This window comes from Abramis brama, assembly GCF_963993115.1.
Source record: "Abramis brama genome assembly, chromosome: 24".
Taxonomy (NCBI): Eukaryota; Metazoa; Chordata; class Actinopteri; order Cypriniformes; family Leuciscidae; genus Abramis; species Abramis brama.
In genome coordinates, this window is record NC_139986.1 from 26784417 (window position 1) to 27072774 (window position 288358).

The following is a 288358-nucleotide window of genomic DNA, read 5'->3' on the forward strand; positions in this document are numbered from 1 at the left end:
ATATATTTTAATAGCTATGCTCACCTCTGAAATATTTATATATATTTATTATATTTTTATATTTATAATATAAATATAATAATTTACATTTTATTATATTTCATTGGATCTAAAATATTTAGAGCTGAAAAAATAGCCAAGAAATTCTTATTTGTTCGAGAGTGGTAAAAAAAATAATATATATATAGTTCAAGATAACCTTTGAATTATTTTTTTTAAGTAAACTTGTTAACAATTTTTTTATTTATAAATAACAGTCGTTCAGTAATCATGACTGGAAAAGAAAATATTCTGTGGCGCTTGTAGTCGAATTGAACAGAAATAGTCTGTTTTAGTTCAGCTGTCATACATCTGATCAATCGACTCGGTGTCCTTGTCTTCCTCTCAGAGTAAAGAAGGGGCATTCACACTGTCTGCCATGACCTCTGGGATACGTAGAAACTGGATCCAGGCCATTCTGAAGAACATGCGGCCCACCGTCGCTCCTGATGTCACACGGTGAGCTTCCACATCATGTTTAGTTTGAAAAGTATGGAAAAAGAACATCAAACATTTACAAATTAGACTTCCCTCTGTAACTTAATTAGGAAAATCTATACTATAAAGGTGAAGTGTAATTTCTGCACCTCTAGTGACAACAGTTGTTTTGTCAGTCTGTTCACCTGTGCCTGGCATAACAACACTGGCTCAACCAATGCTGTGAGTTCGGCGGACAGTTCTGTTTGGTGCAACTAGTAATGCAGAAATTACAAACTTAACCTAAAGATACACACCCTTATATAAACAGTACATGCTTTCTGGAAAGCATTTGAGCTTTGGAAAGATGTCAACTTCCATTTTTCCTCTTGAGATTTCCCCAAAAACTGTTTTTTATTTTATTATTATTTTTGTTTTCTTCTGTTCCTAACTTACCTGTATAATTTATTGTGTTTTTCCTGCTCCGTTTATCTGACCACAGGAAAAATGTGTCTCTGAAACTTTCAGTTCTTATGCCCAGGTTGGCATTTCCTGTTCTTATTCAAACCTGTGTGTGTATTTGTGTCCGCTGTTGTGTCAGCTGAGTTTAGCGATGTGTTTTGTGATGTTATGTTAGTAATTCCTGTTCCCTTTTTGCTTCTGTCGTTTGCCTGTTTGCTATGTTTATAATGGGGCTGTTAATTTAACATGTTCATTTAGTACACTTAATTGTATTACAAACAGAATGGAAAGAGATAAATGAAATTGAAGAGCCTTTAATAATGTATGCTTAGTTAATTTGGAGTGTTACATCGCTGCTGTGTGTGTGTGGCCAGATTATTTATCATAGTGGTGTTAGAGTTTTTGTCTGAGCTTTTAATTTTTTTAATTCATTAATTATGTTTAACAGCATTACATTTATTTAAATTCCAGCTGTTTCACACCACGTTAACCAGTCGCAACATGATAAAGTGATACGTGTGAAATCCTGTCTGACCGAAGGACATTTTGTCAGCTTCACATTGGATAGACCTAAATTAAACCTTTTTATTATGCACAGACAACTTAAAATAAAATCATATAAAGACACACATTAGAAAAAAACATGTCTGCTTAGTGGTGGTGTTCTGTGTAATTTCTAAAGGAAATTAGAAATTAGGTAGACATGCAACAGAACTTTCATGGATCTGAAAGCATTGGTAAAGACCTAAACAGCTAATTTAATTATAAATCTAATCCATATGGGACATTTACCAAAGCTGAAGTCATCACAGTACAGAATTTAATTATCAGTTATCAATTATTGGATGATACTTATTCTTATTTTAGGCCTGTTAAAAATATCCAATAATTAAAAAACATATACATCAACAAAAAAAATCTTAAAATAATTCATTTAATGCATTAAAACTAAATGTAATAGATTTTTGAAAGGAAAATATTTTTAATACTTAAATATATTTACAAGCATATATCAGCTCATTCAAAATTTGAAGTTTCATCTATTGACTGTTTTTGTTGAAGATACTGGTAAACAGGGTGGCAGGTACAGCACAATTTATGTTTACACCTCGTCAGTCTCCCTATTTCTTCTTGTGATGTTACATCACCTCATTCTTTGAAGGAGATGAAAAATAGCATTGCATCAGTGTCCACTTTTAGAACACACCCTGCAGCGCGCAGAGACACACATGAGTGTTTACCGACATGTTTGAGAGTGGTTGAATGCCATGCAGTGATCAAATGGTTTTCCTCACCCTACTAACCATTAATCAAACCATCCTGTCTTCAGTGGTTTGGGTGTGTGTGTTTTTTTTAGACAGCTGTAGTCTCTTTGTTAACACTGTGCATGTTTCACAACACATTTTCATCTTGGTATAGAGGGTATGCGTGTGACGTCACCATCGGCTGGAGTGATTACGCCCACTGAGTGGCAAAAAGACTGAGTGGCAGCATTGGTTTTCAGCGTGAATGCCACGAAGAACACACAAAACGTATCTAAATGGGAAAGAGCTTTGAGATTGACTGTACAATCAGATTTGACAAGAAATCTGAGGTGTATTTTTACAGACTGCCGAAAGCTACAGAAAAGAGAAGCAAATGGATCAATGCAATTCATAGAAACAATTGGACTCCAGGCAGCGAAAGGTGGATTTGCAGTTATCATTTTGTGTCAGTATGCTGAATTTTGGGGTAAAATCATACCCTATATATTGTATTGTTATATATTGTATTGATAACTCATCAATTAAATATTTACCATCGTATATTCTGCATAATTGGATGTTTTAACAAAAAAAAACACTGACAAAAATGTTTTAGGGCTGAATGATATGATGATATATATAACATTTATATACTGTAAGTGATCACCGGATTTAGACCTACCTATATTGTATTTATATAAAGCATTCATAGGCAAATTTGCTTTATGTATTTCCCCGGCGTCGATATCAGGCACATATACTGTAAATGTCAGGAACCACGATTCCTGGCTGCATTTCAATATCCATGGATCACTGGATTTTTGGTAAGTTGTAAGGAACACTATATCAAGTCCAACCTTTCATTTAAACTATTAAATCCAGTCACACAGCAGCTCTTTTGCCACTCAGTCCGACTGAGGGGTGCGTGTTCCGGCGGGAAAGTGACGTCAATGCATACCCTCTATAGTTATGTCCACAATTAGGGAATGATTCTGCGTGTTTTCGGTAACCTTTCAGATTGACCCACAATGCCATATGCAACAGTTTTTTGTGAAAAAACGAATATTTATGGAGTGGCAGTGATGCTTACCTTAGCAAGCACCAATAATAATTCAAATACTTATACTGTATAGTGTATTGATTCAGTATCTTCTCTTGTCACAGTTCCCTTCCAGAAGAGCGAACCAGATCAAATGTGGAGCAAAACTTCATCCAACCCCCTCCTAACTCTTCGCAACTCTCGAACAGCTCTGTAGTTGAAGCTAAAAAGTCAAATGAGGTCATCACAGACTCTGCGCCTCCTCCCGAGCAAAAGAGTCGAGTCAACAAGCGAGAGGGGCGCTCTAAAACATTTGACTGGTCCGAGTTCCGCCCAGGACAAGAAAACGAGAGCGGACAACCCTCAATGAAGAGGGCAGACACTTCAGTCACTATCTCATCTTCACCCTCCTCCACCTCCTCTACTGCCTCCTCCCCCATCTCTAGCTCCTCCTCTCATCAGACGTCGTCCTCCATTACTACCACCAGCCATACTGACAAGTTGCCACAGCGAGATGAAGAAGTGGTGCAGGAATATGCGCACCACCATCAGACCACACCGACACCAGGTGCAGTCAATGCGTCAGAGCTCTCGTCAAAGCTCCCCCATAAAGTGCCACAGGAACAAGGAAAAATGGATGTGGACCAACTCAGGGACACGCAGGAGGTTGATGGTCACCGAGCGGCCCGCAGAAACTCTAATGTCCAAGTGGAAATTGAGCAGAGGTGGCAGCAGGTAGAAACAACGCCCCTCAGAGAGGAAAAGCAGGTACCGATCGCTGGCAGCTCCCCTAACACCTCAAATACACCTCTTGGAGAAAGAGTCATTCCACAAGAGATGACCACCATCCTGGAAAAGGAGGTAAGAACCATCAGTATTTATTTCTCGCCTCATTTTCCATCATAAAATGATGAGTATGCGCAGGTGCCGACTACTTGTGTGCTTATGTTATGTACTTAAGTAATTTCCTCATTCAAATCTGATTGTTTTCCACTGATGTACGCTGATGTTCACAGTTGGGTCAGGCACAAAGGGAGCTAGCCAGACTCCAGCAGCAGAACAGTGTCTTACAGGAGCAACTTCAGGATGCGCGTGGGAGAGAGCAGAATGCCCGGGAAGGATATGTACTACAGGTACCCAAACAGAACTGAACCTAGCCAGAAAAGATACAGAAATCAAAATCTTCTGTAGTTTTTTGTGGCTCTTTCTTTTTTGATTTCAATACTAATATAATTTTGGGTGTTAATGAAACTCTCAGCATGAGTGGTGCTAACTGATCTGCAATGTCTTTCTTTCCCTGGGCTCTGACTGGGTTTTGGTTAAAACTCTTGTAACCAAACTACAAGTTTTCTGAAGATAACAAATGTGAACATCTGGCAAGCTTTCAGCTGTGCTTTTCTGTTTTTTGTTTGTTGTTGTCTCATTCAACTCTTGTCATAATTTGCATGGTGTTATCATTCCTCTGTTCTTCATTTTCCTTTAGTTGCTGTTTTATAATCTGGTGTAGTGTTACTCCATCTGTTTCTTCCTTCATCTCTTAAGTTTCCTCTCGTATTTTTTTCTGTACAGTGTCATTTATATTATCCACAGAGACACAGTTGCATTTCATAGTTGCATTCTGTAGTTCCACGGCCTCTTTAGATCATTTATTTCCCTTTTTAATTGTGTTGTTCACATTTTTCCCTCATTGTTGAGCACCATTTTCTCCATCTTTGATGTTATCTTGAAAAAGCACAGTGGAAAGCTTGAGTAAGTATGTAACTTCGGAAATTGAACTCCAAACGTTCCTGGGTTCCCAGCCACAGCCTAGAAGACGTTGAGCATCATGTATGTGGCCATAAAAGAGAAGTCTTCCTGTTACTAATTGTACTTTCCTCTTAATCTCTTAAAGAGTGACACAACCGCTGCAAAGCCTTCGTCTGATGCAGCGTCTACCCCTGTTCACCGAGCACCATGGCAGCGCCTCAGCAAACTGAACCAGGATCTAAAGTCCGAGCTGGATTCCCAGCGTCGGAAGCAAGATAAGTCCAGTCAACAAGTTAGCAGCTTGAGGCGTAGCTACAGCGAAGCAAAAGATATCATAGGACACCATGAGGCAGAGATCGAGGCCTTGGAGGAAAAGCTAACGGCTGCCATGGCGGAGATTGTCGTGAGCGAGCAGGCTGTGGCACGAATGCGTAGCGAGTTGAAAATTGAACGGGTTCGCTGTCAAGAACGTGAGGAAGAATGGGTCCGAAATGAGGTGACGTTGCGGTCACAGCTGCGAGAGAGCGAGGAACGTCTACGTCAAGTTGAAGCCAGTTTGCTAGAGAAGAGCCAGGAGTTGAGGCAGCTCGAACAGCAGCAAGCTTTGCAGAAAGACCAGCACAGAGACGTGCAGAGGTTACAGGAGAGACTCTCTGAGGCCACTGGGCGTCTGATTTCCATTGAGGAAGCTCAGACTATGAGAGAGGAGCGGGAGAGAAAAGAGCAGCGGAGCCTGGAGGAGAAACATGAGCGGGAGCGACAGGGACTGACCTGGAGGTTGTCAGAATCCGAAGAGAGGAGGCGTGAAGTAGAAGAGCAACTGCAAGAGGCACAAGAACAAGTGGAGGCGCTGCTGAGAGGGAGTGGTGGGATACAAACTATGGGACTCAGGGATGAAGTACATCGTCTTCAGCAGGAGTTGGAGGTGCAGACGGATATGGTGGAAATGTTGCGGGAGAGTGTGAGGAGGCTGGAGGAGGAACGTGATCAGCTTACTTGCCGCTGTCAAGAACTCCTCAATCAGATTTCCGAGGCTGACCGAGAGGTTGGAAAGCAACAGGCATGTTTAACGACGGTGGAAACAGACTATCACTCCCTTGAGAGCTCGTATGAGCGTGTCTCGGAAGAATTTGCTAGGATAAGTCAAGTGCTACGAGAGAAGGAAGAGGAGGTGAAGCAGACAAAGGAAATGTATGAGCAGCTAATAAGACAGAAGGAGCAGGACTTGAGCGAGGCCCTAATAAAGATGGCTGCCTTAGGCAGTAGTCTAGAAGAAACAGAAGTTTGCTTGCAGCAAAAAGAGGAACTTCTTTCTAAAATGGAGCATGACTATCCAGGACTGGTAGAGTCCCGAAGAGCAGAACAGGAGCTACAGGCAAAACTGGTGGTTGCCGAGGATCGAATTGCTGAGCTGGAGGAACACCTCAATGCCCTGCGACTTGGATATGCAGATCTCAGAATGCGACGTTGCCGCTCACAGGAAGACATGCTTGAGGGTTTGAAAGATATGCAACATGATGTTTCCTCATACTCAAGTCTCTCCCAACTTCCTATTGCAAGAAGTAGCTCAGAGACGGAAATGTCCTTGGTAAAGCGGCAGAGGATTCGCTTTTCCACCATCCAGTGCCATTCCTATCAGCAGTCCCAGGGAGCAGACCGATTTCAAATGGAAAACACGTCTTTGGATCTGACACAAGATCTGAGCCTAGACCACATGCATGACCTGAGCCTGACCCAAGATATCAGTGTAGCCAGTGACAGTTCATTCCAGCAGTGCAGAGATCCAGAGAAGTTCGTCTCCATTATACATGCTCTGGAAACCAAACTATTGGCCACAGAGGAGAAGCTCAGACACCTCACTGAAAAGATACGGGACCAGCCTGATCTTTCAGCGATGCAGGAACATCTGAGCACCAGAGCAACCATGGAGGACTGCACGACTAAAACCTGTGATGAATTACCAATGGATGAATCCAGTCAGAAATCCCTCAAGACTTTTGGTGAGCAAGACATTGATGAATATGAGAAGGCATTGGCACTGGTTGAGTCTTGCACAGAAAAAGTCAGAGAAATTCTTAGCAATCAGAAAGAGACCAGTTCTACTGAATCTCTCATTTGTACCCTTGCAGAAGTAGAGAAACTGCTGGTTTGTGCCACCACATACCTGAGGAAGGGTAGCACATTTTATGAGTCGTGCCAGACCTTTGATGCACCAGATATGCAATCAAGGAAGGAAAGTATAAAACAGTTTGCCAGAACATTATCCTTTGAGGCTGAAGTTCTGGAGAGGATGGGGTTCTCTCTGCAGGACCTGAACTCTGATATTATGTCGGCCCTAAACTCCATTCACAAGGATGCTGAAAACATCAAGAAGGACTGCGATGGCCGTCTCTCAATTGTTTATGCTGATATACTTACAAGAAAACTTATGCTGGAGGCCATGTTCTTGGCAGAGGTGGACAAGCTTGAGATGGGTAAACTAGCAAATAGTGCTTTTTCACAGGATGCCATCAAGAATGCCTGTATTAGTGCCGAGCTTGCCTATTCACTTCAGAATCTAACAATGAATTTTCAGGAAAAATTTGATGAGCTTCAAAAGGACTTGGTCAAAGCAAATGAAACTTTAAAACAAAGAGACATGGCTCTGAAAGATGCTGTTAGTGCGTCAAAGCATGCTCAAATTGAGAGCATGCCCCAAAGCAATACTGATCATCTTGCTGATGTCACTCCTCCTGAACTTGCTCCCTACATGGAGCAGATTGAGATGGAGGAAGCTCAAAGTTTAGCAGCAGAGATTGTCCGCAGACACTTGGCCATCGGCACGCTATCCCATAGTGCAGAATCAGAATCACATCTGCAAACAGGCTGGGAAAATCTCATTGCTGAGCTCAAGAAGCAAGCAAAAGCCCTCCGTAATCTCTCTCAGGAAATTGAGAGGGTCTGCGAGGAAGGGGAAACAAATTCACTTTCCGGACTTGCGAATGCCATCCAAATGAGCTCATGGCGCAGCGACTCCAGCTCGGTTTGCATGCGAGAGGCCTTGATGCAGGTGCAGGTCACGTATGTTGCTTGCAGGTTGCGAGCAGGTCACACGAGGGAACTCTCTCTTTGCCAGGAGACTAGCCGCAACATGGCAGTGCTCGTCCAAGAACACGCTGAGAGTGTTGCAGCCATCCAAAGGCACTACCAGAGCTGCGTGGAGAAAGAGCATCTGAGCTTCACTGACACTATAAGTTCCTTGCAGGAGGAGAATGACATGCTACGAGGGGAACTATCCTATAAGCTCAGGGAGCTGCAGGAGCAACGGCAGAACCTAACCCAGCTGGAAGAGGAGTTTCTTAGGGAGAAAGAGGAGCTGAAGAGCAGGCATGCAGAAGAGATGGGAAGGGCCGAGCAGGAGCAGACAACCAGAGAGCTCGACTTAATGGAGTGTGCCGCAAACAACCAACACAGAGTGGAGACCCTGCTACTAGAAATGGAAAATGCTGAGTTGAGGCACAAAGAGCACATCCGAAAACTTGAGCAGGATTTTCAGAGTAAGGTCCAGGAACTAGAACACACCAACAGAGAGGAGCTCCACAAGCTACAAGAATGCTACAGCCAGACCATCTGCTCATTGGAGGAGAGGAACGAGAAAGTGGAGAACAAAGCTGAGGTCGATGCATGTCCCATGGAGGAAGGGGATGGATCTGATCAGGTAACGTGCAGGGATTCAGAGTCCCTGCTCCGAGTCCGGGAGCTGGAACTGCAGTTGAGCCGCATGAGAGAGGAGCTGGAACAGAAACCACTGGATGGAGATCTGACCAGCCTAAGGGAGAAGTACCAACGAGACTTGGACAGCCTCAAGGTTTAACCTTTCAAATTTAATGTCACACCCATCCACCGCCATGGCGCCATGTTTTTAGTTTGTTGCTGTTAATTTGGGTTGCAGTGGTTTTAGCTGATAATCATTTTGGGAATATATTGCATTTGTTTATTCAAGTTTTAAGGTGATGATACACAGGGCAACTTTTTGAGCAATGTTGCTGGGCAATCTTGCCTAGCGATTGTTGCTTGGGCACTTTCCCATTGAAAATGGGCAATAAATATATATCTGGATAATTTAGATCGGTCGTGGGCCCTGTGTCTCATCTGGTTACCTGTTGAAGGCAACATTGCCCAAAAAGTTGCCCTGTGTATCATCACCTTTAGAAACAGAAATTTCAAATCAACACAGTTATGTTTATATATATATATATATATATATATATATATATATATATATATATATATATATATATTATTTATGATTTATGGCCTCTTGGATTTTTGAAAATAACTGCAACCCTGTAGCCTCATAACCATGATGCTTTCCTTTGTTTCAATGCTGTAGTGCACATTAGCTGCACTGGGAGTTTTGAGCACATACAATGACCATGATTGACACCTATCACAAATTACTCTTTACTTTTACTGTGCTCGAACATGCTTTTACTGTGTTCAAAACACCTTGTGTTTTAGTGTTCAAAACACCTTGTGTTTTTAGTGTTAGCATTGTTGTCTGTCTACTGTGTTAGTGTGAGAGTTTGATTGCATGAATTCGCTCTAGTCAATCAGTCATGCTGATTTGCTTTCATTCCTCTGTGCTATCTGTCATCTCTCATCACAAGAGCAAATGTTTAAATGATGAACAAGATGAATCCAGCCATCCCTTTTGATAGCACCCAACCCTGTTTGTAACTTATGTTTGCTCCTGTAGAGAGTAGGGCTGTGTAAAGATTGGTTTTCTGATTAAGATCTTCATCTGCATAATTTGAAATCCCAAGACTGATCATTTAATGTATGCCTTGTCAAATGAATGCATTGCAAAATTCTTCAAAGACTCCAAATTGACCATTAAAGTGTCAAATGCATGAAAAATGGGCTTTGCTGAGTAAATTTTATAGACGTTTTATCCACCATCAAGCCACCAAGATGGTGTACCAAAAAAAATATGTAGCAAGACCATAAAGACAATAGATACCCAGCCCTAGTAGAGAGCCTGCTAGGGTAGATAGATTGTGTTTGGTGTTTGTTTGTGTTTGTGATCTGATGTTGTTTGTGGAACTCAGGCAACATGCGAGCGTGGATTTGTAGCAATGGAGGAGACGCACCAGAAGGTGATAGAGGACATCCAGAGACAGCATCAGCGGGAGATCCGGAAACTTCTAGAGGAGAAAGAAAGACTGTTGGAGGAGGAAACAAATGCCACTATTGCTGGTAATAAAAACACCACTGTATATTAAATACACCAATTTTTCATTGACAATGAATTACTTCCAGTTTGAGTTGAAGCATCACAGTAGATTGTTTTGTGTGCAGCGATTGAGGCCATGAAAAACGCTCATCGCGAAGAACTGGAGAAAACCCAACGATCGCAGATGAGCAGTGGGAGCGCAGACATCCAGGAGCTGCGCAGACAGTACGAGTAAGACACCAAACATCACTATATCTGCACAAATCACTCTTGTTTTGGTTTACCATTGTCACTAAGAAGATTTTCATTTATTCATTAATGCTTTCAACCAAGCAAATTTTTGTAAGTTTTGATGTGTTTATTTACATTGTGTCCATGTAGAGAGGAGTTGCAGTCTATCCATCGCGAGCTGGAGGTTTTGTCTGAGCAATATTCTCAGAAGTGTTTGGAAAACGCACATTTGGCTCAAGCGCTGGAAGCAGAGAGACAGGCGCTGGGGCAGTGCCAGCGAGAGAACCAGAAACTGCATATACACAACCAGGTCAACCAGAACTTTCTGAAAACTCTCTGAAAACAGCCTGATAAAGAGACTAAACTGTCTTATAAAAAGTTAATAAAGTTTATTTAAATAATTTTCTTTAAGGTTTGTAAACTATAAATAATATTAATTTATGGCAAGACAACCCACGCGAATAGGATTATAGAACTAATAGAAATCACAGAACTTTTTATAACGACATTTTTTGTTTTTCAAGTTCTAAAATGTTTACTTTAAATATGCAAATGAGGCATTATCTAATTAAATATCCAATAATTTGCATACAGTTCCAGAAAATAAATTTAAACATTGGATGAAGCTGGGTCTCATTTTGTTGACACATTAGAGTCTATAAATGTAAACTTTGGATACGTCTATTTATCACTCCTTAAATCAGAAAATATCAGCCAGGAAAAAAAAAATCACCCTGTTTTTAGGAATAAAATGTTATATAAAATAAGGCAAATGATATATGAACAAACCCTTCGGAATATAGAAGTGGAGATTTCTGACTCATTTTGACTCAAAAATCTTCTGACTAAAACAAATTTTGAGAAAACGGCCTTCAAATATATGTATTGTAATTGAACTCTACAACAAAATAGATAAAATAAAGTGTGATAAAATAAAAACCCTTAAAAGTGTAGTCACTTATCTAAAGCCAAATAACGTTTGCCTGGCCACATTTTTGCCTGTATTCACTTGCGAAGTCAATAAAGTTCCCCACCATGATATAAACATAAACTTGTGTGTGTGTTACAGGAACTAAATCATCGTCTGAATGAGGAGATTACCAGAATGCACTCCTGCATCAGTGGAGACAAATTGACTTCCTCTCTGACACAAGGCAAAGACATCTATGAACTGGAGGTACAGCACAAACCCTGTCATCTGAATTTTCATCAATTAACGGTGTCATGCACATCATCTAAATGTTGTTTTGCTGCAGGTTTTGCTGCGAGTGAAGGAGTCAGAGATCCAGTACCTCAAACAGGAAATAAACTCTCTCAAAGACGAGCTGCACACGGCACTTCGAGTAATATGCACACACACGAGTTGTGTTTCTCAGTGCATGTGTTTCTCTTTAACAGCTCTCCGAACACATGCTAGCGCGTTCTGATGTGTCGTTCATATGTGTTGCAGGATAAGAAGTATGCCTCAGATAAGTACAAGGACATTTACACGGAGCTGAGTATCGTGAAGGCTAAAGCTGACTGTGACATTAACAAGCTGAGGGAGAAACTTTTGGCTGCTACAGAAGCTCTTGGGGAATTAGACGCTGAAGGCGTTACTGCTGGATACGGTGAGACATTTTAAAGTGGTCATCGGATGCAAAATTCACTTTTATATGGTGTTTGCATATAAATGTGCAATGTTGTGTGGACACAACCATCATACAATGAAAAAAATCCATTCACTTTTTTTTTAATCCTCAAAAAGTCTAAACACTCAATAATCTGGCCGTTTGGATTTTCTGAGCACTATGATGTCATATTGCTCAAGCTCCGCCCACGACCACTGACAGACTGTCCTGTATTAGCATATTTCTAACCTCAGCCATTCAAGCAGTTGCTCATTATCATTTAAAGAGACATGCACCGATACAGGTCGCTGTGAACAGAGCTGTTTTTGAGGAGGTAGAAAGGTGTTGTTTTACACAACCATTGAGGAATTTTAACCAAAGTATGTTACAAACTTTACATGAAGACCCTAAAGAATCATACCAACTTGTGTAAAATGGGCATCCGATGACCCCTTTAAGGATTAGTTAACACAAAAATGGCAACTCTGTCAATAATTTACTCAGCTTCATGGCGTTTCAAATCCACGTGATTTGGTTTCTTCCATAGTGTACCAAAGTTAATTTCTAGGATACTTAACATACAATTGGAGCCTAATCCACACATTATTATTTTAGGAATTTCAGACGATATTAAAAGGTTAAACAACTATCAACAATGCCTCCTGTCCTATAGTCTCATCACCGCAAAGAAGCTACTTCTCATGCATTGGAAAAATAAAGAAACACCCACCACAAAGATATGGCTTAGTGATCTTACTAACACTCTCTACTTAGAGAGAATAAAATATATTCTTATGGATAAACTCCCACACTTTGAAAAAGTGTGGTCACCTCTCATTCACTATCTCACACCTGGCAGTGGAAATTAATGTTTCCCTCTAACTATAATAAAGTAGTATTTAGACGGAAGGGTAAGGCTGGGTAGGGTGGGAAAGAGGGATTTATTTAGGTTTGTTTTTGTTTTTTGTTTTTTTTCTGTACTCTGTATGTCTATCTGTTGATTCTGTTCTTCTTTTACCATTGTTGTATATTCTAAAAACAAAAAGAGGACAGTATGTCCTAACTGCACACATTTCTATGTGGATATACATTATACTCTTGTGTATGATGTAGATAATATAACGATGTGAAAATGTGCTCTAATAAAAATATTTGAAACCATAGTGCACCAAAGGAAAATTATTTGAAGGACAAAAAAAGCATCATAGAAGTACTAGTAATTAACCCATATATATTTTTCAGTGACTGATGCTGATATTCATAACTAAAGTTTAATTAATTTAAAATGTTCAGTTTAATTATAGCAATTAAGAAGTGCACATATACACTGAAATTAAACGATATATTATTATTATTTTTTTTAAATATATCAAAAAATGTATTATAATCATTTTATTAAATTTTTACTTAACTTTTTTACTTAACTTACTCAAAATGCACCTAAAATATTTGAAAACAGAAATGTAGATTTAAATCATGTGTTATAGTGCAAAATAGGGTTAATATCAGTTATTGGCTGATGCAGAGGATTTCATATTAGATCGTCTCAGATCATTCCCAAACTCTGGCCAAATTATTACAATAAGAGTGTGAACAAACACTAAACATTTTACTGTGTCTGTGTATATGTATGAGCTGAAGTGTATTTGTGTTCGATACAGACATTATGAAGTCAAAGAGTAACCCAGATTTCCTGAAGAAAGAAAAATCCAGACAGATGCGTGGGGTCAGGTCAAAGGTGAGCGTTCAGAGAGAGAGTGTGAGTGTGTGTGTCTGTCTGTGTCATAAATATTCTTGTCAGCCAGTGACAACTCTGAATGTATTGATATTCCTGTACATTTATGTGGAAATTTGTTGTTTATGTTTATGTGCTGTCACTCGATTAAAAATAAAAATTGATATAGACTATACTGTACAAAAAATCAATATATAGTTTATATTTAGTCATTGATCCACTACAATCCATTTTACATTTGAGTTTGTGAATCTGTCAGTGGCAGTGACAAAATTCTGCAGTGTTTGTTTATTTTTTCAGTTTTTTATAGTAAATGTTACATAATTATGGAAGCTTGTTTTCACTACGGAATAAAAAATGAAAAATGTAACTGCAAATTTTGATCTCACAATTCTGACTTTTTTCTCTTAAAAATAAGCTATACAGAATTTGTTAATTTGTTAATCTTATTTTTAAGTGACAGGCCTAGTATTTATGTGTATGAAGTATGAAACCGTGTACACGTGTGTGTGTGTGTGTGTGTGTCCTCACATGTGCGCGTTGCCCTGTCAGGCAGAGAGTGAGGGGTTTGTCGGGGGTAGCTGACCGCTGTGACCCCATCAGGTGCAACAGGTGAAGCATTCATCGCTCTTGTGAGAGTACGGCTATGTTAGCATGGAATATGGAGCATATTGCACAGAATACTGTATCCCACAAAAATGCAAAGCATCCCACTTCCATATCCAGTGTGAGGAACTAACCGAAAGCATTACTGCCATGATTTTAACCTCTCTTATTTGACATATTTACACAGTATTTAATTAAAGTGCTCCTATTATGCTATTGTAAAGGTACCTAATTTTCTTTTGGATTCTCCTACAATAGGTTTACAAGGTCAAAAAACACTTTTAATTTTCTTATTATATATATTGCAGCATCAGCTCTTTTCTCACAGTGTCTGAAACGGTTCAATTAAGGATTCATTCTCTCTAAACTCCTCCTTTCCGAGAGCTGCTCTGCTCTGATTGGTCAGATGGCCCAGTCTGTTGTGATTTGGTTGACCGCTTACAGCAGGAAACCAAACACCCATTACCATATCTGAATTTCAGCTCTTCCTCAGCAATTGATACACAGTGAAATGAACAGTAACAATGGCGTCCGTTTTACCGTATCAATTCCAGCGCGAGTCTCATCCTTTGGAAGTGCATTAAAGTGGATTTGCTTTTGTAGCGCAGAAAACAGCGTCTTCTCGACGTGTCGACAACACAAACCAAACTCTTCCGCTCTCAACTATAGACCTTCTGTAGCCCCGCCCCTTTTCAGCGCTGCACTCATCGTCTTTTGTCTTCCGGTCTGTATTTTCACAGCGATCTTGAGTATTTATGAATGAACGGCTCGTTTAAAATCTTCCCGGTCTACTGACATTTGTTAAGACATCTGCTTTAAACATTACAATCCTCATGATAACTTTCGTTAACTTAACATGAAGTAAATCCACTTCAAAAGCGAATTATTCCTGGACAGCGATGCCATAGAAATATACAGAGCGACCGCTAAACCGGAAGTTCAAAGACAATATTCTAAAGATGGCGGCGCCCTCGTTTCTCTGGCGCATAAGGTCTATAGCTACAGTGTTTGAGGGCGGGGCAAAGTAGACGTTCACCAGCAGCCAATGAAGACCATAGGCTGGCATTATGCAAATTAGTTACAAACCTACATTGGTTCGAGCAGGAAGCAAGACTAGAATTACTGACGACTCGTTTCAGGCAGTTCAGAAACACTTCTTGCTTTTAAGAGACAATAACTTCATTTGTCTTTGATACTTACATTCACAAACTGCTATATTACACACTACATGAAAGGTAATGTCAGAAGAAGCATCATAGGGGCACTTTAAAATGCAAAATTAGATTCCACTCACATGCAATGTGAAATTAACAATGTAACATACTACAGTTTTAGCATGGAATAATACCTATTGTTTCATATGATATTCTTTTTAAACACTAGGTGGTGTACGTTGTATACTGTGCAGTATTTAGTAAGCTAGTATTCCATTTTGAACACAGCCTTTGAGTCCTGCATGAGCCCTACACCTTCCCGACAGTTTGAAACTCAACCAACTTAACCTGGTTTGGCAGGTCGACACATAACCAGCACAGATCACCTTTTTCTGAATGTTATGTGTTCTTACTGTTTTTATGTGGAGTTTTCTTGCGTTGTGTGTGTGTGTGATTTGCGTTTTTTGGTGTCTAAGCAGACTTTATCCCTATTTGGATGGTAATTGTTTGTAAATGCATATTTGCATGACTCCCTTGACTTAAAGTGGTGGTTGATAATGATTTCACTTTTCTAACTTTAGTTAGTGTGTAATGTTGCTGTTTGAGCATAAACAACATCTGCAAAGTTACGACGCTCAAAGTTCAAAGCAAAGGGAGATATTTGCTTTTAAAGAAATCGCTTTTTAAGGACTTCAACAAACGGCTGGTAGAGACTACACGACATTCCTCCCGGGTTAGTGACATCACAAACCGTAGAATTTACATAAACCCCGCCCCCTGAACACGACTTATAGATTATCATGACAGAATATGCTAATCATTGACTAGAAGATAACTACACATCAGCTACATAAATTCACCAACTAACCATTCAGAAATGTCCTGTTGCTCTATATGTTGTCACTTCTTCTTGAGTCTCTCCATCATTGTCTGACTCCGGTTTGAACATAAAAAGCTAAAAGTTTTTGAAATTTTCAGTGTGAGTGCAAGCTGTTGTAGCTCCGCCCCCTGTGCCGGGAGCAGCAGCTCATTTGCATTTAAAGGAACAGACACAAAACGGTGTGTTTTTGCTCACCCTCAAAAAGTGACAACTTTAACATGCTATATACAAATATCTGTGGGGTATTTTGAGCTAAAACTTCACATACACACTCTAGGACTTATATCACAGACTTATTTTACATCTTGTGAAAAGAGTAACCCCTTTTCACCCCTATACCACCTCTTTAAGTTTAAGTTGTTCATGTTCATTTTCGCTCTTATGTGCTCCTCATGTGCACTACAAAGTCAGCTGTGGCTCTGATGATAATGGTTACTTGTGAACTCAAATGTGTTGATTCACATGAGAATTATATCACACTAATGATAGATGGTTTGAGAAAAACACTGACATTTTTAAGTCTGACGATGGTAATTAAATCATTGACTGTCTCCTACAAAGTACCACATGTGTAAAACAATTACCGTCTTAATAGACTTGTGTGTGTGTCATTGTCGTTTTTCTTGTATGTTTCTCTGTGATAAGCACTGAATATATTATTAAACAACTTAAAGGGACATTTAAGGAAATGTTTTTTTACCTCAAACCCTGTTCTTTCACTTTCTTGGGAAACTATTTTTGTGTACTTTTGGGGTAAATTGTCACCAAATAACATCTCGAATTCCTGCTAGAAAATTCTTCATTACTTAATGACACGAGTAAATGAAGTGTCATGTGTCTCGTTTAGTTCTTGAAGGCAATGAGAGCGATCTAATAGTGTAATAATAAAGAAACCCGACACCCGTGTGTGTGTTCAGATAGCACAGAGTGTTCATGTGAACGTCTTTTGCAGGTGTCGCGTTGCACGATGAAGCAGCCACAGTCTCAGACAGTGAATGACAGATGTGAAAACAAAGAAATACATCTAAAACCATTTAGAGGAAAACAAGTGAATATAGAAACAGGCTTTGGTTTAAAACCCCCTGAATGTCCCTTTAAGCCGAGGAATGTGCATGTTCGTGTCCACGGTGGACTGTTGTGAACCAACACACAAGTCAAGTTTAGAAACGAGTCAAAGTTCAGTCTGAAGTCTTCTAATGAACTGCCATGTCTGAGAAATATGATCAAGAAGTCATAAAAGTTGATAGTTTTTAGTGGTTTAGACAAACAGTGTTTTTAAGATACAATACAAATGAGAAAACATGAGGAAATGCAATGTAACATGTATTTATGAATTCATATATTTATTATTTAACATTATTTATTTATATGTTGGCTTGTTTATTTGCATTTTTAAATGACAGACTCATATACAGCAGAGAATAGGATTTAACTAAATTATATTGGCCATTGAATTTAAAGAACTGTAGAGAAAATTACTTTTTGGTTGATGTAGTTTTGCAATCTAACATAGTCGTTTGTTTATTTATTTATTTGTTTGTTTGTTAATAGCATTTTTTGCCTTTTTAATGAAATGATTGAATTTGAGTTTTAATAATTTATTGCATTTTTTATTTATTTTTTACAGTCTATTAAATACAGCCGACAAAATATTTTAACTGTAATTTATGTTGGCCATTGAAAATATTGAATTTTATTTTTAATAATTAGATTTTAGTTTTTGTTTTTTTACAGTTTTATTCAGGCTATTAAAAAGAGCAGAGAATATAATTTAATTGAACATTTTATTTGTCATTGTTTGGTAAACATGGTTCATTTCAACCAGCCATTTTAAAAATTATTTTTCCATATCTACCAATGATATCAAAGTTGAGTTTTTCCTCATTAAAGTGTAATTTATGTGCGGTTAAAGATCACATGATTGAAATTAAACATGCGTTCTCTTATGTGCGCATACTGAAGTCTTATTAAGGACTGTTTTTATTGACTTATTTATTCCCAAGTATGAAAAATATCAAATTTCTCTCTCTCTCTTCCACAGAGTTTGAAGGAGGGATTGACCGTACAGGAGAGGATGAAGCTCTTCGAAACTAAAGACTCCAGAAAGATATAACACGTTCTTTCTTTCACTCTTTGTTCCTCTTTGTATTCTCGCTCTCTTTTTGTCTTCATTGAGATCTTCTTGTTTGGTAGATGAAGCAGGGGTGAAGAACTGTATTTTTCTGATTGTGTTTTAATATTGTTCGTGTGAATTAAGGGAATTACGTTTCAATATTGACACGTCGTTTTGCCAACCTTCAGCTCTGATGAACCTCATATTTTTTTACCCTTTTTTGGTCTCTATAAGTCCTGAAGCTGTTCTTCATCATCACAGTATATATGAACACACTCAGTATTGAACTAGAACACTAGACGTGTGTGTCTTCCTCATCTGAACATCTTCTGAATGGAGAACTGGCTGCTGTCGTGTCTTTTCGGGGTGCTGGAGACATTTTTATGAATATTCTGAGAGAAGAAGAATTATTGACACAGAGAGAGATGTTATTTTGCCAATGATATTGTAAATAAGTGTTGCGCGTGTACGTGATGTTAACTCTTTTTCAGACTTTCTAGTACTGTAACCTTGAGATAAAATGACGTGGTAACGTGAGTGCGAGTGTTTTGTAGAGTGTTTTTGATCGTCAGAGATTATGTGCTTCAGTCATTTACTTGAGGAGAATCTAATTGCTGTTTAAATTGCTTTTGTGTTGCTTTTGGTTTATATGAACGTGCAAAATATAGAGCAACCAAACGTGATATCTGCTGTGGGTGTTGCGGCGTAAAGCGCTCGTTCGGCTACTGATAGTGAGCTTAATTCATCCTGTAATTCGATCCGAACACGGGACATTTTAATGGTTTCGTTGTGTTGTTTCAGATGTTTAATACTGGCTTTTGCATGAATATGAAGCACTTTGAGTCATTGATTTTTATTTTTTTTGTGTTCTTGGTTTTGAAACATGTAATTCCATATTCCTTCTGCTCTAGAAGTCAGAAAGTATTGAACACACAACAAAGAAAACTCACTGTATAATATTCAATGTTTGCTATGTAAATATTTGGTTTTAGAGAAGATTTCTTTATCCTGTTCTCTGTCTGCATAGAGAAAAAAAAAATCTTTATATCTATCTATACACGGTATGTCTACACCTAATTGCCTATCTGTATGAATATTTTTATTTTGGTGTGTGTGAATGTGATGCATCTGTAATAAAATGTTTTTGAATCAGAAATACACTAAGTTAAAGTCCCCATGAAATCAAAATTGGATTTTTCTTTGTTGCTTTTACCATGAATATGTTAGCCTTACTGTTATCTATAAGCTAGTGCTCCAAAACAATGACAAAATTCGCATTTAGATGATATAAGCATTCAAAACTTGGTCTCTCACTTCTGCCAATATGGATCAGTGATTTTGATGACATCACTCTGCACTTCAGCTACTCATCAGATTTTCTGACCAATCAAATGCTCTCTAGAATCTGAAGCTCCGCCCCCTACATTATAAATAGACGCTGCAGCTAAAATTAGTCACTTATTCACACATTTACTATTTTCTACATGATGAATCGCACATAAAGAAGGGATAGGGAACCATTCAGACAGTTTAAACATGCTTTTCATTGATGCCGAATGAAGGTTTCACGTTAGTGTCACGCAAACCGCCGCAGCTCCGGTCCAGAAACACAACACACAGAGCGGATCATATCGCCACAGGCAAGAAAACGTATCGGATCCATTTGAATTCTGCACAGAATGCTATATTTTAAAGCGATTAGGAGGAGAAACGGTTAGAGATTAGGAGGAAACTGCGGCTTTACTGAGCTCAACGGCTCTGGTCGAGCTGTGATGAAAACGAAATGGTATTGACTATTTTAAAAAATGGGAGGAGCGGTTCAATATGTCTCTACTTGTCTTCCTGTTTCAGTGGAAGTTATGTCAACACATTGAAAAATGCTGTGAGTTTCAAGGCACTTCAGTGGGCCTTTAAAAAAAAACACGTGTCCGCCATCTTGGAACGGTTAACGCGACGCAGTTCATCACTGACACACACTAACAAAATCAATTGTAATCGAAAATGTCACAGCATTGTGCAGCATATGGCTGTAAAAACCACCGGAAACAGACACCAATGAGGCATCAAAGTATATATATCTATGTTGTGACTGCGAACGACATGAAGGTTTGTTCGATGCAGTCAGTGTTTTGTAAATCTCACACAGACACATGCGTGTCGTTTATTTCAACCGTGTTTCGTAGAATGAAGTGCGATGAGTTGAACACATGATCTGGTGAAACCATAGGGTGAAACTGATGAGCGGATGACTACCGTAACACTGAATGAAGAAGCCTAGCAGCTAATCTAGTAATCTGATGCTCCACTGTCATTCAGGAACTATTTTCACTGAGAAATTGCTAGAAAGTTTTGCAAATGAAGCTTTAAATTTCGAAGTAGAGATACTGAAATTGTATTAAGATGTATAACGTACTATACAATAACAATGATCTTTTTATTTACGATTAAAAAAACGTTTTGCAGTGTAGGACCGACACGAGGCGTTTGAGAAGTAATGTTAGTACTGGCCAGCAGGGGGAGTCACGGATGCGCTTTACTTGGTTCTTTATCATGCTTTTATTTTTTTATTTTTCTTCAAGTGCACCAGTGAGCAAGATAAGACACATCCAGTGATCCTGTGTCAGGTGGAATTATGGTAGATACTAGGGCCATTTTTTGACCATCATTTAGTGTTTCTTAATAGACCTATTGCTTAATAGTTTTCTTTGTCTATTTCTATTTTAATTTTAGTTAAAAAATGTAGTGATTTTGTTTCGTTTGTAATTATTATTATTTTAAATGTCTTTTAATTATTATTTTTTTAGTTTGAGTTATTTAGTACTTTAAACAAAAATGAAAAATGTTGCCTTGGCAACTAGCTGAATTTATATATATATATATATATATATATATATATATATATATATATATATATATATATAATTATTATTATTATTATTATTATTATTTTTTATTTTTTTTCAGGCAATATTTTTTAAATGCTTTTAGTTTAAGTTTTAGTTTTAGGCATCAGGCTTTAATTTACCTGAATTGACCTTGTAGATTTTGGTTAGTTTACAAGGGTTTTGAGTTCAAATTTTGACATTTTCTATAATAAACCTAGCAATTGCCTTTGACAGCCAGTGGTAATTATAGTTTTGTTGAATGAATGTAGCATTTTTGACATTTTGATAATGACATCTTTTGTGAACGCAGAGTGCTTGATCTCTGTCACAAAATGCCATAGCATTTCAATAATAATGCATGCATTTTAATGACAGGGTCAATAGAGGATGAACATTTTTATTTTTGGCTGAACTATTCCTTTATGTTTGTGTTTCAGATATAAAAATAAGTTAAAACTTTGAGTTGATTAAAGGTTAAAGATAATTTGTTTCCCACTGTAAAACACGTTTCATTATATCTGTAACACGAAAGGAAACAAACATGCTTCCTTCTATTAACGCTCTTATGATCACAGTTATGTAAGTGCATATGTGGGTTTGGTGTGTGAAATCTCCATCATACATGTCTGTCACTCATCTCAACCACACACCATTCACTTTTTATGAAGTTAAAGAGGTGGTTGATTATGATTTCACTTTTCTAACTTTAGTTAGTGTGTAATGTTGCTGTTTGAGCATAAACAACATCTGCAAAGTTACAACGCTCAAAGTTCAAAGCAAAGGGAGATATTTGCTTTTAAAGAAATCGCTTTTTAAGAACTACAACAAATGGCTGGTAGAGACTACACGACATTCCTCCCGGGTTAATGACATCACTAACCCTAGAATTTACATAAACCCCGCCCCTGGGAACGTCATTTATAGATTATCAAGACAGAATATGCTAATCAATGACTAGAAGATAACTACACATCAGCTACCGTACATAAATTCATCAACTAACCATTCAGAAATGTCCTGTTGCTTCTACATGTTGTTACTTCTTCTTGAGTCTCTCCATCATTGTCTGACTCCGGTTAGAACATAAAAGGCTAAAAGCTTTAGAAATCTTCAGTGCATGTCTGTGTGAGTGCAAGCTGTTGAAGCTCCGCCCCCTGTGCCGGGAGCAGCAGCTCATTTGCATTTAAAGGAACAGTGCAAATGCTCACCCTCAAAAACTGACAACTTTAACATGCTATATACAAATATCTGTGGGGTATTTTGAGCTGAAACTTCACATACACACTCTGGGGACATCAGAGACTTTTATCTTGTGAAAAGGGCATTATACCACTCCTTTAAGCATTTTTTTTTTATTTTCGAAGGCTGACAACAAGAACTCCAACATAAGAATAATAGCATTTACACACTCACACACACACACACACACACATAGACATATATATATAGGCTATATATATATATATATATATGGGTATGTAAGATATTCTTCGAGAACCTCCCTGAGCGTCTCATGAGATGATGGTGTTAATAGTTCGGCTTTAATTCAATGCATCAGAGTTCAGCATGAGTCATTAACATTAAAGGCTGTGTGTGTGTGTGTGTGTGTATGAGAGAGAGAGAGAGAGAGAGAGAGAGAGAGAGAAAGAGAGAGAGAAAAATAAATCTGTCCTCTGGACTTTGGAAGACTTTTTGGGAGAGTCCAAACTTTTGATTGCATGTTAAATGACGAACCCAATACATTAAATTACATTCAAATATAATTTGCATTTTTAAACCTAACTTTTCAGAAAACTTGTAATGCAAAACAATTGTCTTAATGCACTGACATTTCACCCGTATGGTGTCTTGCCTTAACTGCAGATATAATTATTATGATATTTAAAGAACTCTTATATACAAATAAATAATCACAAATTGATACTTTGTTGCAGGGTTGTTGCTAGCTGTAATAATGATCTATTCAGGGAATATTCTTAATGTTGAGCTTCCTTCACCCTATACTTTCCTGTTCTTGAATTATTATTTGCATGAAAGACGATGCAGGACACCTGGAACCACAATGGTCTGTTACGTTTCCATGGAAACAGAAACCACAGAGACGGAGCGAGAAGCATCCTGCTGGACCAGATACGTGTATTAATAAATACATATGAAAATGATTAGTAGAAGCCATTATCTGTTGGCTACATCTGTTTCTCTGTGCAGGTGATCTGGGGCTTCAGACTCACTGGTTGTCTGTGTTAGTGTCGTGTTCGATTAAGTTCTGCAGGGTAATTCAGTTGGGTTATATTATTATCATCACCTATTAAACATCTCTCTGGAATACCGGAGTCTTGGTCAGTGGTCAAAAATATTTGTATTACACTAAACTGACCAAATGCATCTATCTGTAAGGTTTAAAAACATGTTTACTTTTTAAACATTTTTCAAAACTTTCCAACAAGGCTTTATCAAGCCAGCATTTACAGTAGCCTATATGAGTTTTAGCTCACTTTAACTCGCACTGCAACTCTTCATCGTGTTTCCGTAACAAAAGTGAATTTAAAAGACATTCTCAATACAATTCTGAATGGCTGAAGGACGGTAAAAATGCTACAGTAAAAACCTGTTATTTGGTTAGTTCCCTTACTATTTACGGAGAAAAACTATTCTCTAACCTTACAGCTTACAATTTTACAGTAAAATACTGTTAAATGTACCATTTTTGGAAGTTAAAATAAATCATATAATTTACAGTAAAAAGCCATAAACTGACATTCCCAGAATTCCCTGTGTAAAACTCACATTTGATGGTTTTTAGATAAATTCATTATGTTTCTTATTAGTTTTTTTTTTGTATCAGTTATGTACAGTAGGGTTTATGTTAGTTTATTTGTAATATGGTATATTAACATTATTTCAGTTAATAAAATGTTTTTTTTTTTACTACAAACTGCCATTTTTACTGCAAATTTCATAGATTTTTTTTCTAGTGTGGTTGAAAGACTGATGACTTTAGAGAATGTGAAAAAGTTTGTACACCCCATAAATGTTTGCATGTTTTGATCTTCATAAGCGAGATTGGATGTGATCCAATTTGACAAAGAACCAGCCAGACGAGTCTCTGTAAAGATTTTGTTTCCAGTACAACACAAATTAAAATGGCGTTTTGTCTTCTAGCTTCAGTAGCAGGTGTCATTCTCTCTGGCAGAAATCACGGCTCGTAGGCGTTTCTTGTCATTGTCCTTCAGTCTCCTAAATTGGCTGTTTTCAACAGTTTTGCTCATTTCTCCCTATACAGAAATTCAACTCCCCACAGCATTTCTATATGATTCAGATCTCTGCTTTAACTTGGCAGTTTTATAACCCTCATCATTTCTTTAATTAATTTTGATTTGTGGTCTGTTCTAAGATCCATATATATGAATGTGTTCACAGGTGTATCATCTCATATAAAAGGCTTTGGAATAATAATGAAACAGCAGAAGGAGAGAGTGATCTAGTATTCATTTTTTAAATTTTTGTCTTTCTGTTTTTTTTGTTTTGTTTTTTTTTACAAAAAAGTACAGTACAGCTCACAAAAGTTATTATAACTCTCTGTGCTTTCTCAATGAATACATTGCTTCACTTCACTTCAAACTGGTAAAATCGAAATGTTTTTGTCCTGATAAATTGTGGTTGATACATCACATATTGCTTTGATCTTTTCATTATTGCTGCATGAATGTGCCCTTCATACTAACATACAGTGGCATAACACACACACACACTCACACTCACACAGACAGACAGATATGCAGCAGCATTCAATCTGAGCCACAGTTTCTAATGAGTGATTATTTTGTCCCTCTGTTTAAAGCAATATTCCGGGTCAAAAACAGCTAAAGCTCATCTCAAACATCTGTGACATGTTGTCGATCACCTCAGACAATCATTGTGTCCATTTGTAGATGAAAACAAGCAAAAATTGTGTTTGCACTTTTAAAATACGTCTATGGGGCAATAAATGTTTAAAAACAGAAATGCGCAGCACATGATTTTTAAACTTATGTTAAAGCGGCTATATTCATTATTCAGTGCAAAATGTGTTATGTTAGCTCTAAAGTTTCCTAAATCATCGTTTTGAGGTGGAACTAACTAAAGCGGATGAACATCTTCTGCACCGAAACGCCTGTAGGTGGCGTTTTCTCCAGGTAAAAAGTCTCTTTCTGGTGTTTTTGCACAAGAGTTGCTGTTTACTGGCTTCACATGGTCATGCCAGGAATTAAGAGATTGGATTTAACTGTACACATCAAGGTAATTAAGTAGTTTTTTATCAATAATTCCATGTCAACAGGTAGGCTACAAAATCTAGTAGGCCTAAGCATCTTTGCTATAGCATTTTTTATATGAAGCACACGGCTAACTAGCATCACACTGGAGGATTAGGAAATACCAAAAACTTGATTAGTATAAAATATAGGCTACCACAAATATTGGATAATTTATTTATTTTTTAATCAGATTGAATGATTTTTACTTTAGTTTTGGTAAGTGAAATATATTTACATCAACATTTTCCTTATCCGCCATTTTGGGTGGATTTTTTACTGAACTTGTCGCTGCGACATCTGCTGGTCAAAACATAGACACCTTTTACGAACCAATTGTAAATAAGATCTAGTAAATTCAATTAAATAGATCTAAATAATCAAATACCATAAACATGTAGTGTCTAATAGCTATGTGTTTTGTAGGGCTTGTTTTATGGAGGGCTTGACTAATCACGTCAATAAGAGACAATTAACGATTAATTTTCCTTTTTTATTATACAAATGTGTAATTAAAACTGTTCTGAGATTAAATATGCACAATAGCGGAGAATGAATTTCCAAAAAAAAATCGAAATAGTTATAAAGTATGAAAGGTGTGTTCGGCTTGAAGTGGCGCTGCGGTGATCGTGTATTACATCATAGTACCGCGGCGCGAGACAAGAGCGATTCGCAGCCGCATTTACTGAAATCATGGGGATTTAGCATTTTGATACATGCTCCAAATCAATGTTCGAAGCAAAGTATTAGATGTGCTTTAATATTTGGCCAGGTCCATCGAGATGTCTTGAAAGGCTGCCTACGGAGACAGCTAATTAGTTTTTGAAACAGACACTGGCTGTTTTAAAGGAATAGTTTACCCAAAAATGAAAATGATATCCTGACTCTTCCCAGCTTTGTAATGGCATTGAATATTTGCCAGAGTTTTTTAAGCTCCAAAAATCAAATCCATCCATCATAAAAGTAATCCATACGGCTCCGGTGGGTTTATAAATGCCTAATGAAGCGAAGTGATGGTACAAAAAAAAAATTCCATATTTAAAACTTTATAAACTATAATCACTGGCTTCAGGCAACGGACGTACACGCGTTCATGATCGCCGGGTGACCTCTGACCCAACGTTAGAAAGTTTAAAATATGGATATTTTTCTTACAAAAACACCCATTGGAGTCGTATGGATTACTTTTATGATGGATGGATGGATGTTCTTTTTTGGGCTTCAAAAACTCAGGCACTATTCAATTCCATTACAAAGCTTGGAAGAGCCAGGATATTATTTAAAATAAAAAAGAAGAAAGACATATACACCTAGGATGGCTTGAGGGGCGAGTAAAGTGTGGGCGAATAAAGTTTATTTTTATTTTTGGGTGAATTATTCCTTTAATGCCTTGCCCCCATAGACTTCCTTAGTGCATTACTGTAAACATGATTTTTGTTTGCTTTTACATGAAATGCTGGTGAAGTTATGTCATTTCTGTAATAATTGACAGCTTTATTTAACCTGGAACATCCCTTTAAATGAACTGCTAAAATGCATCAAGATGTTGTGAGGTTTTTGTCACAATAATAGAAAAGAGAAGATGATGAAATGCAGATTGTACTCAACACTCGGACCGTGTGCATAGATCAGTGAATACTATCATACTCAATCGTTATATTTCAAGTTAGTTCGGCATGTAGTTTCTTTTTTAAATATTAATAGAAATGCAGTAAATGTTGGCATTCTTGAATCCCATTCTGTTTATGAAAAATTCGGCAGGAAGTTGAAATATATTAAGACAAATGTATTAAAATACGACATTTGAAGGGAAGTTTCTGGATTCACACAGAGTTTTCTATCAGGCGTTTCTGTCAGAGCCTCAGGGACAAAAGATTAAGTATCTAAACAGTTCAAATAAGATGATTATCCCAGTGAGCTCTCTGAAGATCTGCCGCTATATTAGGTTACATGGTGCAAACTGATAATGTCTACATTATATATCTCTCTACCTACATATATATCTCTATTTTGCTGTAAATATATCTAACAAATATGCAGGAGCATGTTGTAGTTTTAGGAGTGTTTGCCATTTAACCTTCTCCTTGTGCGTCTCACATGAGGCATTGTGCTCAGCTGCACAAAACACACACACACACACACACACACACACACACACACACACACACACACACACACACACACACTCACACACTCAGGTGCTCACATTGTTCACATGGTCTGGGTAGTGCAGTTGTAAAGGGGAATTTATCATGTCTCACTGATCAGTGTGTGTGTAGATCTCCAGGGATAGTGTGCCCCGGCATTGCTTGTCATTTGTGCTTGGGTTGAATGCAAAAATAAATTGACTAATATCTTTCTTTCTTTTCTTTGTAAATGTAACATTGTCTTTGTTTTTCTCTTGCTAGAAATTAATATCGCACACAAAACCATGAATCTATGCAGAAATATTTACACATTAAAGGAATAGCACACCAAAAATAATGTTCATTATTTTGTCATTGTTTACTCACTCTCATGTGTGTTTCAAATGTGTATGCTGTTTTTATTTTTTATTTTTTGGAACACAAAAGAAGATGATTTTTTTTATTATTTTTTTTTTTAAAGAAAATGCTTTCCTACATAATGACAGTTTAAAGTAGGGTTGCAAAATTCAAAGTATCTATTGGAATGAACAATAATATATGGGAATTATTAATTAAAATTATTTTAAAATTTTAAAATTGTAGTTTAACTTAAAATACTTAGTTGGAAAAACATCTTACAGCTTAATCTTGGTTAAAACAACAATTTTAATGGGACATATTTTGGGTGGGGAGGGGAGGATGTGCTTTCGTTTCACATTTTGAATGGGATTTTTTGGTGGGGAATCATAGGAAATATGTTTATTTTATTCAACATTCATGTTTATTTGTTGTTTAATGAAAGAATCAATTAAAGTTCTACTCACAAATAAATCAAAAATGTTTTAAAATGTGTATTAGTTTGCATGCATGTCTGCTTATGACCAAACAAAATGTTTATATTTATGTTTGTATATGATACAGTTTGTATAAATTACCCAAAATTTCCAATTCATTCCAAATACATTTTCAACTTGGAATATGTCCAAAATTCCCTAGGTTAACTGCCCATGGAAAGTTTCTGGAAATTTACAGGAAATTTTCTGTCCCTTTGCAACCCTAGTTCATTGTGACCATGGCTTGTAAAAGTCCGTTATTCAGTCCTCTGAAGCCAAATTATAGATTTCTGAAAACAAATGGTGCAGGGTGGATATAAGTGTTTATAAAATATATCGAAACACATAATAAGAAATAAATTACAATTTATAATAAATATATTAAAAAACATATAATTTAAATCTTTTATATAATTTTTAATTTCATATTTAAGAAAAATTAAGAATTTGATATATCATTTAATATAATTATAAAAAATGTTTTTTTACAAGTATATATATATTTTTGTTATTATAACTTTTTGAAATATTTCCTTTTGTATTCCACGGAAGACAGTCATACAGTTTTGGAACTACATGAGAGTGAGTACAGGTGAAACTCGAAAAATTAGAATATCGTGCAAAAGTTCTTGTATTTCAGTAATTCAACTTAAAAGGTGAAACTAATATATTATATAGACTCATTACATGCAAAGTGGTATATTTCAAGCCTTTATTTGTTATAATTTTGATGATTATGGCTTACAGCTTAAGACATTTTTCAAAATTTCTGAGATTTTGAATTTAGAGTTTTCATAAGCTGTAAGCCATAATCATCAAAATTATAACAAATAAAGGCTTGAAATATACCACTTTGCATGTAATGAGTCTATATAATATATTAGTTTCACCTTTTGAGTTGAATTACTGAAATAAATGAACTTTTGCACGATATTCTAATTTTTCGAGTTTCACCTGTAAATCATTTGTCAGAATTTTCATTTTTGGGTGGACTATCCCTTTAAGAATCAAGAGTTTAACAGCTAAACTAGTATCATGAAACAAAACGAGGAAAAGATTCAAGTTTTCCGTGCAGGATAAAAAGATTCCTACTGCCTCTCTCTCTCTCTCTCTCTCTCTCTCTTCGAATCGGCATCTCCCCTCCGCTACACGTCGCTCCAGCTTTCACACATTCACCCGTTTGTTCATTGCTCATTCACTCGCTCAATCTCTCCGTATGGCACTTTGCATTGTTCTGCATTTTAGAAGCTCCAGTGTCTCCAGGAACGAAACACGAAATTTGAGTATCAAAAAGGTCATAGTAAAGGTTCATATCTCTGACTCCCTTCGGTATGACCTTTGCTCCGCACAGCGAGGGTTCTGCAGTCGTTCGAAATCATGTCGAGGCGTTCTCTCCGGGCTGAGGCTCCTCGCTCGCTCTGGCTTTATCCTTTCCGGACTGTCGTCGTCCTCCTCTTCATGGCTCAGGATCGCCAGCTCGTTCTCGTAGCAGAAGGAGTTGGCGCTGGGCACCACCAGGTACTTGTTTTCCATCATGTCCTTGGCACTGCAGCGAGGGGTGGACGGCACCTCGTAGGTCTTGTGGAAGTGTGAGTAATCAACCTTGTATTGGTTCTTTTCCTCAAACAGCACCGGCTCGAATCGATGCCCCCAGAGGATCTCGCTAGCCAAGTAGGAGCTTCTCGCCTGTGCCGTCATGGCCGTCGCCTCCACCATTCCCTCCAAGATGACCACGATCTCAAAATCCGCCGTTTCGAGATCCTGCTTAGCGACGCCGAACAGAGGACTCTCCTGGTCGATTTGATGCAGGATTGTGATTGGCGAGACTAGGAAGATGCGGTCCAGCCCTTTGTCGAAACCGACATTGATGTCCAGCTGGTCGAGTGGGATGTACTCGCCTTCGACCGTAACCCGTGGTTTGATGAGCTGCGCTCGGACGTGCGCCTCGACGATGTGACTCTTTCGCAAGTTCCCCACCCGCCACATCAAGCACAGTTTCCCGTCACGCATGGCGATGATGGCGTTTTGCGAGAACAATAGAGTCTGCGCTCGCTTCTTAGGACGTGCCATTTTGGCCATGATTGCTCCGATCATGAAGCAGTCGATGATGCTGCCCACGATGGACTGGAAGACCACGAGAAACACCGCGACGGGACATTCTTCCGTCACGCAGCGGAACCCGTAACCGATGGTTGTTTGCGTCTCGATTGAGAACAGGAACGCCGCGATGAAACCGTTCACCTGCAGAACGCACGGCGTGAAGTTGTCGTCGCCCGCCGGGTTGTCCAGATCACCGTGGAGAAGCGCGAGAACCCAAAACGCCAAGCCGAATGCCAACCAGGAAATCACGAAGACTAGCGTGAAAACGATCACTAGGTAGCGCCAGCGGATGTCCACGCAAGTGGTGAATATGTCCGCCAGGTAGCGCTGGGACTTCTCGTCCATGTTGGTGAACTGCACATTGCACTGTCCATTCTTCTTCACGAAGCGGTTGCGGCTTTTCCGTCGAGTGTGGATTTTGCCGTTGCCATATCCATTCATCCCTCCGCCATGCATGGTGGTTAAACGCAGAGCATCCTCCTCCGTCGACACGATACTGTAGCGCCCGATCCGACCCACGCTCATTCTCTTTAGCGCTCCACCTTCCTATTTTTCCAATCTGGTGTTCCCTCTCTTTTGGAGCGGATTAGTAGTAGTACAAGTCCAGGGTGGTGGGTGGTTTAGTTGTAGTGATGTTGGGTCAAATCCAATCAACAGTAGAAGCACTTCGGTTTCCTCAGACCCTTGGGAAAAACAAACAGATCATCATCAGTTCATAAAACTGTGAATGAGAGTGGGTGCATTTGAGAGTGACTCTGCATATAAAAACATTCTTATATCAAAGTAATTGTTTTTATGCAAAGCAATTTGCAGTATATTGTTTATAATAATTAAAGAAAATTACGTTTATAGTAAAAACTAAACTGTTTTATTTTGCTTACTTCCTCTGTTTCATGAGTTTGTTGCAGGTCTTTCTGCTTTCTTTCTGAAGAATACATGCAATGCTGCCATAAAATGTGATGGAAAGGAGATCTGTGGCCTTTGATGCCTTAAAATGCGATCTAGGTTGGAAGGTCACTAGATTTTAGAGGCAAAATGTGCCAAAAGGAGTGTTTTCACCTACTTACTTCAGTTTCACCTCGATTCAGACTGTGACATTGTGTTTGATGTTTGGACAAAAAAAACGATCGTAAAGAGGAATTCAGGCTGTTTTGTTTAGGGGTCAATTGTTCTGCTGATATTTATGATATTAGTTTGGCATTGCACAGGCTGGATATTGTATGAAATTAGTGTGTCGAGACATGGACCCTTGCTGGATTCATTTCAGGTTTCTCATGTATGTGTTTTTGTTCTCGGCTTCTACATTATTGATCAGAGCTCTGTTTTAAAGCTGCTTAACACAACAGAGATGTTCTGGCTATCCGATCACACACACACACACAACCACAGATGTCCCTCAAGAGGCTCAAATCTTACCCTCCGAAACGCCAAAGTAAAGATGACGTAAAAGGGGTGTTAACAATTTTGGATTCTGTGCGAGTGCCCCGTGTGTGTTTGAGAGTGTTTGCGCACACATGCTTGAGTTTTAAACACATCATTCAGACACTCAGGAGACCAGTGTCTGTATGAGGCTTTGGCCATGGGTGCCGTCCCACAATCCTCTAGAGACGCTAAGTGGGTTGAAGGGGGGGAGGGCGATGAGTTAGCTGGGCATACACAGAAAATTAACATAAGACTTGGAAAAAATGAAGGTTATGAAGCAAAAAATAGGGGAGAGAGACAGAACTGATGTACGACAAAGACCAAGAAGGGAGGAAACCCTGTGGCCTGATATCTAAATATATACAGTCAGCGCTCAGAGAGGTTTCGTGCTTTATTTGTCTGGCCTGCTTCTGCATATCATAGAGCGACGTCATTACTGTCACACTTACACTTCCCATTTATATTTCAAATGAATTTCTGTTCTTCTGGAGAACATCAGTGTTATCATAACCCATTGCCTTGACTCATTATGATCTTTTTACTTCCACCTGTGTCTCATTATCTTGTTAACGCTTGCCTATGTGAGCCCTGTGTTTTCACTCATTCTTTGCGAAGTCTTGTATGTTGTTACACTGCATTTCTGAGCTTTATCCTGGATTCCTGTGTCTTAGTTATTTGATTCTCTGCCCATATTCTGGATTATCCTTTTGCCTGTGTTTTTTCCCCTGTTGCTTTTTTGGATTGTTTGCCCCTTTGCTCTTTATATGGACTAGGATTGTCCCAATAAAGCTGCATTTGGATCTTTAACCCAACTCTCGGAGCAATCCGTAATATATAACCTCTTTGCATTTTCTTTACATTTTCTGAACAAACTGTAAGTGGTGTTTACTTGTGCAAAAGTTTCCATGATGCTAGGGTGTTGTGGGTGGTTGCCAGGGTGTTGCTATGTGTCACTTTTAAAGTGTAATTTAGCATGTGTCGGGGTTGCTAGTTGGTTGTTAGGGGATATGGGTGGATGTTGCCAACTGGTCTAAAGCCGTGTGCACACTGTATGATCTATTATAGTCCTTTACGACTGTTGCGTGTCAGACTGTACAAACATGATCTCCATTGTAAGCACTGTAGGGTCTCAGTTGTCACTAGAGATTTACATCATCAATCTGTGACACGTTTGCTAACTAAACTGCATTTCATGTGGGATAGAAATGGTGGCTAGCAAACAAAAACAATCTCTAGTGTTAATTTTGATCATGGCTTTTCTTGAAAAGTAAACTGGGAAAAAATGAAGACGTGTGTGTGGAGCAAGTGCTGGTTTGTCGTCGTCACTAATGAGGTTCTGTGTTCCTATAAGTTTTTGATTTGATTGGAGAAGTCACACTGTAGGACTGTGCCTCAAAACGTCTGACGCTGCAAGAATTTCACTTTTAATCGCAATGGTCATTAATTGGCTGTCTGCGGACCTGTCAAACCAGCCGTGTGACCTGGCCCGACCTCAAGTTTATATGATATTCTGTTCTCTAGATTTGGTCCATCTAGCTACTATGGTTAACTATGAAGAGAATACACTTTTTGTGATTTTTCTTTTTTTCCTTTCCTTTTCACAATTTTCATAACAGGGTCTGTTTGTTTGGTGTGATACTGATACTGATGTATGATAACATCATTACATAATTACAGCGGCTGAAGCGTCTCTGTGCTGTCTGCCTTCTACCCGAAAACATGATACCTGATCTGTGCACACTCATGCATTCATACACACACAGAACCACCGTAGTGTTGTCTCGTCTCTGAGCTCTCGGTGTCTTGCATCATTTCAGGGCCATCAACAGCATCAGGCCACAGTTGTCTCGAGTAACAGAGTTTGAAAGAGAAAGCTTGTGAATGCTTTAGATAAAAATCTGCAATCCTGCAACTAAAACGTAAAATTGGTAAGATGTAAATAGATCTAAATAAATAAATTACACAGAATAAAAACATTACTTTTTCATGCAATTAAATGCATTCACTGTAAAAAGGAAATGCAATGTTTTCATGTGATTCAAGTTTTAAATAAAACAAAAATGCACAAAGTTGCACCAGTGAAAGTGATTTTAAGGGTCAGATCAGGTAGAAATAGCACTTTAGCAACTGTTCTGCGTAGATGTAGAAATGTAACAAATTGTGAAGTATTGTGCATGAACAAGAAGCGATCTTTTATCAAAAAGTGAATGAGATTGTAACTAAAGTTGTGACGTATGGTGGTGTGTTGGCTGATTTTTGGGCTATGGTTCACCCTCAGGAGGTAGTTGACTTGTAAGGGAACGGTGAGTTCTAGGTTGTAGCAGCAGATTTGACCGGGGAATGTCATGATGTCTGTCCGTGAACCGAAGCGGAGCAGAATGTAGGTCATGGGAATGACAGAGGCAGGGTTTTTCTCAGAAGTGTATTTGGACTTGAAAATATAGAAAATTTACCCAAACACAAATGAGTTGTTGCATGAAAGTTACAGGATTTAAGTTAACCGTGTTTGCTCAATATACTTACTTGCATATTGAAGTATCACTGTAAAAACAAACGTACTCAATCAAATTTAGGTAACAATTTGCACTCTTATTTGTTTGGGTAATGTTCATCCCAAATGTTGAGTAAATCTAACAATGCAATGCCAACTAATTATTCCTTATATAAGTGAGTAATATGAACTGTTAACTGAACATTAAACAGGTCTTTCCCTTTACTCGAAAACTCATAAAATAACACTTAATTTCAACATATACTCTCCTGATCAAGCCATGCAAAGCACGCTGGGAATCCACTGCCCAGTTTCAGTTAATGCTGCAAAATTTCAACTCAGAAAACGAAAGTAAACTTTGAAGTTTTACATTTTTAAGTAGATTGGACACAATTAGATTAAGTAGAAACAAATCATTCAGCAATTGTTTTGCTTTAATTCATTTTAAAGTAAATTTAACAAGCATTTTTTTGTAATTAAAAGTTGTTACTGTACGTCAAGTCAAAAATATAATCTAATCTGACTAAAAGAACAAGACTACCAGGTCACATCAACAGATGCTGCAATGTTGACAGCATCTCTAGTTGCGATAGATAAACCAACGGTTTGTCACTCTCAAATTCTCTCTGTTGGCTTTTAATCAGGTTACCATGTGGTCGATTAATTATTTAATAATTTGCAGTATTGAATTGCTTTTTATCATCATCTAACTTTGCAGAAACCTTGAGATGGCAGGTGAGATTCTGTCCAGATGAGAGGAATTACTGTCACGCCAGAATTACATTTTCCTACAATGTACTTTGACGTTGCTTATGTTGATTTGGTTGTATTTGACGATGAACTGACCTGAACTTCAAAGCCTACGTTAGTCTCCAAATATCTTTTGAGTATTTGACTTAGTTTAAATGTGACAGACTGACATTTTTCTTTTAACGTCTTTTGACATCCTAACAGAGCCGTTCTTATGATATGGAGAATATCATGATTAATGACTCCATGTTGGCTGCGTGTGGCCTAGTTTTCTGCAGTATTTAATGCTAATCTGACATTACCTGCTGTTTTCTTCATGCAGTTTCTGTGTCAAGCAGTTATTTCACAGCAATATTGGTAACACTTAAAAAAAATGCATTATGCAATGCTTGACAGATCATTAGGTAATGTTAAAATGATAATTATTCAAATTATAATCAGAAATTCAGAATTAATATGCAAGCCTATATTGTCAAAAAGCCTTTTCATGCATATTCATATTTGAACTTGAAACTTTGCTCAGTTACATTTTACTGTACTATTTTAATAATGTATTATTAGAATTTTTGTGTTAAATGGTACAGGTACCGGACAATTACATGCTCAGCTGTGCCTCAAAAAGCAAAAAAACAAAACATAAGTCGCTGCATGAGCAATGCAAGTTCAACAAATAATGTATTATGCAGAGTAAAGCCCTAGTCGGATTGTTAGTGTCCATGTGAAAGTGGTCAGTGATGCATTTCTACACGTCTGGTTGAATTATTCATATGCATGTGGATTTTACATTGTTTTGTTGGTCATCATCCTGATGGTGGTGATTCATTATCATTTTAACCTGTGTAAATACTATAAAATACTCTTAAAAATAAAGGGTTCCAGAATGGGATTTTTGCAGCAATACCACAGAAGAACCATCTTTTCTTATTGTTATTCTTATTGTTCTTCTTATTGTGAAGAACATTTTAAAATCTTTTGTGAAGAACTTTCCACCATAAAGAACCTTCTGTGCAATGCAAAGGTGGATGTCAAAGGTTCTTAATGGAAGCATCGATAAATGTCAATAAAGACCCTTTATTTTTAAACGTGTATCAGATGAATGAGTAGTTTGGAGGCAGCAGGAGTGAGAGGAGCTCTGGCCTCTTTAGCAGGGTAACGGATGACATTAAAATGACCATCACACTCTCACACACACACTTTCATCTGCACACATTGCGTTCTGTGTCACAAGTAGTTCCTGAAAAGAAGCATGTGCGAATCGAGACTCTGGAGACAAAATTGTCCTCAGAAGTGAGCTAAATCTGACCAAACATTTAGGAAAACAATTCATAAGTAAATGCGGAAAGTTTTCTTACAGTGTTTGCTGTGTGGGTTCGTTATTCAAAGCTTGAAGTCTGTTATGATGTACTTCACTATTTGAATCTCAGGGAAATAATATCAGAGATAAAGACAGTTTACAGGCTCATTCTGTCCATTCTTGCACTATTGTAAGTACGGCTTATTTTAACTTTACTCAGATGGCAGCAAAAATATTCCTAAAGCACGCTCGGAAAAACACGCATCATGCATACTTAGTATGCATAACTTTCTGCTCAATATCAGGTCATTATAATCGGGTCAGTTAACGATGTTCTAATGAAGTTCAGTGACTGATTCTTCCCAGCGCACATTAAAACATTTATCCAATTGGGAGTTAAAATAACTGTTAAATAATTAATTAGTGTTAATATTTCTTATTATTAATAGAAATATTGCATATAATGAAATATAATTTTAATATTATTTGCTAGTTATTTCATATTAACTTCTTATTTCATGTTTACTGTATCTAAACAGTTTAGTTCTGTTAGTTTTAGACTATACTTGTGCTTAGACCCGTCGTATTTGATGCGGTAATACACTCATAGACCCCAGCTGCTGTGCAGTCATTGTTTAACCCTTTACAAACTTTCTCAGTTTATTTTTAGAGCATTGTTTTAATTAGCATTGACAGCAATGATGTAATATGTAATAAATTATGCATATAATTGAGATTCTAGCAGCTAAAAGTATATCAAATACCAACACATGGTAAAGTTTTAGACGGATGTTGCTTACCTTGCGTTTTGTAAGGGGTCCTCGCCCTCTGAGTGTGTGTGTGTGTGTGTGTGTGTGTGTGTGAGTGTGTGTGTGTGCACAAAAACAGGACAAGTGTGCTATGGCGTTGTGGTTGCGTTATCCAAACTGGAGCATTTGATGAGAGCTTGTGCAGCTCGTGATGGGGATCCAGAGCTCTGCCATCTCGACCTCACACACACTCATTGTCCATTTCAGATTCATATCCTATGTCCCACTTGTTTTTTCATTCTTCCCATTTTTTAAAAGCACATATATTCCAAACCAGAAACAGAGAAACGGCCCCAAACACTCACTCCAGTTGAGTAAGTGAACGAGCAATGAGTTCTGAGTGAATCAAAGCATCAGTGAGCTCGTGATAGGCAGAAAGTCATGAAGAGATACTTGAGTTTGGAGAAGTGCATGTCCTCCTCCTCCTCTCCTCCACTCCTGATGGATTAAACACTGTCCTCTTTTCTTTCTGCACTCAGTCAGATCTTCTTGTCCCCCAGAACGAGGGAGGAATACGGCAGTTGTCTCTCATGCACCTGCTTGCTTCATCTTCATCTGCCATCAGATCTATCAGTGCTTCACTTTTCTCATCTCTCTGTCCGTCTCTCTCGTTCTCTCTCGATCTCTCTCACCCCACCCGCTCGTTTCTCCCTCCCACGACACAAGCGCTCCAGCGTTTTGTCACTTGATGCTCTGCTGTGGTCATACGGACACACACACACACACGCACACACAGAGAGAGAGAGAACCTCACTAACTTTCTCATCTTCCTCCATGAAAAGGTTTTTTATTTGCTTGTGTGTCTGACGTTTTCCCACAGCACTCGTGACAATTTCATGACATCTGAGCAAATTTTACCACCAAATCACAATGCCATTACTGTAATGTTTTATCATTCTTATTAGATTCTCATGACTGTAATACAGTCATTTATAGTGTATTGAGCGTTATAATACATTAATTTAAAAATAAAATCAGTACAAATGAACAAAATACTATATTAATATTTTATTTTACTTTATTTTAATTGTAATATTTTACAATTTAATTTAATTATATTTACTGTATAATAGTAAAGAGTGTTATAGTACAATAACTTTAATTATAAAATCATCAAATATTAAAGGCAGTACAACAAAGACTATTATAATGTATAAATGTTTTACAATTAAAATTTTTACTGTATAATAGTACAGTATTATAGTACAATAATTGTATTTAATTATAAAATTAGCAAATATTAAAGGCAGTACAACATACCATTATAATGTATAAATATATTACAGTTTAAATATATATATATATATATATATATATATATATATATATATATATATATATATATATATATATATATATATATATATATATATATATATAATTTTTTTTTTTTTATTATTATTATTATTATTATTATTATTAAATATATATATATATATATTTTTTTTTTTACTGTATTGTAGTAAAGAGTATTATAGTACAATAATTAACACTTTAAATTAAGGTTTCATTTGTTAACATTATTAACTATATTAGAAAACTTTTAAAATCTACATTTTTAAAATCAAAAGTTGTATTTGTTAACATTAATGCTCTTAGAAGTAACTAACAGTGAAACAATTACATTTTCACACTGACTGATGTCAACAAAGATTAATAAATGCTTTAAAATATGTATTGCTCATTGTTATTTCATGTTTGCTAATGCATTTACTAATGTGAGACATTATTGTAAAGTTTTACCTTTTTTTAATTATAAAATCAAAATGTATAAAAGGCTTTCATAATGTATGATTTTTTTTTTTCATTACAGTAATGCAATTGGATTTGACTTGCTTTTGATAAACAATGCAAAAAATATGGATGACCCACGCATTGAACTTGAGTTTTTTTGTTAGTATCACAAAATATTACTAACTGTAACTAATAGTGATGCTTTTCTTCTAGTTTTACCACTTCTGGCATTCTGTGTTTCAAAGTATTTGCCACAATTTTAGCTCAGAATTTTTGATACCAAACATCAGCGGTTCTGTTTTTACCCACAAAACTGTGAAGATGTCAGTTTTCATTAAAACTGTTGTGAAACTCTGTGTGTGTGTGTGTGTGTGTGTCCAGCAGGCAGGTTCTGAACACTTGAAGTCTCCATGGTGATTGGCACACTCTCAGCGCTTTGCGGCGTTTGAGGTGTTTCCTGGAGAGAGTCAGGGTCTCCATGGTGATCTTGAGCTCGGCAGCATCACAGTTTCCAAAAATGAAACGGATAGATAGATGGAAATGTGAAGTACTGGAGGCTAAAACCAGAGCATGACACACAAACCTGTTGGAGAGTGCTCACACTGATGCTTTCATTAATGTCATGTGCAGCAGTCAGTGCGGCTTTTCTGCAGCGCTAAAAAAAGAAACACATTACATCATTTTTATACGTTTTAAAGAAAAATGTGAATGGTGTTTTCCGTTACAAAACTTTCCACAGTTAGGATGTGCCAAGTGTTGTTCTTAGGATGTGCCAAGTGTTGTTCTAAGTATTTTTAACATGCAGATATAGTTGCTATAGAGCATTTTGGGATTGTGAAGATGTTGCTTTGTGGTTACTAGGGTGTTCAGGGAAGATTTTCTGATTGTTTTTAACATGTTGCAATTCAGTTTGGGTTGTTTTCATGTTGCTATGACATTTCTAGGGGTTGTTAGGGCCTTACTATAGGGTTGCTTAAAGTGTTTAGAGTGTTTTTAGCACAGTTGCACAACAAGCCGCATGATTTCAGGAATGATTCAACAGCTCAGATAGGATAAGTTGGGGTTATTAGTTTGTTCAAATCACTAACCCCAAGTAGGATCACTAAAAATAGTGATACTTGACTAAAAACCCCGCTAGCTAAGCAGCTCCTGGTTTACTCGCATCCCTCTCTTCAGACTCCTGTGTTCTGTTCGCTTCTGGAAATGTAAAATAGAAGATTCTTGTCCTCCCACATGCAGACTATTGTTCTGAGAACTTGCGCTCTCTCTCTCTCTCTCTCTCTCTCTCTCTCTCTCTCTCTCTCTCTCTCTCTCTCTCTCTCTCTCTCTCTCTCTCTCTCTCTCTCTCTCTCAGATTTAGGGCCCTATTTTAACAATCTGAAACGCAAGTATCAAACACGAAACGCAAGTAACTTTGTGGGGGATCTAATCTAAAACGCAAATCTAAAATGTGTTGGTCTGAAGTAGCTTCATTATTCATAGGTGTGGTTTGGGCGTAACGTGAAATAAACCAATCAGAGCGTCATCTCACATTCCCTTTAAGAGCAGGCGCGCTTGTTTCATGGCGGATTGCTATTATAACGGCGGATTTGCCAGACGCACGCCAGGAGCGGTTCACAGCCGAGGAGACCGTTCTCGTCAGGGCCGTAAAACACAGAGAAGTAACATTGTATGGGGATGGAGAAACACAACCAAATTAGTGTATAATAATTTTGTTAAATGTGTAAGCTAGATTTATGCCTATTTTTTTACATCTTCATGGACACCACAATGATTTCCTTCGTGTGGTAATATTTTTCCTTGTAATAATGTATGGTTTGCAAAAATGAGAACTGCTGCGTCTGTGTGTAGATAGAGAAGCAAAGTGTATGCGCGTTGTGCACACGCTACATTATGGCCAAGCATGCGCCCTTAAAATAGCATCTGAATAATGCGCCACTGAAAACGCGCCACTGACTTTAGACTAGGTTTTTCCAGGTCTGTGGCGGAATTGTTTTCTGAAACTGCAAAATAGCACCAGGGAACGTTTGCGCGGGAACACGCCTCCTCTTTTCGCTGAACCGCCCCCGGGAGCACAAGTTCATTCCCTAATTTACCGGCGTGCGTCTGTGGAGGGAAAAGTCCGCTGTGCGTCGGGTGCAAAATAGGAATGATACATGCGTCGGTGTACAAAGTCAATTGTGCTGGGTGCAAGATAGGGCCCTTAGTCTTAGAGCCAGTTCCCATCGTTTCTCTTCTCTTTCATAATATGTGCTTTCTGTTTCTTATCCATTCTTTATTTTCACACCTTCATATTTTGGTTGTTCTTTTTTTTGCGCTGTGTGTTTGCAGTGCTGATTTTGTTCTGGGATACATTCAGTGACTAAGTGTGACTCTGTGTGTGTGACTCTGTTTGCCCAGCAGAATATTTTATTACTCGGATGTTGCTCTTTTCGTAGGGCTGTTAAAATTGATGTAATGTGTGTTTTTGAGGTACAGTGTGTTTGAAACAAGTTTCAATTGTTAAAAAAAAATCATTTTATTGTCAGGTAGTTCAACCAAATATTTGTAAATATATATATTCCTAATTTTATTGTGAAATCTTATCAAAGTAACGCTTAGAGTGTCTACAGTGCCTAATACATTATTATTTTGTGGTTGTGTGTTTTATTCATATTCATTTATAATTATTGCATTCTAGTGGCCTGGTATTTAGTATCTTTAGCATCTGCTGATTTTACTTTTGTTTCTGAGATTATTTATGGAGGCTCTTAAAGCAACACCAAATAACTTTTCCTCTTCGGTCCCCCTACAGGTTGGAAGCGGAATTGTCCATTACCGCTGTCGTAAATATACTGTCGCACGCACACTATTTGTTTATCCAGCACCGGCTTTGGAATGAACGATGTCTACAGACAAGGTAGAGTATGTTGCATGATTTTATGAAAGTATGATGTATTGCGACATCAGAAACAAAGAAAAACAAAATAATGACTATTGTAATGCTTGCCGTAAAGCAAGTCAAATTTGTAGTTTCTTATGTCTCATTCGAACTACAGAAACGCTACCCCATCCATCCATCCATCCATCCATCCATCCATCCATCCATCCATCCATCCATCCATCCATCCATCCATCCATCCATCCATCCATCCATCCATCCATCCATCCATCCATCCATCCATCCATCCATCCATCCATCCATCCATCCATCCATCCAAAAAATCGTACCCAAAAATTCTGCCATCATTTACTCAACCTCAAGTTGTTCCGTGAGTTTCTTTCTTCTGAACACAGAAGAAGATATTTTGAATAAAGCCGGTAACGTAACAGTTGATGGACCTCATTGACTTCCATATTATTTATTTTTTCCTTTTTTACTATGGGAGTCAATGGGGTCCATCAACTGTTTGGTCACCAACTTTCTTCAGAATATCTTCCTCTGTGTTCAGAAGAAGAAAGAAACTCATACAGGTTTGGAACAACTTGAGTAAATTATGACCCAATTTTTTGGTGAACTATCCCTTTAAATGTTATAAAATCCAGTTTGATTTTCATGGAGTATATCCAAAAGTTTTCTTTTAGTGGTAGAATTTGGGTTGTGTTACTCTGTAGTCATTATAATTAAACTTAATTAAAAAATGTCCAGTTTGAAGTCCATGGGGTGTTCTTATTTAGATATCTACTTAAATGTGTGTGTGTACAGGTTTATATTACATTGTGGGGAGTTTTTTTGAAAATCTAAAAATGCAGAAAGTTGTGTGTGATGGGTAGGTTTAGGGGTCGGGTTAGTGTGTGTGTGTGTGTGTACTTGTACAACTATCTTTGTGAGGACCAGTTTGAGTTTTCGACCATTGGAGTGAGGACAAAGAGAGTAAAGTGAGGACATTTTGGCCGGTCCTTTAAAGGCCTGTTTGAGGGTCAAGACTTGGTTTTAGGGATAAGGTTATAACGAGGTTAAGGGTCGGTTTAGGGTCAGGGGTCGGGTTAGGCACTTAGTTGTGATGGGTAAGGTTAGGGTAAGCGGCTAGAGATTGCATTGTGTCAATGAATGTCCTCATAAAGATGTACAAGAAAGTGTGTGTGTGTGTGTGTACAGGCTTATATTACATTGTGGGGAGTTTTTTTGAAAATGTAAAAATGCAGAAAGTTGTGTGTGTGATGGGTAGGTTTAGGGGTCGGGTTAGTGTGTGTGTGTGTGTGTGGAGATGAGAGAGAACGACTCAGCAAGGTTAAAGAGAGAGACAGGTTGGGTTAAAGTTGAGGTGGAGGGGAGGCTGAAGAGAGGTGGAGGGATGGAGAGAGACAGAAGCGAGGACAGAGGTGACAGCAGTGCGGATCTAATGGCCGATAGTTTTTCGCACCCGCGGACTCGTAATGACAGACTGAGATCAGCGCTAAACACCCTGTGACTGAGAGAGACCCACACACACGTCTCACAGTTCACAGTCTCACAGAAACACGTCCAGGTCACATTTCACAGCCATAAAGCATTTTTGTATTTTGGCACAATAATAATGAAATAATATAATTTCCTATATTAAAATATTATAATTTTGAAATATTATATAACACTTAATATGGGTTAATATAGGTTAAACTTGCAGTATGTTATGATAAATAACTAGGCCTATAGGTTCCTTTTGCAGTTGCAATATGTAATATTTAAATATTTTAGAAAATTAGGTATATAATTTCTGGTGACCACAATAAACTCGATATTTATATTTATTATAAATCCATTCCTCCATCTCTGCACACACACACACACAGGCGGGTCAGTGTCGAGTGTGCGAGTGTCGTGCCACTTTCTCTGGTCGTGAGATGTGATGTGCTTCGACGGCTCCTGGGGGCGGATCTTCCCTCTGATTGGCCGATTCTCAGCGGGGCTCTCCACGAGTGTGCCAGGTCTGTGCCAGCCCCAGAGCATCATGGGAAAAATTGGACAAGAGAATGTCCTCTTTTGCTCTCTTTTGCTCTCTTTTTACCACCTGTTTGTCCTGTAAGGTTTTCTTGGCTGTAAACTTCATCAGCTCTTTAGTGCTAATTTTAGCCTCCTTAACATTAAGGACCTCTCATGATGGAGAGAGACGTGTGTGTGTGTCGAAGAGATAAATCGTGAGAGTGATGTGTGTCTGCCTGAGCATTGACAAGTGTTTGTGTGTGTGTTTGTGTGTGTATGTATGTGTGACTGGTGCTATTTGTAGCCGGTTAGCCTCTCAGGGAGTTAAATCCATCTGCCAGCAGAACCCAGTTTAGTCCAGAACACACTCTCTCACACACACACACACACACACACACACACACACACACACACACACACACACACACACACATTGCAGCCAAGAGATCTGTTCCTGTCTGCATTATTTTAGGTCTTTATTAGTTCTTCCAGAAAATTGCTGATGCGAAGGTTATAGAACATTCAAGATGACTTAATGACTTCTCTGTGGACTGGTTGAAAAAGACTAAACACATATTGTTCATTAGATTAGTTAATATGCTTTACATTCATGAAATATTTGAAGTTTAACTTATTTTTGTTGTTGCTTTACAAAAAAGACAATAAATCAACATTTGTTTTGACATGTTAAAGCATTTCTTATCTCTAAATCAGTCAGAGAATATAGTTGTGTATGCTCGCACCAAGATAATAATTGTGTGTGTGTGTGTATGTTTATGTATAATACTACCATCTGGCATAAAAAGTAAATACAGTGTTTACCTAAAATATATATATATTTTTTTAAAGTAGCATATTATATGGCAACCCAAACCTGATCTATAATACTGAGTTTATGAGCTTTATGAACATCCTGCATCCACTGCAAACACACAGTGACAAAAGACATACAAATTCTGGCTATTTGTAATGACCCTCGTGTCGTTCCAAACCTGTATGTTGTTGTTTTGTGGATTTTTTTTAAATAATTGTTACGCAGCATTTTTGCATAAATTGACACTTCATATGTCCATGTTTGTAACGCACCAAAAAAAGCGCAAAAATGGTTCTGTGTGCTAATTGTGTTTTGTAATTGAACAATGCCAATTTTGAATTTTGGGCATGAATGCAGATAAGGCATGAGAAGGGGAAAATTACTAGTGAATAAAATCTGTAAACATGATTTCAGAAGACGTTTATGTGTTTTCTTTTTCATGCTTTTTTGTCCTATTTCGTTAGCCTCATAGCATAATTGCCTAAGAAATAATTAATTAAAAAATGACTTAGGCAATTATGCTATGAGGCTAAGGATTTGTAGCTTAGCTTCTTCAGTTATTGTACGGCATAAGCTGCTTAATCATTCATCAAAAATGTCTACTTTGTGGTCAACTAGCATACAGGCTTGGAGTGATATGAGGGTGACGAAAGGTCAACTATTGATTTGGAGTGGTGTGTGAATGGACATACAGCATGAGATAGACATTTAACGCAGCAGGTCTCTGGCAGAGTGTGTGTGTTTGCTTGTGTTTGGTAAATGGGTTGGTCAGGCATATGCCGACTGGCTGAGGCATATGGTGGAGTGACAAGAAGGTCTAACTTCAGGCAGTTCACAGAGAGAGAGAGAGAGAGAGAGAGAGAGAGAGTGATGTAACTGTGTCTGTTCATTCAATTCATTTTGAATAATGAAATGTTTTGACATACTAAAAACTACATATTCAGATCATAAATTAAACGTTTATTTTATGAGGAAATAAACAAAGTTCTCATTACTGTAATGCAGAAATATTATGACCATTCAAAACTTTGGGGTCAGTGAGATATATATATATATATATATATATATATATATATATATATATATATATATATATATGTATGTATATTTAAAGAAATTGATACTTTTATTAAGCTAGGATGCATTACATTAATCAAAAGTGACAGTAAAGACATTTATAATAGTACAAAAATTTCCATTTTAAATAAATGCCGTTCTTTTGAACTTTCTATTTATTAAAGAATCCTGATAAAATAAACATTACGGTTTCCACAAAAATATTAATGTTTTCAACATTGATAATAATCAGAAATGTTTTTTGAGCATTAAATCATCATATTAGAACGATTTCTGAAGGATCATGTGACACTGAAGACTGGAGTAATGATGCTGAAAATTCAGCTTTGATTACAAATTACATTTTACAATATATTAGAATACAAAACTTATTCTAAATAGAAATAATATTTTATTTTATTATGTTTTATTCGTGTGTTTTTGATCAAATAAATGCATCTTTGGTGAGCAGTCTTTAAAAAAAACATTAAAAAATGTTACAGACCCAAAACATTTGAACGTAAGCCAGGGTATATCATTTTTAACTAAATATATTAATGATTTAATATATGGTAGTATTTGTTGTGCCTTTATGATGATTTAAATAAAAAAATAATGTGTTATATAAGAAGAATGGAGAATAAAAGCCTAATCTTTATATTATAGATAAAATTATTGCAAATAATTTCTTTTTTTTCTTCTTTTTCTGAGGTGATCCGGACTGCTGCTGTTGAATTTATAAACAAACAATGATTATACATAAAAAGTTCAGTTGCTATTATTTAGAGAGTTACATTATATCACACTAGCAATAGTATTTGTTAAAATGCCAAGTAAATAACTTGGTTAATCAGTTTGTTACAATATTGTATAATTGTGAATATATGAATATTGTAACTCAGTAGTGACCTAACATGGTCTGATACCATCGTAAACGTGTGGTGAGCAACACTGTGTTGTTAAATGCGTGTGTGTGTGTGTGTGTGTGTTCTGGTCATATCTGGGCTGTTGCATCAGCTTCATTCTCCCAGGCTTTGCTGTAATGCAGTGTTTCCGCTCCGTGTCCGGACCCCTCATTCCCTCTTTGTTCCCATCAGTGCACATGGATTTAGCCGGACTAATTCAGTGCTTATCCATCACAGCACGGCTTGCACTTTTCCACAGGCACTGAACCTCTGCGTGGGTCACTGTAGGGCGAGAAGGCCTTCGGAAATCTCATTTGAGTCACTAACATCACGCCAATCTGAGAAGTTGTGATTGTGAAAATTATTGTCTGAGTAAGATTATTGTTATGAAGAATTTTGTTTTGGTTTTCTTGAACAAATTGTCAGATCAACAGTGCAAAGTTCTGGTGAATGTGTTGAAATGTGCGACAGAAGCCGTTATCATGTGATGACCAGCAGTTCCTCCTCGGTGTCTCTCTTTGTCTCGCGGACACACTTAAACGCATCACACCAACACACTGCTGGGCTTTAGTGAGCCTCGGTTCGGTTGTCATGGATACTGCCACATACAGTGCCAGAAATTAAAATATATATATATATTTATTTAAAAGCTTCAATATGAGAATCCAACTGTACACCACACTTACTTATCCTCTGTAGTCATAATTTAATGTCATAACATATATATAAAAATTGAAGTCAACTATTTCTACTAGTTATCAAAGGTCACATGAGGTTCATCAAACGTGTGGTCATGAATCTCTCAGAAGCTGGACTGTGTGGGGTTTGATCACGGGTGTCAGTGTTCGGACGATGCCTCGCGGGGGTGACGCTCACATCAGCGGCCCTGCGGAGGTCCCGTGTGTGTGTGTGTGTGTGTATCAATAACATACAATACCTTGAAGATATCAAATTAGTAACGGATATCCAAAAAGGATTAGTGAATTAACACACACTCATCTTTAACGGAATTTCAATTAGTTGTGTAGGGTAATGTAATTAGAAAAGTCTGTATAAGGTTACAAGGACATTTGTGTGTGTGTGTATGAGTGCAAATGATTTTGTAAGATCATCTTACGAAAATGAATTTTTCTACACCAGCATAGAGAGATCTGTCTTCAATTACTTCTAATTAGTAGTCAAGATCAAATTTACTACAAAAAAAAAGAGCAATAAATAATATTTACAATAAAGGAAAAGTCTTTTCAAATTCTTTTTTGAATTATTGCATTGTGACAATATTTCATGACATTTTTATCGTAATGCTGGGCTGCATTTTCTGTATGCAAATGTCTTACTAAAAAAAGAAAATTAAGTTTTAAGGAGCTTATGATTTCTTGCATTTTCATGACTTTAAAGTAATTTTTATTGTGCAATAAACATGCTTAATGTCATGAAAATAATGTTTAAAAAAATGTAATAAACACACAGTAGGCTTAATTTTCTGTATGCAATTTTATTTTATTATTTTATTTTATTATTACCCCAAAAACAAAAGAAAAAAGGAAATATCCTAATATTTGGCACACAGAAATTTGAAATAATTCATTAAATAGTTTCATGATATTCATTTAAATAATTCGTTAAACGTCATGAATCCATTTTTTATTGTAATATCAAAACAGTTGTTTAATTAGCATGAAAATAATGTAAAAAATAAATGCAATGGTCAAAAATAGACTTAATTTTCTGTATGCAAATTTAATTTACTTTCTTTAGATTTAGCCTATATTCTTATGAAAACTGATCAGAAAACAGGACAAACTGGAGCCTGACTGCTCTGCAAAAACAGTTTCTTTTACCAGCTCAGCACATTCACTTCACACTGTAAAAAATATGTTAAATGCCTGTATATTTTACTAATAACTTATAACCCTATATTTCATCAAGTGATATAGAGTTAATATACTGGACCTACTTTTAGGTCTTTTAACCTTAAAATCGGCCAATAACACCACAATAAGACAGGTGGCACAGTGGAAAGCCATAAGATGAATCATAGTTCATCAGAAGTGGCAGGTTCGTGAAACACGGTCCATACTCGTGTGTATATGGTGCATAGTGTCACTTACAGAACCATCAGGGTAACACACATCACACACTTCTGCAGGGCCGTCACAGTTTTAGAAAGCCCCGAAATACTACCTGGACACATCACACACACGCACCTGCCTCACTCGGTACATGTCCCCTGTTGATGCCCAGGTGACACACACACACACACACAGAAATGCACATGCAGAACGCTTCTGTTTGCTCATCCTTGTGTTTTTCCCCTGCTAGTTTGAGTTATTTTAATCTGAGCGTCTTTGGGCAGAAAAGTAGGCCTTTCCCATGGTGCCCTTCTCTCTCTTTCTTATCCGCAAGCTTCATGAGAAGCTGATGTGGTGTTTGCTAAGACAAGAATCCCTATCCTCTCTCTCAGATTCAGTGATATGATCAAACTGCTAACAGTAGTATTAACTCTGGTGTGTAATTCTTCTTCCTGCAGTGTTTTCACTATGAATATGAATGATGCTTCACACACACACACACACACACACACACACTGAAGGAGGGACCCGAAGATCACAAAGACTGGAGGCTGCAGGACTCACTTCACTTTACAAAGGAAGAAATCACATAGAAACCTGTTAAAAATACATAGCAACACCCTGGCAACCATCCACAACACCCTAGTGTCGCGGAGGTGAGTTTTCCACAGACAAACAACACAAGAAAATTGTGAAATATATATTTTTACATGTGTTATATTTAAGTGGATTAAAACCATTAGTATATGATTTTCTTGATCATCCTTTACTGGTAGTATGTTAAAGTGAATAAAGTCTTAAAATATAAAGATTAATGTTTGTGGGTATAGATTTGCTTTTTTAAATTTCATTTCATTTTTGTCTTTTGATTTAAGGAGTGAAATATGACCGAAACATTTCTTTTGTTAGTTTTTCCTTGTTACTTTTTGTGTGTGTGTGTGTGTGTGTGTGTGTGTGTGTGTGTGTGAGGCCCACATCTGTTCTTTATTCTACTGTATGTATCTTTGAAACACTATAATACACACACACACACACACACACACACACACACACACACACACACACACACACACAGAGCACCGGACACTGTCATCTCATAAAGCAACACAAATAAACAAAACAAGCTTTGACAGGACTAACACACAAACTCTGACCAGCTCTTCGTCCTCTACCTTGTCATAAAGCATAAATCTGAAAGTTTGGAGGAGATGAGCATCCTTCAGATAGAGCACCTTTACTGTCAGACAACCTCAATCTCTCTCGACAGACAGAGATTCACCTCTGATAAGAGTTCATAAATAAATCAACAAGACCCTAAAGTCATCTGCTGATATTACATATATCTATTCTTATATATCTGCTGAGTCATAAAGTTATATAACATGGAAACACGCATGAAAACTTCATTTCCAAGTGCTGAAATGTTTTCAGTTACTTACTGTATTTAAAATGCTTTTAATTTAAATACACAGCGTTTTTAATTTCTTAAAAGATAAGACGTTGGTAGATTTAATTTCCTCTTTGTGCTACATTTCTTTTGTCTTGTTTTTGCTTTGTCTATGTGTTTGCATGTTTCAGTTTTTCACAGCATATGGCCTGAGATTAAAAAATAATGTGGTTCAGCTGGCAAAATATGGGGATTAACATTATAAGACCAGCCTTACAAATTTGTGAAAATATGATAGAGACATATTTCAAAGGACTTATTTCCGGTAACTGTAACATAAAACATTTGCACTGATGAGTTTGATTGGATATACAGGCTTTAATGTCAGCTCCTTCTATTTAAAAGTTTATAAGTCCATTTGTTTCACAAATAAATGCTTTATTTAAGAGTGTAAAAGTGTACATTTACGCATGCGATTCCCTGACATGTTTGTGTCTGGCTGCGTAACTTGACCTGGCGTGACCCATCAGTGTGTGTGAAGTTATGACTTAATAAGTGATGTGAAGCCTGTGAATGGCTGCAGACTGGATGACGATCATCATGATCACACGTCTGAAGCGCTTTCACCAGGGGAATGAGTGACAGCTGCTCCAGATCATAGTTCACACAGCTGATGCTCAGACACACACACAGCTCTTTACACACTATGACACAAATACAGGTGTCACACTGATGACAACATCAGAGAACTGTTTAAAAATCATTTTAAAATCAACACTCAAAAAATGTTTGCCTCTCGTTAAATTTAATGAATTCAAATAAGGTTAAGTAACACGATTGTGTAATATTTTGTCACAACTTAATTTAATTATGTTCAATCAACCTAATATATTTAAAACTGAAGTTTACTTAATTTGTGTGAAAACTACATGAATCATTTTTGTTGACAACTAACTGGGCAGTGGATCTGTAGTTCCCAGCATGCTTTGCAAGGGACCGCATTAGGAGGGTACATTTAGGGATTAAAGTGTTATTTTATGTGTTTTTCTGTAAATGGAAAGATGTTGTTAGTTAATGTTAGTGTTTAATATTCAGTTATGTTAGAAACTTAGAGGACTTTCTGTAATGTTTTTGAATTTTGTGGTTACCATTATGCAGAAGAGTGGCGACTGTGTTTAGCTTAGGACTGTGGGCACTCAGTATACACTATACATGCATTAAACCTGCATAAATAATATTCAATTTTACTCTGTAAAAAGTGGTTTTAATTTTATTGAACACTAGTTGCTTCTATCATTGGAAATAACTGTAGAGTCAAATTAGCTTAAATTATGTCGTTGGCGATTTTAGGCAGGGCAAAAATTAAATGTAGTCAGCCTGACAAAACTTTATCTAGCAGGAATGACTAAATTAATTTAAGTTCATACAACAAGATTACAATAAATCATTTCAAACAAATTAGATTTTGTTGGAAAAATGTCATTCATTTTCGATGAAAAGTTTTCCTTAATTTAATCAAGTTCGTTCAACAGCTTATTTTTTTGAGTGAATGTTTTATCGATTACCGCAGACATTTACATTGACTCGTGCACTTACAATGGTAGGCTGTGCAGCAATTTAGGGTTTAAAACACATTTTCAGTAGAAATGTGTGTTGTTTGTTGTAAATCTGTAAAGTTTAATTCTTCCTAATTTTCTAGGTGCAGGAACTTCTGGGGTTTTGCTCCATATAAAATATAAAAGCGCTTTAGAGAGTACATCACACATATCCCTCACACAAATGGAAGACGAAAAACTGGTTGCAGATGGATGAATTGGTAAGCTATTTATTTATTTATTTGTTGTTTTATTACATCAGTCTCATACTAACAAATGGTTTTCTTTCCTGTTTTTCTAATGAAGCATGACGTTGGGGCTGAAGATATCCAAAGGTTTGTCTCTTTTCAGAGTACTGTGTTTTTAAAATGCAGTGTCAATCTAAAAATAGTTCTGAAAACGATGGACCAATCCGGTGAATCTGGGGTAAGCATATTTACATATGGATGTGTGTTAAAGGGATAGTTCACCCAAAAATGAATATTCTGTCATCACTTACACACCCTCAAGTTGTTCCAACCCTGTATGACTTTCTTTCTTCTGCTGAATGTGGGAATATTGGGGAAAAAGTACTATGGAAGTCAATGAGGCCCATCAACTGTTTGGTTACTGACATTCTTCAAAATATCATCTTCTGTGTTCAGCAGAAGAAAGAAACTTTAAATTAGCAACTTTATATGGGAGTTAACTGGTCAACAAACACGCAAACTTTACATATGTTCTATTAGTAATTTGACTAAATGTTTGTTTTATTAACTTTTAGTTGGACACTGCATAGATGATCTAATCGCTAACTTTAGCCTTAGCGTTTCCAGAAACGAGTAACCTTTCTATTGAGCTGTATTAAGATTGTATGAAAATTTCTTTTTCTTTCTGTCTTTTACTCAAGTCACTATAACTCAGCATCAGACGGCTCCTCTTTCATTCTGTGCGTCTGTCGTTCCTTTACAGAAAGAGTGCAGTCATTCTGCATTAGGACTGTCGTTCCCGAGAGGAAACCAGGAGCGCTGCGAGCTTTTAAAGACCTTTAACTCTCTCTCTCGATTTCTCTCTCGCACTCTTTTATTATCAGTGTAGAGTTTTACAGGGTTGACAGCTCTTAAAGTGTGTGTGTGTGTGTGTGTCAAGGTCAAGGGCTGAGTGATTCTTGTATTTCAGGCAGCATGAGGACAGGACGGGCCGCCGTCAGAGGTCACGCTCTGCGTAAGGAGACCTTTCCCTTTTCTTTTAGCATTAATGACTCTTGTGACCTCCTGACCTTTGCCTGAATGAGTGGAATGAGTGTCTGTTTCAGGAGGGAAACTAATGAGCAGAAATGCCGGGGCTTGTGGGATTTCTTCTGGGAGAGAAACTTTAATTAACAAATCCAATTTGGACATAATTAATGTTATTTGGAAAAAGAACACGAGACAAAAGTGTACTGGTATCAGATGGTAATGCCATGGTTCATATCATAGTACTGATTAACATATATATATATAAAATGCTATTTACATATTTCATCTGTCTATCTGCCTGTCTGTCTGTCTAGCGCATTAAATTGATCAAAAGTGACTGTAAAGACATTTATAAAAAATGTTTTTTTTTTTACTTTCAATTCATCAAAGAATCCTTAAAAACAGTATAACAGTTTCCACAAAATATTGATGAGCACAACAGTTTACTCCCATCACAGTGAGTAATGATGCTGAAAATTCAGCTTTGATCACAGGAATAAATTACATTTCACTATATATTCACATAGAAAACAGCTATTTTGAATAGCAATAATATTTCACTGTTTTTACTGTAAACATTAAATACAAAAACATTAAATATCTAACCCCAAGCTTCTGAACGGTAGTTTATATTGATTATCAAATATAGATTTCTATATATGATACAGAACAGTCAGTCAGTCTGCTAGTGAATCTATGGTTAATTTTGCAATTATAACTAGATGTGTGTGTATATATATATATATATATATATATATATATATATATATATATATATATATATATATATATATTTATATATATATATATATATATATATATATATATATATATATATATATATATATATATTTTTTTTTTTTTTTTACAGCTACTTACAAAATAAATGTACAGGGACTGCACATTAAATATTGACCTGAAATGATTTTATTGCTTCATAGGCTACATATTAGACATGAAAATCTATGCTTTGTAAGTATAAAATGATTTTGTATAGAACAAACACTCGCACATTTGTTTCACTACCGTATATTGGTGAGGATATTGCATAGACTTCCATTGATTTGATATCAGGTTAATGATATTTTCTATGGCCTAACCCAAATCACAGAAACATGTGCAGAACACTAGATTTAATTATGTTTTGGCTGATTTATAAGCCTTTTTAACTAGTGAGGACCAGTAAAATGTCCTCACAAGGATAGCCAAACACACACACACACACACACACGTGCATTTATCTGGCCACAGATGCGTTTTTCCATTTCTCTCTTAATGAAACCGCTGCACCTCTGATCATCTCCTCTGTTTCACCCCTCTCTCACTTTCACTGGGCGACCACGGCGACGGCATCCCTTTCTCACCCTCCTCATCACCACAGCGACCCACTCGGCCCGTAAACCAAACCGCCAGAACCCACATCAAATATTAACAGCCCCATTAATGAGTTTTCCATCGCTCGTACACACACACGCAGCCGTAATTAACGGAAAGCACTTACCATGTATCACTACTTAAATTTACTCTGCGACCACAAGTGAGCTCAGAGAGAGAGAGAGAGAGAGAGATAGAAACAACAGTTTTCAACTTGAAGAAAACCATCATGTCTCAGTAGGGAAGATCATGTGTCATACACGACATGCATGTTTACAATCAATCTGCAAGAAAAGGATGCTGCATTAATATTCAATGTGTGTGTGTGTGTGTGTGTGTTTGTGTTGGGGGGACGGGACGGGACGGGGTATGTGGGCGTGTTAATATTTCATGTCATTATCAAGTTACTGGTGAATGTGCCGGTTCTGAACTAAAGTCTGTGTGAAACTGCAGACTACAGAGTGCTTGCTTCACTCTTTGCGGGCCCTGCTCCGCTGAGCTCAAGTGGAACGTAATTGTGGGCTTGTCTGGGATTTGAACTCGAGACCTCTGCATCTGAAGCAAGACTCGGGTGGTCACGTTCATTTCTCTTTAGATATACATTCTCCAAATTACTTATTAATGTAGGTTTGAAAGTTTGGGGTCAGAAGTCTCAGAGGCCGTGTTTATTTAATCAGATATACAATAAAAACAGTGATGTTGACAAATATTGTTATAATTTTGCACACAAAAAAATGACAAAGCTAAATTTTCAGCATCATTACTCCAGTCTTCGGTGTCACATGATCCTTCAGAAATCATTCTAATATGATGATTTGATGCTCAAGAAAACATTTCTGATTATTATCAGTGTTGAATACAGTTCTGCTGCTTCATATTTTTGTGGAAACTGTAAAATATTTTTTTCAGGATTCTTTGAGTATTAGAAATCTCATAAGAACAGCATTTATTTGAAATATAAATATTTTGTAACATTATAAATGTCTTTATTGTCACTTTTGATCAATTTAACGCATCCTTGCTAAAACTAAAATTAAATTATAAATAAATGTTGTTACTTGAAATAAAATAAATGTTAAAAAAATCTATAAAAAATCAATTTATTTTATTTCAGCTAGTTGCCAAACGTTTCTCTTTTTCATTTAGTTTAACTTGATGTACTAAAATAACTAAAACTGAAATAAATATTAATGAAAATAAAAATGACGAAAACACAACAAAATTACTAAAACTTGAACAAAAAAAATAAAATGAAAACTGAACATAAAAATAAACATTAAAAACTATAATAGTATCTCAATGATACTAAAATAACACTGATTTAAATGTTTTGCAAGAAAACATTGTGGTATTATATACTTCATTCAATGACAATATTTTGATTCATCATTGCATTATTCATAATGACAAGTAATATTTCATCTTGATGATCTCATCGCTATGGAAGAAAAAATGCTTGGGAAAAATACAAAAGCCTCTGGTAAAGTGGGAAATCACTTATATATTACATTGAGTTTTTCCCTTAAAAAACATTGTTTCCGAACTGTACGTTACATGACCAAACCAGTTATTATTGACTGTTTCGCCGTCTTAGAAAACAAGTTTAACTGCACTATTCTTTTGTCATTCACCTCTATGACTTTCTGTCTTCTGTGAAACTACTTTTTATGGAAGTTTTTTTTACCGTACTTTTAGGAGCAGCATAAAAATTCCTTAAAATGTCTTGTTTTATGTTCCACAGATGAAAACAAAAGTCATGCGGGTTTGAAACAACATGACGGTGAGTAAAAAAAGACTGCAAACTTTCAGTTTTGGGATGAAAGTGTACCTCTACAATAAAGCGATTAAAGTCTAAATATCTCTCAAATACACACGGATGCATATAGTCTGAACCAGTGTAATGGCTCTGGAGGGATCTGTCCTGAGAGAGCAGTTAAGAAATCACTTAAAGCTATTAGTGTATCGCGGTTACAATGAGTGTCTGATTCGCTGACTTCATGAAAAGAGATGAGAGAGAGCGAGCGAGGGAATGTGTCTTTTTGTATTTGCATGCTAGAACAGCAGAGTGTTCTAAATGTCTTTATAGATGAAAGACAATTAAGTCTTTAGTCATCTAATTACATGCTGTCTCTCTCTCTCTCTCTCTCTCTAGCTCAGTCTCTCCCACTCGTAACCATTTCTATTTCCAGAACTGATGCGTTATCAAGTTCCATGCACGAAATATTACGTTTTAACAGGTTATATACAGAAATCTGGGTTTAGCTGTGATGTGATATAAGCTCTAGATGAGCTGTGAGAATGTGAAATGACAGCTTGATGGGTCTTTCTTGCATGTTACTGGTCTTATTGTGCACAATTATGTGTTGCACATTTTTCTAAAGCACAAAATGTTAATCTTTATACTTGCTCTGCCTCTGAAACAACTTTTTTTTCAAATCCCTCCTATTTTTCAACCCCTATGTATTCCCAACATATTAAATCATCCTACATTTTTTGTCTTGCATATTCGTATTATTCGTATGCATATTGTCTTTCACTCATATTAACATCTCTTGATGACATTCAAATGGTTTCAATTGGACTTTAAGGATGTGCTGAATGTTATTTTGTGTAGGAAAAGTTCCATAGTTCATGCATCCGATGCTTTGTTGTGAGTTTTCATATACCATGCATTATAATGACCACAGTTTTGCCAATTATTTAGACTTTATTGCACGTACACTATCACTTAGATGTTTGGGGTCGGTAAGATTTTTAAATGTTTTTGAAAGAGAGTTTCTTGTGTTCACCAATGCTGCATCAAATACATACTGTAAAAACTGTAATATTGTGAAATATTTTTATGATTTGAAATGACTGTTTTCTATTGTAATATATTTTAAAGTGTAATTTATTCCTGTGATCAAAGCTGAATTTTCAGCATCATTACTCCAGTCTTCAGTGTCACATGATCCTTCAGAAATCATTCTAATATGATGATTTGCTGTTCAAGAAACATTAATTCTGAAGGATCATGTGACACTGAAGACTAGAGTAATGATGCTGAAAATTCAGCTTGGCATCACAGTAATAAATTACATTTTAAAATATACTCACATAAAAAACAGTTATTTAAAATGTTCATAATTTTTCACAGTATTGCTATTTTTACTGTACCTTTTATCAAATAAATGCAGCCTTGGTGAACATAAGAGACTTATTTCAAAAACATTAAAAAATCGTTAATTATTCCAAACTTTTTGAGCGGTAGTGTAATTCTGACGGACTTGTTTGTTCCAGAATGTCAGGCTCATTGTGGTCTTGATCGGCATGTGTGATCCAGTGTAATCTCTGGTGTAATCTAGTCCAGTGTCAGTCTGTAATCTAGTTGTAGAGCTAGACTGTGTCCTTGTTTAGACATCTGAAAGCAGTAAACACAGAAGTCATGTTTATTTGATGCTGACAGCGCTGGAGTTAGTTGATCTGCGTGTGCTGGATCACTCACTAGTGTCTGATCACTTCTACTGATGACCTTGTGCGTTAGTGAAAGTATGTAAAGAAAGATGTCTTTGTGCACAAGTGTTCTTCAGCTGAATGCAGGGGAATAAAGAATTACTGCTAAGAGGACAGAAACTGGAATATCGGACGGGACAGTTGGATTTACCTGGCCTTCTCTCTCTTAAGTAAGGCAGACTTTACTATAGGTGATTGCTCTGCCTCTGTATAGAGGTCTGGTGATGAATGGTTCTTGTCCGCTCTCAGGTCCTTTGCCAGTTCTGTGCTTATTTATTCTGAGAGTTTAACAGCGTGACCTCAAAACACACACACACATACACATATAAAGAGAGTGTGAGAGAGTGCATTATATATATATATATATAATACAACGTGCTAAAAAAGTGCATTGTTTCTGCTGGTTAAAGATGTCTATAATTAGATCTAAATCAGGACAAGGAGAGAGGTCCCTTATAGTTACTTTATTTTATAAAGGGGCTCAAACTCCCCACAGGCGTCCTCTCCAAATACTTTTATATTCATCTTTCTTCCAATGAAATAAAGTTAGTATTATTTTATTTCTGTGTAGTGAACAAAATGACATTACAAATGACCAATGTTTTACTGCTCAGTGACGATCGGTGAAACAGCGACACAGTGTGTTCACAGTGTGGCATTACAACTACAATGAAGCACTGTGTAATATTATTATTTGAAAACTATTGACAGTTGTTTTAATGGCTGTAACTTATGATTTTATAAATATTCCCTTTTTTGTTTACTAGTAATGTATTATTTTACGCAAACCTATGGTTTACTGATGATAGTGTAACTATAGCGGGCTGTCACCATGTACAGCGCGTGAACAAACATTTATATTGACAACCGGTGACAGACAGAAAGCGCTCAATTCATTAGCGAGCCGCTCGTGCGCGATTAACGGCCGTGAGGCGCTTTGATCTGGTCAAATAAATGTATATTTCTCTGGATGCGATTATGTCGGATTATATGAGGAATGTCTAAAGGTAAGACCATTGTAACCGTTTAAAAAGACGTGAATGTGGAGAAAAACATTTTGTTGATGAAACGAAACCGTATTGAAATTGTCCGTTAAATAAGAGTGAGCATTACTGAAGTTTGTCAGTCACTATTTAAAGTTTTCAGACTTGTTGATAACTTACAAAGTGGGGTTTTAACGTACTTGTCTTGTATCGGCAGTCAAGACATTTAAACTTGTCGGTGTCTCAAAAGCTAGTAACGTTAAGTTAGTTGCCTAGACAGCATTTCTGGCCATCATAGTAAGTTAAGTTACGCTGCCTATCTAGACAGCATTTTGTCAGTGTTTGTGTCTAAGTGTTTGTGTAGTGTGTAAAACACATTGTACTGTGTTTTATACTGCATACTCTGAAACACATTGACACCATGCCTCAGAATGAAGCCGGTGTTTGATCAAAATGTGTGCTTTAAAGTGTTTTAGTGTACTTGTTTTCCTCTTAGATGAATGCTAACTCGAGTCATGATGTTGGATGCACTGGGAGGCTGCAGCCCCATCCCGCCGCATCCCAGAATCCCTCTGACCTATATCAGGTGTGTGTGTCTCAGTGTCTACATGACAATCTCAATTTGATTTGATCTTTTCTGGATGTTTTTCCACTCATCCTGATTTGCCCTCTGTTCTCTTACAGATTTATCTCCTTAACAGCCAATACCCGCCCATCCTGCAGAATCACTCTCGGACGCTTGCGGTTCCCTACAAGGAGCTGCGGCACCACAGAACTCCCTGCGAGTCCATTGGGAACAACTACAGCCTGAGAGGACAAAACCTGAAAATCCAACATCTGCACCGCAGACGTCACTCGCTTCAGTGTCCTCCAGCTGCATGTATCCTTAACAAACATCTTTCATAGACTTACACACACTCAATTATGATTAAATATGCATAAACACTACATGTCAAAAGTTTGGAATAATTGCTATTTTTTTATGTTTTTGAAATATGTCTCTAATGCTCAGCAAGGCTGCATTTATTTATTCAAAAAAACTATTTTTACACAGTTATATTGTGAATTATTATTGGAATTTTTCAAAGAATTGTTTTCTATTGTAATGTATAGTAAAATGTAATTTATTCCTGTGATCAAATAATTTTCAGTATCATCACTCCAGTCTTCAGTGTCACATGAACCTTTAGAAATCATGATTTGATGCTCAAGAAACATTTATTATTATTATCAGTTATTATATCCTTGTCACAATTCGATACATATCACAATACTATACTGATACGATTTTATTGCGATACTCCAAGACATATGGTAAATGGTTAACAACAAATTTACTGTTGATTAAAATGCTAAATTTGATTTAACATTGTGTGTGTAAATGAAAAGGCTTGGACTTGGTGCTGATAACCCAATGCACAGGACAATAGAGACACCAGAATAAAAATATTCATGATTCTGAAGCTGAAAATACAGAATTATTTTAGACGAATAATATTTAAAATAATGTAGGCCACTTTTTACTGGTAACATTTGGCATTATCAGGGCCCACAAATATTCCCCCATTGCATTATTATACATTATATTCAACATTATAAACAGTTTAATGTAGTACCGACTAAAACTCTGAAAACTTGAATTTTTTCCTGAACTATACACAATAATATTGTCACTATCCACGATACATATTGCTGCATTTTTGTATCGCCCTAAAAAATAATAATACTTTGATTCAGCAAGGATGGATTAAATTGAACAAAAGTGATATATTAAATTTGAAAATATATTTTTCATGTTACAAAAGATTTCTCTTTCAAATAAATGCTGTTCATTGAAATTTCTATTCATCAAAGAACCCTGAAAAAAAGGTTTCCACAAAAATATTAAGCAGCAAAACAAAAATTCAACTACTACTGATAATATTAAGAACCATTATTCATAATCGAGTAATACTAGTAATTGAGCAGCATTTCTGAAGGATCATGTGACACTGAAGACTGGAGTAATGATGCTGAAAATTCAGCTTTGATCACAGGAATAAATTACATTTTGAAATACAGTATTAAAATACAATACAGTTATTTTAAATTGTAATAATATTTTTCACAATATTACTGTATTTATGATCAAATAAATACAGCCTTCTTTCAAAAATATTAAATAATTATTTCAAATTGTACACACACACTTTAAGTGAGTCCCATCTTAACTTCACATTCAAGTCTGCAGTGACGCTCCGGTTGTGAGGAGGCGACAACGTCCGACCCGAGCACAGAGGTAAACGTTCTCTCTCTCTCTCACACAGCCGACACTTTAAAGCAGAGATTTAGAGCATATGTGTGTATTTACTGTAATATTTACACCAGGAACCATCTTTTTAACATTAATGAACAAAATGCCATCATTCTTAGAAGTCGCCCTTTGACACCGAACCAGCAGCTTGAAATCATTCGGCATGAAGAGAAACAAAGTCAAAGGGACCAGATTGAACCCACAGAGAGAGACTTAGAGGTCAGTATTAGCAACATCCACCCAAGCTATATTGATGTTTTTAAAACACACTTTTATTCTTCTGAACGATTCCAGTTCCTTAAAGCTACACATTGTAACTCTTTGGTTGTCTAGCTGTTGAAGCATAAAACTATATATGTGACCCTGGACCACAAAACCAGCCACATGGGTACATTTTTTGAAATTGAGATTTATACATCACCCGAAAGCTGAATAAATAAGCTTCCCATTGATGTATGGTTTGTTTATAAATAACAATATTTGGCTGAGATACAACTATTGAAAATCTGGAATCTGAGGATGCAAAAAAATCTAAACATTGAGAAAATCTCCTTTAAAGTTGTTCATTTATGTTCGTGATTGTGCTGCATTCACTCACAAAAATAAATGTTTTATATATTTATGATAGGAAATTTACAAAATATCTTCATGGAATATGATCTTTACTTAATATCCTAATGATTTTTGGCATAAAAGAAAAATCGATAATTTTGACCCATACAATGTATTTTTGGCTATTGCCACAAATATACCCGTGCGACTCGTGACTGGTGACGTGATCCAGGGTCACATAGTGCTTGTGAAGGAACATTTTTTTAGTAATTAATTGAGTTGTGCTTTTTTACCACTAATGACATAAAAACTTCAATAACGGGTTTATTGAGCAATCAGCTTGGGCAAATTAAAGGTACATCTTTGTGTCTGTGACGACCAGTGTGTACAAGCTTGAGGACTGCTGAAAATAAAAGCTGAACATTAGTTCACAAATAATATATATATAGTTTAAATTGTTACTGCCTTAAGTTATTATTTTGGAATAAATGTAAAAATGCCTAAAAACACTAACTTTAATAAATAGAACATTATATAGTTATTGCAAAAAAATTCAAAAGAGAATTGTATTTGGTCTCTCTTTTTTATGTAATGTTTATTTAACCAGGAAAATTGCTGTAAGTGTAACGAACATAAATTTACATTTGATATACGATACAGTAGATAAAAAAATGCCTCCTCATTTTAATACACCACTATAGATAAATAATATCTAAATTATTTTTTTTAAATGGTTTTAAATAAGAACTGGTTCTCTTGCATCCATCTATCAGTTTATATTCTTTCTCCTCTCTTTCTCTCTCAGAGGTATTTGTACTATATCACTGAGGGTATTTACGGCCACATGTTGGCCCCCCACCCGCCAGAGCAGATCAGCGCTATCCTGAAGCTGGTACCCAGCCGTTTCCAAGAGGATGAGCAGAAGATGCAGAGGATGCAGGAGGATCTCCTGGAGGAGGTCCAGAGAGACTATGAGTTCAGCCTCCGCAAGAGCATCGGTATGACACACGACACCATCTAGAGTAGATGATGTACAGTTCAGCAGGTATATTAATGACAGTAAACAAGTACTATAAAAAAAAATTAAACAAATATATATATATATATATGTGTGACCCTGGATCACAAAACCAGTCATATGTCGCACAGGTATATCTGTGGAAATAGCCAACAATACATTGTATGGGTCAAAATTATTGATTTTTCTTTTTTGCCAAAAATCATAAGGATATTAAGTTTACATTTACATTTATGCATTTGGCAGACGCTTTTATCTAAAGCGACTTACATTGCATTTCAAGGTACACATTTACATTCTTATCAGTTCTTGCTTTCCCTGGGAATTGAACCCATGACATTGGCGTTGCAAGCGCCAACGCTCTACTGTTTGAGCTAAGTAGATCATGTTCCTTGAAAATATTTTGTAAATTTTCTATCGTAAATATATAAAACATTTCTTTTTGTGAGCGAATGCAGCACAATCACGAACATAAATGGACAACTTTAAAGGCGATTTTGTTTCTCAATGTTTCGATTTTTTTTGCACCCTCAGATTCCAGATTTTCAAATAGTTGCATCTCTGCCAAATATTGTTATTTATAAACAAACCATACATCAATGGAAAGCTTATTTATTCAGCTTTCGGGTGATGTATAAATCTCAAATTCAAAAAATGTACCCAATTTCTTTAAAAAGAAATTATGTAGCGCACCATAAATAAAATAATGGTGCGCTACATAATTTCTTTTTGTTACACTGGGCGATAAGACTAGATATGACTTTCTAAATATTAATTTCCTTCCCAATTTGTTGACATTTATTGAATTTTTTTGCCATCTAATTTATGTTACTGTCTTTTTAGTGCGAGTCATTTCCACATTTGTGTGGCCCTTTGAGTAAATTATAATTGTAATCTCGTTCTTTTTTTGCAGTCGATTATATCCTGCTAGATCCAGCAGAGAGGGAGCGTCTATCAATTTCTGCTGTTCCCCGGCCTTTCACGTCCCGTGTAATTCGTGCACCAGTGCCCTGGGCTGTGAGCTTGCAGGAAGCTTACAGCTGGCAGACGGAGAACCTCTACACTGTGAACCCTATGCTGCTCCACATACAGGATCTCTGGATGAGCAGGTCGGCATCTCTGATCCCTCCATCATGGTCCTAATCATTATGATCCCATTTATGATTTATAAAATTATTATGTTTCATTTGTAGTTTCTCGTCTCTGCGGTTTGTGCGTTTGGAGGACCTGCTCTCAGCCGATCTTCCGCTCTTACCAGCGGAGTTTGAGGAGCTGGTGCGGCGACAGTGTCAGAACACAAGAGATGAACTGCTTAACACGTAAGAGACTTTGTGTGTATGTAAATATTTGTTCTGAACAAGTGAAGTCTGTTTTTTTGTGAGGTCTGGTTTAAGTAACTTCCTGCCGTGGACAGTAATGGAACCTGTACAGATTGAGAAGTCTTACAGAGACATATGATATATCTGTAGGTTTCATTCTCATGTTCTCTGTAAACCTGTCACTGTAGTCACCTGAATCCAGCTCTATAATTACATCTCTGAGCACGCAAAGGAAGAGCTGGACGTCCAGGAAGCTGTAATTATAGAACTTTATAGACCTTATGCACCAGAGAAACGAGGGTGCAGCCATCTTTAGAATATTGTCTTTCAACTTCCGTTTTTGCAGTCGCTCTGTATATTTCTATGGCATCGCTGTCCAGGAGTAATTCGCTTTTGAAGTGGATTTACTTAATGTAAAGTTAACGAAAGTTATCATGAGGATTGTAATGTTTAAAGGGGTCATGAACTGGCTTTTACATTTTTTTTATATTGTTGTCTGAGGTCAACTTATGACGTTTGCTTGGTTTTTACATTCAAAAACATCTAAATGAATAAGTAATAGGCTATTTTCTACCCTGGTTTTGAGCCTTGCTCCTGAAACTCAGTTTTATGGGCGTGCCGCATTGAAGACTTGGAAGTAAACGCCCACTGCTATGATTGGATAACAGTTTTGCATATTATAATGAGTTTCATGTAATGCACGAATCGGTGGGCGGGGCTAAACCGGCAGTGTTGAAGTAGGCGTTGATCTTCTTCTGCGGAGGCGGGGTTTGATACCCTTTGACCTCATAGATCCCCACTTTGAAAAACCTGTCGTTCTCTGTGCCTGGTGTCAATAACAGCTTTTATTGGACTAACAAGGAAGTTTTCAGTTCTGAAACTTACAGGATATTCTTATAGTATGATGACCTCTTATATGTCAAAAGCTCAAGGTAAATTTGATTTCTCAGTTCATCACCCCTTTAAAGCAGATGTCTTTACAAATGTCAGTAGACCGGGAAGATTTTAAAACGAGCCGTTCATTCATAAATATGCAAGATCACTGTGAAAATACAGACCGGAAGACAAAAGACAACGAGCGCAGCGCTGAAAAGGGGCGGGGCTACAGAAGGTCTACACAGTAGTTAGTTCCGCTCCTTGAATCTGATTGGTCGAGCAGTGTTCTAAAAGGGCACTGGGACTTTTCATAGTCAGCATCACTCCTCTTGTCTGTGTTTGTTCCAGACAGACTGTTAGTCTGGTTGTTAGTGGTTGAGATTTTTAAGTGTTTCTTTTTGCAGGTTTCATTGAAACTGTAGTAGGTAGCGACTAATTACGAGCCATTTGAATCATTGATTCAGCCCCGTTCAATGAGTTCGGGAACAAACAAACAAATGACTTACCTTTACGAGTGAGTCATTTGAATCATTCGTTCAACCGATTTGTTCATCAACACTGATTCATTCCCGGTTTATTATCATTCACTAAAACTAAAACTATTTCTAAAACATTTCTCATTTTTTAGTTTAACTTGAAGTACTAAAATGAAATAAAAATGAATAGAAAAATATTTTAAACATTTTTAAAATAACAAAAACAAAAAACAAAATGACTAAAATTGAAATGAAAACAGAAAATATAAAAATAAAATCCAATTTCATTCAAATTGTACAAACTAATAAAAATTATTATAGCATATTAATGATACTAAAATAACAAACAAGTGACTTGTCATTATGAGTGAGTCATTCATCATTGACTCAACTGTTTTGTTCAAAAACACTGATTCATTTAGTGGTGAAACAACTCTTCTTTTGAGTCATTCATTCAAACACTCTGAATCATTCAGAAACAACTCAGTTCTACTCTTTGTTACTTGGAGTTAAACAAAACAAATTTGCATTTACAGATAAGAGAATGTAACATGAACTATTAAACTATTGATGTTTGTCTGTTTTATCAATTAGTCATAGCAATGTCCTGATGCTCTCGTGGGATATACTGAACATTTACCGGACTATGGTAAATGTACATTTGAATAAGGTCAGCGAGTGTGTTGTTGTTTAAATAGTTCTCTTCGTCTTGGCTACCTTTGTTCTCAACTCTGTATCCATGGTCTCCTCAAACTACCCAGAGAATCGTACACAATACAAGCTTTTAAAGTTTTGAATGAGGGTTTGAACAATGGGGAAATAAAGAGCAATCTGGACCTGCTTTAACACGCAGGGTGTCCGTGGCTCTACAGCAACAGTCAGTGTGAAGTGTTAAGAAGATATACTGCAGGAAGTGGGAATTTCAGTCAATACTGAATCAGTCAATAACAAGTAAAGTTGGTGATTGACTGCTGTACTATATTTGACACTGTCGATCATAACATACTTCTTGACAGGCTGGAAAACTGGGTGGGGCTTTCTGGGACAGTTCTAAAATGGTTCAGGTCATACTTAGATGGGAGAGGTTATTATGTGAGTATAGGAGATCATAAGTCTGAGTGGACATCCATGACATGCGGAGTCCCTCAAGGCTCAATTCTTGCGCCACTCCTGTTCAACCTGTATATGCTCCCAATGAGCCAAATAATGAGAAAGAACCAAATTGCTTACCACAGCTATGCAGACGACACACAGATCTACTTAGCCCTATCGCCTAACGATTACAGTCCCATTGACTCCCTGTGCCAATGCATTGATGAAGTCAACAGTTGGATGTGTCAAAACTTTCTTCAGTTAAACAAAGACAAAACTGAAGTCATTGCATTTGGAAACAAAGATGAAGTTCTCAAGGTGAACGCATACCTTCACTCTAGGGGTCAAACAACTAAACATCAAGTCAGGAATCTTGGTGTGACACTAGAGTCAGACCTTAGTTTCAGTAGTCATGTCAAAGCAATAACTAAATCAGCATACTATCATCTGAAAAATATTGCAAGAATTAGATGCTTTGTTTCCAGACAAGACTTAGAGAAACTTGTTCATGCTTTCATCACCAGCAGGGTGGATTATTGTAATGGACTCCTCACTGGCCTTCCCAAAAAGACCATAAGACAGTTGCAGCTCATACAGAACGCTGCCGCCAGGATTCTGAGCAAAACCAGAAAATATGAACACATCACACCAGTCCTCAGGTCTTTACACTGGCTCCCAGTTAAATTTAGGATTGATTTTAAAGTATTATTACTGGTATATAAATCATTTAATGGCCTAGGACCTCAATACATTGCAGACATGCTCACAGAATATAAACCCAACAGATCACTCAGATCATTAGGATCATATCAGCTAGAATTACCAAGGGTTCACTCTAAGCATGGCGAGTCCGCTTTTAGCTATTATGCCAGCCGCAGCTGGAACCAGCTTCCAGAGGAGATCAGACGTGCTCCTACAGTAGTCACATTCAAATCCAGACTCAAAACACTTCTGTTTAGCTATGCATTTAATGAATGAGCACTGTGCCACTGTTCGTCCGAATGTTTGTACTGCACTGTATCTTATTTTTTTTAACTGTTTTAATTATTCTTATTTCTTTTTATTATTTTAATTATTCTTCTTTCTTTTTATTATTTTAATTTCTTCTATGTAAAGCACTTTGAATTGCCACTGTGTATGAAATGTGCTATATAAATAAACTTGCCTTGCCTTGCCTTGCCTATATAAGTTTCTAGTTTCTAAAGCCTTAATTATAGGTTTGTGTGAGACTTTTTTTTCTGCCCATCATATTTTACCACTCAAAAACATTTTTTTATATTACAGAATTTTAAATGTAAATTTTATGCAATAAGATGATGACTTTAACTTTTGAAGATTAAGACAGTTGAGAATATCTTGCACTTAAGCACAGAAAATAAATCAAATTGGTTAACTGGTATAATGAACATACCAACTCGAGAAGTGAATTTTGATTCACAGCCAAGCAGAAAAATGAAGGTAAAGCAAAATAATAAAAGTTGCATATAACATATCACCTGTTTCCTCTGGTGTGTGTGTGTGTGTGTGTGTGTGTGTGTGTGTGTGTGTGTGTGTGTTGTGTAGCTGGCTGCCCAGCTGTGCTTCTCTTTTCGTGACCTTTAAAGACTCGTGGTTGCCACTGGTGCCGAAGAAAGCAAGCATCGCCCCGGTAAAGGCCCAGAAGCTCTTCTTCTGTGTGGCTGCACTGATGTCACTGCAGCTGCGCAGTCTGGTGGTCGCATCACTGCAGGATCTGCTGCAGTTTTTCCAGCTACATCAGGTACTGAAACCAGTGACACTACTTTACATTGACACCTTTTGTTTCAAAATAAAATCACTCCGATTGATGAATTCGTACATGGTGTTTACATGAATGCTAAATAATGTCATGATGCTTATATTTAACAAGCAATAAATACAGCCCTTCCCGCACCTAAAACTTGAGTCCGAAGCAAGGCCTGTTGGGACAGCGATTTGCCCAATTTACATTTTTATTCCGACTATGCTACTAGTCTGATTACGGTCAGATTATTAGGGTCCACAGCCACTGATATGTTTTGTCCTGCTGATGTTGTCTTCACATTATACAGCTAGTTAGTATACTAGTTACTGAGCATGTGCTTGCATTTATGAGTGTATATGTACACGTCTGTTTGTTTCCAGATGCATGCTTTTTGAGAGTTATTGTGTATATTTATTATATTTGGTATATTGTGTATTTTACAGTTATTTTACCACTGTAAATATCACTCTATTATGGCTTTTAAAAAACAGTCACAATTTTTTAATAAATAATTACGTTCATTAATAAACAGTTCTTAATAGTATAAATCCAACATTTCTTCTACCAAGTACAGTTCATTTGCCTAATTGTTGCTGTATTTACACTACCTTTCGAGGTAAAAGGTAAAAACCTCATTTCGAAGTATGAGGTTGGTTAGATTTTTTAATGTTTTTTTTTTTTGCAGGATGGTAATGATTTTGGGGAGTGTTTTAATGAGCTGCAGTACACACAGCGTCCAGTGTTACTGGTGAAGTTGAGACTCGAGGACCCCAGTATTGCATTCGAACCTTCACTGCAGAGCTGCTGGGAGCTCATACAACAAGCGTTCACACAGATCATCAACAGCGCCCACAACATACCACGGGTAAACACACATACACTTTTATTTAACAAAAAAGAGGACTCCCCTGATGATTTCTATTGTTAAAGTAGTTATACTATAGTGTAAATTTTTTAAGGATATTTTCTTTAGTAGAGAGGATTGGTATGACTTTCATTTGCATTACTCATATTATGTCTGCAAAGTGGCTCCCAATCTTTACTTGCATTGGTAAGAGTTATTTTTGGTTCTGGAATATGCACACAAACACAATCACTTTGTCATAATGTTACACAAACAATGAAAATTGAACTTGAATGCTGTATGCCTTTCTTTCTTTTTTGGACCATAAAAGGAGAATTAAAAAAAAAATGCTCATGCTCATGCTTGTCCATATAAAGGCAGTGAATAGCAAACAGCATCAACCTTTAAAAAATTATGCATCAATATCATAGAATGATCCCATGCAACACGTGCCGTATATTCTAAGTGTTCTGGGGGTATATGATAGTGTTTTGGTGGAAAACACACATTCTTGAGACTCTATTAGCACACAAGTTTTGAGAAATCAAGATTAATAATAACGCCACATCACATGAAATACAATCCATGTGCTTTTTTCTCTGAGGTGAATATATCCGTCATGTTTATCGTGTTCACATCTGTCAGCTGTCATTCTAACTCTCATCTGACAAGTGGAGTTCCAACTGGATTTCTAGGAGTTGTATTTTATGTTGTATTTTTATTAATCTTGATGACTTAATTTTCATTTTTGGTTTAACTGTCCCTTTTAATTAAGCTTCTGAGTTTAGGCACAGTGTAAGGCAGAAAACAATTAAGCCTAGTACATACTTAAACCATCATTTTTAAACCAGAAATACAGTTGAGTGATTTTTTTCTTACAGGTGGAAGGTAAACTTTTCCCAGAGATCGGAGAAACATTAATGCTGCACTCAGTGAGTCCCAACGAGTCGCTGGTGACAGACATCATGAACCGAGCGAGAGAGATCTTTCAGAGGAACACCGTTGGGCCCCAGAGGTCCGCTATCATTCGGAGAGCATGTTTTCTAGTAGAAAAGCTTCAAATTATGATTGAATCACACTGTAGTTTGTCTGTGCTTGTGTAGGTATCTGGATGTGTATAAGAGGTACACTGATTCACTGGACCGTCAAGACATACTGAACTTCCTTAAATCCAAGCACTCACTGCAGGGCTTTACTAAGGTAGCTTTTCTAGTGTGTGCATTGCAGCCTTATAGACAACACAAGGGTGAAATGCTTCCTTGTAAAGCAAGATGTTTCTACTTCGTGACCTGTAGAAAATCACAGGTGTGCAGAACGTGTGGAAGGAGATCGCATCACTGCATGTGACAGTCCCTCTGTCCCTGTTCTGTCTGGATGCGGTGAACCTGAACCAAGATCTGTGCGACAAGGCAGAGCATCTCATAGATCTTCTTACCACGTTTGTGATGGAGGAGAACCGAGAACTCAACAAGAGGTGGGTGGAAACAGTCTGAAATGTTCTTCACAATTCTTGTTTCGTTTCGGTTTTACAGAGGGGATTGTGGATAATTATTTTTATCACTCAGAGAATACTGTCAACAGCCAGAAATACATTATCACCATGTTTTAAGAAATAAAGTGTAATATAAATTAGGGCTGTGAAACGATTAATCGCGATTAATCGCATCCAAAATAAAAGTTTGTGTTTACATAATATATGTGTGTGTACTGTGCATAATTATTTTGTATATATAAATACACACACATGCACAAATATGTATATATTTAAGAAAAATGTGTTATTTATATATAAAATATTTATATATAACACATTATATATATATATATATACATATGTGTATATATATGTATATGTATATATATATATATATACAGTGCAATGCATAAGTGAATACACCCATGCTAAAGTTGACTAAAAAGAGGAATAAAAAATCATATTTTGGAAATTGAACTTAATGCCTTAATTTAAAAAATTAGGAAAAATCCAACCTTTAAGGACACCAATTTTCTTTGTGAATGAATAATGTATCGTAAATAAATAAATGTTCTTCCTTAAAATACATGGTGCATAAGTGAGTACACCCCTATGTTAAATTCCCATAGAGGCAGGCAGATTTTTATTTTTAAGTATTTTTTTTAATTTTTTTTTAGGATACTATGCATCCTGATGAAGTTCCCTTGGCCTTTGGAATTAAAATAGCCCCACATCATCACATAGCCTTCACCATACCTAGAGATTGGCATGATTTTATTTCAGTTAGCCTAAAAGCAAAGTTTGATTTGCATTGAGAGATGATCTTATGGAAAGTACCCCATGCCAATCTCTAGGTATGGTGAAGGCTATGTGATGATGTGGGGCTATTTTAATTCCAAAGGCCAAGGGAACTTTATCAGGATGCATAGTATCCTAAAAAAAATTTTTTTAAAATAAAAATCTGCCTGCCTCTATGGGAATTTAACATAGGGGTGTACTCACTTATGCACCATGTATTTTAAGGAAGAACATTTATTTATTTACGATACATTATTCATTCACAAAGAAAATTGGTGTCCTTAAAGGTTGGATTTTTCCTAATTTTTTAAATTAAGGCATTAAGTTCAATTTCCAAAATATGATTTTTTATTCCTCTTTTTAGTCAACTTTAGCATGGGTGTATTCACTTATGCATTGCACTGTATATATACATATACATATGTGTGTGTATATATATATATATATATATATATATATATATATACAGTATATTTAAGCAAATATTTCTTAAATATATACATGCATGTGTGTGTATTTATATATATTCAATAATTATGCACAGTACACACACAGTTCTTTTGGATGCGATTAATCGCGATTAATCGTTTCACAGCCCTAAAAATGAGTCAAATGATATATGAACGAACCCCTCTGTAAAACCCTTCAGAATATAGATAGAAGTTGAACCGTAAAGTTTGGTGAATGAAAGTGCTTCTAAAGTGAGATTTCTGACTGAGAATAAACTAATTTTAAGAAAATGGCCTTTAAAGCTATAATTTATAATTAAAAATCTAAAGACGCAAATAGATGAAGTGTAATAAAATAAACACTTAAATGTGTATTTTGGATGTTTTCTTTCCAGTAGTCTGAATAAGACAAGTTATGGAAGGAGAATATCTCAAAATATCAAAATTGACCAATGCCTGAAAAAACAATAGTTTTACCTGTAGTGACTTGCCTCAATTTTCATTATTTTTCTTATTAAACTTCCTGTTGCCTTCAAAAACATGTCGCATTATTTAAACGGAATGAGATTGTTAGATAGCAGTTTCATTAGCTATTTTCACATATTGTTTGTATGAGGTATTTTATTATACCATATACCATTTATAGCATATAGTATTTATTATTCTACAATAGTATCTGCCGTCGTTACGATGAGATTACGGACAGAATCACGGGCAAGCTGAGTAACACAGAGGAGCTGGTGGAGTTAAACCAGTACCTGAAACACACAAGTGAAGTCACCGTACACAGACTCCGCCTTGAGATTGAGGAAGCTGTCAAGAGACTTGACTTCCTACTCGACTATGCCACCCTACCAGGTGAACTTCCTCTGCGTAATCTGTGCATGCAAATACTTACTACTCAATTACAGTTTTACTAATATTTCAACCTGCTTTTCACTCACAATCTCTCAGTGTGTGTTTGCCTTCTGCATTTGGGGCAGTCTGGGTCTTTATTTATTTATTTTTTTAACTCCTTAAGTCTTTCTTTCTTCACAGTGGAGGATATTAAGTTGTTCAGCACTGTGATCCACTGGCCTGAGCAGATTCTGTCATCGATTAAATTCAGTAAGGATATACTCAACAATCAGAAAGATCAGGCTGAGATCAATCTGATGAAAAGGTGCTTAAACACGGACACAGACACGCTCACACACACACACACACACACACACACACACACAAACACACACACACACACACATCCTACACAGCTTAAACAAACCATGCCGTTATCATACGTTTCATCCTCAGAATAGGGAAGTTAGAGGAGACGCTGAAGGGTCTGGACAAAGAGGTGGACATCTTTAAGATGAAAGAAAAGATGACTTTGGATGAGAATAAGAACAATGTGGAGAAACTCAATAAGATCAGCATCAGGATGGAAGCCACTGTCAAAGAGATAGAGGTTTGTGTTTGATATTGTCACTCTTTTCCAAGAGCTACCTGGGTCACATGCAATGCAGAAAAAACATTAATAAATAACTATAAAAATGGGAGATGAGTCAAGACAAGAGAAAGACTGATTATGAATAAATCCCCCGAAAAAAATCTTTTTTTGATTAAATGAAATGTAAAAATGTGTGTTTATTTCAGGGGATTAATAAAGAAGAGAGTTTGCTGGACAAAGAACAGAGTCAGTTTCCCATCTTACAAACAATAATGGCCAAGAAACAGCCGTACGACCAGCTGTGGATCACGGGGCTTAATTTTCTGACCAAATCTGAAGTGTGGATGAATGGTAAAACACATTCTGTCATATTTCCTGTTGGAATTATTGTACATCTGATTGGACAAACATTTGTATAATAAAGAAAGACATCCATTTGTCCTGTCGATGATGTTGTTTTTCACTCTCAACTGTTGTTTTTCCTATCGTGTCTCAACTGTTCCTGGACCTCAAAGATATATATTAAGCATCTAAATCAGTTTGGCATGTGACTGTATATGTTTAATGTTGTGTGTGTTTTCATAAGTCTTCTGTGTTTGCTCTCGAGGTCCATTCCGAAACATGAACGCAGAAACGGTGTCAGAGGAGTTAGCAAACATGTGGCGCACCATGTATAAACTTGCAAAGACGTTCTCAGCGCGGACGGCTCCCGCACGTGTCACGGAGAACTTCAAGAAAAAGATTGACAAATTCAAACAACACCTGCCTATTTTGACAACTATCTGCAATCCAGGCCTGAAGGACAGACACTGGGAGATGGTACGACAGTAGTATACGTAACGCTTTATTTATTAGTGAAACTCACTTTCTCTATTAGTGACTGACGCACTCAGTCATTTTTGACATTGAATCATTTGATTCCTTTGAACAGTTCATGTATTTTTTTCTTCGAAAGTGCTGTATTTAGCTAAATTCTGCTTTATGACAATAAATAGCTTTAGTAGCCAAACTACTGTTTATTTACCATTATTGTTGCATTTCCTCACTGTTTGATGGATGTGAATTTTTATTTTTTTGGCTGATATCAGATAAGTAATATAGTGGGATTTGATGTTAAACCAGACGAGGACACCCCACTAATCAAGATGGTGGAGCTCGGATTGTCGAAATATTCTGACCAGTAAGGCTTACCTTTGACATTTAAAAATTATCTTTAGTGTGAAACCATGTTGCTTGATGCAATCAGAATTAGTCAGGATCACTCTTTTATGAGTCGTGTCTCTGTGTGTCTGCAGGCTGGAGGAAATTGGCGCTTCCGCCAGTAAAGAATACTCTCTGGAAAAGTCTCTGGAGAAAATGAAACGGGAGTGGACCGAGCTCTGCTTTGGGTTTTTACCGTATAAGGACACGGTAAAACATACTTTATATGATACACTTTAATGTGGCATGATGAATGTAGCATTTTGTTAAATAAATTATCTATATTACATATTCATTATATTTTACTTAACCTATTCTCATTCATATTTAATGTATGTTTGAATAAATCTGCCATGAGCCACCGTTTAAATGACGAATTGGAGTAGAAACATAGTTATATTATTAAAAAGCTGATATAAAACTGCCTTATGTGCATTTTAAAAGTTTATAAACTGTTTTTATATCAGTGTTGATTACTGAATAAATTTGATGAATTATATTTTTATAAAATATTCTTTATTGTTTCGGTTTTTGGCTAAATGAAAACTTTCAGTTTCAGTGGCTGAATCACTACTGATAAACTAAAATGATTATTATTAAAAAAAAATTTGGCTTTTATTTTTGAACTACTGTTTATTTTAACAACATTATTGTTATTTGTTTGTGAAGGGTACAAGTGTTTTAGCAGCGGTCGATGATATTCAGCTGCTGTTGGATGATCACATCATCAAGACTCAGACTATGAGAGGGTCTCCATTCATCAAACCCATCGAGGCCGACGCAAAGGTTCACAACTCGTTCACCTGCATAGAATTAGCATAAGCATTTCTTGCCACAAAACAAGTTTCCATGACCATTTCTTGTACCTGTAAGAAGTCTACATGTAAATAACCTGACTTCTGTGGAATGAGAAACGACAGTGCCAATGACAACTTGTGCAGTTTAGTTTCAATGAAAATAATTCTAGGTGGACTGGGGAGGAAGTTTTTGAGTTGTGCATGTTACAGTATGACTCTGTAAATAATATGACCTTGTAAAATAATAATAAGACCCTCGACTTTTTTGATAAATAGTTCTTTCTCTCTCATTAGACATGGGAGGAGAAGTTGCAGTGCATGCAGGATATATTGGATGCGATGTTGCAGTGTCAAAGCATGTGGATGTATCTAGAGCCCATCTTCAGCTCAGAGGACATCATCGCCCAGATGCCAGAGAATGGACGCAAGTTTGCCATCGTAGACAGTTACTGGAAAAACATTGTCGCTGAAGCGGTGTGTGTGATTGCATTTGTTATTACCGTAACTGTATACGACTATACAGTACATAAAGCTAATGACCAGCACCAGTATCTGACAACCATTAGGTTTAATAATAGCAAGTAAAGAGCACATGAAGATGTCCATATCCAAATCCATAGTTTTAATATGTAGTAAATACTGTCATTCCAACAGCTCTCAAAGGTTAATGAGATAATAATTGAGCAGCAAATCATCATATTAGAATGATTTCTGAAGGATCATGTGACACTGAAGACTGGAGTAATGATGCTGAAAATTCAGCTTTGATCACAGGAATAAATTATATTTTAAATATATTCAAATAGAAAACAGTCCTTTTAAATGGTAATAATATTTCACAATATTGCTGTTTTTACTGTATTTTTGATTAAATAAATGGAGAATAAATAAATGGAAAACATAATTATTCCAAACTTTTGACCGATAGTGTACATTATTGAGCATGCCATGTGTTTTTTTAATATTTTTTAACAGTTAAAGGACACACATGTATTGGTGGCCACAGAGCAGCCTAACATGCTGGGTCGCCTTCAGGAGTCCAACACCTTTCTGGAGGAAATACAGCAGGGTCTGAACTCATACCTGGAAACAAAGAGACTCTTCTTCCCTCGGTGAGATTAAACTTGCAGATCTACCTCTTAAAGATGTTAAAACACCATCAGGTATCTCAGTTTGATGTTCAGAGTCACTAAATAAGTCACCTCTCTCGTACTCTTTATTTCTCACTGTATAGGTTTTTCTTCTTATCTAATGATGAGATGTTGGAGATCTTGTCTGAGACGAAGGATCCACTGCGTGTTCAGCCTCATCTTAAGAAGTGTTTTGAGGGCATCGCTAAACTAGAATTCACCCCTGACCTGGAGATCACGGGAATGATCAGCTCAGAGAAAGAGATCGTCCCCTTTATAGAAACCATCTACCCTGCTAAAGCCAAGGTACAGACAGAGAGACAAATAAAAGGGGAGAATCTCAAGAAACCAAAAAACATTTTCTTTTGTTTATGCAAAATAAAATTCTTATTTCTTTATTTTGATTTTGGAGTAAATATGAGCTTTTCATGTAAAGTTTCATGAGATTTTGTGCAAATGTGTAATATGTTTCCTGTGAATTTTAGGGAATGGTTGAGAAGTGGCTTCTGCAGGTTGAAAACACAATGCTGATGAGCATCAGAGACGTCATAAAGCAAGGAATGGAGCAGTACTCGGAGGTATAGACACACACGAAGACTTATAAACATGTATAATATGATCAGCGCATCATGTGTGTTTGATTCTGCATGTTTCAGATGCCAAGGAAGAAGTGGGTGCTGCTGTGGCCCGGTCAGGTCGTGATCTGTGCGTCCTGCATATTCTGGACCAGTGAAGTATCTGATGCTATACAGAACAACACACTTCCTGTGAGCACATGCACACAAACGCATTCAGAGCAGATTTGATTAAAGGGATATTTCACCGCTGGAAAGATGAATGTGTATTTAAATTGGGTCATTTATGTAGTAGAAATGTGAATTCTTTTTAGAAGTGGGTGCCTTCTAGACTGAGAAAAGCCAGAAAATGTATTTTTGTCTCATGTGGATGAAAGACAGCAACTCCCAGAATGCACTTGCTTTGATGCCCTACGAGGCCACTCCCAAGCCACGCCTACCAGTTCCAGAGGGCAGAAATGATACGACTAGGCTGCTAGTCGACTCAAAACTGAAAAGACGGTGTTTTATCGTGAGATCCCCCTATGGGCGGGTTGAAGACATGCGGGACGAGCTCTTCCTACTGGCTGGAGTCTCTCGCCTCTGGCCAAAAAAAGCCTCTGATGAGCTAAATGACGATTTTTGTGTCATCTGAGTTTTTTTTCCTGATACACAATACAGAAATCTCTCGTCTCAGGGGGACATGAGGGAGGGAAGCACGGTCATCCGAAAATACGACCGGGTTTCTACTGATACAAAGCTTAATGCTAATCAGTGAAGTATCCCTTTAAGTGCTGCTGGTCTTTTCTTTGGTGAAATTTCTGTTATGCATGTGTTTCAGGCTTACGTTGAGCAGAGTAATGCTCAGATCGCTGATATAGTTGAGCTGGTACGAGGGAAGTTGCCAGGTGGGGCCAGGATGACTCTGGGTGCTCTTATCGTCATTGATGTTCATGGTAAATGCCATTTTTATCATGGCCAGTTCAATGAACAGCACTTATTTGAAATAGGAAAGACATTTATAATGTTACAAAAGATTTCTGTCACTTTTGATCAACTTAATGCGTCCTTGCTGAATAAAAGAATATTATTGTTATTTTAAATCTTACTTGCTCCAAAGTTTTGAATGGTAGTGTGTCATGGTTTCCACAAAAATATAACGTTTTTCCAACATTGATAATAATCAGAAATGTTTCTTGAGCATCAAATCATCATATCAGAATGATTTCTGAAGGATCATGTGACACTGAAGACTGGAGTAATGATGCTGAAAATTCAGCTTTGATCACAGGAATAAATTACATTTTAAAATATATTCATATAGAAAACCATTCTTTTAAATTGTAATACTACTTCACAATATTACTGTGTTTTTTTTCTGCAGCCTTGGTGAGCATAAGAGACTTCTTTCAAAAACATAAAATTGTTTAATTATTCCAAACTTTTGAGTGGTAATGTATTTGTTTGCAGAATGCATCAAATGGTCCCATCTATATTCCGTAGGTGTGGTCTCTGATGTCTAATATAGTTCATGACTTTTGCCCCTTTGTTCCACGCAGCACGTGATGTTGTGTGCAAGCTGGCTCAGGATGGCGTTTCATCTCTGAATGATTTCCAGTGGATTTCCCAGTTGCGGTATTTCTGGGAAGACGGGGAGGTCATGTTGAGGATGATCACCACTGTGATCAGATATGGATACGAATATCTCGGCAATTCACCGCGCCTAGTCATAACACCACTAACTGATCGCTGCTACAGGTGCACTCACATAAACACACACTAAAACATTTTGATAATATTTCAATTTATTCCTAGTGTTGAGCTCTTTAATGATCCGGGCTTAGCTGTGGAGTTTTGAGTTATGTTACGTCTGCTATGCTGAATGCTGATTGGTCCTCAGGACTCTGATGGGCGCTTTGAAGCTGAATCTGGGCGGAGCTCCAGAGGGTCCTGCGGGAACTGGAAAAACAGAGACGACTAAAGATCTGGCCAAAGCGCTTGCCAAACAGGTGCTCAAAAGGATTTTACGGTGTAGATAAAGCTACCATTTCAGTTTAATCTCTGATTACTATTGTTAATGTTATTGTATGTAAGTGACAAACGTGTAAATGTGTGTTTAGTGTGTGGTGTTCAACTGTTCTGATGGTCTGGACTACAAAGCGATGAGTAAGTTTTTCAAGGGTCTGGCACAGTCTGGAGCGTGGGCATGTTTCGACGAGTTCAACCGTATAGAGGTCAGTACTGCAGAATAAAACGCCATAGCTTCACCACAGATTATCAAAAAGAGTGGTAATGTGACCGCTGAATTAACAAATTAAAGGGGTGGTTGATTATGATTTCACTTTTCTAACTTTAGTTAGTGTGTAATGTTGCTGTTTGAGCATAAACAACATCTGCAAAGTTACAACGCTTAAAGTTCAAAGCAAAGGGAGATATTTGCTTTTAAAGAAATCGCTTTTTAAGGACTACAACAAACGGCTGGTAGAGACTACACGACATTCCTCCCGGGTTGGTGACATCACCAACCCTATAATTTACATAAACCCCGCCCCCGGAACACGATTTATAGATTATCATGACAGAATATGCTAATCAATGACTAGAAGAGAACTACACATCAGCTACATAAATTCATCAACTAACCATTCAGAAATGTTGTCTACATGTTGTCACTTCTTCTTGAGTCTCTCCATCTTTCTGACTCCGGTTTGAACATAAAAGGCTAAAAGTTTTTGAAATTTTCAGTGCATGTGTGTGTGAGGTAAAAGGACACAAGCTGTTATAGCTCCGCCCACTGTGCCGGGAGCAGCAGCTCATTTGCATTTAAAGGAACAGACACAAAAACTGTGTTTTTGCTCACCCTCAAAATGTGACAACTTTAACATGCTATATACAAATATCTGTGGGGTATTTTGAGCTAAAACTTCACATACACACTCTGGGGACATCAAAGACTTATTTTACATCTTGTTAAAAGGTCATTATACCACCCCTTTAAACAAATAGCATGTTAACTCTTATCTGTTTACCTATCAGCTTGTTTGTCGCTCTCTTTCAGGTGGAGGTGTTGTCTGTGGTCGCTCAGCAGATTTTGAGTATTCAGCAAGCCATAATGCGAGACATGAAGACATTTATGTTTGAAGGAACTGAGCTCTCTCTCAACCCAACCTGCTGTGTGTTTATCACCATGAACCCAGGATACGCAGGCAGAGCAGAACTACCCGATAACCTGAAAGTAACCAAAAACAAACACGCTCATACTTATTTACAGAGAAATACTTAATTAACACACCAAATACTTAATTATCACTTGTAAGATGTTCATTTTCAGGTTTCCATCTTGTAATTTTCTTGTTGTTTGGCTCCATTTGTAGCACTTTGAGATAAACAAGAGCTTTACGGGGTTAAATTAATTTAAATTAAAAAATGTGCCAAGTCACAATGTTTTGTCTATATTTGTATGTTTTAGGCTTTGTTCCGCACAGTTGCAATGATGGTTCCAGATTATGGACTGATTGGAGAGATATCACTTTATTCAATGGGATTCACAGCTTCCCGAAGGTAAAATCAGGTCCAACCAGACAATAAAACTAAACTGTTTTTTAGTTTGGTGGGTACTATTATTTAAAATTCCAGTTGTTTTACTTCCTGGTTTTGTGTTTTCCAGCCTGGCTCAGAAGATTGTGGCGACGTATCGCTTGTGCTCGGAGCAGCTCTCGTCTCAAGCGCACTACGATTACGGGATGCGTGCAGTGAAATCAGTCCTGACTGCAGCGGGAAACCTGAAACTCAAATACCCAGAGGAAGACGAGAGCGTTTTGCTGCTTAGAGCTCTCATGGATGTCAACATGGCCAAGTTCCTCGCGCAGGATTTACCACTGTTTCAGGTGTGTGAATGTAAATTGCATATTCATTTTGAATGAGTTTGCGTGTGGTTAATGATGGTGTGGTTGTGTGTGTTTTAGGGAATCATCACTGATTTGTTTCCTGGAGTGGTTCTGCCCAAACCAGATTATGATTTACTGTTAAAAGCTTTGGACGACAACATCACCAGGATGAAACTGCAGCCTGTACCGTGGTTCATCAGCAAAATTATACAAGTACGAAATCTGACCAGTCAATGAACATTTGTCTTTATACTCATTCACCCCCCCCCCTACAAATTCTGCCTTAAGATTCAAACATTTAGAAAGTAGTTTATATATGAACACTGATCCAGAATTTTTTTTATTTTAAATTAAAAACCATTATAAAATTTAATTTTAACTCTAAAATTTGATTGGGTGATCCTGTTTGAAGTTGTTGCAAAAAGAATAAGCTAATTCTATGTTATTGGGACAAGTCAGACTTTGTTTTTATAACTAAAACTGTCTGTTCAATAAAAAAAGCAAACGATTGAACAGTTTTATTGTGTGTGCAGGTGTATGAGATGATGCTGGTCAGGCACGGCTTCATGATTGTTGGCGAGCCAATGGGTGGAAAAACTTCAGCTTATAAAGTTCTGGCTGGAGCTTTGGGAGACCTTTATAAGGGTAATCAGGCCATAATAAGTTTTTTTTTAATTTTTTATCTTTAATTAATCTCTTGTGCATGTATACTACCTTTCAGACATTTGGAATAATGTTTTATTTTTTTATCTTTTTACAATAAGTCTCTTCTGCACACCAAGGCTGCATTTATTTGTTAAAAAATACAGTAAAAACAGTAATATTGTGAAATATTATTAAAATTTAAAATAACTGTTTTCTATTTGAGTATATTTTAAAAATATAATTTATTCCTGTGATGCAAAGCTGAATTTTCAGCATCTTTACGGCAGACTTCAGTCACATGATCCTTCAGAAATCATTTTAATGTGCTGATTTGCTGCTCAATTATTATCAATTATTATTAGTGCAAAATTATTAATAATGGATATTTTTATTATCATTATTGAAACAGTTTTTGTTGCTTAATATTTTAGTGGAAACCGTGATAAAACAAAATCAGGATTCTTTGATGAATAGAAAGTTAAAAAGAACAGCATTTATTTGTAATAAAAATCTTTTGTAGCATCATAAATGTTTTTAAATATGTGATTTTGATCAATTCATTTCGTCCTTTTTTTTTTTTACTGTATATTTGATCAAATAAATGCAGCCTTGCTTAGCATAAGAGACTTCTTTCAAAAACAGAAATATCTTAATTATTCCAAACTTGGGAGTGTTAGTGTATATACATTTACATTTACATCTGCATATAAAAATAAATCAATAACTATTTGTTGACATGAAGTGGAGTCATAACCAAGCATGTAATCATGTTGTGTGTTTGTTATTTGTCTATATAGAAGGGCTGATGGAAGAGTTTGCGGTGGATTTCCGCATCATTAATCCGAAGGCGATCACTATGGGGCAGCTATATGGCTGTTTTGATCCAGTGAGTCACGAGTGGTCAGACGGCGTTTTGGCCACCTCATTCAGACAACAGGCCCAGTGCACCACGGACGACCGTCAGTGGATCGTTTTCGACGGGCCTATTGATGCAGTCTGGATTGAGAACATGAACACCGTTTTAGATGATAACAAGAAGGTACATTTACATTTTTATTGTTGCAGAAAACATATCTGAAGGGCTTCAGGTTCAGTGCTGGTGTCTGATGTGTTTTGCTGTTGAACAGCTGTGTCTGATGAGTGGTGAGATCATTCAGATGAGTTCTAAAATGAGTCTGATCTTTGAGCCTGCGGATCTGGAGCAGGCGTCACCGGCCACTGTGAGCAGGTAAACAACAAACACTCCTGCTCCACACTGTTACACTAATTCATCATACAATGCTTATGTGGAAGTATAAAAGTATATGAACATCAATAGAAGTACATCAATAGAAGCAGCACAATTGTTTTCAACATTTTGAGCAGCAAATCAGCATATTAGAATGATTTCTGAAGGATCATGTGACACTGAAGATTTGAGTAATGATGCTGAAAATTCAGCTTTCAATCACAGGAATAAATTACATTATATTCAAACAGATTGTAAACAGTATGTCACAATATTACAGTTTTTATTGTATTGTAGATCAATTAAATGCAGCAGAAGAGACTTTTTCAAAAACATTTAAAAATCATGCTAACCCCAAACATTTTAATGGTGATGTATGTCTGAATATTTCGCGATAAATCTCATAAACTGTACACTTAAAATTTTGTGTAATTTTAGAATGTAATTGCATAATTTTATATAATAACATTGATTATAATCTCATATAGAGTGGTTAATTTTCTCATTAAAAAGAGGTTAAGTACATAGATTTTGTTTCAGTATTTTTAATTATTTATTCTAAATATTAATACGTTTATAATTCAGATTCTCATGATTACCATATTGTGTGAATATGTAAGCTTACACCAGACTTTATTATCATATGGGTGCATAAAATGTACTTTTCCACCCAAGTTGTTTTGCTTCGACATGTTTGATGGCTTTTAAAGAGAGTATGCGTTGTGTTTAGGTGCGGAATGATCTATATGGAGCCGCATCAGTTGGGCTGGACTCCTCTGAGAGACTCCTACATGAACACATTACCTGAGAGCCTGGAAGATGAACACAGAACACTGGTGAGAAAGACACTCATGCACATGTTATAATGAATGCTTTTAAACATTTCTGAATGCCATTTTGTGTGTTTTGTTGAAGATTTCTGAACTCTTTGACTGGCTGGTTCAGCCTTGTTTGGACTTTATATATCACGAGTGTGGATTCTTAGTCCAGACGTCACCCATTCACCTGGCCTATAGCCTGATGCGCCTGTATACTTGCCTACTGGGTACGTACACACATAAATATGCACATTATACATATGTTTTAAGCTTTTTCAATCTGTTTGTTCATGTCACATCTGATTTGAGGAGTATGTTTATTTGTGCAGATGAGATTTTCCAGTCAGGAAAGGAAGGAGCAGAATCTATGACGAGTCAGCAGGTGACGCTGTGGCTGCAGGCTCTGTTCCTCTTCGCTGTGGTGTGGAGTCTGGGAGGAACCATCAACGGCAACAGCAGGATAAAGTTTGACACCTTCTACCGAAACCTTGTCATGGGCACAATCACCGGTCACCCACGACCCCAGAGTGTGAAACTCACCAAAAGCAATGTTTTCCCAGAGAGAGGTCCACATGATGTTTTTGGTTGACTATTTAATTACACGGTTCCTGCAGTCATGGAAACCCCAGAAATATAACAGTATAGTTGTGATTGAATATAAATATTTTCTCATTGTCCCTGCAGATTCTTAACTCGAAAAGAAGATATTTTAATGTTTAAAGGCATATTTTCCGGTATAAAAAACAAAAGTTAAAAAGAGAGCTGAGATTGATGCGAATAACGTTATTAATTGGTTGACACCAATCAAGAGTCATATACAAATACATGAATCGTCATCGTTTGTTCTGTTCTCCACACAGGCACCGTCTATGATTATTATTTCCATAAGGAGGGCCCTGGTCAGTGGAACAACTGGACAGAATCCATCTCTAAAGAGGACAGAGTCATACCAGCCAGCGCAAAAGTTAGTACATGCAAATCAGGGTTATTATAATTGACTTGTAAAACTACAAGACCCCATCTAAAACCATAAAAAATGTGTTACTTGAAATAAAGTAAACATTAACTAAAATGAAAAATATATTTCTATATTTTATTTCAGCTAGTTGCCCAAGCAACATGACTTATTTTCATTAAGTTTTCAACTTGACTCAAACAAGTCATTCAACTTGATGTACTAACATAACTAAAACTGAAATAAAAATAAAAGCTATATCTGCATATTTATCTCATAAAAATGACAAAAACACAAAAAAGCCATAAACAATTAACTAAAATACAAATGGAAAATGTACAAATAAAAACTAATTCAAACAATTAATAAAAACTAAAATAGTATCTTAGTGATATTAAAATAACATTAATACAAATATACACAATTATAATTGCTTTTGTAAATTTGTTGCAAAAAAAATTCCTTAGTCAAAAAACAGTTTTACCAGATTTAAACTGAGTTTTCAAATGTCATTTTTAAACACTTATATTTTTTTTTTAAAAAGCAATAAAATATAAAGGTAACACTTTGAAATAAGGTCTAATTTATTAACATTAGTTACTGCATTAACTAACATGAGCTAACAACGAGCAATATATTTTTTTACAGCATTTATAAACCATTGTTAATGTTAGTTAATAAAAATGTTCATATTCATGTCAGTTCAGTGTGTGAACAGATGTTAACGGATACAACTTTTTATCTTAAAGTATTAGTAAATGTTGAGATTGACATTGTCTAGGATTAATAAATGCTGTAGAAGTGTTAACAAATGAAACCTTATTGGAAAGTCTGAAAACTAATTCTAAATAGTAAGCCTGTAGAGGACGTTAGTGATGGCCCAGATCACTGTCTACCAGGGGTGAATGAACCGAAGGGAAAAATTCACATCACACACATTCACAGTGTAAAGTTACTCTCTTTACATGTCCTGTGATGTCTCTGTGTCTCTCTCAGGTGTCTGATCTTATCATACCCACGGCAGAAACGTCACGGCAGCTCTTCTTCCTCAGGACGTACCTGTCACATGAAGTGCCCGTGCTGATTGTGGGACCCACAGGAACCGGCAAGTCTGTGATCAACAACAACTTCCTGATGTCGCTCCCGAAGGAGCGCTACACTCCCATCTGCATCAACTTCTCCGCCCGCACCTCTGCCAACCAAACCCAGGACATCATCATGTCCAAGCTGGACCGCCGCCGCAAGGGCGTGTTTGGCCCGCCGATGGGGAAGAAATGCATTATCTATGTTGGTAAGAACTAGATCTGGTACAAACACTGATTGTGTAAGCTAAGGCATTGCTGTCACTAATCCTGTAAATATAATAGTTTCACAAGTTCTGAATAAGTTTCCCTGCAAAATAGTGGTTTAAGTTTGTGCTTATGTACATCTGCTTCATTAACTGATCTCTAGAGAATTAAATTAATGCACTGATAAAGAAATAAATACATAAACAAAGATACCAAAAGGTATGGATGCAATTACATGAGAAAAGTAGTCACAATATATGATTGTATTGGCACAGCTCTTTGTATTAGTGTAAACATTTCTGTTCTTTTTACTATTTTTTTTTTTTTTTTGTATAAGAGTTGTAAAACAATTCTAATTAAATTACAGCGTGCCACATATTATGTTCTTTGACAATGGCCCGATTTCACAGACAAGGCTTAGATTATGCCAGGATTAGGCCTAATTTCAATTAGGACATTTAAGTAGCTTTTATAAACATGCCTTAGAAAAAAAAAAAAAAAAAACATTACTGGTGTGGATTTTGAGTCAAAACAATATTGACATATCACTGACATATTTTAAGATGGTTGCTTTTAGTAAAAACAGCTCAAACATGCATTTTAGTCTGGGTCTAGACCTAAGCCTTGTCTGTGAAACCAGAGGAATAAGTTATAAATAAACTTTATAAATATTCTACTACTTTCCTTTAATTTTGTGACCTAGCAGAGATTAAAACTGTCTTTGCTATTGTAAAACTTCCTGTAGATGATCTGAACATGCCTGCAAAAGAGATATACGGTGCTCAGCCGCCCATTGAATTGCTGCGGCAGTGGATCGATCATCATCATTGGTATGATAAAAAAGACACATCCAGATTGGACATTGAGGATGTGCTGTTTATGTCTGCTATGGGGCCCCCTGGTGGAGGGAGAAATGACATTACAGGTAAATGTCTGATCCTAAATGCTTATAACAATATTAGCCTTAGTCAGTTTCTTCTTTGTCACTGTTTTGTGTCTTTCTTCCCTCACAGGGCGATTGACACGTCACCTAAACATTATATCAATCGACACATTTGATGATGAGACTCTAGGGAACATCTTCACATCCATCACCGACTGGCACTTCAGCAATGGTTTTGATGCCTCGTTCTACAGGTGTGTGTTGAATCTGTTGATGTAAAGTGGCCCCAAAAAAAGTATTTAGACACTTAAAGGGATGGTTTGGAGTAAAATCAACCTAGGGTCCTTTGCACCATGAACTCGAGCTAGCGGTAGCATGAGCCATACAAACTTTCCAATGCCTCGTTTTATGAGTACAGAACCTATTTGTACTACTGTAGAAGTTTGGTGCCATTCTGGGCATTATTAGTGGGGAAATTTATTAGATACATCCTTAGATCCATTAGCGCCTGCACTAAGCCATCCGGCTGATGTCTCTAAATAAGCTCTAACTTTAATAATGTTCAACCAAGGGAAAAAGGCTCGAAGTCTGTTTGGCTCGAAGTCATGGTGCAAAGGACCCTAGGTTGATTTTACTCTGAACCATCCCTTTAAGTCCAACTTAAAAATGTCTCAATGTGATTGCATTATATATATAAAAAGATCAAACCAATATTTTAGTGCCATATATTTAGAATACAAATAGCACAAGCACATTTACAAGCCAAACATTTGAAGATTTGTTTTTGTAACCACTGTTTGGTAAAAGAAAAGAGATTAAATATGTCTGTGTATGTGTATTTGTTGTAGGTTGGGTAAAATCATGGTTCAAGCGACTATGGCTGTGTACAAGGATGCAATCGAGAGTTTCCTCCCAACACCGTCTAAATCTCATTATATTTTTAACCTGCGTGATTTTGCGAGGGTGATTAGGGGCGTAATGCTCTGTCCATCGACGCACATGCAGGTAAATGCACACACGTATGTTACTATGTAAAGGCTAAGTAAATACACTAAATAGTTTACAGAATCTTGAGTTTTGTGCTTCTTTTTTTCATCAGGAAGGAGATAAGCTGATCCGGTTGTGGATCCATGAGATCTATCGTGTGTTTTACGACCGACTGGTTGATAATGACGATAGAGAGAAATTTTTTAATATTGTTAAAGAGAGGACATTTGCGTATTTCAAACAAACCATTCACAAGGTAATAGACACACAGTCATATTTTGCCTCCCACAACATCAGATGATTTTAAATAAATAAATGATAATTTTATCTAATTATACACATTTTTTTTTAAAGACAATTAAATTTAAACCACAGTATTTTTTAAAATAATTTATCTATAATAATAAAAAAAAATATTTATGCAAACATACCTTTTAAATTTGAGGTAAAATATGACCTGTGCAATTTTCGCTGATCAATTATTTTAAATAAAATAGATCTGGTTATTTAGTATTTTTTATAGTACACTTTGCTTTAGATGATTTTCTAAAGATGTATTCACTTGTTTCTTTTCACCTGTCCAGCTTCTCTGTCATCTCACTCTGTCTGGTAATGTCGAAGATGACAGCATTCGCAGCCTGTTTTTTGGTGACTACGCCAAACCAGACTCGGCCAATAAACCGTATGACGAGATCACAGATCTAAGCACATTAACCGACGTGATGGATTTCTACCTCAGGGAGTTCAATAACATCAGCAAAGCACCCATGAACCTTGTCATGTTTCAGTTCGCCATCGAACACGTCTCACGAATCTGCCGTGTGCTGAAACAAGACAACGGTCACCTGCTGCTGGTGGGTATCGGCGGATCAGGGCGACAGAGCACCACCAAACTTGCCACCTTTATCAATGACTACGAGCTGTTTCAGATCGAACTGACCAAGAACTACAGCATGTCGGACTGGCGTGACAATCTAAAGCACTTGATGCTTAAAGCAGGGATAGAGGGGAAGAAAACAACATTTCTCTTTAGCGACAACCAGATCAAGGATGAAGCCTTCGTCGAGGACATCAACATGCTGCTGAACACAGGAGACGTGCCAAACATCTTCCCAGCGGACGAGCGTGCCGACATCATCGAAAAAATGCAGGGAATTGCCCAAATGGAAGGGAAGAAGATTGACGTCACACCACTCTCCATGTACAACTTCTTTATCGACAAAGTTAAAGCCAATCTTCATATAGTTCTCGGTACTGTTTATATTATATCATTTTTATTTATTTTTTTATTTTATTTTATTTTATTTAACCAGGACAGAAACCTCTCTGAGAGGTCGCTTTTACTGGCCAAGATAGCAAATGAACGTATACACAAAAGAAGAACAGCATACACAATTAATCAAATTATATAAAAATAAAGTATATGTTATTTTATTGTTTGTTTATTTATTTAGTAAATATATTTATATATCATATAATTTATATATTGTTATAGTATATAATAATAGTATACTAATTATATATTTATACTGTATATAAAATAATGTATATTTATCTATATATTATAATGTTATTTATGTATTATTACTATATATGTCAATTATCACAATTATAAGTTATTTATACTGTATTTATATACTGTGTATAGTTATTTTTATTTGTAATCTGTATGCATGTTTGTCCCAATAGCAATGAGCCCAATAGGTGAAGGCTTCCGCAATCGTCTCAGGATGTTCCCGTCTCTGATCAACTGCTGCACCATAGACTGGTTTCAGGCCTGGCCCAAAGATGCTCTGGAAATGGTTGCCAACAAGTTCCTTGAGGATCTGGACCTGGAAGACAACACCAGGATAGAGTGCGGTCATAAGCCAGATTTTTATTACCTATAACAAATGATAGTATTCAAATATAAAGGCTCACATTGTCTGCTTTGCATTATTCTCAGGGTGGTGGAAATGTGTAAAACGTTCCAGGAGAGTGTGCGAGAGATGTCTGAGCGCTATTACTCCCAGCTGCGCAGACATAATTACGTCACTCCTACTTCTTACCTGGAGCTCATCCTGACCTATAAAGCATTGCTCAGTTCCAAACGCAACGAGGTGCACGAGCTCAAGAATCGCTATATCGTCGGCTTGCAGAAACTTGACTTTGCTGCTTCTCAGGTGAGACAGAAAATGTGAATGCTTTACCTGTCACTTCATAACACTCTCTGTACATTTCATTATGTTCATCTGCTCTTCTATATAATGTTATTTAAATGTTAAATATTTGATTTTCAATATCAATTAAAAATGTAAAATAGAACCGTTTTCACAGGTGGTCTCAGATAAATAATGTAGATTTCAGTAAATCGAGATATACATATTTTTTTTATTTAATCATTGTGATTATTTTAATCAATGAGAGCCCATTTTTTGATAATGTACATAGTTATTAGTCATGAATATATTGATGTTGACAGTGTTGTATGTGTATGTGTGATGTGCAGGTAGCAGTCATGCAGCAGGAGCTCACAGCTCTACAGCCGGAACTAATCGAGACCGCAAAGCAGACTGATCAGATGATGGTGAAGATAGAAAAAGAGACCGTTGAGGTGGATGCTAAGAAAAAGCTTGTCAGTGCTGATGAGAAAGTCGCCAATGATGCGGCAGCTGCTGCTAAAGCGATTAAGGTATAACGGATGGTAAAATAAGGTAACTCACTAAAATAATCCATGCAGAGATCTGAATGCAAACCCATTTTCAAATCGATTTCATGTATTAGAAATGTAGAAATAAAAAATATATTAGAATGCAATTTATAACACAATGCAAGTATAATACAGTCTTATTCCAGGAACCTTTGTCATTGAGGAAAAAACAGTTTCAAATAAGTTAATTGAACTGTCATCATGTTTGTGATGAAAGTGACACTGTTTTTCATGTGTAATACTGTAAAGCTGCTTGCTTTAAAACAATCTATAGTAAAAAACAAACAAAAAAAGTTATATATAATTAAACTTGATGTGACTTGACTGGAGTGCCGAATTGCAAAGCTTGTACTTTGCATACTTTTTTAGAGTGTGTTCCGGCCTCAAAGCTTTAGATGCGCAGGTGAAAAAAACAATACAGATTTTTCCTTCAGTCTTTTTTATCCACTTGATAAGTTTAATTAGAAAGTGCATAAAAAATAAAAAATATAAAAAACTAAAAAAAGGCTGGAATGGTCTTGGTGGACTAGATGCACTGCTTCAATTGAGGGGACTGGGAAAGTGGTTAGCAATTTGAGCATAGGATGCGGTGACACTTTTCTAAAGCTAAGTTTAAATCAATTAATATTGTCTGATAGGATGAGTGTGAGGGGGATCTTGCAGAGGCGATGCCAGCGCTGGAAGCGGCTCTTTCTGCTCTGGACACACTGAAGCCGGCTGATATTACTGTCCTGAAGACGATGCAGAATCCGCCTGGTCCTGTCAAACTCGTCATGGAATCCATCTGTGTCATGAAGGGAATTAAACCAGAGAGGAAACAAGACCCTGGTGGATCAGGTATGAGAATGATTTTTTTGTCTGTCCTGAACACTGCATTGGTTGAAGGTCACATTAAACCAGCTAAGATCACCATTTGCCAGCATCTTAAGCTATTCTGTTCTCATTTTTATTTGCTTTATTTACACAGGTAAGATGGTTGAAGACTTCTGGGGGCCATCTAAGAAGCTTCTAAGTGATATGAAGTTCCTTGAGAGCCTCAAAACATTCAACAAGGACAACATACCTGCCGCTAACATCAAGAAAATCAGAGAAAAGTTTGTAGACCACCCAGACTTTCAGCCCTCAATAATCAAAAGCGTGTCTTCTGCCTGCGAGGGCCTTTGCAAATGGGTGCGTGCCATGGAAGTGTATGAGCGTGTGGCCAAGGTTGTCGCCCCCAAGAAAGAGAAATTAAAAGAAGCAGAAGACGAGCTAGCTGTGCAGATGCAGATGTTAACCATAAAACGTGCCGAGCTGAAGGAGGTGGAGGATCGTCTGCAGGCATTAAATGACACGTTCGAAGGGATGATACAGAAGAAAAGAGACCTAGAAGCAAACATCGAGCTCTGTTCCCAGAAGCTAATACGAGCTGAAAAACTAATCGGTGGCCTGGGAGGAGAAAAAGACAGATGGACAGAGGCTGCGCGGCTCCTCGGCATCAAATACACCAACTTGACTGGCGACGTGCTTTTGTCCTCGGCTACCGTGTCGTATCTTGGAGCATTCACCGTCGATTATCGCGTGGAGTGTCAGCGGAAATGGCACGAGCTGTGCAGTGAGAAGATGGTGCCATGTTCAAAGGACTTCACGCTTAGCAACACTCTCGGAAACCAGGTGTTGATCCGTTCGTGGCAGATCTCTGGATTACCCGTGGACTCGTTTTCCACCGACAACGGAATCATCGTCTCAAACTCTCGCCGTTGGCCACTCATGATCGACCCTCAGGGCCAAGCCAACAAGTGGATCAAAAACATGAACAAGGCCAACAAACTCTCTGTCATCAAGCTCTCAGATGGCAACTACATCCGTACCCTCGAGAACGCCATTCAGTTTGGCACACCGGTCCTCCTGGAGAATGTCGGCGAAGAGCTGGACGCAGTTTTAGAGCCGGTTCTCCTGAAACAGACCTTTAAGCAGCAGGGCGTGGAATATATGAAACTGGGCGAGAACACCGTGGAATATTCAGTCGACTTCCGGTTCTACATAACAACAGGGTTGAGGAATCCGCATTACTTGCCGGAGGTGGCGGTCAAAGTGTGTCTGTTGAACTTCATGATCACGCCGTTGGGTCTGGAAGATCAGCTGCTGGGGCTCGTCGCCGCCAAAGAGAAACCAGAACTCGAGGAGAAGAAAAATCAGCTGATTCTCGAAAGTGCAGCCAGTAATAAACAGCTGAAGGAGATCGAGAACCAAATCCTGGAGGTTCTTTCTTCCTCTGAAGGGAACATCCTAGAGGACGAGGCTGCCATTAAGGTTCTCTCATCATCTAAGGTGCTGTCAGAAGAGATATCCGAGAAGCAGAAGATCGCAATCGTGACTGAAAATGAGATTGACGAAACGCGAATGGGTTATCGGCCGGTTGCAGAACACTCGTCCATTCTGTTCTTCTGCATCTCAGATTTGGCGAACATCGATCCCATGTACCAATACTCTCTCACGTGGTTCATCAACCTGTACCTGCACTCCATTGCTCACAGCACACCTAGCGACGACCTACAGACCCGCATAGCCAACATCCTAGATCACTTCACCATGCGCGTTTACTATAACGTGTGCCGCTCTCTGTTCGAGAAGGACAAGCTGCTGTTCTCCTTGCTTTTGACCGTTGGCATCATGCAGGGAAAAGGTCAGGTCGACGATATCGTCTGGCGCTTCCTTCTCACAGGAGGCGTTGCTCTGGAAAACCCGTTCCCCAACCCAGCCCCGGAGTGGCTTTCAGACAAATCATGGTCCGAAATAGTCCGGGCTTCCCAACTTCCCCGTCTCAAAGGATTGTTTGAGCATGTGCAGGAGAACATTGTGCCATGGAAGCAGATTTACGACTCTGGTCATCCACAGGACGAGGAGTTACCCGGGAAGTGGTGCGAGGTTGTGGGCATGGAGCGCATGGTGGTGCTGCGCTGCTTCAGGCCGGATAAACTTGTGCTGGCGGCACAGCAGTTCATTGTGGACAATATGGGCCGGGCGTTCATCGAGCCACCGACCTTCGACCTGGCGGAAAGCTACAGTGATTCCAACTGCTGTTCGCCGCTCATCTTCGTCCTCTCTCCAGGAACAGACCCTACCGCAGGTGAAATAGAAAGATGCTTCTTTTCTGTGCTTTTTTATAATATATTCTTGTTCCTTCTGATATATATATACAACATTAGTCATTTTGTTTTGAAAATTTAATATACTATTACAGGTTTCGTTAATATTTTGAATCAGTTTTTATTTTTATATTGTTTTTTATTTAATTTTAGTTAAAGTTTTAGTTTTTTTTTGTTTGTCATTTTTTTTTTTTTTTAAATGTCTATATAGATTTAATTCATTTAATTCAGTTTTATTTCAGTTTTAGTACTTCAAATTAAAGTTTTTTTTATTATATTTTATTAATGTTAATGTTTATTTTATTTCAAGACACTCTGCAAAAGCACTGCAAAAAATGAAAGTGTGAAAAAGTTTGGAAGTTTAAATTGATTGTAAATCAAATGTATGTTTTATTTGACATGAAATATATACTTTACCATATCATTTTTACTTTTAATAACTTTAAATAATTTTGTATGATACTCCAATGATGGTCATAAAGACCAATGTAAAATCTGGGCAATCTGTAATATTATAAGAAATAAAATCACAGTATATGATTGTTTCAACACAGACCTAAACTTTTACAATTAAATTATGTTATTTCCCTCTTTGTCTTACTCAGGACTGCTGAAGTTTGCAGATGACTTGGGCATGGGCGGCAGTAAGACTCAGACGATCTCTCTCGGTCAAGGTCAAGGTCCAGTAGCTGAGCAGCTCATCAAGGTCGCGCTGACCAACGGCGACTGGGTCGTTCTGCAGAACTGTCATCTCGCAACCAGCTGGATGCCAGCCTTGGAGAAGATTTGCGAGGAGGTCATCACACCTGAAAACACACACACCAGCTTCAGGTAAAAATTGTGCCGTTTCAAAATAAAGCAAATCACACACAATTTAAACATGTTAAATGCAAAGGACATATTTAATGTCATAAGATTTTTGCATTGTGATGTTATTTTTTTATGACAATTAAGCACGTTTCCCCCTAAATTCTCATTACAGTAATACAATTATGCAAATCATCCTACAAAATTATTTTAAAATCAGCTTAAAATAGATGCAGTAAAATAAACACTAGCATTATGTATACCTACTAATTAAATAATAGTTAATTATTATAAATAACATGTATCATTATATGAATGTTTGCATTTCAGTAATTACTGTACAATGAGATTAAAATAGAGAGAAAAAGAAGTAAATACTTTTCTGTGGTAATCAACATTTATGCAAATATTATTTATTATTTTTCTGAGACAAGAAAATGTCCCAATTACTTACCCAATATCCTAACAGAGGTGGAAAGAGTACTGAAAATTTGTACTCAAGTACAAGTACCGTTACATTGCTGAAATAATACTCAATTACAAGTAAAAGTACTGGTGTCAAAAAAGTAATTAAGTAAAAGTACAAATTACTCTTCTCAAAAACTACTCAGAGTACTAGTTACTAATTACTTTTTAGCTGGCGATAGTTAATGCATTACCAATAAAAATATTCAACAAAATCATAGATTTATGTAGAAAATAGCTACTTTTAACACGTTTTTACCTTATTGTCAAAGGACATTAATTAGTGGATACTGGAATTTCTAACTTCAATATGACACCTTGAAATATGTCAATATTCAGTAGGCCTAGCCTATAATTTTTAATACCATCGGGAAAACTACTACATACTAAATATTTTAATATCTACATTTTTGTCCATCCATTTTGTCAAGGCAATCATTATTTTCAAGCATTGAAAAGCACAACACTCATTGTAACAGTAATCTAGTTGAATGGAAAAGTTGAATTCAAGTCTTCTGAAGAGACACGTCCACTTTATAATGTGAGATTTTAATTTAGGCTTTTGTTTACATATTTAAACATTGATCAATAACCATTACAATAATCTAATATTTACTCACTCAGTGTATTTGTCTTTACAATAGGGTAACGTGAACTGTTGCAATAGCTCACACACAGCACAAGGAAGCTTGATTTCAATTCAAACTGAATTTAATTTGCAAAAAGACGAGATTTTTCATAACTTTTGACAGCGTTTAATTCAAGAGCATGGAGAGATTGGAGCTGGACGTCATTTGAGTCTGCAGTGAGAACCACTTGGAGAGATTCGCGATTGCACATGACACACAGTCCGAGAGCGCGCCGCACACTCAATATCCGAGTCCAGTTCGTTCGTATATTTGAGAGCTCGCGTCCAGTTTTCTGCGATTACATGAATGTGCCCTCGCGTTATAATATTGTTCGTGACATTTGCCATTAAAATATGCCATAGAAACTTGCAGGTATTAATAAAAGTATGCATAATAGGCCTACCTGCAATCCCGCGCTGAGAGGAGGCGGGTGTGTCAAACTCGCTGTCGTTGAGATGAGAGAATGAGAACGCGCAACTGGTAAAATATAGATATTTTGACAATACTACTATGTAGTTTGTTGTCCCAAACTTTCAGTCCAGCCATTAATCACTCTGAGCTCCTCGCCTCCTTCATGATCAGCTCTTCAAAACCTGCTGCGACTGCGGCGGCTTTCATTCAGTCCAAATATCAGGGGTTTTATTGGTCCGTTTACGATCGAATATTTTTATTGGCTACCGAAATGCCATTCAAAGATTTGAATATCAATTCAAATTGTACTCAGTAACGAAATGTGATTTTACAAGTAGCGAAGTAGATTACTTAGCTTAATATGTACTTGAGTACAAGTAAAATTACAGATTTAAAAATATACTCAAAAAAGTACAAGTACCCAAAAAAACTACTTAATTACAGTAACGTGAGTAGTTGTAATTCGTTACTTCCACCTCTGTATCCTAACCCCAAACTCTTTGTGTTTTAGGTTGTGGTTGACCAGTCAACCATCTGATAAGTTTCCAGTGAGTGTTTTGCAGAACGGGGTGAAGATGACGAATGAGCCTCCCAAAGGACTGAGGGCAAATTTACTGCGTTCTTACCTCAGCAATCCCATCTCAGACCCCGCCTTCTTCAACAGCTCCGCTAAGCAGGACATCTGGCAGAAGCTGCTGTTCGGCCTGTGTTTCTTCCACGCTCTGGTACAGGAGAGGAGAACGTTCGGCCCACTCGGTCAGATATGCATCTTTAATGCAGTTTGCTTTCCTGTCTGTAATCCTTAATTTAATTTAGCCTCCATCTTTAGAGAACAAGCTGCTGTGATGCTATCATCAATCTACCGGATCTAATCTTTTCTAAACATGCATTACACTGTACATCCACAATCAAATGGCAGTTTTATGGGCAGAGGCAGCTATAAGTTCATAGATTGATTCCCCTAAAAAAACTATCAACACTAATAAAAGCAAGCTCGTCTAATATAACTCCCTTCTATTTATCTATATGATCTGGATATTATTAGGAAGAGTGATAATCAATATCTGACAATCAAATAAAGCATGCACATCCAAAAAAAAAACCTCGTTGGTAAACTGTTGCTGTTTAAAACATATAATAAGCTCACCAAAACAAATGTGATGTTTAAAGCTACAGACTCTTTTGGTGAGCTCATTAAATGTGTTTGGGAGCCACAGTGTTGTATTTTGTAAGATTAATTTCCTGATGTCATTCATAACTTCTATAGGGGGTTTAATTGTGGCATTAAATGTGTGTTCAATCTTCTCTCTTCATCTTTCTCTGCAGGTTGGAATATTCCATACGAGTTTAATGAGTCTGACTTGAGAATCAGCATTCGTCAGATCCAGATGTTCCTGGACGAGTATGAAGAGGTTCCGCTGGAGGCTCTCGCGTATCTGACAGGTGATTAAGCAAGCAACCGCCCTGATAATCATAGTAAACACATAGCAGTGTGCTAACAGCCACTCAGAACCCCTTAGTAATCACATAGCAACACCCTAGCATTATGGTGGTGAGTTTTGTATAGGTGATCACCACTCTTTTCTTCAGAAAATGCAGAAATACTGGCTAGTAATTTTTTTGCAATACAAACACATCTTGACATCTACAGTATTTGATGAAACGCAGTTGCATTGTTACAACACTTGAGCTGATGTTTGCTCGTGTCTTCTGCAGGAGAGTGTAATTATGGTGGGAGGGTGACTGATGATAAAGACCGGAGACTGCTGATGTCCCTCCTCTCCATCTTCTACAGCTGGGAGCTCATTAAACAGGACAAGTATCGTGTGTGTGAGGGAGATGTGTACTATGTACCGTCACACGCTCCATACCAGGTACACACACACTGTGCACCTTCATTAAATCAAGTCACCTGTATTTATATTAAGTGTTATACAATACTGGTTGTTTCAAAGCTGCTTTACAGTGATAAACAAATAATATGGACTTTTGTACCCGAAGAGCCTTTTCATAGTTCCTAGAACTATTGGCGAAAGTACCCGGATTTTGGCGTGTTCGCACCGCAGGAACTAGTAACGATTTTAGTTTTAGGAACTCCTTTTGGAGGAACTAATTTAGCTCCTACTTCAGAGTCAGTCTAAACCAGCGCTATAGGAACTATCCGTGATGTTAGTGTACGCTGATCGGCCGAACTTAGCGAAACACCAGCACCCGACATTTTTAAAAAAGCTGTGTAAACACACAGATTATAGCCTATATATTAACTCCAGAACATGGAAAACTGATAGATGGGCCTCTTAACCTTTACTCTAAGGAGAAAATCCAACGCAACTTTGAGGGGACCAAGAGAAACATGATTATGTATTTCTGCTCAGCTAGCACAACAACAAGCGAGGCTTATGTCACTTCAGAGTTCCTGCTGGCGGTGCGAATGCAACCAGGAAAATGTTCCTAAGGGAACCACCCTGGTGGCTAGTTCCTAGTTCCTAGAACTACCCGGTGCGAAAGCCCCTAATGATCAATGATGCAAATATAATTAAATTCTGCTGTAAAGCAGCTTTAAAAAGACAGTGTCATTGTTCAGCTGAAGTCAGTTCATTATGCAAAAGAAACAAACTATTCTGATGCTTAATGGAATAGTTCACCCAGAAATTAAGTCATGTGATGCATTGTGTACAAGTCAAAACATTAAAACGTTCTGAATTATGATCATTTATGAGACATGCCAGGACCATGATGCATATTTAGGTGTCATGTTTGTGGCAGTTAATTATTATAGTTAATCAAAACTAAGCATCGTTATAAAAGAATTAAAATAAATGAAATATATATATATATTTTTTAACTTATTTTATTTCAGATATTATTCAGTTACTTGGCATTTCTCATTTTTGTTAAGTTTAAGTTAAAAAAAATATTTTTTTTATCAAGATGTAATCAATTTAATAATAAACTTTATTAATGTAGACATATTACTAAAACTACAACAAAGAAAAAACTAATTAAAATGGCAAAAACAACAAATTACTAAAACTGTAAATAAAAACAGAAAATCGAATACATTTAATGCTAAACTTTATTAATAAAATTGTATTAACAAAACTATATAGACTACAACTAAACTAAAACTGTAAGTAAAATTTGAAATGAAAAAGGAACATTTAAAAATGAATTAAAAATATTAAGTATAATTGTATATTAAGGATACTAAAATAGCAGTGGCTTGTGGGGATTTGAGAGCTACAGAAGATGAATCTCTTTTATATGTAGAGTTATGTGGACTACATCCGCAACCTGCCCATCAGTGCTGAACCCGAGGTCTTCGGCCTCCACAGCAATGCTAATATCACCAAGGATAACCAGGAGACCAATCAGCTGTTGGACGGGGTGCTGCTGACGCTACCGAGACAAACTAGCAGCGGAGCCAAATCTCCACAGGTGGGAGGAGGCAGATCGTTAATGAAAAATGATTGACAGTTTTGTGTACCTGCTCTTCCTGTCAGTGCGTTTGTCTGTGTCCACACAGGAAGTGGTAGACGAGCTGGCTGAGGGAATGCTGGCCAAGCTTCCCTGTGATTTTGACATTGAGATGGTGACCAATAAATACCCACTCCTGTATGAGGAGTCGATGAACACGGTCTTACGCCAGGAACTCATTCGCTTCAACAGGTACCAGACATATTACATACATCATAACATTCCTGCGGGTTTGATTCCCAGGAAATGCATGAACTTATCAAATGTATACCATGAATGCAATATAAGTTGCTTTGGATGTAAGCATCTGCCAAATGCACTGATGTAAATGTATAGGCTGTCAAAGGTGGTGCGTAGCAGCCTGCTGAACACCCAGAAGGCACTTCGGGGGCAGGTTGTGATGTCAGCCGAGCTGGAGAACGTCTTCAACAGTCTTCTCGTTGGGAAAGTGCCGGCCACGTGGGCCGCCAAGTCCTACCCTTCCCTTAAACCCCTGGGAAGCTACATGTCCGACTTCCTCGCCAGGCTGCAGTTTCTACAGGTGAGCAAGTCCAACGGCTAAAGACAAACGCACACAACAGGACACAAGCTCATGTTACTTTAATGATGTGAATTGTTTCCAACTGGTGAACCTGCACTGAAAATATGTGGTGTACAAACAATCTTCACTCAGAAATTGCTAGTAAGTTCACAAATAACTCTAGAACAACTGAAATAGTATTTTCTTGTAAAACATACTCCAATAATCCTTGTTTTATGTACAGTTTTGATTTTTTTTAAATAGTGTAGTCATCAGTGCTTTTTCAGTAACAATGAGATACATTTTTATTATAGTTGTAATTAATATTTTGAGTTGGTTTTATTGTTATATTTTTCTGTTTTCATTTTGATTTAAACAAATTTTAGTTGTTTTGTTTCGAAACAACTAGCTGAAATAAAAAAAAAATATTGATATTTTACTTCTTATGCACATTGTAGTCTTAGGAAAAAACATGATTTTCTCTGCTTTTTGCTCAGAAATGTTGCTTTTTTTATGAAACTTTAAAGTGTTGATAAAAAAAGAATGCATGAAGCTATAATAAAACGTTTTGTTTTTTTTCAAGCAGAGGCTCTTGTAGTGTTCTTGTAGTGTGCACTAGGTGTAATAAGGGCACTAGGTCAGCCAATGTGTGCTCTGAGATTATTGAAACCAGTTGTGCACTACTCACCCATCAGTTTCTAATTGTTCAGCCATCTTTGTGTGTGTTTTAGGACTGGATTGATAACGGCCCTCCGTCTGTGTTCTGGGTATCTGCGTTCTATTTCACTCAGTCGTTCCTCACTGGCGTGTCTCAGAATTTCGCTCGCAAGTACACCATCCCCATCGACTACATCGGCTTCGAGTATGAGGTTTGTGTGCCAATGAGAGAGTGAACTGAGAGCGTATGAGAAAGAGGGTGATCTGTGCTTAATAAATTAATGTTTCTTAAACACTGACATTCTAAACTCAAAGAAAAAGTTTTTGTACATGTACATGTTTTTGGTTTATTCAGCTGCATACAATGTTATTACAATTTAAAATGACTCATTTCTATGTGAATATATAGTAAAGTGTAATTTATTCCTGTGATCAAAGCTGAATTTGTGTCACATGATCCTTCAGAAATCATTCTAATATGATGATTTGATGCTCAAGAAACATTTCTGATTATTATCAATGTTGAAAACTGTGCTGCTTCATTTTTTTTAAAAACTAGGATACATTTATACTTTGAAAGAACAGCATTTATTTGAAATAGGAATCTTTTGCATCACTGTAAGTGTCTTTACTGTCAATTTTGATCAATTTAATGAGTCCTTGCTAATTGAAAGTATACATTTATATTGAAAAAATTAAATAAAATGACCCCTAACTTATGAACAGTTGTGTATATCATAATGTGCATCTCTTTTAGGTCTGTAAGCAGGAGACTCACATGGAGGGGAAGCCGGAGGATGGGGCGTACGTCCGTGGGCTTTTCCTCGAGGGAGCGCGCTGGGATCGGGAGCACATGGTTATCGGTGAGTCTGTTCCTAAAGTTCTCTTCGACCCGCTGCCCATAATCTGGCTGAAGCCTGGAGAGAGCGCAACTTTCCTGCACGAGAGCGTTTACATCTGTCCCGTGTACAAGACCAGCGCCAGGCGCGGGACTCTTTCCACCACTGGTCACTCCACCAACTACGTCCTGTCCATCGAGCTGCCCTCGGACAAGCCCCAGAAACACTGGATCAACCGCGGCGTCGCCTGCCTGTGCCAACTCGACAACTGAGCGCATCCACCACAGATTTTCAGTGTTTACATTTCAACATGCCAAACATATGAAAAACCAAAAAATATTAAATACAGCACTAATTAGCATATTGTGGTTCCTTTTAATATAATTGTATGGAATAATAAAACAAAATGGCTTAAAGCAGCATTGTGTAATTCTTTAGACGTTAGTCGGCATGTAATCAAAATGGACAATTCTTGTTTTTTGCTAGCCTGGCAAGCCATACCTACATCAAGATGTTAGGTCTGGCAACTCACCATTGACAGAGCTCAGTCTGAGGGGCGGGATAAACGGCGTCTTCAAATTCCCTCTGCACGCAATAGGACAGCGCTTCAACCAACCAGAGCGTTTTCCCAACAGCGGAGCTAGTTGATAGATTCAACTTTTGCCATATCTGGCCGGCAAAACAACGAACACGTCTTACTTTTTTAAAGAATGACTTGAGTGCCGTTCTTTGCTCTTTTCTCAAAGAAAAACTTAACTCCAAGTCCTCCAGAGTCGCGGCCAAAGCCGATTCGAAAGACTGTTCTCCAGCCGCCGTCATTCTTTGTTTTCAAGTGGCAGGTAACCGTCGCAACTCTGTCGTCATTATGTTAAGCCCACCCCGCCTACTCTATACACGACGTGATTGGCCTGACCCAATTTAGGTTTTTGCAGCTCGAAAGTCAATGGAGAGTTGCTAGACTGCCCTGGAAGCAAAATACATTTTGCTGCCGCTAGGGTGCGTCTAGATTTCTAGGCTAGTTTTTTGCAGTATTTATTATAAATTATTTATCTGTGCGCATTGTATCTGTGCCTTGTAATCCATAGGCTGGCTACACACTGGCTGTGTGGCGTTTTCTATGTCTTTGCACACCAGAAGCGTGTCTGACACGGCGCTGCTGCTGCTAGGTGACATAATGATAAGCCTCATTAGTGATATTCGACATATGGGGAGAGAGTTGTGGAAGGCCTATACTTCATGTTAAACATAAATATATAGCCTACTGATACAGCAAAGACAACGTCGGCAGTATTGACGGCAAAATGGGCTACAGAATATTTCGTTCTGTATTAACAGGTGTAATATTTGAAAATCAATAATTATTATTTTTTATTTTTTTATTACATTTTCACTGCATTTATGTAAAAACCTAGAGACTTTCAAACATCAAAATGTCATTTATTAATATGTATTCGTGTCAAAATGACATGTAAACATCTTTCCTATTCTATTTTGCCTGGAAATGCTTGCGTGTTGCGTGAAAAATAGGCGTCGGTTCTATTTCTAGCATGCTCGCATTTTTTGGCGCGGCTCGTGCGAGCTCTAACCTGTTAACATGGAACGGACACGCCACGCAGCCAGTGTGTAGCCGGCCTAAGTCAAAATAACTTCCCCTCCCTCTTACAACAACATCTCTTCTCTGATGACGTGTTTATTGGCACGAGGGCGGGGTAACCTGTCACTCACACGAGATCCACCAATAGCAAACCACAACCATCCAATCAATTTCCCACGGACAAAATCAAGCCCCTCCCTACATTTTCTCTTGTTCAAGAAGCCATTTCACTCAGATATACGTCACAATAGGGCAACTTCCGTTTCATGGTGACTTCTGTACTGATTAGATGTGCAGAAACCATTTCTAGTTTAAACTCAAGTTTAATGAATGATGATAAATAAACTAATTGAAACTTAGAATGCAACATTAACTGAGACCTTTATACAATGACAAAATAAATACACCTTTTAACATGAATCTAAACAGCTCACATTCGCATTCATCAAGCTTTACACTGGCAGTGAGAGGAATTGCCCTGATCTGTTTCATAATGCAGCCTTTTTAAGATATGAACTACATGATCTGTCAAACTTTATAATGTTCCCTGGTGTTTCTCAACACAATGTCCTACACACTTTAAGACATCTGTTAGTGTGTCAGGTCTCATCTTGAGACTGTAGGTACACGGGTTTGGCTTGTTTCCGCAGTCTCTGCTGACCTCGCAGCTTTCTGCCCTTCTGAGTGGCCAGACCCATCGGAGGAAGATATGTCTGAGAAGAAAACATTTATGACATAGTGTGTAAATCTCACAAAAACTGCCAGGAAACATTTCCAAGTCATATTTCAGAATGTAAAGAAATATGAAGTAATGGCAATATTATTATAATATTGAAATAACAATAAGTAACGTTTAATAAAGAAATTTATGTCACTAACTTTTTTTAAAATCATAAATAGTGGTCATAAATACGGACCTAAATCTTTGTAAAATGCCAAGAACATGACCAAGTCATATTTCACCCCAAATTATTATTATTATTATTATTTTTGCATTATATTAATGAAAATGTTGAGATATATATAAAGACATTTCTTCATGAGATTCACAAATATAGCAGTTTTATTATTAGTGCTTATGATTAGTGCTGGAAAAAGATTAATCGCGATTAATCGCATCCAAAATAAAAGTTTGTGTTTGCATAATATATGTGTGTGTACTGTGTATAATTATTTTGTATATATAAATACACACATATGCATGTATATATTTAAGATTTTTATTTATTTATATATAAATTATTTATATTTATATATAATATAAATTATGTATAAATGTATATACAGTATATACATGCAAATATTTCTTAAATAAATACATGCTTATGTGTGTATTTATATATACAAAATAATTATACACAGTACACACACATATATTATGCAAACACAAACTTTTATTTTGGATGCGATTAATCGCGATAAATTTTTTCCCAGCACTACTTATGATCTTATGTGGAGGTACTTACTGGTCTGGGATAGGGGTTCCTATAATGCAGTCCTGCCATGAAAAACAAAATAAAAATAATATTAGCAGATCACCTGTTATTTGATAACGTCTTAAAAATTACATGAATTATTTCTCAGCTCATAAATGAAGCATTTGATATAATATACAGACCGATCTCTATCCGAGCTTCACACTCTTCAATGCATCTCTGGATTGATTCTGGATCTGTTATCTGTGACAGGGAGAAGACATGAGAACGTGTTATGGATATGAGCTCTCTCACAGGTCCTCGGGTGATGTGAGGTCGGTCCACACCTGCTGGTTCTGTCGGAAGAGGGTTCGAGCCTCCTGAGCGATGTATTTCCGCTCGGTGTCGGTGTCCTGAGGAAGAGCAGACTGAGCTTTCCAACTGCGTGCCACGCGCAGGACCCTCCTGTAGAGAGACAGCACATGTGGACGAGACATCCGGACCGCCTGTCAACATGAACTGACACAACAATACTGTACATGTTAGAACTTGGCAAGGGCATTATTTCACCTTAGAAATACATAGAAGTATTACTTGTGGTATAAGTCACAAATATTATATATATATATATATATATATATATATATATATATATATATATATAAAACAATAATGTGCATATATATATATATATATATACATATACATACACAAATAAATTATTAATCTGTGTATATATACAGTATATTAGTGCTGTAAAATCGATTAAGCGCATCTAACAAGTTTGTTTATATAATGTGTGTATTAGTATATACAGTGTATATATATATATATATATATATATATATGCATACACATATGAGTATGTAAACACATATACATATATCTACACATTATGTAAAAAAGCTTGTTAGATGCGAATCGTGCGATTAATCGATTTGATAGCATTAATATATACACACGTGTGTGTGTGTGTATATATATATATATATACATACCATTTCTACAATTATGCAGCAGTTATATTCATATATAATCAGCAGCATATTAATTAGCATGACAAAGCATAATATATGAATATATATGATTTTTATTAATTATGCTGCATATTTATGTTGAAATAATCCTTATTATTCAGTATTAAATATAATGCGTACAAAAACAGAAATCAGTGCGTGACCTCTGTGTTACTGTTAGGTAAACTGGATGGCTGTCAATAAGAGATTTGCAATATCCTTGACAAACATTACAGTTGTTACAGTCTTTCGTTGAATGCATTAATAATCTAGCTGCTCATTATCTCTAGTGATGTGACATTTGAACCGAGGCGTCGGAGCGTGTGTCGAGAAAAAGTGGGCGTGCCAGATGAAGCCGCGATTCGAGGCTTGTGTTGTTAATGTGAAAATCACGTGACTAATGACAAACGAGGCCTCGGTTTGTGTAAATACGTCATCGGTTCGGTCTGAGTGTCGCTTCCGGATAAAAGGCGGTTCGAAACTCGCGCCACCTTGTGGGTGTTGTCAGGAGTAGTAGAAGCAGTTGTAGTGTCAGAGAGTTAGAAAACTATCATTGTCATTGTCGTTATTGTGTCATATATGTGTGAGGGCTGTATATTATTACAGTATCAGGTTAGAATAGTTATAGTATATTATTATTATAGTAGGCCTATATTATAGTCTTGTTATATTAATTAGATAAGATTGGATTGCTCTGGATTTTTGCATCTGGACTGGACTGCTTTGATTTGGATTGCCCTTTTGGATTTGTTTGCTTTTTGTGACTCTTCCTTTTCCAGGTAATGGAGCCAGCAAGAAAGAGGGAATCCTCCCCTGTCTGGGCTCAACAGAAGCATCAGTGTCCTCATTTATACCACTGCCATTTTTACATTCTCCTGCATCCTCTGTTCCTTATGAAAGGATCTTTTCCAAGGCTAGAGAGATTTTGTCCAAGAAGAGGAATCGTCTAAACCCCAACACACTTGAAATAATTCTGTTTCTCAATAAAAAATCTATTTTTATTTTCCTTCCTTCCGGACTATTCTGTTGCAGTTTACTTTAATCTGTTATCTATAATCTGTTAAATTAATAAATGTACTTTATTACACTCCCTCTAACATAAGCACTGCACTCGTGTTACTGTTGTTGTTCATACTGTCCCTATCCAAACAATTTATGAATAATTAATTAACTGTGTGTGAGACTCTGGACAAGTAAATTCAGACAGAGAAAGATACATATTTTATATTATACACAGTAATGGACAAATGTCTGATCATGTCTTTTTATTATTGCAAATGAAAGGTTACAGACATCAACAGTGAGTACAAAATAAATAAATAAATATTTTTTATTTATAAAAATATTTTTATAAAATATACATTTAAATATAAATATACAAATAAATATAAATATTTATTTGTATTTTACATTACAAATCAATATTTTTATTTATAAAAGTATTTTTATAAAATATATATTTTTTTTTATATATAAAAAATATTTTTTATAAAATTAGGGAGGGAGGGAGGGAGGGAGGGAACGACACTGGTTCAGAATGAATTAATTTGTCTGCTATTTCTTTGCACAGTAGCTAGGTGTCACTAGTGAGCAATGCTGAATGAAGCTTCGAGTAATGAACCTTTAGCTGAAGCAATGGCCTGCGAGGTCTCAGTGGTTCAGGAAGCCTCATTTTGCCATCACTAATTATCTCTACTTCCTGATGAAATGAACATTACCTATGGGTGATTAGATCAATACAGCTTATGTGAACATCTCCGCACTTCCGCACTCCAGCGTCCACGTGCTTGCGAGTGATGACGTCTCGAACTGCGGGGAGTTTTGTTTCGAACTAGTCCGGGAAGCTCCCGTGTTGCGCATTCGCATGTCTGAGAGATGTTTGCGCCAGTTGCGCCTGCGTCGCTTTTACGCATACTCCCTCGAACCCAAACAAAAAGAGAAACTGCGATCAATCAGCGGCCGATCCGCGTTTCTCTGGTTCCGTGCGGCCGTATCGAGTCCCTCAGGATCATCTCCGTCCCCCCAGAAACGGTCCAAAGGAGTTGGAGCCGGTAAAGGAGGTGGTTTTACCGGAGCCGGTCCGGATCAGCGCAGGTTCGGTTCGGGTTCAGGGACAGGCTCGAGTCTGTAGGAAGTGATGCGGGGGGAAATGTCAACTATGATCATCTAATGACCCAAAGAGCATCCGAAGCACACAAAGAGAAGCCCTTTCTCCTGCTTTTACACAGAGATTCAGAACCGATCCGGTTCGACTGGAGGGTGGGATTAGCTTTAGCTTTAGCATGACAGCAGGGATGCGCTGATTCTGAGCTATTTCATCATCTTTCCACAGGTAAATCAACACAAAACACCTTCAGTTCAGATATCCGCTGTGTTTACGTGCAGAATTTACACATTTTATAGTTTACATGAAGTTTATTGTGTATAAATGATCCACACTTATCTGAAGCTAACCAGCTAAGCTGCTAACATGAGATCAGCTCTTTAAAAGACTTTAACTGTCATGTCGAGTGTTTCATTATTCACAAACAGTCGTATATTAATATATCAGAACTATTAGTATAATCGTAGAGATTGTTTAGGGAGGATATAGAGTGTATTTGCTGTATATATGGACAGTTAATCATAATTTTAAAGGGAAAGTTTCTCATTTATACTGATAGACTCTTGGCTGTGGCTCAAATCTAGTGAGCGACTTTGCTAAACAGCATTATTGGGATCAAATTTCGCTTATGATGCCTTAAATATATTAAATAGATGACCCACAAATATGCTCAAAATGCTGCCTATGTAGACAGCATCTGTGTAAGCATCTGTCTATATAATATATAACAGAGATTTTGTTAGAAGAAGGGACATTTAACATCATAAAATTGACATTAAACCCGAATTATCTTCACCTAACAAAGAAGTACCATGGTGCTACTATGTTTTACAGTAGTTTAACCATGATATTCTTTGAAGTACACGTTACCAGATTTTTTTTTTTAAATAACTAAAACGAGATTTAAAAGAATAACAATATATTAAAATGTGTAAATAACAGTACAGTACTATAATGAGTAGAGAAAACAACATAATATAGCTTAATAGAATCTAGACATTTTCCAAATAATATTTTAGACATAGTTATAATATTAATTATTTACAGTCTAAATTGGGTCTTTCCTCAAGAAACTATATAGATTGCTTTTAAACTCCTGCCTTAGTATACCTGTGCTATTAGTGTGGTTCCATGGTATTCCTTTGAGTAATTTGGAGCGCCATGTAAATACTTTGGTAAATTAATATGCTAATCATACAGTCGCATGATATGTCTTAAAGCACGTCAGTCAATATCCAATTACCATGTTATTTACATTCACCATCCAATAAATTCACTGAACATCCTGTTATACTAGTAAATGCATCACATAATGGAAGTAAATTGGGTTGCGAATGCTGTTTCTTGCTGATTATTAACCTGCAAATTAGTTCATGACCTTTGACCTTTTTCCCCAAGGGCTGCCCACATCCCCATCAGGTGTATGTTGCTATGACGATGACCCCTTTCAGGTTATATGTCATTTAATCGTGGCACTGGTCACGTCAGCAATCCAACACCTCTAATGTAACCCAGCTCCGATTTAGCCTGTTTTATTTAGGTTAGCTCATGGGTATTGTGTTGTAGGTTAGTTAGTTAGTTAGAGCATGAGGATCAGGTGTGTGAAAGTGTCTCTGAGGATTGAGGTGTGTTGTGTAGTTGGTTTAGATGGTGTGTTTCTGATCACTCTGTCACTTTTGCTTTGCTCTTTGGCTCAGGCTAGCGGATGTTCCGGCCGTCTCCATGGAGTTTCCTCAGATGACACGTCGGTTCACTGCTCGGGGATTTGGGTGAGTGTGTCCCGTACCACTGCACAACACGCGTGCTCCTGATCCATGGTGATGTAGTCGCTCTGAGCCTGCTCTGATAGCCACAAGCACAAGCAGCCTCATCCCAGAGTCCTCAGCGTTCAATATAAAGCAGGTCGTGTTGCTCCTGGATGCTGATTGGTCGATACAGCGTTCCAGTGTTTATCATCGCACAGCATCCATAGAGGCCAGCTGCTAACGTACATGTCACTGCAGACCTACAAGCGGAAGGATGAAACTAGATTTAAATATTTAAAAAATATATTTATTATATAATCACTCAAGGCCGCTGCATGTCAAGTATATCAATGTCCTTTATCTGTGAAATAGATCTTTTATAAAATAAAAAAATAAATATAACTATAATAACAAGTAAAATAAATACAAATATTCTACTTTATAATTTTGCAAATATTGTCTCATTCATTTTATATATATATATATATATATATATATATATATATATATAGTGAGGAAAATAAGTATTTGAACACCCTGCTATTTTGCAAGTTCTCCCACTTGGAAATCATGGAGGGGTCTGAAATTGTCATCGTAGGTGCATGTCCACTGTGAGAGACATAATCAAAAAACAAAAACAAACAGAAATCACAATATATGATTTTTTAACTATTTATTTGTATGATACAGCTGCAAATAAGTATTTGAACACCTGTCTATCAGCTAGAATTCTGCCCCTCAAAGACCTGTTAGTCTGCCTTTAAAATGTCCACCTCCACTCCATTTATTATCCTAAATAAGAATCCAGTAAGAATCCAACTACTAACATGGCCAAGACCAAAGAGCTGTCCAAAGACACTAGAGACAAAATTGTACACCTCCACAAGGCTGGAAAGGGCTATGGGGAAATTGCCAAGCAGCTTGGTGAAAAAAGGTCCACTGTTGGAGCAATCATTAGAAAATGGAAGAAGCTAAACATGACTGTCAATCTCCCTCGGACTGGGGCTCCATGCAAGATCTCACCTCGTGGGGTCTCAATGATCCTAAGAAAGGTGAGAAATTAGCCCAGAACTACACGGGAGGAGCTGGTCAATGACCTGAAAAGAGCTGGGACCACCGTTTCCAAGGTTACTGTTGGTAATACACTAAGACGTCATGGTTTGAAATCATGCATGGCACGGAAGGTTCCCCTGCTTAAACCAGCACATGTCAAGGCCCGTCTTAAGTTTGCCAATGACCATTTGGATGATCCAGAGGAGTCATGGGAGAAAGTCATGTGGTCAGATGAGACCAAAATATAACTTTTTGGTCATAATTCCACTAAACGTGTTTGGAGGAAGAAGAATGATGAGTACCATCCCAAGAACACCATCCCTACTGTGAAGCATGGGGGTGGTAGCATCATGCTTTGGGGGTGTTTTTCTGCACATGGGACAGGGCGACTGCACTGTATTAAGGAGAGGATGACCGGGGCCATGTATTGCGAGATTTTGGGGAACAACCTCCTTCCCTCAGTTAGAGCATTGAAGATGGGTCGAGGCTGGGTCTTCCAACATGACAATGACCCGAAGCACACAGCCAGGATAACCAAGGAGTGGCTCTGTAAGAAGCATATCAAGGTTCTGGCGTGGCCTAGCCAGTCTCCAGACCTAAACCCAATAGAGAATCTTTGGAGGGAGCTCAAACTCCGTGTTTCTCAGCGACAGCCCAGAAACCTGACTGATCTAGAGAAGATCTGTGTGGAGGAGTGGGCCAAAATCCCTCCTGCAGTGTGTGCAAACCTGGTGAAAAACTACAGGACACGTTTGATCTCTATAATTGCAAACAAAGGCTACTGTACCAAATATTAACATTGATTTTCTCAGGTGTTCAAATACTTATTTGCAGCTGTATCATACAAATAAATAGTTAAAAAATCATACATTGTGATTTCTGGATTTTTTTTTTAGATTATGTCTCTCACAGTGGACATGCACCTACGATGACAATTTCAGACCCCTCCATGATTTCTAAGTGGGAGAACTTGCAAAATAGCAGGGTGTTCAAATACTTATTTTCCTCACTGTATATATATATATATGCACACAATATATTGTTAGAGCTGAAGGACGTTGTTTGGCGAAGGTTATAAATCGACAAAATAAAATGAGGCCCTTAAAATTGTTTTCCTCTCATGGCTAATTATGGTACTTATTCATATTTGACACATTTTATAGTTTATTGTTCATTTTAAATTAGTTTGAATTTCAAAAGCATAACAGAATTGTCCCCATAAGCAAACTGTCTCACTGCATGAGAAAAATAAATCAGAAGAGAGACATCCTGCATTTTATGTAATATTGAACACATAAACAAAGCCCAGAAACAAAGAAGCCCACATTTGAATCATGATTTTCTTTTTTTTTATGAACACACATTGTTCTCATTCCTCAAAGTCATTGTAGAGCTCTTGCAAACAGCACAGACGGTTATTCTAAGAACTTCAGATCGGATCCCTCGACGTTCAGCCTTCGCTCGTCCCGGCCTAGTAACACAGTTTTTAGGTACGTTTGTTAATGTCATAGTGGAAGCGTTTAGGATCCGTCTCTGCGGCCAATCAGAATGCAGGAGGAGCGCCAGATTCGCTGAATTAAAGCTCTCTGTGCTCTGTCACACACTGATTACTACTAGTGCATGGATCTCACCACACTGGTTCATGTCCTGCCCAAACTCTGATTCACTGCCAGGGCGCAATTTAACACACACAGTTTAACTGGCTTCCTTTGTTCAGAGGAAGTGAGAAAGCTGCGCACATGATGATTCAATATATTGTTCTTCGGGTTTGCCTTTAATTCTAAAGAAAATTCACAAGTTAAGAAATCAGTCTAGGGAGTGTTGACCACAGTGAGATGAGTGGAAGGAAGTGAAGCTCGGGTTCATCTAGGGAACTTTGTATTTGTGCACTTGGAAAGAGGAACAGTGTACGTGCGATACAGATTCGTCTGATAGCCATTGTTCTTTGGAAGTGGGACGAAAAGGCTTGTGAGAATCTTTGACATTTACCCTCAGAAAGACCAGCTGGATTTTAATATTACAGTAATGTGAGCATGAAATCATAACTGACTCTATACTTAATATTTCAGTGATGCTTTATGTTTATGTTTTTATTTGTTAAGGAACAATGCACATTAACTGACATGAGCGCTTGTGTGTATCCATCATGTTAATGTAACATCTGCAGGCCCTGCCAGGGTGATGATGGTAAGAAGAATAAGAGAAGAACAAAAAAAGAATGATATGAATACACATACCTACAATTATTAAAACAATGGTATGACCATATGGAACATAAAACACGAAAGTAAAGGACATTTTAGTAAACATAAACAGAAGAATATCATAGGCACAAAAATGCAAACAAAATTACTTCGAAGCACAAGCAGACGAAAAACACTTCAGTTTAGTGTCCGGTTCTCACGGTTAACTAGCTGCTTATTAGCATGCATATTACCAGAATATTTGCTGTTTATTAGCACATATTAATGCCTTTATTCTGCATGACCTTATTCTACATCCCTTAATCACCCAATACCTAAACTTAACAACTCCCTTACTAACTATTAAAGGATTAGTTCACCCCAAAATGAAAATTTCCTAATAATTTACTCACCCCAATGCCATCCAAGATATCCATGTCTTTCTTTCCTCAGTGGGAGAGAAATTATGTTTTTTGAGGAAAAAATTTCTGGATTTTTCTTCCAACAACGGACTTCATTGGTTACCATCGTTTTTAAGTCCAAATCAATGCAGTTTCAAAAGTCTTTGAAGTGTTTAAACGGGCTGTACGCGATCACAGCTGAAGAAGAGGTTGTTGTCTAGCGAAACGATAGGCCATTTAAAAAATGTTTTTATATTTTATAGACTTTTTACCTTCAATAGTTCGGATTGAGCTGATCAACAAACGGACAGGGAACTACGCCATCACGTTGAAAGGTCACGCCTGCGCCGGCAGAAGTACCGCCCCACTGTTTACAATGCAACCGTACGTAGGAGGATAGTTCAAATAGTATTGTTTGCTATTATATATATATAGTAATAGTATTCAGTGAATATGAATATGAATAGTATATGAAAAACATTCTGATGAATATGAATAGTAGTTCAAATAGTATTGCCGGCGCCGGCGTGACCTTTCAACGTGATGGCGTATTTCCCTGTCCGTTTGTTGATCAGCTCAATCCAAACTATTGAAGGTAAAAAGTCTATAAATTATAAAAAAGAAATTAAAATGATCTAACGTTTCGCTAGATAACAACCTCTTCTTCAGCTGTGATCGCGTACAGCCCGTTTAAACACCTCAAAGACTTTTGAAACTGCATTGATTTGGACTTAAAAACGATGGTAACCAATGAAGTCCATTGTTAGAAGAAAAATCCAGAAATGTTTTCCTCAAAAAACATAATTTCTCTCCCACTGAGGAAAGAAAGACATGGATATCTTGGATGGCATTGGGGCGAGTAAATTATTAGGAAATTTTCATTTTGGGGTGAACTAATCCTTTAAGTGAGAATTGGACCCTAATCTAAAGTGTGACCCTTAATGTTTTGACTGGTCTGATTCCCCGTGATGAATGTTGGATCTGAATCTTCAGGGCATGGTGACTGCTGTCCGTCAGCCAGAGGGCGTCTAGCAGGGGTCGCCTGGACCTGAAGGAAGACCTCCGAAACAGGACGAGGGAGACCAACACGAGAACGAGAGCGACATGGGTCAGTGTGTGACTAAATGCAAAAACCCCACGTCCTCTCTGGGCAGTAAAAGCGATGCTGGGAAATCTCACGGGAAGAAGGGCGGCACTGGCGGCGCGCACAAGGAGGAAGTGGCCAAGTCTTCCGTCGACGTTATTTTCAACGGCACCAAAGTGTCCGAGGTCACCGTGGAGGGCGGCGTGGCTCCGACCCTCTCGGCGCTGGACGTGCGGCGGGATCAGTCCGCGCAGGACGGGGACGGAGTGTCGCTCGCTCGGATACACGACATGTTCTCGTGTTATAAAGACGAGCACGAGGATGCCATCCTGGAGGAGGGGATGGAGCGCTTCTGCAACGACCTGTGCGTTGATCCGGCCGAATTCAAAGTTCTGGTGCTGGCGTGGAAGTTCCAGGCTGCTACCATGTGCAAGTTTACAAGGTGAGTTAGACGTGTGGAGGAGTTCAACAACACACAGACGAGGTTCAGAGACACTACCGGGAAGTTTGGGGTCAGGAAGATCTTTTTAATGTTTAGAAAGAAGCCTCTTCTGCTCACCAAGGCTGCATTTATCTCATCAAAAATACAGTAAAAACAGTAATATTGTGGAATATTATTATAATTTAAAAGAAGCGTTTTCTTTTGTAATGTTTTCTAAACTGTAATTTATTCCTGTGATCAAAGCTGAATGTTCAGCATCATTACTCCAGTCTTCAGTGTCACATGATCCTTCAGAAATCATTCTAATATGCTGATTTGATGGTTATCAATATTGAAAACAGTTGTTCTGCTTCATATTTTTGTGGAAACTGTAACAACTTGTAACATTATAAATGTCTCCCAAACTTTGAGAAGACAATCCCAGAATGCACTGCTTCACAAGAAAATCCATTCAAAATGGCAGGTGAAGCACATTTGTGTTTGTGTGTGCGTTATGCTAATGTGGGAATCATTCAGTCTTCATGCTGTGTAATTGATTACTGTATACCAAAATGCAATGCACACAGACTGACCTTCTATTTAATGTGCAACAAAAGACATAAATCATCATTTGTAACCGACCGTTCTTTCATTGTTTAACAGTCTAAATGTAATTATCGTAATTATTTAAGTCATGATGACTGGATGCTACTTGTCGAATTACACATTTGTGAGATATGGTCGAAGCAGAATGATAGGATTGCATTCTGAACAGCCACAGAGTTCTACAGCACAGCATTGTGGGTATTATAAGGGTCAGAGGCAAAAATGTGAATTTCAGTTGAAGAAAACAAAGCAATAAAAAGAGATGTTTTCACAGTTTTATTGTAGAATAGCAGTGGTGTCTGCGGGTACAGACGTTACACTGGGGTGAGAGATCATTAGTCACTGCAGTTCCTCCACACACACACACACTTGCAAAGATTGCTTCATCTCGTCAAAGTGTTGCAATGACAGAGTCAGAGTCTTTTGCCCATATTTCAGTTGGCATGAATGAAATTTCACCGTCTGTTTTGTAAATGCATGTTATAGATCTTATTGTGAACAATTCATCCATGCATGTTTAATTTTCTTAACATTTTGACCTCATAATCTTCAATCTGCTTACACATGCCGAACTTCTCCAGTCATTTTGTCCGTTTAAACACCGCCTTGTTCTTACAACAGACTGCATGCTTTCATTCAGATCTAACTCGAGCACAGAATCAAGTCTGTGAGGCGTCCTCCTACATGTTTTCTTTTTTTATAATCTATTTCACTCGCATATGCGTCACAATATAGAAGAAAACATCTCTCGCTATTTCCTTTTGTGGGTCAAAAGTCAACTAATGCTTCTTCCACTGTGGTTTATAAAATAAATGTCTTAAATCATAGTATAATTAATTCTTAAAAGGAGTTATATATATCATTCAAACGTTTGAGGCCCCTAAGAAAAAAGTGACAGTAAAGACATTTAGATTTCTATTTCAAATAAATGCTGTTCTTTCTATTCCTCAAAGAATCCTGAAATAAATGTCACGATTTCCACAAAAATATGAACTGTTTTCAACATTGATAATCATCATAAATGTTTCTTGAGCATCAAATCATCATATTAGAATGATTTCTGAAGGATCATGTGACACTGAAGACTGGAGTAATGATGCTGAAAATTCAGCTTTGATCACAGGAATAATATAATATTTCACAATATTACTGTATTTTTGATCAAATAAATGCAGCCTTGGTGTTCCCAAACTTTTAAACAGTTTAAACAATGATTATTAATAATCATCTGATGTTTCTGGACATGCAATTCATACTGAAAAATTGTAATGTATAATTAAAAACGACACCTATAGTAGTTCTATGAGTCAGGGTTGTTCTAGTTTACTAAAACTATTAAAAATATATTTCAGCTAGTTGCCAAGGCATCATTTCTCATTTTTATTTAGTTTAACTTGATGTACTAAAATAATAACAACAATAACTGATAAAAAAACAAAAAACAAGACAAAAACACACAAAACTAAAATAAAATGGAAAATACAAAAAAAATTATTCACAAAATGATCTATTATATATGATACGAACATAAATCTTACTCCTCTTACCTAACTTCAAATAAAATTTTTTGCATCCTTGCTTCAAGAATCATTCTCAGTTGCAATGTCAAATCCCAGTGTGTTTTGTGTGTGTGTGTCTCAGGAGGGAGTTTGTGGACGGCTGTAAGGCGATCCAGGCCGACAGTATCCCGGGAATCTGCTCTCGGTTCCCCGTGCTGCTAGAGGAGTCTCGAGGAGAGGAGAGTTTCAAAGATCTCTACCGGTTCACCTTCCAGTTCGGGCTGGACGCGGAGCAGGGCCAGCGCTCCCTCCAGCGCTCCATCGCCATCGCCCTGTGGCGGCTCGTCTTCACGCTGGACTCGCCCCCGGTGCTGGAGCGCTGGCTCGACTTCCTCTCGGACAACCCGTGCGCCGTGCGCGGCATATCCCGCGACACCTGGAACATGTTTCTGAACTTCACGCAGAGCATCGGGCAGGACCTCAGCAACTACAGCGAGGACGAGGCCTGGCCCAGCCTCTTCGACTCGTTCGTGGAGTGGGAGACGGAGCGGCGGCGGAGGGAACGAGCGCACGAGGGCTCTGAGACCGATCCTCCTGTGGACTGCGAGGCCTCGTCCATGTGGCCGGGACCTTGAGGAACCGTGTGTTTTGGGATGGTGGTGAATTCTGGACGATGACGTGTGTGTGTGTGCGTGTGTGTGGAGGTGTTTCTGAGCCCGTCACTCTCCATCCGGATTCTAGATATTGTTATGGAATTTTTGGTCTTATTGCATTGGGCATCCCAGTGCGCTCTCTTGACTTTTGTTTTAATGAAAGGGCTCCAAACGAATTGTTTTTTTAAGCACTTTTATTTAAGTTATTGCTGATGTTCATTTAATTTGTTTTAAAATTCACATTTCCTCCAGAGCGGTTTCTTCTTGCTAATATTTTGGGATTCACCTGCACGCCAAAGAAAAGGGAATTCTGTCAGCTGCCTACCGAGTTTGAATATATATACACACACACACACACACACACGCACACACGCACACATTCACACTCAAACGCACACAGACAAACACACACACAGGCACACACATATTTATGCACTAAAGAAACCCACACATGCATATGGCAGCATAACTGCTGTTTTGAACGGTTATATTTGGGCTTCTGTCGGCTGAGGAGTGTGTGTGGTGTTCTGTCGGCTGAGAAGTGTGTGTGGTGTTCTGTCGGCTGAGGAGTGTGTGTGGTGTTCTGTCGGCTGAGGAGTGTGTGTGGTGTTCTGTCGGCTGAGGAGTGTGTGTGGTGTTCTGTCGGCTGAGGAGTGTGTGTGTGGTGTTCTGTCGGCTGAGGAGTGTGTGTGGTGCTCTGTCGGCTGAGGAGTGTGTGTGTGGTGTTCTGTCAGCTGAGGAGTGTGTGTGGTGTTCTGTCGGCTGAGGAGTGTGTGTGGTGTTCTGTCGGCTGAGGAGTGTGTGTGGTGTTCTGTCGGCTGAGGAGTGTGTGTGGTGTTCTGTCGGCTGAGGAGTGTGTGTGATGTTCTGTTGGCTGAGGAGTGTGTGTGGTGCTCTGTTGGCTGAGGAGTGTGTGTGGTGCTCTGTCGGCTGAGGAGTGTGTGTGGTGTTCTGTCGGCTGAGGAGTGTGTGTGGTGTTCTGTCGGCTGAGGAGTGTGTGTGGTGTTCTGTCGGCTGAGGGGAGTGTGTGGAGTGTGTGTGGTGTTCTGTCGGCTGAGGAGTGTGTGTGGTGTTCTGTCGGCTGAGGAGTGTGTGTGGAGTGTGTGTGGTGTTCTGTTGGCTGAGGAGTGTGTGTGGAGTGTGTGGAGTGTGTGTGGTGTTCTGTCGGCTGAGGAGTGTGTGTGGTGTTCTGTCGGCTGAGGAGTGTGTGTGGAGTGTGTGTGGTGTTCTGTCGGCTGAGGAGTGTGTGTGTGTGTGTGTTAACATCAGACTGCAGTGATTGATGTTCTGAAGTCCTCAACCTCATTCCTCATGTTGCTTCCCTGCTCTTCTTTTCTTCTTATCATTCGATCCCTTCTGATGCATTCATTCATTCACTCATGTATACTCAACAACGGTCAGGTGTGTGTGTGTGTGTGTGTGTGTGTACGCGTGTGTGGGGAAATACAGATTAATTTGCAGTTGGATGTCTGCTGTGAGCTTTTTCTTTTATTTTACAGTTTACATTCTTTTATTTTTTTTAATTCAAATTTATTTTATTTCATCTTTTGTGTCTGGTTTTATATAAATGATACAGTTTATAATGAATAAAAATGTGTTGAACATTGGATTTTAGTGTCTTTTTATGGGGTTTTTTTCTAATAATGATTTACTTTTTGATCTCTGACATTTTTTTCTTAAAATCAGACTTTATTATTAGTATAATAAATGCTATGCAGTGCATTATCATGCATGTCTTAATATATTGGGTAAAATGATAAGCTAAATTGTTTTGACGTTGGAAATACTATTATTTTTCTTTTATCTCAGTATATCAGTTAAAAATGTAAAATTTGGATGGATTTTACAGACCTTCACTCCTTTTAGTTTGAATGGATGTCAACATTTAACAGAAATCTGGCAATTTATTTAGAAATATTACAGGTGTTTCTTCATTTTACTTTCCACTAATCAAACATGTTGTTTCAGGAATATTATTTTATTTGGTAATCAATTAATAGATTTTTTTTTCCTTGATATTTCCATCCTGTTAGTCTTTTGTAAAATCAAAAAACAAAAGGAAGTGACATCACTTTGGAGGAAAACGACAAATACAGTTATCAATGGAATTGATGGATTCTGTGGTATTATCAACATTTCAAAGACGGTTAAATGTTATTAAATTCAAGTTGACGTCATCATTCTTCCCTGAACAAAGGCAAACTTTAGCTCTTTATTTGCATTCTATGAGGCTCCATCCTTTCAATTTTCTTGCAATCGACTTGTTTGGTTGATTAGTCTGTGAGGCTGATCAGAGAATATTTCTGAACGTCTTTTATACTATTTTAAAGAAAACACAAGCGTATGCTTATAAAAGTTGCAGTGTTCATAAAGTGATGCATGACAGAAATGGTCCATTTCTATTTTAAGTACAAATATGCAACAACAGACAAATACTTAAAACTGGTATGATAACAATTAATAGAGATATTATAAATAAATAAATGGAGCGTTTATTATAAACATAATGTGTGTTTTTTTTAGATTTTATGACAGTCCGTTTTTGCATAATTAAAAAGGTTTCCAGTATTCAAATCTGCAAAATATTTGTGATTTTGTGAATTTAGTTATTAATAGAATAGTATTTCAATATTTGGAATAATATTGTTTTATGAAACTTTGGCGTAACATCCAATGTAAAGTCTATCCAAGAAAGACTACCAAATTAATGTTCATTTATCAAAGCTGATAGTTGCGTACAAGCATTTTATGTTGGGCTCAGCCGTGTGGGCGGGTCTTCTAATGAGATTGCGTGTTGTGATTGGACAGCGTCTCTCCTTGTTGATGGCGCTCCACCGCTGTGTAGGCGGTCCTGTTTTTCACGGCGTGCTGTGATTGGTCAGTCACATGCCCGCTGCAAGCGTGTGGGGGCGGGGTTTGCGTTCAGAGGACGCGCTGTGATTGGTCAGCATCTCCTGGTTACCAGCCCTCACTGAACTCAACAACACCGACGCTCAGTGACAGTCTAGCAAACAGAAAGGCGTTTTCAGCTGAGAAATGTCATGGACTGTGAGTTGATAGCTTTTATTATCCAACTTGTTTATTTCAGAGTGTTTATAAATGAATACCAGAGTGAATATGATGGTTTTTGACGTACAGTTTAATGGCGGAGAGGGTTTGTGTGTGCTGTTAGCAGAGAGGCTAGTTTTCAGCATGTAAACATCTGTACAACATCTGTGTGATCAATCTGTAACGTTACAGCTCATGTCAGCGTTTGCAAATACTGTATTTGATTCAGGTTCCATAAAAGCTTTGGAATCTGGTCAAAACAAAAGCTTTACATTGATAATGCATTATTACACATTATAGGTATATAAAAACTCATACAGTAACGTTATACACAATCGATAGAGGTACTGTATTTAAAGTCATATAGTGTTAATTAGCTACTCTTCCATCTGTTTAAGTTATATAGTTTTAACTAACTAATGCCTCTTTTCTCTAGTATGATTGAGATCTGTGCTGTTTGATTTCTTTTAGCAGTTTCTGCCTTTCTTATTGTTTACATTTTATTTCCATACAGGAACACTGAAAATAAACAATGTTCAGACCAGCCATATTATAATTAACTAAAACTAAAACCATTAAATAAATAAATGAAAGAATGTTAACTTTTATTTATATATATATATATATATATATATATATTTAATACATTTAAACATATATTATTCCATAAACTTTTTTTTCCAGCTAATTGCAAAGGCAGCATCGTTTTAATCTAGTTTAACCTGATTTATTAAAATAGCTAAAACTAAATCAAATTAATAAAACTATATAGACATATTTAAAACTAATAAAAGTGACAAAACCCACAACAAAATTGCTATATATATATATATATATATATATATATATATAAACTCAGTGATATATAGTATCTCAGTGATGCTAAAATAACACTGTTATTTCAGACTTACCTGTAATAAACAATTTTTTAGTTTTCTGACAGCTCGATAGTTGTTATTTTATATATTAGATTATAGTGTCGGGCTGAGATCTTTTAATATGAGCCTGTTTTGACATGATGCACAGATGTGTTTCAGTAAATAATAATATTAATATGAATTTAATTTCCTTTGAAAAGGACAGCTATAAAACAAGGTATTTGAAATGAATTCTTATTGCAGCTTTCCTGCTCAAAATATATTATTTATGCTAAAAGCTCATGGTGATTCAGCACAAGTAGGTTTGGTCATGTAGATCTGTTACCGCACCGGTACACTGCTTTTACACTGATTTACATCGCTGAATTGTGATGTGTCATGTGCAATGCACACCTGACAGAAACACACAAGCTGCATATTGAAATGTTCTTTTCAATCAAGAGGCAAATAAATAAAAAAAATCTCCTTGGTTTGTTGATTTAAATCTAATTTACACTTCGTTTCCTTCTCTTCCCTGTCTTTTCCCTCCTTCTTTCTTCTTTCTCTCTCCTCTCAAGTGTCCAGATGCTGTGATTGAAACAGTGCAGATTCTGTAAGAGTCATCCTGACTATCACATCTGTCTTTCTTCTTTCATGTCTGTCTCTCATGTCTTTCCTCGCCGGCTGCATGACCAGTGTAATTCAAATGACTCTTATGAACTGATTCATTTCAGTGAGTCGTTCACAAATCAGTCTCTGAGGCTGATTCATAATTCATAAATTCATAATTGCAGCATGTAGTCATGGATATTGTAATATATTAATGTTTTATTTAGCATATGGTTTGCTTCCTCAAACACTACAAAAATTATTTTCTTAGTATTTTTGTCTTGTTTCCATTACAAATATTGAACATTTCTTGCATCAAGATACAACTACAGTACCAGTCAAAAGTTTGGAAACATTACTATTTTTAATGTTTTTGAAAGAAGTCTCTTATGCTCATCAAGCCTGCAGTTAAAAAACAAACAAAAACAAAAAAAAACAGTAATATTATGAAATATTATTACAATTTAAAATAATGGTTCTCTTTTTTAACATATTTTAAAATGTAATTTATTTTTGTGATGCAAAGCTGAATTTTCATCAGCAAGTACTCCAGTCTTTGGTGTCTTATGATCCTTCAGAAATCATTCTAATATGATGAATTGATACTCAGTTATGATCAATGATGGAAACAGTTGTGCTGTTTAATATATTTTTTTGGAATACTTTTTTCAGGATTCATTGATGAGTAAAACGTTAACAGCATTTATTCATAAAAACAGCATTTATTCAAAATAAAAACATTTCTAACAATATAAATCGTTACCATCACCTTTTATCAATTTAACGCATTCTTGTTGAATTAAAGTACTAATTTCTTTTAAAAAAAATAGTTATTGTTCCCAAACTTTTGAACGGTAGTGTATATTGTTACAAAAGATTTCTATTCTAAATAAATACAGTTCTTTTTAACTTTTTATTCATCAAATAATCCTGAAAAAAGTATCTCAGGTTATAAAAAAAAATATTAAGCAGCACAACTCTTTCCAACATTGATCATAAATCAGCATATTAGAATGATTTCTGAAGGATCATAAGACACCAAAGACTGGAGTACTTGCTGATGAAAATTCAGCTTTGCATCACAAAAATAAATTACATTTTAAAGTATATTAAAAAAGAGAACCATTATTTTAAATTGTAATAATATTTCATAATATTACTGTTTTTGTTTTTGTTTTGTTTTTGTTTTAACTGCAGGCTTGATGAGCATAAGAGACTTCTTTCAAAAACATTAAAAATAGTAATGTTTCCAAACTTTTGACTGGTACTGTATTTCAAGAAGAAAAAACTTAAGATATCAAGTCTTGTTTTCTGAAAAATGTATCAAAAGTGAGTGAATTTATGCTTAAAACAAGAAAAAAACCCATCTGCCAATAGGGTCCGGAAAATAATAGTTTTCCCTTTGAGTTAAGTAGATTTTAGCAGATTTTTCTTTTCTTATTTTAGGTAAAAACTCAACATGTTAAGTCATTTGGCATCTCAAGTAAATGTATCTTCATTTAAGAATGTTGAGATATTTGTAATAGAAAACAGGACATAAATACTGTAGAAGAAAATCTTTTTTTTTGCAGTGAAATTAAAATAATGGTTAAATGAAACCAGGATGATTCCCATCCGAACTCTCTTCTCTCCGTCACATCTGTCTCTCTCTGTCTCTCTCTGTCTGTGCACCAGCGTTTTGATCATCTAGTGTGTCATATATTGTTCGTGATCATATCTGACTGAGAGTTTGTCGTGTGCAGGAGCTCAAGAGGAGCCGGGCAGGAAAACTGTCCTCCGCCGAGGAGAAGCTGGATGAATATTTAATCGACCTTCAGCACAAAAACAGGTTTGATGACACACCCGGACACAAATGTACAAACACAGGTCAGATAACACAAAAACAGGTTAACTGTGTGAGCGATATGGCTTCAGTTACGAGTCACACGCAGACGCCGCTCAGCCATGTGACGTTCTACATGATTGGACGCGCTAATGAGCTGCTCTGATTGGCTGAAAACCTGCTAGAGTGAAATTCTAACTGGCCGTGGACATTTGTAACGTTAAATGACGTGTAGTCTTTCATCTCGGCTGTTAGTACATATCAAACTGCCAATGAAACAATATCTCTCCTTTCTTCAGAACACATGATTCAGAGAGACAGTGATTCACATTCACATCTCAGCTTGTTTAATCTGCACGCTAAAAATGTCAATTTCATTTAAGTCTAATACTATTAGATTCATTACTATTATTGTTCTCTAATATTAAACCTACTAAAAACATAAGGCAGGGTTCAACAATAAGGTTTTATTATAAGGTCTAGTTTGTCCAGTTATTCAGATTTCTACTTTATCTGCTGACATTTTCACTTGATCCAACACCAAAAATTATAAATGTTTAATTTTATCTCTAAGTTTACATTTAAATGTATGATTTTAGATGCATTATTTAATGTTTATTTTAAAATGATTTAATTATTATTCTCTCAGATTTTTCTCTCTCAAATGTTAATGGTTTTTTACCTTGAAAATTTGCAATAGCTGTGATTTATACGGTTGTTTAATTATACAGGAAACGCCAAAATGGCAATAAAGTCTTTTGCTGGAAAAACTGGTCAGTAAGATTTTTTTTTTAGAAAATTGATGGTTTTATTCAACAAGGATGTAAAAAAACTGATCAAAAGTGGCAATAAAGACATTTATAATTTTACAATGCTGTTCTTTTGAACTTTCTATTCACCAAAGAATCCTGAAAAAATAAATGTATCACAGTTTCCACAAAAATATGAAGCAGCACAATTGTTTTCAACATTAATAATAATACAAAGAAATATTCTTGAGCATCAAATCATCATATTAGAATGATTTCTGAAGGATCATGTGACACTGAAGACTGGAGTAATGATGCTGAACATTCAGCTTTAATCACAGGAATAAATTACAGTTCACTATATACTCACATAGAAAACAGTTCATTAAAATTGTAGTAATATTTCACAACTTTACTGTTAATTGTACTGTATTTTAATCAAATAAATGCAGCCTTCAAGAACATAAAATACTTATTTCAAAAACATTTAAGAAAATCGTATCAAGCCCAAATTTTTGACAATTTAAAAAACTTACAGAACTCACAATCATATGTCACAGAAAAACACATGTTTAAGTTTGTGAGACATGTAAGAAATGTAAGATTTATTGCTGATCCAATAGGGACAGTGAGAGTAGGTGGTCAGCGGGTTAAATTAAGTGTGAATTACCTGAATAAACTTAAAGGCACAATATGTAACTTTTTTGCTTTAAAAATAGCAAAAATCACTACATCTATGTTATATATTTTTTTATAGTTGTGTACTTACATTATCCCGACTGTTTCCAACAACTTTCAAACCAGGAGAAATTTGTAATTTAATTCGAGAAACGTCCCGTTTCTTTATTTCCGTTTTGTCGCCGCCAATGGCGTCATATCCGCGTTGTCCCTGGTTTCCGCTCGTGCTGCCATGGCAACCAGAGCTATGAACCAGAGCCGTCTGATAGTAACCAAAGCGACTGACGCGGACAACTTTGTAGTTTGCAATGTCTATTTGCACGCTGTTGTTGTTTCGTTCAAACATTATGGACCATGGCAAGCTGACTTTGGATAAAAAAAGGAGAACTAAAACGAGAATCAATATCAGCGCGGTGTTTTCGAGATGCCGAGAGCTCCCATAGACAGTATATAAACGAGAGCTCCACGTCCGAGACTCGACCGCTCCTACATGTACTTTATTAAACAGGTGAGCACATTTACATAAAACTAATCAATGTTATATAGTTCAACAATGATAAAATGTCAGAATATGATCTGTATGTTATTCTAATGTTGATCTAGCTTACTGCTAGTCTCATACAGACAAACTAACACATACATTTCAACACATTCAAATGCAGTTTAGTGTGCTAGTGTAATGTTAGACCAAGTGAAACAGCGCTGCGTTACCTCACAAGTTTAATTTGTCTAATAAACTGACCTGTGAGTAGTAATTCTGCACTCGCGTGTAGTTCGGTAGAATGAAATGTCCATATTCCTTTTATATCCGCGGGACTCGCGTCGCGTGTGGAGCTGATAGCTGTCTCTTAGCAATCCCGAACTGCTTCATATCACAGTCATGATAAAAACATTGATGTATTCAGTCACCCATAAACATTATTAGATCGGTCGGCTTGACGTTGACGACAAGATCCATAACTCTTAGCAAATGTTGCGTCATCAAACTACGCCTTTGTTATTGTAAATAGGTTAGTGACCCCTAGTGGAGAAAAATGCCATACTGTGCCTTTAAATGAAAAGTGAAGAGTTCAAATAGAATATTTTGTCAGACCCATCAGACCTGAATAGTTAGAAACAATGTCTACAATGTTTAAAGGTCCCGTTCTTCGTGATCCCATGTTTCAAACTTTAGCTAGTGTGTAATGTTGCTGTTAGAGCATAAATAATATCTGTAAAATTATAAAGCTCAAAGTTCAATGCCAAGCGAGATATTTTATTTAACAGAAGTCGCCTACAGCGAATGGCCCGTTTGGACTACATCCCTCTACTTCCTTCTTTAATGATGTCACTAGAACCGTTTTTTGACTAACCTCCGCCCACAGTTGCTCCCTCAACTCTACTGAAATTCGTTTATGTACTTGCGCACTTCTTATAACTTACTGTGTTTACTCAGCTCTTACGGTGATTTTCTGAAGTAAAACTGACCTGACCTGGCCTGGTCCGAAACAGCAGACTTGTAGGCTACTAATAAATAATGGATACATACAAGCAGATGACAAATACGTTATAATAACCGTAATTAAACTACTAAACTATACCTGTTCCATCTCTATACAGCACTCTGACTCTGTAGGCATTATTGTCCGACTCGAAATGAACGCCGTTACTGAGAGTTTCTGATATTATCATCATTCCGTGAGATGAAATTGTCCTGAGAGACTGAGCGTGAGCTCATGAAGCTCCGCCCCCTGGGTCGTCCAGCAGCAGCTCATTTGCATTTAAAGGGCACACACTAAAACAGCGCGTTTTTCTGAGCCCCAAAAAATGACAATTTAAACATGCTGTAAAAAATGATCTGTTGGGTATTTTGAGCTGAAACTTCACATACACACTCTGGGGACATTAGAGACTTATTTTACATCTTGTGAAAAGGGGCATAATACGGGACCTTTAAGACCCCCTATTTCCCTGCCTTTCTACCCGCATCTTTCTTCCACTCAGTAGACGTGTGCCGATCGGCTGGTGTCATGTTTAATGTTCTCCCTCAGGGCGCTGAGAAGACTTCAGAGGAAAGATCCCCGTCAGGAGGAGCTGGAGATTCTAGAGCAGGGCTTCAATCTGTACATCAACGGCGCTCACATCAACACTGCTAATGCGGCTCACAGCAGATCCAGCAGGAGAAGCACACAGCCTTCAGAAGCACAGAGAAACACACGCACTGCAGGTACACACACCACACACTGACGGATGAGCGGAGGCTTCCTGTGACCTGCCGCATGAGAGAACGTGTCTGTGTTCACACAGATTCCTCCAGAGCGAGCGCAGAGGAGCGTGAACTAGACCGACAGACACAGAGGAGCCACACGGCACCGGAGAAAACACAGAGACGCCAATGGGTGCAGGTGATGCCCTGACTAACTCAAACACTGTCCAAACACTCATCCCACACTAGATTTGCTTTTTCCGTCTCCTTCCTGGCACTGCACTTTAACTGTATGCATCATTACTATAGGAATCTGTCTACATCTGCACTGAGAAAGGAAGGAAAAAGAAGATTTCACCGGAGCACAGATACTCCGATGACTTTGAGCCGGACGAGAGCGTGGATATGGAGGTGAGAATGTGTGTGTGTGTGTGTGTGTCTGTGAATATTCCATTTTTCATGTTGCATCCATAATTACATAATTACAACTTCTAAACTCCACCTGACCGTTGCGAGTCTTAAAACAACTAAAATAGGATTTTCTTCAATATTTTGAGGTGAATTAATGTAGTCAACTATTTTGCTGTCATTATTGATGTGAATAATTATTTATTAATTCAAAAACAGGAATAACTCATAGTGTCCAGCCTTGTAAAATGATGAAAATGACATCTTTACCCTTAGGCCTAATTAAAATATTATTACAAATTTGTTAAACGTAAATGTAAATACATATATATATATATATATATATATATATAATAAATGTGTGTGTGTATATTTATATATATATTTATATATTTATGGTTTCATCGAACTTGTAGGGTAATTAAAAACAAATATCCCTTTTTTCATCACTTTTGGCTGCTACTGTATGTAGTAATTGTGGTAATTCTGTCACACAGCTGCATACATATGGTAATTTTGCATTTGTAATCAACAAATAATGAGCATTTAAGCAAACACTGTCACTAGCGCATTGCATTGATACAATGTGCCCTGGTACATTTGGGCAAAAGTAGTGTGTTATCCAGGTATTCTACGCATAAAGAAAATTAGCGTACATTGTCTATTATACACACAGCACAGGTCTATCAAAAATATCAGGTCCTATGCCATTCTGAACATTTTTCCATTTGTAAAAGCATTTTAAAGTTGTTGTTGTTGTTGTATTGACTTTGTGTTTCTCTCTCAGTCTGCTCATGAAAGCAGGAAAGTGTCTCATTCACTCGGTCAGAGGTCACGCAGTGAGCCGGAGCCTGTCGACAGAGTTCTTCTGAATCCTGACCAGGTCAAGGTCAGGAGCGGATGTCACACACTCAGCCTTTGAATGTTCTGTCATCACTGATATAGTTTGTCTGTGCTGTTGTTTGTCTGCATACACAATGCTTGACCAGTGTTAGTGTGTTTCAGGCCCTGCGTCACAGTCTGGAGGTGAGCGTCAGGCGCAGCGCTCGAGACTCGGCCGGAGAGGAGTCGGAGGAGGAATGGATAGAAGAACAGATCGAGAGAGAGGAGAGCAGCGAAAGCCTCCCTGACCTCACACTTCCTGTCCAACACACAAGCCAGCCAATCAACAAGCAGCTCGGACATGGTGACCTCATCATGCTGGAATTTGGCCCCTCCTCACAAGGTGATGAACTCTGACAAAGTGTTATTTTTCTTAAACTATGTTTTTTTGTTTGTTTGTATTTTACAGTGAAATAGCGTTATTACAACAGTAATATTTCTTGTTTTGTTTGACAATTAAATTTAATAATCATAATCATAAAACAATTATTAATATTATTTAATTATATTGATATATAAACACAACATTTTGGCCAAATGCAAAGCCATACAAAAAAGCACAGCAAACATGGAGCTATTAATTTTTTTAAATTGCAACACTGCAACGAAAAATGCAATTTGTTTTTTCCCCCCAAATGATTTTGTTCTTGATTCCTGATAGACCGAACAAGTGTCTAACCTCTCTTCAAGTGAACAAACCATTAAAATGAAGTTGCAAATCCAGTGCAAATAGTCCATATTTTCACTGAGTTTTTGTGTGCAGGAGGACAAAAGATGGAACGCTCTCTCTCAGCTAAAAGAAAGGACAACGTGGAGCCGTACATCCCTACCAACCCAGTGACCGTGAGGAGACAGAGCGAGAGAGTGTGTGAAAGTAGACAGGCGATGTCACGTAAGCGCCACTCACACTTACTCATCAGTGTATGCTTGCAAACATTAACAAATTAAAGTGAAATATGGATATACGGCGTGGGCCGCTTTGCAGCAAACAGACTGTAGATGAAGTCAGAGAGATTTAGATTAAATACAATTCATTCAGTGACACAAATTATTAATAAAAATAGTTAAATATAATTTAAATGTACTATTTTATCAAATATGTATGTGTGTTTAGGGTTTATTAAAGAAGGGACGTTAAGACAGCAATACATTTTAGTATTGTAATTTTACAAAAGTATTATTATTTTATTTGTCATAAATATTGAAATATTTTTCTTTAGAGTTAAATATTTCAAAAGTAATATTTCTTATTTTGTTGAATATTTTTTATTTAGCAATTATATTATATTATATTATATTATATTATATTATATTATATTATATTATATTATATTATATTATATTATATTATATTATATTATATTATATTATATTATAGTAATATTGATCTATATCATCACCAAATTGGAAACTTGGAGCTTTTTTTTTTTCTAATATTTTTTTTCCCCCATATTGGTCCCCCTTTATTAAAGTATTGCAAGATTAGTTTAATAGCATGTTGATGCTTAACTACTGTAATCAACACACAGAATATGATTTGTTGTCCTGTAGGGTCGTGCAGTCGTGTCGAGCGCCCCCTGTCTGCGGCTCGTAAGGTGCAGGAGCAGAGAGATTCAGACGAGACGGCTTTCGGTGTGTTTCAGGCCCTGCAGAGAGAAAACACACCGCTGCAAACACACCGGCAGAGAGGACCGGACAGGAGGACGGCCCAACACACACCGGTGCAGCTTCACTCACAGCACAACTCTACAATGCCTTGTCATATTCATATGTTAATGATAGATCATATAGCCTAATTAAGATAGTGTAAAATGCCTGTCTGCATATTTTTAAGGAGGAGGAGGAAGATGATGATGATGATCAGTATCGGGTTAACAGAGCTATGCGGAGAATCGCTCTCATGGAACCCAGGTATACATGATTCCTCAAGCATGCATAACAGACATCGGTATTGTGAAACTAGATTTTAGTTAGCTAAGTTACTTGAAGTAATAAAAAGCTGCTATATTACTAATTTAAAACTATTTATGGGGGCAATATCTGTTGGCGTAATTAAAAAAAGCCAGAGCTTTATTTTTCTGGCATCTCAATATGTGTGACTGACAGCATTAAATATAAATATAAATATAAATATACTACCATTCAAAAGTTTGAGTTGGTAAGATTTTTAATGTTTTGAAAGAAGCCTCTTCTGTTCACCAAAGCTGCATTTATTTGTTCAAAAATGCAGTAAAAACAGTAATAAAGTGAAATATTATTACGATATAAAATAGCTGTTTTCTATGTGAATATATAGTGAAGTGTAATTTATTCCTGTGATCAAAGCTGCATTTTCAGCATCATTACTCCAGTCTTCAGTGTCACATGATCCTTCAGAAATCATTCTGATATGATGATTTGATGCTCAAGAAACAAGTACAGCTTTTATTTGAAATGGAAATCTTTTGTAACATAATAAATGTCTTTACTGACACTTTTGATCAATTTTATATAAAAAAAAAAACAAATCTTACTGACCCCAAACATTTGAACAGTTGTGTAAATGAACAATAAATACAACAAAAAAACTGTAATACACCATTATTTATTTAAGAACAGCAGAATGCAACTAAATGGTTCTATATTTTTTTACTTTGCACCCTCTATCTGTCTCTCAGGCAGCAGAAGTGTTTGTTAAAGGCTCTAGAGAGGATCGATGCTGATGATCAGGCTGATCTCACTGACAGCAGCTTCACTCTTCCTGTGAGTATATCTCATATCTCATTTAATATCTCATTTAATCTGATTTGGACCATGGTAACTGTTCTACCTGCTCTAACCAGCTTGACCAAGGTGGACCAACTGGTAGGGCTGGGCGATATAGCTAAAGATGTTCATATATATATATATATATATATATATATATATATATATATATATATATATATATATATATATATATATATTAGTATATATAGTATATATAGTATATACAGTGAGGAAAATAAGTATTTGAACACCCTGCTATTTTGCAAGTTCTCCCACTTAGAAATCATGGAGGGGTCTGAAATTGTCATCGTAGGTGCATGTCCACTGTGAGAGACATAATCAAAAAAAAAAAAAATCCAGAAATCACAATATATGATTTTTTTAACTATTTATTTGTATGATACAGCTGCAAATAAGTATTTGAACACCTGAGAAAATCAATGTTAATATTTGGTACAGTAGCCTTTGTTTGCAATTACAGAGGTCAAACGTTTCCTGTAGTTTTTCACCAGGTTTGCACACACTGCAGGAGGGATTTTGGCCCACTCCTCCACACAGATCTTCTCTAGATCAGTCAGGTTTCTGGGCTGTCGCTGAGAAACACGGAGTTTGAGCTCCCTCCAAAGATTCTCTATTGGGTTTAGGTCTGGAGACTGGCTAGGCCACGCCAGAACCTTGATATGCTTCTTACAGAGCCACTCCTTGGTTGTCCTGGCTGTGTGCTTCGGGTCATTGTCATGTTGGAAGACCCAGCCTCGACCCATCTTCAATGCTCTAACTGAGGGAAGGAGGTTGTTCCCCAAAATCTCGCAATACATGGCCCCGGTCATCCTCTCCTTAATACAGTGCAGTCGCCCTGTCCCATGTGCAGAAAAACACCCCCAAAGCATGATGCTACCACCCCCATGCTTCACAGTAGGGATGGTGTTCTTGGGATGGTACTCATCATTCTTCTTCCTCCAAACACGTTTAGTGGAATTATGACCAAAAAGTTCTATTTTGGTCTCATCTGACCACATGACTTTCTCCCATGACTCCTCTGGATCATCCAAATGGTCATTGGCAAACTTAAGACGGGCCTTGACATGTGCTGGTTTAAGCAGGGGAACCTTCCGTGCCATGCATGATTTCAAACCATGACGTCTTAGTGTATTACCAACAGTAACCTTGGAAACGGTGGTCCCAGCTCTTTTCAGGTCATTGACCAGCTCCTCCCGTGTAGTTCTGGGCTGATTTCTCACCTTTCTTAGGATCATTGAGACCCCACGAGGTGAGATCTTGCATGGAGCCCCAGTCCGAGGGAGATTGACAGTCATGTTTAGCTTCTTCCATTTTCTAATGATTGCTCCAACAGTGGACCTTTTTTCACCAAGCTGCTTGGCAATTTCCCCGTAGCCCTTTCCAGCCTTGTGGAGGTGTACAATTTTGTCTCTAGTGTCTTTGGACAGCTCTTTGGTCTTGGCCATGTTAGAAGTTGGATTCTTACTGATTGTATGGGGTGGACAGGTGTCTTTATGCAGCTAACGACCTCAAACAGGTGCATCTAATTTAGGATAATAAATGGAGTGGAGGTGGACATTTTAAAGGCAGACTAACAGGTCTTTGAGGGTCAGAATTCTAGCTGATAGACAGGTGTTCAAATACTTATTTGCAGCTGTATCATACAAATAAATAGTTAAAAAATCATATATTGTGATTTCTGGATTTTTTTTTTTAGATTATGTCTCTCACAGTGGACATGCACCTACGATGACAATTTCAGACCCCTCCATGATTTCCAAGTGGGAGAACTTGCAAAATAGCAGGGTGTTCAAATACTTATTTTCCTCACTGTATATATATATATTAACGCATGCGATTAATTCAAAATCCTTAACGCATTAAAATTATTTAACGCAAATAAATTACTGAAGCTCGTGAAATTGAGGTCATTAATGTAATTTGCGTCACGCAGTTACATGATCTTAAAAGTCCAGGCTTATTACATCAGAGATGGCAGAGTTGCGGCCAGTTTTCAGTGAGTTATTCATTCCAGTGTGTGTTTCGCTTTAAAACACGAGCTCTGTCATATTCTGTGATTGTTTCTGAAGAGCACGAGCCCTCACGCATCACGCTGTGTGAAATAGAGACTGAGCCAAACGTCAAAACACATGATACGCAAACTCCGATTATTGGCTGGATAAAGCAAACCAGCGTCGCGATAGTAAAATTTTGATGGATGCGGATTGTAATCAAGGCTAAGACGATTGCGCTGATGTACAGGAGTCGTACAGTAGCAAGCGTGAGTCTGTGTATGTGAACTGAGTGTTTCATGTAAACCAGCTCTTTGTTGTTGCACTGTACACTGAATTCTGAAAAGTTTTGTTCTGTAATGTTATTTTTTTTCATTGGTGCTTTGGTGTGCATACATTTATGAATTATGGACTCCTTATATTATTTGGTTATTTGGTGTCCTTTTGGAGTCTCCAAGTGTCCTTTTTTTTAGAATAATCCTTAAATCTGATGGTTTACTTCGCTGGATATAGCAAATGATGACAAAATAAACGTAATAAACCAGATATATGTTTAATTTCACAATAAGTATGCGATTAATTGCACAATAGGTTGTGATTAATCACGATTAAAAAATTGTATCTGTTGACATCCCTAATATACAGTGTATAGATAGATAGATAGATAGATAGATAGATAGATGGATATCGACCAGCCCTAATTATATAATTAATTTTAGATAAATATAAATATATATATTTTTATTTAATTTGCTCTCAAAAAATTTAAAAAGTTATTGATCTGGATAAAGAAATTACATGCAAATTGTTTACTGCAAAATCAACAATTGTTCAAAAAAAACTGCTTACTGCTTTTTACTGAACGAACACACAATTAGCTTAAAGATACCAATATAAAAACATGAAACACAAAAAATATGAAAATTATACAAAAAGTGCAATCTTCCTGTTATAGTGAAAGCATTCACAAGCGTGTATGAAACTCCAGCTTTTTAAGTGGTATTGAGTTTTACGTTGCGTTTCATCATGCCCTCTTTGTTTCCATGACAGCAGAAGGACGTATCTCTGCAGGTGACGCCCACTCTTTATGTAACCATGGAGATCTTGTCAAACTGGGGTCACCCGGGCCAGGTCGGGCTCACAGAAGTTCAGTTCTTCTGTCCTCAAAGCCAAAAACTCTACGTGTCTCCACATGACCTGGACATTCGAAACACGGACCAGCCCGGGAATCTTGCTGCCCTCGTCAACGGGAAAACTAAAGTAAGTATTTGTGTACTTTACTACTGTAGCCCACTAATTCATAATAATTGATGCATTCAAATTAGCATGTGGTCTGTTTCTGTTTAGACCACAAAAGTGCGTCACATGTGGACGTGTGCGTTCCACCCGCCGGTCCAGCTGTACTTTATCATCAGGAATGTGGAAAGATCCCCAGGCTTCAACATCTCTCGGATCAAAATTTGGAATTATAACCACAGCATTAATGTGAGTACAGCCGAAAGCACAAACACCCAGAACAGGACGATACAACACTGTGTTTATTAAAAGCAAGAGCAACTCCTTCAAGCCAAACGATCAATTCAGTCTTTGCCATCAAGAACGTTTGCTGACATTCTGCATTAGAAAACACACTCTCTGTTCATTTGAATACCATCTGAAGTCTGAACCCAGGTGCGCTACAAACAAGCAGAGTAAAAAGATGGGTCTTGGTTTGCTTCCAAACGGACTAAAGACATGTAAACGAACGAAAAACGGGACATGATGTCACAAGATGCAACCCTTAAAAGGACACAATGCTCAAGCAAACCTGTTTGTTCTTGTAACAGCCGCGATGTTTCCCATCAGAGTTCGGCGTCAGAACCGCGTCTCCTCACAGCAGATCTGTGTTTGTGTGTGTGACGGAGGGATTCCTGACGCTGTTTTGACTCCTTTACACATTTCATAAGCTCTTCATGAGTTCTCCGCTGGTCAAAACACCATCATAGGCAGCGCACACACACACACAGCGAGTGCTTAGTGTGAAAGAATGTCCTCACAAAGATAGGTGTACAAGAATGTGTGTGTGTCTGTATCTGTGTGTGTGTGTGTGTGTGTGTGTGTGTGTGTGTGTGTGTGTGTGTGTGCATGTGCGCGTGTCTGTGTGTGTGTGTGTGTATGTAGAACAGTTGGAGATTAGCTGTAGGGATTAGCTGAGTTTATCTCCCCCACCCCAGCGCTCCGTCAGTCTGAGCACTGCACTCGTCTACGGCATAGAAGCTTCAGCGTCTCTTTACAAGTTCACTGATGAACATATCCAGAGAGATTCAACGGTAGGGTGTGAATGATGTCAGTGTGTGAGAGAATGTATAAGTGTGATAGTCTTATTCCTGATCCTGGATCTGTTTTATGTCATTCCTAGTCTACAGTATTTAGTGTTCGCTAAGTCAAGCATCACTAAGTCATTACGAACACTTATAGTTACCCATCTATCTACCTATCTATCTACCTATCTATCTATCTATCTATCTATCTATCTATCTATCTATCTATCTATCTATCTATCTATCTATCTATCTATCTATCTATCTATCTATCGTAAAAGTTTGCTGTAACGAAGAAATTAAGACAGAAATATATAAATATTGTACAGTAAAATGTACAACTCAAAGTAATAATAAAGGAATAATAATAATAATAAAGGAGTGTAATTCAACCAATATATTTTATTTTAAACAGTATACAATTTCTGTTGTACCTGTGCAGCACCTTACTTTTTTTATTTTTATGTTTTGTGGTAAATTGTTATATTTTCACTTAATTACATCTTCCAAGATTGATTAAACTGTTCACGTTTTATGACTTAACGCAGATTTCCTGTGGCCCTGAATTAAAAGCTAGCTTTTCTGTGGAAAAGCCTTTCTAGCTTTTTTACATTTACATTAATTACTGAGGTCTAACAAACATGTGGGATGCATTTTCTTCCCCAGTAATGGTGTGAATATCATGATAATTATAGATAAATTAAATGCACATTGGTAACACTCACATTTAGTGATCCATTTGAATATGCATGTGTTTGTTCTGACAGGATCTGGACGTGGGCGCTCGGCACGTTCGCTTGTATGTGAACAGCACTCTGGTCTTCGAGGGTGAGTTGGAGAAGGGTTGTGGAAACCAGGTCTTCGACTACAACAACTCCATTGAACTCCAGGAACCACATCTCCCAGAGTGCACCTCTCCAAGCCCGGTCTCTTCAGGACACAGTCTGCAAGACTGCAGCCCACATGACCATGAGCCTCAGGAGTCGAATGCGGATTTCTCAATAGTAGAAACAAACCAGGACGAATCAGAGAGTGACAGTAACCTGGTTAACCCTGGCAGGAGTGTGGCGGCAATGCAAAGAGACTCTCTAGAAAGAGACTCGCCCCCTTTGGATCTCTCTTTACCCTCGGAACGCAAGGAAGGGTTTCCACATGTGGAGGCGATGGAGACGGTGACCACGCAACCGTCCTCCAGTCGGATCCCACTTTGGCTCCGGCCTGTGAATCGGAGCGCACCGGATGAAGCCGAAGGGTCTCGGGAGCGAGAGCGACCTCAGTGGCTCCAACAGCAGAATACATCCCAACACAAATCCAAACACTCAGTGCTCCCTGAGATCTCATGCAACCCCGTACGTGCCTGCAAAGAGGCCTCGAGCTACAAGGGGGCGCAGAGGAAAGCGTCCCGTGAACTCAGTTCTGATTCCTTGGATTTGGACCCCGATTTGGGGTTGAATTATAGGCTAGAGGCCAAACATGAGAGAGACCCGAGCATGCAGACAGAACAAGAATCGCACTTAGAGCAACAGTTGAGTGATCGGTTGGACCAGGATTTGGACCTGTGGGATGAGCGCTTTGAGAGGACGGAGCGACCCGTCAGTGGCAGGAGAGGTTCAGCACGGTCTCTACACAAAACACAACCCAACCTCAGCAGCGACTTCACCGCAACAGGTGCATTTCTCAAAGTACACCAAAGCTACATCTGTATGTGCATACTAGCTGTCTAGAGTAGTATGCATGATTAAGGTCAGTGCTGCGCAAATCATGTGTTTGCAAAACGATTTAATGGGGCATAAATTAAAAGATAACTATTCTGTGGCGTTTATGTAACGTTTACATTAATTATTGAGCTCTAACAAGCATGTAATGGTATGAAAAAAACATTGTGAGAACTATCTATCGACTAATGATTTGGGAAAAACATTTATATCATATTTTTTGCCATATTGCCCTAGTTAGTTCTCTTTTGATTCTTTTGCTGTCGAATAATGTCGAGGAATGTGAGTTCGAAGCTTCTACAATTGTATGAACCTACATTTTTAATCTGTAAATGAAAATTTGACTATTTACTTGCATAATCTCCTGTTTTTATAGTGCACTTTATTCCAAGTCTTTGTAATGTGTTTGTAAATCCCACCTTTTATATATTTTTTGTTGTTGAAAATCACGATTCACTCGGAAGTATGTCAAAAATTATAGTAAAATGAGTTTTCATCAGTGCTTACTAGAAATGTGCAAATTGGGATGCAGCCAATCATATCTTCCCCATGGATTTATGCACCTTTTTAAGGCTAATGATTAGTCTTTCTGTAAATGTATGGCTATTTTATTCATCTGTTTGTTCTTGTTGCCGTAGAGGAAAGCAGCCCATCATCCGGCCACAACAGAAGACTCAAGCCTCATTGGTGTGAACCGGATGACCCGTTAATGGAATCATGGGACTCGTTAACAAAATTTAACCAGTGTCAGCGAGGGCGAATCTCCAACATGGGACTGGAGGGCGATATTTTTGACGAGTTTGTTCAGCGTCAGTCCCGCTCAACACCCGTCTCCACCCGACGCCCCTCCGCTTCAGCGCTGCCTGGTTTTGACGACCCTGAAGATGACCCTCGCGACCCTGATGAGGACTTCGAGATCCCGGTTCTCCCGCAAGGTCGCCACCTCGTCGTTAACATCATGTCCACGTGGGGCGACCGTCACTATGTCGGACTCAATGGTATTGAGATCTTCTCCTCCACCGGTGAGCCGGTCAAACCAGTCCACATCACTGCCGACCCGCCTGATATCAATATCTTGCCGGCCTACGGGAAAGACCCACGGGTCGTTACCAACCTGATAGACGGCGTACACCTGACACAGGACGACATGCACCTCTGGCTGGCTCCGTTCACCCCGGGCCGCAGGCACGTGATCTCCGTGGATCTGGGTGTTAGATGTTGCCTGGCAATGATCCGTGTTTGGAATTACAACAAGTCCAGGATACACTCGTTCAGAGGAGCAAGAGAAATGGAAATGAGTCTTGATGGACGTTGCATCTTCCGAGGGGAGATCGCCAAAGCTTCTGGAACGCTCTCAGGAGGTATGGACAAAAAGATAATCGAAAGCAAAATGCTTGCTAATTAATTGCATTTCTGTAGCTCAAACAGTAGATTTGGCACTGGGAACACCAAGGCCATGGGTTTGAATCCCAGGGAATGCATGAACTGATAAAATGAATACCTTGAATGCAGTGTAAATTGCTTTAGATAAAAGCATCTGCCAAATGCATTGATGTTAGGTGTGTAATAATATATCATTTCACAATATATCACAATACAAAAATGCGACTGTGTATAGTTCAACCAATGTTTAGATTTATCATCAAATATGGTAAACCCAGGAGGTCAGACATTTGATCTTCCATGTTTACTAAAGTCCCCCTGTGGTGAAAATCAAGTTTTATATATCTATGTGGTGTTTTTAATATGCTTTAGGACAAACTCTCAAACATTTAATTTTGATGATCAAAGATGAGTTTTAAGGGATACAACTATTGACTGCAGAGGGGCTTTAATATTATTTATAAATTAAAAATAAAATACATATTTAATAAAATGCTACCCAGAAGGATATATATATATATATATATATAAATAACTCTATTTTGGCTGTGTTTAAATCATTGTGAGAGTATCGACATGAGTTTATTGTTGCACCCCTAATAAACGTAAACATGAACTTCATCATGGTTTTGTTTTCTTCAGCACTGGATCAGTTCGGTGATACTATCTTGTTCACCACGGATGATGACATCCTGGAGGCCATGGCCCAGTTTGATGACACGTTTGGGGGTGAGCTGGAGATGGATGGGCTGAGCGTGGAGGAAGAGGAACTGCAGCGCCCGCGTACGGCTGACGGGGAAGGAGAGGAGAGACCCTTCACACAGGCCGGCTTCAGGAGCGAGGAGACGCCGGTGGGTGTCGGGGGGACGCTGCTTTCGAAGCGCTCGTTTCTTAGATACTTTTGGCTCCGTGTAAATGTACTATGTAACATTTACACCACAGTTCAAAAGTTTGGAGTTTTTTTTTTAAAGAGATTAATGCTTTTAGCAAGGATGCATTACATTGATCAAAAGTGACAGTAAAGGCATTTATAATGTTACAAAAGCTTTCTATTTCAAATAAATGCTGTTTTTTTATTAAACATTATATTCATCAAAGAATCTTGAAAAAAAACTATCCGTTTCCACAAAAATATGAAGCAAAAGAACTGTTTTCAACATTGATAATCAGAAATGTTTCTTGAGCATCAAATCATCAGATTAGAATGATTTCTGAAGGATCATGTGACACTGAAGACTGGAGTAATGATACTGAAAATGCAGCTTTAATCACAGGAATAAATTACATTTCAAAATATATTCACATAGAAAACACTTATTTGAAATAGTAATAATGTTTACTGTATTTTTGATCAAATAAATGCAGCCATTGTGAGCAGAAGAGACTTTAAAGAGAACATTAAAAATCTTACCAACCCCAAACATTTTCACAATGGAGTATGTAGAAACATTTATTGAGACCAAACTGTAAAAATGGCTCGTTTATAAAATGATATGACAATTTAATCACAACCCAAATTTACATATCTACACTTGCTCGGAAAATCTTTACACTATAATACTAACTCTTTACACTATAATTTTTTTTATTTGATTTTAATCAGTAATAATTTTACATCCTAAGACGTTAGCGTGCAGTGTCAAAAAGATCAAATCAAATCAAATCAAGTATATTTGTATAGCGCTTTTCACAATACAGATTGTATCAAAGCAGCTTCACAGTATTAAATTAAAATAAAATAATACAACAAGGTTTGTTTCTAGTGGAATTTATTGATTGATAGAATAAAATTAAATATCCCCAAAATAAAAAGATCTTTTATAAGTGTGCCTTCAAGCTGCAATAATTTTTCCAGAACATCTGTGAAAAATCCATCAAAATCACAATGAAGCAAAATTGAGGTTATTTACAAATAGAAGTTTGAAAGAAACAGGAGCAAAAACTACCTTATCCTAAGTGCCAGAGAAAGGAATGGCTTTGGACATGAAGATGCAATTGTTTGAGTTGCATGAAACCAAATACATGGCATTATGAATGGAGGAAATAAAAAGTAGTATGCAAATAAAATAAATACTATTATAAATGCTGGATAAATATATAAATAGCACCTTTTAAATTTAAATAGTGTTTTTCTTCAGATGGATCTGGACTGCATCCCCGCAGCTGAACCGTGTGCTGACGCTGCAGAGGAGACTACTGGACTTTACACTGGCAGCAGTGAGTATCAGTCACAGTACAAAAGCACAAATCCCACACACAACACCTGAGAGAAAAGCTTTATTCAGATAAAAGTGCTTAGTGCAAAGACAAAACATTTTGAATATCAAATCATCATCAGTGTCTACATGTAGATCACGCACCTGATCCTTTACCGCACTATTAAAAAACACGTTTACCATTATTCTTCTAATGCATGTATATTGAAGTCAATCAAAAAAACATATATATATACACAAAATATATTGAATGTATTGGAAAAACCATTAAATATAAATCATAATCCTCAAAATTATTAAATGTATTCATACACTAATTTAAAGAAAAAATGCTATATCCATATATATATATACTTGAAAGTACATATAGAAACATTAAAAGTCCCCTCACACTTATAAAAGTACAACTAATCTGTAATTATCATAAACATTATTACAAGTAACATGATTAGAAGAATTAACATTCAAAAGCTCTCAAGACTATACTTAAGAAATCATAAAAAGTTTTATGTTATTGAGTTAACTCTGATGTGTTTGTAGTTCTGCAGGTGAACCTGATGTCGTCGTGGGGTGATCCTCACTATGTGGGATTGACAGGGTTAGAGGTCGTTGGTAAGGGCGGTGAGAGTATCTCTCTTGATGTCTCTATGGTAACAGCGTCGCCCTGTGACCTCAATGACCTCCCAGAGTACAGCAATGACCTTCGAACTCTGGACAAGTCAGTGAATCCGGCCTTTCTCTCGCAGATACGTTCTGTATATCACAATTAAAATGTAAAGTATTTGTGGCTGATTAAATCCTGTCTTCTTTCTCTCTCAGGTTGTTTGATGGGATGAATATCACGTCAGATGATAAACACATGTGGCTGATTCCCTTCACACCCGGCTCTGATCACACACTCACCGTGAGGTTCGATCAGCCGCAGACGATCACCGGATTCAGGATATGGAACTACAACAAATCGCCTGAAGACTCTTATAGAGGGGTGAGAATTAAATCTGGGCTTTGTTATTCAACCAAGTTTGGTACAAAAATTTTGGTTTGCAATTCAAGATTTTTTTGTCAGCTGTGTGATCAAGTGTTTGTAAAGTATCCCTATTATGCTATTTTAAAGGTTCCTGATTTTGTTTTGGAGTCTCCTACAATAGGTTTACATGGTTCAAAGGTCAAAAAACACTAATTTTCTCATAATATCTATTGCAGCATCAGCTCTTTTCTTACAGTGTCTGAAACGGTTCAATAAACGATTAATTCTCTCTAAACCCCTCCTTTCCGAGAGCTGCTCTGCTCTGATTGGTCAGATGACCCAGTCTGTTGTGATTGGTCGACTGCTTAAAGAGTGTGTCAGAAATGAAACATCCATTATCATATCTGAAGTTCAGCTCTTCCTCAGCACTTGATACACATTAATACGAACCGTAACGATGGTGTCGGTTTTACTGCATCAATTTGAGTCCTAAATCTTTGGAAGTGCATCAAAGTGGATTTGCTTTTGTACCCAGAAAACAGCGTCTTCTTAACATTTGTTACAAATGTATTGTTGGTTTGAGCAGGAAGTAAGACTGGAATCACTGACGACTCCTTTCATGAAGTTCAGAATTGGTTCATTTTTTTTTGAGAGACAATAATCCATTTATTCTGCACTGTGATCTTTGAAACTTTGCAGACCTTCACAAACAGCTATATTACACTACATAAGCACACACTACTTTAAGCACTCACATCATGTGCTTTTGTGTGTCCTCCAGGTGAAGGTTGTGCACGTGTTCCTGGACGGAGTGTGTATTTCTCCTCTCGAGGGGTTTCTCATTCGCAAAGGTCCGGGGAATTGCCACTTCGACTTCGCACAGGAGGTTCTGTTCATAGACTACCTTCAGTCCAACATGGGCACTGCCGCCCTCACTGCCACCAGCAAAAACACAGATGACACGCATGCTCACTGGTACAGCAAGCTTCGGATATTATTACACACATTTTTGCTTCAAAAATGTTAGATAATAAGACAAGACAATGTGTGCTTTCAGGGGTGGGACCCGGAGAGATGAGTTGGCCAGTATGGATTATGAAGCTCCATTGAGGCCGTGTGGATGTATCCTCCTCACTTTTGCTCACTTTATGGTTTATTAAAAATATCAGTTCCTCACATTACATCTGTCCTGATGGCACAGCCTTTAAAAAGAAGTGTTACAAGCAAAGTTAACACTATTAGTCATAAATGTATTATTTGTCATTACAAAAGTTTTTTTTCCATTTTTCCATTGATCCATGCATTTGGATCGTTTCTGTATGTGTATGTGATGAGTTTTTCCTTGACCGAATGTGTGTTAGTTATCTTCCAGTTGCAGTTGTTGACAACGTGGGGCGACCCGTACTATATCGGCCTTAATGGACTGGAGTTCTATGACCAGAATAATCAGAAGATACCGCTCAGTGACAACAGTATCCTTATGAGCATGTACACATGCATACAGTGGCCACACACACACACACACACACACACACACACATGTTGGTCTACCTATCATTACGAGGACATTCTAAAGGCGTAATGGTTTTTATACTGTACAAACTGTATATTCTATCCCCCTACACTAAATCTACCAATCACAGAAAACTTTCTGCATTTTTAAATTTTTAATAAAACGTTGTTTAGTATGTTTTTTAAGCCATTTTAATTATGAGGACTCAGGAAATGTCCTCGTAAACCACATTTACGTTGTAATATCAGTCTAAGATCCATGTCATTATACAAATTTGTGTCCTCATAAATCATATAAATTGCACACACATACACACTTCTCTTTTGTAGAGCTGCTTTATTATAGAATGAGTTAGTTTCATAACTGATGAACATTGAACTGAATTGAATCCACACTTAATATGAGCTGTTATGACACTGTTATCTTCTGTAGAGCTGCTTTACTGCTGACATTGAATTTATTTCATATTTCATATCACATTGTTTCATTGATGAATTTTGCAACATTGACAGTTATTGTCTGTTTTAGCTGCTTTGAAACATTCTGTATTGTATAAAGTGTTATATAAATGTAACTTGACACTACTCAGGATTTAGACACTTAACAGCTTAAATAAAGTAATTTTCTTGAACAGTTTGTTACGCAGACATCTCTGCGTTCCCTGACAGCGTGAATGTGTTAGAGAACGTGTGTGGTGACGTCCGCACACCTGATAAACTGATAGATGGGATCAATAACACACATGATGGGCGACACATGTGGCTCGCGCCAGTGCTGCCTGGACTGGTGAGGACAAACTGTGTGTGAATATGAGATCATACACTAAATCTATATACAACTCAAGGGTTCTTGACTCAATATAAAGAACACTTAATGCCAAAAGGTTCTATATGAGCAAAAATGTCTTACATGATTGCATAATACTTTAATGTTTAACAGGATATTACATTTTTTTCCAGTGATAAAGTATGTTTACAAGTTGTTCAATTCATGAAATTTAATCAAAATAAATAAATGCATAAAACAAAATTAAATAATTCAAATTGAATCCATAAAATGATCCCATAATTTTAACCCCGAAAAGCTTGTGAAGGCTATGTAGAACCTTTTCTTCTAAGAGTGTATCCTTACAAAACATCCCATAGGAATCATCTGAAGGTTTCTGTGATTTATAGTAAAATATGCTCATGAACTGGTCAAAAATTGTGCCTTATTGTTACATTCCACTCTCTCATTTATGCGTCTCTTCAGGTGAACCGTGTCTATGTCATCTTTGACCAGCCAATGACTATTTCTATGATTAAATTATGGAACTATTCCAAAACACCTCAACGAGGAGTCAAGGAATTTGGGGTAAAACACACACACACACACACAACTCTAAAATGTTATGCATGTGGCACCTCAAGAAACATTTCTGATTATTATTAATGTCGAAAACAGTATTTTCATATTTTTGTGGAAACAGTGATTTTTTTTTTTTCAGGATTCTTTAGGAAGTTCTTAAGGAAGAAGAGCATTTATTTGAAATATAATTTTTTTGTAACATTATAAATGTCTTATATCTGTTGTATAATTGTCTTACCGTATATCGGTCACTTTCAATCAATTTAATTGGTCCTTGCTGAACCAAAATCTAAATGATCAGTGTGAGAACAGACCTTTACACAGAAATATGTTTGTATGCTTGTTCATTCTGCATCTGAAATGCTTGGTCTGTTTTGACCTGAGCTCAGTGTTGTGTGTGTTTGTTGTTTTAGCTCCTAGTCGATGACCTGTTGGTCTATAATGGGATTTTAGAGTGTGTGAAAAACGTTTCTCGGGGAATTCTGCCGACCCTGGATCCCGTCGTTCCTTACCACACCATACTGTTCTCAGACAACACGCGGATCACACACCGAGAGAAGAGCACAGTTACCAGGTACAAACACAACACTTATGATGCTTTTGTTTATAACGATCTGAGGTAGGTTTGCCAACTTCAGAAAAGGAAAAAACGGGACAATCGTGGTTCTTCATAGGAAAATAAGGGACACTCAAAATATTATATGTGTATCACATACATCTCAGTGTCTGCAGTTAAGTATGTGTGTATAAAAGGTTCTCAGACATACACACTTGTTAACCTATTTATGTATAATTTAATTCTAAAAAGAATCATACAAGAAATGTCACATTACACACAAACCATTGTTCAAAATAAAAGCATTTATGCGAAATAGAAAGCTTTTTTAACATCAGACACTACAGTTCAAACGTTTGAGGTCAGTAAGAATTTTTTTTTGTGTAAAGAAAGTAATGGCCTACTTTTATTCAGCAAGGATGCATTAAATCAGGGGTGCCCAATCCTGCTCCTGCCGATCGACTGTCCTGCACAGTTCATCTCCAACCCTAATCAAACACACCTGCCTTTAATTTTCAAGTGATCCTGAAGACGGTTAATTGGTTGCAGGTGTGTTTGATTAGGGTTGGAGATGAACTGTGCAGGACAGTCGATCGCCAGGAGCAGGATTGAGCACCCCTGCATTAAATGAATCAAAGTGACAGTAAAGACATTTTTACTGTAAGAAAAGCTTTCTATTTCAGATAAATCTCTTTTGAACTTTCTATTCATCAAAGAACCCTTAAAAAAAAAATGGATGTTGGACTCATGAACAATAATCACATTGTTTGCATTCGCCAAAACTGATTTGCCGAAATCAAAACGTGGACAGAGAAAGTGACGGCTGAGGATTCTGTTCACAAATCAAACTCAATTTGTTATTGGTATGGTCTGATGCGCGTGATTGGATGATGACTGGTGTCGTGATCATTCTCAAGTGTCGTGTTGCTGTTGTATCGGTCAGTGGTTAGATCAGTGTCAGTAAACGGGACAAATCAATTAGGCCCAATATACGGGACGTCCCGGCTAATACGGGACAGTTGGCAACCCTGATCTGAGGTCATGTAAATAATGACAAACTGTTTTTAGTTCAATTGTAATGTTTGATTCATCAATGTGTAGATGCTTTTTCTACAGAAATGTGGATCTTAAAGATGTTTTTGATTGCATCAGGCTTTTGTAACCTCTATATTGAAGATTGCATGAGTTAAACACACTTATAAATGCATTAAACACACACACACACACACACACACACCTTAAGGAGAGCACTCAATGCCAAACTCAGACAAAACACACACACACACACACAACTGCTGTTGTTGACTGACTCATTGTTTGACCTGATCGCTCTCTCTCATGCCCTGGGCATGATGCTAAACAGACCAGATGATGACAAGAGAAACTGTGTGTGTGTGTGTGTGTATAAACTGTATGAGACTCTGTGATCTCTCTTATCTTCATTCATCTGGTCAACGGTTCACTTTCAGGCTGTGTTTTTGTCCCATGATTTTGTGTCCATTGTAAACAAGTGGCTCGCTGCATACAAAATCATATTCTGTAATAATACCCGGTACATACGGCCGTTGTCACGGTCTTGCGACCAAAGATAGCCTGAGATAATATACTAACAGTGTCATAAATTCAGCATGATCATCTCACAGTGTGTTTGCTGCTATAACCTACATCTAACTAGACTATAAAAATGCGACATGAAATGGCGCTTAACCTTAAAGGAACTGCATGTAAGAAATGTATTTCAATTAATCATAAAATGGCCCTGATATGTCACTAGACATTAAAAAATCATGTTCATTTCAAATACTTATATCACTGACAACAGTAGTCCGGCCAGGATATTGTCATTTAAAAGTGAAGTTGCAGCCCTCAACTGATGTTGATGTTGTCATGTTGTGTTTTGGCCTGATGCTCCACCCTCCACCTATCTACCAATCACGAAGTCAGTAGTGTTTCGGCATCCGGGTTGCCAGCTCTGCTCTAGTTTAAAGCACCTTGTAGCAGCCTACGTTCCTGCTGGATCCTGCAGCCTATCTGGCAACCTCGAGTCAGGGGGGAGGGGGAGGGGGAGGGGGAGGGGATACACCGCTCTACAGTAAATTGAAAGTGATTGCAGTACCAGTTTTGGCCACAATCTTACATACGATTCCTTTAAAACTACTTACACCTCAAGCTCCATTTACAAAATTGGCATCCCAAGTTAGCCTCTCTTCCCTAGCAACGACCGCGTCCATATTCTCCTCTTTCCTTCAGCGCACATAAAAACCACAATTGCTAAAGTGTGATTCATCTTGCTGTATTAGTTTACCACTAGCACTTGCTGATATGTCGTACCCAAGTTTATTAGATCCATGTGTGATTTATAATGATCTTATATCTGTAGAAGGCATAAGGGGTGTCCAAACTTGAGTTGAGCTCCAACTTGCCTCAGCACACACACCTGCCTATGTCTAGTCAGACCTTGATTCGCTGGGGTGTGTTTAATTGAGATTGAAGCTGAACACTGCAGTAGGCGTGTTTCCATTACAGATTTGCAAAATATTTCTTTCTCAAATTGCCTGAAAAACCTCCTCATGCGAGCGTAAAAACTTTTTTGCGATAAATGGGAGTTTTTGCGAAACTAGCCTCGTTTCCATTACCCTTCAAATTGCGCAAATTGAAATTGCGAATTGAAAATACGGCCAATGGAAACACTTCAATATCGCAAAAAAGTTTTTACGCTTGCATGAGGACGTTTTTCAGGCAATTCGAAAAATAAATATTTCGCAAAACTGCAATGGAAACAGTTTTTGTGCATTTACAGGTCACCTGACGTAGATGACGCGGTGTGTTTAGACAGAATACGAGACAGAGCTCTTTATTAAATTCATAAAAGACAAAAGAATTACAGGAATACTGGATTCTAAACCTCAAATAAATGCCACAATCAAGACCTCGAAGCAGAAATGAGTGAGAAACACCCAGAAACACCTCCTTACCATTAATGCTTGGAAACACACACATACATTTCCCCTTCGATTAATAATAATGGCTAGTGCAGTGGCTGGGATATAGTACATAATCCTACCAACATCCGTTGCCATGATTTTTGGAATGACTTTACTTATTGTGAGAGTAAATGATAACGTTTTAGTCGCATTACATCGGTTAATGGAAACGCCGTCATTTCGTAATAGTGTTTTGTCGATATTTAGAAAAAATCGGTTTTGCACAATTCTGTATTGGAAACGCGCCTACCCTCCCGTGGCCTCATGGGATAGTAAAGTGTCCATCATACGCACACTTCAGAATCTCGACAGAAGTAGAAGGTCGTCCGGGTTCTTTCTGAACACTCAGCTCTCATACTGTTTTTCACCTACTATATAGTTCGGAAGTAACGTTAGGTATATTCGGACACAGCGCTGGTGTCACTCAAACTCATGGTAACACTTTACAATAAGGTTCATTAGTTAACTACATTAGTTAACATTAACTAATAATGAACTGCACTTATACAGCATTTGTTCATCTTTGTTAATGTTAATTTCAACATTTACTAATACTTTATTAAAATCTTGTTAACATTAGGTAATGCACTGTGAACTAACATGAACAGACAATGAACAGCTTTATTTTCATTAACTAACATTAACAAAGATTAACAAAAACAGTAGTAAATGTATTGCTCATTGTTAGTTCATGTTAGTTAATACATTTACTAATGTTTAATAAAGGAACCTTATTGTAAAGTGTTACCAAACTCATTGATGGAATGTCATTTATTATAGCAATCATGTGGAGGACCAGGATGTGAAATTGACCAACGAGAATCAGATCATTCACCAGCACAAGAAGAAGCAGACAGCGGACCCAGGTGCACAAAATCATCATCACACGCATGTTTAATTAGCTTGACGAGGACATGCATGCACTTCCGTTGTTTTAGATTAACCCTTGTGTTATGTTGGAATTCTGTGCACTCCCCTTATGGTCCGGGTCAAATTGACCCGCATTGGAATCAATACAATTCCTCAAAAATCACACTATGAAAAACAACAAAGATTCAGGTACAAACTGTAAACTTTTAATATCAACATTTGTCAAATATTCCAAAAAATATATATCTGAAGATATGATTTAATGAAAATGTTTTTTAACCATTTTTTAAAACTGTTTTGCTTTGACAAAATTTGAATATACATTATATTTATATATATTTGAATATACATTTTTTTTTTACTTTTTTTTTTTTTTTGCTTAGAACATCATAACTGAACAATTAATCAATTAATCTGAGCTAATTTTTCCTGTAGTCTATGTCGAAGTCTCAAGATATTTCAGATATCTTGAATATATAAATGAGAGCTTATTTTACTATCTGCGTCTGTCAAAGATTTTCATTTGTAATTTGCAATTAACTCTGAACACCATGATTTAGCTTTTTCAAGTGTGTTTGGTTTGGGTTAGAGCACTTTTAGATACACTTACACTTTAGAACTGGAGTTGATGCCCAGTTGATACATAAAATAAATGTTTTTATGTTGTGTTTGTACAGTTGCTTTTGAATAGCCTATGGGGGTCAAATTGACCTGCGAACATCACAAACGTAATAGTAATTTTGTTTGTATATGTCAAAAAAAAAAACACCAGCATGTTGAAACTTTGCATGCATGTTCATGAAGATAAATGCAAAAAGTCACAAAATATCAAAAAAAAAAAAAAAGATTTAATATTATTTCAGGTCGCTTGAAAAAATAAATGATAGGTAATTTTTACCATCTGTGGCTGACAAAATATTTTTCTGTATTAAAATAAGTGTGGAAAACCTAATTTTTTAGCTTCATAAGGTAGTAAAAAAATAACAAAGTATAACCAAGAAATGTTATTATTTTGGGTCCGTACAGTTGCCTTAGAGCGTTAAAATATGCGGGTCAAATTGACCCGCGAACATCACAAAAGGAACAGTAATTTTGTTTGTATATGTCAAAAAACACTAGCATGTTGAAACTTTGCATGCATGTTCATGATGATAAATGAGAAAAAGTCACAAAATATCAAGAAAAAAAACAAAGGTTAACCAGTATTTCCAGCAACTATAAAATCTAAACGGGTCAAATTGACCCGCAACATAACACAAGGGTTAAGCAAATATGATGATTAACTCTTAAGCCTACCATAAAAGAAAACTTTCACTAAAAATGAGACTGAATGTGTTTAATTTCAGCTCTGCGGCCCAAAACCTGCATGACGGACACACGGAAACACGGAAAGCAGCGATACTGAGAGCAAGACGACAGGGCTTATGAAAGCAGGTTTCCTTTCTCTTCTTCCCTCTGGGAATATTTGGAAAACTCAGTGACCTCAACACAGAAACACACACTCCAACTGTATGATAAAGCTTTATGTTTGTTTTTGCTATGATGTTGTTGTATTATACTTGAGTCTTCTTAAAGTAAGTGTACTTTCAACCATGTCTTGTGATTTTGGATCGAAGGTAATGCGTAGTGTTCACCAGTACATTTCTTTTCATGTTGTTACACTTGGGATAAAATTAATTAATAGATTGTATATCCTACAGCCATATTTGAAATATTTCAACAGTCTAATTGTGTAGAAATTTCGTAATATATCAGCAACATGACAATACTTACAATATTTCAGATTTACACAATTTCTAAGCCTTTCACATTTCATTCAAAACACTTACAACTATTATGCAAATGCTGCCAGTTTACCTCAAATTAAAGCCCCTGTAAATATGATTAAATATCACCTATAACTTTATTGTTCGTCCTATTTTTGTTTTTGCTGTGCAAATGTAAATCAAGACTTGAACTTGAGAGAAAAGTTAATTATTTTTGTAATTCAGCTTGATGCAGAAATCATTTACAGCAGCATAAACTGAGATTGAGGTCTGTAATACTTTCAAAACTACATATTGTAAAATGGATTAATCCTAATCCTTGAGCAAACTGGACCTTCAATGGTGATTTTTCCATTAGAAATCCAGTTTTCATCAGAATGAATGAACGGGAAAATTCATGTTAAGTCTAGAGCAGTTGTTGAGAGATTTGATGATTCTAATAGGAGTGACATTGCTTTGTCAGTCGCTCAAAAACTTGCGTTTGGACAAAACAAATGGTTTATTGAATGTTACCTAGATGCTTATGACTTGCCAAGAACTGCCAACTTAAACAGGGAGAGACCGTCTGAACATCTACTTTATTTAAGTCCCTTAAAAAAACTCAAATCTTTAAAGATTTGATGCTTCTAACCTGGTGAGCTTTGGCAAATCCAGCTATTTAGTTCTTCCTCATAAGTGCTCAGTGTATAATCCCGATAATCTGTACGATCTTTTCCAGGTTGACTAACGCACTGTGTTTGCTGTACATTCCAGCCATTAGGACTGGAACTGCTGATGCCCATTGGTTTTTTTGTGCAACATGCATTGGATGCCTAGCAAAAATTGTTGTTGAGTACGGAAGCATACGAGTAGCAATATTCAATTTGAAATATAATATGCAAAATGACAATGCAATATGTAAAATGGCAATGCATTTCTGTATTTGAGTTTACATTTGATTGACAAGAGCGGGACGGGGACGTGATAGGCTCAGAATGCATTTTCAATTTGCACATTAATTTTGCTACATTCGTTGCGGGACATTTAATGAAAATGCAATCGCAAGTGTCTTGACTGTGAGTGTAAATGCAATTAAGAAAAATAACATTTAAATGATCAATTTGCTACAGTTTTTGCTTGAACATGTTAAACAGATTCAATCATTTCTTTAATACATTTTCATTTTCATTTTGCAACTTATAAAACATTAAAATATGTATTCAATTTACATATTAAAACTAGTGTATGAAATGGCAAATGAAAATTATATAATTGAACCTTTGCACCAAACGTTGCACAAATGTAATGGAAAATTTTAATTTAAATACAGAAATGCATCGTCATTTTACATATTGCATTATCATTTTGCATATTACATTTCAAATTGAATATTGCTACCCATATGCTTGACAGGGACTCCATGAAGCACGCAACAACAGAATCACATTTCAATGCCTGAGAATTTAATGCAGAATATGCAACACATTTTTATATAAGGAATGACATTAACAATCTATCTCATCCTCCAGCCGGACAGCTGCAGTTTTGAACTATCTTTGATAAGGCCCTGTTCGGCTGGGGTGAGACGAGACCACAGACAGAAGCGCTTCGGTTCCCCCGATGCAGTGTTTTGGAGATCTTCAGATCTTTCCTGGGAACGTGCCGTCGTCCCTCTGAGAGTCCCATTTCTCGATCTGAACGACAGCAAATATTGAGAGTAATGGTCTTTATGCACAACTCTGCTGCTTATGCTTTGGACAGAAGTTGGGAATGAGGGGATATTTACCCAGGAGAGAGGGCAGATAGACTTGTAGACCCTCTTGTACCAGTCACATGGGGCTGTGTCCACACCTTTGGCATCCAGAGATTTTTGGCATCGATGAAAATCTATATAATAAAAAATAATAATAATTAGATTTTTTTTTGGAGGGATATGGTACTATGGTAATTTCATGGTATTCCTTGAAGGTGAATCTCAAAAAAGCATACAGGTTCCATTTCAAATGTGCTTGAAAATAATAGAAAAATGCAACAAATTTCAACGGTTCCAGGCCTCATTATCTTTATGCAAAATTGTATTTTCCTTTTTTCCCCACCTTTTGATTTTGGGTTGGAAATTTACATACACTACTGTTAAAATGTTTGGGGTCGATAAGATTTTTAAAATGTTTTTGAAAGTCTCTTCTGCACACCAAGTTTGTATTAATTTGAGAAAAAAATAGTTAAAACCAAAGTGATCAAAGCTGAATTTTCAGCATCATTACTCCAGTCTTCAGTGTCACATGATCCTTCAGAAATCATTCTAATATGATGATTTGATGCTTAAGAAACATTTCTGATTATTATTAATGTTGAAAACAGTTGTACTGCTTCATTATTTTGTGGAAACCGCGTGTGTGTGTGTGTGTGTGTGTGTGTGTGTGTTGGCCTATATAAGTTTAGGTGTGTATGTATATAATGTGTGTGTGTGTGTGCAGGGCCGTTTCTAGCCTTTTTGGCACCCTAGGCGAGATTTCTACATGGTCTCTTTTGATCGGTCTTGCTGAATAATTTTAATTATTTTTTTCTCAAAAATCATGAACTTAAAGTTGACCCCAAATTTTTGTCTGGTAGTGTATGTTTCGAACAGAATTTTATTAATTAATCATAAAAGTTTTTAGAGCGCCAGTGAACTAAAATCGCGTTTGTCTAAAAGAAGGTATTAAAGTCGCTCGAGCGCTTTCCATTGGGATCCGAATCGACCAAAAGTAAGTTGAATTTTTTTTAATACCATATAACAACAAATTCTGTTTAAAAAGTATTTTCAATGTAGACCAAAGTCCCTTAAATATTCTATAGTATTTGATGTGTAGACCTGAAAGTCATTCATTAGGCTACACTGTGCCGCACGGTACACAAGTTTTGGCATATTAGAGACTGTAATTAATGTGTCCTGTATATGACTGACCCAGGTAATTCTGCCAGCAGTTTTTCGTCTGGTTCTGGTTCGGGAAACGGGCATCGAAAGGTGCCGTGCGGTACTTCTCCAGTTTCTGCTGGATGTCCTCAGCCATGATGACTCGCGCGGTCCCTTTAAGACATGCAGATACAGATACAGATAGGCTATGATCCAACTTTAACTATCTCGACAGACACTAAACTATCTTAAATAAATTATTCTATCACATTCCAAAACAGATGGACATGCTATGGCAAGCCGTTTTGACTTTTAATCAGGATATACATTTCAACAATTCAATTTCCTCTAGTAAAAATATGAATTCTTGACATCACCAGTGACGTCATCACTCAGACGGATTGCTATATATAAACTTCAACTGGTAAAAACTATAATTCTTGATATCTGTAATTGTATTTTCTCTAGTTAAATGTAACCATAGGCTTCCATTCAAATTTAATTGTTAATATCAAGAAAGAGTTCATATCCTGAGAATGAATGAAAATCAAATCGGCTTGCCAAAATGAATGAGATATTTCAGAAAATGTTCTTGTGTGACCAAGCTGCCCGCACTGTGCTTCAATTCAGCATGAAAAAACATCAGTCACGAGACTTATGTATTTATATTATATCTATAGGCCTATATAGAGGACAGGAAATGCGTTTAGTCAGCGTGCATTTAACGAATATACATTAATATATTTAATTAAGAATACAATAGCGCATCTAAGGTATTATGTTTCATTTATTATTCAATTTAAATGGATATTCGTTTTGTATTTTAAATAGACCCGATATAGGCGATATCCTCTTACACTTTCGCTTTTACAATGAGAATCAATATCTGATCTCACATTGAAAAATGTATTTCAATAGAAGGCGTTAAATTATCGCATGCAATGAAAGGATATTGTATTGTTTTACCTGTCTGAGGCGGCTTGCTGTTGAAAGTGACTTTTGTTCAGTGTCACACAATCCTCATCCACTAAGTGCGTGTGTGTGAGTGTGTGTGATGATAGTGAGTGCAGTTGAGCGCTCGTGCAGTCCTGTACACACGGTATGGCGGACTCAGGTCACATTGAAACTGATATGATGATACTGATAGATGTACTGTAATTCTCCAGGCAAACACAATGCGCCCTCATATGCTTAAATGTATGTGCATTGTATAGATAAATATTCAAATAAATAGCTTAATCGTGTATTTATTATAGCCTATGTGAATTCATGCAACTTTCAGAATAACATGTCATGATGTCAGCATATCCGGAAAGTGCATGTGCACGGCGCGCTAGAGGTTAATATTTAATAGGTGGATAATCACCTGGAGATATGTTTATGTTTGCATGGTTAATACCTTCCCATTTTGTTAAGCTACTGCGGGTTTTATTTTAGCATCGTGTTTGCCTAAACATATGGTTGAAAAAATATTAATTTTGTACACTGAGACTCATATCTGGGACTAGATGCTATGTTCATATGTTCATTAAAAATGACATTAAAGAAGTTTCTTGAATCCGTTAATAGATGCTCTGGGCCTCTTACCTTTTAAAAATAAAAATGGAAAGATTTTTTGTGGGCACACTGAACCCGTGGACCTCTTCAGTCATTCCCCTTTTTAACCTCATAGATAAAGATACTCTTACAAATGGAAAGTATTTTGAATGTGAAGTATTTGGGCATGCAGCTCAGTTCACATGACTCAATGATTGCCATGTATAATTGGTGAGCAACTGCAAGTTCCTGAAAAGTACATTGAATGCGTTGGAACATCTCAGCATGTCAGAACAATGATAACATGCCATTGTTTTGTGTTTACAGGTGCGTCACTGTTTTTCCGTTCTCTCGCATTCACCAGGAGACGCATTAGTCTTAAAACTAAATAAACATCTCGATAAACCCATCAATGGCTCATAAACGAGTACCAGGGAAAGCTTGAATAAATCAGTAATTAACTTCCTTACTTAACTTGCATTACTGGTCCCGTAAACTGACATGAACCTCGTGCACGTGACAGTTATCAGAATGGTACTGATGCGCGGCGCCGCGGCGCGTGCACAGACAATAGAAATATGCACACTTCCCATGCGCGGTAAAATGAAGTCATGTGACACGTTTTAAACACGCATGCTATGTAGACTTCAACTTTACTAATATTTTTTATTTATTATAAATAACAAAACATTTATACGTTTGAACATAGTAATGTTGTTTTATTGACATTTATTAAATAGCATTATATAATTATGAATTGTATTCATTAATTTTTAATGGTATATAAAATGCATTGTTGATCGTATTAGATACTATATCGTATTGAATAATATAATATAAAAAAAAAGGAAAAGAAGAAAATATTACTATTACGAAAGCTTGGCTTATGAATACTAAGCTGGCATGACCTAATAAATATCTATGAGCTAAGATTGACCATTTTGAAATGAAGGGAATGAAATGAGTCTTAAATATCCATGAAATAAGAAATAATCTTGCATTAAGGATTCAAAAACAGAAGCACTGGATGCATTATATTTATTACACAGTGTAACAATACAATCAAGTATAATATTCTCAAATAAAGACAGAAAATAGCAGATGCAAAATTCTTGACCTGATCTACAGGTTTACAAAATCAGTGAACCTAAACTAATTACTAATAAATCTCACTCTAATAAATACAAAGCATCAACTTCACTGATTTATTTTAAACATGTTCATCTACTAGAACTATATACAATCCACAGTGTTATTTATTTTGGCTTCTTTCGATTGAAAGGCAACTGGATTTGGTGCAGCTGATCGTCCGGTTCCTCTGTGAATGTAGATGATGCACAGAAAACTGAAGACGATTTAAAGCTCTGGTCATTGGTTAAAAGAAATGTCTACATCCCTACTTTAAACTAAACCCACATTTTGTAGATCCAAAACAGCAGACAGACAGATTCTCATAACGGCACCTGTAGTGATCAGATCCCTGTTTAAGGCACTAAATGTACAGCATTATGTGAAACATATCACAGTATTGCAAAGGTGCATCTTTAACAATAGCAGCAGCATGAAACAGCAGAACACTTACAAACAAACTCTCCCAAACCCATGAAACCATTAATAAATCATTTAAACGAGTCATAAAGTCTCCATCCTAACAAACTGCACTGCAAACTAAGACACACACATCTAAGTTAGGCCTTGGTTTAGTGCTGCTTTGTGTGTGTGTGTGAATCAATGCAGACTTGTGTAAACTCCTCCACTATAGCGTTAAGCAAAACGTCACTCAAAATACAATGAAAAAAGCACAATGAATCTCATGTCCAGGTCATATTTCATACCTGAATCAAAAGGAGGGAATGAGAAAATTTGTTTACTTTTTTTTTTTCAAGTGTGGCATTATTTTTATGACATTTAAGCAATTTTCCAAACATGACCTGGACCGTTCTGTACGAGATTCACCTTTATATGAAATCCCAGACACTTCCGAATATTAACGTACCTCTTGACAGTCATCTGCCTCATGCAGAAATCTGAAATGCTTTACAGTAGTTTATGATTGTCATGCAGCTTGTGTCCCTTCTAAATGAATACATTCACTTGTATCGTATCAGGGGAATAGCCCTGATGATTTGTTTTAGTGTCTTGGGTTTTATTCTTAGTCCAAGACTAAATCAGATTTACAGATATTCTAAATAAAACGGAAACATGAAACATACATACTCAATTCTACATGCAGAAACTGGCTTTTAGACTGTATGACCTTTGAGTTGAAGATTAGCGTTTAAATACATCATTGTGTTTCAGTAGAGGGCATCACTGAAGCGCAGCATGTGGAAGGCCTCCTTCACGGACTTCTCCATGTCTTTAGAGATCGGTTCATCAGCCGTCACTCCCAGAACGCCGCTCTCCCACACGTCATCCTTTATCTTCCGCTTGGTCAGAATCACAGGCTCCGTCTCGCCTAATTCTGCATGCTGTCGTCCATCCGGTCCTGTCAGAACGAGGTAACAGGCGTGGCGACCTTGCTCCAACAGCGTTGCTAAACAAACGCAGAGAGATGCTTATTATCTTAACAAACCTGACTTACAACATATTGCAATTTAAAGGTGCTCTTTCAGCCGTTTTGCAGACTTTAACCCAGCACATTTTCACACATCAAAGAAACGTCAGCAAATCCAAATGCATTAAACTTTACATTAAAAGTACAGTAGCAAAGACCATAAACAAATATAGCTGTAAGCTGTGATTAAGGGGCCGAGCACCACAGAGGCAAAATGAGGAGCTGAAAATTGAGACCAACTGCAAATACTTTTAAATTTGGAGATTTTAAGCAAAATGGTTGAAAGCCCATAAATACAATCATTTGTAATGTGACAATACGCTGATTTCATGCAGCCGCCATTTTGAAATCGAAAGTGAGGCTCCGGTGGGAAAAACCCCGGAAGTAAAGATAAACAACAATGCCTTTGGACTACCAACCTGAAGCTGCTGCCTCGATTTACATTATTGGATGTTAATATCCAATATAGGATATGTATATAGTTCATTCCTGCTTCTTTTTTTACTTTCTGAATTATATAAAAAAAATATTTTATTTATAAATGAATTTCACTGTATATAGTCTAAAGTATGAAAGAAATGTATGTACAGTTTTAGAATTGACACAACATCATTAAACACAACAATACGCCATCGCATTCACGACTCTCCTGTGATTAAAGGCGACACTTCCGGTTTTCTTCCCACCGGAGCCTCACTTTCGATTTCAAAATGGCGGCTGCGTGAAATCAGCGTATTGTTTATTACTTTTGACTAACATGTGGAGCTGACACCAAGTTGATCTGGTGTGGTCAGTGTTGGGTGACAATTACACACATAAAAGTTTGGTGTCAAAAATTATATACAATTCGTCTCTCGACACGAAATCCACTTTTTGCCAACATGGTCTGAAGATGATCTGACTCGAATTTGGCGGAAATCAGACAAACAGTGTTGGAGATAGAAAAAGTAGATCAAATGGCAGACAGGAAATGCGTTCATTTTGGCAAGTTCTTCATCGAATTCGTTCATGTGTTATTTTTCATTTATGAAGATGATCTGGTTAATGTTTTCATTAGAATGGAAGCAACAGTCTAAGAGGAGTTCAAAAAAAGTAGTTTTTTCCGAGAAATTGAAAATGGCGGGAAATTTTTCATGATGGAAAATTATGAGGTAATAAAAATCGAATCATTTTGAGTCTAAGAATTAGAGGAGAAAAAGAATTTTGTCAAAAAGTTATTAACCCAAATGTAAGTGAAATTGTGGACAGTTGGTGGCGCTAGAGGGAATGAGGTAGAGACTCCAAAATTGCTGTGGTTAATGTTCAGACTATCCTCTATCTGTGTGCCAAATTTCATAACTGTTTACCATACTGTTCTATGGGCTACCATAGACTTCAATAGCAGAAGAAGAAGAACACTAATGGGTACAGTAAGAGCCTGATGTTTGGCCTCTAATAAAGAGATGCAAGAAACCTTGACTAACGTTATAAATGATCAAAAAGACATTAGATAAGCCTTGGTGATGTTGTGAATAAGAAATACCCTTAAAAGAGACGATGTTCTGTGCAGAATTTCTTCTTTCAAGCAGCAGTTGTGAGTGTCGAGGATGCAGCAGGAATGATGACTGCATCTGAATATCAAACACAAACACATCAGTGTCTTATTCCTGCAGTTATGTGTGTGTGTGTGTGTGTGTGTGTGTGTGTGTGTGTGTGTGTGTTATGCTCGTACTGTCTGGTTGCTGTGACCCTGTCCCCAAAGCATGAACACTGAGAATGCGTTTAGCGTGAGGACAGACGCCGGACGAGGACTCGGAGCCCAGAACGACAGATTGAGCTTCCACAGGACGTCTCCAGAGTGTCCGCTGAGAACCAGAACCTAAAACAAATATATATATAAATATAAACAAGTCTCTGTAACACTTTAGTTTAGGGTCCAATTCTCACTGTTAACTAGCTGCTTATTAGCATGCATATTACTAGGATATTGGCTGTTTATTAGCATATTCAGGGCTATTCAATTGGCGGCCCGCCAATCATCTCCATGCGGCCCGACGGCACAACCTCCCTCCTCCTCTTTTCCTGGCGGTGCAGCTAATTCAGTTTGATACTCGCTCCGATTGACCCGAGAAACGTTTTACGTGCGAATATTTCAGCAGTTACTTTATTGTGTCCCGAATTTATGTCGACTGAACCAGCGATACCAATCATTCGTGAATGAATCATTATTTTGGTTCGATTCTAAACGCGCTTGCATAACGGTCTAAAACTATTCGGATTCATTCGGACCGCTCCGTCACTGAATCATCTGAAGCGGTTTCTCGGTCAGTACAGTATAACAACAAATAGCGATGCTTTCAGTTGTTTCACTAGTTGTTTTAACACGGCCCAGCACGGAGCTGCGTTTACTCCCGGTCCCGGACACTATATTAAACAGCGTTGCGACAACCAGTGGGAAGTGTTTCAGTTCGACAGAAACCTCTCTGTTACAAACCACAAATCACTCGATGGTTTAACTAGTATTAAATCGGATGAAACAGCCTCAACATTCCCAACAAGACTGATGAGGAAAGCAGGAGAAACATTGTGGCATGAACGAAATTAGAAGACTTTAAATCCCCTAATCACCCTTACAAACATTTACCATGAATTTACTGTAGTAATTTACCATGGTTGGGCAGAAATGTGCAATATTTATATTGAATACTATGTAGTAATACATAAATATAGTAAATATATATACACTATAATATTATATAGTATAATAGTAAATATAGTGATTTATATTGCATTCGTTTTATTAGGTGGGTAGAGGAATATATAATTAATGCTTGTTATGAAATTATGTCAGTTTCTTTGTAAAGCTGCATATAGTTTTTAACTATAAAAATGTTTAGGCATTTTTTATACATTGGGAGTGAGTAGTCTGTGGTTAACAAGTCTCACTGTCAGAATATTTTCATTTAAGCATAACAATTATAAATAAAATAATTATTATTTCTCACCAACAGCTATAAGTTTGTATAAATAATTTATTTGTTCCAAGGAAAATAGTTGTACACAGCTGTAAATTATCAAGTTTTTTATTTATTATGGTTTTATATATTTGCATAGGCTACTGTTGGGTACCACATTTCCAAGTAAATACCATACTTTTTTAGGGTTACTTTCACTTATTTATTGAAACTGTTGTGTTTCAATAAATAAGATAAACCCCCAAACCGACCCACTGGCCCACCTCAACTTTTCGATTTGATAATGCGGCCCTCGAATTAAACTAATTGAATAGCCCTGGCATATATTAATGCCTTTATTCTGCATGACCTTATTCTACATCCCTTAATCACCCAATACCTAAACTTAACAGCTCCCTTACTAACTATTAATAAGCAGTAATTAGGAGTTTATTGAGGCAAAAGTTGTAGTTAATAGTGAGAATTGGACCCTAATCGAAAGTGTGACCAAAGTCACTTATGTTCACCAATGCTGCATCAAATATACAGCAAAAACAGAAATATTGTGAAATATTTTTACAATTTAAAAGAACTGTTTATATATAGTAAAATGTAATTTATTCCTGTGATTAAAGCTGAATTCTCAGCATCATTACTCCAGTCTTCAGTGTCACATGATCCTTCAGAAATCATTCTGATATGATGATTTGCTGCTCAAGAAACATTTATGATTTCTTTATCAATATTGAAAACAGTTGTTCTGCTACATATTTTTGTAGAAACCATGATACGTTGTATTCGGAATTATTTGAGCAATAGAACAGGAAAAAACTGTTTATTTGAAATGGAAATCTTTTGTAACATTATAAATGCTACTGTCGCTTTTGATTAATTTAATGCATCTTTGCTGAAAAAAAGTATGATTTCTTTAAAAAAAAAATTACTGACCCCAAACTTTTGAATGGTAGTGTCCAAGTTTTTTGTGATATATGATTAAAACAAGGGAAATCAGGGTAAAAGGCATATTCTATTACTATTACTCTACATTCATACACCTCAAATTATTATTACTAGTGCAAAGTGCCCGTGCAAAATCAGTTTTTGTGTGTGTTTTTAGTAATTGTTGGTTCTGTGTGTTTGAGTGCTCGTTGTTACGATTACACAGCAAAAGTTCAGTGACATTTTTATTTGTGCATGGTAGAAAGCAATAACGTTAAGCGCACCAGAATAAAATATAATATTCAGAAATAAACAGTGTAGCTGACTTACAGATTCAGTTAACATCCACAAATGAATAAGCACAGTGAACTCAGAAAAAACGCTACGCTTGAGCAAACAGTCTATGAACAGGTTACTACAAATGATGGCCGTGAATAAAATATAATATTCAGCAGTAAACAGTGTAGCTGACTTAATGTTTAGCTGACAGAGTGTTTATGTCACAATGTTTATTTTTAAGCCACAACCTTCTAAGTGCTTCTTTTACTGATATATTTAACGATATCTTTTGCATTTCTAATCCAAACAACGTCAAACTTGGCACTGCACTTGCTCGTGCCTGTAGCGAGACACCTGTCAAGTTTGAAATCCATAGGACTAACGGTTCGAGAGATATGCGAATAACAAACACACACACACACACACACACACACACACACAGACAGACACACAGACGTTTCTGTAATTTATAGATAGATTAATACCAATTTGGTCACTCACTCTTTTGGTGTCATTGCCAATGTCTTCTTCTATCATTATGTCTGGAATTCCATCTTTGTTGAATTGGCCAAATGTGGGCGCACTAGAAAAACACACACAGGAATGCATTAGTGTAGTGTAATGCAGCTTCCAGTGTTTTGTGTAGTTTGGACTGGTTACCGCACCTGAGCAGAGCGCTGGTGTTGGTGGTCCATGCGATCTTCAGTTTGTCTGTGAGCAGCAGTGACACGCTGGAGTCCGTTTGGACCAGCAGTGATGGAGAACCACTGCCGTGAACAACCGACACACGCCTCAGGGAATCAGACCTGCAGACAGGCGATCAGAAGAAACCCATGAAACAATGACGAGTGGAGAAAACAAAGAAAGAGAGTGAAGAAGTTTGAGCTTATTACTGATAGAGTGAGATTAATCCAGTTTGACCGTCTGATATTTCCTCCCAGCTTGTCTCTTTCTTCAGCGCAGACTTCAGACCAGCCCGAGCTGCCAGATGTTGCACACACACCGCATAGAGCCCTGAGTCTGTGGACAGAGGAAGAAACTGTTGAGTTCAGGGGAATATAAAGGAGAAACAGTAAAGAAGAGATGCTAAAAGCAGCGACACACTTGTAAGTAACAGCAGGTATGGAGCGCCACTGGCTGTTTTGAACGGTAGATGACCAAAAACCCCATTCACATCGACATCCACCCGTGAGCCGATCTGATCACCTGACTTCCCTGAGAAAAACACCAGCTCGGTCTAGAGGAGGAAGAGCAGATATTCAGAACAGGTGAGCATTAGAATGTTACTGTGTGTGTGTGTGTGTGTGTTAGTGATGGGTCGATCATGATTCATTTTGAACTAATCTTTAACATGACTCGGGAACTACGAGTTGCCTTAGAGAGTGCTTTGTTTGTTTTGTTGAACACGTTCTGTACAGGAAACAGAACTCATTAGTTCACCTCCTGAGTCTTCAGATACGAGTCGTTCGCTCTTTCGTCACTTGACATGAAGGCCGTATTGGAGACAGAAATTAATGAATAATTCCCAACTTTCCATACAAACAAGTGTATAGTTAGTTTCTTTCTTACTCTTACAGTTGTGATGCATTTCTAGACTCAAATTTCTTACGATTTATAAACTTTTTTCTGTCATGATGGTTCTTTTCCATAACTCGTGATGAACGAACGACTCGGGAGGTGAACTAAATCATTTCCGGTGGACTTAATAGCTTCAGCCAATGGGGATGCAACGAGATGACAAAACGACTCGGATCGGGAGGAGAGTTGAACTAAGCCCCAGCTAAGCAATGAATTAATTATATCTGTTTCTCGTAGTTTGGCATTGGCTGCATTATGGTTTTTTTCTTATTATAAATGTGATCATGGTTTGCGTAAGTTGATGTGTTGGGGAATTTGGCCATTAACATTTCAATTATATTCTGCTGAAAATGAACGACTTGGGGAAAAAAGATATGTTAATTTTGCTGAGTCAGTAAAATGATCCGAACTTCCCATCACTAGTGTGTGTGTGTGTGTCGTACCGGTATGGGTGTGATTGATTGTGCTTCAGGATTATATGAAAGCACTGCAAAGTCCTCTGCTCCGTCAGCATTCAGATCCATAACGCTGATCAGCGGGAGATTTCCATCCATCACAGAAGAGCGCGACTGCTGCCACATGATCTCACCTGATGGAAACAAAACATTGAAATGTTTACAAATGCACTTTTGGACAAGAAGTATTGTGTTACTATGGCACTGAAAGATTACCATATTCATACACTACACTACTGTTCAAACGTTTGGGCTCAGAAAGATTTTTTTTTAAAGAAATTAATACTTTTATTCAGCAAGGAGGACGCATATAAGGACAGTAAAGCCATTTATTATGTTACAAAAGATTTCTATGACAAATAATAATTCTAATCATCAAAAAATCCAGGAAAAAATGTGTTGCAGCACAACTTTTTTCAACATTGATAATAATCATAAATGTTTCTTGAGCAGCAAATCATCATATTAAAATGATTTCTGAAGGTTCATGTGACACTGAAGACTGGAGTAATGATGCTGAAAATTCAGCTTTGATCACAGGAATAAATTACATTTTACAATATATTACAATAGAAAACAGCTATTTTAAATTGTAATAATATTTCACAATATTACGTTTTTTACTGTATTTTTGATCAAATAAATGCAACCTTGGTGAGCAGAAGAGTCTTCTTTCAAAACATTAAAAAATCTTACCAAGCCCAAACGTTTGCACAGTAGTGTGTGCCATAATATTGGTCCTGGTTCAAATACATATGTCCATATCTCTGTGTAATGAAATCCTGTACCAGACTTTTTGTTGATCGCCGTGAGATTGTCTGCGTGAGCAACCAGACATCCTGATCCTTTACTTCCGAGCCCCTTCACGCCACACTCCACCCAATCAAACTCAGCAGCTAAAGGTCTTTTCCAAAGTGTCTTCCCATCAGTACCATCAAGAGCCGTTAAAACCATACAGGGGTTTGATAAATCTGAAAAAACAAACCATTACTTATGATTAGCATAATACACAATAAAGCAGCAACCCTGAGTCTCTTGTTAAGATTTTCAGTGAATAATGACTTAAATGTGGGTCTGTTCCTCACATAAAACTACAAAAGCTACTACTGAACTGCTTTTAACATTTATTTTTGGTAACACTTTATTTTACAGTGTCCTTTTTACATATGTTACATGTATTTACCATAGTAATAACAGTAAATGATGCATAATTACATGCAACTAACCCTCAACCAAACTCTAATCCTACAGTAAGTACATGTAGTTGCTTAATATTACTCAGTACTTAAATATATAATTACACTGTAACAATGACACCTTAAAATAAAGTGTAACCTTATTTTTCTTATATAATAGATTTGTCTGCATTTCATTGTCAGGTATGTGCATGTGCGTTTCAGCTTACTTTGACTCAAACATGTGTTGCGCCTCTCATCAGCATCCTTGTACATGAAGAACACATCCAAGACTCTGTCTCCATTGGCTTCCTCAACAGCCAGGAAATTATATGTGGCTGTAGGAGAGAAACACACTCAGGATCCAATCAGAAATACAGAAACACTCCTGTGGTCAAATTGAGGTTTTTTCCATTTACGACATCTTGCGAAAATAAAGTCTTTTCTCTCTGCAAAACATTTTGAACAGATCATTCATTCATTTATTTGTTTGATCTCGTCTAGACTACTGTAACTCTTTATACAATTATACCAATGCGTTCACAGAACTAATGCTTCTGCAAGGCTGCTGACAGGCAGGCGAAGGTTCGATCACATCACGTCCGTTCTCCTCTCGCTAAACTGGCTACCTGTTAAAGGGGTGGTATAATGCCCTTTTCACAAGATGTAAAATAAGTCTGTGATGTCCCAGAGTGTGTGTGTGAAGTTTTAGCTCAAAATACCCCACAGATATTTGTATATAGCATGTTAAAGTTGTCACTTTTTGAGGGTGAGCAAAAATGCCTCGTTTTGTGTCTGTCACTTTAAATGCAAATGAGCTGCTGCTCCCGGTACAGGGGGCGGAGCTACAACAGCTTGTGTCCTTTTACCTCACACAGACATGCACTGACAATTTCAAAAACTTTTAGCCTTTTATGTTCAAACCGGAGTCAGACAATGATGGAGAGACTCAAGAAGAAGTGACAACATGTAGAAGCAACAGGACATTTCTGAATGGTTAGTTGATGAATTTATGTAGCTGATGTGTAGTTATCTTCTAGTCATTGATTAGCATATTCTGTCATGATAATCTACAAGTTGTGTTCCGGGGTTTATGTAAATTCTAGGGTTGGTGATGTCACTAACCCGGGAGGAATGTTGTGTAGTCTCTACCAGCCGTTTGTTGTAGTTCTTAAAAAGCGATTTCTTTAAAAGCAAATATCTCCCTTTGCTTTGAACTTTGAGTGTCGTAACTTTGCAGATGTTGTTTATGCTCAAACAGCAACATTACACACTAACTAAAGTTAGAAAAGTGAAATCATAATCAACCACCACTTTAAATTTAGAATTCAAATTTTTGTTTTTAAATCTCTACATAATCAATCACCGTCTTATCTTTCAGATGCAATTTCCATCCGTAAACCAAACAGGTCCTTGAGATCCTGTACTCTTGGTCCGCTTTCTATTCCTAGAACAAGGCTCCACTGCAGAGGCGATCGAGCCTTTGAAATAACTCACCAACTTCGCTTAAAAATGCTTCATCTCTACCAAGTATTTGCTTAAAAACACCTTTTATTAATAGCTTTCAACCAGGTATAATGTCTGTATTCGGTTGTGTTGTGTTCTTTTGTATTTGTAATGTATTGTATCAGAGTTTAGTTGTATTGTACAGCACTTTGTGTCAACCTTGAGCTGCGTTGAAAGTGCTTTATAAATAAAGAAAAGAAAAGAAAGCTACTACTGTAATTTTGAGGGTGTTCACCTGCGGCGGGGAACGTGTGGTTCCAGCTGGGCCGGTATTGCGGTCGCACGGGGCAGGGAAGGATGAATGAAAAGGCGAAGACCACCACCAGGCACACGAAGAGCGAGAGGAGGAACGCTGCTGTGCGCCAGCCTGTCATGCGGGAAAATCCCAGCTTTCCCGCGCAGCCTTTCTCCTTAGACACGCTCCCTTCTGTCTCGCCACCCTTCAGAGGCTCCGCTTCAAAACCTCGAGCTGCTGCATCTGCCATTTCACACCAGCAGAACGCCTCACCACTGCAAGACAGAAGCAGGACGGTAGGACATAATCATCTGGTGATTACCCCAAAAAATGATCAAATATTTCATAGTCTGAGAACAATACGAGAGAGCGTGGAGTGATACAGCAGAGTTACACCTGGGTCAACAATTATATAATTTATAGTTATGCAAAAATATTTGACCCGATCTTGTATAGCAGAATCTTGTTTTCCAGAATTTTTGTGTGATACATTTACATAAACCCATTTAATCCATCAAATGTGTATTTTTGGCTTTCATTCTAATTAGTGCTGTCAAATTGATTAATCGCATAACCATTTTGTGCTTATATAATATAATATGTGTATATTTATATATATATTATTATATATGTGTCTGTGTGTGTATGTATGAAAATATATATATATATATATATATATATATATATATACAGTGAGGAAAATAAGTATTTGAACACCCTGCTATTTTGCAAGTTCTCCCACTTGGAAATCATGGAGGGGTCTGAAATTGTCATCGTAGGTGCATGTCCACTGTGAGAGACATAATCTAAAAAAAAAAATCCAGAAATCACAATATATGATTTTTTAACTATTTATTTGTATGATACAGCTGCAAATAAGTATTTGAACACCTGTCTATCAGCTAGAATTCTGACCCTCAAAGACCTGTTAGTCTGCCTTTAAAATGTCCACCTCCACTCCATTTATTATCCTAAATTAGATGCACCTGTTTGAGGTCGTTAGCTGCATAAAGACACCTGTCCACCCCATACAATCAGTAAGAATCCAACTACTAACATGGCCAAGAGCAAAGAGCTGTCCAAAGACACTAGAGACAAAATTGTACACCTCCACAAGGCTGGAAAGGGCTACGGGGAAATTGCCAAGCAGCTTGGTGAAAAAAGGTCCACTGTTGGAGCAATCATTAGAAAATGGAAGAAGCTAAACATGACTGTCAATCTCCCTCGGACTGGGGCTCCATGCAAGATCTCACCTCGTGGGGTCTCAATGATTCTAAGAAAGGTGAGAAATCAGCCCAGAACTACACGGGAGGAGCTGGTCAATGACCTGAAAAGAGCTGGGACCACCGTTTCCAAGGTTACTGTTGGTAATACACTAAGACGTCATGGTTTGAACTCATGCATGGCACGGAAGGTTCCCCTGCTTAAACCAGCACATGTCAAAGCCCGTCTTAAGTTTGCCAATGACCATTTGGATGATCCAGAGGAGTCATGGGAGAAAGTCATGTGGTCAGATGAGACCAAAATAGAACTTTTTGGTCTTATTTCTACTAAACGTGTTTGGAGGAAGAAGAATGATGAGTACCATCCCAAGAACACCATCCCTACTGTGAAGCATGGGGGTGGTAGCATCATGCTTTGGGGGTGTTTTTCTGCACATGGGACAGGGCGACTGCACTGTATTAAGGAGAGGATGACCGGGGCCATGTATTGCGAGATTTTGGGGAACAACCTCCTTCCCTCAGTTAGAGCATTGAAGATGGGTCGAGGCTGGGTCTTCCAACATGACAATGACCCGAAGCACACAGCCAGGATAACCAAGGAGTGGCTCTGTAAGAAGCATATCAAGGTTCTGGCGTGGCCTAGCCAGTCTCCAGACCTAAACCCAATAGAGAATCTTTGGAGGGAGCTCAAACACCGTGTTTCTCAGCGACAGCCCAGAAACCTGACTGATCTAGAGAAGATCTGTGTGGAGGAGTGGGCCAAAATCCCTCCTGCAGTGTGTGCAAACCTGGTGAAAAACTACAGGAAACGTTTGACCTCTGTAATTGCAAACAAAGGCTACTGTACCAAATATTAACATTGATTTTCTCAGGTGTTCAAATACTTATTTGCAGCTGTATCATACAAATAAATAGTTAAAAAATCATACATTGTGATTTCTGGATTTTTTTTTTTAGATTATGTCTCTCACAGTGGACATGCACCTACGATGACAATTTCAGACCCCTCCATGATTTCTAAGTGGGAGAACTTGCAAAATAGCAGGGTGTTCAAATACTTATTTTCCTCACTGTATATATATATATATATATATATATATATATATATATACACACACACACACATATACATATATGTACTCAATCATATTTTATAAACAAACGTTAATGTTAGAAGCAATTCATCGATTTGACAGCACTAGTTCTAATCTTGAAATCAAGTTTAATGCTGCAGATAAATGTTATTTTAAATGATTTGTAAATCTTAAAGTTTAATTTGATTGTAAAACTACATCATAATCACATAATTTAGACTGAAAAAATATGCATTTAAAAGAAAATTAATTTATAATTTAATACAAAATAAACTTTTATGTGACTGCTACAGTCATATTAATTTCATACGGCACATTCAGTCTTTCAATTCTTTACCTATATCTAAAACACAAATGTTTTTAATTCACTGAAATTACACTTCATTACATAGGTCTAGAAGAAGAAAAAAAAGGTTTGCATTGGTTTCAAATCAGATTCAGGTCATTAGTTTGAGTCAAAATATGTTAAAGAACACAAATCATCAAAGTGATTCACAGTATTTTAAAACATCAAGGAAACAAAGGAAGGCTAACTACTTCTTCTAGTTCACAGATCCCTCCTACCTGAATTCAACCCTGTAAGTTCAGTGATCGGTCAGAACATCACAATCTACTGCATCCAAGGCCAATGTCAACTCTTTTCAAACACAACACATCCTGCTTCTCTTCCTATCCAGAGTGTTCTGTGTCAGACAGAAGCTGTTGTTAAACACAAACCCCTCTGTCATGCTGCCGGTGCAACTAGAAGAGCACAACAAACTAACACCCCTTTCTGGAACACACTGGACCACACACACACACACACACACACACTATAATCACTTACTGTAATAAACAAACACAACATCATCTTGTGTAATTCACAGATATAAAGGCTTTTATATGTAAATGATTTATTTAAAAACACATAAAATAGACAACTAACTCGCTTCACCTTCATGAACTAAAACACAAGGTGTCTAGCAGAAACTGACGTCTACTCGAGGTTAGAAGATTTGATACGTTTGTCTTAAATGTAACTCTTTAGCCTTTAATTAGCCCGCTTTACTTGTTGACCGAATAGAAACCAAGTATGAATTTAGAAATACACACTTTTGTCTGATCAAAACAAACCTGGTGAATGACAGATATCGCTTCTCTTCTAGGTGAGCTTTGGTTTGACAACGGCATTTCCGCGTACGGCAACTCGGCTGGGACAAAAAAAAAAAGCGATTTTATTCCCATGTTTTTTTCTTGTCTCTCATATTTGCTTGAAAGACAAAGAAACAAATGTCATATGAAATTACCTACTCTTTATAAAAAAATAGAGTATTATTAGTATAACAGTATTATTAATTGTACACATTACTCAGAAATGTAACAACTTCTATTGTGTTACGCGTTTTTTTAAATGTATTAATAAAATAATTAATTTAAACGTTTAGTTGAAATGGGTCTTTGTAATTGCTGATTCAATATTGATGATATTACTGTGTTACATGTGTTGTTGTGTATTTAAGTTGATTTAATTATTATTATTATTGTGTAAAAACATTCATAATACATAATAGTAATATTAGTAATAATAATCTATAGTATAATATACATACACTTCCGCTTTAAGATTGCGTCGCGCGCTCTGATTGGCCGCTCACCCGTTTGAGTTCATTTGCTCGCTCGCTAGTGAAGAGAGCGGCGGAGGCGATAGACGCAGGAGCGAAGCGTCTCGCAGATGATTTAAACTTTATTTTTTAGGGTAAAATCACCACAACCCTTGTGAGGCGAGCGATTAATCGTGTCAGGATGTCGGCCCAGGCTCAGATGAGAGCTTTGCTGGATCAGCTGATGGGAACGTCGAGGGATGGTGAGTGTTAGCTGAGTGCTAACGGCTCTGAGAGGATTTCTGAAGGCCGCGCGCTCAGATTAGCCCAAACCAGAATATAATAACCCAGTCAAATATTAAAATTAACTTCTTAAGATAAACATCACAGCATTGAGTTAGCGAAATGCAGCAGTATTTCCTCTTGAAACGCTTCAGTTTAATGTTTGTGTCCATAAAGCGGGTGTAATGACGTCAGTGGGACGATTCGGTATGCTAGGCTAATAGAACAGCAGCCCATCTAATGACAAATTGCGCTATAATTCATGAATACGGGGTTTTAGCGAAAAAGATAAATCAGTTATAGTCAACTACATTGATTAACAAGTTGAGAGTGTTATTATTATTATTTTTATTTATTTTTTTTAGAAAGAATGGTCTTTATTGATATCTGTATATCTAACCCCTATACAATTAGTAATATTATTATTGACATTTGTGACAGACCAATATGTCTTCAGGGTCAATTAATTAGCTGATATTTGGCCATTTTGACAGCCTTGTAAATATTTAGTGAATTGATTAATATTCTGTGAAAGTTAAATCAAACACGCACATACACACACATATATATATATATACATACACATATATGCATACATGTATGAGCTACATACATTAAATTACATATTTAAAAGAACTGTAATTTCCCAAAAAATGAATGCAAGCAATAAATCTGAATAAGCATTTGCCAAGAGGAAATATGGCTTTTTTTTAGACTGTGTGATATGATTTTGATCAGCTCAAGAGGATTTTAAGATGAGTAAACAACAGAAAGGACTTGAGCAGCTAGAATTGATTGAATTGAGTTGTACTGGCTGTAAGAAATCTCACCCTCCGTGTGAATGACGCGACTGTCTTTGTGAATGCTGAGATGAATTCATATGCTTCCCGTACATTTGTTTCATACAGACTGAACAATTGTGGCCCCTTTATTCTATTCATTAAGGTTCAGTGTATGTTTGCCAGCCTACATCTGCAAGGGAGTTGCAGAAAAGCCTCATGTTCATCGAGCCGTGAGTCACCAATGCTTTTTAAAGCTGTTATGAATATGAAAAAACAATACTGTTTGCTTTCCAGCAGTAACTGTTTTACACATCATCACGCTAGTTGGTAACGTAAGAGTGAGCAGAGGGGATACGAAGCTTCTGCCCAGGCGGGTTGTAGTACACTGATGCTGTGCCTGAGCGTCTTTAAAAAAGTAAATAAATAAAGGAAAGGACTCAGATTCCTCCGCCGACGTCTTCACTTTTACTCTTCTGTATCATTCCCAACTTCCTCATTACAGGTTTGGGCAAGAAAAGCTTTTCCCCTTTAAACTTTTAGAGGCTGGGACCGCAGGAGGGGTTCTGAATGGGAGAGACCTCGCAGTGTGTATCAATTAACCTTTCACTTTAGTTTTCAATGTTTTATTTCAACTTGGTCAACTTGTTCAACATCTTGTATTGGTTGCTTTTAAAATGCACATTAGATTATTCAGCATTTCTGTATGTACACATGAGGAATAATGCACTTAAAGTACAAGATGACTCTCTGAAACATGACATCCCTCTCCGATCTGCTATCCCATACACCTTTGCACTCAATTGGCAGTTATAAAAGCGTAGATGCTTCATGCCAATTAGGGATGAGTGATATATTGAATATTCACAATATATTTAATGTTTAGTTTTTCTGGCTCCATTACATTTATCAACATCTTGAGTGGTAATGCAATGATTTTAATGCTTTTATTTTAACCATTAAACTTCCAAATGTTAGTGTCTTTGATTTAAGCTTCATTTGCAAAAGCATAATTGAATTATGCAAGTTTGATTACTTTCCAAATTATGTATTCATTCATTTCTCAGACTTTGTGTGACATTTTTCATGTATTAAAATGCAATGCATTTCGTTTTATAAATAAATCTTTCTTGTATTTTTATTGAATCACTTTTAACTAGATTACTGTAAACTTAGAAGGCAAAAAGTATCAAGATATAATTTTTAAGCTGTCACCCAGCCCTAACACACTGAACATCAGTCAGAACGAATAACTGATAATGACAGAGACTGCTAGCGTCTTGGGTGTGTCCATGATCAGAGCCAGTTAAAGAGACAGGCCTTGGGTCAGTGAAGGTTAAACCTCTCTATTCTACATGAACGAAGAGCCTTAACTTTGTCATGTAACAAAGATTATATCTGACACTGTCAAACACATGCTCTCCGCACTCAGATCTCATGATTTCACTGCAGGGACAGACAGACCCTTGGCCGAAAAGTTAGCAGTGTGTAGTGCCGCAGTGAGTGTGTGTGAAAGAAAGAGAGACTAGAGTGTGTGTGTGGTCTCATTCAATGTCAATTATGTGCTGTGTCCTTACAGGAGATGAGTCGAGACAGCGGGTTAAATTCACAGACGAGCGCGTCTGCAAATCGCACCTGCTCAACTGCTGCCCGCATGACATTCTCTCTGGAACGGTGAGGGGAAAAACACATTCACACTAAACACTATTTCTTTATGCAGCATATTAATACTATTGTTGTCTTCTTCCTGTGTTTATAGCGCATGGACCTTGGCGAATGCTCTAAGATCCATGATCTGGCGCTGAGAGCAGACTATGAGATTGCGTCTAAAGAGAGAGACCTGTTCTTTGAACTGGATGTAAGTGACTCGTTAAGTAGAGATCATCTGCTAGCGGTGTCAGTGAATTAGCAGCGACAGCTTTAGTAAATTCTGTTGTTGGATTGGTGTGTGTTGTGTAGGCGGTGGATCACCTGGAGTCGTTTATTGCCGACTGTGACCGCAGGACTGAGCTGGCCAAGAAGCGTCTCGCTGAGACACAGGAAGAGATCAGCGCTGAAGTGGCTGCAAAGGTAGGAAGTGTTTATATACCATGCATTGTTAAAATGTCTGTTGGTAATCTAATTATATCCGGGTTTTTAGGTCATTTATACATAAGAGTGACGAGTCGGGTTCAACCTTCTTTTAAATATTCATGCTTAACAGTGGAATTCCTGGTTAAACACTACATTACCCATGATGCTATATGTGAACCTGGACCACAAAACCAGTCACATGGGTCTTTATTTTATTTTATTGAGATGTATACATCATCTGAAAGCTGAATAAATAAGCTTTCCATTGATGTATAGGACAATATTTGTCAGAGATACAACTATTGAATTCTGGAATCTGAGGGAGCAAAAAAAATCAAAACATTGAGAAAATCTCCTTTAAATTTGTCCATTTATGTTGGTGATTGTGCTGCATTCACTCACAAAATATATGTTTTATATATTTACGGTAGGAAATTTACAAAATATCTTCATGGGACATGATCTTTACTCAATATCCTAATGATTTTTGGCATAAAATAAAAATAATAATTTTGACCCATACAATGTATTGTTGGCTATTGCCAAAAATATACCTGTGTGACATGTGACTGGTGACGTGATCCAGGGTCACACATAATGCATGTTTTGCAATAAACTTAAAATATGTTTGTAGATATAGTCAACGTGTATAAATGAGTAATTTTATATTTCTCCCTCGTTTTTAATTTGATTATGCTGTTTGCAATGCTTCATGGGATTGTAGTTCTTTCCCTCACTGAAGCCACTGAGTTCACAGTCTTGTATTTGGTTGGCAGGCAGAAAAGGTTCACGAGTTGAACGAGGAGATCGGGAAGCTCCTGGCGAAGGCTGAGCAGCTCGGGGCTGAGGGAAATGTAGACGAAGCCCAGAAAGTTCTACAGGAGGTTGAGAAAGTCCGGACTAAGAAGAAGGATGCAGAGGTTAGTCAATGTTTTTATTATTTAGATTTTGTTAACTTGTTTCTCAGCACAAGCTGTCACATTTCATTTATTCAGAATGTTACATTGAGTTTGTAATGCTTTCTGGATGTGATGTTTTGTTTTTTTCCAGGAAGAGTACAGGAACTCTATGCCCGCCTCCAGTTTCCAGCAGCAGAAGTTGCGTGTCTGTGAGGTTTGCTCCGCCTACCTGGGTCTCCATGACAACGACCGGCGTCTCGCTGACCACTTTGGCGGCAAACTGCACCTGGGCTTCATCCAGATCCGAGAGAAGCTGGAGCAGCTGAAGGTAACCGCTCGGCCTAAAGCAGGAGCCGCCGGGGGCCGTTGGTTTAGGATGGTCAGTGACATTGCATCATTTCTTCTCTGCAGAAAACCGTGCAGGAAAAACAGGAGAGGCGGAACCAAGAGCGACTGAAGAGGAGGGAAGAGCGCGAGAAAGAGGAGAGGATGAAAAAGCAGTGAGAATATTTTTATGCACCTTTTCATGTGCTTTAAGATGCATTGCTTTTGTGAAATGCACTGTAGAATCTAAAGGAATTCTAGTCTGGTTTTCTCATTTATTTTTATATGATTTTTTTGTTTGATTTAATTGTTTGTGGGGTGTATTTATAAATTATTTTATTAGCTTTTTCTTTTCTTTTTTTCAGTTGAAATTTATTTAAAAACAAAAAATAATAATTTTTTTTTATTATTCAACAAATGCATGATGTTTCCAAAGTCAATAAACAGTTTAAATAATTGTGATCTGAATATTGATCAAAATAATCCCTATTCTTGTCTTGTTTTCTCTGTAGGACCAAGTCGCGCAGCCGAGAACGCAAGAAGTCAGTTGCTCATTCACTTTACATTTGTTTTCTTGACAGCTAATATTTTTTTATAATTAGTACAAAAAGAAGTCCTGGGAATGACTCAAATTAAGGTCTCGTTTGTAGGTCTCGTTCCCGTGACCGCGATCGAGAGCGCAGGCGCCGGCGTTCCCGCTCCGCATCACGAGAGAAGCGGCGTTCCCGTTCTCGCTCCAAAGAGCGCGACAGACGCCGGCGACACCGTTCCCGATCCCGATCCCGCTCGCGGCACAGCCGAGAACACTCACACAAGTAACTATACTCAGTGTTTTTTCTCGCACGCTCATGAAGTCAGATTTCTTTTTTATTACAGTTTTTGTACAAATTTTGTTTTAACAACTTAAGTTTTTTTTTTTGGCATGGTGTCAAAAAACAAGCAAACAAACCTTCCGTTGTCTTGTAGTAACAGTTTGTGTGTGTGTGTGTTAGGTCTTCACGGGACCGTGACCGCGAGAGGGACAGCAAGCACAGCTCATCTGAGCGGAGATCAGACGGGCTGAACGGCAGGACAGAATCTCGCCGTCATGATGACAGAGAGGCTGGAGAGATCTGAATCATCTCACGCTACCATAACAAACACAAACCGCTCATATACATATACCCACTTTTTTATTTATCATGTTTGCTTCGTCTGTAGTAAACTGCCCATGCCCAGTTTCATTTGTAGTCTTTAATATCTCAGTCCAGTAAGAATTGAACCTGTCTGATCCACTGTCCAATGTTGAAATGACATTTGTTTGTGTGGATTTAGTTTTTTATTTTTGTTTCTTCTCAAAGTATGTACTGGCGCTTTTTTTTTTTTTTTTTTTTGCCCCTCCATAATGTTATTTTTTGGGATTGAGTTTTCATTTTGTACTGTTATTCCGAATGAATGTGTGCATGTTTTGCACGGAGCTCATTCTACTATGAAAGCTGTTCTGAGGTCAGTTTAAACGCCCTTTCTTTAAACCTAGCTGCAGTATTTCCCCATAGAGAGAGACTGAGCTCATTCACTCTTTGTTTCAGTAGCAGAGGTGTAGGAGTTTAATCAATCTAAACAAGTGAATCCTTCATGGCATATTGTTTCAGAATTACTATGTACATGATCTTTTATAATGCTGTTTTGATTTCATGTTGTCCTGATCAAAGTGCATTAAATGGTTTTATGAATTTAAATGTTGTTTGTCATTAATGAGGGCTCTTATCCAACTAATAAACTGTCTCTCACTGTTAAGTCCATTTCTAACTCATAATTAAGTTGAATGCTTGTGTGTTTGGCTATTCTATATATCTTGTGAATTCATTATGCAATAAATAGATAAATATTTTACAAGATATCTTCAGCACAGTAATAGCTTGGCACTTTGATTCAAAATAAGGCCTGAAACTCTTAATAAACCCTTGTTTTTGTGTGAGCATGAAATTAGATGTTTTAGGGGGAAAAAATTGCTACAATTATTTAATTCAAAATCTTATTAAATAAAATTATTTTCAAAATTTAATAAGATGATGATACTGTTATATGATCCGAGCTGCCTGAAAACCGAAATTCCAAATTTTAGAGAGGAGAGACATTTTTTAATGTTTCGTTAATTTTATGTTAGATTATAGTTCATCAAGCATATCTAATATGTCTAAAAAAAACGGGTTTTCTTATTTTCAGTTTATGTGAGTGATTCATATGAGTACGCTAGTATTCTGATATAATCAAATTAAAATCATAAAAAATATTATATTTTATATTAACAATCCCTAATGTTGTTTTTAATGAATTTTCTTCACGTAACCGAAAGATGGCGTGATTACGCAGTCAACAAGCTGTAGCTCGTCACTTCCGGCAACGTCACCGTGACGCCACAGTCAAAACAACCGAAACATGATGCTAGCGTCTCACACCCGCGAGTAAAATGTCGTGTTTTTAGCGATCGCCGATGAAAGCGTTGGAGATTTGTCATCTTAATGTCATGATCTTGTCGAACTATGAGTTTGGCAGCGTTTTTTTCGATACAAGGGACCAAAAAGTCATCATAAAAGCACCAGTGTAGCCACCGGTTTGCTAACGACAGGCGTCAGACCAGCAGTCAAACCCGGTACGCCTGAAATAATTCATATATTACATTTTTAAACTATCAAATTTCAAGTCAACTTGTGTTTATTCTCGCCAATTGGCTCCGTCAAACGGATTACAAGCTTGTGACGCGTCTGTACACGTACAGATGTGTGTGTCAGCCACATGTCATTCTGCTTCTAATCACTATTAATGTACACCTAATAATTAGTTTGACTAAATTTGTGATGATTCATTCTCGGTGTTGGTCAAATAACATGAGTTCACAGTTCTCCTGGAAGAGTCAGGAATCATCTGACAGCTGTCAGAGTCCAGATGTGTGTGTTCTGTAGTCTATCAGCCTGTAGTTTGTGTTATTGGACAATATTGTCATTGCAGTCTATGTGTATGTTATGTGTGTTATTGTGTGTATTACTGTGTGTAACATGTATGTTGATGTGTCCCTGCAGTGTGAGAGGTTTGCAGGTATCTGGATCCCCGGGACAGGCCGGTGCTCACCGAAGAGACGGGGAACAGGATCGGTAAGCAGGGAGGAGCGGCCAGCGCTGAGCCCGTGGAGAAGATGGCCAGCAGCCCGGAGAAAAGCTCCTCCGCACAGGAGCTCAAGGAGCAGGGCAATCGCCTGTTCCTCAGCCGAAAGTACCAGGAGGCCGTGACCTGCTACAGCAAAGCCATTGTGAGTGGGGCGGGACAGGTCTCAGTTTACACAGAATTTACATGCTCATTTGATAAATATGCATAAACATGTAAAACAATTGGGATCAGTACGATTTCTGGTCAAAAGTTTGGAATAATTGCAACGTCTTTTCTGCTCACCAAGCAAGTTTGATAAAAAAATACAGTGTATATTGCGAAACACACTAAAAAAGGGCCAAAAAAAAAAGATTTAAGATTTAAATAAGCAAAAGCTTAAGAGTCTATGATTGGATCATTATTGCAGTGATTATTATGTTTCTAGCATGTTATATGTTTGGCAACAGTTCTTCTAACTCTAACTGATGGAGTGTGTAGCTTTTCATTTCTGAAACAACCATGTATGAAGAAGATCATGATCATATTCCAGGATGACAGTGTCCAGATTCATCAGGCTCAGATTGTGAAAGAATGGTTGTGAAAAGCTTGAAGAATCATTTTCTCACATGAATCCAGAGCTTAAATTCATTGAAAGTGTTTGGGATGTGCTGGAGGAGACTTTACAGAGTGCTGGACTCTTGCACTGACAACACAAGATCTTGATGGAAATAACATCACAACATTTATTTCCATCAATAAAATTGGTTTATTTCCTGATGAATCCTGACATTGTCATCCTGGAATATGATCATGATGTTCTTCATACATGATTGTTTCAGAAATGAAAAGCTACACACTGCATCAGTTAGAGTTAGAAGAACTGTTGCCAAACATATAACATGCTTGTATCTAAATGTAATTTATTCCTGTGATGCAAAGTTGAGTTTTCAGCATCATTACTCCAGTCTTCGGGCAGTGGCTCACTGGGTTGCACAGTTGCCTCACAGTTCCCGGTTTGAGTGTGTGTGTGTGTGTGTGTGTGTGTGTGTGTGTGTGTGAGTGTGTCTCAGCACTCTCTGTTTCTCAGTGCTGGGTTGTGTCCAGTGTAAAACCTGTGCCAAATCCAATGTGTGCGTGCGGATAATTTGATGAAGTGGGACTAATGCTAGGAAGATATATTTCTCCAGTCTTCAGTGTCACATGATCCTTCTAAAGCATTCTAGAAATGGGTCTAGAAACATATCTGGATATTATCAATGTTGAAAATGGTTGTGCTGCTTCAGATTTTTGTGGAAATCATGATACACTACCTTTAAAAAGTAAGTTTAAAAAAAAAAGAAATGTATACTTTTATTCAGCAAGGACATTTATTTCAAGTGAATTCTATTCATCCAGGAATCCTTTTAAAAGGTGCATTGACGTTTCCACAAAAAATGTTCAGCAGGAAAAGCGTTTTACCTTTATCGTAATAACAACCGTTATTAATAACTGAGAACAATAATAATTGAGCAGCAAATCGGCATATTCACACAGAAAACGGTTTTAAAAATATTTCACAATATTACTGTTTTTACTGCATTTTTTATCAAATAAATGCAGCCTTGGTGAGCAGAAGAGACTTCTTTTTATTCATCAAAGAATCCTGAGGAATTTTTGATGAATTTTAAATGCACGTTTTATATTCAGTAATGTATTTAACTCATCAACTGTGGCTATTCGCAGAAAACACACATGATCTCCGTAGGACTGATAAAGTTGTAGAGTTGTACTGATCATGTTTTTGCTGTGTGTGTGTGTGTGTAGAACCGTAACCCCTCAGTGGCCGTGTACTACACTAACAGAGCGTTATGCTACGTGAAGCTACAGCAACACGACAAGGCATTGGCCGACTGTAAACACGCCCTCGAGCTCGACAGCCAATCAGTGAAGGCGCACTTTTTCCTGGGCCAGTGTCAGCTGGAACTGGAGAACTATGAAGAGGCCATAGGCAATCTTCAGAGAGGTACACACACACTCACAGCTTGAATTTTTGATTTAAAGGGGTCACATGATGCTTTTCTGTGTAAAGTATCTGTTTGCGCATGTATACGATCAGTCTCCCACAAAGCGATTTATTCTACCCAACACTCTGATCCAGACCAGCCTAAAAAATTAGGAATCAGATTTATTTATAAAGCTGTTTCTGAGCAGTATAACCTAAAAGTTTGCAGCTTCCTGAACCTGGAGAGCATAACGGCGGCTAGACACAAAGATGACTTACCACTGTGAAACGTTCTGCTCAAGTTGGTTCTGATCGAATGACTCGATCATCCGCATTTTCAGAAAGCGACTCGGGCTTGAACTGATACAGAAGAACCAATGAAAAAAGGTCTTTCCATTTAGTTTTTATAAAAGGATGCTGGCCACTGGGACCCATGTGACCCTGGACCACAAAACCAGTACATTTTTTGAAATTGAGATTTATACATCATCTGAAAACTGAATAAATAAGCTTTCCATTGATGTATGGTTTGTTAGGATAGGACAATATTTGAAGATCTGGAATCTGAGGGTGCAAAAAAATCAAAACATTGAGAAAATCTCCTTTAAAGTTGTTCATTTATGTTGGCGATTGTGCTGCATTCACTCACAAAAATACATGTTTTATATATTTACGGTAGGAAATTTACAAAATATCTTCATGGAACATGATCTTTACTTAATATCCTAATGATTTTTGGCATATAAGAAAAATCGATAATTTTGACCCATACAATGTATTGTTGGCTATTGCCACAGAGACACCCGTGCGACTCGAGACTGGTGACGTGATCCAGGGTCACATATAAGGTTTCATAGTCAAGTGGATGAGAGATAAGAAATTTGTTTTAAAATTAAAAACTTTTTTGTATGTGATGTTCAGTGTCATTTGAGGCATTTTTTAAGGTCTTGTTTTATAATTTTGGTTTTGTCTCTAATAATGTAGCTCTATATCTAATATCAGCCCATGTATTTGTTATTGACCTAATAATCTAAATAATTATCCATTATCAGTATCAGTGAATACAAAAACCATCATAGAAATAATCCAGCATCTAAACAGACATCAGTGTTCAGATGCAGTGTGATGATGTTGCTGGTTTTCAGCCTATAACCTGGCGAAGGAACAGCGGCTGAACTTTGGAGACGATATCCCAAGTGCTCTTCGCATCGCCAAGAAGAAACGCTGGAACAGCATAGAAGAGAAGCGGATCAGCCAGGAAAACGAGCTGCATGCTTACCTCACCAAACTCATCCTGGCAGAGAAAGAGAGGTGAGAGTCGCGCTGGCACACACTGATGACGAGTCCACGTGACTCCGTGTCGTAACATCTGTCCGTCAAACATCTAACGTTTGTGTTCAGAGAGCTCGACGACAGCAGAGTGAAGCAAACCGAGGACATTCAGAACGGAGGCGAGATCAGCAAATCCAAATCCAAACACGTGAGACACGCGCTTATAAATATACAAAGACCTCCGCGTCGTGTCGGACTGATGAAGTGATGTCATTTCCTGTGCTTCTCTCTGCAGGATAAATATCTGATGGACATGGATGAACTTTTCTCTCAAGTGGATGAGAAGAGGAAGGTATGAAGAAATTATCTCAAACATCTCAAAATGAAACCACCACCTCAAGACATTTTGACTATCACTCCTCACACACTGAAATATCATTGGTCCAAAATCCTGCTCCACATAATTGTATGTTAAACATGATTGTCTGTTCATTCTTATGTTGTGTTATATTACGTGTGCAGAAGCGAGAGATCCCAGATTACCTGTGTGGGAAGATCAGCTTTGAGCTCATGAGAGAACCCTGCATTACTCCCAGCGGCATCACCTACGATCGCAAGGACATCGAGGAGCATCTACAGGTCTGCTCACTAAAACACCTTTTGTTTTTTTAGCCATGTGACTCGCAGAATGATGACGTCATGATAGACTGATCACAGATTGGCGGATCAGATAACAGCATGTTATTTTAGTATTATTAATGTACAAGTATAGTATTTATTAGCATTTTAAAATGAGTTTTTATATTTCAGTTTTAATTCTAGTTTGAATCTTATTAATTTTGTGGAGTTTTTTACTCTTCTACAAAATAATATAATTAAAATAAAAAACAGTGTAATCTTCGACAATTTTCTCTGTTATTTTAGTATTATTCATATACTATTATATTATTTATTAGTATTTTGAATTAATATTTATCTATATATTTTCACTTTTTATATTAATTCTAGTTTAAGTTTTTGTAATTTTGTTGTGTTTGGGGTTGTTTTTACTATTTTTTTGTTTCTTTGAAATATTTCTGTTTCGTGTTTTTCACATTTGGTCATTTTAGTACTTCAAATTAAACTTATTTTTTATCTAGTAATTGTATTGTATTTTATTTGTGATTTTTTATTTATTTTTTTTTAATTGGTTTTAGTTTTTGTTAAAGGGGTCATATAATGCCATTTTTGGACAAGCTAATATAATTCTTTAGGGTCTAAATTAAAAGTTTGTAATATACTTTGATTAAAAATTCTCATTAGTATTGTAAGAAAACACTCATTTTACCTGGTCAAAAACAGCTCTGTTTTCAGCACGCCATTTAAGTGCATGTGTCTTTAAATGATAATGAGCTTTGCTCACCCCGCCCCTCTGTTCTGTGCGTACACCGTTTTTAATAATAACACAATAACCATAACCCATTGTTCATTATAAATGTGGGATTATGAATTATATTGAGAACGTCATACATAGAAAACATGCTGTAATGTACCCTGAGTGTAAACCTTAGCCGCATTCATCGTGAAGCATGCAGCAAGCGGTTTGCAAAGATTAATATAAATATTAATATAAAGGTTAATAAAACGTTACACTCACTTGAGTTCTTCTGGAGGTGCAGCAGGAACACGAATAGTTGGTACCGATCCTTTTTTCAGGAGCAGCTTCTTAGCAAAACCAGCTTTATACTGACCCTCGTTTGTAAAGCAGTGTGTGTGTGAAATGATTTGCGCAAACATGAAAGCATTGACGTTGATCGTGTATTCCCTTCGAAAACAAACTCAGCCACTGCGTCTTCAGCGGTTCGGATTTAGGAACATCAAAATGATGCTGTGTTCGTTATTACACCCAAGAACAGAACACCACAATCGCTTAGACGCCATTCTGCTCATAGACAGTGCTCCAGCGTATCAACAATGACCGCGCCGGTCCGCACGGACTATGATTGACGGCTCGCTCACGAGCGAGGGCGGGTCTGTGTTGAAACGCTGCTGTCAATCAACAATCGTGGGAGGGGCGTCGATTTTGTGACGTCACAAAATCGAACGGCTTTGATTTGAGACATATAAGAAGATTTTTAAAAAACTACTGGATGGATTTTTATCATTTTATGATGGTTGTGTACAGGCACTGCCAACACACATTTCAGTACAATCAACTTGTAAAAGTGCATGTACCATTATATGACCCCTTTAATGATAACAACATGGAGTAAGATGCTTTTTGCAGCCAGACAACATCTACATATGTTACAACATCTATTGAAATGGGTTGGGACAAATCACTCTTTTTAAAATAGCAAATAGCCTTTAGTTATGAAAAACAACAAAATTGCAGTTTTGATTTTATGTTCTCTCTCTCTCTCTCTCTCTCTCTCTCTCTATCTCTCTGTAGCGTGTCGGCCATTTTGACCCAGTCACCCGCAGCCCGCTGACCCAAGATCAGCTGATCCCCAATCTGGCCATGAAGGAGGTGATTGACGCTTTCATCCAGGAGAACGGCTGGGTGGAGGACTACTGAACACACACACACACACACTCGAGCGGACTGCAGCAGAGTTTCCTCACGCTGAATCGAATCCTCTCCTGTATGTTCATGCACTTTAATCAGTGGAGCTTTGCTGTGGAGCGTGTCCCCCGCAGGAGTCACATGACCCTCTCTCTGTCCTCCAAACTCTTTCTGCTGTCCTTCCTTATCATTCAGAATAATCCTGCAGGTTTTGTTCACACACTTCCTTTCAATCTGAAACATTGGCTGATGTTTGCTGCTCATGATGATGCTGTAATCTCATCATTGAATGTTAAAAAGCAACATTATTGATGACACTTCACTAATAATCACTCATGAAAGAGGAAACTCTGTGCATGCGAGTGTTGCGCAGATTGGCGTGTGTGTGTTTTTTGTTTTTTAGAAGCTGTCCCTATGATTCATATGCGGAATGAATGCGATATATGCGAGTGTATAAAGTTCTAACATATGTAGAATGTTTCTGAGACGCTTCTGGAGCTTTGGGTTCTAGCAGGATGCCGGTTATAACGTTTTTGTAACGAGCGTTTAATCCACAACATATATTTAGACATTCATTCATCTGCCAATCAACGAAAACGGAGGATCTGTGGCGTGCAGGTGACATCATCATCGTTATGGTGTATTATTATACGTTTAATCTCACTATGTGTGTCTGTGCGTTAGAGCGAGAGGTAAGTGATTATTTCACACTATTGATTTTGTCTTTCCCTTTGGACCTTTGGGGAGTTTTCTGTTTCCTGGCACGAACACACACTTCCTGTTTAGCATCAGTATTTTCGCGGTTTGAGAGCCCTTGTTAGTCGCTTGACGTCACAGTCCGGCTCGGCTCAAATATTCCCGAACTGTAATGAGTTTAGGTTGGATGCATCATGCATGTTCAATAAATGTTATTTTGTTTCTTTTTGTAGCAAATGTGTTGAATCGAGTCTTAATCTTTCCAATAAAGTTAAAGGTATGACCCTAAATTAAAAGATCTTAGCAGAGCCCGTCTAGAAAATATTAGACATTCTCTGACCTTAGTCAGGTTAGACGCCATTTTGAATTTAACGCAGATGAAAACGAGGCTGTTATAAACGAGGGATAGACTTGGTCTGTGTCTGAAATCTCTTGAGTAGGTGCTTATTTTGAACAAGTAATTACTTAACGACTGCTAAAAAAGTACATTCTATATAGTATGAATGTGTGAATATAATCCAGACATACATTTGCCATGTTGTCATTATCAAGTGACGAAGTAGTAGGTCATCCGGGTACTTTTTGCCTACTCTCTTATGAGTACTTCTTTTGTCACATGCTGTTTTTTGCTGACTATTTAGTAGATAGGAAAGTATGTGATTTTGGATGGCACGCATTGTATAAAGTTCATATGAAGGAGTTTTTTATCTACTGCCTTTTTTCGAAAAGAAGTTTCCTCATCTGAACAATCGGTATGTTAAACAACAGTGCGATCCATTAAACTCACTGTACTTATATCCCTCACAGCCTCGTTTTCATTTCTGTCTAAAAATAAATGTCTTCTGGTTTGTATTTCCACAGCATGAAGGGAAGATCTTACCGATTTATGAAGGAACCACTCGACATGTTATTATATTTGCTTCAAACATTACTGTGCTCATGATAACTTTAGTTAACTCTACAATAAGTAAATCCACTTCAGCTAAATACTCTTAGACAGCGATGCCATAGAAATGTACAGAGCTAACGCAAAAACGGACATTCAAAGACAAAACTCTAAAGATGGCGGTGGACTTGTTTCTCTAAGGTCTATAACTAGAGGAGGCTCTGGAGAGTCTTAAAGGATATTTCACATAATAATGAAAACCTTTCATAATTTACTCACTCTCATATGCATGTTCCAGACATGTATGATTTTCATTTCTTCTGCATAAAGTTGATAAATGTCTATTCACATGCATCGTGGATACGTGGTGCACATGAGACCAGTGACCAACAGGGGGCAGCAAGAGACAATCCATCAGGAGCAGAAGGTAAAAGTTCATAAATGTAAATCAAAGACATAAGCTCTGCTCGAAATATTTTGTTGGTTAGAATTTGCTTTATATGAGTAAAATATAGGCTATTTTTTTTAAATGATGACTGGAAAACTCATGGAAATTCATTGATCATACGATGTAGAGGACTGACTGAAGTATAAACCAGAAAGTATAGGCTATGCGAACGGTAGTAACGCTGTTGTTTTCACACAACCTAATTTGTAATCTTATTAAAATAAGCCATTAAAGACATCATGGATTTAATTACTTCCAGATCATTTGATTAGATTGTTGACTTGAGCTTTCTCAATCTCTGTTTGTCTGATCTGTGGTATATACTGTGAAAGTAATGAGAAGATTTTAAAAAGAAAAACAAATCTTTGATCAAACGCCAAATATGGAAATCATAATGTGGCCAAAGGTAAATTATTAGAAACAGAAATGAGTCCATCAGGTCCATTTGGTCCAAAAGGTTTCTCTCTTTCACTGCTCATTTTGCTCTGAATCAGTTCATCTGTGTCTCTTGTACATGATGATCTAAACAGCGGCTTTATGGAAGATGATTAATAATCTATTCAAGCAACAACATGTTTATGATTCACTTTACAGTATGAGTGTATGATTAAGAAGGACAAATAATCATGCTTTATAAAAATACATGAACAACCATATGAGAATAGATAAACCAACAATTATCTGAAAAAATATGATCAAAATAATTTCTTATTATCTTCAGTAATATTAATGAAGTGCTGAAAAATTGATAAGTTCATTTTTGTGTTTCTTCACTGGTGTGTGTGTGTGTGTGTGTGTGTGTGTGTGTGTGTACCTGTTTTTCTATCCCGGTGGGGACTTCAACCTGAATGCACACAGACTCATGGGGACTCGTGTCACAGTGGGGACCTAAATAGAGGTCCCCACGGGTAAACAAGCTTATAAATCATACAGAATGAGATTTTTTGGAAATGTAAAAATGCAGAAAGTGTTCTGTGATGGGTAGGTTTATGGGAAGGGAGATAGAATATACAGTTTGTACATTATAAAGGTGTGTGTGTGTGTGTTTGAGCAGCTGCAGTTTCAGTTCAGTCACTGTGACTCTGACTGACGGAGGTTTTTGTACGACTCTTTATCACTGTGTGAACACATTTACACTGTTGATCCAGTGATAACTCTGACAGTAATAATGTCCAGCATCTTCAGTCTGGACTCCACTGATGGTCAGAGTGAAATCACTGTTAGATCCACTGCCGCTGAATCTAGATGGAGTTCCTGACTGGAGGGTTTTTACATAATAAATCAGGAGTTTAGGAGCTTCTCCAGGTTTCTGTAAGTACCAGAATATATGATCTCCATCACCATCCCTGTACACATCTCTGCTGGTTTTACATTTGATATTCACAGTTCCTCCTGGTTGTTCTGCTGTTATTGAGGGACTCTGAGTGACGGTGATCTGTCCTCTACACTCTGAAACACAACAAGAAGAAAATACACTCAAAACTTTGACAATATACTTGAAGAAATGAATTAATATCAAACTTGTGCTCCACAAACCTTGAGCAAACGCTGTGAGAGTCCAGATGAAGATGATGATGAAGGTCATGTTGATGAAGATTGTTGTGTGTGTCAGTGATGAAGTGTTAAACTCACAGCACTATAAACACTCTCACACACTGAAGATCTGATCAATATGCAAACACACTCCACATCATTTACCTGAAGACAGTCACTCATTAACAGACACAAAACACAATCACTGAAGTGAGAACAGAGTAGAAATTAATATTTTTCATAATATTTGATCTTCTACAATAGTCAAAATGTTAAAAATGCTATCATTAAATTCAGTTCTGAGTACATAGACCCAGGGCCGTTTCAAGATATTTGGGGGCCCTAGGCAAAAGAGTGAAGTGAGGTCCCAAGTCCTCCCTCAGGAAATTTTTTAAAATTCAGATGGGATTTCTTGTATTCTGGTGCATTTTAAGAGTCATGAATTATCAATTGGCACAGACAGAAATTTAAGCAAAGCACCTAATAAAGCAAAAAAAACATTTGGTGAATAGCCATACGTTTATTGTTATTCTCATAGCATATCATGAAAGTGAAGTGTGGAGGATTCGATATTTACTTTACAGGAAAAGAACTTCAATAGAAGGACAAACGCGAAGGAAAAAGGGCATTTTTCTCCAGATGGAATAGAAACACCACCAACGGAAATTGATAGCCTGCGTAACTTACATCTAAAATGTAACCGGACTTAATGGATTATTTTGTTTGGACCTAACTGCATGGGAGTGTTAGGACCAGCTCTATTTGTTTGGAATTGACAAAGTTTTTACCGTGACCGCACCGCGGGCAGACACAGCCGTCAAGAGAACACTTCTCTAGCTTTTGCCTTTATAAATTACATGGCAAAAAATCTCATGCGATCGTAATCTGGGCTCGTGCATCAAGAGGATTTAGCTCAAAGGAAGTTTTCGAACGCTGTAACGTTAGCTACAACAGTGAAGTGTCCAGAAGTTGCCTAGTGTGTATTTTATGGTTAAATTCTGCAAACAGAACAAAGTTGTGTATGACTATTAGTTGAACTTTTTCACCCTCTAACAACGCTCACATCTACCGTTGTGTTTGGTCACTGATGTCAAGGTTTATGTTCGCAGAGATGTGAAAACACGTCAGACAGTTGTATTTGGAGATAATAATGGTTTACTTGCCGCTGTGTCTTTGGCGTTTTTCCTCTTCTTCTTTCTTTCTCTGTGTTTTGGAAAATCGTGAAGGGTATGAACGCTTCATGATGACATTTTTAAATTTAAATGCCCGCGTAGCGCTGAGTGTTTCTCTTCCACTGACAGCTAGTGGGGGACCTGATGGGGGGTGCGCGACGGTGGATGTCACTTCAACATTACAGTGATTAGGGCACTCATAGTGTTTGTCGTTGCATAGGGGGAATCCCTCTAGTTTGGGGGGCCCCTCTCACGGAGCAGTACTGGAAAGTGATAGCGCTGTCTCACTGTGGTTGTTTGTTTACAATGGTTGATACTGTTTGACGAGGGCAGATACACAACCTAAACGACCGTGCGGCCATCGGGGGCCCCCTTCAGCTGGGGGCCCTAGGCAGCTGCCTACCTTGCCTACCCCATTGCGACGGCTCTGCATAGACCAACTTCAGTATTAATCTGAATATCTGCTGTGAGCAGATCCGGATCCAGACTCAAATCACTGAAGGTTTTCTATAGTAAAGTGCAGATTTAAACTTGAGCAACAGTGAGACATTTAAGATTATTTACACTTTTACCAATAATTGGAATATATATATTTTAAATATACTTTGCTACGAGTATTTTTCTAATAATCTGTTAGTCTGCCTTTACATTGCTTTAATGTGTTATAATTGTAAAATGTCACATCCATGCGGAGTGAATCCAGCATTTAATATAGCCTCGGGCGATGACGTGATCGGCGCGCACCCGCGACGCGAGGCTATAAATAGATGAGCCACAGGTGCATCGTCAGGATATTTTGTTTTCAGAGGCCATTCTGTGTATGTGTGCGTCAGAAGCATCTCTTCCTCTCTATCTGCTACAGATCTTGCTAGGAGTTATAGTTTTCAGCTGGCAGTGTGCAGAATTTTCTCTTTTTCTCTCTTAGTAAGTGCTGTGTCCCTCCATGTTCTCGTCCTATGTTAGAACTGGATACACACACTTACTGCTTTGTTTGTTTGGGGATAGAGCATGCTGCCCTTGTGTTTGAGCATGGTGATTGCGAGCACAGTGAATGTTATACACAAAAGAAATATATTTGAAATATATTTTGAAAATATATTTTTGGAATATATGCAAATATTTGAAATTGGCCCAATAAATATATTTTAGTTAAATATATGTAAATATATTTTCATATATGTTTAACTTTTGCAAATTGTTTCATTTGAAATATATTTTGAAATTTAAAAAGTTAACATTTTCACAAACAAACATCATATTTTCTAGATAGACCACTTCAGCCATGGATGTGGGCATGGGAGAGCAGTGTTTTACCACTTTCCCCACTGGTCAGGGACCGAACCGGCAACCCTTCGGTTACAAGCCCAAAGCCCAAACCAATAGGCCAAGGCTGCCCCTTTACTGACTTTATTGGCCTAAAATGACAATTTTATGTAGGAAATAACACACAGAATGCAGAGTTTTTTTTCCCTATTTTTACAGAATTGAATACAGTTATTTAATAGTGTGTGTATGCAGCGTTAGACACTGAGTTCTATCTATTGTTTAAGTGCACTTCACTGTTGGAGTGTCACTTATACTTGCATCATAAATATTGTGCATATTTTCAATATTTAAATGACTTCAGGAAAGATGTCAATAAAACAACAATAAATCTAATAATTGCACTTAGTGTTAGGTACGTGCCACCTAATATGGCCTAATAGTCCTAGGAAAGCAACTATCTGTCATTTTACATTGCAGTCATTTAAATGTAAGTACAGCATTTATTACAGCTGTGTGTCATAATACAGTAGTGAAATATGGTAGCCTACGGTTGTGTATAGGGGAAAAGGTAGAGGAATTACTATGATCAAAATACATTTTCGACCCTTCTTTAGCAAGCTTAACATTTTATGACCATATATTTACATTACAATTATTACATTATAAATGTAAATATTTCACACTTAACATCATATATTTTTGTTATATTTCAGAATATATTTCAAAATGATAAATATAAGTGAACAACAATGCAAATATATTTCAATGTATTTGGAATATATGCCACACATATTTTTGACACTTTAAAATATATTTCAATATATTTTTTTTCTGTATGGGTTCACAGTTAATGCTTCGCGTTCGCTTTGCTTATTTCAAAGGGGTAGCAGCACCCGCAGTCGCTCTCAGCAGCCTCATTTTATACCAGAGACCAAAATTCTGAGTTTTTTTGTCCCAGGTCTGTGGGGGTGTGCCCCTTCGGGATGGGGAATGTAAAATACATCAATCAGCATCCTACCGGACACACTCACAAAACCACTGTAACATCCTTGCCACCTCTGGTGATTCAGGGGGCAGCGGTTTCCTGCGAAATGTTGAATGTTCTTTTGTTTCCTGTTATCACCAAGGACACAGAACATTTAACATTCCCCTAACAGGAAGTATTAAAGAGACTTTGGCAGCGTGAAAGCTACTGCCAGGTATCTCTTTTTGTGTCCTAAAGACAGGAAAAAGGAATACGTTGCCCTCTTCGTTTTAACGGTGTGGTTCCCACTACCGTGAAACAGGAGTAGGCACAACTGCTGTCTTAAGAAATAAAGAAATGTGGGACTGTGTCCGTTTTTAGATCTTTGAGGCTTGAACTGTTCCGTCAGAACGCTCAAGTTCAAGATGCTAATTATCAAGAAGATCGTGTTACAAATTCAACATCGCGATTGATTCATCACGGTCAATCTTAAAGATACATATTTTCACATAGAAATATTGCCACAGGAAGTTCCCAAAGATTGCTTTTGTGGGCGAAGCTTACCAATTTCGGGTCTTTCCATTCGACCTAGCCATGTTACATAGACGACTGGCCCAGTCTCAAGAGCTTGTGCTTCGACATCGAGATCGATCCCCGCTCATCTCTCTCTATGGGGCTGAGTTGCAATGCCAAGAAGAGCGTACACTCACTTCCCCAGAGGGTAATGTGCTTGGGGCTTGAATGGGACTTTGTCACCATCGGGGGCACAACTGTCCCCCACTTGTGTCAAGACCATTTTAAACACCCTAAAGCAACATCTGGCTAGGTCAGGACATTACATAGGTCTCATGGCAGCTGCGTCCACAGTGATCCATATGGGTCTTTTGCACGAGACCACTTCGGTTGTGGCTCAAAATCGCTATAAAATCCCCAAGGGCAAATAAAGGCAAGAGCACGTGCTGAGTGCTTCGTGTCCTTTCTAAAAAGCCATGTTTAAGGTAAGTCACGCGCTGAATGCTTCATGTACTTTCTAAAATCCATGTTTATTGTAAGGGTTACGCGCTGTGGCTTCGTTCCCTTTCTATGTGGTTTAGACCCCGGTTCCTCACCTTGGGTCTCACTCTAGGTGCTTCTTGCCGTCGCAGAATGATGATGACAGACGTCTCCCTGTCGGGCTGGGTAGCGGCCTTAAGTGGTCGTCCAGCCCAAGCAAGGGATCTGGGGAGGCATCATCTCGATTGTCTCGTCTCTGGTTCTCGGAGATAATATCTCTCCTCGATGGCTCGCCATGGGCGATTCCGGAGAGGAGGGACCTTCTGTCTCAGGCAGAGGGCACAATATTCCATCCCAGGCCCGACCTGTGGCTAGAAATAAGTATGCCAGTAAATGGGTCTTTAAAAGGTGGTGCACGGCACACAGAGTATGTGAGCGGAGTGGAGTGGAAAGAATTTGCGCTCCACGCTCAAAGCATTTCATAATTACTCCGCTCAAGCTCCGCTCTAGGTGTACAATTTTACGCTCCTCGCTCCGCTTCCACTCCGTCCTTAATATGTCTCGCTCCGTATTCGCTCCATGGTAAATTTTTATCCTTTTTTTTTTTTTTTTTTAAATAACACCAACCTCTGATCAGAAAATGCATGTACTGTAAAATGAATACGCAGTACTAAGAGAAAAACATACACATACTTTATTGGAATTTTGAACAGCCCCAAACCAATAAATTAGGCTGTCCTTTAGCTCACTTTAAAACAAAGCAAAATAGAAATTACAAGGAATCTTTAGACGTTGTAATCACCTCTCCGCACTCGCGTTCTCCTTTGTCATCACTACTTTTTACAATACATTTGTATTTTTTCCCCTTCTTCACGGTAATATTTCGGAAACGATCTGAAGAGAAAACGCAAAAGTACTTTTTATTCTGCATTTAGACGACCGTTATGGGAGGGAAATCTGCGTGCATATGGTGACGCAAAAGTGTGAAATTCAATGTAGTATGCACTCAGCGACAAGGTGGCAATGTGAAGCACTGATTGGTGCCTTCACTGTCTAGCAGACTTTTGCTTTTACCTTTTAGACGGAAACACGACGGTGGAGCATTTTTAAGATTTCCACTCTGGAGGGTGGTTTCACTTTTTTGTTTTTAAGCCCCCAAAACGCCGTCGCCGTCTAAACGAAAGGCACATCTGATAAAATATTTTTACGTTTTCACCCGCGAGCGTTCTCGTGTAAACTGGGCCTTATAAAATCGTCCATCATATAATGGAGTTGCACAGGCGGAAATCGCGAGGGGGTCGGTAAAAATATCATTAAAAGCATGTGTAAAATTGATTACATGATATATAGGCCTACTTTATATAAATGTTTGTGAAAGTACTAGTAAAACAATATAAGTGCAAAATATGATTAGAAACATTTTGAGTCCCCCTCCGTTGCCTCACAGTGGTTTGGTCCTGAGCGATAGTGGAGCGTTTTCAGAGCGAGAGAAAATCACAACGCTCCGACATTAAAAATATCCGCTCCTCGCTCTTGGCAAAATCACGCAACTCCGCTCCTCGCTCCGCTCCCACTCCGCACCGCTGACATACTCTGACGGCACATAATGCAGATCTGGTCAACTGCCACATTGCTTCAGTTCTGGACTTCCAGCAGGAAAAGGGGGGGTCGCCTCTTCAAGTGCTCAGGCAAGAGGTGCCCCTTGCAATTTGTTTGTGATGCGGCAGGCTGGTCCTCTCTGCACACATTCATAAGATTTTATAGTTTGGATGCTCATGCCACTCCGGGCTCTCATGTTCTTGAGTCGACATCACAAGCTAATGTCTGAGGCCTTCTTGCGTTCTTGTGAGCACACCTGCACAACCGTAGGGGTCCAGGCACCTTCAAGCACGGCGGCGTGGGCATTCTCGTTCCCAATGCACTAAGCAGCGCAGCATCGATTGTAGCTTTCGAAAGGGAACGTTCCGGGTTACTTGACTGTAACCCTGTTCCCTGACAAAGCGGAACGAGATGCTGCGCTGCTTTGCTGTGCTGAAGATGTCCCAGGACTGCTCTTCAGACAAAATATCCTGATGATGCACCTGTGGCTCATCTATTTATAGCCTTGCGTCGCGGGTGCGCACCGACGATGTCATCGACCGAGGCTATATTACCTCCGGGTCAATTCTATTGACGTGTTACACACAATATTCACAGCTGGTCACAATTAAAGACGGTCCCAATGCGCTAAGCAGCGCAGCATCTCGTTCCGCTTTTTCAGGGAACAGGGTTACAGTCAAGTAACCGGAACGATATTCATACATGTGAATAAGGTTGTTCTGAAGGGAATGAGCCAGTAGAGGTCAGTGATTATCTTCATCATCTGTCAGTGATCCTCTTCTGTGAGCAGATGAACTGCTGGATCATCAGGATGAGAGTCGAGGTCTAAGAGCAGCGCTGGCCTTCACTGGTGTGTGTTCATAATGGACTGTATGTGTTTATCAGTCTAAGTTGATACTGTACTGACTGAGTGATAAGGAGCAGAACCTGCCTGAAATTTAAAACAAATACCACCGAGACTCTGGCACCCTTATGAAAAGAAAATATGTTTCCCATATATGAATGATCAAAATATTAAATGGTTTAACAGTATATTTGAAAATATACAGAATAAAATATTGTGTTAATTAAATAATACATAAGGAATTGCTGCTTTTCCTATATTGAAAAATATGTAATATACCATAATGTATGTAATTTTATATTCAGTAATAATGAACTAGAAATCTGTTGTAACTCATTCCGTGAATGTGTGTGTGTGTGTGTGTGTGTATATATATATATATATATATATATATATATATATATATATATATATATATATATATATATATTTATGAGTGTGTGTGAACATACATTCACATTTATATGGTAACATGTATATGCAATATATGTACACAATTAATAATATTTTATATGTATTAATATATAGCCATGGTCAGTGCATATATTGCCGTATTGAAAAATATAAGCACTAGTTTCCCATATATGGAAATGTATTATGTAATATATCGCATTATATTTTACAGTATATTCCCATATATTTTTGTTCTGTAAGGGCAGGGACACTGGTGGACTTTGTCTAGTTGTTTCTCTCAACATATGCTTTTATTTCTGACCTCTATAATCTAATAAAGAGTTTAATTTAGATGGTTTTATTTCAGATGAAAGTGTGACGATGTTATTTCAGATCCTCCTTTGAGCAGCTGCAGTTTCAGTTCAGTCACTGTGACTCTGACTGACGGAGGTTTTTGTACGACTCTTTATCACTGTGTGAACACACGATCACCATCACAACCACCATAAGAATTTGTTCTGCAATGGAAACTCTGACAGTAATAATGTCCAGCATCTTCAGTCTGGACTCCACTGATGGTCAGAGTGAAATCACTGTTAGATCCACTGCCACTGAATCTAGATGGAGTTCCTGACTGGAGGGTGTTTACATGATAAATCAGGAGTTTAGGAGCTTCTCCAGGTTTCTGTAAGTACCAGTGTAGAGGCTGATAACTCCAACCCTGATAGACTTCAGGACTGGTTTTACAGGATATAGTAAATGTGTCTCTTAGTTGAACAGATTTCACTGCAGGCGTCTGAGTGACTGTCGGTTCACCGACTGATTCTACATCAAGAAGAATAAATAAACATTCAGAATTACATATTTGGGTAATATTTCAAGCACTGTTAATCAGTTAAAATAGTGCAGATTAACTTCATATTTCCTCACCTGTGAAACAGCTGGAGAACATCCAGATGAAGATGAAGATGATGAAGCTCATGGTTGCTGATGGTTTAGATTCTCAGTGTTCAAACTCAGAGTTATAAATCCTCCTGAAGCACACACACACACACACACACACACACACACACACACACACACACACACACAATGTGCTGCGATGCAAATCATCTCTATGTAAATCTGTGTAAGGATTCCAACACATGATGCTCATAAATCATAACAGTGTTTAGGAGATTCTTCCATGTTCTGAGTCATAAACATTTATTCATGTGTCTGAAGCTTCAGGCTTTCTGATGATTCAAATGACAGAGTTGCTACACTAGTATGTCACTGTGAACTTCATTAGAGGTCAAAGGTCATTCCAGAGGTCACAGGTCATCAGAATGTATTAAAATTGCTTTAATCATTAACAATGCATTGAGATAGAGTGATAGAGTCAGTAGTTTTGATAGAACAGTTATGAGTGATATCTTTATTATTATCTTGATAAACTTCGAGGGAAATATAAAGCTACTTGAAAAAGCTCAAAATCATATGGTGGCAGTTTTCAGTCATAAGTCAGTTTTGAGTGTGTGTGTGTGTGTGTGTGTGTGAAGGGGGCGTATTGGAATCCACTGCTGCTTCAATGTATATGTAATGAGTGATTATAATCAAGGTATTAATCAATATTTTTCCTTTTAAATATCAAATGAGTTGAATGACTTCTCTGGAGATTTTACTTTGTTATAGAAGTTACCAGTGTGATCACGGAAATGTTTTTTTCCATTTTCTCTAATGTCTGTATTTGATATCTGAATGCAGTAACAGTGCTTGCCTATTTAGCCCGGCTTCCAGAAATGAAATAGAGACATGTGTTGTGTTTGAGAAAGGTCTTCAACGTGTTAAAACATATAGCGGTCACTGAAGCCAATAGTTTAAGGGACTATTTCTTTGTTAAAGCCTTACTTTCCAGTTAGACTAAAGTGTAGCTCTCCTTGAGAGAAAGAACGCATTATCTTCATGTTTTGAGAGGACTCTCCTGTTTATAATAAATCCAACCTTGGGAAAGCTGTGTGTCAGTGTGTGTGTGTGTGTTAGTCTTCTTGGTTACAGGATAAGGAACCACTGGCATTATTGGAGATTGACTGAGTTGTTGTTCTGGACATGCTGGCGCCCAGCGACCCAAATCTGTGACCTGGAAGGTCACGACGTGCCTAACTTCAGGGTCCGAGTGTCAGCTGCATAATCGATGGAGAAATGCTTCAGTCTATCTGTATATGTGAGGAAAATGACTATAGGTGTGTTCGACATCGGCTGCGGCTGGATGTAACCGATCGGCGAGAGTAGCCGCGTGCAGGAGCTGCAAACGGAGACGTGAAGTCGGACACTTTCTGGTTCCCGTAGAGACCACTCACGTGGTGTTTGCATACTTTACCACAGCTGAAGTGAAATAAATGCAATATTTGCCAAATAATACACAGATGTTTCAGAGACATTTTCATTCAATACTTTATGTACTGCTTAATACAGCATCTGTTTGAACAAGAATAAAGTTAACCATAAGCTACTATCAATGAAGTGGAGTCTACGTTTTTTAATCAGTTTTAATTTGATAAACATGACACAATATAACATCGCAACTACATGAAAAGAGTGTTTACTTTTATAAAAAAAACTGATTTGTGAGCTTTAGAGGAATTAAAGGTGTTTGAATAAACACGAAACACATGTGATCGTTGTCATGCGGTGAATCTGGCCAATCGTGGAACAGCTGTGTCGTCATCAGCCCTCGTGCAGCCGCTCTTGAGAAGCTGCGTTGGCTGAGTTCTCCGCCTACTCTCGAATCGCTCTCGCGGTACTTTGATAGCACACGTCACTGTCACATGGCGTCAGTGCTGTATCAAGTCGGACAAAATTTCTAATCATGCACTGCTTCAAGTCAGCCGCCGATTGGTCTGCGCAGAGCTGCATGAAGTCGAACAAGTCTAATGTCACAGCCAGCGCCGCCCACGCTCCTCGGCCCAGGCTCGCCATTGTCAGGTCCTGTTCCCATTCCCCTGCACGGGCCTGGCCCTCCACCCCCCGAAGTTCAGTCACTAGCTATGTTGCCATCCACTTATTTTATGTGAATTTTGGGATTTACGATCACATAAACAAACGTCGGATGGAAATGCCGAGATGAACATCAATTCTAAAAATGTGCAGAAAAATCATATGTGCTCAATTGAGGTGATAATGTTTTTATCCGATAAGAAGACATACACAAACTATAATGGAAACATATTCATAAATCCCTCAATGCGCAACAAAAAAACTCATGATTTTGTCTTAACAGGGAATGTGATTGATAACTGGAATCTTCTTCAGGGTTTGTGTGGCGAGGTGGTGGAAGGGCAAATGCTACACTTATGAGAAAGTATAGCAGAATAAAGAGCAGACTACGCCACCCCGTTTCACTAAACGGGGAAATTTCACAAGAACACACAGGTTCGCTACCACAGAGGACAAGAGACGTGGATCTGAATACAAAAATACTTTATTTTCACAACAATAATTTAAAATGTATAAAATTGACTCAGAGGGCAAGAGTTTACACCACTATGGTGTGTACCAAACGAAATAAAGAAAACAAAATGACCTTCAAGCTGAGGCTTACCGGTAGGGCGGCTAGCTAGGCAGTTGAGTATCCTAAAACCACACCACTCACCAAACTCTACTCCACACAAACACGCTCACACTCGCTAAGTGATGGAAACGCAGATGCCAACGGCAAAAACACTCAGTGAAGGAGACACCACCACCAAAAGGACAAAGGCAGCTAGCCTCCCTACACCGGAGGCCTTCAGCTTCAGAAAGGGAGAAGAAAACACAATATATAATCACAATTGACCAACAGACACGCACACATTCTAACAAAACATAGTAAAGTAAGTTCAACCTACGAGGATCAACAATTGGCAAAATACTGGCCAAATGATGAAGCAGTTCTTTTTATAACAGACAGAACAAAATAAATCAAATAATACAAATGAACACCCAATTATTCAGGCTTCCACCAAATTAAAACACAAAACACATCCAAAAGTAATTAGTAAACAAAAATAGAAAAATCAAAACATTAAACAAAACAATTGGTTTTCTCAGGTGCAGGATATTACTCACTTTTCCTAGTCGCCAGGAAAAACCTGGACCCAAAGAAACACACAAACTGCTGGTGGCGATATAACAACAGGTGGGGCTAATCATATCCATTAACTGGCTCGCGGTTAAGTGACAACGCCGAGACCATGGTTAGCCACTCTACACCTCTACCACCAGCATTAGCATAAGCTATAACAATACAGAAGACAACCAAATCACAAGGACATATCAGAAAAATATTTAAAAGAACGGTCACACCGTAGAATAAATGGCAGCAGAACAAACAGTGCAGCCTAACAGCGTTGTCTGGGAAGCATTTGCCCCACAGTCCACCGAGACGAACTGCTCACGAGCGGATTGATGCACTAAAGATAGAAAGTTTATGAATGAATTAAAAACACCCAATCTCATAATGCTCAAGTGGTTAGATATACATACCCAGAAGTCGATCGCTAGACCCACAGATAACTCAGTTACTCACAGCTTCGTTCATGATAGAAAACTCACAAATGTACAGCTGCTCCATCCGATCATACACATGAGCTGTGGTGAAAGACAGCCTGCACCAAAAAGCAAGGTCACACCAGTCCCAGCCATAACCTGGCTAAAACGGATACATAACCACTTTACTGGTGCATGTGCGCTAGCAGCAACATTAACCAAACAGCTAGGTACATACCTCCCACAGAGCTGCGCGCGCACCCAAACAGAGGCGATCGTAACAATGACGCATACCCAGGTGGCCTGAACTCCACCTTAAATAGGCCAGGGAAGGCCGCCAATAGGCGCTCACGGCCATCACTTAGATCAGTGATTCTCAACCGGTGGGCCGCGGCCCTCTGGTGGGCCTCGGAGCGCCATCTGGTGGGCCGTGTAGGCAGTGGTAGACTACCCCCAAATTAATTTTTATTTATTTTTTAATTTACAAATCTTGTTATTTTCTAATTATCTAATTGTTCTTATGAATTTATATGATCAAAAACACTCAAGTCAAGTCAAGATGCATTATCTAAAAGCTAATTTAGGTTTAAATATCGCAACACCAATCACGTCAGATTGAATGTTTGTTCGATCAGATGCAGTAACATTACGTTACTGTAATATGGATAGTGTTCTGAAAAGAAAAGCAGATGTGGGAGACAGACCTGTGCAAGGAAAAGCTTTGAAGTGTGTGGTGAGAAAATACGACGTTGAATACATTAAATTTGGTTTTATAAGGGCAGGTACTGAGGGGGTTGCATACGGACGAGAAGCGCAGCGCCGCTTCTACAACTTGAGGTATCGAACACTGGACGCGCACTTTCTCAGTTTATGGCCAGCAATATTGTTATGTTTAAGGACATTACGAAATTAAGATAATGTCTGTACTGTGTTATGATTGCAATTCAATTTACAATTACAATTAAATACAATCGTTGCTGAGTCTGCAGTCTGAACACTTTACCTCAGGATGTACATTAACTGAATTAATTGAGAATCTCACATGAAAATCCGATCATTTTCATCCACGCAGCTGATTTCTGTAAATGAATATGAAACTAAATGTATCTTGCAGCACAGGGTGAAGTCTGTATGAAGTCTGGGTGAAGTCTGTATATAGGCTACATTAACAACACTTTGAGTGACACTTTGAGTGAGACAAATATAATGTAGTAAATTTAATATAAAACTATGTAAATGGTGCTCTGTTGGCGCGACAGGATTCTGAACAGCGTCTTGAGCTATAGCTGGTGCTGCGGACAGACGCCGCCGGTGTAGAAAATATAGAAAATATATAGAAAATAATGTGTTCGAATTTTAAAGACGTGCCGCTGCACTTCTCGTCTGGTGTGCGACGCCCTTAAGTCGAAGTCGCATGTGGAGAAATGTTGAATGTGGAGAAATGTTGTCAACTAAGGTGCTAAAACCATCAAAGCTGCAGAGACATTTGAACAAAACTGGGCTTTGTTGGGAAGCCAACATAATATTGGTTTAAACAGTCATGTTCATATCGCTAACCGTATTTGATAAATTACACTTACAGTAGGCTATGTAAATTGGGGTGAATGAACTTTGTTGAACATTTCGTATCTATACCATGAATGTTATTTCTTTATACCAGGGACGTGCGGTCAGGGTAGGCAGGGTAGGCAGTGCCTCACCAAAGGAAATGTTGACATTACATTTATTAATTCCAAGAACTTTATTAATTCACCACATTATTAATTGCATTTATTTTATTCCAAATATTAATTTTTGTAACAAAAATTTTCAGGAATACACATATAATATACTCATTTTGCCATTGTTTGCTCCTAAAACCATTGTTTCATGCAGGAAATTCAAGGCCATGGCCATTGAGGCAGAGGTTAGCAGTGCTTCTTTGGTCCATAGAACGTAGTTTACGTAGGTTTGCGCATGCGCAGTCAGTTCTCATGTTGTCTTGAATTATCAACATTGAGGCAGAGACCGAGCTTGCTTCATGTCACGTGATCCACTCGCTCTCACTCAATCCGCACTTCCCGATCTAGCGGCGCCTAGCGTTGGCTGTCAACAGGCCCGGGGTGGGTAATCGGGAGAATTCCCGGTGGGCCGCTTCACTTTTGGGCCGGTCGAGGATTTTTGTTTTTTCACATTTGTCACGTTAGTTACATTAGGCTACACACGTTCCGCATTCTGACACCGCAGCGCGCAGCCTCTGCATAGGTTGTACCATGTGAGGGAGTTCTCCCCTCCCCTCCTATAGAGTTGGTTGGGTCCATAGCCCGTCTTTTCCAAAACGTTTTCTCAGGTAGGCTACCGCGGCACCGCCGGCGCCTACCGATAGCTGGGCCGGTCCGGTAGCTATGCGTCAGGGAGGATGGATGGGAGGAAGAGGCCAGGAGGTATGGAAGCTTGTTTCCGCCACAGAATAAAACATTTTAAAAGATAATTGCGAGTTTACATCTCGCAATTCTGTCATTATTTCTCAGAATTGCGTGAAATAAAGTCGCAGTTGCGTGTTATAAAGTCAGAATTGCGAGATATAAAGTCAGAATTGCGTGAAATAAAGTCGCAATTGCATGTTATAAAGTCAGAATTTCAAGATATAAAGTCAGAATTGTGTGAAATAAAGTCGCAATTGCTTCTTATAAAGTCTAAGTGAATTATTATTTAACCTTTACATTATTTTTTGAACCATGGCATTAATACAAACTACACAATAGTGACTAGGCTGCTTGTCGGTTCGCTGACACCGCGTCGCCTCCCTCTCTTACTGTGTCCCGCACAAAACATTTGTTTGTTGTATAATATATCTATCATTAGATGTGTCCATTAATTTGATTATTAGATTTGATTGTGCATTAGCCTCACATATGACTTTGCTGTATGCAGGCAGCGATGTGATGATGCCTGATATGAACTTGGGTTGCTTCATTAACTGAATGAATATGAACATATGCCACATTGATAGGTCACAGCCTACCCATGACAAGATTTCACCGCACGTTACTGCTTTATACGCCAAAAATAGTTTTAGCGTGCATATGATACGCACTGTATGGCGTGTAATACGCACGCACTCCCCACCCCTAATCCTAACCAAGGGTTTTCAGTCCATAGCATATAAACGCAAAAAACATTTTTGGCGTTTAAATGGCACGAGAAATAACATTCGTGGTATTGAGATCGTGTTGCAGTGAATAGAGAAAATCCCCTCTTGTGAGTCTGACCTGTTGTTACAGGTAGCCTATGTTAGCCTGTTATTGTTACAGAAATGGCTACTGAGTAAACCTGCAAAGTCTTTTTGATACAAGGACAGTTTTCATCTATATAGCGGACCTGACCTACTCTGCTACAGTGGCATAACAGATTAACAGCAGAGTATATTATTGTACTTTTAGAATTTTCTGTTATTCTGTGTTCATAATATCATATGTGGAAAGGTGGTCCTCGGAATGTTTTTAAACACTCATTGGTGGGCCATGAGTTGCAAAAGGTTGAGAACCCCTGACTTAGATGACAACAATTACTAGGGTGGGATCTAACCCCGCCCTGCCACATTTGGTTGTAATATTTTTAATGAACTGTTAAAACTATCCTCACCGCAAACAGCCGTAACATAGCTAACTGTTTTAGCATGTGGGTTTGAAGTTAGCAACAACTAACTTAAACTAACGACTAACATAAACACTGATCTCAGTAAAACTGCAGTATTTTATCTTGTAAAAATAACAGTGAAGTTTCCACACAATGAAGCGCTTTATTTCAGTGTTGAGCAATAACATCTTTATGAATGTTTTAAGTGTGTTTGACTCGAGACTGAAGTGTTGTTGTGAGAGATCTGTCTTCTGCTCATGTGAGACTCAGACGCATCGCTGGATTCATAATTAATGCGTCCAGAAAACAGTGAATGGTCACAGACAGACTGATTGTGGGACGGTGGAGCGTCTGATCATGTTAAATACGGTTTCTCTCTTTCACTGCTCTTTTTGCTCTGAATCAGTTCATCTGTGACTCTTGTACATGATGATCTAAACATCTTATGGAAGATGGTTAATAATCTATTCAAGCAACAACATCTTTATGATTCACTTTACAGTATGAGTGTATGATTAGGAAGAAAAAATAATCATGCTTCATAAAAATACATGAACAACCATATGAGAATAGATAAACCAACAATTATCTGAAAAAATATGATCAAAATCATTTCTTATTATCTTCAGTAATATTAATGAAGTGCTGAAAAATTTATATTAAGTTGATATTTGTGTTTCTGTTGTGTGTGTGTGTGTGTGTGAGTGTGTGAGCAGCTGCAGTTTCAGTTCAGTCACTGTGACTCTGACTGACGGAGGTTTTTGTACGACTCTTTATCACTGTGTGAATGTATGATCACCCTCACAATAACCATAATAAGAATGTTCTCTGCAATAGAAACTCTGACAGTAATAATGTCCAGCATCTTCAGTCTGGACTCCACTGATGGTCAGAGTGAAATCTCTTTTAGATCCACTGCCACTGAATCTAGATGGAGTTCCTGACTCGAGTTTTTTTGTTGCATAAATCAGGAGTTCAGGAGCTTCTCCAGGTTTCTGTAAGTACCAGCTCATTAAGTACTCTTCACTCCCAGCACTGAATGTCGTCACATCTCTGCTGGTTCTACATTTGATATTCACAGTTCCTCCTGGTTGTTCTGCTGTTATTGAGGGACTCTGAGTGACGGTGATCTGTCCTCTACACTCTGAAACACAACAAGAAGAAAATACACTCAAAACTTTGACAATATACTTGAAGAAATGAATTAATATCAAACTTGTGCTCCACAAACCTTGAGCAAACGCTGTGAGAGTCCAGATGAAGATGATGATGAAGGTCATGTTGATGAAGATTGTTGTGTGTGTCAGTGATGAAGTGTTAAACTCACAGCACTATAAACACTCTCACACACTGAAGATCTGATCAATATGCAAACACACTCCACATCATTTCCCTGAAGACAGAAGAAACACTGTTTTGTCTTTTAGTGTCTTTGCTAATAAACTTCTGTGGATCATTTTCAGAAACAGAAACTCATGATTTACTTCATGTTATTTTGGGTCGATCTTCTCACTCTAAACACTGTTTTAATGATCAGTTTCATTCAGACTTTGATGCTGAGAGAATTTAATACCTGAGCTGCAGATTTATATCATCCATGATACTGTATAACAGGTCAAAGGTCATCCAATAGAGAATGACCATCTAAATCTGGCTGAAGATTTCATTATAAAGCAGGTCAATAGAATTAGCAGTTTATATCACATGTGTTTGTAAATGTGATGAATGTATTTCGGGACTGATTATGAAACAAAGGATTTCAGCCTTCATTCAATATCAAGTATTTATTTTTAAGATTAATTCTTTGGACTATTTTTTAGATGAAGATTTTGTGGCTCTTTTTTGATCAATCATGTTTGATGTTGAGAAGATCTGCAGTTGAGTCTCACATCAGTGTGTGTGTGTGTGTGTTCATTTGAGTGTGACGGAGGTTTTTGTACGACTCTTTCACTAGAATGAAACACTGTGGTGGACTTTCGGCGGAGGAACTAAACTGACGATCAGTAAGTCTCTTCAATTCTCTAAAACATTTTTTTATTTATTTATTTGTTTTGTTTTAAGGTTATTTTAGCAAGCATTTGGCAACAAGATAAAAAAAAAAGTAAAAAAAAAAAAAAAATGAATTGCAGTATTTCATGGCGAATTTGATTGTTTCACAATTTCTTTAAATTTGTCTGTTATTTTACAAAAAAAAAAACTGATATTCCCTGAGATTTCATCACGTTTATCTTTTTTTTTTTTGCAAAGCATATTTCATATTGTTTTAAAATTGTCTTTTTACACGAGTAATTTCATATATTATAATTGCTAACATTCTTTGTTTTTTAATATGTTGATTGCAATATTATATTGAATGTAGTTTGTTATATTGTTATATTTTCTGTCATATTCAGTTTTTTTTAAAGTACATAATTGTGTCCATAATTCTTGATAAATGTAACTGCTAATACTTTTTGCAAAAGTTTGATTATACGGATAAAATAATTATATTTTTTTATTTGAAAAATTCATCATTTGAAATGAAATTTGCTGATAATTATGATTGTGAGAGTCTTAAGAATTTAAGAGAGTCTTTAATAATTATTTTTTTTAGGTGTCGTCATCAGACAAATAGAACGATTTGAAAAATTCATTAGTTGAACTGAAATTTGCTGATAATTATGATTTTTCAAAATACAATTAATGATTAGAAATGATTATTCAGAAAATATTTTTACTTTTTATATTATTATTATTATATTAATTTTATATTTCAAATTACTGTGAGATTCGCTGTATATCATGTCTGCTTTACAGATCTGATTTATATTTAGAATTACATGATACATTTTTTAGTACTAGTGAATATTGATTTAACTGAGAATATTTTTTAACTGAATTCAGGATATTTGTGGTTTATGAATGAAAGCAGTTTTTTGGAATTTCTGTAAAGATAAAATGATTGTGATTTCTACTATATGACCATGTCTGACATCTAACCGTGTGTGTGTGTGTGTGTGTTCAGCGGGTCCCTCCGTGTCTCCCTCCGTGTCTCTGCTGTCTCCCTCTTCTCTGCTGATCTCTGGAGACCCCCCCGCTCTGCTCTGCCTGCTCAGCTCTTACTCTCCACAGGGGGCGACGGTGAGCTGGACGCTGGACGGGTCAGAGGTCACCGAGGGGGTTCAGACCAGCGCAGAGAGCGAGCGGGACGGTCTCTACAGTCGCAGCAGCGTCCTGAGCCTCAGCAAAGCACGCTGGGAAGCCGCAGAGCGCTTCGTCTGCAGAGGAACACATGCCGGAGCTGCTCACGAGGCCTCGTTCCTCAAGAGCTCCGAGTGCTGATGTTTCTCCAGTGAAGACCAGCGTATCTGAGCGTCACGTGATTTACAGCTCAATACTGAAGCAGTCTGTCAATGTGCTGCCATTGCTGTTCATTCAATAAAGCTTCATCTGAACGCAAGCGCACATTTGTGTTGGACTGCATCATTGATCAGTGTGTCGTTCCTTCAAAGTCCTGCACTAAAGTTTCAGCGGCTTTTGATTGATTGTAATTAGGGGTGGAACAATAATTACAGTGGATAGTGACAATATGTATCGTTCACCCAAAATGAAAATTACTGTTAAAAAAGTTTACAGGGTTTTCGTGTCACTACTACATTAAACTACTGTATATAATGTTGAATATAATGTATAATAATGCAATGGGGGAATATTTGTGGGTCCTGATAATGCCAAATGTCTGATGTTACCAGTAAAAAGTGTCCTACATTATTTTAGATATATCTAGTCAGAGACATCAAGCATATTCGTCTGAAATAATTCAGTATTTTCATCTTCAGAATCATGAATATTGTTATTCTGGTGTCTCTATTGTCCTGCATTGGGTTATCAGCACCAAGTCCAAGCCTATTCATTTACACACACAATGTTAAACCAAATTCACCATTTTGATGGAGTATGGCAATAATATGGTATTGTGAGTTCAGGATCGTGACATAAGGGTCTCGTTACACCCCTAATTGTAATAGTTGAGAACAGCTGCATTCAGCAGTAAATGTGAAATGAAGCTCTTGGGGTTTGAACATGGTCACTGGAGACGAGCTGCTCTATTCTGAGACCATCACAATCACTAAACCTGACAATGCAAATGAGATTTACAACTGAAACGCTCTGAACTGGAACAGTTTCTCCTGTGCTTATGGATTCATTAGTCAGTTTGTTCATAAGATTTCATCTTTATGAGTTACATGTTGGCTCATCACAACTCACACTATATTCACACACAAACAAACTTTAATCTTTAATATAAAAAATGAACTATAAATAAATTTCCACTATACATGGATGTGTTAAATTGCACTCAAAAAACATCAAATGTTGATATTGATCCAGTGTTTGAAAAAGCTGTTATATATAGCACTGTTAAATTACACAATACATATAAAATAAATCGGAAATTATTATTATTTGATAGTGGACTGCACCTGTTTGCTAATCTGGTCTTTAATTTTAAAATTCTATGTAAAGATATTAATTAAAATTATATAAATGTTCATCTGCTCTGATATTGAGAGTTGTGTTTTGTGATGCTGTTAATATATGAAGGATGAACATAAAATAATCGATAGACTTATTAAACTGATCAAGCAGAACATCTTTATGATGTGATTCAGTTTAGAAAGAAGAATGAGGATAAATCATAAATGCAGAAAAACAAAAATATGGTGAAAGACTGAAAAATATCCACTAAGTGAAGATCAAACGCGACTGAATTTCCTCACAAATGACTGAAAATAACAGGAGAAAAATGACTTATGAAAAATCATGATCAAAGCTGTCATCAGGGACGGACTGACAATCTGTGCGTTCTGGAAAAGTCCAGAACGGCCGTCCAACCGAGGGCCGTCGGCACAAAAAAAAAAAAAAAAAAAAGTCTAATAAAGCAATATGAACAGCCAACAGCAGGGGCACTAATACGATCACTTATATGATACGTGTAAAAAACAACAACTGAGGAAGAAGAGTCGGCCTATAGCCACTGACAGAAAGTTAGTTTTATAAGGCTGCACTTTTAAATGTGCTTATATTATATTTGAATAGCAGTGGTCTCCAACGTGGTGCCTGTGAGCTGCCCGCTAAACACATTCTATAAATAGCCCCAACTTGCCGTCGCGGTTCCAGACTTTGAATAAATGGTATAATTTTTGCGACCTTTTCAACTAAACATTTCAATTTGAACTTTTGCCTCTACAAAATTACCCAACTCTCTTTGATTATACGCTGTCATTTGCGTTGCGTATGAGAAACATCAAATGGCAAACGCTCAAAAAGCGGAACAAAACTTGTTTGATCTGAGCAGCGCATTATCAGCTCGGCCCAATAAACAGCGATCGCGGCCAAAGCACGTTACGCTGATCTCGATCACGCGAACATTATTACACAGAGCTGCGCGCGATCCACTGAGAAGCAGTTCAATTCAGCGCAGAATTCTCTATCTCTATATAAACCCACAAATGACTATGTGATTTAAGCTTGTAAAAAGCCAGATGAAACAGCGCTGATATTCTCAACATATTGACGCAAAAAAAATAAATGGGACATTCTACCAGAAACGTACATTATCTGTCCTTGAATTGTTACAGTGAATAAAAAAGTATTTCATCCAAAAATTTCTAAAACTGGCTCATAGTTGATTTCTGTGAGTTGTTCTGTAAAGGAATATGACATTCATTAGGTTCTCAGATATTTTTTTCTTTATTAAAAACACTTTTGAAAATTACAAATCCTGTCAATGTCCTTGTCCCCAGCCAAATTGGAGCTACAGCTTTCATAGTTTTGTTATGCTACAAACTGTTATTTATAAAAAAAACCTCATCAATAACAAGTTTAAGCTGTTATCATTCACATCAACTGATCAAAAACATGAAATTATATATACATTCTACAAATAAATTCTATTTTACAACTGTCCCCATGTTTTGGTCAGTCCTGTCACGTTTACATAAAACTCAACATAAAATGTGTGAAATACGCCTTTAAGGGTATCACTCAGAGGAAGTGACATCATTTGACCCAGGTGAAGCTTACATTGATTAAGGCTGAATTCTGTCATTGAATTGTATGATTTTAAGCTTGTTTTTGTATATTTTTTTTAGGAAGACGAGCTAAAGGGTCAGGCCCTGTCACAGTAAAACATTCCAGAAAATAATGAAAATGTTTTAAATCCAAAACATGTCTAATAAGGTTATTGAAATTCCTTGCTTGCATGTTAACAGTTTTTATGCTAGCATGCTAGCAGGCTGAGTAATGGCAGTTTAAAATGGCCAACCGTCAGGCCCTGTCACATCAGGCCCTGTCACATTCCCGTGTGACACGGCCTTACAAATTAATGTTATTGTTCTTTTTTATTACATTTATTGCATATTTTATGTATTTAACGCATGCAATAGTAAAATGAAGTCCAAGGTGCTTGATTTTTATACAACTGTGGCCATGGAAGTGATTTAAACACCTGAATTCAATTATTTGGAGGGCTGTCCCAATACTTTTGGCAATATTATGTATGTCCTTGGCTGAATTTAACCATAGTCTAATATTACATTAACATTAAAATTATAATAATAATTTAAAAAAGAAATGCCAATCAAAACTTAAATAAAGAACACAAAACATAACTTTTTCTGCATCATCAAAATCCATAAAGTCAGTCCTGTCACAGTAGCCTACCGTCAGTCCTGTCACGCCATGGTCAGTCCTGTCACACAGGAAATATGACAAAAGTGTACTATTTGAGGAAATATTAATTAATTAATCTCTTTAACTGTGTAGATGAAGGTGGGGGTATATATCCACTACTATGTTTTTATAAAAATCTCCTATGTAAAGTTAGTTATTTTACAACTATATGAGTGCCTGGTGGGTATTCTGTGATTTTGTGTACTACAGTTGACCGAAAAGTTACTTATATTTCTTAAATGAATTATAAAACCATGTTAGATACAATCAGGGACATGTGATAAATAAGAAAATGCTATTTGTATCAAAGAAATTCATTAGGAAACCATTCTGACATACACAAATTTGTCTGTGACAGGGCCTGACATTTTAGGGGTGAAATGCGTATAAAAATGTATTTTATTTAATCATAAAAACATGCTGAGATGGCATGATATGTGTTTCTCATAGTTTAACATGTCCTCCATATGTCTCAACGTTCAGATTTAAGAAAAATATATTTTTTCCCCCAAGATTTTTTTTTCTGGAAATGTACGTTTCTGGTAGAATGTCCCAAATAATAAAACAGGCGAAACATTGTTCCAAGAACAAACCAGCTATAAGACATTTCACACCAAAACTTATGAATTAACTTTAGTAAAACAAATTTTTTGGGCAGAAATGTGCCTGTATTCATATTAAAAATGTAAAATGTAGCCTAATGCAGTAATGTTTTGTTTAGTTATGGCAGTTTATTTATTTATATATATATTTTTTTTCATTTATAGTTATACTAAATGTTTGGGCTACTGTTTTTGATAACACATAGAATAGGTTTATAGAAAATCAACAAAAAAAATCAATAAATATTTTCATAATTTTTCAGGAATTGTTTTTTTTATAAACGCTTGTAAGTCTGAACCAGAATATCAAGATATTTTATTATTTCCCATATGATGGTGAAAAGTAAAAAAGCTTCACCATGTTATGTATAATAAATATTGGAGTATAAGAAATAAAAATAACTTCTAGATTATTTTATCCCTTGAGGTAGCCCTTGCACACAAAAAGGTTGGACCCTAGTATATAGTAGCCTAACTATATGTTTTATAATTACAAGTTTGTGTAATTTGGGGTTACTGTAGCCAGTGACATTTCATTATTTGTATTTTATGGAATTGTAAATTTTTTTGTTTTTATTTGAAGGCTGAGGCTTCATTAATAAACTCAACCCCAATTATCATCGTTTGTTTTGAGATGTTACTTGCTGTGAATACCTTGTCTGTATTGTGGCATATAGTATCAGGACATCCTGGCTAGTGTCTGTCGCTAGGGGCGAATGGCCGGATGATGGGCCTATTTGGGAGAAAGTCCAGGGCTGTTTTTTAGCCCCAGTCCGTCCCTGGCTGTCATAGACTGACCAAGCTCAAACTTTAATATTATTATAATATATTAATATAATAATATTATTGCTTATTATAAGATCATATTGCTTTTCTTAGTGTGTGTGAAAGTGTTTGAGCAGCTGCAGTTTCAGTTCAGTCACTGTGACTCTGACTGACGGAGGTTTTTGTACGACTCTTTATCACTGTGTGAACACATCTTTACTGTTGATCCAGTGATAACTCTGACAGTAATAATGTCCAGCATCTTCAGTCTGGACTCCACTGATGGTCAGAGTGAAATCACTGTTAGATCCACTGCCACTGAATCTAGATGGAGTTCCTGACTGGAGGCGGTTTGCATAAACCAGGAGTTTAGGAGCTTCTCCAGGTTTCTGTAAGTACCAGGATAGAGGCTGATTACCCCAACTCTGATAGACTTCAGGACTGGTTTTACAGGATATAGTAAATGTGTCTCTTAGTTGAACAGATTTCACTGCAGGCGTCTGAGTGACTGTCGGTTCACCGACTGATTCTACATCAAGAAGAATTAATAAACATTCAGAATTACATATTTGGATAATATTTCAAGCACTGTTAATCAGTTAAAATAGTGCAGATTAACTTCATATTTCCTCACCTGTGAAACAGCTGGAGAACATCCAGATGAAGATGAAGATGATGAAGCTCATGGTTGCTGATGGTTTAGATTCTCAGTGTTCAAACTCAGAGTTATAAATCCTCCTGAAGCACACACACACACTCACACTCACACACACACACACACACACACACACACACGCGCAATGTGCTGTGATGCAAATCATCTCTATGTAAATCTGTGTGAGGGTTCCAACACATGATGCTCATAAATCATAACAGTGTTTAGGAGATTCTTCCATGTTCTGAGTCATAAACATTTATTCATGTGTCTAAAGCTTCAGGCTTTCTGATGATTCAAATGACAGAGTTGCTACACTAGTATGTCACTGTGACCTTCATCAGAGGTCAAAGGTCATTCCAGAGGTCATAGGTCATCAGAATCTATTAAAATTGCTTTAATCATTAACAATGCATTGAGATGAGTGATAGAGTCAGTAGTTGTGATAGAACAGTTATGATGAGTAATATCTTCATTATTATCTTGATAAACTTCGAGGGAAAGATAAAGTTACTTGAAAAAGCTCAGAAACATATATATGGTGGCAGTTTTCAGTCACAAGTCAGTTTTGTGTGTGTGTGTGTGTGTGTGTGTGTGTGTGAAGGGGGTGTATTGGAATCCACTGCTGCTTCAATGTATATGTAATGAGTGATTATAATCAAGGTATTACAGTTTTTCTCGATTGCTTAAACACATTTCATGAAACTATGCCTTGTATTCTCAAAAATGTAAACATAAATCCATAACGTCTCACCCAATTCCTCAAACATCCTATTTTCAGGTCAAAATGAAGCTCTACACTCAAAACCATTCACTCTTGCTGAAAAACCAAACTTTGCCCTCAGACAGGACACACAAGCCCTCAAAATCACACACACTACAATATAGTCTAACACACTGGTGCAATACATTCAAAACAACATTTCCAAAACTGGTAAGTTATGTTGCTTGTGCCCCATTGACTAAGACATGGGCAACTAGAGTGGCTTGAATTTCATCTGAGACTGCTTGTCTTCTTGCCCTTGCCCTTCCTCCTCCTCCTCCTCCTCCTCCTTATCCCTCCTCGATCTCTTCCTTCATGTCTTTCTGGATCCATTGTTCCAAAACTCAATCAACTGATTTGGGCCCTTTTATATATTTACTGATGGATCTGATTGATGTGTGTTAAATTTTGACTCCTAGTGTTTCCACCTGAGTAATTGTGTGCTAACTGAGCTGAAGCTGTGCTGACTTGAGTGAACAATATTGAATGCTAGTGCTTTATACATGACAACATGGTCTAGGCAATGAGAAATGAAGGGATTTGTGTGTAGAGTTTTGCAGTGACAGTTCAACAAATTTGACTCATGTGTCAAAACAGGGAATAGTGTTTATAGTTTAGTGAAATGGGTGTGCTTTTTGATAAATGGCATTATGGTTTTGAAATTTTAGTTCAAAAGCCTGGTTATAGTGTTTAAGCAATCGAGAAAAACTGTAATAAAAGGCGGCAACTAGGGCAAACTGAAATCACTCAGATCTCAAATGTGTCACTGATCTATAAGAGCACAAAATCTCTTTCTGAACTCTATAATTATTAAGAGTGTCAGATTAATTTCAGATGCAAGTGTGACGATGTTATTTCAGATCCTCCTTTGAGCAGCTGCAGTTTCAGTTCAGTCACTGTGACTCTGACTGACGGAGGTTTTTGTATGACTCTTTATCACTGTGTGAATGTAACATCACTCACACAATGATTATTATTATCAGAATTTCCTCTGCAATGTAAACTCTGACAGTAATAATGTCCAGCATCTTCAGTCTGGACTCCACTGATGGTCAGAGTGAAATCACTGTTAGATCCACTGCCACTGAATCTAGATGGAGTTCCTGACTCGAGACGATTGGCCCAATAAATCAGGAGTTTAGGAGCTTCTCCAGGTTTCTGTAAGTACCAGGATAAACCTTCATCCCCATCACTCCATCTATGCACATCTCTGCTGGTTTTACATTTGATATTCACAGTTCCTCCTGGTTGTTCTGCTGTTATTGAGGGACTCTGAGTGACGGTGATCTGTCCTCTACACTCTGAAACACAACAAGAAGAAAATACACTCAAAACTTTGACAATATACTTGAAGAAATGAATTAATATCAAACTTGTGCTCCACAAACCTTGAGCAAACGCTGTGAGAGTCCAGATGAAGATGATGATGAAGGTCATGTTGATGAAGATTGTTGTGTGTGTCAGTGATGAAGTGTTAAACTCACAGCACTATAAACACTCTCACACACTGAAGATCTGATCAATATGCAAACACACTCCACATCATTTCCCTGAAGACAGAAGAAACACTGTTTTGTCTTTTAGTGTCTTTGCTAATAAACTTCTGTGTATCATTTTCAGAAACAGAAACTCATGATTTACTTCATGTTATTTTGGGTCGATCTTCTCGCTCTAAACACTGTTTTAATGATCAGTTTCATTCAGACTTTGATGCTGAGAGAATTTAATACCTGAGCTGCAGATTTATATCATCCATGATACTGTATAACAGGTCAAAGGTCATCCAATAGAGAATGACCATCTAAATCTGGCTGAAGATTTCATTATAAAGCAGGTCAATAGAATTAGCAGAGTTTAAATCACATGTGTTTGTAAATGTGATGAATGTATTTCGGGACTGATTATGAAACAGGATTTCAGCCTTCATTCAATATCAAGTATTTATTTTTAAGATTAATTCTTTGGACTATTTTTTAGATGAAGATTTTGTGGCTCTTTTTTGATCAATCATGTTTGATGTTGAGAAGATCTGAGTCTCACATCAGTGTGTGTGTGTGTGTGTGTGTGTGTGTGTGTGTCTCTTTCTCTGCTGGAGTGTGTGTTCATTTGAGTGTGATGGAGGTTTTTGTACGACTCTTTCACTAGAATGAAACACTGTGGTGCACTTTCGGTGGAGGAACTAAACTGACGATCAGTAAGTCTCTTCAATTCCTAATAATGATTTATTTTATTGTATTTGTTTTGTTTTTAGGTTATTTTAGCAAGCATTTGGCAGCAAGAGTTTAAATAAAATAAAAAAATAACTGCAATATTTCATTGCGAATTTGATTGTTTCACAATTTCTTTAAATTTGTCTGTTATTTTTACAAAAAACACTTACAGTGAGGAAAATAAGTATTTGAACACCCTGCTATTTTGCAAGTTCTCCCACTTGGAAATCATGGAGGGGTCTGAAATTGTCATCGTAGGTGCATGTCCACTGTGAGAGACAGTATTTCAAATACTTATTTTCCTTACTGTATATTCCCTGAGATTTCATCACGTTTATCTTTTTATTTTAAAGAATATTTCATATTGTTTTAAAATTGCCTTAAAATTACACGAGTAATTTCATATATTATAATTGCTAACATTCTTTGTTTTTTAATATGTTGATTGCAATTTTATTGTAATATTATATTGAATGTAGTTTGTAATATTGTTATTTTTTCTGTCATATTAAGTTTTTTTTAGAGTACATAATTGTGTCCATAATTCTTGATAAATGTAACTGTTAATACTTTTTGCAAAAGTTTGATTGCACGGATAAAATAATTATATTTTTTAATTTGAAAAATTCATCATTTGAAATGAAAATTCTTCAATTCTCTAAAAATTATTTATTTTGTTTTGTTTTAGGTCATTTTAGCAAGCATTTGACAACAAGATTAAAAATATAAAAAAAGAGTTAAAAAAATTAACTGCAATATTTCATGGCGAATTTGATTGTTTCACAATTTCTTTAAATTTGTCTGTTATTTTACAAAAAAAACCCCACTTATACTCCATGAGATTTCAACACTTTTATCTTTTTTTTTATTTCAAAGCATATTTCATATTATATGAAAAGTTTCCCTTTCAAAAGTTCGAGTATACGGATAAAATTATTAAATTTTTTAATTTGAAAAATTCATCATTTGAAATGAAATTTGCCGATAGTTATGATTGTGAGAGTCTTACAATTAATAATAAATAATTATTTTTTTTAGGCGTCGTCATCAGACAAATAGAACGATTTGAAAAATTCATTAGTTGAACTGAAATTTGCTGATAATTATGATTTTTCAAAATACAATTAATGATTAGAAATGATTATTCTGAAAAATGATTATTCTGAAAATATCAAATTACTGTGAGATTCGCTGTATATCATGTCTGCTTTACAGATCTGATTTATATTTAGAATTGCATGATACATTTTTTTGTAATAATGAATATTGATTTAACTGAGAATATTTTTAAACTGAATTCAGGATATTTGTGGTTTATGAATGAAAGCAGTTTTGTGGAATTTCTGTAAAGATAAGATGATTGTGATTTCTACAACATGACCATGTCTGACATCTAACTGTGTGTGTGTGTGCGTGTGTGTTCAGCGGGTCCCTCCGTGTCTCCCTCCGTGTCTCTGCTGTCTCCCTCTTCTCTGCTGATCTCTGGAGACTCCTCCGCTCTGCTCTGCCTGCTCAGCTCTTACTCTCCACAGGGGGCGACGGTGAGCTGGACGCTGGACGGGTCAGAGGTCACCGAGGGGGTTCAGACCAGCGCAGAGAGCGAGCGGGACGGTCTCTACAGTCGCAGCAGCATCCTGAGCCTCAGCAAAGCACGCTGGGAAGACGCAGAGCGCTTCGTCTGCAGAGGAACACATGCCGGAGCTGCTCACGAGGCCTCGTTCCTCAAGAGCTCCGAGTGCTGATGTTTCTCCAGTGAAGACCAGCGTATCTGAGCGTCACGTGATTTACAGCTCAATACTGAAGCAGTCTGTCAATGTGCTGCCATTGCTGTTCATTCAATAAAGCTTCATCTGAACGCAAGCGCACATTTGTGTTGGACTGCATCATTGATCAGTGTGTCGTTCCTTCAAAGTCCTGCACTAAAGTTTCAGCGGCTTTTGATTGATTGTAATTAGGGGTGGAACAATAATTACAGTGGATAGTGACAATATGTATCGTATTATTCACCCAAAATGAAAATTACTGTGTTAAAAATCTTTACAGGGTTTTCGTGTCACTACTACATTAAACTACTGTATATAATGTTGAATATAATGTATAATAATGCAATGGGGGAATATTTGTGGGTCCTGATAATGCCAAATGTCTGATGTTACCAGTAAAAAGTGGCCTACATTATTTTAGATATATCTAGTCAGAGACATCAAGCATATTCGTCTGAAATAATTCTGTATTTTCAGCTTCAGAATCATGAATATTGTTATTCTGGCGTCTCTATTGTCCTGTATTGGGTTATCAGCACCAAGTCCAAGCCTATTCATTTACACACACAATGTTAAACCAAATTTACCATTTTGATGGAGTATGGCAATAATATGGTATTGTGAGTTCAGGATCATGACATAAGGGTCTCGTTACACCCCTAATTGTAATAGTTGAGAACAGCTGCATTCAGCAGTAAATGTGAAATGAAGCTCTTGGGGTTTGAACATGGTCACTGGAGACGAGCTGCTCTATTCTGAGACCATCACAATCACTAAACCTGACAATGCAAATGAGATCTTCAACTGAAACGCTCTGAACTGGAACAGTTTCTCCTGTGCTTATGGATTCATTAGTCAGTTTGTTAATAAGATTTCATCTTTATGAGTTACATGTTGCCTCATCACAACTCACACTATATTCACACATGCGTATTAACAAACTTTAATCTTTAATATAAAAAATTAACTATAAATAAATTTCCACTGTACATGGACGTGTTAACTTGAACACAAAAAACATCAGTATGAAATGTTGATATTGATCTAATGTTTGAAAAAGCTGTTATATATAGCACTGTTAAATTACACAATAAATATAAAATAAATGGGAAATTATTATTATTTGATAGTGGACTGCACCTGTTTGCTAATCTGGCCTTTAATTTTAAAATTCTATGTAAAGATATTAATTAAAATTATATAAATTTTCATCTGCTATGAAATTGAGATTTGTGTTTTGTGATGCTGTTAACTTAATAAAATCGATAGACTTATTAAACTGATCAAGCAGAACATCTTTATGATGTGATTCAGTCTAGAAAGAAGAATGAGGAAAAATCATAAATGCAGAAAAACAAAAATATGGTGAAAGATTGAAAAATATCCACTAAGTGAAGATCAAACGTGACTGAATTTCCTCACAAATGACTGAAAATAACAGGAGAAAAATGACTTATGAAAAATCATGATCAAAGCTGTCATAGACTGACCAAGCTCAAACTTTTATATTATTATAATATATTAATATACTTATATTATTGCTTATTATAAGATAATATTGCTTTTCTTAGTGTGTGAAAGTGTTTGAGCAGCTGCAGTTTCAGTTCAGTCACTGTGACTCTGACTGACGGAGGTTTTTGTACGACTCTTTATCACTGTGTGAACACATTTTTACTGTTGATGTAGTGTAAACTCTGACAGTAATAATGTCCAGCATCTTCAGTCTGGACTCCACTGATGGTCAGAGTGAAATCTCTGTTAGATCCACTGCCACTGAATCTAGATGGAGTTCCTGACTGACGGTCGCTTGCTGAATGAATCAGGAGTTTAGGAGCTTCTCCAGGTTTCTGTAAGTACCAGCTCAGACACCGTTTGCTGCTGCTACACCAGTCGACTGGATTTGTGCTAGTTTTACAGGTTACAGCGACTGATTGTCCAGTTTGAGAGAGCCGCTCTGAGGGAGTTTGAGTCACTGTCTCCTGCCCAACAGATTCTGACAAGAGAGAAAGATTAGAAATCACACACACTTTTACAACCTTATATCTTCACAACACACATAAAGATAACGAGTGAATAACGTTTGTAATCTTGACTGACACAAACCTCGACATAACACTGCCAGCGTCCAGATCAATATGGTGATGAAAGTCATTTTTGTAGGTTGAAGGTTCAGTTCTAGTGAAAAACAGTTGTTGATCATGTTTGATGTTTGACAGAGTTATAAACACATGCAGAGCACTGAAGCGTGTGTCGCTCATGTAAAACACACTCTATGCAAACGCTTCAGGAGTCACAGATTTAAGTTTAATGTGCTTTTATTGAGACTTCACAAAACATTTCACGAGTTCACATGTTAATATGATCCTTTATTGATATAAAGCAATATTTTCTGAATATCAGACCAACATGTGAGTGTGCTATTGCTTTGATACAAAAGTTTAATGAACAAGGATCTATTATTGAGTACTTTACATTTTAGTCATTTATATTGCCAGTAGTTATTTACTAACTGAAAGTTACGGCTAACTGAAATATTTCCAAACGAAACCACAGTAAAACAAACCAGTGCGACTCTGAGAAACACAATCGTGGCCTAATAGTTAGAGAGAGTCAGATAGGTTTAATGCAGAGGACAAACTCTGAGTATGGGTTTCCACACTTGGCCTTCATATGTCACTTTCACAATAGTTCCTGAATGAATCAGTGTTTTTACTCGGATGATAAAGTTAATGGCTGCATCCGAAATCACATCTTCCCTTCTATATCATAGATATCATATATAAAGGCTAGATGTCTCGTGCGCGCTGCTGGCCAATGGAGGTCGACGTCCGCACGTGGCGGCCATCTTGCGGCAGTGCGCTCGCTCACTCGTTTAATGGTGCAAATACTTTTAAATAACCATAACTTGCCCAATTTTCTACCGATTTTCAAACGGTTTGGTTTGTTATAAACGTCAGAGATGTAGTTATGACACCACATACATACACTGCATACATATGAAAAATTATAACATACATGTTCAAGCATTCGGAATTATAGCCACGTTAATAACGTTTGTAAGAAACCAAACCGTTTGTAAATCCGTCAATATTTCAGCGAGATATGAGGATTTGTGTGCATGCTGATCACTCACCTTAATGCACAGAGCACTGACATAAGATGGCCGAACGGTGATGCCGGAAGTGACTGCGCCATAAGACATCTAGCGTTTATATATGATATCTATGTTCTATATCGTAGGTGTGGCAAGGCGGGCTAGATTCCGCCCTGTGATTTGTGTTGAGTGATGGGGGTGACAGCCTATCGGCAGCCACCCCTGGCTTACTTAAGGCGGAGTTCAGGTCACCTGAGTATACGTCATCGTCACGGACGTTGTTGTGGGTGCGTGCGCAGTTCCGTGGGAGGTATGTACCTAGTAGAGCTGTAATCGGGCCTTAAAAGTTCGGCCCGAAAAGGCCCGAGCCCGACAGAGTTTGGCCCGAGCCCGACAAGTACATTTTGATTGACAGCTTTTTAAAAGCCCGAACCCGTTTACAGCCCGACTGTCCAAAAGGCCGTCTATCAGCAGTGATAAGAGTGTCGGAGAATAGCGCGGACACGCGCTTCACACCGCGAGCCGGCACACGCACCACTCGGCGGAAAAGGGAGAGAAAGAAAAAAAAGAGACGCACGCACACAGCACCTTTGTCTTTCGTAAAAAAAAGGATTTATACATTTTTTAACATCATTTATTCATGACTAACGGAGGCTAGAGGCCACTTGGAAGTTGGAACAAAGAAATAAAACAAGTCCTCCAGAGACCAGCCTCCATTTCACCTCCTCAAGATCCATTTTCACGCTAATCTAAACACATCACCTGACCGCTCATTTACCACGCAACCCGAAGCGCGAGCCCGAGCCCGGCCCGAGCCCGTGTAAAATAATAGAAATTAAGACCGAACCCGACCAAACCCGTCGGGTCCCGTCGGGTTCGGGCAAAGATCTTCAGCTCTAGTACCTAGCTGTTTGGCTAATGTTGTTGCTAATGCATTCCCACGTTAATAGTGAATGTGTACATGTTTTAGCCAGGTTACTGTTCGAATCAATGCGACGTTGCTTTTGGGTGCAGGCTGTCCCTATCCGAGGTATGTTTATTCTGACAGACTAACGTTGTTTTGATGTGATCTCCGGTACACCCATGTTTCCATCATAGCGCGGCTAATGTGTTTGAGCAGATGCAACATCTCTGTACACTTGCGGGTTGCCTATTGTGAACGAGACTGCGTGTGAGTAACTGAATCTTCTGTGGGTCTAGCGATCGACCATTGGGTAGGTAAATCTAACCACTTGAATAACCTGAGGTGGGTGTTTCTTTAATTTCATTTATTAATTGTTTTTTTTTTTTTTTAGTGCATTTAAACCACTTGTGAGCGGTTCATCACTGTGGACTGGGGGCAAAATGCTCCATTGACAATGTCGCTAAGACGGCACTGTTTTGTTCTGCTGCCATTTAATATCACTGTGACCAGCGTGATTCATTATTTGTTTCCGTTAGTTTATATTGTATCTGCATATGGTTGTAAACGCTGGTGGTACTAGTGTGAGGCTAGTTTCCGAGCTGTCCGTCCATGCATGACGTAGCTATATGTGATGGCATAATCTAGCCCCACTTAATGTATATCACCACCAGCCGTTTGGTTATCCTTGAGCTCTTCGCCCTGTGCGTTCCTCAAAGACTGTGAAGGGAGCAACACTTTTTTTTGTTTTTGTAATCCTGGATTCGATTTTTGTGATTTAATGTTTAATTGTATTTTTTTTGTGGTTCATTTCACTCTTGTTCATAGCCTTTGGCGGCTGTAACGTGGCCATATTGTGAACCTTCTAGGTCACCACCAGCCAGGTTAACTACTGTGCCCAGTAATTTGCAGAGTGTCGATTTCTTTGTTGAATTTGTTTTATTATAATTTCATACGTTTGCAGCCAACTGTGAAAGTATATTATATTGTTTTTTTTTTGCTTCTTTTAGGAGCTGAAGGCCCGCCCCGTGCAGGGAAGCTAGCTGTCTGTCCTCTTTTGGTGGTGGTTCCTTCACAGAGTGTTTTGCCGTTGGCACCTGTGTGTCTTTCACCTAGTGAGTGTTGTGTGGAGTGGAATTTGATGAGTGGTGTGATCTTAGGACACTCACTGTCCAGCTAGCTCCCTGCTGGCAAGCCTCAGCCCAAAAGTGTTTTTGTGTTCTTTATTTTTGTTTTTTTCTTTATTTCTGGCCTGGTGCACACTTAACAGTGCAAAACTTTTGTCCACCTCAAAGTTTTTATATATTAAATTATTGTTGATAAAATAAAAAAAGTGTTTTTTTGTATTCTGATCCACGTCTCTTGTCGTCTGTGGTCACGAACCAGCGTGTCTTGTATAAATTTCTCCGTTTAGTGAAACGGGGTGGCGTAGTCTGCTCTCCATTTAGTTATACTTTTCCTCATAAGTGTAACCGTAATTTACCCGATCCATCACCTCGCCACATAGGCAAAAAACAGTATGTGACAAAAGAAGGATGTCCGAATTGACAATACTCATAAAAGCAAAAAGTACTCGGATGTCCGACTACTTTTGGAGAGATTCTGAAGTGTGATACGATGGACACTTTACTATCCCATGAGGCCACAGGAGAGGATCTGTGAATGACAGTGAAGAGATGCAACTGACGCTGGTAGATCACATGATAATGACAACATGGCGAATGTAGTACGTCTGGATTACACACTCACTCACACACACACACACACACACACACACACACACACACACACACACACTATATAGAATTGACTTTTTTAGCAGCCGTGAAGTAATTACTAAAATCAAAATAAGTATCTACTCGAGAGTGTGTGATTTCAGCGCTTTTTCTCCCGATTCAAAGACTTCATCCTTCGAGGGGCCGATTGCATCACAGCGGCTCGATGAAGTCTGTCTCAATTCAAAGGCTCCTTCAAATGCATCTTCATTTCCCGTGAAACAACACTCACATTTCCCATTTCACACTCAGTCCGACCTTCACGGCCTTTGAAGGATCCAGACTCTGAATTGACCGTTCACAAAGACCCGCCCCCTTTAGTTACTGTTGCTATGTCCGATAAGCGACGCCGTTCTCACGCCACACATGTTCTCACACAGTGAAACACACATCGCGGAGCAGAGAAACTGACAACACACTGACAGACAGGACAGACCAGGGTATTTTTAATATGAAACACCTTTCAAATTTAGTCATTTTGTAAAGAAATGTTAACAATAAATACCGTTTTGTGGCTCTTTAATGTTAATCTGACAGATCGCTGTAGAGTCTCAGTCAGAGCCTGTCTATGGAGAGCCTTGGCACTTCCTATTAGCCCCATTGTATCGATCTTGGTTGCAGAATTCCACTGGAGGTGATCGCGAGCGAGCGCAGACTGAATGGGAGTCTATGGAGCTAGACGGCTAAATGTATCTCTTTCTCCTGCGTGTCGTTGAATCAACATAGATTTTATTGTTGATTCCGCAAGTTCAATATAGATTATAGACCAAAAGTCGAATGAATGAGCACTTATGTCCTTTCGATTTCTTACAGGTTGGGCCATTGTTGGCCGGAACATGCTAGCATTCTGCTAATGAATGCTGATTGGTCAGTGACGGACTTGCAACTGATTACGACCAGAGACCCCGTTTGATGGCAAATATTTGTGCATTTTCCTTTTTACATTAGCTAACTAGAACTCTTTGTAACTCGTGTATTAACCGAAAGAGCCTTACCTCAAATAGCAGCTGGTGTTATTGTTGCCGATGCCACGAGAAAGGAAGCCATGAAGCGGAAGTGCCGGAAGTGCCGAAGTGACTCAGAAATTTCCGTAAAGCAGCACCTCTGGCAGTATGAAAATATGTGACGTCATCACATTTTTTGAACGGATGTTTTGAACAGATAAGTGAACTTAAAAATGCAATTTTCAGCTGAGTGTATTATCTCAGCCCCCCCTTTTGAATGCAACTTTCAAATTACTTGACAAAAAATTACATCCTGAGAAAAGTGGATTCTAGGGGTGAAACCCAATTGACTCCAATTCATGCTGCACTCGCCTGCGAGCGCCCCCGCATGGACAGAGACGTGTCAGTAACAGCCAGTTTCAGCCAGTCCAGAAACCGGAAGTAACCAGAGAGTGCCAATTCTCTTCCTATTAGACATTCTCTGGTCTCAGTTAAAGCTGCTCGTGAACCGATCATCTCTTCCTTCTAGTTCATTTATAGCATCAAATAAAGATGAATGAACATAAGAAGGAATGTTTTTTTAATGGTGGAAAGACGTCAGTACACTTCGTTTCTCAAGTTTAAATCCTCCAACATTAATCTACTAATTCTCCTGACCATAGATATCATATAATAAAGGCTAGATGTCTCGTCCGCGCTGCTGGCCAATGGAGGTCGACGTCCGCACACGGCGGCCATCTTGCCACAAGGAGCTCGCTCACTTGTAACATTGTGTTTTAATGGTGCATGTACTTTTAAATAACCATAACTTGCTCAATTTTCTACCGATTTTCAAACGGTTTGGTTTGTTATAAACGTCAGAGATGTAGTTATGACACTGCATACTTATCAATAAATATAATATTATATATTTAAACATGTTCAAGCATCCAGAATTATAGCCACGTTAATAACGTTTGTAAGAAATCAAACCGTTTGTAAATCCGTCAAGATTTCAGCGAGATAAGAGGATTTGTGTTCGTGCTGATCACTCACTTTACTTCAGATACCACAGAGCTCGCCAGAAAGCTTCCCTGTGACAAGATGGCTGCCGGGTGATGCCGTTCGAGACTCTAGCCTTATATCGATATCTAGGCTCCTGACTGCTTTGTCAGACAAAATGGCGGATGGCGGATTATGATTGGTCAGATCGCCTGTCAATCAAACTCCCTGCGAAGGGTCAATTGGGACGCAGCCATTGACATAGTAGTTGTTCATCAGTCGACTAATCGCACATGTATATTAATAAGCCATTTAAATCATAATAATAAGCCTTTAATTTCCTATATATAATACATCGGCTAATCAGCGCTCAAGCGCACACATAAAGCTTGTCACAGCGCACCGGCAAACTACAGAGAACCGCCGGTAACAATCTGTCCCTCACAGACTGAGTGACTTCGCCACAAGTTTTTTTTTCTGCGACTAACCGACAAATAAACTTTTTAGTTGACTAAGCCTCTTCTAGTCGACTAAAGAGTAGTTGAATAGTAGCGAACTCTAGTAGATTACAATAAGTCCATAACACCACAATTCTACACTCAGGTTAGTAACGGACTGGCGTTCAGCCGAGGAGGAGCAGAGGAGCACGCCGACTGAAGTTTCAGAGATCCGACTAACACATCGGCAAAGTCAATGTATAGACTAATCTAAACAGGGTGAGCATTATTCTAACTAAGTGTACGTGTGAAACCACGGCATAATTATACAAAGTTACCATTAGAAGTAGTTAAGTTAGTCAGCTTAGTTCTATGGTAATGACTGTGGCCTCTGGTTAGATATAATCTTACGTTAATTAAGTGTGTTCAGATCTATGGGGACTAAATAACTGATTAAACTGATCAAGCACAGATTTAAAGGACAATTCCAGTGAAAAATGAACCTAGGGGTAATTAACACATGGTTACCGAGTCGATCGTTCCCTGGGATGCGTTTTCATGATAATCGAAAATAAAGAGTTTTATCTCTAAAAACAGATTAGCTCATAACACTAGTATATGGGGCATATTTTAAGTAAAAGTAAATCACTAGTTAATACCACTAACAAGGCTCAAAATAGCCTCACACTAACACGGTAGCATAATGAGGGTCCCTACATGCAAACCGAAGCATTGAGAACTTTGTAAGTGTACAGACAGTTTAATAAGAAGATACTTTATAAAGATAGTACATTACGTGTATACAGGCAGGCGTCATCTTGGAAAACAGAGCCACGGACTAATCGAGCCACGAACGGCGTGCTACGTTAGATATCACAAACGTAATTCCTATCGACCAGCTCACGTTCGTGGCTCGACTAATCCTCCATTTCCGCATGAGCTCCGTTACTCCATCCAAACTTGTCCACTGCCACAGCAGTGTCATCTACTCCGCTCCCACAGGAGCTCCGTTACTCCGTCCAAACTTGTCCACTGCCGCAGCAGTGTCATCTACTCCGCTCCCACAGGAGCTCCGTTACTCCGTCCAAACTTGTCCACTGCCGCAGCAGTGTCATCTACTCCGCTCCCACAGGAGCTCCGTTACTCCGTCCAAACTTGTCCACTGCCGCAGCAGTGTCATCTACTCCGCTCCCACAGGAGCTCCGTTACTCCGTCCAAACTTGTCCACTGCCGCAGCAGTGTCATCTACTCCGCTCCCACAGGAGCTCCGTTACTCCGTCCAAACTTGTCCACTGCCGCAGCAGTGTCATCTACTCCGCTCCCACAGGAGCTCAGTTACTCCATCCAAACTTGTCCACTGCCGCAGCAGTGTCATCTACTCCGCTCCCACAGGAGCTCCGTTACTCCGTCCAAACTTGTCCACTGCCGCAGCAGTGTCATCTACTCCGCTCCCACAGGAGCTCCGTTACTCCGTCCAAACTTGTCCACTGCCGCAGCAGTGTCATCTACTCCGCTCCCACAGGAGCTCCGTTACTCCGTCCAAACTTGTCCACTGCCGCAGCAGTGTCATCTACTCCGCTCCCACAGGAGCTCCGTTACTCCGTCCAAACTTGTCCACTGCCGCAGCAGTGTCATCTACTCCGCTCCCACAGGAGCTCAGTTACTCCGTCCAAACTTGTCCACTGCCGCAGCAGTGTCATCTACTCCGCTCCCACAGGAGCTCAGTTACTCCGTCCAAACTTGTCCACTGCCGCAGCAGTGTCATCTACTCCGCTCCCACAGGAGCTCCGTTACTCCGTCCAAACTTGTCCACTGCCGCAGCAGTGTCATCTACTCCGTTCCCACAGGAGCTCAGTTACTCCGTCCAAACTTGTCCACTGCCGCAGCAGTGTCATCTACTCCGTTCCCACAGGAGCTCAGTTACTCCGTCCAAACTTGTCCACTGCCGCAGCAGTGTCATCTACTCCGCTCCCACAGGAGCTCCGTTACTCCGTCCAAACTTGTCCACTGCCGCAGCAGTGTCATCTACTCTGCTCCCACAGGAGCTCCGTTACTCATCTCTAGAGCTAGTTCTCCATCAAACTTGCTTCCACTGCAGCGGTTATACCATTCTCCTCCGCTTCCGCAGAAGTACATCACATATGACCATACCCAGCCTACCACCTTAGAGGCACACCCATCTGACGTCATGAAAATCAACTCCCATCCGATATCACAAGAAGCCTTCCAGCAACTTACCCCTTTCCACTTTTGATACCTTAAGCTTTGCACTCTGCAAGTTTTTGGGGGGGTCATCAACATCATCATGGCGGCTGTCCTGCATTTATTTGCAGCTTTTGGGGGGAGTACTCTGGGTTCGGGCCGAATACCGACCCCGGAGCCCTCTCCTCGGACAGCACGCCTAATACACATTTATTATATCTGACTTATTTGTAAGTGTGAACTCGTGAAATTATGTTTTATAAACAAAGGAGCACGTTAAAATAATCAATCAATCAACTCGTCATCAAACAATTACCATGTCTACCCTATCAGAATGAGAGGAAGCAAATATATTCATTCTGTCAACTCATCTAACATTCCTTGACAGTTTTCAGCATCCCTCCACCACCCCGACTCCTCACTGTTGGCTTGTTCTTTCACAGCCAGGAATATGGGGAGAGTACTCTGGGTTTGGGCCGAATACCGAGCCCGGAGCCCTCTCCTCGGACAGCACGCCAAATACGCATTTATTCTATCTGACTTATTTGTAAGTGTGTGTGTGTGTGTGTGTGTGAGAGAGAGTGTGAGCAGCTGCAGTTTCAGTTCAGTCACTGTGACTCTGACTGACGGAGGTTTTTGTACGACTCTTTATCACTGTGTGAACACTGGACCACTGTGTACACTCTTACAGTAATAATGTCCAGCATCTTCAGTCTGGACTCCACTGATGGTCAGAGTGAAATCACTGTTAGATCCACTGCCACTGAATCTAGACGGAGTTCCTGACTGACGGACATTTGCTGCATAAATCAGGAGTTTAGGAGCTTCTCCAGGTTTCTGTAAGTACCAGAACATACAGGGTGCCGAGTTGCAGGTTCCTACATTACTACTGAGTTTACAGCTCATCTCTACAGTTTCTCCTGGTTTGGCAGGTTTCACAGGAGTCTGAGTCACTGTGATCTGAGATCTACAGCCTGAAAAACAAATAATTTCTCAGTTTAAAGTATATATTATTTGACATATTGTTAAGCTGTGTAAAAATGATATTTAAATGATTTATTTAGAATATAAACTGTTCACCTTGTAGTATAAAGCAGTATAACAGTGTCCAGATGAAGATGATGATGAAGGTCATGTTGATGAAGATTGTTGTGTGTGTCAGTGATGAAGTGTTAAACTCACAGCACTATAAACACTCTCACACACTGAAGATCTGATCAATATGCAAACACACTCCACATCATTTACCTGAAGACAGTCACTCATTAACAGACACAAAACACAATCACTGAAGTGAGAACAGGGTAAAATGAATGTTTTTCATAATATTTGATCTTCTACAATAGCCAAAATGTTAAAAATGATATAATTCAATTCAGTTCTGAATACATCTACAAGACCAACTTCAGTATATCAATCTGAATATCTGCTGTGAGAATATTTTTCCTATTCCTAATATCTTCCCAAATTTTACACCAAATCCATGTGTGTTCCTGCAGTTTATGAACAGACATGAGGATCGTCACACACACGAGTCTCTGTCAGTCACTGAATAACTGAGTTTGATTGAGAGTCACACATGATATAAACATGTTCACTTTAATAAATTCAGTAATTCAGTGATGATGAGCTTCATAAAGCAGGGGAAGTCAGTGAGTTTCTGTTGTAATGATTTGACGGTGGAAACACAGCATTCAGAGAGTGAGGATCCAAATGCAGTTTATTTACAAGTATAATCCAGTCATAGTCCATATATCAGACAGAGTCAAAGCACATGTTATCATGTGTTATCATGGAACCAGAAATCCAAGACTCAGACAGAGAGAATCACCAAAAACAAAGAGAATGATCGAGAATTCATTTTGGTTCAACCAAAACACAATACATTTTGGTTTATTCAATTTAATTTAAAGGTGAACTATGCAGTTTTTTTTTTTACCTTAACTGAACAGCTTTGGAGTCATTGGAATGGTTATATGACTTTTTTCAGGTCTTCTCGCACCCCCCGAGCGCATGTGAGTGGAAAAACCACACTTGCAACTTTGGGCCGGCGGGCATCAGGAAGTATCGCGTGATATCAGGTCTCGCGATGTAACGAATTGCTTTACGGCACACATACACTATCTAAACATTTATAGCCTTCTGTGTATCATACACACCTCAGTGGACATGGCTCTGTGTGTTCGCCGGCTTCTTTGAAAACAAATGCACATGACCAGCGGGAGAAGATGGGAGGGGGAGAGTCCCCAATGAGTTTTGACGACAGTGTTGTCAAATATCTATTCCGAAGCTGTAGGGGGAGCTCTATAGAGAAACTCGTGAGAAACCCGCGAGAAAACAGCGAAGAAATTGTCAAAACTGCATAGCGCTGCTTTAATTTATTTTAGAAGACGCTTCTCGAGCTTTGGGTTCTAGCAGGATGCCAGTTATAACGTTTTTGTAATGAGTGTTTAATCCACAACATATATTTAGACATTCATTCATCTGCCAATCAACGAAAACGGAGAATCTGTGGCGTGCAGGTGACATCATCATCGTTATGGTGTATTATTATACGTTTAATCTCACTATGTGTGTCTGTGCGTTAGAGCGAGAGGTAAGTGATTATTTCACACTATTGATTTTGTCTTTCCCTTTGGACCTTTGGGGAGTTTTCTGTTTCCTGGCACGAACACACACTTCCTGTTTAGCATCAGTATTTCCGCTGTTGTAAAGTTTTCTTTGTTCGAAGCAGAGACCAGTGAGACAGTCGGGATCGCGTTCAACGGAAGTTATTCTTTATTGAGAACTCCGCCGTACGCGGCTGTAGAAACGTCCAACATGATCTAACTCTAATACAGTATGCATTGTAGTTATATACATTCCAAGGGGGAGGGATTACATAGAGGTGGAGACTCTGAACAAAGCATGTAAATGAGTATACAGGTTAAGGAACCCCCCCCAGACCGGCAGTCTCAATCCAATCAGCATAACCACTCAAATGATCCAATCAGCCTGACGGTATCACCCATATCTTCACATGATCACAGAGACAAAAGCACAGCTGTACATTGAGCTTACTGGGCAGGAAATGCATAAGGACAAAGGGTGAGGGTGAGAGTGAGAGTGAGAGTATCAGTGAGAGTGAGAGTATCAGGAATTGACTCATTTAGAGAACAAAGGAAAACCAGGTCGGGCAGGAATATCTTGCTGTAAACTCAGTAATCACTTTCTCAGTTTATATACTAACTAAATTAAACATTTAATAAAAATGTAATCCAACACTTCCCCCTTTGAGAGTTCTAATAACTCTCACAAAAATACAAATTTATACACTTAAAAGTTAATTCTTGTAACTTGTGTAAGTTACAGGCACGTATAACTTATTCTGTGTTGTGTCCTTGATTTACATGAGTGTCATAGTTCTTCTCAAAACCATAACTGTTGACACCTGCGACGCAGGGTGTAAAATGTCATATAAACTACATGATTACACAGAAAACCATGTAGCATAAGAGTGGAAGTCTTGAAAGTCCATGGCGCCTGAATAGCTGTGAAGTCTGTTTCCTGTAGAGTCCATTTGTCACGTAGAGTCGCTCTGATGACTCGTCCCTCATGAGGCTTGTTCATGGAAATCTGAGGTGATGTTTTATACCAGGATGCTGCTTGTGAAGACATCATGGCATACACACATACCTGTAACACAATAAAACAAAGAAACGGCAGACCAGCAGTATTCATGCATGGACTTCATTCTTCCATAAGTCGCACATGTTCTGTGTTGATTTTCTGTAATTGCATGGTGAATTTTCTGCGTTGTGTATTTTTCATTTTCTCTTGTGATAGTTCGTTCAGCAGTGGGTCTGGTTGTGTTCTTGAGGTTGGGGCTTCATACGCAGATGAGACGGTCGTTGCATATGGATCTCGAAAAAGACATCAAGTTTTATCTGCACACTGTAAGACAGAAAACAGAAAAACAGAGAGCAGTATTTGTCCAAACACTAGGGTTGTAGCAGTATTTGTTTAAACACTAGGGTTGTAGCGTTTTCAGAGTCTGCTGTTGTTATTTCATTCTTTCCCTATTTCTTAATTTATTTGACACCTATGGACCAGTGAGGTAAGGATGGACTAAATGGGGAAAGGCCTATGAGGTTGTCTTCACCCTGGATTGGCCCCCGACGCCTGTTGCGTCAGTTCTTTCCAGGGCCCTCACTGAACCGTGTCCTATTCTGTCCCTGTGTTGTGTACACACTGTACAGTGTGTGAGAAAATTGGCACATTTTCATTCTCCAGTGAAACATCAGTCTTAATAGACATCATATAGAGCATGGAGGTCTGACTGGAATATTTCTGTGGTATAATATTTTAAGGCTGTGAGTTTTCTGAATGTCCCCCAAACAAAGGCTGTGACAGTCAATAAATCGGTCATCTTTGTTGTAAGTTACTGGGGAGATTAAGCAATCACAGCCTAAATGGTTAACATCTTATCAAGTTGCCCCACGAGTTTAACGAGGAGGGGAGAGGCTGCTTCAGAGTATCAAGCAGGCTAAGCAGAAGCTGAGTAACTTTATTTACATCTTTAAAGTTCTTTTTGCTTTTCCTACACTCATTTCCAAAATGTCCATGCTTGCCACAGTAAGAACAACTGGCTTCTCTAGGACTTTTGCGTTTCTTTGGCTTCTCTGAGTTGACCTTAATGGATGCTGCTGCAATTCTTACTCTCTCTTTGACATCAGAATTTCTTTCCCAAATAGCTAAACTTTCTAGGTTACTTCTGAGAGTTCTTTTAGCCCACGTAATATCTAGGAATGGCAAGGCTGTTCTGTACTCAGCTACAAGACCATCTGCCCAAATTCGGATTAGAGCTCCTTTGTCAGCTAACACACTTTCGGAATCATCCACTATTCCACTGTACGTTACCGCTACCTGACAGAACCTCTCAGTATATTCACTCACAGTTTCTTCTTTCTCTTGTACACAGCTAGTAATCTTTGACCAGTCCACGTTCGGTCCAACAATGTTCGTTAACACTCTCAAAACTCCATCTCTCAATTCATCTTTTCTGGCATTTTGAAACTCGGAATTGTTTACAGCACTTTCAAAATCATTGAATTCTGACTCAGTCAAGATCTGTGATATTAGCTGAGTGACTTCAGCTAGAGACATATCGTAGAGCCGCATCTTTTTGGACAACTCTCTCCTAAACTCAGAAAAATTTCTTTGCACTGATGGCAAACTTTCAGCAATTCTCTCAATATCTTTAGGACATAAAGATGTTTTGACTGCTTGTGGCTGCAATATGGGGGTTGCAAATGAAACTGTATCAACACCTTTTCCCTGAGGCTTTTGTCTAGCTACGCACACTTCAACTGCATTTACATCTGCATTGACATTGTCCTCTATACTATCAAAAGACTGTAAATCAGGATAGCTTTCATCTGACTGTTGGTTTTCTGAGTCACCTTTGGTTGAGGCCTTGAGGCCCACCGTTTTCGTGAAACAGGACACTTGAGTAAGCAATTTTTTGTTCTGTTCTTTCAAATTATCTATACAACGAGCTTGTTCTTGTACAATGGATAAGCTAAATTCTCTGTGACAGAAGATAATGCCTTTGACACTGTTCTTGCGAATACTTTCTCCTAGTACCTTCTTACAATCTTCGATTGACCAAACGTTGCCTGGATTAATGCAAAATTTCTTTGTTAAATTCAATCTGACTTCCTCAGTCACGATTGAGTCCATGTGCTCTGATAACAAAGACTTGAATTCACTATCTGTCCAAAAAGGTGTAATCTGTCTAGTACTTTTCCTAAACATTTTTGTGAATTTCTTTGTTACCACACAATCAAAAACATTAAAACTTCTCTCTACTGTCTACAATAGAGGGTACACTTGTTAACACAGCTTAACTATTGTTAACTTTCCAAATTACCACACTTAACTTCCCTGCCGACAAGAACAGAGAATCAACAGAAATAACTAGCACGTAAAGCTAATTCTTCTCTGCCTAAAGCAAAGGATACCAACTATTAGCACTTGATGCTAACTTTCTCTAGCTTACAGATAGGTCTTCTCTAGCAAGAGCATACACATAATATTAACATGTAACTGTTAATCTTCCCTGTCAACAACAGAGGATCAATTTCATCTCTAAAAGAAAACTTTTTAGAGGCTTATCTTTAGTTAACCAAACTCTACAGCTGTTTGTTAACTACTTCTCTGAACGGCGCAGAGGAAAACATTTGTACTGGTCTGCATTGGTTCTTTGAATGGAGTGTAAACTCACCGAATCGTTGGTTGTACAGAAAAATTTCGTCTGGAACTCAGTCAGCTTTGTTGAGATCTTTGAGCTTGAAGTTTCAAGATTCAGTCTGGAACTCAGTCAGCTTTGTTGAGATCTTTGAGCTTGAAGTTTTCAATCTGGAGGAAGCTGGAAAGATTCAGTCTGGCAATCTTTGTCAAATCTTTTGTTGAGCTTGAAGTTTCAAGATTCAGTTCATTGAGCTTAAAATTCTTTGAGTTTCCTTCTCCATCCGGGTCCCGGCAGCATCTGTTGTAAAGTTTTCTTTGTTCGAAGCAGAGACCAGTGAGACAGTCGGGATCGCGTTCAACGGAAGTTATTCTTTATTGAGAACTCCGCCGTACGCGGCTGTAGAAACGTCCAACATGATCTAACTCTAATACAGTATGCATTGTAGTTATATACATTCCAAGGGGGAGGGATTACATAGAGGTGGAGACTCTGAACAAAGCATGTAAATGAGTATACAGGTTAAGGAACCCCCCCCCAGACCGGCAGTCTCAATCCAATCAGCATAACCACTCAAATGATCCAATCAGCCTGACGGTATCACCCATATCTTCACATGATCACAGAGACAAAAGCACAGCTGTACATTGAGCTTACTGGGCAGGAAATGCATAAGGACAAAGGGTGAGGGTGAGAGTCTCAGGAATTGACTCATTTAGAGAACAAAGGAAAACCAGGTCGGGCAGGAATATCTTGCTGTAAACTCAGTAATCACTTTCTCAGTTTATATACTAACTAAATTAAACATTTAATAAAAATGTAATCCAACACCGCGGTTTGAGAGCCCTTGTTAGTCGCTGGACGTCACAGTCCGGCTCGGCTCAAATATCCCCGAAGTGTAATGAGTTTAGGTTGGATGCATCATGCATGTTCAATAAATGTTATTTTGTTTCTTTTTGTAGCAAATGTGTTGAAGCGAATCTTATTCTTTCCAACAGAGTTAAAGGTACGACCCTAAATTAAAAGACCTTAGTCAGGTTAGACGCCATTTTGAATTTTGAAAACGAGGCTGTATAGACGGTAGTTATAAACGAGGGATTGACTTGGTCTGTGTCTGAAATCTCTTGAGTAGGTGCTTATTTTGAACAAGTAATTACTTCACGACTGCTAAAAAAGTACATTCTATATAGTATTCGCTATGTTGTCATTATCATGTGATGAAGTAGTAGGTCATCTGGGTACTTTTTGCTATACTCTTTTACTCTTTAGTACTTCTTTTGTCACATGCTGTTTTTTGCCTACTATTTAGTAGATAGGGAAGTATGTGATTTTGGATGGCACTCATTATAAAGGTCATATGAAGGAGTTTTTTATCTACTGCCTTTTTTCGAAAAGAAGTTTCCTCATCTGAACAATCGGTATGTTAAACAACAGTGCGATCCATTAAACTCACTGTACTTAAATCCCTCACAGCCTCGTTTTCATTCCTGTCTAAAAATAAATGTCTTCTGGTTTGTATTTCCACAGCATGAAGGTAAAATCTTACGCATTTATGAATGAACCGCTCATTGACATGTTGTTATGATATCTGCTTCAAACATTACAGTGTTTGTAATGTTTAGTAGTCGATTGTCGAGTTCACGCGCGTGATCATAGGTAGCTAAGCAACAGTGGAGAACTCTACAATCGACTACTGTGGACTTCGACCGAAAACAGGAAATAAATACAGGTATGAGCGCTGGCCGAATTAACTTCATTTTTATTCATATCTTTCACATCTACTGCAGTCAGATTGACCGTGTTCACTCTGAAGGAATCACTCACATTGGCTGGGCACTTGTAATGACACATCAAGGATGTTAAGAGGCTAAAAGCAGGTTTAAAACTTGCCCCATTGAAGTCAACAGGGTGCAAATTTTAAAAAGAGGATAACACGGTGTAGGCAACACCGATTTTTGCCGTTGTTCTCTGTACTGACAGCACTCCAAATGTACAAAAAAATGAGCTCAATGTTAAAATTGACCGGAGTTCTCCTTTAAGCCTGGTTCACACGGCAGGATAATTAGGCTGATTTTAGTCCCGATTCATCCCTTCCGACAGTCTTAAGGATGCTCCGATATCGTAAAATAATCTGATCAGATGTTCCTGCCGTGTGTGGTGTGTTAAGACTGCTCTCGTCTGCTCGGAAGGACTTCGGGACCGCTCCGATCTCAAATCTGGGACATCCAACATGTTGGATTGTTTTGGCCTGATTTCTCCACGTGTGTGGTGTCCCCCGGGGACAAACGAGCACGCAGCCTGTGGACTGTGGCGTGTAGATTTTTCTTTCATCCATTGGCTGCTCTATACTATAGTATTTTATCACGCTATCATTCATTCAAGTGCTAAGAAACAATTCAAGCGCGATAAAACGCAAAAAAGAACTTAAATCTGTACTGGCGGCGCGCTGCCGCATTGAGTTCTCTTTCACGCTTGAACGGACAAAAACACACAAAAGTATGCCAAAATGTTCACTTTGTCAAGTATCCTCGTAAGCACAGTATTAAATTACGTTTGATCTCGAGGGATTTTGCGAGATTTCCCGTCTGACATGGGAATGCTCGGGAGTCAAATCGGTTCGTGTGTGATGTGTTGATTTTGCCGTGTGGCTGCGCACCACACACTGTACGACCAAAACTGTTAGACCTGTGATTTTTTATCGCCGTGTGTGGGGGGGTCTCTCAGGTTTGGAAAATCGGCCGACAATTTTAAAATCGTCCCGTGTGAACCAGGCTTTAGACAGCGATGCCATATAAATGTACAGAGCTCCCGCAAAAACGGACATTCAAAGACAAAACTCTAAAGATGGCTGTGGACTTGTTTCTCTAAAGTCTATAACTAGCCCTTATGTGCTGTTGGGGATGTTTTCATCCACTATGGGGTATTTTTTAGTCTAAATTTGGCCATAACTTTCTCTGTGTTTCAGCAAATGGAATGATTTTTGGTGACAAATCTTATTTTGACACATATTTTGGGAAAATGCTTTGAAATTTTTCAAAAACTCAACAGTACACTGTGGGCAAATTTACTACCCTTTCGTTATGTTTGTGGCTGAAAACAGCCACTACTTTAAACTGCTGTAAAAATACATCAGATAAATATTTTTTTCAATTTTTTTTGCATAAATCTATTAATCAACCTCAGTCCTGCTCAAAAATACTAAATGTTTAAAAAAAAATTCAGGATTTTAACTCTTTAATTGCCAAATTCGTAAATGATGTCACTGATTTGGGAAAAAACACACACAAAATGACTCATTTTCAATATAAAATGTGATTGTGGACTGGATTTTTTTTTACCTTTTATCACAGTCTTGGACATGTCAAAGATTAGAAACAACATTGGTTTTGATGCATTGTTAGTTTTTGTGCAGCATCAGATTTTAACTTTTTCTCCCTCATTTACTGTTCGTGGCTGTTCCCTTTCAAGGGAACTCCCGTTGCGTCGAGAATGACGCTATGGGGAACGCTTTGCGTGATGACGTCTTGAAGCACATGTAAAATCAGTCCAATGGTGTAGCGGGACGTCAGAGGCGGGTGACGTCACGTACCAGGAAGCTATAAAAGCCGGCCCGAAACAGAAAACGAAAGCTTTTTGAGTCTTCAGTAGCGCTCTGTGTTGAAATCTGTCTGTCTTATTTGGTGTTGTCTGTATATATATATATTATATTCAGTATGGCGAGCAAGCAGCAGTTTAGAGTGTGTGTCCATCCCTGCCCGCGTTATTTAACGGGAGGTGACACACACACTCTTTGTGTTGTTTGTTTGGGAGAGGAGCATGCCCAGTCAGCACTCGAGGGTGGTGACTGTGAGCATTGCTGTGCGCTTCCATTGCGTACGCTCCGATCCCGCTTGGCTCGGTTCAATCCCGACCACGTTCCCCAGGGCTTTGGTCCCGCCGCTGCCGAGGCATGGCGTCGATCTCAGACCTGGGGTTCGCAGATGGATCTATCAGTGGATGTTGAGATGGGCTCTGCCTTATCTCAGCCTCCTTCTGATAGATCCAGTGCCTCTCATCAGGGTGTGGAAGCACGCGTTGCGGTTACTTCCCCCCCGATAGAGGCACCAGTACTGCAACTATCCAGCTCTGAGGAGTTGGATGTTGTAAGTATTGATGCTGAGTCTGAGGATTCGCCACCTCAGTCTCATGCTTTTGAAGAACTGCTCGATGTGATCACGAGAGCAGTTGACAGATTGTCTATTGAGTGGCCAGAGGATAGGCAGGACGTTCGTTCAAAAAGCAAACTCGACGAACGCTTCCTGCCATCTCGTGCTCAGCCCCAGCGTAGGAGCCTGCCGTTTTTCCCCGATCTCCACACCGAGGTGTCGAGATCGTGGGGGAGACCAGTCTCTTACAGAGTTTACACACCACACACCTCTCTATATTCCACCATTTCACAATATAAAGAGCATGGTTATGGGGAGATGCCGAAGGTGGAAGAGACGCTCGCGGGCTATCTCTCTCCAGCAACGGCATCTTCCCTGAAGGCTCCTACACTTCCCTCAAAGCCAGTAAAGTTGACATCTACCCTGATTAATAAGTCGTATGCAGCCGCTGGTCAAGCTGCAGCGTGTCTGCATACGATGTCCATTTTACAAGCCTATCAGGCAGAATTATTGGGGGATTTAGAGGAGGGCGGGGGAATCGGTCCCGACACTGTGGCTGAACTGCGCAGAGCCACGGATGTTTCTCTCAGAGCCACCAAGGAGACCGCTAAATCTATCGGGCGGTCTATGGCAGCCCTGGTGGCCACTGAGAGGCATCTGTGGCTCAACCTGAGCGATATTAAGGACAAAGAAAAGCATGTTCTGTTAGACGCTCCGGTTTCCACTGCCGGGTTATTTGGGGATGCAGTAAATATTGCGGTTGCAAAATCACAAGAAGCCGCTAAACAAGCATCTGCTCTTCAAAAGCTTCTTCCCCGCCGTTCTTTCTATGAGGCTGCTGAGCGGGAGCAGCCTCACTCCTCTAAAAAGGGTGCTGAGCATCGTGCCACTCAGAAGCAGAGCGTGTCCTCCCGTGCTCCCCCACAAAAATCTCGGGGACACGGAGGGCGCGCTCAAACCCAGCAGTCTTCGAGGGGTAGAACGGATCTGCGGACCGTTATTACCGCCAAGAAGGCTGCTGGGAAGAAATCCTGACGTCCGAGGGCTCAGGATTAATGAGGGTAGTCCCCCCCGAAGCAGAGCGGTTAACACCTCTTTTTACGGTGCCCGTCTCTCTTCGGTACCCTCAGGGGACCGTTCTGCCAACCCTGCCGCCATCGGTGTTACAGGGCGCAGCGGTCTCCGGCGAGCACATATCTCAAGGACCACCCGGAAACGTAGTGGCCTCGGGATGCCCGCCCCCTCCGAGGAGGGTGTTAGAGCAGTCTGTTCGGTCGCTCCCTGCCGGTGCGCCGTTACAGGGCGTCGAATTGACTGCTCAACAACAACAAAATCCAGAAACCAGTCTCGAGAGGCTGGTACCTCTAGTAGAATCTTTGACAGCGTGGAAGCTACTGTCAAATGTTTCTCGTTGGGTCCTGCAGACCGTAGAAAAAGGGTATCAGATACAATTCAAGAAACGCCCACCTCGGTTTATGGGGGTCCTACCCACAGTGGTGGGCCCCGAGCAGGTTCTGGTTATGGAACAGGAAGTAAACACTCTGTTAGAGAAAGGGGCCATAGAATATGTACCTCCCTCCGACAGGGAAACCGGGTTTTACAGCCGGTACTTCATAGTTCCAAAAAAGGACGGGGGATTGCGTCCCATTTTGGATCTTCGAGTTCTGAACGAGTCAGTCATGCAGCTCAAGTTCAAAATGTTGACATTGAGACAGATCGTGCCACAGATCAGGTCCGAGGACTGGTTTGTCACGATAGATCTCAAGGACGCATATTTCCATATTTCCATCCGTCCGTGTCATTGGAAGTTCCTGAGGTTTGCTTTCGGGGGCAAAGCATACCAATATCGTGTTCTTCCATTCGGCCTAGCTTTATCACCCCGCACTTTCACGAAATGTATGGATGCAGCTCTGGCGCCTCTGCGCCTTCAGGGGATTCGCATCATGAACTACATCGACGATTGGTTGATTTTAGCTCAGTCGCATCAGTTGGCGGTTCAACATCGAGATGTTGTTCTCGCCCACATGAAAGAGCTGGGGTTACGGCTGAACGCCAAGAAGAGTGTGCTTTCTCCACTCCAGAGAACCACTTTCCTAGGCGTGGTTTGGGACTCAGTATCGATGCAGGCGCGCCTGTCACCGCCACGTATAGAGTCCATCCTTGCAGCTGTGAAAAGTGTAAAGCTAGGCCAGCTACTCACTGTCAAACAGTTCCAGAGACTGTTGGGTCTCATGGCAGCAGCTTCCAACGTGATACCTTTTGGACTGCTGCACATGAGGCCCCTGCAGTGGTGGCTCAGGACCAGGGGGTTTTCCCCGAGGGGCAACCCATTTCGCACAATCAAGGTCACGCGGCGATGCCTACGTGCCTTGGTTATGTGGAAGAAACCTTGGTTCCTGTCCCAGGGCCCAGTGTTGGGAGCTTCTTGTCGTCGCAGACTGCTAACGACGGATGCTTCCCTCACGGGTTGGGGAGCGATCCTGGAGGGTCGCTCAGCTCAAGGTCTGTGGGAAGACCATCATCGTTCCTGGCATATCAATCGCCTAGAGATGTTAGCTGTCTTCCGGGCTCTGAGGAGCTTTGTCACAGACCTCAGGGGACACCATGTGTTAGTGCATACGGACAACACGTCGGTAGTCGCCTACATCAACCACCAAGGGGGTTTGCGCTCGCGCCCATTATCAAATCTGGCACGCCATATCCTCTTGTGGTCCCAGGGGAAGTTGCTGTCACTCAGAGCAGCCTACATCCCCGGGGTTCAGAATATAGGAGCAGACACTCTGTCGAGGCAGGGGCCGAGGCCCGGGGAATGGAGGCTCCACCCCGAGGTGGTGGAGCTGATATGGAGGGAGTACGGCCAAGCACAAGTGGATTTGTTTGCGTCTCGAGAGACGTCTCACTGTCCACTTTGGTTCTCCCTCACGCATCCAGCTCCTCTGGGACTGGATGCTATGGTTCAGACGTGGCCGAGGCTACGTCTGTACGCCTTTCCCCCAGTTGCTCTGCTCCCGGGAGTTCTGGAGAGAGTTCGCAGGGACCGGGTTTGCCTGCTTCTAATAGCCCCGCGTTGGCCGGGCAGAGTATGGTTTCCCGATCTGGTCTCCCTCCTCGACGGGCATCCTCTGGAGTTACCCGTCAGGAGAGACCTTCTGTCCCAGGCAGGGGGCTCAATATTTCACCCCCGCCCAGAACTGTGGAACCTGTGGGCTTGGCCTCTGAGGGGGCCCAGCTCATAGAGTCAGGTCTCTCAACTGAGGTTGTTGAGACCATTCTACAGTCCAGAGCTCCCTCCACGAGGAAACTTTATGCCCTGAAGTGGAGAGTATTCACTTCTTGGTGTAGTGACCGTCGGTTGGACCCAGTCCACTGCCCAATTGGTACAGTGCTGGAGTTCCTGCAGGACCGGTTCACTGCAGGTCTGACCCCGTCCACTTTAAAGGTCTATGTGGCGGCCATAGGTGCTTACCACATTCCTTTGGGTGGAATGTCTGTGGGGAAGGACCCTCTGGTATCTCGTTTCCTTCGTGGCACTTGGAGGCTGAGGCCTGCAGTCCGCTCTAGGGTGCCGCCATGGGACTTGTCCATTGCTCTACAAGGCCTGTCCCTGGCCCCCTTTGAGCCCATTGAGGAGGTTTCGGAAAAGTTTCTGACTTTGAAAGCTATTTTCCTTCTTGCCATTTCTTCTCTTAAGAGAATTGGGGATATTCAAGCATTGTCGGTTGCTCCGTCCTGCTTAGAGTTTGCTCCGGGTATGGTGAAAGCTTTTCTCCATCCCAGACCGGGTTATGTCCCCAAGGTCCCCACTAATGTGGCCAGACCTATTATTCTGCAGGCCTTCTGTCCTCCTCCCTTCCAGAATGCGGACCAGGAGGCTAATAATTTGCTTTGCCCAGTTCGGGCGTTAGACGCCTACGTCCACAGAGCTGCCCTGTGGCGCAGAAGTGATCAGTTGTTTGTTTGCTTTGGCTCCCCTAACAAGGGAGGGCCGGTGTCTAAGCAAAGAATGAGCAAGTGGGTGGTCGAGGCTATCTCACTTGCTTATGAGGCGGCTGGGCAGCCTTCTCCTTTGGCTGTCCGGTCGCACTCTACAAGGAGTATGGCGGCCTCTAAGGCCCTTATTTCAGGAGTTTCACTACAGGATGTCTGTGATGCGGCAGGCTGGTCCTCACCGCACACTTTCGTCAGGTTTTACTCTTTGGATCTAGACTCTGCTCCAGGGTCTCATGTTTTGTCATCCTAGTGCTGCTCTATTAGATTACACACAGGACAGACATTCGTAGCTATGGAGGCGTTGGTATAGACGTTCCCCATAGCGTCATTCTCGACGCAACGGGAGTTCCCTTGAAAGGGAACGCCTCGGTTACGACTGTAACCTCGGTTCCCTGAAGAGGGAACGAGCGTTGCGTCGCCTTGCCATATCTCCTTCATGCCTGTCAGCTCGACTTCAGACTTTTACGAAGCTTTCGTTTTCTGTTTCGGGCCGGCTTTTATAGCTTCCTGGTACGTGACGTCACCCGCCTCTGACGTCCCGCTACACCATTGGACTGATTTTACATGTGCTTCAAGACGTCATCACGCAAAGCGTTCCCCATAGCGTCATTCTCGACGCAACGCTCGTTCCCTCTTCAGGGAACCGAGGTTACAGTCGTAACCGAGGCGTTTTTGCCCCATTGACTTCCATTATAACCACATTTTTTGATTGCAAAGCCATGACACCATATAATTATGCATTTTTGATTGTTGGTGGTTTTCCCTGTTGGGAAGAGGTAAAATTTGTCATTTTTACTGTTGATAACCAGATGGCACCATTAACCCTTTAGATAGGCCTGTGCAAAAAAAAGCTTAGTTTCTGGCTTTTACATGGAGTTATATGGAGTTTATATGAAGTATAATAGCATAATAAAGTGTGTGTTTGTGTGTGTGTGTGTGTGTGTGTGTGTGTGAACTCACCTTGATGCGTCTGAGAAAATCAAAATATGCACCTCAGCTCTCAGAACTACATGGAGTAAACAAAAACAAAGTAAGTGTATTTATGCATCTGCTGCCTTTTGATGGTGAGAAATGCAGACTAAACAAAAACAAAGCAAGTGGATTTAAACGCGTGCATGCAAGCCTGCTGGTCATTTGATGGTGAGAAGAGCAGCAAGCAACATGAGAAAGGGCTTGACTTGTAGTGACGTTTTAGAGATGATTATGCAGCCTGACCCCTCCAGCGAGCTGCAGGAAGTATCGTCTTCCCCCTCTGACACCACAGACTCAGGAGAGTCAGATCCTGATTTGGATGTGGCACCCTCATCATCCTCTCTAGCTTCCACTGAAGGCGAGGAGGATTCGGAGGATCCTGGATCTGGGTAGATTGGGAGAAACGGCGAAGTGTGGTTTTCCACTAACGCGGAGACAACTCCCTTTCTTCAGCCTGCCAGAGGCGTGACTCCAGGGCCGACGCGCTATGCCATCGCAAGGCATAGTCATACATGTTTGTATGACTGTACAAACATGTATGTGTTGACGCAAGTCATGCTGACAATGAGGTCAATCATCTCCTCCGTAAAAAACAGATTGAACACGGAATCCATGTTCTGGACCTTTGCGATGGCATAGCGCGTCGGCCCTGGAGTCACGCCTCTGGCAGGCTGAAGAAAGGGAGTTGTCTCCGCGTTGGTGGAAAACCACACTTCGCCGTTTCTCCCAATCCACCCAGATCCAGGATCCTCCGAATCCTCCTTGCCTTCAGTGGAAGCTAGAGAGGATGATGAGGGTGCCACATCCAAATCAGGATCTGACTCTCCTGAGTCTGTGGTGTCAGAGGGGGAAGACGATACATCATGCAGCTCGCTGGAGGGGTCAGGCTGCATAATCATCTCTAAAACTTCACTACAAGTCAAGCCCTTTCTCATGTTGCTTGCTGCTCTTCTCACCATCAAATGACCAGCAGGCTTGCATGTACGCGTTTAAATCCACTTGCTTTGTTTTTGTTTAGTCTGCATTTCTCACCATCAAAAGGCAGCAGATGCATAAATACACTTACTTTGTTTTTGTTTACTCCATGTAGTTCTGAGAGCTGAGGTGCATATTTTGATTTTCTCAGACGCATCAAGGTGAGTTCACACACACACACACACACACACACACACACACACACACACACTTTATTATGTTTTTATACTCGATATAAACTCCATATAACTCCATGTAAAAGCCAGAAATTAAGCTTTTTTTTGCACAGGCCTATCTAAAGGGTTAATGGTGCCACCTGGTTATCAACAGTAAAAATTACAAATTTTACCTCTTCCCAACAGGGAAAACCACCAACAATCAAAAATGCATGATTATATGGTGTCATGGCTTTGCAATCAAAAAATGTGGTTATAATGGAAGTCAATGGGGCAAAAACAGCCACGAACAGTAAATGAGGGAGAAAAAGTTAAAATCTGATGCTGCACAAAAACTAACAATGCATCAAAACCAATGTTGTTTCTAATCTTTGACATGTCCAAGACTGTGATAAAAGGTAAAAAAAAATCCAGTCCACAATCACATTTTATATTGAAAATTAGTCATTTTGTGTTTTTTTCCCCCCAAATCAGTGACATAATTTACAAATTTGGCAATTAAAGAGTTAAAATCCTGAATTTTTTTTAAACATTTAGTATTTTTGAGCAGGACTCAGGTTGATTAATAGATTTATGCAAAAAAAATTGAAAAAAATATTTATCTAATACATTTTTACAGCAGTTTAAAGTAGTGGCTGTTTTCAGCCACAAACATAACGAAAGGTAGTAAATTTAAACAATGCACAAGGGCTAGAGGAGGCTCTGAAGAGTCTTAAAGGATATTTCACATAATAATGAAAACCTGTCATAATTTACTCACTCTCATATGCATGTTCCAGACATGTATGATTTTCATTTCTTCTGCTCAAAGTTGAAACATGTCTATTCACATGCATTGTGAATAATGTGTGTGTGTGTGTGTGTGTGTGTGTGTGTGTAAGTGTTTGAGCAGCTGCAGTTTCAGTTCAGTCACTGTGACTCTGACTGACGGAGGTTTTTGTACGACTCTTTATCACTGTGTGAACACATATTTACTGTTGATGTAGTTGTAACTCTTGCAGTAATAATGTCCAGCATCTTCAGTCTGGACTCCACTGATGGTCAGAGTGAAATCACTGTTAGATCCACTGCCACTGAATCTAGATGGAGTTCCTGACTGGAGGCGGTTTGTTAAATAAATCAGGAGTTTAGGAGTTTCTCCAGGTTTCTGCAAGTACCAGAATAAAAAATAATAAGGTCTACTGTAATAAACATCTCTGCTGGTTTTACATTTGATATTCACAGTTCCTCCTGGTTGTTCTGCTGTTATTGAGGGACTCTGAGTGACGGTGATCTGTCCTCTACACTCTGAAACACAACAAGAAGAAAATACACTCAAAACTTTGACAATATACTTGAAGAAATGAATTAATATCAAACTTGTGCTCCACAAACCTTGAGCAAACGCTGTGAGAGTCCAGATGAAGATGATGATGAAGGTCATGTTGATGAAGATTGTTGTGTGTGTCAGTGATGAAGTGTTAAACTCACAGCACTATAAACACTCTCACACACTGAAGATCTGATCAATATGCAAACACACTCCACATCATTTACCTGAAGACAGTCACTCATTAACAGACACAAAACACAATTACTGAAGTGAGAACAGAGTGAAAATAATGTTTTTCATATTTAATCTTCTACAATAGCCAAGATGTTAAAAATGATATAATTCAATTCAGTTCTGAATAAATCTACAAGACCAACTTCAGTATATGAACCTGAATATCGTCTGTGAGAATATTTTTACTGTAGTTGGAGTGAAACTCTGCTGTTAATCCCCAAATTTTACACCAAATCCATGTGTGTTCCTGCAGTTTATGAACAGACATGAGGATCATCACACACTTTGTTTAATGTGTCCTTCATCCAAACTTCCTCCTGTTCCTCGACGAGGTGTGAACTGTGTCTATAACTCCAGTCAATGCAAACTCCTGTTGTAAGTTGATTCTCCACATTGAGGATGTTTTGTCTTGGTCTGAGGAGGAAAACGCCTCAAGAGGCTCGGGTGATTCTGTAGCCAAGATCGGCCCGTGATGCTGAACGTCCTCAAGACACTCGACATCATGTATTTTTCTAATGTCAGGTTTATGCATCTTTTACTCTTTATCGCTGAGCATTTGATGTTTTGTATTGATTATCTTTTAATTGATTATGTAATTGGCATGACACATTTACCTGACTAATAATTAATTGTTACATTTGGATTTATTCTGATTTACTCTGAAATGATTAACTCTGGTAGATTACATTAAGTCCATAACACCACAACTCTACACTCAGGTTAGTAACGGACTGGCGTTCAGCCGAGGAGGAGCAGAGGAGCTCGCCGACTGAAGTTTCAGAGATCCGACTAACACATCGGCAAAGTCAATATATAGACTAATCTAAACAGGGTGAGCATTATTCTAACTAAGTGTACGTGTGAAACCACGGCATAATTATACAAAGTTACCATTAGAAGTAGTTAAGTTAGTCAGCTTAGTTCTATGGTAATGGTCGTGGCCTCTGGTTAGATATAATCTTACGTTAATTAAGTGTGTTCAGATCTATGGGGACTAAATAACTGACTAAACTGATCAAGCACAGATTTAAGATGCTGGTGATTCAGTTTAGAAAGAAGAATATATAAAATCATAAATGCAGAAAATCAACAACAAAAAAAATGTGGTGAAGGATTGAAAAATATCCACTGAAGTGAAAATCAAAAGTGACTGAATTTCTAGATGAAGGATGTAATAGGAAAAAGGAGACAAATATGAATTCTGAAAAATCACAATCAAAAAGGTGAAAAACTGATAATAAGCTCCATAATAAGATCATATTGAGTCGTTTCTTCACTGTTGTGTGTGTGTGTGTGTGTGTGTGTGTGTGTGTGTGTGTGTGTGTGTGAAAGTGTTTGAGCAGCTGCAGTTTCAGTTCAGTCACTGTGACTCTGACTGACGGAGGTTTTTGTACGACTCTTTATCACTGTGTGAACACACGATCACCCACACAATTATTATAAGAATCTGTTCTGCAATGGCGACTCATACAGTAATAATGTCCAGCATCTTCAGTCTGGACTCCACTGATGGTCAGAGTGAAATCACTGTTAGATCCACTGGCACTGAATCTAGATGGAGTTCCTGACTGGAGGCGATTGGCCCAATAAATCAGGAGTTTAGGAGCTTCTCCAGGTTTCTGTAAGTACCAGGATAAACGATCTCCACGGAACACATCTCTGCTGGTTTTACATTTGATATTCACAGTTCCTCCTGGTTGTTCTGCTGTTATTGAGGGACTCTGAGTGACGGTGATCTGTCCTCTACACTCTGAAACACAACAAGAAGAAAATACACTCAAAACTTTGACAATATACTTGAAGAAATGAATTAATATCAAACTTGTGCTCCACAAACCTTGAGCAAACGCTGTGAGAGTCCAGATGAAGATGATGATGAAGGTCATGTTGATGAAGATTGTTGTGTGTGTCAGTGATGAAGTGTTAAACTCACAGCACTATAAACACTCTCACACACTGAAGATCTGATCAATATGCAAATGGAGAAATATTTTATTTAAATGAGGCTCTAAATTAAAGTTCAGGAGGAGCTCGTTCTTCTCATCCTGTCAAACACAACATCAAATATATCATGTAATCGTCATGATTCATCAAATAAGTGTGAACTTTAAAACCTCACTTCATCACTATACCATTTTATAATATATATGTTTGGCTTTATACTTGAATTGAGTTTGCTTCATAACTGATGAACTTTGCAACATTTAAAACTGTTATTTAACTTGCATCAACACTGAACTCATTTAAGCTGAATAATGACACTATTACTTTACAGTTGAATTTATTAATAATAATAATAATAATATGTTTATTTTTTATAGAACCCAACCCATACACAAAAGAAATGTTTTGAAATATATTTTCAGAATATATTTTTGGAATATATGCAAATATTTGAAATTGGCCCAATAAATATATTTTAGTTAAATATATGTAAATATATTTTGAAATTTAAAAAGTCAACATTTTGACAAACAAACAGCATATTTTCAATTTATTTTTTTTAGATAGACCACTTCAGCCGTGGATGTGGGCATGGGAGAGCAGTGCTCTACTTCACCCACCCACATTTTTCCTACTGGTCGGGGATCAAACCAGCAATCCTTCGGTTACAAGCCTGAAGCCCTAACCAGCAGGCCACGACTGCCGCTTTACTGACTTTAGTTCCTATTTTTACAGAATTGAATACAGTTATTTAATAGTGTGTGTATGCAGCGTTAGACACTGAGTTCTATCTATTGTTTAAGTGCACTTCACTGTTGGAGTGTCACTGCTATACTTGCATCATAAATATTGTGCATATTTTCAATATTTAAATGACTTCAGGAAAGATGTCAATAAAACAACAATAAATCTAATAATGGCACTTAGTGTTAGGTACGTGCCACCTAATATGGCCTAATAGTCCTAGGAAAGCAACTATCTGTAATTTTACATTGCAGTCATTTAAATGTAAGTACAGTATTTATTATAGCTGTGTGTCATAATACAGTAGTGAAATATGGTAGCCTACTGTTGTGTATTGGGGAAAAGGTAGAGGAATTACTATGATCAAAATACATTTTCGACCCATCTTTAGCAAGCTAAACATTTTATGACCATATATTTTGTCATATATTTTACATTACATGTTATAAATGTAAATATATTTCACACTTAACATCATATATTTTTGTTATATTTCAGAATATATTTCAAAATGATAAATATAAGTGGACAACAATGCAAATATATTTCAATGTATTTGGAATATATGCCACATATATTTTTGACACTTTAAAGTATATTTCAATATATTTTTTTTCTGTATGGGGTTGCAATAACTCAGCGAGGTATTGAGGTGCGGGACCATGACAGGCTTTATAAACTAAGACTAATAGTTTAAACTGGATGCGATTGACCAAAGGAAGCCAGTGAAGTTGATGAAGGATAGGGGTAATATGAGCAGATTTTTTATTATGTAAGTGCTCGAGCTGCAGAGTTTTGTACCATTTGAAGGTGATGTATTGCTTTGGTGGGTAGGCCGCTGTATAAGGAGTTACAGTAGTCCAATCTGGAAGTTATGAAAGCATGAATAACAGTTTCAGCATCTCCAAAGTTAAGAGAGGGGCGTATACGAACAATATTCCGCGGTGAAAAAGGCATGATTTAACAGTCTGACCGATGTGTGAATGAAAGCATAACGTGGGGTCAAACAAAACTCCCAGATTCCGCACAGTTTTTGAAGGCCTAATCTGAACACCATCAATATCAATAAAAATGTCATGTCCGGGTAAACTCTTTGATTTGGAGCCAATTAACAGGATTTAAGTTTTCCCAGCATTAAGCTGTAAGAAGTTCCCTTTCAAGGGAACTCGCGTTGTGTCGAGTTTGACGCTATGGGAACGCTTTGCGTGATGACGTCTTGAAGCACATGTAAAATCAGTCCAATGGTGTGGCGGAACGTCAGAGGCGGGTGACGTCACGTACCAGGAAGCTATAAAAGCCGGCCCGAAACAGAAAACGAAAGCTTTCTGAGTCTTCAGTTGCGCTCTGTGTGAAATCTGTCTGTATATTTGGTGTTGTCTGTCTATATCATATATATATATATTCAGTATGGCGAGCGAGCAGCAGTTTAGAGTGTGTGTCCATCCCTGCCCGCGTTATTTAACGGGAGGTGACACACACACTCTTTGTGTTGTTTGTTTGGGAGAGGAGCATGCCCAGTCAGCACTCGAGGGTGGTGACTGTGTGCATTGCTGTGCGCTTCCATTGCGTACGCTCCGATCCCGCTTGGCTCGGTTCAATCCCGACCACGCTCCCCAGGGCTCGGGTCCCGCCGCTGCCGAGGCACGGCGTCGATCTCAGACCTGGGGTTCACAGATGGATTTATCAGTGGATGTTGAGACGGGCTCTGCCTTATCTCAGCATCCGTCTGATAGATCCAGTGCCTCTTATCAGGGTGTGGAAGCACGCGCTGCGGTTTCTTCCCCCCCGATAGAGGTACCAGTACTGCAACTATCCAGCTCTGAGGAGTTGGATGTTGTGAGTATTGTAGCTGAGTCTGAGGATTCGCCACCTCAGTCTCATGCGTTTGAGGAACTGCTCGATGTCATTACTAGAGCTGTTGACAGACTGTCTATTGAGTGGCCAGAAGATAGGCAGGACGTTCGTTCGAAAAGTAAGCTCGACGAACGCTTCCTGCCATCTCGTGCGCAGCCCCAGCGCAGGAGCCTGCCGTTTTTCCCCGATCTCCACACCGAGGTGTCGAGATCGTGGGCGAAACCAGTGTCATATCGAGTGTATACTGCACAAACATCACACTATTCATCCATTCACAATTATAAAGAGCATGGTTATGGGGAGATGCCGAAGGTGGAAGAGACGCTCGCGAGCTATCTCTCTCCAGCAACGGCATCTTCTCTGAAGGCTCCTGCACTTCCATCCAAGCCAGTAAAAGTTACTTCTTCCCTGGTTCATAAAGCTTATGCCGCCGCCGGTCAAGCTGCAGCGTGTTTACATACAATGTCCATAATGCAGGCTTACCAGGCTGAGTTATTGGGTGATTTTGAGGAGGGCGGGGGTATTAGTGCTGATACGGTGTCTGAACTGCGTAGAGCCACGGATTTGTCTCTCAGGGCCACCAAGGAGACGGCTAAATCCATCGGCCGCTCTATGGCAGCCCTGGTGGCCACTGAGAGGCATCTGTGGCTCAACTTAAGTGACATAAAGGACAAAGAAAAACATGTTCTTTTAGATGCACCAGTATCCACGCAAGGGTTATTTGGAGACGCAGTTAATAGTGCTGTAGCGAAGTCACAAGAAGCTTCAAAACAGGCAGCTGCACTTCAGAAACTTCTCCCCCGCCGTTCTTTCTATGAGGCTGCTGAGCGGGAGCAGCCTCACTCCTCTAAAAAGAGCGCTGAGCACCGCGCCACTCAGAAACAGAGCGTTTCCTCCCGTGCTCCCCCACAAAAATCTCGGGGACACGGAGGGCGCTCTCAAACCCAGCAGTCTTCGAGGGGTAAAACGGATCTGCGGACCGTTATTACCGCCAAGAAGGCTGCTGGGAAAAAGTCCTGATGTCTGAGGGCTCAGGACAAATGAGGGTAGTCCCCCCGAAGCAGAGCGGTTAACACCTCTTTTCACGGTGCCCGTCTCCCTTCGGTGCCCTCAGGGGACCGTTCTGCCAACCCTGCCGCCTCCGGCGTTACAGGGCGCAGCGGTCTCCGGCGAGCACATATCTCAAGGTCCACCCGGAAACGTAGTGGCCTCGGGATGCCCGCCCCCTCTGAGGAGGGTGCTAGAGCAGTCTGTTTGGTCGTTCCCTGCCGGTGCGCCGTTACAGGGCGACGAACCGACTGCTCAACAGCAGGAGAAAAATACGGTGCCGTCTCTCTTCGGTGCCCTCAGGGGACCGTTCTGCCAACCCTGCCGCCTCCGGCGTTACAGGGCGCAGCGGTCTCCGGCGAGCACATATCTCAAGGTCCACCCGGAAACGTAGTGGCCTCGGGATGCCCGCCCCCTCTGAGGAGGGTGCTAGAGCAGTCTGTTTGGTCGTTCCCTGCCGGTACAGCAACAAAATCCAGAAACCAGTCTCGAGAGACTGGTACCTCTAGTAGAATCTTTGACAGCGTGGAAGCTACTGTCAAATGTTTCTCGTTGGGTCCTGCAGACCGTGGAAAAAGGGTATTAGATACAATTCTAGTAACGCCCACCGCGGTTTATGGGGGTCCTGCCCACTATGGTGGGCCCCGAGCAGGTTCTGGTTATGGAACAGGAAGTAAACACTCTGTTAGAGAAAGGGGCCATAGAATATGTACCTCCCTCCAACAGGGAAACCGGGTTTTACAGCCGGTACTTCATAGTTCCAAAGTAGGACGGGGGATTGCGTCCCATTTTAGGTCTTCGAGTTGTCATGCAGCTCAAGTTCAAAATGTTAACATTGAGACAATCGTGCCACAGATTAGTCCGAGGACTGGTTTGTCACGATAGACCTCAAGGACGCATATTTCCATCCGTCCGTGTCATTGGAAGTTCCTGAGGTTTGCTTTCGGGGGCAAAGCATACCAATATCGAGTTCTTCCATTCGGCCTGGCTTTATCACCCCGCACTTTCACCAAATGCGTGGATGCAGCTCTGGCGCCTCTGCGCCTCCGGGGTATTCGCATCACGAACTACATCGACGATTGGTTGATTTTAGCTCAGTCGCATTAGATGGCGGTTCAACATCGAGATGTTGTTCTCGCCCATATGAAAGAGTTGGGGTTACGGCTGAACGCCAAGAAGAGTGTGCTTCTCTATTTAGAGGACCACTTTTTTAGGCGTGGTTTGGGATTCAGTGTCGATGCAGGCGCGCCTGTCATCGCCACGCTTCGATCCTGGCAGCTGTGAGAAGTGTAAAGCTAGGCCAGCTACTCACTGTCAAACAGTTCCAGAGACTGTTGGGTCTCATGGCAGCAGCTTCCAACGGGATACCTTTTGGACTGCTGCACATGAGGCCCCTGCAGTGGTGGCTCAGGACCAGAGGGTTTTTCCCCGAGGGGCAACCCATTTCGCACAATCAAGGTCACGCGGCGATGCCTACGTGCCTTGGTTATGTGGAAGAAACCTTGGTTCCTGTCCCAGGGCCCAGTGCTGGGAGCTCCTTGTCGTCGCAAACTGCTAACGACGGATGCTTCCCTCACGGGTTGGGGAGCGATCCTGAGGGTCGCTCATCTCAAGGTCTGTGGGAAGACCATCATCGTTCCTGGCATTCTATAGCCTAGAGATGTTAGCTGTCTTCCGGGCTCTGAGGAGCTTTATCACAGGTCTCAGGGGACACCATGTGTAGTACATACGGACAACACGTCGGTAGTCGCCTATATCAAGGGGGTTTGCGCTGGCACGCCATATCCTCTTGTGGTCCCAGGGGAAGTTGCTGTCACTCAAGGCAGCCTACATCCCCGGGGTCCAGAATATAGGAGCAGACACTCTGTCGAGACAGGGGCCGAGGCCCGGGGAATGGTGGCTCCACCCCCGAGGTGGTGGAGCTGATATGGAAATTATAAGTGGATCTGTTTGCGTCTCGAGAGACGTCTCACTGTCCACTTTGGTTCTCCCTCACGCATCCAGCTCCTCTGGGACTGGATGCTATGGTACAGACGTGGTCGAGGCTACGTCTGTACGCCTTTCCCCCAGTTGCTCTGCTCCCGGGAGTTCTGGAAAGAGTTCGCAGGGACCGGGTTTGCCTGCTTCTTATAGCCCCGCGCTGGCCGGGCAGAGTATGGTTTCCCGATCTTGTGTCCCTCCTCGACGGGCCTCCTCTGGAGCTACCCGTCAGGAGGGACCTTCTGTCCCAAGCAGGGGGCTCGATTTTTCACCCCCGACCAGAACTGTGGAACCTGTGGGCTTGGCCTCTGAGGGGGCCCAGCTCATAGAGTCAGGTCTCTCAACTGAGGTTGTTGAGACCATTCTACAGTCCAGAGCTCCCTCCACGAGGAAACTTTATGCCCTGAACTGGAGAGTATTCACCTCTTTGTGTAGTGACCGTCGGTTGGATCCAGTCAACTGCCCAATTGGTACAGTTCTGGAGTTCCTGCAGGACCGGTTCACTGCAGGTCTGACCCCGTCCACTTTAAAGGTTTATGTGGCGGCCGTAGGTGCTTACCACAGTCCTTTGGGTGGAATGTCTGTGGGGAAAGACCCCTTTGGTATCTCGTTTCCCTCGTGGCACTTGGAGGTCCTCCTCCCTTTCGAAATCGGACCAGGAGGCGAATAATTTGCTTTGCCCTGTTCGGGCGTTAGACGCGTATGTCCACAGAGCTGCCCTGTGGCGTAAAAGTGACATTTGCTCCCCTAACAAGGGAGGTCCAGTGTCTAAGCAAAGGATGAGCAAGTGGGTGGTTGAGACTATCTCACTTGCTTATGAGGCGGCTGGACAGCCTTCTCCTTTGGCTGTCCGGTCGCACTCTACGAGGAGTATGGCGGCCTCTAAGGCCCTTATATCAGGAGTTTCGTTACAGGACGTTTGTGATGCGGCAGGCTGGTCCTCACCGCACACTTTCGTCAGGTTCTACTCTAGACTCTGCTCCAGGGTCTCATGTTTTGTCTTCCTAGTGCTGCTCACCAGATTTCACACAGGACAGACATTTGTAGCTATGGAGGCGTTGGTATAGACGTTCCCATAGCGTCAAACTCGACGCAACGCGAGTTCCCTTGAAAGGGAACGCCTCGGTTACGACTGTAACCTCGGTTCCCTGAAGAGGGAACGAGCGTTGCGTCACCTTGCCATATCTCCTTCATGCCTGTCAACACGACTTCAGACTTTACGAAGCTTTCGTTTTCTGTTTCGGGCCGGCTTTTATAGCTTCCTGGTACGTGACGTCACCTGCCTCTGACGTTCCGCCACACCATTGGACTGATTTTACATGTGCTTCAAGACGTCATCACGCAAAGCGTTCCCATAGCGTCAAACTCGACGCAACGCTCGTTCCCTCTTCAGGGAACCGAGGTTACAGTCGTAACCGAGGCGTTATCAGACATCCATGTTTTAAGTTCCTGAAGGCAGGAGATAACAGAAGCGAGTGGACAAGCTGAGTTGGGATTAATCGTGAAATAAATTTGAATATCATCAGCGTAACTATGAAAGTTGAGACCATGCCGTCTGATGATCTGACCTAGAGGCAGCAAATAAATGAGAAATAGAAGAGGACCAAGTACAGAACCTTGAGGTACACCATGAGAAATAGTGACAGTACGGGATCGATTCTCACCTATCCTAACAAATTGCTGTCTATCCGATAGATATGAAGTCAACCACCGAAGAGAATGGTCTACCTATTGAAGACAGTCGAGAAAGAAGTGTAGAGTGGCACACAGTGTCAAATGCTGCACTGAGGATAAGAAGAACCAGGATACTATGTGCACCCGAATCAGAAGAAGGAGATAATTTAGCACTTTTAAAAGAGCTGTTTCTGTGCTGTCATATGGACGGAAACCAGATTGTTCAAATAGATTATGTCTCTCTAAGTGTGACTGCAGTTGTGCCGCAACTACATTCTCAAGTAGCTTGCTAACAAAAGCGAGGTTCGATATTGGTCTATAGTTGTTCTGAATGGCGTTGTCGAGGCCGGACTTCTTGAGAATTTGAGTGATGGCCGCTATTTTCAGATTAAGCGGGACATAGGCAGTAGCAAGAGATCTGTTAATAATGTGAGTAATCGGATGAATAAGTGAAGGCAAAAGAGTTTTTAGAAGATATGTTGGAATAGGATCGAGTTTACAAGAGGTAGAATTAGATTTGATAATCAGTTTTTCAACCACAGATGTATTTGTGAGTAAAAAAGTGTCTAATGGAGAACCTATCAAATATTGAGTTGAATGGGGAGTGGTATGGAAGGCATTTTCTGCCAAATTTAAATAAATTATTTAAATTATTAAATTGAAAATTAAAACCAGATTAACGATTTCATTACAGAAAACTGTATGCAAAATATGTGACAAAATGCCTTCCATAGAGTGGCAGTAGAAGAGAAAGATTGATAAAAGACTGAAAGCTTTCACAGAGATCAGCAGACCCAGCAATAGCTACAGAGGATGGTTTGACTAGTTTATCTCAGAGAAAAGAGTTTTAGGTTTGCACTTAGCTTTTGTTGATAACAGTAGAAAGATAGTTTGAGAAACACAATCACTCCTGATGATGAAATATGAGTTTAAAACTCGCTTAGTTTCACTGTTGAGGAGGTTTGTATAATAAATCAGGAGTTCAGGAGTTTCTCCAGGTTTCTGTAATTCCTGCTGAAATAGTTTATCCTGTTCCAGTTGTTCACTGTAACGGGTTTGTCCATATTCATCAGTTTATCAGGTCATGTTATCATCAGCTGCCAGTTTATACCTTTCCATAATTTTGTGAATACGTTTTCAATAAAAATTCAGTTAAAAGCACAAATTAAAGTTCTTATCTGGCTCTTTCTTATCCGAGGCGTCTGATTGGTGCAGAGGAGGGAGAGGCGTGTCTAAACTGAACTGATGATCAGAGCTATAATTAAAACAGCAAGCTAATATAAAACTCTTACTGTCTGCAGTATATAGTATGAATACAGTCAATAGTAAACAAATTACATGTTAGTATGGGATACTCAAATGAAATAACCATGGAGTGAAAATTAAGATCTATTATTAATAAAATGGGGTAACTAGGGCAAACTGAAATCACTCAGATCTCAAATGTGTCCCTGATCTATAAGAGCACAAAATCTCTTTCTGAACTCTATAATTATTAAGAGTGTCAGATTAATTTAGATGGTTTTATTGCAGATGCAAGTGTGACGATGTTATTTCAGATCCTCCATTGAGCAGCTGCAGTTTCAGTTCAGTCACTGTGACTCTGACTGACGGAGGTTTTTGTACGACTCTTTATCACTGTGTGAACACACCACCACTGTGATAACTCTGACAGTGATAATGTCCAGCATCTTCAGTCTGGACTCCACTGATGGTCAGAGTGAAATCACTGTTAGATCCACTGCCACTGAATCTAGATGGAGTTCCTGACTGGAGGCGGTTTACATAATAAATCAGGAGTTTAGGAGCTTCTCCAGGTTTCTGTAAGTACCAGAATATATGATCTCCATCACTATCCCTGTGCACATCTCTGCTGGTTTTACATTTGATATTCACAGTTCCTCCTGGTTGTTCTGCTGTTATTGAGGGACTCTGAGTGACGGTGATCTGTCCTCTACACTCTGAAACACAACAAGAAGAAAATACACTCAAAACTTTGACAATATACTTGAAGAAATGAATTAATATCAAACTTGTGCTCCACAAACCTTGAGCAAACGCTGTGAGAGTCCAGATGAAGATGATGATGAAGGTCATGTTGATGAAGATTGTTGTGTGTGTCAGTGATGAAGTGTTAAACTCACAGCACTATAAACACTCTCACACACTGAAGATCTGATCAATATGCAAACACACTCCACATCATTTACCTGAAGACAGTCACTCATTAACAGACACAAAACACAATCACTGAAGTGAGAACAGAGTAAAAATTGTTTTTCATATTTGATCTTCTACAATAGTCAAGATGTTAAAAATTATATAATTATATTCAGTTCTGAATAAATCTACAAGACCAACTTCAGTATATGAACCTGAATATCGTCTGTGAGAATATTTTTACTGTAGTTGGAGTGAAACGTCGCTGTTAATCCCCAAATTTTACACCAAATCCATGTGTGTTCCTGCAGTTTATGAACAGACATGAGGATCATCACACACTTTGTTTAATGTGTCCTTCATCCAAACTTCCTCCTGTTCCTCGACGAGGTGTGAACTGTGTCTATAACTCTAGTCAAAGCAAACTCCTGTTGTAAGTTGATTCTCCACATTGAGGATGTTTTGTCTTGGTCTGAGGAGGAAAACGCCTCAAGAGGCTCGGGTGATTCTGTAGCCAAGATCGGGCCGTGATGCTGAACGTCCTCAAGACACTCGACATATTTTTCTAATGTCAGGTTTATGCATCTTTTACTCTTTATCGCTGAGCATTTGATGTTTTGTATTGATTATCTTTTAATTGATTATGTAATTGGCATGACACATTTACCTGACTAATAATTAATTGTTACATTTGGATTTATTCTGATTTACTCTGAAATGATTAACTCTAGTAGATTACATTAAGTCCATAACGCCACAATTCTACACTCAGGTTAGTAACGGACTGACATCAGCCGAGGAGGAGCAGAGGAGCACGCCGACTGAAGTTTCAGAGATCCGACTAACACATCGGCAAAGTCAATATATAGACTAATCTAAACAGGGTGAGCATTATTCTAACTAAGTGTATGTGTGAAACCACGGCATAATTATACAAAGTTACCATTAGAAGTAGTTAAGTTAGTCAGCTTAGTTCTAATGGTCGTGGCCTCTGGTTAATTAAGTGTGTTCAGATCTATGGGGACTAAATAACTGATTAAACTGATCAAACACAGATTTAAGATGCTGGTGATTCAGTTTAGAAAGAAGAAAATATGAAATCATAAATGCAGAAAATCAAAAAAAAAAAAAAATGGTGAAGGATTGAAAAATATCCACTGAACAAATATGACTTCTGAAAAAATACAATCAAAAAGGTGAAAAACTGATGAAGCTCAAGAAAGTAATGTTCAAAAAGATCATATTGAGTCGTTTCTTCACCGTTGTGTGTGTGTGTGTGTGTGTGTGTGTGTTTGAGCAGCTGCAGTTTCAGTTCAGTCACTGTGACTCTGACTGACGGAGGTTTTTGTACGACTCTTTATCACTGTGTGAACACATCTTTACTGTTGATCCAGTGTACACTCTTACAGTAATAATGTCCAGCATCTTCATTCTGGACTCCACTGATGGTCAGAGTGAAATCACTGTTAGATCCACTGCCACTGAATCTAGATGGAGTTCCTGACTGGAGGGTTTTTACATAACGAATCAGGAGTTTAGGAGCTTCTCCAGGTTTCTGTAAGTACCAGGAAACTAAGGGTCTCGAGCTGCTGATTGCTACATCTCTACTGAGTTTACAGCTCATCTCTACAGTTTCTCCTGGTTTGGCAGTTTTCACAGGAGTCTGAGTCACTGTGATCTGAGATCTACAGCCTGAAAAACAGATCATTTATCAGTCCATAAAGTTTATTCATTTATTAGTCAATTTAAAGCTGTGTTAAAAAAAATATTATTTACATGATTTATTTAGAATATAAACTGTTCACCTTGTAGTATAAAGCAGTATAACAGTGTCCAGATGAAGACGATGATGAAGGTCATGTTGATGAAGATTGTTGTGTGTGTCAGTGATGAAGTGTTAAACTCACAGCACTATAAACACTCTCACACACTGAAGATCTGATCAATATGCAAACACACTCCACATCATTTCCCTGAAGACAGAAGAAACACTGTTTTGTCTTTTAGTGTCTTTGCTAATAAACTTCTGTGTATCATTTTCAGAAACAGAAACTCATGATTTACTTCATGTTATTTTGGGTCGATCTTCTCGCTCTAAACACTGTTTTAATGATCAGTTTCATTCAGACTTTGATGCTGAGAGAATTTAATCCCTGAGCTGCAGATTTATATCATCCATGATACTGTATAACAGGTCAAAGGTCATCCAATAGAGAATGACCATCTAAATCTGGCTGAAGATTTCATTATAAAGCTTATATTTCATCATAAAGATGTTTTCATCTTTTTTTTTTAAGATGAAGAGTTTGTGGCTCTTAAATGATCTAATGAAACTGTCTGATGTGTGTGTTTTTAAAAGAAGGTTTAAGGTTTTTATTTGGCAAAGATATTCTTAATTTATCACAAAATGTACTATTGAAAAGCTTAACCTAATTTCAAATCTCATTTATTGTCACATTTAATTCTATTTTATGGATTGATTACACCAGTTGATGTATTCAAATTTTTTATTATTATTATAAATATGCCATATTTGGTGATATTCTGTTTTTTTCTTTTCTAAATTTAATTTTTTAATTTAATGATTTACATTAGTAATTTCACATGTAATATGCTAACATTTCATTTTATTTTAATTAAATGTGATATTGACAAAATTATAATTTAGAAACTCCCAGTTAATATGTGTAAAGATCAGAGTCTTTGTGATTATATTATTTATTTAGATTTAATAGTTTTCATGCATTAAGAGACATTTAGAGACGATGAGACTGTTCAATAATCCTGATGTTGAGTCTCAGTGTGAGTGTGTGTGTGTGTGTGTGTGTGTGTGTGTGTGTGTACTTGTACAACTATCTTTGTGAGGACCAGTTTGAGTTCTCTTACGAGAGGTTCTCTCGTATTGCGTAAGCTTGCTTACGCTGCGGGAAAAGTCTTCTTTTCTCGAGATACTGAAGCCAAAAATTATCCTTAATTTCATATTTTGTCAACGCAGTGCAGCTGCGGGCAGCTGAGCTAGAGCGGCATACTGCACGCTCATTGGCTGCCGCGCGGCAACTGCTTAAGCCTACCAGTGAGCCTGGCGTGACGTCACGCCCAATGAGGGCGCGCGCCCTCGCGCGTCACAGCCCGCCAGAATGGGCGGCGTCAGAGCGTATATAAGGAAGGCTCGTAGGCTATATTCTCTGATTTCTGTCTTTTCAGCGAAGCACTCGCATCGCTGAACTCTGAGAGGAAGCCGTCGCCGTTGTCCTGCAAGGAACAGCTAACGAGCCAGCTTAGGACAGCCTGAGGAAGCCGGACGAATCTTCGCCGCCTTCAGCCTGCCGTGCCAGCTCAGCTATCCGGCGATATCCTTCTTTGCAAAAGCTCTTTTCTGTGTGTTTTGCTTCCGCAGCACTATCTAAAAGAGCGGAGGCGTTGTTGCAAATGCCTCGCACCACGTGCGGCTCATGCCGCTCTACGCTCAGCGACAGAGACCGCCATCTTATCTGCGCTCTCTGCCTGGGCCGGGACCACGCAGCCGTCACGCTTTCCACAGGCGGCTGCACCTTCTGTGAAGAGCTGCCGATGTCGACCCTGCGGGCTCGACTCGCCCTCTTCACAGAGCCTGCTCCAACCGTCGTTGGGCCGCGAAAGAAGAAACGCCGCTCTCAACGACCACCTCTCCCGCGAGCCTCGCTCTCTCCTTCTCCGCCCCCGCTTCCCGACGCGCAGCCGACGGCTCTCGCCCTCGATGCCGTCGCCTCAGGGGATGAAGCGGATGACAACGCGCTACTGGACACGTGCTCATTAATGGCGTCGGACAGCGAGGGATGGTCCGGTTCTGTCCGCTCCGCCTCCTCCACCAGAGCGTCCAGCAGGACTCACGCCAGTGTGGACGCCGAGCTTCTCCGCCTCCTCACTTTGGCAGTCGAGCACCTGGGCCTCGAATGGTCTCCGCCAGCGGTGCCACCGCCCAACAGGCTCGACGGTTGCTTCCTGCCCGCCAGTCGACAAGCTCCAGCGTCCAGACCAGCGCCTTTTCTACCGGAGCTTCACGAGGAGCTTGCTAAATCGTGGAATGCTCCAGTTTCGGCCAGACTCCGCTCTCCGGCCTCATCAGCTCTTTCCCGCGTGGATGGAGCCACGGAGAAGGGGTATGACCGGATCCCACCGGTCGAACAGGCGGTTGCAGCGCATCTTTGCCCCCCATCCTCGAGATGGCGCTCAAAGACTGCCCTCCCGTCTAAGGCCTGCAGGACTACTTCGGCGTTTGTCAGCCGCGCTTTCTCCGCCGCTGGGCAAGCCGCCTCAGCCCTGCACACAATGGCGGTCCTTCAAGTTCTCCAAGCCGACCTCCTCCGCCAGCTCGACGAGGGAGAACTGGATAAGTCTGCCTTGACCGACCTGCGCAGTGCGACGGATCTCTCCCTTCGCACGACGAAGACAGCGGCCCAAGCTATCGGACGTTCCATGGCTTCGCTGACCGTCATAGAGCGTCACCTCTGGCTAACGCTAGCCGACATGGGGGAACAAGAGCGGACCCGCTCAACGCCCCGCTCTCACCCACCGGTCTCTTCGGCCCTGCGGTGAGTGGCCTCGTGGACCGCTTCTCTGAAGTACAGAAGGCGTCACAGGCCATGAACCTCTTTCTGCCCCGCCGCTCGAGCTCCGCTGCAGGCCGCTCTAACACTCAGCCTCCTGCACGCAGCTCCACGCAGCGCCCGTCTCGACCTCCAGCTTCGCAGCAGCGCCAGCGCGGCCGACCCAGGTCCCGCTCCACCAGCCAGCACAGGCCGCTACCCCCGCGGGGTCCCCGGCCTAGAGTTTCGCTGAAACCCGAGCCTGCGAAGTCCTCCTAGCACTCGTCGAGAGGAAAAGATGGTTGAGTCCCGCCGCGGCTGGACCGCCGTCAAAGCTAACTTGTATCCCTCTGCCAGTCCCCTTGATAAAGGCTACTGCAGTAGTGTCCACCGCAGCCAACGAGCCAGTTTCTCAACTCTCTCGCCTGCACACAAACGCCGTTTTTACGGCGACCCAGATAAATCAAATAAAGAGTGTAAAATCTGGTCATTCGGCTCACGCCGTCAGTGTTATGAGTGTAGTAAACATGCCCACGTCCCAGTGTTCATTGCTACACACAAGCACAATCTCCCCTGTGTACCCCACAGAGTGCACTCACATAAAGCGCGCTACGGCCGCTCGAGTGTTAGTTGTAGGTCACGTGCCCACGCCCCAGTGCTCACACCTACACAGTGCTCGCTCTGTCTCACACATTCGGGGTCCAGAGCAATCCGCCACCGGCTGTGTGTTAATAAAGAGCCCTGTGCCCGCTACACAGCACGCACACTCTCATGTAAACACTCACGAGCCCGCCCCGCTTCCGCGCCGCGAGCCGTCACACACAACGCTCTCTCACAGCGTCACTCAGCCGGCTGCCGCTATCAGCGAGCCCCCGTCTCCCCTCACTGCCACTGCGCGACTCGCGCACATACCGCCACAGGCTCCCTGTCCCGCGCTGTGCGGCGGGCGGGACCCGGAGGCGATTCGACCCCTAGCTATGAGTGCGAATGCATGGAAAGCTATTCCGGGAGTGTCCAAGTGGGTACTAAACACAGTGATAAAGGGCTATTCGCTTCAATTCGCTCGCCGCCCCCCGCGCTTTCGCGCCCGGGTCGAGACTCAAGTGAAGGCGGATGCAGCTCATCTGCTTCACGCAGAAATAGCGAATTTGCTGCACAAAGGGGCGATAGAACGAGTTCACCCTCCGGTTACCGAGGCAGGCTTATACAGCCGTTATTTCCTCGTACCCAAGAAGGGCGGAGCGCTCAGACCTATATTAGATCTGAGATATTTGAACAAAGCGCTCGTGAAACGACCGTTCAAAATGCTCACGACCAGTCAAATCCTCGCGCAGATTCGCCCGGGGGACTGGTTCATCTCTCTCGATCTGAAAGACGCGTATTTTCAGATTCAGATTATACCCCGTCACAGGCCATTCTTGAGATTCGCCTTCGACGGTCAGGTATATCAGTACACCGTCCTGCCGTTCGGCCTGTCCCTGGCACCCCGTACATTTACGAAGAGCATGGATTCGGCTCTCGCACCCCTGAGATCGAAGGGAATGCGAATTCTGAACTATCTGGACGATTGGCTCATTATAGCGCACTCAACAGAGGAACTAGTTTCTCACAAGAAAGCGCTTCTCGGTCATTTGGAAAGCCTGGGTCTTTCCGTGAACTGGGACAAGAGCTCTCTAACCCCCAGCCAGTCTATCAGTTTTCTGGGTATAGATCTGGATTCGGCGGCGATGACGGCCAGATTGTCAACACAGCGCGCACGCTGTGTTCGACACCTCGCCGTTTCCATTCAAGTGGGAAAAGTTTTTCCCCTGAAAACCTTTCAGAGGCTTTTGGGCCATATGGCGTCAGCCGCAGCGGTCCTGCAGCTGGGTTTACTTCGAATGCGCCCGCTTCAATGCTGGCTAAAGTCGGAAGTGCCCCGCAAAGCATGGATTTCGGGCCGTGCACCAGTCAGAGTGACTCAGCGCTGTGTCTCAGCCCTGCAGCCCTGGCTGGCGGCCGAATGGTATCAGCGGGGAGTGACGATGGGGGTCATCGCACACCGCAAAGTGGTCTCGACAGACGCGTCCAACATGGGTTGGGGAGCGACTCACGAGGGCAGTCCGATTTGCGGCCCATGGTCGAATACGGAGAAAAGCCTTCACATAAACTGTCTAGAGATGCTGGCGGTCGAGAAAGCGCTGAAGCACTTTCTACCGCTTCTACGGGGACACCATGTGCTAGTTCGCTCGGACAAAAAGTCAGTGGTGTCTTACGTGAACCGCCAGGGCGGAATCAGATCCAGAACCCTGCGCGCTCTCACAGAGCGCCTCCTATCCTGGGCTCAGGGCCCGCTGCGCTCCCTAAGGGCAGCTCATGTACCCGGTCGTCTGAACGACGGCCCGGACAGACTGTCCAGGGACAACGTTCCCCCAGGGGAATGGTCTCTACACCGCCAGACGGTCCAAACGCTTTGGCGTCGTTTCGGCGAAGCGGAGATCGACCTCTTCGCCGGGAGCGAGAACGCTCAGTGCCAGAGGTTTTTCTCAAAACACGAGGACGCGCTGGCCCAGACCTGGCCCAGCGTTCCGCTGTATGCGTTCCCCCCGATCTCGATGCTGCCCCAAGTGCTAGCGAGGATCAGGGAGGCGGACTGCGCAGTGCTCCTCATAGCTCCGCGCTGGGAAAACCAACCGTGGTTCCCCGAGCTAATGAGACTGGCAGACACAGCCCCATGGCCGATTCCGGTGAGGAGAGATCTTCTCTCTCAAGCCCGAGGATCGATTCTGCATCCCCATCCAGAGCACTGGTCTCTGCATGCGTGGGAAATCAACGGATATTCGTTGATCTGCCAGAAGGGGTAATTAACACGATCACGCAGTCCAGAGCCCCCTCGACGAGGCGGCTCTATGCGTCTAAATGGTCGGTGTTTAGCAAATGGTGTGTGGAAAAGGGTTCTAATGCTCAGTCCTGTGGAGTCCCACAGGTATTAAACTTTCTCCAAGAGATGTTGGACGCGGGCAGGTCCCCCTCCACGCTCAAGGTTTACGTCGCGGCCATAGCAGCGTTCGCCGATTCGGCGCGCGGCCGCTCGCTGGGCAGGAACGAACTCATTACCCGCTTTCTGCGCGGGGCCAGGAGGATGAACCCTCCTCGGCCCCCGTCAGTCCCTATTTGGGACCTGTCTCTGGTCCTAGAGTCCCTAAAAGTGCATCCCTTCGAGCCTTTGGACTCTGTGGAGTTGAAATACTTGACGCTTAAAACCGTTTTTCTGCTAGCTCTGGCTTCAGTCAAACGAGTGGGTGATTTGCATGCGCTGTCCGTCAGCGCGTCGTGCCTCGAGTTTGGACCTAACGACTCGTTAGCCATTCTCAAACCGAAGCATGGTTATGTCCCCAAAGTGTTAGGTACTCCCTTTAGGGCTCAAGTCATTACCCTATCGGCCCTGCCGTCATCCGGCAGTGAGGAGGGTGTTAACCGCCTTTGCCCGGTCAGGGCGTTAAGGTGTTATGTCATGCGCTCTGCAGCCTTCAGGCTCTCAGAGCAGCTTTTCGTCTCGTTTGGAGGGCGCGCTAAGGGTCGCGCCGCCTCGAAACAGACGCTATCCAGATGGATAGTGGATGCTATTGCAGCAGCATATGCGTCAAAAGACCTGCAATGTCCGTTGGGCATACGGGCTCATTCCACCAGAGGCATGGCCTCATCGTGGGCATGGTCCAGCGGGATTTCCATTCATGACATTTGTATGGCGGCGGGCTGGGCGTCCCCCTCTACATTTGTTAGGTTTTATAACCTGGAAGTTCCCGCCCTGCAGGCTAAACTTCTGTCAGTCTAGTCGTGTTCATGTCCTGCTCATGTGCGCAGGCTGTATTATCGATTAGCTTGTCTGTTGAGCTGCACGCTCAGGGTATCAGTATGCATAGACCGGCCGTGCCGTTCTTGTGTTCCCTAGGTGTGCTTATGAACATGTGTTGGCCCGCACCGCTGGCCACCTGTCATTTCACCTCTATGCTTTTCATAAAGAGTCATATGTGATCGTTAGGCGCGCACGGCGTGGACAAGGGGTTCCCGCAGCGTAAGCAAGCTTACGCAATACGAGAGAACCTCTCGTAAGAGAACGATACTTGGTTACTCACGTAACCTCGGTTCTCTCTAGAGAGGGAACGAGTATTGCGTTCCCTGCCGTGCTTAAAGCCTATAGCTCGTGTCGCTTCATTCGACAGAAAACAGAGAATATAGCCTACGAGCCTTCCTTATATACGCTCTGACGCCGCCCATTCTGGCGGGCTGTGACGCGCGAGGGCGCGCGCGCCCTCATTGGGCGTGACGTCACGCCAGGCTCACTGGTAGGCTTAAGCAGTTGCCGCGCGGCAGCCAATGAGCGTGCAGTATGCCGCTCTAGCTCAGCTGCCCGCAGCTGCACTGCGTTGACAAAATATGAAATTAAGGATAATTTTTGGCTTCAGTATCTCGAGAAAAGAAGACTTTTCCCGCAGCGTAAGCAAGCTTACGCAATACTCGTTCCCTCTCTAGAGAGAACCGAGGTTACGTGAGTAACCAAGTATCGTTTTCGACCATTGGAGTGAGGACAGAGAGAGTAAAGTGAGGACATTTTGGCCGGTCCTCTCTCTCTGAGAGCCTTTAAAGGCCTGTTTGAGGGTCAAGACTTGGTTTTAGGGATAAGGTTATAATGAGGTTAAGGGTCGGTTTAGGGTCAGGGGTCGGTTTAGGCACTTGGTTGTGATGGGTAAGGTTAGGGTAAGCGGCTAGAGATTGCATTGTGTCAATAAATGTCCTCATAAAGATAGATGTACAAGAATGTGTGTGTATGTGTTGTTGGTCTCTTTCTCTGCTGGAGTGTGTGTTCATTTGAGTGTCACGGAGGTTTTTGTACGACTCTTTCACTAGAATGAAACACTGTGGTGGACTTTCGGTGGAGGAACTGAATTGACGATCAGAAGCTGTAAGTCTTTCTTAAATTATCTAATAAAAATATATGTGTGTGTTTTTTAAAAGGAGGGTTAAGGTTAATTAAGAACATTTGGCAAAAATATTCCTTATTTATAAAAAAAAAACATTTGACTGAAAAGCTTTACTTACATTTCAAATCTTATTAAATGTCAAATTTATTATATTTTACTGATTGATTACATGCAATTCTTTAATTTTGTCTGCTATATTATGAATGTCATATTTGGTGATATTCCATATTATTTTACATTCCAATCCATTCAAATTGATAATATTTTACATTAGTAATTTTACACATAATGTGTGCTATATTTTATTTTATTTTAATTAATTGCAATTTTTTCAATTATTTCTTAATATATTTCATTTGACATAAAAGTTGGATAATATAGACAAAATAAATGTCCTCATTGTCATCATCAGGCAAAAAGAAATTTAGTTGATAAACTTGTTAAAATTAATTATTTAAACTAACTTTACTTCTATTTCTGTTTACAAGGGAGTCTCCAGAATGGTGATTATTTTCAAAATACAAATAATATATTTAAATGATTATTTCTAAATCTTCATATCACAATCAAATGATAATATTGCACCTGGACAGAGAAGTTCTTGAAAATCAGTTAAAGGAGAAGTTCACTTTCAAAAAAACTTTTGCTGATAATTTACTCACCCCCATGTCATCCAAGATGTCCATGTCTTTCTTTCTTCAGTCGCAAAGAAATTAAGGTTTTTGATGAAAACATTCCAGGATTTCCCCCCATGTAATGGATTCTATTGGGACCCAAACGGTAGAAGGTCCAAATGACAGTTTAAGTGCAGCTTCAAAGGGCTTTAAACGATACCAGACGATGAATAAGGGTCTTATCTAGCGAAACGATCGGTCATTTCCAAAATAAATAAAAAAGTTTAAGTTTTATAAGCACAAACGCTCGCCTTGCTCTGTTCTGTGATGCGCGTTGAAGACGTCACGTAATACGCAATTACGTTGAAAAGGTCACACTTGACGTGTTTACAAATGTGCGGAAGGAGGACCATATACACATTTTCAAATGTATTTGTGTCAGTTTATCGTTTAAAATGCCCATTCGTGTGCGTATCCTGGGTGTTTTAATATTAAAAAGCCAAAAAGAACATTTTCTTCAGGACAGAAATTTTTCAAGCGTGACCTTTTCAACGTAATTGCGTATTACGTGACGTCACGAACGCGCATCACAGAACAGAGCAAGGCGAACATTTGTGCTTATAAAACTTAAACTTTTTTATTTATTTTGGAAATGACCGATCGTTTCGCTAGATAAGACCCTTATTCATCGTCTGGTATCGTTTAAAGCCCTTTGAAGCTGCACTTAAACTGTCATTTGGACCTTCTACCGTTTGGGTCCCAATAGAATCCATTACATGGGGGGAAATCCTGGAATGTTTTCATCAAAAACCTTAATTTCTTTGCGACTGAAGAAAGAAAGACATGGACATCTTGGATGACATGGGGGTGAGTAAATTATCAGCAAAAGTTTTTTTGAAAGTGAACTTCTCCTTTAAGCATTTTAATTAATGCAGAACGGAATATATATCATATTTTTGTAAGTATATATAAAAAATCTGTAACTTTTACGGTAAGAAAAAGGCAGCTTTGTTTGCCAGAACTGTTATTTTCACTTCAAAAACGGTAAATTTAACAGAACTGTAAAATTACATGAAATGTCCAGTTAAATCTATTAGTTTTCACTGTATACAGCAAAGGATCAAACCATTTACCAATTAATCATTTTTACAGTATCATTTTTAGTCTTTGATTATTAAAATTACAATCTTTTTTTTTTTTACAGTGTACATTTAGTAATAGTCCATTTTGATTAAATGGAGAATGTTTTCAAACTAATTTCAGGATAGTGTCTATGAATGAAAGCAGTGCGGTGAAACTACAGTAAAGATGAAATGATTGTGCTTTTTACTGTATTACCATCAGACAAAGAGAAATTTAGTTAAAGAGAATTTTAAAAATCAATCATTTAAACTATTAAGTTTGCGGATGATTATGATTGTTTCTTAACAGAAGAATTAAAAAAAATCATAATTGAAAAGGGCTGAAAATTAGATTGATTGTATCAAAATAGAAAAATATTTTTAAAAATACAGTTAATACTGAAAATATGATTTTAATTTGATTTCAAAATCTTATGAATAAATCACAATGTATTAATCACTTTTCATGTGGACAATGTTTTTTTAAAATTTGATTGAGATTAAAATGTTCTGTAACAATTCTGAGAAAAATCAAATGAGTATTTTTTTCATTTAAATTTTATAATTCATATAAATGTTTTTAAATGTCATTTTTCATTTTACACAAATAATTTAACATCTTATTATTGCTAACATTTAGTTAATTTCATGTATTGACTGCAGTACTTTAAAATCTATTCAATAATTTCTTCATATATAATTTTGTCTATAATTCTTGGTAAATGTAACTATTAAGGGCTTTTTTAAACGCATGAAACAAAAGTTGTATAATGTGGACAAAATAAATATATATTTTTTATCATTTTCATCAGACAAAAAGAAACTCAGTTAAAGAGCATTTTGAAAATTAATCATTTAAACAATTTAAACTATCAAATTTGCCGATGTTTATGATTGTGAGTTTCTGAATAGCAGAATATTTTCAAAATACAATTAATATTGAAATGATCATTTAAATTAGTTTTCTAGATCTTATAACAACATCACAATATAACCATCAATTTACTTGAACAATGTTTTTCAAACTCATTCTGTGGATCATTTAAAATGTAACTTGTATATTTAAAATCAAATGATCATTCATAAATGTGTGTGTGTGTGTGTGTGTGTGTGTGTGTGTGTGTGTGTGTGTGTGTGTGTTCAGCGGGTCCCTCCGTGTCTCCCTCCGTGTCTCTGCTGTCTCCCTCTTCTCTGCTGATCTCTGGAGACTCCTCCGCTCTGCTCTGCCTGCTCAGCTCTTACTCTCCACAGGGGGCGACGGTGAGCTGGACGCTGGACGGGTCAGAGGTCACCGAGGGGGTTCAGACCAGCGCAGAGAGCGAGCGGGACGGTCTCTACAGTCGCAGCAGCGTCCTGAGCCTCAGCAAAGCACGCTGGGAAGCCGCAGAGCGCTTCGTCTGCAGAGGAACACATGCCGGAGCTGCTCACGAGGCCTCGTTCCTCAAGAGCTCCGAGTGCTGATGTTTCTCCAGTGAAGACCAGCGTATCTGAGCGTCACGTGATTTACAGCTCAATACTGAAGCAGTCTGTCAATGTGCTGCCATTGCTGTTCATTCAATAAAGCTTCATCTGAACGCAAGCGCACATTTGTGTTGGACTGCATCATTGATCAGTGTGTCGTTCCTTCAAAGTCCTGCACTAAAGTTTCAGCGGCTTTTGATTGATTGTAATTAGGGGTGGAACAATAATTACAGTGGATAGTGACAATATGTATCGTATTATTCACCCAAAATGAAAGTTTAGGAAGTTTACAGGGTTTTCGGGTCACTACTACATTAAACTACTGTATATAATGTTAAATATAATGTATAATAATGCAATGGGGGAATATTTGTGGGTCCTGATAATGCCAAATGTCTGATGTTACCAGTAAAAAGTGGCCTACATTATTTTAGATATATCTAGTCAGAGACATCAAGCATATTCGTCTGAAATAATTCTGTATTTTCAGCTTCAGAATCATGAATATTGTTATTCTGGTGTCTCTATTGTCCTGCAATGGGTTATCAGCACCAGGTCCAAGCCTATTCATTTACACACACAATGTTAAACCAAATTTACCATTTTGATGGAGTATGGCAATAATATGGTATTGTGAGTTCAGGATCGTGACATAAGGGTCTCGTTACACCCCTAATTGTAATAGTTGAGAACAGCTGCATTCAGCAGTAAATGTGAAATGAAGCTCTTGGGGTTTGAACATGGTCACTGGAGACGAGCTGCTCTATTCTGAGACCATCACAATCACTAAACCTGACAATGCAAATGAGATTTACAACTGAAACGCTCTGAACTGGAACAGTTTCTCCTGTGCTTATGGATTCATTAGTCAGTTTGTTAATAAGATTTCATCTTTATGAGTTTCATGTTGGCTCATCACAACCCACACTATATTCACACATAAACAAACTTTAATCTTAATATAAAAAATTAACTATAAATAAAATTCCACTATACATGGATGTGTTAAATTGCACACAGATAAAAAACATCAGTATGAAATGTTGATATTGATCCAGTGTTTGATAAAGCTGTTATATATAGCACTGTTAAATTACACAATAAATATAAAATAAATAGGAAATTATTATTATTTTTGGATGGTGGACTGCACCTGTTTGCTAATCTGGTCTTTAATTTCTAAATTAATTTTAAAATTCTATGTATAGTTATTAATTAAAATTATATAAATGTTCATCTGCTCTGAAATTGAGAGTTGTGTTTTGTGATGCTGTTAATATATGAAGGATGAATCGATAGACTTATTAAACTGATCAAGCAGAACATCTTTATGATGCAGTGATTCAGTTTAGAAAGAAGAATGAGGATAAATCATAAATGCAGAAAAACAAAAATGACTTCGAAGCTGTCATATACTGACGAAGCTCAAACTTTTATATTATTATAATATAATAATATTATTGCTTATTATAAGATCATATTGCTTTTCTTAGTGTGTGTGTGTGTGTGTGTGTGTGTGTGTGTGTGTGTGTGCGTGTGTGAAAGTGTTTGAGCAGCTGCAGTTTCAGTTCAGTCACTGTGACTCTGACTGACAGAGGTTTTTGTACGACTCTTTATCACTGTGTGAACACCCAGCCATTGTTGATCCAGTGAATACTCATACAGTAATAATGTCCAGCATCTTCAGAGTGAAATCTGTTCCATAATTTGCTCCATTGCCAGTGAATCTAGATGGAGTTCCTGACTGTCGTGAATTAATGCCATAAATAAGGAGTTTAGGAGCTTCTCCAGGTTTCTGCAGATACCAGGAGAGACAGTTACCACAACCCGCTGAACAATCTCCAATTCCTCTGTTAGTTTGACAGTTTATAGAAACTGTTCCTCCTTGAACGGCTGCTTCTGAGGGAGTCTGAGTCACAGAAACCTGGGGTGCGTTTCCCGAAACTATCGTTGGCCAACTATGGTCGCAAATTCATCGCAATGTCCATTGAACTCTATTGGTAACGACGGAACTTGCGACCATAGTTGGTCAACGATGCTTTCGGGAAACGCACCCCTGGCCTGTAATTTCTGTGAATGACATTTCATAAGATCATTATTACAACAGTTATTAAAGTCAAAGTATCCAGTACAAAATCTATACCGAACATCAAAAGCATGAATATAAATCACATCTTGAGTTATTAATAGAGTAAATGAACCTTGAACAGAAAGAATGAGAGTCCAGATACAGACGCTGATGATCATCATTCTTCTTATCGGTGGTTTACTTTCAGTCTGAATGAAGAAAAGCTGTCAGTGATGAAGTGTTAAACTCACAGCACTAAAAACACTCTCACACACTGAAGATCTGATCAATATGCAAACACACTCCACATCATTTACCTGAAGACAGTCACTCACATTATGTTTGTGCAACAGCTTTGTGTAGATGCTTATTTACTTGTTGCATTATTTTGGGCTGAGCTAAACACAATAATGAGTGATTTGATGAAGACACTAAATGTTCTTGATTGACTGTAATAGTGGAGAACAGCTGCGTTCAGCCGAGAGACGGAGGAGAGAAACACCTGTTGTTTGAGCATCGGAAACTCAGTGGTTGTTTGTTCTGTATCTCTCAAAATTTGAGACATGGTTTCCACATTTGTCTGCTAGAAATATAACTCACTTGGACATGTACAACACAATCACAGATTATGTGAGTTATTGTCAAACACAAAGAGGTCGTTGTTGAGACATAACCCTGTCCTGTTGTAACTCAGGCTGGGGATCGATGGAACGATGAGAGATAATTTACTGAAATAAGATCCACACAATCTAAATGTGTGCAAGAATGTTTTTGAAGAACAAAGAATAATCAGTTTTTAATAAAGTCATGTATTGTATTTTTCAAGGACTTCAAATTTAGCACAAAAACAACTGCTGTGTGTGTTTGTGTGTGTGATCATGTGTGTGTTTTCAATTCCTGTCACACAACAGTTCAGTCACTAGCTATGTTGCCATCCACCTATTTTATGTGAATTTTGGGATTGACTATCACATAAAAAAATGTCGGATGGAAATGCCGAGATGCAGAAAAAATCATATGTGCTCATTTGAGGAGATAATGTTTTTATCCGATAAGAAGACATGCACATAAACTATAATGGAAACATATTCATAAATCCCTCAATGCGCAACAAAACACACATGATTTTGTCTTAACAGGGAATGTGACTGATAACTGGAATCATCTTAAGGGTTTGGTTGTAATATTTTTAATGAACTGTTAAAACTATCCTCACCGCAAACAGCCGTAACATAGCTAACTGTTTTAGCATGTGGGTTTGAAGTTAGCATGAGTGTAAAGCATCAGATTAAACTAGAGAAATATCTACTTTAGATTATGCAAGTCAAATGTTTCTACAATACAATGATAGTTCGGCAAAAAATAATCTTGATGACATTTTTTACTTTTCCTTCTGAAAATTCGTTTTTGGTCATAAAACGTACAATGTTGATCACAGTCACATGACACTGCTCCTGTGAGGTGATGCGGTGTGTGATATTGATGGCATCACCATAGCTCTTTCTGACGTGTCAAACTGACCCAGTGTTACAACACCGGTCTCCCCTAAAATGAAATGAAATGAAGCTCTTGGGGTTTGAAAAAAGCTCAAAAATGTATTTGTTACTGGTGTTACACAATGACTTTACTGTGTAGTTTAATGTACAAAAACAAAACAGCATATGGTGAAATTATCGTTTGTTTGATTTATATTAGTTTGCACACTTTGTTTTATTTGATTTAGAGCATTTTAGAGTCAAACTCGTCTGTCACAAGACAGATCACAGTCTAATAGAGTTCATTTCAGTCATGTCAGATTTGAGCACATGTGTAGTTCCTGTGTTTGTCCTCTGTGTGTCAGTAGTGTGTGTGTGAAAGTGTGTGAGCAGCTGCAGTTTCAGTTCAGTCACTGTGACCAGAGCCCGTCTACGGAGAGCCTGCCCACTGCCTATTAAGTCGTATTGTACCGAATTTTAGTTGTAGTTCCACCAGAGTTCCACTGGGGGCGATCGTCCATGAGTGCAAAATGAATGGGAGTCTATGGGGCTAGGCGGCTAAATTGTGACCGATCACGGAAAGTAGGGACACAAGTCGGTTCTGGGACATTTTGAGTTATTCAGTTGATTCTGAAAGTGTAGTCTCCAAGCTTTCCAACGATGTGTAACACATGGATATCTGAAAATATTTGGAGAAGTTATGGCCATTTGAAGGTAGGCACTCAAAAAAGCTCAAAGTGGAGAAAACAGCCTCTGAAGATTGTTCAGTTCTCACCTCTCTCTCCTGCTGGGAGTGACAATAGAGGCTCATTTACATCTCATTTAGATAAGCCATACCCCCTGTAAAGCTCCCCCCTGTAAAGCACAGGGGGAGCAGAAAGGTCAGGAAAATGTGCCATAAAAAAAAAAAAAAAGTCTCTTAGCATCTACCGATAAAACTGTATAGGCAACTCTAGTGTACACTGAATAAAAAATAAGATAAACTCTAGACAATGTTCAAATCAAAAACAGGATGTGCTATGTGATATATATATATATATATATATATATATATATATATATATATATATATATATATATATATATACACACAAACAGTATGAGTAGGCTATGAATCCAAGTATGAATCAGAATAGATTTTATTGCCATTGTCAATGAAAGGTTTCACAGACTAGGAATTTTCTTCGGTGTAGCCTACTCGTGCAACATGAAACAAACTTTTGCTAATGATAAATAATAAGCAATAAACTATGGAAATAGGCATAGGCGTAATTTGCGGGTGGGACGGATGGGACATGTTCCCACCACTTTTTAAAACATCTCGCGACACGAATGTACCAATTCTACAAATAAATAAAACATCTCCAGTTAACTGGCAGAGCATTCATTTTGTTCGTTTTTTAAAAAAGATACTAGCGCTGAAATGTGTTTTTTTTTTAATCAAGTGATCAAAGTGGCGCAGATACAGTGTTTTCTCGTGTGGCTCGCGCACACACCGCATTGTCTTCACTCGACGCGCGCTTCAATCCGTTGCGTTGCGGATACTCTCTATTCGTTCTGTTGAAATAACAAAACATAATGCATACGTTTGCGTGTCCCTGCTTGATATACAACCACTGATGAAAATAATCGTTTTGATGAGAGAAAAAAACTATACGAGAAGTTCGGATCTATGTATTGGCACTGACAACATGTATTAGGCTACATCTCATTAGACGACAAATTAAACCCCATGTAAGCTAAAATTTAAATCGATTGCTGGACATCGTTATGTTATTGGCGTGTTCAAAAATGTTCATTGAATTTTGAAATCAGATAGAGCCGGCCAGAGCGCTGCATAATAAGTAGCCACGCCAGCTTATTCAGTATGGAAATACACACCGACAATGACACGCCCCTACTGCGCGCTAGAATCTCCGAAAAACAAGCCGATTTCAAACTCAAAATGTACGCTTTTAAATATACCAATACTGCTATCTCAAACATGAAGAGGCTTCTTCGTGATCTCAACTAACAGATTCTGCAAAAAACGAAAATCACCAATTTTGAAAAAAAAAAAACGATTCTTTCTCATTTTGCTCGAAAGTTGTGCTGCTGACCTGTGTCCCTGGTTTCCGTGACGGGTCACAATTTGTGTCTTTCACCCGATTGCCGTTGATAAATCTCAGGTTTGATTGTAGGTTTTGCAAGTTCAACATGGGTTATAGGTTGAAAGTTGAATGAACGAGTACTTATGTCCTTTCGATTTCTTACAGGTTGAGTTGTTGTTGCCCATAACACACTAGCATTCTGCTAATGAACACTGATTGGTCAGTGAAGGACTGATTACGACTAGAGATACCGCTTGATGGCATCGTGGCATCTGAAGCGGGACCAGAAACAAACAAAACAAAAAATCTTCTAGCACGTGTGTTTACCTGTCAGCTGTGTTGTGTGTTTACCTGTGTCATCTGTGTTGTGTGTTTACCTGTGTCATCTGTGTTGTCGATGCCTCGAGAGAAAAGAAAGTGCAGAGCGCGAAAGCACCAAAGTGACTGAAGGATTGCCATAAAGCAGTATCTCTGGTCGTACGATGTGCAGGGACGGACTGACAATCTGTGCGTTCTGGAAAAGTCCAGAACGGCCGTCCAACCGAGGGCCGTCGGCACAAAAAAAAAAAAAAAAAAAAGTCTAATAAAGCAATATGAACAGCCAACAGCAGGGGCACTAATACGATCACTTATATGATACGTGTAAAAAACAACAACTGAGGAAGAAGAGTCGGCCTATAGCCACTGACAGAAAGTTAGTTTTATAAGGCTGCACTTTTAAATGTGCTTATATTATATTTGAATAGCAGTGGTCTCCAACGTGGTGCCTGTGAGCTGCCCGCTAAACACATTCTATAAATAGCCCCAACTTGCCGTCGCGGTTCCAGACTTTGAATAAATGGTATAATTTTTGCGACCTTTTCAACTAAACATTTCAATTTGAACTTTTGCCTCTACAAAATTACCCAACTCTCTTTGATTATACGCTGTCATTTGCGTTGCGTATGAGAAACATCAAATGGCAAACGCTCAAAAAGCGGAACAAAACTTGTTTGATCTGAGCAGCGCATTATCAGCTCGGCCCAATAAACAGCGATCGCGGCCAAAGCACGTTACGCTGATCTCGATCACGCGAACATTATTACACAGAGCTGCGCGCGATCCACTGAGAAGCAGTTCAATTCAGCGCAGAATTCTCTATCTCTATATAAACCCACAAATGACTATGTGATTTAAGCTTGTAAAAAGCCAGATGAAACAGCGCTGATATTCTCAACATATTGACGCAAAAAAAATAAATGGGACATTCTACCAGAAACGTACATTATCTGTCCTTGAATTGTTACAGTGAATAAAAAAGTATTTCATCCAAAAATTTCTAAAACTGGCTCATAGTTGATTTCTGTGAGTTGTTCTGTAAAGGAATATGACATTCATTAGGTTCTCAGATATTTTTTTCTTTATTAAAAACACTTTTGAAAATTACAAATCCTGTCAATGTCCTTGTCCCCAGCCAAATTGGAGCTACAGCTTTCATAGTTTTGTTATGCTACAAACTGTTATTTATAAAAAAAACCTCATCAATAACAAGTTTAAGCTGTTATCATTCACATCAACTGATCAAAAACATGAAATTATATATACATTCTACAAATAAATTCTATTTTACAACTGTCCCCATGTTTTGGTCAGTCCTGTCACGTTTACATAAAACTCAACATAAAATGTGTGAAATACGCCTTTAAGGGTATCACTCAGAGGAAGTGACATCATTTGACCCAGGTGAAGCTTACATTGATTAAGGCTGAATTCTGTCATTGAATTGTATGATTTTAAGCTTGTTTTTGTATATTTTTTTTAGGAAGACGAGCTAAAGGGTCAGGCCCTGTCACAGTAAAACATTCCAGAAAATAATGAAAATGTTTTAAATCCAAAACATGTCTAATAAGGTTATTGAAATTCCTTGCTTGCATGTTAACAGTTTTTATGCTAGCATGCTAGCAGGCTGAGTAATGGCAGTTTAAAATGGCCAACCGTCAGGCCCTGTCACATCAGGCCCTGTCACATTCCCGTGTGACACGGCCTTACAAATTAATGTTATTGTTCTTTTTTATTACATTTATTGCATATTTTATGTATTTAACGCATGCAATAGTAAAATGAAGTCCAAGGTGCTTGATTTTTATACAACTGTGGCCATGGAAGTGATTTAAACACCTGAATTCAATTATTTGGAGGGCTGTCCCAATACTTTTGGCAATATTATGTATGTCCTTGGCTGAATTTAACCATAGTCTAATATTACATTAACATTAAAATTATAATAATAATTTAAAAAAGAAATGCCAATCAAAACTTAAATAAAGAACACAAAACATAACTTTTTCTGCATCATCAAAATCCATAAAGTCAGTCCTGTCACAGTAGCCTACCGTCAGTCCTGTCACGCCATGGTCAGTCCTGTCACACAGGAAATATGACAAAAGTGTACTATTTGAGGAAATATTAATTAATTAATCTCTTTAACTGTGTAGATGAAGGTGGGGGTATATATCCACTACTATGTTTTTATAAAAATCTCCTATGTAAAGTTAGTTATTTTACAACTATATGAGTGCCTGGTGGGTATTCTGTGATTTTGTGTACTACAGTTGACCGAAAAGTTACTTATATTTCTTAAATGAATTATAAAACCATGTTAGATACAATCAGGGACATGTGATAAATAAGAAAATGCTATTTGTATCAAAGAAATTCATTAGGAAACCATTCTGACATACACAAATTTGTCTGTGACAGGGCCTGACATTTTAGGGGTGAAATGCGTATAAAAATGTATTTTATTTAATCATAAAAACATGCTGAGATGGCATGATATGTGTTTCTCATAGTTTAACATGTCCTCCATATGTCTCAACGTTCAGATTTAAGAAAAATATATTTTTTCCCCCAAGATTTTTTTTTCTGGAAATGTACGTTTCTGGTAGAATGTCCCAAATAATAAAACAGGCGAAACATTGTTCCAAGAACAAACCAGCTATAAGACATTTCACACCAAAACTTATGAATTAACTTTAGTAAAACAAATTTTTTGGGCAGAAATGTGCCTGTATTCATATTAAAAATGTAAAATGTAGCCTAATGCAGTAATGTTTTGTTTAGTTATGGCAGTTTATTTATTTATATATATATTTTTTTTCATTTATAGTTATACTAAATGTTTGGGCTACTGTTTTTGATAACACATAGAATAGGTTTATAGAAAATCAACAAAAAAAATCAATAAATATTTTCATAATTTTTCAGGAATTGTTTTTTTTATAAACGCTTGTAAGTCTGAACCAGAATATCAAGATATTTTATTATTTCCCATATGATGGTGAAAAGTAAAAAAGCTTCACCATGTTATGTATAATAAATATTGGAGTATAAGAAATAAAAATAACTTCTAGATTATTTTATCCCTTGAGGTAGCCCTTGCACACAAAAAGGTTGGACCCTAGTATATAGTAGCCTAACTATATGTTTTATAATTACAAGTTTGTGTAATTTGGGGTTACTGTAGCCAGTGACATTTCATTATTTGTATTTTATGGAATTGTAAATTTTTTTGTTTTTATTTGAAGGCTGAGGCTTCATTAATAAACTCAACCCCAATTATCATCGTTTGTTTTGAGATGTTACTTGCTGTGAATACCTTGTCTGATAGGCTACAGTATTGTGGCATATAGTATCAGGACATCCTGGCTAGTGTCTGTCGCTAGGGGCGAATGGCCGGATGATGGGCCTATTTGGGAGAAAGTCCAGGGCTGTTTTTTAGCCCCAGTCCGTCCCTGACGATGTGTATGATGTCATTGCCACTTTAAAAGACTTTTTAAAGCAAATAAGTGACTCTAAAAAATCTAACACCCAGCGATGTGTAATTTCTTTGCATCTCCTTTCGAATACAACATTCAAATTACTAGACAAAAAATTATATCCTGAGAAAAGTGGATTTTGATGGCTGTAGCGCCATAGACCTCCATTCATTCTGCACTCGTCCTGTGGGCGCCCTCATATGGAATCAAAGTGGAACTGCAACCAGTTCAGAAGCCAGAAGTTTACTGAGAGTGAAACTTCTCGCCTTATTAGACATTCTCTGCTGTGACTCTGACTGATGGAGGTTTTTGTACGACTCTTTATCACTGTGTGAACACAGCTTTACTGTTGATCCAGTGTGCACTCTGACAGTAATAATGTCCAGCATCTTCAGTCTGGACTCCACTGATGGTCAGAGTGAAATCACTCCCAGATGATCCACTGCCACTGAATCTAGATGGAGTTCCTGACTGGAGGACATTTGTTAAATAAATCAGGAGTTTAGGAGCTTCTCCAGGTTTCTGTAAGTACCAGCTCAGAGCGGGTTTTCCGTTATAATAACAGCAGGCTGGGTTTCTGCTAGTTTTACAGGTTACAGTGACTGATTGTCCAGTTTGAGAGAGCCGCTCTGAGGGAGTTTGAGTCACTGTCTCCTGCCCAACAGATTCTGTCAAGAGAGAAAGATTAGAAATCACACACACTTTTACAACCTTATATCTTCACAACACACATAAAGATAACGAGTGAATAACGTTTGTAATCTTGACTGACACAAACCTCGACATAACACTGCCAGCGTCCAGATCAATATGGTGATGAAAGTCATTTCTGTAGGTTGAAGGTTCAGTTCTAGTGAAAAACAGTTGTTGATCATGTTTGATGTTTGACAGAGTTATAAACACATGCAGAGCACTGAAGCGTGTGTCGCTCATGTAAAACACACTCTATGCAAACGCTTCAGGAGTCACAGATTTAAGTTTAATGTGCTTTCATAGTCTGGATGCCAGCCGAACTTCGCCCCGCCCACGACATTTGAGGTCGGGAAGTTTGGTCTGGACTTGATCCGTTGTGGAGCAATTATGCTCAAACCAGAGCTGTTCAGACCAATCAAATTGTCAGGGCGGGCTTTATACGATGATGGACAGATGATCAACAGTAACGTAATCATCCACGTCACCAAAGAGTGCTTGGGTTGAATATGTTTACAACAAAGATGGCTGCCGCTGGAGAATTGAGATGTGTAGATTCCGCCATCGCGTCTGTTATAGAAGATATTGACAGCGCATTCATTTTAAAAGAGGAACAGAGAACCGCGATCAAGCCATTTGTCTATCGGAAAAATGCTTTTGCCGTCCTTCCTACGGGATTCGGCAAAAGTTTAATTTATCAGCTGGCCCCGATGGTCGCTAAGAAGATGGGGCGCAATGAAAACCCTGTGGTCATTGTGGTTTCTCGGTTGCTCTGATTGGTTGTAGGTCTATCCAATTGAGTGCAGGGGCATTTTCTTTCCTGGTTCGGTTGAAACATGCGCCTTAATCACAGCAGATCAGACTCACATTCTGACTAGAACCTGAGTATGAAGTGTTTCTGGTATTACAAGAATATCATTAGAGAACGATGAACATCTGCTCTATTCTGAGAGAAACACAATCACTCCTGATGATGAAAGTTTAACTCGCTCACTTTCACTATTGAGGAGGTTTGTATAATAAATCAGGAGTTTCTCCAGGTTTCTGTAATTCCTGCTGAAATAGTTTATCCTCATCTAGTTGTTCACTGTAACGGGTTTGTTTATATTCATCAGTTTATCAGGTCATGTTATCATCAGCTGCCAGTTTATACCTTCCCATAATTTTGTGAATAAGTTTTCAATAAAAATTCAGTTAAAAGCACAAATTAAAGTTCTTATCTGGCTCGTTCTTATCAGAGGCGTTTCCACCATTACACAGAAAAATACACCAAAAACACTTTATACGGGTTTATTTCATTTAATTCAGTTACCAAGTTAACTTCGAGCATTTCTAATAGCTACACTGGTGCACCCCTCACTTGCCAAACCAGTACACAAGGAAAGTAGCCATGTTTAAACTAGCATGTGCTTACGGAAGATTTCTCCATCTGGTTCTGACCTCATGGGGGAGGGAGGGAACCTAGTATGTAAGTTTTCTTCTTATGTTTTGTCTTTATTGTTTTGAGCCCTTTATATGGTACTAGAAATAAATGATGTATGGTTTAGAGTTGAAATGTCATGACAGGTAGTTTGTTTATGTCTTGTCACCTCTTTGTAATTTATAGGTTTCTCCCTAAAATGTTTTTTTCCCAAAAATAGGAGGAGCTAAGGCCTATAAAAGAGGTAGCCATTTTAGGGGAGAAAGTGGGTGTGGAGAGGTTGAATCTTGTTTGTATGTGTGGGCCTGTACATCGGCATAGCCAACTTACATTCGTGTATTGTCAACAATTTTGATTTATTTTCTTTGGTATTATAATTTTTGATAATCTGTTTTTTCTATTACTTCACTATTGCCATTGGATATTGATTTTTTGCACCTTTGGAAGTAAAACCACTCTGGACTGTGCTATTTCTGCCTTGGTCACGTCATTTACACCTCTGGCCGCTGGTACATCCTAACAGGATACTCGGATGAAATAACCATGGAGTATTATGAAAATTAAGATTTATTATTAATAAAATGGGGCAAATAGGGCAAACTGAAATCACTCAGATCTCAAATGTGTCACTGATCTATAAGAGCTCAAAACCTCTTTCTGAACTCTATAATTATTAAGAGTGTCAGATTAATTTAGAGGGTTTTATTTCAGATGCAAGTGTGACGATGTTATTTCAGATCCTCCTTTGAGCAGCTGCAGTTTCAGTTCAGTCACTGTGACTCTGACTGACGGAGGTTTTTGTACAACTCTTTATCACTGTGTGAATGTAAGATCACCCTCACATTTATTAGCAGAATTTGTTCTGCAATGGAAACTCTTACAGTAATAATGTCCAGCATCTTCAGTCTGGACTCCACTGATGGTCAGAGTGAAATCACTGTTAGATCCACTGCCACTGAATCTAGATGGAGTTCCTGTGTAGAGTTCTTTTGCATAACGAATCAGGAGTTTAGGAGCTTCTCCAGGTTTCTGCGAGTACCAGAATAAAGCTTCATCCCCATCACTGTATCTCCTCACATCTCTGCTGATTTTACATTTGATATTCACAGTTCCTCCTGGTTGTTCTGCTGTTATTGAGGGACTCTGAGTGACGGTGATCTGTCCTCTACACTCTGAAACACAACAAGAAGAAAATACACTCAAAACTTTGACAATATACTTGAAGAAATGAATTAATATCAAACTTGTGCTCCACAAACCTTGAGCAAACGCTGTGAGAGTCCAGATGAAGATGATGATGAAGGTCATGTTGATGAAGATTGTTGTGTGTGTCAGTGATGAAGTGTTAAACTCACAGCACTATAAACACTCTCACACACTGAAGATCTGATCAATATGCAAACACACTCCACATCATTTACCTGAAGACAGTCACTCATTAACAGACACAAAACACAATCACTGAAGTGAGAACGGAGTAAAAAATGTTTTTCATATTTGATCTTCTACAATAGCCAAAATGTTAAAAAATTATATCATTCAGTTCTGATTACATCTAGGACAAACTTTAGTATATTAACCTGAATATCTGCTGTGAGAATATTTTTACTGTAGTTGGAGTGAAACTTTACTGTTAATCCCCAAATTTTACACCAAATCCATGTGTGTTCCTGCAGTTTATGAACAGACATGAGGATCATCACACACTTTGTTTAATGGGTCCTTCATCCAAACTTCCTCCTGTTCCTCGACGAGGTGTGAACTGTGTCTATAACTCTAGTCTATAACTCAAACTCCTGTTGTAAGTTGATTCTCCACATTGAGGATGTTTTGTCTTGGTCTGAGGAGGAAAATGCCTCAAGAGGCTCGGGTGATTCTGTAGCCAAGATCGGCCCGTGATGCTGAACGTCCTCAAGACACTCGACATCATGTATTTTTCTAATGTCAGGTTTATGCATCTTTAACTCTTTATCGCTGAGCATTTGATGTTTTGTATTGATTATCTTTCAATTGATTATGTAATTGGCATGACACATTTACCTGACTTATAATTAATTGTTACATTTGGATTTATTCTGATTTACTCTGAAATTATTAACTCTGGTAGATTACATTAAGTCCATAACACCACAACTCTACGCTCAGGGTAACGGAGGAGCAGAGGAGCACGTTCGACTGAAGTTTCAGAGATCCGACTAACACATCGGCAAAGTCAATGTATAGACTCATCTAAACAGGGTGAGCATTATTCTAACTAAGTGTACGTGTGAAACCACGGCATAATTATACAAAGTTACCATTAGAAGTAGTTAAGTTGATCAGCTTAGTTCTAATGGTCGTGGCCTCTGGTTAGATATAATCTTACGTTAATTAAGTGTGTTCAGATCTATGGGGACTAAATAACTGATTAAACTGATCAAGCACAGATTTAAGATGCTGGTGATTCAGTTTAGAAAGAAGAATATATAAAATCATAAATGCAGAAAAAAAATGGTGGAGGATTGAAAAATATCCACTGAAGTGAAAATCAAAAGTGACTGAATTTCTACATGAAGGATGTAATAGGAAACAGGAGACAAATATGAATTCTGAAAAATCACAATCAAAAAGGTCAAAAACTGATGAAGCTCCAGAAAGTGATGTTCAATAAGATCATATTGAGTCGTTTCTTGACCGTTGTGTGTGTGTGTGTGTGTGTGTGTGTGTGTGTGTGTGTGTGTGTGTGTGTGTGTGTGTGTGTGTGTGTGAGTGTGTGTTTGAGCAGCTGCAGTTTCAGTTCAGTCACTGTGACTCTGACTGACGGAGGTTTTTGTACGACTCTTTATCACTGTGCGAACACATATTTACTGCTGATGTAGTGTAAACTCTGACAGTAATAATGTCCAGCATCTTCAGTCTGGACTCCACTGATGGTCAGAGTGAAATCACTGTTAGATCCACTGCCACTGAATCTAGATGGAGTTCCTGACTGGAGGGTGTTTGCTGAATGAATCAGGAGTTTAGGAGCTTCTCCAGGTTTCTGTAAGTACCAACTCAGACACCGTTTGCCACTACACCAGGACTCTGGATCACTGCTAGTTTTACAGGTTACAGTGACTGTTTGTCCAGTTTCATAGAGCCGCTCTGAGGGAGTTTGAGTCACTGTCTCCTGCCCAACAGATTCTGACAAGAGAGAAAGATTAGAAATCACACACACTTTTACAACCTTATATCTTCACAACACACATAAAGATAACGAGTGAATAACGTTTGTAATCTTGACTGACACAAACCTCGACATAACACTGCCAGCGTCCAGATCAATATGGTGATGAAAGTCATTTTTGTAGGTTGAAGGTTCAGTTCTAGTGAAAAACAGTTGTTGATCATGTTTGATGTTTGACAGAGTTATAAACACATGCAGAGCACTGAAGCGTGTGTCGCTCATGTAAAACACACTCTATGCAAACGCTTCAGGAGTCACAGATTTAAGTTTAATGTGCTTTCATAGTCTGGATGCCAGCCGAACTTCGCCCCGCCCACGACATTTGAGGTCAGGAAGTTTGGTCTGGACTTGATCCGTTGTGGTAGCCTGGGAAAACCCAGACAAACTTCCGGCAAATTTAGATTTGCTCTGCAAGTAGTCTGGCAAAGAGCTCATTCAAGCCGATTTCTAAACCGTCCAAATCGCGGCACCAATCAGAAACGTTGAGGCGGGCTTTACATGATGACGAACGCTCTGATTGGTTTTAGGTCTATCCAATTGCGCCCAGAGGCATTTGAGCGATGTCCGTTGGTGACGCCCCTTTGGAAATGAGTTATTAATGAAGCTTTGCCAGACCATAACTCAGTTACTACTGAGAATGGTCTGGTTTTAACCAGGCTACCGTTGTGGAGCAATTAAAGGGTTAGTTCACCCAAAAATGAAAATTCTATCAGTAATTGCTCACCCTAATGTTGTTCCAACCCCGTAAGACTTTCGTTCATCTTCGGAACACAAATTAAGATATTTTTGATTAAATCTGAGAGCTGTCTCACTCCTCAATAGGCTTCTATAGACATTATAACTTGCTGGCCCAGAAAAGTTATTAAAGACGTCGTTAATATAGTCCAAGTGACTACAGTGGCTCAATCTTAAGTTTATCAAGCGACGGGAATACTTTTTGTGCGCAAAAAACAAACAAAAATAACGACTTTATTCCACTATTCATTTCCTTCTCTTTGTGCCTCGAGTCTTTTCACGTATAACTGCGCAGCGCTTCTGTGTTGTATGTCTGTAATTACTGACAGAATTTTCATTTTTGGGTGAACTAACCCTTTAAGCTCGAACCAGAGCTGTTCGGATCAATCAAATTGTCAGGGCAGGGCTTTATACGATGATGATGGACAGATGATCAACAGTAACGTAATCATCCATGTCACCAAAGAGTGCTTGGGTTGAATATGTTTACAACAAAGACGCCGCCATCGCGTCTGTTATAGAAGATATCGACAGCGCATTAATTTTAAAAGTGGAACAGAGAACCGCGATCAAGGCATTTGTCTATCGGAAAGATGTTTTTGCCGTCCTTCCTACGGGGTTCGGCAAAAGTTTAATTTATCAGCTGGTCCCGATGGTCGCTAAGAAGATGGGGCGCAATGAAAACCCTGTGGTCATTGTGGTTTCTCCGTTGCTCTGATTGGTTGTAGGTCTATCCAACTGAGTGCAGAGGCATTTTCTTTCCTGGTTCGGTTGAAACACGCGCCTTAATCACAGCAGATCAGACTCACATTCTGACTAGAACCTGAGTATGACGACGTCAGGCTAGTGCTTTCATGGAGATACAAAACATTTCACATGTTAATATAATCCTTTATTGATAAAGCAACATCAGACGAGCAGGAGCACTGTTTGAGTGATTTACATTTTAATAATTTATATTGCCAGTTTTGTTTTTGTTCGGCCAACTGAAATATTTCCAGACGAAGCCACAGTAGAAACAACCGCAGCTCGACTCTGAGAAACACACAGTATTTCTTGAATGAATCAGTGTTTTGAACGAATCGGTTGAGTTAATGATTCATTGACTCACTCATAAAGTCAGTCTCTTGTCGCCATCTACTGCTGTAACGATGAAACTTGCAGAAAGAGTCTCTGTAAAATCCAGCACTAAAGCTGCAGGTTAAACACATCTGTGTGTGATGATGGAGGATCTGCTTCTGTCACGAGACTCGACTCCAGCTCTGAGTATCGCTCCACTTATTCAGGGAATTGCAGTTTTTTACAAGTACTAACAAGCGTTTACCAATACTTAAAGTACTTTTTCTAAACTCTTAACACAGCAACACACAACATGATCATACAATTAGCCACATAGTTACATTTCTGCCTAAAACCACATTTTAATAATTAAATACCAAGTCTACATTTCAAAATGCAAAAAAACTACATATTTGTATGCTTAATAGTTATTTGAAGTGTTTCTGGTATTACAGGAATATCATTAGAGGACGATGAACATCTGCTCTATTCTGAGAGAAACACAATCACTCCTGATGATGAAATATGAGTTTAACTCACTCACCTTCACTGTTGAGGAGGTTTGTATAATAAATCAGGAGTTTCTCCAGGTTTCTGTAATTCCTGCTGAAATAGTTTATCCTCATCTAGTTGTTCACTGTAACGGGTTTGTTCATATTCATCAGTTTATCAGGTCATGTTATCATCAGCTGCCAGTTTATACCTTCCCATAATTTTGTGAATAAGTTTTCAATAAAAATTCAGTTAAAAGGACAAATTAAATTTCTTATCTGGCTCGTTCTTATCAGAGGCGTCTGATTGGTGCAGAGGAGGGAGAGGCGTTTCTAAACTGAACTGATGATCAGAGCTACAATTAAAACTGCAAGCTAATATGAAACTCTTACTGTCTGCAGTATATAGTATGAATACAGTCAATAATAAACAAATTACATGTTAGTATGGGATATGTGACAGACTGACTGTGACCCAGGACTTTTATTTTGAAGGGATTGAGCACGGGTATGTGCACACAACAAACTGTTTCCACCATTACACAGAAAAGTACACCAAAAACACTTTATACAATAAGGGTATATTTAATCTAATTCAGTTACCAAGTTAACTTCATGCATTTCAAATATCTACACTGGTGCACCCCTCACTATCCAAACCAGTACACAAGGAAAGTAGCCATGTTTAAACTAGCATGTGCTTACGGAAGATTTCTCCATCTGGTTCTGACCTCATGGGGGAGGGAGGGAACCTAGTATGTAAGTTTTCTTCTTATGTTTTGTCTTTATTGTTTTGAGCCCTTTATATGGTACTAGAAATAAATGATGTATGGTTTAGAGTTGAAATGTCATGACAGTTAGTTTGTTTATGTCTTGTCACCTCTTTGTAATTTATAGGTTTCTCCCTAAAATGTTTTTTCCCAAAAATAGGAGGAGTTAAGGCCTATAAAAGAGGTAGCCATTTTAGGGGAGAAAGTGGGTGTGGAGAGGTTGAATCTTGTTTGTATTTGTGGGCCTGTACATCGGCATAGCCAACTTACATTCATGTATTGTCAACAATTTTGATTTATTTTCTTTGGTATTATAATTTTTGATAATCTGTTTTTTTCTATTACTTCACTATTGCCATTGGATATTGATATTTTTTGCACCTTTGGAATTAGAACCACTCTGGACTGCTATTTCTGCCTTTGTCACGTCATTTACACCTCTGGCCGCTGGTAAATCCTAACAGGATACTCAAATGAAATAACCATGGAGTATTATGAAAATTAACATCTATTATTAATAAAATGGGGAAACTAGGGCAAACTGAAATCACTCAGATCTCAAATGTGTCACTGATATATAAGAGCACAAAATCTCTTTCTGAAATCTATAATTATTAAGAGTGTCAGATTAATTTAGATGGTTTTATTTCAGATGCAAGTGTGACGATGTTATTTCAGATCCTCCTTTGAGCAGCTGTAGTTTCAGTTCAGTCACTGTGACTCTGACTGACGGAGGTTTTTGTACGACTCTTTATCACTGTGTGAACACATCTTTACTGTTGATCCAGTGAAAACTCTGACAGTAATAATGTCCAGCATCTTCAGTCTGGACTCCACTGATGGTCAGAGTGAAATCACTGTTAGATCCACTGCCACTGAATCTAGATGGAGTTCCTGACTGGAGGGTGTTTGCATAAATCAGGAGTTTAGGAGCTTCTCCAGGTTTCTGTAAGTACCAGGATAGAGGCTGATTACTCCAACCCTGATAGACTTCAGGACTGGTTTTACAGGATATAGTAAATGTGTCTCTTAGTTGAACAGATTTCACTGCAGGCGTCTGAGTGACTGTCGGTTCAGCGACTGATTCTACATCAAGAAGAATAAATAAACATTCAGAATTACATATTTGGTTAATATTTCAAGCACTGTTAATCAGTTAAAATAGTGCAGTTTAACTTCATATTTCCTCACCTGTGAAACAGCTGGAGAACATCCAGATGAAGATGAAGATGATGAAGCTCATGGTTGCTGATGGTTTAGATTCTCAGTGTTCAAACTCAGAGTTATAAATCCTCCTGAAGCTTGTGCTGCGATGCAAATCATCTCTATGTAAATCTGTGTAAGGATTCCAACACATGATGCTCATAAATCATAACAGTGTTTAGGAGATTTATTCCATGTTACGAGTCATAAACATTTATTCATGTGTCTAAAGCTTCAGGCTTTCTGATGATTCAAATGACAGAGTTGCTACACTAGTATGGCCCTGTCCCAAATGGCATACTCCGGACTTGTGGACTTCCTCAGAGTCCACACTTTGGTGACGTCATGTAGTGCAGACCTATAGGGCCCTTGGGCGTGAGTCCACGAGGGTGCATTGAGAGGTATTTTTGGGACAGACTTGATCAGCACGCCGGAAATAACGGCCTGGTTGTTGTTGGAC

The 288358-nt window shown here is 38.7% G+C and overlaps 11 protein-coding genes, 1 long non-coding RNA gene and 5 gene segments (V, D, J or C); 7 read left to right on the forward strand and 10 right to left on the reverse strand.

The window, feature by feature from the left end:
• Positions 1-19664, forward strand: part of LOC311075637 (myosin phosphatase Rho interacting protein) — a 47768-nt gene extending 28104 nt beyond the window's left edge. For 6 of the 8 annotated variants that reach the window (XM_084103179.1, XM_084103180.1, XM_084103184.1 and 3 more), the window contains 13 exons: positions 389-498; positions 959-997; positions 3327-4062; positions 4218-4334; positions 5093-8794; positions 10038-10185; positions 10288-10393; positions 10544-10703; positions 11463-11570; positions 11650-11736; positions 11844-12003; positions 13665-13741; positions 18420-19664. In XM_084103179.1, coding sequence (XP_083959305.1) covers positions 389-498; positions 959-997; positions 3327-4062; positions 4218-4334; positions 5093-8794; positions 10038-10185; positions 10288-10393; positions 10544-10703; positions 11463-11570; positions 11650-11736; positions 11844-12003; positions 13665-13741; positions 18420-18491 — 5622 coding nt within the window. In that variant the 3' untranslated portion in view covers positions 18492-19664. Of the gene's footprint in view, positions 1-388; positions 499-958; positions 998-3326; positions 4063-4217; positions 4335-5092; positions 8795-10037; positions 10186-10287; positions 10394-10543; positions 10704-11462; positions 11571-11649; positions 11737-11843; positions 12004-13664; positions 13742-14290; positions 14351-18419 lie in introns of all 8 variants that reach the window. The other 2 variants (XM_084103182.1, XM_084103181.1) reach the window with 2 other exon arrangements.
• A 9948-nt stretch (positions 19665-29612) lies between these two features.
• kcnj12a (potassium inwardly rectifying channel subfamily J member 12a) lies at positions 29613-37850 on the reverse strand. Its single transcript, XM_084103005.1, has 2 exons — positions 37485-37850; positions 29613-31410 (listed from the first exon to the last, which is right to left on the reverse strand). Exon 2 carries the CDS (start codon positions 31250-31252, stop codon positions 29936-29938), a length of 1317 nt encoding a protein of 438 aa, XP_083959131.1. The 5' UTR covers positions 31253-31410; positions 37485-37850; the 3' UTR covers positions 29613-29935.
• An 18453-nt stretch (positions 37851-56303) lies between these two features.
• dnah3 (dynein axonemal heavy chain 3) lies at positions 56304-103197 on the forward strand (the record flags this gene model as incomplete). Its single annotated transcript, XM_084102067.1, has 60 exons — positions 56304-56309; positions 59501-59590; positions 59689-59867; positions 61417-61516; positions 62655-62847; positions 63781-63976; positions 64061-64186; positions 68194-68389; positions 69078-69257; positions 70118-70251; positions 70340-70436; positions 70532-70710; positions 72631-72815; positions 72996-73119; positions 73251-73404; positions 73593-73737; positions 73994-74205; positions 74475-74566; positions 74682-74796; positions 75256-75372; positions 75678-75857; positions 76359-76495; positions 76618-76819; positions 76999-77091; positions 77170-77280; positions 77909-78023; positions 78627-78825; positions 78968-79076; positions 79188-79301; positions 80126-80302; positions 80537-80628; positions 80735-80954; positions 81033-81167; positions 81488-81599; positions 82397-82638; positions 82727-82827; positions 83558-83663; positions 83743-83872; positions 83975-84211; positions 84506-84609; positions 85597-85891; positions 86635-86814; positions 86903-87026; positions 87621-87777; positions 87872-88015; positions 88344-89010; positions 89449-89614; positions 89705-89921; positions 90248-90430; positions 91087-91285; positions 91416-93557; positions 94182-94407; positions 96400-96644; positions 97215-97331; positions 97605-97762; positions 99159-99326; positions 99415-99557; positions 99702-99906; positions 100617-100754; positions 101300-103197. The coding sequence occupies 60 exons, from the start codon at positions 56304-56306 to the stop codon at positions 101651-101653; spliced, it is 11964 nt and encodes a 3987-aa protein (XP_083958193.1). The 3' UTR covers positions 101654-103197.
• A 147-nt stretch (positions 103198-103344) lies between these two features.
• lyrm1 (LYR motif containing 1) lies at positions 103345-107275 on the reverse strand. The gene is made up of 5 exons (XM_084103192.1): positions 107125-107275; positions 104738-104909; positions 104594-104654; positions 104442-104473; positions 103345-103688 (listed from the first exon to the last, which is right to left on the reverse strand). The coding sequence occupies exons 2-5, from the start codon at positions 104885-104887 to the stop codon at positions 103575-103577; spliced, it is 357 nt and encodes a 118-aa protein (XP_083959318.1). The 5' UTR covers positions 104888-104909; positions 107125-107275; the 3' UTR covers positions 103345-103574.
• Positions 107276-107307: 32 nt separating this feature from the next.
• On the forward strand, positions 107308-118764 carry dcun1d3 (defective in cullin neddylation 1 domain containing 3). 6 transcript variants are annotated; one of them, XR_014604539.1, is made up of 5 exons: positions 107310-107738; positions 109208-109279; positions 113886-114418; positions 116645-117933; positions 117979-118764. XR_014604539.1 is itself a non-coding variant. In XM_084103191.1 (4 exons), the coding sequence occupies exons 3-4, from the start codon at positions 113997-113999 to the stop codon at positions 117135-117137; spliced, it is 915 nt and encodes a 304-aa protein (XP_083959317.1). In that variant the 5' UTR covers positions 107308-107738; positions 109208-109279; positions 113886-113996; the 3' UTR covers positions 117138-118764. The 6 variants fall into 6 exon arrangements, 1 of the variants encoding a protein (XP_083959317.1); XR_014604540.1 differs by having other exon boundaries at positions 116645-117847; positions 117895-118764; XR_014604541.1 differs by having other exon boundaries at positions 116645-117847.
• A 1346-nt stretch (positions 118765-120110) lies between these two features.
• On the forward strand, positions 120111-150910 carry katnip (katanin interacting protein). 3 transcript variants are annotated; one of them, XM_084103190.1, is made up of 28 exons: positions 120111-120203; positions 121639-121673; positions 123412-123497; positions 126949-127124; positions 127205-127302; positions 127413-127514; positions 128299-128400; positions 128517-128736; positions 129157-129285; positions 129945-130114; positions 130228-130304; positions 131051-131135; positions 134204-134413; positions 134501-134638; positions 136221-137121; positions 137807-138529; positions 139194-139402; positions 140690-140768; positions 141308-141485; positions 141587-141752; positions 142516-142709; positions 142792-142856; positions 143096-143206; positions 143894-144033; positions 144499-144600; positions 145008-145168; positions 148915-149000; positions 150351-150910. In XM_084103190.1, exons 6-28 carry the CDS (start codon positions 127509-127511, stop codon positions 150407-150409), a joined length of 4311 nt encoding a protein of 1436 aa, XP_083959316.1. In that variant the 5' UTR covers positions 120111-120203; positions 121639-121673; positions 123412-123497; positions 126949-127124; positions 127205-127302; positions 127413-127508; the 3' UTR covers positions 150410-150910. The 3 variants fall into 3 exon arrangements, with proteins under 3 accessions (XP_083959316.1, XP_083959314.1, XP_083959315.1); XM_084103188.1 differs by lacking the exon at positions 121639-121673 and having other exon boundaries at positions 120118-120203; XM_084103189.1 differs by lacking the exon at positions 121639-121673 and having other exon boundaries at positions 120118-120203; positions 134207-134413.
• Positions 150911-152190: 1280 nt separating this feature from the next.
• Positions 152191-155720, reverse strand: cox6b1 (cytochrome c oxidase subunit 6B1). Its single transcript, XM_084103195.1, has 4 exons — positions 154612-155720; positions 153697-153819; positions 152536-152636; positions 152191-152443 (listed from the first exon to the last, which is right to left on the reverse strand). The coding sequence occupies exons 2-4, from the start codon at positions 153800-153802 to the stop codon at positions 152390-152392; spliced, it is 261 nt and encodes an 86-aa protein (XP_083959321.1). The 5' UTR covers positions 153803-153819; positions 154612-155720; the 3' UTR covers positions 152191-152389.
• A 482-nt stretch (positions 155721-156202) lies between these two features.
• On the reverse strand, positions 156203-170333 carry fam234a (family with sequence similarity 234 member A). 2 transcript variants are annotated; one of them, XM_084102999.1, is made up of 13 exons: positions 170269-170333; positions 169720-169937; positions 166839-167113; positions 165328-165435; positions 164711-164893; positions 163911-164056; positions 162994-163126; positions 162783-162909; positions 162555-162695; positions 162391-162472; positions 159450-159596; positions 159261-159348; positions 156203-157717 (listed from the first exon to the last, which is right to left on the reverse strand). In XM_084102999.1, exons 3-13 carry the CDS (start codon positions 167086-167088, stop codon positions 157479-157481), a joined length of 1644 nt encoding a protein of 547 aa, XP_083959125.1. In that variant the 5' UTR covers positions 167089-167113; positions 169720-169937; positions 170269-170333; the 3' UTR covers positions 156203-157478. The 2 variants fall into 2 exon arrangements, with proteins under 2 accessions (XP_083959125.1, XP_083959124.1); XM_084102998.1 differs by lacking the exon at positions 169720-169937 and having other exon boundaries at positions 170269-170329.
• Positions 170334-170795: 462 nt separating this feature from the next.
• luc7l (LUC7-like) lies at positions 170796-176810 on the forward strand. 6 transcript variants are annotated; one of them, XM_084103204.1, is made up of 11 exons: positions 170796-170998; positions 171963-172214; positions 173376-173470; positions 173556-173654; positions 173756-173866; positions 174646-174789; positions 174920-175096; positions 175180-175268; positions 175605-175634; positions 175743-175907; positions 176085-176810. In XM_084103204.1, exons 4-11 carry the CDS (start codon positions 173559-173561, stop codon positions 176206-176208), a joined length of 936 nt encoding a protein of 311 aa, XP_083959330.1. In that variant the 5' UTR covers positions 170796-170998; positions 171963-172214; positions 173376-173470; positions 173556-173558; the 3' UTR covers positions 176209-176810. The 6 variants fall into 6 exon arrangements, with proteins under 6 accessions (XP_083959330.1, XP_083959326.1, XP_083959327.1 ...); XM_084103200.1 differs by having other exon boundaries at positions 171963-172029; XM_084103202.1 differs by having other exon boundaries at positions 170843-170998; positions 171963-172383.
• Positions 176811-177478: 668 nt separating this feature from the next.
• stub1 (STIP1 homology and U-Box containing protein 1) lies at positions 177479-184946 on the forward strand. Its single transcript, XM_084103206.1, has 8 exons — positions 177479-177724; positions 178152-178378; positions 180019-180217; positions 181342-181507; positions 181598-181676; positions 181764-181820; positions 181991-182107; positions 183900-184946. Exons 2-8 carry the CDS (start codon positions 178265-178267, stop codon positions 184023-184025), a joined length of 858 nt encoding a protein of 285 aa, XP_083959332.1. The 5' UTR covers positions 177479-177724; positions 178152-178264; the 3' UTR covers positions 184026-184946.
• Positions 184947-186928: 1982 nt separating this feature from the next.
• On the reverse strand, positions 186929-189123 carry LOC311075659 (Ig kappa chain V region BS-5-like). The segment is given in 2 exons: positions 187580-189123; positions 186929-187492 (listed from the first exon to the last, which is right to left on the reverse strand).
• Positions 189124-203758: 14635 nt separating this feature from the next.
• On the reverse strand, positions 203759-204704 carry LOC311075670. Its single transcript, XR_014604558.1, has 2 exons — positions 204163-204704; positions 203759-204075 (listed from the first exon to the last, which is right to left on the reverse strand). It is a non-coding gene; the product is annotated as an uncharacterized lncRNA (long non-coding RNA).
• Positions 204705-204846: 142 nt separating this feature from the next.
• On the forward strand, positions 204847-269018 carry LOC311075644 (uncharacterized protein). 7 transcript variants are annotated; one of them, XR_014604549.1, is made up of 5 exons: positions 255822-255836; positions 256654-256743; positions 256946-257057; positions 265626-265680; positions 268579-269018. XR_014604549.1 is itself a non-coding variant. In XM_084103196.1 (3 exons), exon 1 carries the CDS (start codon positions 261037-261039, stop codon positions 264550-264552), a length of 3516 nt encoding a protein of 1171 aa, XP_083959322.1. In that variant the 5' UTR covers positions 259577-261036; the 3' UTR covers positions 264553-265475; positions 265626-265680; positions 268579-269018. The 7 variants fall into 7 exon arrangements, 1 of the variants encoding a protein (XP_083959322.1); XR_014604547.1 differs by having other exon boundaries at positions 255630-255836; positions 256654-257057; XR_014604544.1 differs by lacking the exons at positions 255822-255836; positions 256654-256743; positions 256946-257057 and adding an exon at positions 204847-204861 and having other exon boundaries at positions 265602-265680.
• Positions 211065-211766, reverse strand: LOC311075658 (Ig kappa chain V region K29-213-like). The segment is given in 2 exons: positions 211647-211766; positions 211065-211541 (listed from the first exon to the last, which is right to left on the reverse strand).
• On the reverse strand, positions 255649-256646 carry LOC311075661 (Ig kappa chain V region 3368-like). The segment is given in 2 exons: positions 256062-256646; positions 255649-255974 (listed from the first exon to the last, which is right to left on the reverse strand).
• Positions 269019-280395: 11377 nt separating the features above from the next.
• LOC311075653 (putative non-functional immunoglobulin kappa variable 6D-41) lies at positions 280396-281886 on the reverse strand. The segment is given in 2 exons: positions 281695-281886; positions 280396-281607 (listed from the first exon to the last, which is right to left on the reverse strand).
• Positions 281887-286020: 4134 nt separating this feature from the next.
• LOC311075657 (Ig kappa chain V region K29-213-like) lies at positions 286021-288013 on the reverse strand. The segment is given in 2 exons: positions 287887-288013; positions 286021-287781 (listed from the first exon to the last, which is right to left on the reverse strand).
• Between the last annotated feature and the right edge of the window lie 345 nt (positions 288014-288358).

Excerpts from the sequence above, each read along its gene's own strand:
- luc7l (XM_084103199.1), top strand. The coding sequence starts at position 171,888 with ATGAATTCATATGCTTCCCGTACATTTGTTTCATACAGACTGAACAAT. Across the intron at positions 173,655-173,755 it reads ACCTGTTCTTTGAACTGGAT|GCGGTGGATCACCTGGAGTC; the intron begins GTAAGTGACTCG and ends TGTGTTGTGTAG. Across the intron at positions 175,635-175,742 it reads CGCAGCCGAGAACGCAAGAA|GTCTCGTTCCCGTGACCGCG; the intron begins GTCAGTTGCTCA and ends TCTCGTTTGTAG.
- kcnj12a (XM_084103005.1), bottom strand. The coding sequence starts at position 31,252 with ATGAGCGTGGGTCGGATCGGGCGCTACAGTATCGTGTCGACGGAGGAG.
- fam234a (XM_084102999.1), bottom strand. The coding sequence starts at position 167,088 with ATGGCAGATGCAGCAGCTCGAGGTTTTGAAGCGGAGCCTCTGAAGGGT. Across the intron at positions 164,057-164,710 it reads GGCGATCAACAAAAAGTCTG|GTGAGATCATGTGGCAGCAG; the intron begins GTACAGGATTTC and ends TGTTTCCATCAG. Across the intron at positions 162,910-162,993 it reads ATACCTGCTGTTACTTACAA|ACTCAGGGCTCTATGCGGTG; the intron begins GTGTGTCGCTGC and ends CTCTGTCCACAG.
- LOC311075644 (XM_084103196.1), top strand. The coding sequence starts at position 261,037 with ATGGTTGAGTCCCGCCGCGGCTGGACCGCCGTCAAAGCTAACTTGTAT.
- stub1 (XM_084103206.1), top strand. The coding sequence starts at position 178,265 with ATGGCCAGCAGCCCGGAGAAAAGCTCCTCCGCACAGGAGCTCAAGGAG. Across the intron at positions 180,218-181,341 it reads CATAGGCAATCTTCAGAGAG|CCTATAACCTGGCGAAGGAA; the intron begins GTACACACACAC and ends GCTGGTTTTCAG. Across the intron at positions 181,677-181,763 it reads GCAAATCCAAATCCAAACAC|GATAAATATCTGATGGACAT; the intron begins GTGAGACACGCG and ends TTCTCTCTGCAG.
- dcun1d3 (XM_084103191.1), top strand. The coding sequence starts at position 113,997 with ATGGGTCAGTGTGTGACTAAATGCAAAAACCCCACGTCCTCTCTGGGC. Across the intron at positions 114,419-116,644 it reads ACCATGTGCAAGTTTACAAG|GAGGGAGTTTGTGGACGGCT; the intron begins GTGAGTTAGACG and ends TGTGTGTCTCAG.
- katnip (XM_084103188.1), top strand. Across the intron at positions 141,486-141,586 it reads GACCTTCGAACTCTGGACAA|GTTGTTTGATGGGATGAATA; the intron begins GTCAGTGAATCC and ends TTTCTCTCTCAG. Across the intron at positions 145,169-148,914 it reads GAGAAGAGCACAGTTACCAG|CAATCATGTGGAGGACCAGG; the intron begins GTACAAACACAA and ends CATTTATTATAG.
- lyrm1 (XM_084103192.1), bottom strand. The coding sequence starts at position 104,887 with ATGTCTCGTCCACATGTGCTGTCTCTCTACAGGAGGGTCCTGCGCGTG. Across the intron at positions 104,655-104,737 it reads TCTTCCGACAGAACCAGCAG|ATAACAGATCCAGAATCAAT; the intron begins GTGTGGACCGAC and ends TCCCTGTCACAG. Across the intron at positions 104,474-104,593 it reads TGAAGCTCGGATAGAGATCG|GACTGCATTATAGGAACCCC; the intron begins GTCTGTATATTA and ends TTTTCATGGCAG.
- cox6b1 (XM_084103195.1), bottom strand. The coding sequence starts at position 153,802 with ATGGCTGAGGACATCCAGCAGAAACTGGAGAAGTACCGCACGGCACCT. Across the intron at positions 152,637-153,696 it reads CTGCTGGCAGAATTACCTGG|ATTTTCATCGATGCCAAAAA; the intron begins GTCAGTCATATA and ends TTTATTATATAG. Across the intron at positions 152,444-152,535 it reads CTATCTGCCCTCTCTCCTGG|ATCGAGAAATGGGACTCTCA; the intron begins GTAAATATCCCC and ends GCTGTCGTTCAG.